General features: G+C 35.3%; 9 protein-coding genes and 2 long non-coding RNA genes across 11 annotated transcripts; 5 read left to right on the top strand and 6 right to left on the bottom strand.

The window, feature by feature from the left end:
* Nucleotides 1–7,258: 7,258 nt before the first annotated feature.
* Nucleotides 7,259–35,386, bottom strand: LOC102801194 (mdm2-binding protein-like). The gene is made up of 18 exons (XM_085500700.1): nucleotides 35,278–35,386; nucleotides 33,613–33,669; nucleotides 32,650–32,827; nucleotides 31,116–31,177; nucleotides 30,536–30,813; nucleotides 29,418–29,537; nucleotides 22,460–22,561; nucleotides 20,990–21,084; nucleotides 19,818–20,023; nucleotides 19,038–19,205; nucleotides 15,164–15,283; nucleotides 14,922–15,086; nucleotides 13,739–13,882; nucleotides 12,634–12,820; nucleotides 11,513–11,782; nucleotides 10,304–10,448; nucleotides 8,331–8,444; nucleotides 7,259–8,164 (listed from the first exon to the last, which is right to left on the bottom strand). Exons 1-18 carry the CDS (start codon nucleotides 35,321–35,323, stop codon nucleotides 8,060–8,062), a joined length of 2,562 nt encoding a protein of 853 aa, XP_085356826.1. The 5' UTR covers nucleotides 35,324–35,386; the 3' UTR covers nucleotides 7,259–8,059.
* On the bottom strand, nucleotides 26,594–28,895 carry LOC146742768 (uncharacterized). The gene is made up of 2 exons (XR_014929734.1): nucleotides 28,795–28,895; nucleotides 26,594–26,842 (listed from the first exon to the last, which is right to left on the bottom strand). It is a non-coding gene; the product is annotated as an uncharacterized LOC146742768 (long non-coding RNA).
* Nucleotides 35,387–47,072: 11,686 nt separating the features above from the next.
* Nucleotides 47,073–66,757, top strand: LOC100375428 (sodium-dependent noradrenaline transporter-like). Its single transcript, XM_085500879.1, has 14 exons — nucleotides 47,073–47,270; nucleotides 50,829–51,262; nucleotides 54,116–54,247; nucleotides 57,868–58,117; nucleotides 58,434–58,572; nucleotides 59,367–59,501; nucleotides 59,894–59,997; nucleotides 61,035–61,159; nucleotides 61,710–61,822; nucleotides 62,533–62,764; nucleotides 63,632–63,732; nucleotides 64,082–64,249; nucleotides 65,077–65,151; nucleotides 65,686–66,757. The coding sequence occupies exons 1-14, from the start codon at nucleotides 47,206–47,208 to the stop codon at nucleotides 65,707–65,709; spliced, it is 2,097 nt and encodes a 698-aa protein (XP_085357005.1). The 5' UTR covers nucleotides 47,073–47,205; the 3' UTR covers nucleotides 65,710–66,757.
* Nucleotides 66,758–67,870: 1,113 nt separating this feature from the next.
* LOC102802155 (uncharacterized) lies at nucleotides 67,871–72,687 on the bottom strand. Its single transcript, XM_006818371.3, has 5 exons — nucleotides 72,664–72,687; nucleotides 71,548–71,578; nucleotides 70,713–70,910; nucleotides 69,442–69,526; nucleotides 67,871–68,842 (listed from the first exon to the last, which is right to left on the bottom strand). The coding sequence occupies exons 1-5, from the start codon at nucleotides 72,685–72,687 to the stop codon at nucleotides 68,728–68,730; spliced, it is 453 nt and encodes a 150-aa protein (XP_006818434.2). The 3' UTR covers nucleotides 67,871–68,727.
* Nucleotides 72,688–74,927: 2,240 nt separating this feature from the next.
* LOC100375276 (vitellogenin-like) lies at nucleotides 74,928–88,005 on the bottom strand. The gene is made up of 24 exons (XM_006818377.3): nucleotides 87,919–88,005; nucleotides 87,628–87,711; nucleotides 86,053–86,213; nucleotides 85,318–85,578; nucleotides 84,853–85,011; nucleotides 84,473–84,648; nucleotides 83,745–83,797; nucleotides 83,308–83,396; nucleotides 83,033–83,202; nucleotides 82,660–82,825; nucleotides 82,467–82,574; nucleotides 82,003–82,230; nucleotides 81,377–81,600; nucleotides 80,801–80,913; nucleotides 80,508–80,614; nucleotides 80,308–80,412; nucleotides 79,856–80,175; nucleotides 79,581–79,763; nucleotides 79,371–79,455; nucleotides 78,211–78,332; nucleotides 77,813–77,895; nucleotides 76,409–76,567; nucleotides 75,791–75,952; nucleotides 74,928–75,168 (listed from the first exon to the last, which is right to left on the bottom strand). The coding sequence occupies exons 2-24, from the start codon at nucleotides 87,674–87,676 to the stop codon at nucleotides 75,077–75,079; spliced, it is 3,375 nt and encodes a 1,124-aa protein (XP_006818440.1). The 5' UTR covers nucleotides 87,677–87,711; nucleotides 87,919–88,005; the 3' UTR covers nucleotides 74,928–75,076.
* A 2,241-nt stretch (nucleotides 88,006–90,246) lies between these two features.
* LOC100374983 (bactericidal permeability-increasing protein-like) lies at nucleotides 90,247–101,200 on the top strand. Its single transcript, XM_002736257.4, has 15 exons — nucleotides 90,247–90,509; nucleotides 93,297–93,408; nucleotides 93,646–93,777; nucleotides 94,023–94,096; nucleotides 94,223–94,313; nucleotides 95,118–95,242; nucleotides 95,581–95,675; nucleotides 96,430–96,615; nucleotides 97,654–97,725; nucleotides 98,608–98,784; nucleotides 99,194–99,261; nucleotides 99,464–99,506; nucleotides 99,661–99,730; nucleotides 99,959–100,038; nucleotides 100,692–101,200. The coding sequence occupies exons 1-15, from the start codon at nucleotides 90,338–90,340 to the stop codon at nucleotides 100,770–100,772; spliced, it is 1,578 nt and encodes a 525-aa protein (XP_002736303.1). The 5' UTR covers nucleotides 90,247–90,337; the 3' UTR covers nucleotides 100,773–101,200.
* Nucleotides 101,201–104,027: 2,827 nt separating this feature from the next.
* LOC102801906 (tRNA-dihydrouridine(20) synthase [NAD(P)+]-like) lies at nucleotides 104,028–116,695 on the bottom strand. The gene is made up of 13 exons (XM_006818370.2): nucleotides 116,508–116,695; nucleotides 115,954–115,999; nucleotides 114,905–115,040; nucleotides 114,479–114,539; nucleotides 112,234–112,281; nucleotides 111,556–111,621; nucleotides 110,699–110,856; nucleotides 110,308–110,476; nucleotides 109,984–110,105; nucleotides 106,260–106,430; nucleotides 105,649–105,736; nucleotides 105,276–105,349; nucleotides 104,028–104,891 (listed from the first exon to the last, which is right to left on the bottom strand). The coding sequence occupies exons 1-13, from the start codon at nucleotides 116,637–116,639 to the stop codon at nucleotides 104,591–104,593; spliced, it is 1,572 nt and encodes a 523-aa protein (XP_006818433.1). The 5' UTR covers nucleotides 116,640–116,695; the 3' UTR covers nucleotides 104,028–104,590.
* A 52-nt stretch (nucleotides 116,696–116,747) lies between these two features.
* LOC100374833 (cleavage and polyadenylation specificity factor subunit 1-like) lies at nucleotides 116,748–159,405 on the top strand. Its single transcript, XM_085500510.1, has 41 exons — nucleotides 116,748–117,020; nucleotides 118,473–118,659; nucleotides 119,269–119,299; nucleotides 120,974–121,107; nucleotides 121,876–121,956; nucleotides 122,413–122,564; nucleotides 122,916–123,062; nucleotides 123,763–123,902; nucleotides 124,152–124,262; nucleotides 124,716–124,809; nucleotides 125,039–125,126; nucleotides 129,063–129,162; nucleotides 129,427–129,473; nucleotides 129,755–129,806; nucleotides 129,931–130,028; nucleotides 130,535–130,609; nucleotides 130,887–130,967; nucleotides 131,272–131,364; nucleotides 131,534–131,635; nucleotides 134,326–134,467; nucleotides 135,046–135,221; nucleotides 136,234–136,382; nucleotides 136,767–136,850; nucleotides 138,744–138,825; nucleotides 139,625–139,731; nucleotides 140,119–140,215; nucleotides 140,643–140,732; nucleotides 141,281–141,427; nucleotides 144,276–144,428; nucleotides 146,190–146,397; nucleotides 147,521–147,605; nucleotides 147,764–147,905; nucleotides 148,307–148,375; nucleotides 148,503–148,586; nucleotides 148,824–149,000; nucleotides 149,344–149,410; nucleotides 150,617–150,664; nucleotides 150,773–150,931; nucleotides 154,395–154,524; nucleotides 154,735–154,873; nucleotides 157,028–159,405. The coding sequence occupies exons 2-41, from the start codon at nucleotides 118,516–118,518 to the stop codon at nucleotides 157,073–157,075; spliced, it is 4,353 nt and encodes a 1,450-aa protein (XP_085356636.1). The 5' UTR covers nucleotides 116,748–117,020; nucleotides 118,473–118,515; the 3' UTR covers nucleotides 157,076–159,405.
* A 1,352-nt stretch (nucleotides 159,406–160,757) lies between these two features.
* On the top strand, nucleotides 160,758–169,883 carry LOC100374685 (ribonuclease P protein subunit p29-like). The gene is made up of 6 exons (XM_002736255.4): nucleotides 160,758–161,106; nucleotides 162,395–162,621; nucleotides 163,678–163,758; nucleotides 164,069–164,127; nucleotides 168,012–168,113; nucleotides 168,330–169,883. The coding sequence occupies exons 1-6, from the start codon at nucleotides 160,981–160,983 to the stop codon at nucleotides 168,464–168,466; spliced, it is 732 nt and encodes a 243-aa protein (XP_002736301.1). The 5' UTR covers nucleotides 160,758–160,980; the 3' UTR covers nucleotides 168,467–169,883.
* Nucleotides 169,884–189,112: 19,229 nt separating this feature from the next.
* On the top strand, nucleotides 189,113–255,713 carry LOC100370810 (dynein axonemal heavy chain 5-like). Its single transcript, XM_085500509.1, has 71 exons — nucleotides 189,113–189,435; nucleotides 192,142–192,364; nucleotides 192,737–192,894; nucleotides 193,915–194,271; nucleotides 194,512–194,688; nucleotides 194,995–195,108; nucleotides 195,867–195,974; nucleotides 196,456–196,765; nucleotides 197,233–197,369; nucleotides 197,941–198,026; nucleotides 198,313–198,841; nucleotides 199,047–199,218; nucleotides 200,038–200,183; nucleotides 200,512–200,662; nucleotides 201,017–201,280; nucleotides 205,243–205,421; nucleotides 207,163–207,259; nucleotides 207,621–207,751; nucleotides 210,182–210,383; nucleotides 210,935–211,170; nucleotides 211,403–211,621; nucleotides 212,475–212,776; nucleotides 212,995–213,235; nucleotides 214,306–214,505; nucleotides 214,756–215,073; nucleotides 217,313–217,520; nucleotides 218,458–218,619; nucleotides 218,951–219,175; nucleotides 219,874–220,046; nucleotides 220,488–220,666; nucleotides 221,253–221,440; nucleotides 221,917–222,111; nucleotides 222,723–222,857; nucleotides 223,554–223,715; nucleotides 224,241–224,487; nucleotides 225,204–225,445; nucleotides 225,564–225,704; nucleotides 226,171–226,405; nucleotides 227,881–228,023; nucleotides 229,025–229,159; nucleotides 229,802–229,924; nucleotides 230,060–230,273; nucleotides 230,587–230,696; nucleotides 231,322–231,608; nucleotides 232,008–232,077; nucleotides 232,578–232,831; nucleotides 233,173–233,326; nucleotides 233,614–233,778; nucleotides 234,267–234,493; nucleotides 235,387–235,609; nucleotides 236,109–236,210; nucleotides 236,324–236,566; nucleotides 236,773–236,901; nucleotides 238,176–238,400; nucleotides 238,745–238,872; nucleotides 239,140–239,308; nucleotides 239,799–239,954; nucleotides 241,186–241,341; nucleotides 241,970–242,152; nucleotides 242,348–242,452; nucleotides 242,771–243,024; nucleotides 243,382–243,572; nucleotides 243,999–244,286; nucleotides 249,075–249,304; nucleotides 249,502–249,654; nucleotides 250,334–250,606; nucleotides 252,097–252,359; nucleotides 252,629–252,785; nucleotides 252,974–253,126; nucleotides 253,543–253,755; nucleotides 254,271–255,713. The coding sequence occupies exons 1-71, from the start codon at nucleotides 189,373–189,375 to the stop codon at nucleotides 254,655–254,657; spliced, it is 13,875 nt and encodes a 4,624-aa protein (XP_085356635.1). The 5' UTR covers nucleotides 189,113–189,372; the 3' UTR covers nucleotides 254,658–255,713.
* Nucleotides 205,933–206,939, bottom strand: LOC146742767 (uncharacterized). Its single transcript, XR_014929733.1, has 2 exons — nucleotides 206,736–206,939; nucleotides 205,933–206,244 (listed from the first exon to the last, which is right to left on the bottom strand). It is a non-coding gene; the product is annotated as an uncharacterized LOC146742767 (long non-coding RNA).
* Nucleotides 255,714–259,396: the final 3,683 nt, after the last annotated feature.

The raw sequence follows: 259,396 nt of genomic DNA, 5'->3' as shown, positions 1-259,396 counted from the left end.
ACTCACAGGGTTGCTGCGCCCGCTGTAGGCCCCATCTTGCAACAACCACTCTCATACACGAGATATTACCCTATCGTTTCGGTATTTGCAGGCGTAAATAACTTAATTGTTAAGGAACAGATTGGATTCATCCCCAAGTTCAGAACAAGTGATCACATATTTGTTCTGAAACAAATTCTTGCAAAATACCTGGAAAAAGGGAAAAAAGTCTTTGCATGCTTCATTGACTTTAAAAAAGCCTTTGATTCAGTTTGACATCAAGGCTTGTTTTACAAACTTGCACAAAACGGTATCACAGGAAAATTCTATACTATCATCAGGTCAATGTATTCAGAATCTCTAAGTTGCGTCAAAACCAAAAATGGCCTCACCAGTGAATTGTCATGAATTTGTTTTCGCGTATCTGTTAACCGACTTAATTAGCTGATTATTAGCTGAATTGCTGTGTTATGTCTGTCATCGTTTAGGTCTATTTGAAGTTTTGGACGGAACTTGGCTCAGTGATTTGGAACTAATTACGAGATAATCGTCGCCATTTTGACAGTTTATATTCATAGTTATTAACGTAGTGAACGATTAATCAAAAGATATGACGTATTCAGTACTTAGTGTGATTGGCTTTATGATTGAAGGTTACGCCCTAGAGTCTTTTACTGTTTTGTAATTGGTTAGAGTTTTGAAAATGAATAAAGAGAGTTTGAGTTGGTCTTGGCGAATACTCCACGACAGACGCAGTCCGAGAGAGTCCAGGGGCGAGCCTTGAGGCAGTCCAGTCTTGGGCGAGTCTTGGTTCAGCCTTGTGAGAGTCTTGGGGACTTTTCCCCAGGGCGCTGTGTCTTATAGAGTGCTCCAAAAGATCGACTAAGACGAGAGCTGAAACGTATTTCGTTGTGTGCGTCTTATTTGACTGTAAAGTATAAGTGACTTTCCCGATCCCGTACCTCAAGGGGAAGAGATAGAGAGACGAGACGAGTTTCCCCCCTGGCAAGTGTGGAGACCCCGAGAGAGAAGATTTTCCCCCTGATAGAATTCCCAGTAAAAAGAGGCATCAGACAGGGCGATGGACTAAGCCCTCTTCTGTTCAACATTTATGTGAATGATATAAAAAAATGAAATTGAGCAGTCCAATAATGACCCCCCCCTCCCTAACAGTCAGTCAGCCATCCTGTATGTTATACGCAGATGACCTGCTTTTGCTGTCTGTTTCTGAATCCGGGCTGCAAAACGCTTTAAACTCATTAGGAACTTACTGCAAAAAATGGAAATTAGAAATTAATACTACAAAATCCAAAATCATGATATTTAATAAAATGGGTAAACACATCAAAAAACACAAATTTTGCATTGACAAACAAGAACTAGAAAATGTCCCTACATACTCATACCTAGGCATCAAACTGAGTGCTTCAAGTAAATTTTATAAAGCACAGGAAGATCTCGCAAACAGAGCTATGAAAGCATGTTTCAAGTTAAAGCAACAATTATTTTCCGAAACAAACATCTCAATTAAAATATATCTCAAAATGTTTGACTCTGTAATTAAACCAGTGCTGCTGTACTGCTGTGAAATATGGTCAAATGAAAATATTAATATCAAAAATCTGTCCAACTTTAATTTACCTATGGAAAAATTACACAGTAAATTTTGCAAATTTCTGTTAAAAGTTAACTGCAAAGCATCAAATATAGCTTGCCTTCTGGAATTAGGAAGATATCCTCTTGCCTTCTCAAGCATTGTACAGACAATAAAATATTGGCTCAGAATTTCTGACAAACCATGTAACACTTTAATCTATGAGGCCTTCAGACTAGGTAAAGATATGGACTCAAAGGGGATAAAAAAATTGGGTGTCCCACGCTAAAAAAATATTTAATATTACAAACATGGACCATATGTTGGATACTGTCGGGAACAGACATGATGTCTACGTTACGATTACGTAACAACCCATATACCAAGTTTAATAGCTAGATCAAATACAAAGCTAAACTGTCGCCTGACATCTGGATCATGTTTGACTTTAATTACTACATCCTGCATGTGTACTGTATATTTAATAGCTTAGTGTCTTTCTGAATAAACCAGTTGTGTGTTAACCATCATACTGTAAGCATCATCTTGTACCAACTATCCCTATACTCGCCCACATTTGGTATCGTGCTTCAATTTAAGAAATGACACTCATAAACAAAAAATACCAGCTGCTTTATAATTAATATAACTTATTAAGATACCTTTTCTGTTTTGTTTTTTCTAACCATTTCTTGTTCTCCGTTTTTATTTGATTTTTTTATGTTTTCACTATGTCTTCATTTGTATTTTTCGTCTTGCCATTCTATATGTATTTGAAACTTTATTGTATTTTAAAAATCCAGATCCTGAACAGGATAAGATTTCAATAAAGGCATTACTTACTTACTACACCGCCCTAGGCCCCGAATTGGCGGACCCATAGCCCCGACCAGACCGCAAACGCCCACCGGAACTTACCCGCCACTTCCAACACGAGCATACGGAGTAGGCTTATTGTAATCAAAGAAACGAAACGGGATAACACACATAATATTAAACTGTATTCAGTGAAAATGGGTTTTATACGCACAATATTTACAAAATATTTGCTGAAAATAATATTTAAGCAATAAACCACCGCCGGAGACGAAACTTGACCAGTATTTTTATTTATTTATTTGTTGCTCGCTAATTAGTAATTAGGAGCTGCAATAAAATTATTGGAAAAAGCACATACTATATAAATGAAAAAAAGAAACAGACAATTTAAAACTTAAAGAAAGTACAAAAAAAAGAAACTTTTAAACTTAAAGTAAATACAGGAAATAAATCTAATCTACATAATCTTTTCTATAATCCATGACATCAATAAGAAACTTTTTTCACAATTTTATCAATATATTTACCTTTCAGTCGTGTATTTAACACCCTAAAACATTTGCCGAAAACAACGGGATTTTAATTAGTAAACGGTCAGTTTCGCTAATTACAGATAATCGGAAATCTGCAATCACGCGGCGAAACAAGGGTCTTACAGGTACAATAATCACAACTAACGGACGAAACTTGAGCAGTATTTTTACCTTTCAGTCGTGTATAAAACTTCATAAAACAATTATCTATAATTAGCGAAACGAACCATTTACTAATTAAAATCCCGTTATTTTCGGCAAATGTTTATGTCGTTATATACACTACTGAAAGGTGAATATACTGGTCACGTTTCGTCCGACAGTTGTGAATATTGTACATGTCAGACCCTTGTTTCGCTGATTACAGATTTTCGATTATCTGTAATTAGCGAAACGAGCCATATGCGTATTAAATGTTATTTTCGGAAAATATTTTGTAAATATTGTGCGTATAAAACCTATTTTCACTGATTACAGTTTAATTTTCATTATGTGTGTTATCCCATTTCGTTTCGTTTCGTCGATTACAATAAACCGCATACAGAAAGTTATCCCCCGGAGTAAGCCACACTTCTTTCACGCCTCGTCCTCATTCGCATTCAGATCCTGCTTTTTATATTTGCAATTATTCCAAAAAAAACTACATGTAATGCAATGTTGTATCTGACTTATTTAGTACACGTAGAAGTACGAATGTATATTGTGCATGATCTAATTATATAACACCACCAAATACTAGTAGTTTGCAAGCCCAGATGTGGAATGTAGATAACCCACATTTCAAATTACTAATGTATTCCGTTTATTTCTGGTTATTTATATTACATACGCAGGATTTGTTTTTTTAAATGTAGTATTTTTAAAATTGTCAACACATTTGATTAATACAATAAATGACTAGGTATGACGTGGCGGGGCAAATTCGAATCCGACAAAGATATTAAGGGATTGGTCAGTTACTTCAGCCTAGGAGGGGTCGGCAGATTCCATTTTGCCAAAGAAACATTGGCTCTGGCATGATTACAAAATGTATTATATGTGCATTGAAAATATCATGGTTTGCCATAATTTTGACATAATTTTTAGTGTTTGCATTTAATAGACCTTAGGAGGGGAGGGGAAGCATAAAGCCAAAAAATTACTACAGAAAAGGCTGCAGGAAGGAGGGAAATCTATGCTGCTAAAGATAGTAAATAAAAGCAAAGCTGTGGAGTACTCACTCAATAAACGCCCTTATAAGATAGGAAAAGAGGATTTGAATCTAGGTGGTTTGAACTCTTTGAAAACTAAGTTGGATTTAAAATATCTTTCATATCTTATAGACCAGGAAAGCTTTAAACCCGAAGCACAATCTGTGCTTATGAAAACAAAGGAAACTTTGATTTTTGCCTAAATTTGTGTTGGATTTTGGTATTTTACAGAGCAAAATATGCATATTTAAAAGTTAAAAAAACAAATAAACTATTTATTTATTTCTTCATCATTTATTTTAATTTATATATCGGCATTTTCCCAAATTTAACTTTTTTGATTTGCTGAACAAAAACTGTCACTGCTCTTTGTACTAATTGCTGTGTTGTCTTTCCGTCTCCTGTTATAATTGGATAAATCCAGTAAATATCTTATACAATGGTGACTTCAGACTTTGAATAAAATAATCTGATATCAGCAGCACATGGACTTGAGATGTGTTTAAAACTGTATAATTGTGGTTCTAGTCGCATTGCATAATCTGTTATTTGGAAACTTTAACCTAAAAATATTTAGCCTATAACATTTTTTGCATCAACAAATTTATAGGCAATATATTATTAAGAACACATTTGTACGATTAACTTTTTTATCTTTTGTTAATTTTTAAAAATATATGCATGAGCACGTGTGTGAATTCTGGAAAACATGGTGACCCCCTATTCATGATATCAAAAACAGGGTGACCCCCCCTACTGATCCACCGACCCCCCCCCCCTAGGCTGAAGTAACTGACCAATCCCTAAAAACTTTCTTTGTGTGTTCATTTTCCTTTCATTATGTTATTCTATTATTAAATGTGTCATTACTATTTTCACAGGAGTTCAGTTGCCACGAACTGCATTCTCATATGTTTTGTTTCTACGTGAAACCAAACCAAGAGTTTGCAATTACCAATAGACGACCGAATCAGACTACCGATGCAACAGAAAACGCCAAAAACGGACACTAGCGAAATCCAGAGCTACAGAACTGCAGCTAGATTCGGTCCAGGGAGTTCTCAATGGACGTAAAAAGAATGAATGACCAATCCTCTTTTCGAACTTTATTTGAACAGGGACTAATAAAGTGGAAGCGGTTTATTGTTGTTGGTTATATTAGTATGAAATACAGCTACTGTAAAATGGTACCCAACACGGTCTTCAGATGATGTCCAACAGGCCAGCTTTACAAAGGCGTACACATGATTACAAGCCAAACAATGCACTCATCAACAAGTACACAAGAGAAAAGATATATGAACCCAGTGGTATATATGATGTGATATCAGGTGTTTCAAAAGGGATGAACACATTTGGCACACACCAGGTAATGCTCCCCATCGCAAACAAGCTATCCACGATCATTATATGATGTTCTCAGGCTTATACAAGCTGGCTTCCGTCAATAAAAAAGCTACAAGTAAATGACACTCTCCATCACAAACAACCTGCCCTTTACTAGTAAATGGTGCTCTCCATCTCATACAAACTGTCCTACACGAGTAAATAATGCTCTCCAACCAATAAAACTTCCCCCCACCAATGAATGATGCTCCCCTTTCCATGCAAATTGCCCTCTACCAGTAAATGATGCTCTCCATCCCATGCAAACTGCCCTTTTCCAATCAATGATGCTTTCCATCCCATACAAACTGCCCTCTACTAGTAAATAATGCTCTCCATCCCATACAAACTGCCCTCTACTAGTAAATGATGCTCTCCATCCCATGCAAACTGCCCTTTTCCAATCAATGATGCTTTCCATCCCATACAAACTGCCCTCTACTAGTAAATAATGCTCTCCATCCCGTACAAACTGCCCTCTACCAGTAAGTGATGCTCTCCATCCCATGCAAACTGCCCTTTTCCAATCAATGATGCTTTCCATCCCATACAAACTGCCCTCTACTAGTAAATAATGCTCTCCATCCCATACAAACTGCCCTCTACTAGTAAATGATGCTCTCCATCCCATACAAACTGCCCTCTACTAGTAAATGATGCTCTCCATCCCGTACAAACTGCTTTCTACCAGTAAATGATGTTCTCCATCCCATACAAATTGCATTCTAATAGTAAATGATTCTCTCCATCCCATACAAACTTCCTTCTACCAGTAAATGATGTTCTCCATCCCATACAAACTGCATTCTAGTAGTAAATGATGTTCTCCATCCCATACAAACTGCATTATAGTAGTAAATGATGCTCTCCATCCCGTACAAATTGCATTCTAGTAGTAAATGATTCTCTACATCCCATACAAACTTCCCTTTTCCAGTAAATGATGCTCTCAATCTCATACAAACTTACCTCTACAGTAAATGATGCTCTCCACCCCATACAAACTTACCTCTACAGTAAATGATTCTCTCCATCCCATACAAACTGCCGTCTACCAGTAAATGATGCTCTCCATCCCGTACAAACTCCATTCTAGTAGTAAATAATGCTCTCAATCCCATACAAACTTCCCTCTACCACGATGACCAGCCAAAAGTGAATGAAAGACAGACGCGCCTCAAAGTCTAGGTGTACCTGACTTTGTAGCAAAAATAGAAAACATTGTCGGCAATATCTGTCAATCATTCCTCTGATTTGCAGTCAATGTTTATATTTCTAGTTACAACTTGCGTAAATTTGAAAACAAAGTGTGTAACCTATTGTAGTAAGTTATCAACATCTAGCACTACTTCAGCGTCAAATCAGTGCCTGGAATTGCTCTACCGGTAATTGGTAGATGTATTCTAAACAGTACACTCACTACTTGATGTTGTGATGTTTATTTGACATTCTCACAGAAAGTGGGTATTAAAGTATGTTAATACTGTTTGTGGCAGCCTATCATTGACCATTGAGTTTTGATACTCCTTGATTTAGTTCCATTGATACTTCTAGAAGAAAACATTAATACAAATATATTGTGGATATTAGTGAATTATAACAAAGTGTTAAATTTCTCTTGTGTGGCAAAATGTTGTTGCCACATTGTAACAAACAAGACCTGCTTTATTTGAACCTGAGGCTTGGGATGTTCATTCGTCTTTCTGACCTTATTCCAACACCAAGTGCAGATAGAATAATTTGCATGAAACTAAGTATTACTTGTTTTTTATAGTTTATTGTTTTTATATACAAATCAAAGAAGCTCCTGTGTGCTGTGAAGGTACTGAAGTGGCAAAGATTACATGAAAGTCGTATACAGTTTGTTACTCATATTTAAAACAGTGAGTTCGTAATAATGTTTATGTACAACACATGTGAACCAACATTCTCCATATCCACCCTTGCAGCGTTATGAGTGCCTTGAAAATTTTAGCAAAATATTTCGACCCACCAAGAAATTAGAGCTTTGTCAACAGCAATGATATTCCATACCGCATAGTGAAAATCTATAAATTGCCTATTTGCAGTACAAACTAGGTAAATTGAAGTTATATGCACAGCTCAGAACTAAAACATAGTTTGCTGATTATCCCTGAGCAGTTCTTATTTACACAGAAATAATCCAAATTTGTAAAATGGGTAGAAATTAGAACCCAAAACTAATCAGGAATGTAAATTAACTCAGCGGAATTGTCTATACTGGATAATTATTATGCAAATTAGGTAATTAATTATGTCTTCAGAGCTTGTTTGTAACAAGATTCAATTAATGGTACATTCAAAGACTCGTTTTTATTCTTTCTCACATAACTTTAAGCATCATGTCTATATTCCTACAAGACACAGTAGTCAAATGTAGACTTTAGAAACCCCAACATTATCTTTCGGAAATACTGCCATGGCTGACAGTTCGGCAAAATGAATAATATGAAATAAGACGCAGTTAGCAAGATAGTATTCTTTGCAGTATGACCAATTGATTTAGAGTCCCTTTACACTGACAATTTGGCGTATTCTTATCGCTTTCGTGATCTTCTCAATTCAAAACTGATGACTTGTGCAACATTTGATTCCGCAACAGCTTTCATTTCTTGCTCAAGACCATGTGAACTTGTCAGATCCTGAAACAGTTATAGAATGAATAATAATAGACTGGGGTAGGAAAATTAAGCAAACACAACTGTGTTTATAGAGATACAACAAACATGTATTGAGTAATATAAAATGGATGGATGAATGAGTATATTCTATTATGTCTTGGTGTTGAGAAATGAATTAAATTCTTACCTTGAGAAAACTTTTACATAGTGAATATAATCGTGTGACGCACTGTGCATAACTTGCATGATCTTTGTCAATACCATGTTTTTTCAATGTCTTGTCAACTGTGTATCTTAGTGCCTGTTATAAACAAGTCATCATCAACAATAAGCTCCACAAGAATGTTTTACACTATGACATTTACCCTTAATATATACTGTAAAATGACTAATTTTCACTGGGTTTAAATTTCACTGATTTACCATTTCAGGCATATTCAGTGGGTTTTAAATTCACGATTGTATCATTTAGATGTGTTCTTTGCTAAATTTGACATATTCACTGGGTTTTACTTTAGCGCATTTTCCAGTCAGCGAAATAAACGAAACTAAAACCCAGTGAATATTTAAACCTTCTACAGTATTACACACAACATGCATGCATGAGTTATCAAGTTTGAGAAGTCGCTGCAAGTCTAATTTCTAAATAGAGAATTGAAGATTTTGTCACAAAATATACAAATCTAACCATAGACCCTCCAGTAGAGGGTGATCTAACAGAGGTTCACCCATGATACCTACATACCAAGTATCTAAGCAATTGAGCTAGCAGTTTTCAAATGAAGTCGAAAATAGAATGTTTTACCAAAAATGACAGACATGAACAGCTCCATTTTGGCTGAAATCCTAAAATGGTTACTGGTAAAAAATATCCAAGTTTAAAAAAATTGGTAAAGACAGTTGTTGCAACAACAAGAAAGGGTTTTGCACCAGAGACAACAACGACAACAGCAACAATGAGACAGACATTTTTTCTTTCATATATCTTTTCCTTCATCCATGATACGGGCAGGGTGAAAATAGAATCTAATCATTAAACAAAACAGTATGCGTCATTAACCCACCATGAGTGATGGTATGTTTGGCTGAAATCTGAAAAAGTTTGTACAAGGACATAAATACGATTTCGGGCAACAGTTTTTTTTCAAAGTGTTTTAGTACGTAGAAGTTATTTTCACAATGAATATATTTACAATGGTTACATGAAATGGACCTCCCTTTTCTCCGGCATATACAGTGCCATTTATACTGCAAATTTTTTGTTGCACGAGTGTCCTCATTTGCAAAAGTTTCAAATTCTGCATAAGCTCAGTACTGACACTCTGTACTAGATACCAGACCATACAGGTGGTTTAGAACAGTGGGAATATAGAAATGTGAAGTTTGGTTAGAAGTGGATCTCATTTTTTTAAATAAATCAAACGTTGTCATCCACGCACTTGTCCTTGCAGTGACCTGACTTCACTCATTTCAACTCGTTGTTAGTTCATTCGTGTACAGTTAGTCTTTTGTAGTTGTGATACAGTATATTACGTCATTTATTATTTCGCCATGTCACCGATACAGGGATATTTTTGAATGCAAATGAGATGCTAATGAGGACTATCAATGAACTTCATTTTGAAAGACACTAAAGGAACATTGGCGTAGTCTTGAAACCAGTTTCTTTCATTAAAAATATTAATTTTGTCTTGAAACACATAAACCATAATAATGATCGATCACCACAAATTGATTTTGGAGAAAATAGCAAGCATTCCATCGACACTATAAAGACACAGGTCAATCTAGAACCAACATTCCTTGTTATGCCAACACATCACTCAACAAGGTTTACATGTATTGTAACATCAGGTTCATCTTGTGTAATAACACAACAGTAAGAGATGAGCATCATGTTGCGTTGTTTGCCATGCACTGAGGAAATTACGTTTTCTCTCATAAACGCACAAACCAAAATTTGTTTATACACATATATTAATAAACAAGATATTTATTTTCAAGCTTATGCCCAGTTAAAAAAAAGCGCCCAAAGATGACCTCAACTCATTAAATGTCCAAAAATAATGGAAAGTACGGTATATGCCAATTTGGTCCAAAAATACACAGAATAGGCCAAATTTTGAACCGATTGGTGAAATGGGTAACCAGAATCCTTACTTGTTTATGTTTATTAGATCTTGATTGTGCAGATCCAACTGAGGCTGATCTTTGATGTGATAATGATGAACTACGTTTACTGTCTTGCTGTTTAATCGCTTTTATTCTTGGCATGGAAGCTCTACGAGGACTACTTCTTACAGACCTACATGTATAATGACATAGAAATAAGTTATTACGGTAACATCAGTAAAGTTTAGAGATAGGGTGATGATGCTAGTAGTTAGTTAAACAAATGCCTGATTGGAAAATACCATTTAGCAAGGAGGACATTACTCTTAGACGAATTCTTGGTTATGCTTAAATTGGTTATTCTTAAGTTTATGAACATATGAGAGTGATGTGATAACAACATGCTTCATTGTAAGAATGCAGAATTTAAACTTCTACTAAAGGTCAACTCAGTTGACACTCGGGATTATTCAGTGACAGCAGAGTACGTCTGTCTTCCTTACATAAATATACAGTGCAGACTTCGCATAGACTTTGGCTGTTTTTCGCTACAGCATCACGTAAACATAAAGCAGCTTTGCTACAATGTGGCATCGTCTTCACTCTCATGCCTAACCTTCAGCTTCAAATAAGCCTCGTCTCATTTCTCCAAGAACAAGTAAATTATTTATTGATTTGCTTCAAAACAACTGAGATTAATTGGGTATCATAAACAACAACAAATCTAGTACAGTGTTTATTTCATCACGGTTACCGTGATTTCACAGTTCATGTTGCGTCCTCAAATGATCCCGTGTGTAGCAATATATCGAACAGCATTCGGAATCAACGTTATCTAATTTTCTGGAAATAGTGACAAAACAAAAAACTTCAAACTTCACCATTAAAACAACATTTCAATCACAAAACTTTCACTGTTGCAAGTGAAGCTGTAGTGAAGCTGTAGTGACGCTGTAGTGATGCTGTAGTGACGCTGTAGTGACGCTGTAGTGACGCTGTAGTGATGCTGTAGTGATGCTGTAGTGACGCTGTAGTGACGCTGTAGTGATGCTGTAGTGATGCTGTAGTGACGCTGTAGTGATGCTGTAGTGATGCTGTAGTGATGCTGTAGTGATGCTGACGCTACACTGAAATGAAATGAAGCTGATGCCGAATTGTAGCGAAGCTGGATGTTGTTGTGTGTTTTGTTAAAAGTTGGTAGTGATGGTTATGGTACTCTAAATAAAATATCCTCACTATTATAGAACACAAATTCACCTTTTTTGTAAGAGCTCCTCTTTTGCTGTGGAATTTCTTGTTTTTATTGTATGACTTGATGAAGTCAGAGATTTCGTTCTTCTTGGTTCTTTCTCGATTGATGCTTCTTGTGGTGAGGCTTGAGCGGCAGGGCTAGGAACCAACATAGTAGCTGCAGATGCCACTTGCTCTAATGTGCAGGTAGATGATGTCTCATGGGTAATATAGCGAGCTTGAATACGTAATCTTCTATCATTGATTTTCTCTGCATTACGAGAGTCTAAACAGTAACTGAAATTCAAAGTGGACAGCTACTATCTTTTTCAGGTTTCAATCAATACTATTGATTTACAATGGTCAAGAGATCACTTACACATGTCATGTTAAACCTTGTATTCCTTTAATACTGACATCATTTTCACAATGGGACTCTGTCCTATTTCCTTTTATTCTGTAATCTGCACTTTTTGAATTTGTTTTGATATTGTTTTATAACGATATATTAACATGTATACATTCCTAGTTACTGTACTAGTAATCATAGTTAAAAAGACTGAAAATTTGTATATTCTTAACAAGGTTTGGTGTTCCTCAGCCCGTGCTAACCACTGGTGATTTATTTCTCTATCCCTGCATCAATTTCCACAATTTGAAAACAACCATCAGGATACAAATGTCCCTACAAATTTGAATCAGTTTATACATTACACATACAGTTTGTGATGAGTATGGACCAATCACATTCAAACTATGATTTGAACTCAAAGGTCTGGCACAAGATCATCAACACTTTCTTTGAATAAGATATACCTATTATAGTGAATGGGATATTAATCATTTCAGTACAGGGTCCATAGCACCAAGAGCCAAATGATTTCCAAGACTTTTCCAGACCTTGCATTTTTCCCAAGACATTTTGACCCTTAATTCAGGCCAACATCATCACCAAAGTTCTGAGGATATGGTAGTTCCTTGGAGAAAACGGGTCTTTCTAAAATGAATTAATAACTATGAAGCAATTTAAAGACTTTTCAAAGATTTTTTTTTATTTTTCCTGTAATTTAAAGACAACTCAATGACTTTCAAAGGATTTATCCAATGCTACGGACCCTGCAGTATAATACAATGTGTACTGTACTCACTCTATTCCATGATAGTGCATTTGAACTGCATCTTTAAAACTGGCACATGACAGTGTAGTTGGATCAGAAAATGTACAAGGCTTGCATGTTTCAGAATGTACACAATTAGTCGGTGATGACTGGTCTGATACAGGTTTACCACTATTCTTGAAGTATTTCAAAAATTCACTGACATCAAGTCGAACAGCTGTAATGAATGTATCCGGTATGACATTTTCAACATGCTCCATTGACTAAAAACATTCACAAGGATACAATTAATTCATAATCAGGCATACTTTTTGGGAGTGACGAATAAGTAAAAATAGTTCATATGAAGTAAAGTGTAAAAAAGTTACTACACAGGACATACAATTTGATCAAAACAGCATGGCCATTGCAGGGCAGATACGTTACTCGACCACGTTAGCGCCCATGCCTGGTCAAGCCCCCCCCCCACTTTAGTGCAATTTTTATAATTGAGGTCACATTCAGCAAAGTGCCCACCCCTTCAAAATTACACTAATTTAAAACTAGGTCTTTGATCATTGCTAAACAAATACTTATAATCGTTTTTATATGATACAGCATGTGAATATGTTGTGAATGCGTAGACCGCGGTAACAGTGCGTAAACTACGCTTCGACAATGACCCTGTAATAAAAGTTAAATGTGTTGAATATTTTATGCCATATTCAGTTTATCTATCAAAAATTGCTAGTTACCAGTTTTTTTATAAAAAAAACCATGTCCGTTTATTCGCCGAAATCAATTCCAACAGATCATACTTCAACATTGATAATTCACTTCTGCATTGTGTTACCATAAAGTCTTCGGGAATTTCTGATTGGTTAATAACAGACTTGACCATTAGGTCAAAGGACGTTGTTGCAGGTCAAATCATGCAAATACATCATGGTGCAAAGTGCTTTTAATTTCGTAATTTTATTTTTCCTCAAAGACGCAATCTGTAACATGATGAATTAAAATTGTCATTTGCACCTTTTTCCGAGGGGGGTGCTCAGGTAAGCACCTACCCCTAAAGAATCAAGCTTTGTGAGTTGCGGACCATGAGCGCTAACGTGGTCGAGTATGGTTATAATGCTCAGAAGATGTTTATACTCACAAGTACCAGCTTCAGGAACTCTGATCACTTCACCTCGGAATATCATTTCTTCTGTTTTGACACGCTTAAATTTTTTATGCAAAGCTTCTTTATTAATTAATGCTTTTTTTTCTATCCAATCTGATCCAGTGTTATAATCCAATTCTGCGTTTAAATAAGACAAGTGACTTTGCAAGCTGGTTGACATTTGTGGTGTCACTCATGTCAATCAGCTCAATCAGAAGATAACATTTTACAGTTTAATAATTGCCTGCTGAAAACCTCCACTGTTTTTATCTCAAATTATTCTCACAAAAATGTCTATACTAAAAATACTTTTGTCAAATATGACTGAAATTAAAACATGACTGACCTCTATATCATGTCATTGAATTGAGTTAATGTTTGATTGGCGTTTCAAATCTGATTCCATTTACAAAATCAAATCAAAGAAAGCTTAGAAAGAACTCCTGTGTGCTGAGAGTATTGGAGACGCATTAAAATTAATTAAAAATTTAAGATTAGCCTTTCAAACAAGAAACTTGTAAACCACTATTTGTCTGCTATTTGAGATGCACAACATGAAAAAAATGTGATTCACATCATCTCTTAAATTTGATTAAATATAAATTATGAAAATAGTGAGGATAGTCACAATGTAGGTCCTGTCGTCACAAGACGGTGTAAAGTTAAATTGAAGTCATCACAACATTGGTACCACACCCACACCTATACACACATACATACAGACATACAGACAGGATAACAGCAAATACCGGGGTACTCCCAATGGGACTCAAAAAACATTGAAATTTCCAATATGATTGGTTTATGATGCATACTTCTATTTTTTGTAGACTTCATGACACTACCTTCTAAAAAATATAGATATTTGACTTCTGTTACCACTGCACCTGAGCAAACTTTGAACATTAAACCTTTCAGATTTCCTAGGTTAATTGTGTTTAGCATGTACCCAAAGCAGGATTAAAAACAGCAATGCATGATGGGATTGTAGGTTGTTTAGACAAACAAATATTCAGTTGTTTGAAATGATTAAAGATCAAGTCACATATTTGAACTTTCAACAAAATATAGTGGCAGGTCAATACAACTTGTACACTCCTCAGACAGAAACATTACAGATACAATCCTAGCCATCTGATATGATACCTGATTGGCTAAAATGTAACACATGACTTACCGGAGCACAAATTCATCGCTTCAAGCTCCATAGTTTTAATGAGTTGTAATTTACATGTCCTATCTGTTGTAAACTGGTCAATATAATCACTTCGGACTTTGGTCAATAATTCAACAATTTCATTTTGACTGATTTGGCATTTCTTTTCTTGAATGTCTTTCTTTTCTACAATGATACAGGGAACTGTTAGAGATGAACAACATCAGGTCATAAGGTCAAAAACTGCAAAATGCAACACATACCAATCCAATTCTTGAGTGCTACTGATTGTAGATTCATTAAATCATTTTCCATTTTCCATAAATCACCAACATCAAATAAAGGTAGATCTTCAAGCAATTCATGAGGGTTGACCTTTGACCCTGAAAACAAATGACAAAATGACTAGAGCAGTGCATCACTTGCATAGCTATTCTAATGCATATATCACTAGAGCACTGCATCACTTGCATAGCAATTCTAATGCATATATCACTAGAGCAGTGCATCACTTGCATAGCAATTCTGATGCATATATCACTAGAGCAGTGCATCACTTGCATTGCAATTCTGATGCATATATCACTAGAGCAGTGCATCACTCGCATAGCAATTCTAATGCATATATCACTAGAGCAGTGCATCACTTGCATTGCAATTCTGATGCATATATCACTAGAGCACTGCATCACTTGCATAGCAATTCTGATGCATATATTACTAGAGCACTGCATCACTTGCATTGCAATTCTGATGCATATATCACTAGAGCAGTGCATCACTTGCATTGCAATTCTGATGCATATATCACTAGAGCAGTGCATCACTTGCATAGCAATTCTAATGCATATATCACTAGAGCAGTGCATCACTTACATAGCAATTCTAATGCACATATCACTAGAGCAGTGCATCACTTGCATAGCAATTCTAATGCATATATCACTAGAGCACTGCATCACTTGCATAGCAATTCTAATGCATATATCACTAGAGCAGTGCATCACTTGCATAGCAATTCTGATGCATATATCACTAGAGAAGTGCATCACTTGCATTGCAATTCTGATGCATATATCACTAGAGCAGTGCATCACTTGCATAGCAATTCTAATGCATATATCACTAGAGCAGTGCATCACTTGCATTGCAATTCTGATGCATATATCACTAGAGCAGTGCATCACTTGCATAACAATTCTGATGCATATATCACTAGAGCAGTGCATCACTTGCATAGCAATTCTGATGCATATATCACTAGAGCAGTGCATTACTTGCATAACAATTCTAATGCATATATCACTAGAGCAGTGCATCACTTGCATAGCAATTCTGATGCATATATCACTAGAGCAGTGCATCACTTGCATAGCAATTCTGATGCATATATCACTAGAGCAGTTGATCACTTACATAGCAATTCTGATGCATATATCACTAGAGCAGTGCATCACTTGCATAGCAATTCTAATGCATATATCACTAGAGCAGTGCATCACTTGCATAGCAATTCTGATGCATATATCACTAGAGCAGTGCATCACTTGCATTGCAATTCTGATGCATATATCACTAGAGCAGTGCATCACTTGCATAGCAATTCTAATGCATATATCACTAGAGCAGTGCATCACTTGCATAGCAATTCTGATGCATATATCACTAGAGCAGTGCATCACTTGCATAGAAATTCTGATGCATATATCACTAGAGCAGTGCATCACTTGCATAGCAATTCTGATACATATATCACTAGAGCAGTGCATCACTTGCATAGCAATTCTAATGCACATATCACTAGAGCAGTGCATCACTTGCATAGCAATTCTAATGCATATATCACTAGAGCACTGCATCACTTACATAGCAATTCTAATGCATATATCACTAGAGCAGTGCATCACTTGCATAGCAATTCTGATGCATATATCACTAGAGCAGTGCATCACTTGCATTGCAATTCTGATGCATATATCACTAGAGCACTGCATCACTTGCATAGCAATTCTAATGCATATATCACTAGAGCAGTGCATCACTTGCATAGCAATTCTAATGCATATATCACTAGAGCAGTGCATCACTTGCATAGCAATTCTGATACATATATCACTAGAGCACTGCATCACTTGCATAGCAATTCTGATACATATATCACTAGAGCAGTGCATCACTTGCATTGCAATTCTGATGCATATATCACTAGAGCACTGCATCACTTGCATAGCAATTCTAATGCATATATCACTAGAGCAGTGCATCACTTGCATTGCAATTCTGATGCATATATCACTAGAGCAGGGCATCACTTGCATAGCAATTCTAATGCATATATCACTAGAGCACTGCATCACTTGCATAGCAATTCTAATGCATATATCACTAGAGCAGTGCATCACTTGCATAGCAATTCTAATGCATATATCACTAGAGCACTGCATCACTTGCATAGCAATTCTGATACATATATCACTAGAGCAGTGCATCACTTGCATAGCAATTCTAATGCATATATCACTAGAGCACTGCATCACTTGCATAGCAATTCTGATACATATATCACTAGAGCAGTACATCACTTGCATTGCAATTCTAATGCATATATCACTAGAGCAGTGCATCACTTGCATAGCAATTCTAATGCATATATCACTAGAGCAGTGCATCACTTGCATAGCAATTCTAATGCATATATCACTAGAGCACTGCATCACTTGCATAGCAATTCTGATACATATATCACTAGAGCACTGCATCACCTGCATAGCAATTCTAATACATATATCACTAGAGCAGTGCATCACTTGCATTGCAATTCTGATGCATATATCACTAGAGCAGTGCATCACTTGCATAGCAATTCTGATGCACATATCACTAGAGCAGTGCATCACTTGCATAGCAATTCTGATGCATATATCACTAGAGCAGTGCATCACTTGCATAGCAATTCTAATGCATATATCACTAGAGCAGTGCATCACTTGCATAGCAATTCTGATGCATATATCACTAGAGCAGTGCATCACTTGCATAGCAATTCTAATGCATATATCACTAGAGCAGTGCATCACTTGCATAGCAATTCTGATGCACATATCACTAGAGCAGTGCATCACTTGCATAGCAATTCTGATGCATATAACACTAGAGCACTGCATCACTTGCATAGCAATTCTAATGCATATATCACTAGAGCAGTGCATCACTTGCATAGCAATTCTAATGCATATATCACTAGAGCACTGCATCACTTGCATAGCAATTCTGATACATATATCACTAGAGCAGTGCATCACTTGCATAGCAATTCTAATGCATATATCACTAGAGCACTGCATCACTTGCATAGCAATTCTGATACATATATCACTAGAGCAGTACATCACTTGCATTGCAATTCTAATGCATATATCACTAGAGCAGTGCATCACTTGCATAGCAATTCTAATGCATATATCACTAGAGCAGTGCATCACTTGCATAGCAATTCTAATGCATATATCACTAGAGCACTGCATCACTTGCATAGCAATTCTGATACATATATCACTAGAGCAGTGCATCACTTGCATAGCAATTCTAATACATATATCACTGGAGCAGTGCATCACTTGCATTGCAATTCTGATGCATATATCACTAGAGCAGTGCATCACTTGCATAGCAATTCTGATGCACATATCACTAGAGCAGTGCATCACTTGCATAGCAATTCTGATGCATATATCACTAGAGCAGTGCATCACTTGCATAGCAATTCTAATGCATATATCACTAGAGCAGTGCATCACTTGCATAGCAATTCTGATGCATATATCACTAGAGCAGTGCATCACTTGCATAGCAATTCTAATGCATATATCACTAGAGCAGTGCATCACTTGCATAGCAATTCTGATGCACATATCACTAGAGCAGTGCATCACTTGCATAGCAATTCTGATGCATATAACACTAGAGCACTGCATCACTTGCATAGCAATTCTAATGCATATATCACTAGAGCAGTGCATCACTTGCATAGCAATTCTGATGCACATATCACTAGAGCAGGGCATCATCTTTAGAGTTAAAAGATCTATTATTTAATTGGTATTAATAAAATTTAGTGTCCATTAATTGATACATTACCAGGGTCTGACTTCCTAAGAGTATTTTCATAAGATGCTAAGCGATGTATTATACCACCGTTCAACTGGTCTGCAGAATGTAGTAAATAGGCTGTACACTCTGTCTTGCTGCATCCATTCAACAAAAAGTAGTAACTCTGGAGTTGACCTTTGACATTGATATCTGGAACTGAGTATATATAAGGTCTTATTATAGGTCAGGGGTTAACAATTCTACTCCAAGCTAATAGATAATATTTTAATGATCAACTGAATGCCAGCAATACAGAAGCTATACCATGTCATGTCAACAGTGACCAACCTACTTTTCATCACATGGTAGCATAGCAACCAGGGAATTCCACTATTTGTTGACAATCTTAAGATTTTTATTTAGATCAATTTAGATCAGATACACAGATTTTTGTACATATTAATAGAAAATTGACTCCAATCTTGAAAAAAAGACCCACTTCCCCTCTAAACGAAGACCCCACTCTTCCCTAAAAAAGACAAACTCCCTCTAAATGGAGTCCCAGTTCCCATAAACGAATATCCACATTCCCATCAATGAAGACCTTATATTTACTGTGTGAAGGTTTTAATTATGCAACAAAGTTATTTGTTCATCATTACCAGTTTGTTCCATACATATTGCTCCGTTTATTTTTGTACAGAAAACAAATGATCATGGGGATTTCATTGAATGATGCACTGCAGTCATCACACTACGGTGTGTTCATTATGGGTCCCATGCAACATACACAACACAAACATGTATTGTTTGTTTTATATTACTCACGTCTAATATCATTAGGGTTCTTCACAATCATTCCTTTCCAGTGAATTGTAGAGTATTCTTGTCTTGGAGACAAATCAGGGTCAACATCGCATATTTTACATTCTAATCTGACGAGCATGCCAATATTATCCTGTGCTTCATTGAACCATTTCAAAAACAGTTTAGATTTATTGAAATTACCAAACAATGATTCAAATGGCAAATGTCTATTAGGTTGTTAAGAACACAACAGTCATTGCACGCTAAATTGTCGCATACCAACCTGTCGCACATCAGTCATCGTACACTAAACTATTCATGGCACATTGCCCATCACTATTGCATCCTCCAAATTTATTGTTTCAAATTTATTGTGTAATGCATATTATTTACTTTTCTCAAACATCTTAGGAAAAAGTAAAGGGAAATAAACAGTATTATTATACATCTGTCACTGTAACACCATAAGTTACAGCATGCCGCAATTTTGCGGGGTATTTTCATCCTACCATATTAGGAAATGCAAATTTCAAATATGGAATGATGACACGCATAAGTGTCTTCTAATAATAACAAAAATGGCTGCCACCAAGGTTTGACCAGACTCCACACAAAAAAGTTTGCTAATTCTGTTATAAACTTTTTGGATTTTGGCATTCCCATGATGTATCCTTGAAATGAAAAGATATATAATAATAAGGTTATTACGAAGATACCTCAAAGTATGCTCTCAGACAGTACGCTGTTGCATCGACCTCAATACTTTCGATGTATCCTCATAATAACCTCTAATAATAATTATTATTAGCCACCACACACCAGCCACAGATAAAAGCAATCAAACAACAGCCATCACACACACAACTACCACCACACACCAACCATCACACACCAGCCATCACACACAAGCCATCACACACCAGCCATCACACACAACTACCACCACACACCAGCCATCACACACCAGCCATCACACACAACTACCACCACACACCAGCCACAGATACAAGCAATCACACAACAGCCATCACACACCAGCCATCACACACCAGTCATCACATACACCAGCCATCACACACAACTACCACCACACACCAGCCATCACACACCAGCCATCACACACAACAACTACCACCACACACCAGCCACACTTAACAGCTACCACACACATCAGGGTAGACTTTTAAGGATACAGCTTATACTTGAGTGAAGACAATAGATAACTTGGGATTTCTTCACATCTCACAACTTGGACAACATCTAAATTTCTAGCAACTATGCAAGTTATCTGTTAAAATAACATTTCAATTTTATAAGAATATACAAGACAGTTTTCATTATTTCATGAGACTGGTAAAATGTCATTGGGGTAAATGTTACAGCAACATCAGCTATCAGTGTATTTTCAAATGTCATTTTTATGTGAGCATCAATGCCTCATGATATGCTAAGCACACCGCCAATTTCTTTTTTTTTGAGTGTACTGCTGCACATATTTTCAATTGTTAATATTCAAAATATATTTTAATGCTGGCTCAATTGTAAACAAAACTGAAATTAGGCAGCCATTTTGAATCAGAAATATGAAAACAAATGCATGTTAATATGTCTAACATGATGTATAATGTCATCTGATACATGAATCTAAAAGCAGTTGTTAATAACAAATTTCTGTCATTTGTCAATTTTGAGTATGATCTGAAAAAAACTTTATAGTCCCATTATTTTCAATGTATGCACACCAAGGAAATTGCAGAAATGTTTGTTTTTGATGTATTTTCAACATTAAAATGACCAAATCTGCTATCTTGAATCTGATCATCAAACAAATAAAAGTGCGAACATGATCCGTCAAAGCATGTCAGAGATGTGGCTTTGAAACAGCATTTATTAAAATAAAATGACCACTAGTCGGCCATCTTGAATCTGATCATCACACAAATAAAAGTGCAAACATGATCCGTCAAAGCACGTCAGAGATATGGCTATGAAACAGCATTTGCCTTGTTATCACATAACAAGACATGAAATGTCACAGTCCCCGTTATTTGATTATAAAGTTGTACAAGGAACATCTGCAAACAGGTGAATAAATATGTACTCTTTGTGGTTACAACTCATCATAAAGTGATTTCCGATGATCTAGTTTTGTATTGACAACTAAAAACTTCCACTGACCCATGTTCAGAATCTCAGAGTACACAAGTGCAACAAAACTATTTGTCATACATTTGTCATACTGCATTCATAAATCTGAGTGAACCTTGATGTACCGGTACATGACTTCTTTGTTAATCAGGTCTTAGTATATTACCAAGACCTGGGTTTGTTTCAACATCACCACTGGGCATCAGAATCATTCTCATGTTGTCAAATACAATTTGTTATTAACACAGTAAGGTTTATTATTTAAAATGTATTCATTGTACATAGAACAACATCTGTTAATTTAAACAATTGTAAAAGCTATGTTTTCAGAGCAAGTACATGTAATAATTAAGAAAGCCAGTTGCGATAAAGGTTGGTCTGCTCATTCCCTTCAATGGAGAAGAAACAAATAATTGTTTGAAGTCTTTTTAGTGCAGTATTGCATTTCAATCATTATTAATGGGTATAAAATACTGTAAACCATTTAATTTTCACTTCTAGATATATTCAGGATTTTGTGAAATTTGTGTACAACATTTCAATAAAGTCCCTGACACTCCATGTTGTAGGAACCCAGAAAAAATTGCCTTGCGAAATTGAAGCAGTTCACAGCACCACTGTAAAAAAAAAAAAAAAAAAAAATAGGTTAAAATAAGTATAGTCAAAGACATACACATGTGGGTTCATAAGACATATGTCCCAATCTAAGTGGTTCTAGGGATTAGTATCACCAGATTTTACTCTCCGTGATTCAATATCAGTCCTATGTATAACGCAGTGTTGATTAGGCGAACTAATTGACAATGGCCCTACAGGTATCGCTATGAAATCACAGTAGTTTTGTATTCTTCTAGCATTTCGACTATGGAAAAATATTTGTTTTTGAAAGTGGACGAATTATTAGAAGAAAAACAGAAACTATTTTTTTAGTATGAATTCTAGTAACTGAAATGCAGGATTGATAAAGAACAAGACAATACGCAGGATTGATAAACCTTCCGCGAGCACTCATGAAATTTCAAATCATTGGTACCATGTTTTTGGATACATTCAATGACCTAATACATAAAATCACATTTGTTATTGCTCAATCACTTGACCTTGTATGGCACAAGATTGCAAGCTTCTATCATAAAATTGGGTTATTTATTTGATGCGACGAAACATGCATTCACAGCAGATGGAAATTTGTTTGAGATATTACTGGATTTTTGTATTCAGTTTTCCATTTCAACCACAATCATCACTTAGTAAGCTGTGATCGCGCATTGGGATACTGACTGTGCATAAATGCACAGTGTAGTGTCATCAGGAGACTGATTGTTTGAGAATATTTTGCACCATTACGCCATTTCAAATATTATATTAATTCACAGACAACAAAATAAAGATTTTCAATAACACAAGTTTTCCGACAGTTGATGATTGTATGGCAATTACAAGGCTTTGCCAGTTTTACTTTGGAAGAAGTTGAAAACAGGTAACAGGAAAGGGCTACATGACTACATCTTTTTTTTTTTTAATTTTAATCAAGCATGATTTTTTTTAAATTTTTTTTTTTTTTTTTTTTTTACAAATGTCTATTTCAGGGCAACAGAAACAAAAACAATAAATGTGTAGGTAGGCATTTTAACAATTGCACAATTAATATTGGATGAAAACGTCATTACCGATATAAATCATAATCATAATTAAAAATAAGATCACATTTAATTTAGTCAGTTTTCATAATGAAATACATAATAACATGTATTTATAAATTTGAATAAGGTTCAACGGCCTTTTCATTTAGTGCCAATTTATACACCATAAAACCTCTGGTTTAGGTGTCACACTCAGAGAAGAGTGAAAGGCCTTTGGTTCTCATAGGCATCGCGAAATGTTGGAATTGAATCCCCCCAAAAAATTCACATACTGTAACATCCATTATTTTTTTTATAATCTTGTTGATAACGAAAAGTAAAGTATGTTCTAAAAGAAGTTTCGAATAAATACAAACACGAATACATTGCTTAGTGGTTAGTACCGGTAGCGAATGATCACGGTAGCACAATCTGGTTATTCTGTGTTTTACAAGTGAATAACTTGCTTGTTTTCGAAGTATTGCAATTGTTGATTATTATTCAGTAATGATTATAATAACGCACAAAAATTTAATTTGTTGAATTTTTATAAATTGGAAGTAATATTCAACTTAGTTTCATCGTAAACGAATGATTTCGGTCGAATGTAAATGCGCGAAGTGATAGATATCCGCCTTGTTCTCATTTACACGTGGCTCATTTAAATATGTTAATGACGGTTCAGTGACCTCGTGGTGAACGCAACGCGGTAGTAGATTTACCGATGTTCTGGCAAGATCTTTATGCTTTGATTTTGACAGGGAAAACGGCATGATTTTTTTTTAATCAAAAAATTTGTTGTTTTCAAAATATAAACTGAGCATTCAAAGAATAATTTAACATTGTTCGCAGAAATAACAGCTCATTGTCGAAACGAAGCTTACCCATTCAGGCTATTCACAATAGGTGTCAATGACTATGGTAAAATATAAAGTAGACTCTTTTAGGCGCCAGGAGTGAATGAAATATCTAAAATATTTAAAAAAAAACTAAAAAAAAATGCCGAAAAAACGCCGGGCGATTTCATGGTCCGTTGCAGACTACTCGACCGAACGTCCATACACGTGTTGTCACTGCACATCGGCCTTGTTGAATCGTACGAGATCGGCAAAATCTTCATTACAACTAACAGTTTAATGCTCACAACATAAAAATACGAATATAATCATATGCAACCTACTATTATATAATGAATAAATTGATCGACACAGGGACATTCCCCCCCCCCCCCCCCCCCGCCCCGAGTTGTGGATATTTCAGAAATCGCGTCACAAGCAAAAGACCGGATAACGATTTACTAACTTGAAACTATGTCCCCATGAATTAATCGTCCGTGTACAATAATTTGACAGGGTATACAATTTACAAACTAGTTTCGTAGATTGGAGACAATTGTTTGCTTTTTTGGCTTTTCACAAGAATATAAAGCTGGCAATCATCATAATATTCACGTCCGTACGTACGTCACGGAATGTACACCAATCGTACCCCAAAATACATTCAATTTTGTAGAAACTGGAGAACTTACCTTTGCAAACACGTCTCTTATGCCGCCTTCTTGAAGTTCTTGAAATCAAATAAGGTTACTAGTTCTTCTAGTAACTAGTGAATGAGACCACTGAGCCGAACAGAATACATGTATAAACAGTACTATAATAAATTGCACGCAATGGAGAAATCACGTGCTGTAGCGTTACTCACAGATCTAATCTACTGCAAAATATTTTATTTCAGCTGGAATTATCATTCGCTGAAAAGACTTTCTGGCTGTTTTTGTATTGAATTTATTTTCATTGATTTTTGACAAGTTTGACTGTAAAATATAGGAAAAAGGGAATATTCGCTGGATTTTATTTTAACTGAAACATTCCTTCAGCGAATATAGCAAAAAAATGTTGCAAGCAAAAATAAAGTATTTTACAGTAATTAATTTATTCTGAGCATGCACAGACGTTCTGTCAATGTTGCCGGGAGAGGTAATTTTTGATAAAAATCGTGAAAAAGACCCACTTGGGATTTTCAGATCTGGAAAAAAAATTACGTGCATACTCGGAAGACACTTGTTCATCAACCTGCCAAGTTTCACTGATACCTGCTGTAGAATTTCTGAGAAAATGTTGGAGACGGAACAAGACATGACATGCCATGTCATAGCCCCCGCTCAGAAAAAAATTTAAAAACTTATATTGAACTTAGTTTGTGTCAGAGTGAATTAATTCATTATGAGCTGTATTAAAATTCTGTTATTAAATGTTCAGAATTGATGTGTTACAATTTTAGGGGGTGGGGTAAAAATTTATTCATTTGGCTTTTCTGAGACAATTTATAACTTGTTAAACATATAATGCGATGTGCACTTGTAAACAATTATTACCTGTCCCTGTACCAACTTTGAACAAAACTGGATGACATATCTGAGAAAAAGCTGTTAACAGCTAGAAAAAGCTTGTTTTTTTTAGATTTTTGAGGGAAAAAATGGCCTCCAAGTCGTAAAACTTTATCCAATCAAACAGGGCATGAATGACACTGAAAGTTGCAACATATAATTTGTCCAGTTTTTGGTTTGGATGTAAATTGGCAAACATGATTTCTATGGCATTCTCAGCAAGAACACCAGAGAGCAACAAACAAGTACAACAGGTAAAATGACATGCAAGTATGCAAATCAGATCTGCAAATATGTTGAAGAGTCAGTGTTGTGTCTGTTTGGATAAACTTCTTTGTACAACTGTATTCCTAATACAAGAACACCGTCAATCACAGAACTGTTCCAGCGAAAAACTTCTGATATTTCAAACAGTAACAGAGCAAAGATACCGTTTGTCATACAAGTACTAGCACCAGATGAAGAACTGAGAAACTGCAATGATCCTTGGTGTACATTACCTGTGTCAACAACTTTACTTCCCATGTACTTCATGTACAGATCTACATGTAGTTTATGGCCCTGAATTAGTTTCAATATCTCTAAATAACTAAGGACAAGAGTACTTCTCATATGACAATGATACAAATAAAGTGCAAGAATCAAGAAAAAATATTATCAAGTTTTTATTATCATACATTAATATTAACAAATCATGTGAAATTGAACTTTTATGTACAGAGAAACACATATTTATGCTTTGGTTGACAGCACTTCTCAAAAAAAAAAAAAGACGACCTGCAAAACTTTATACAATTGTCAGACATGCAGCGAATAGTATGCTTTTGTAATACATTGTATATGCAGTTTCAGTGGCTTTGCTTTCCGAGAAAAAAATTCTGGCTCTGCACCTGAAAAAAACAAAAAAACATTTAGTCAAAAGTAAGCAGAGATTGTAGCATATATGCTCCCATTAGCTGTTAAATTTAATTAAAAAAGATATTTTCGTACTGTCTTTTCAGTACGAAAATATATTACTTAATATATTTATACCAGCCAGAAAGAAATTGCAAGTTTTCACTGAGCAATTGGGAATATACATGGACAACAATTGATGCATTTCTAGCAATATACTGTTTGAAAGGCTGCAAGATGTAATGAAGTAGCGAAGTAGCGAAGTAGTCTGACTGGCTGGGAAACTGCACAGTACATACAAAAATGTATGCTCATGATATATGAGCAGCTCCACCAAATATAAAAATATTCTTTCCATAGTTATGACTCTAATGTGAATGTGATTTTCCACTCCTTAGCAATAGTAGTTAGAGTATTGTATTGTACTGTATCGTACAAGTTTATTGTGATTCTATACGTGTTTGTAATATTATTTAGCTTTATTTAGCATTCTGTTTAGTTGGTTAACTTTACTGTATCTTAATGTAGTTTATTTTATTTGTATACGACCATAGAACAATTCACTGTAGTTTGTTTTAATGTTGAATAAAAATTAAAATCAGTCACTGTATAGTGGTGACGTATTGCGCAAAATTGTTGCAAGGACAATACTTTTCTCGATTTGCGTGTCGTCGTGCGTCGATAAAAAATGCATGGAATAGTCGGCAGTATCGATCAAGTTCGTCTAGTGTGACATTCGTGGCTGGCGACAAGATGCCGTCTAATCGTTTAAATAGGCGTCAAGGAGGAGTGAAAAGCCCTAATTTGGTGCTACAATAGACGTCATGGAATGTTGGAAAATTACAGTCAATCAAAAAAACTGTTCACATGACAACAACAAATATTCACTATATTCATTATGCATTATTTTTTTGTTGGTAGCACGGTACGGTAGCTTACTTGTTTTCGAAGTGTTGTAATTGTTGATTAGTACTCAGTAGTGATTATATTAACGTACAAAAAATAAATTCGTTGAATTGTTATGAAATGCAAGTAAAATTCAACTTAGTTTTATCGTAAGCAAATGTTTTCGGTTACATGTTAACGCTCGATGAGACAATATCTGCCATGTTATCCATGCCCACGACGCGTGTTTATAATGACCAGATAGGTCAAGTCGCTAATCAACCAATCAAAATGCTGGATGGTGCCCATGTGCTCAAATTACCATAAAGCATTTAAATATGACAGTTCAGCGACCTCATGGTGAAAGCAACACGAAAGACCAGATTTACCGATGTTTTAGTGCGATCTTTTGGCTTCGTTTCTCATGGGGAAAAAGGAAGGATTTTTTTAATCGGATTTAGAAAAATAAATAAACGTACCGTCCCAAATAAAAATGTGCCGGATGGAATTTTTCTGTAGAAAAAAAAAACGTACCGGTACGTTTATATTGGGACATTTAGCGTTGTGGGCAAGCTCTCCTGAGTAGCGACATATTTTTAACTTCGCCTATTGCGTGATCAGTGGATTACGTAAATAAACCAACACTTTCAATGAGTACATGCTGACCCAACTAAACTTGTTCATGGCTGTTTATGAACAGCGAGGACGCATCTCGTAGAACAATAGCTGTGGAAATCATAAACAAATGTAAATGTTGCGGAAATCAAGCATGGCGATAATGATTTTGAGCGAGGCAGAGTCTGGCAAGCGTCTCAGAGCAGCATTGCGCCGACACCACCACGACGTTTGAATCTCGGTGAGAGCACTGCAAACCTCTTAAGTCACGAGGTAAACTTTCAATTTACACAATACATAATCATGATCAGTTCCTACAACCATAATAAAAAGGCAGTTTTTCTGGCGAAACTCTCGCCAGTTAGCAATAGTTTCTCACGATCACCAAACCGGAGACACAAACGATAATACAAAGTGTATAAATACCATAACAAGCACAGTTTCTTACCTTTGAAATTGACGAGACACAATTTTGTCCATAGAAGCGTTGCGCAAATAAAGATTCCGGGATACAATATCCTCACAAAATTGACTGATTTCCACCGAGACGAGAACTGCGTAAGCGTCATCAAAACTCGGATTAAAATCAGGTAATTTCGGGAAAAGTCGGATTTTGAAGGAAAAATGTTAAAAATCAAGGAAAAACACAGTGAAACTTTGAAGAATCGAAAAAATAACTTGATGTGCACCATAGCACCATCAATTTCTGTCTCTGTACCAACTCTGAACTTAATTGGATCACACATGTGTGAGAAAAAGCTGGTAACATGAAAATGTGCACGCACATTGCACAGACACAACCCAAATTAATCCCCCCGCCCGGATCACAGATCCGGCGGGGGCTAAAAAGGACAAAACCTGAATTATAAGTCCTCTTTTCAGGCTGCGCCTGAACGGGGACTAATAATGGGCATAATGTCATATTTTATTCCCTAAATATTACAACAATCACTTGCACATGCTGAATTTCAATACTCACAAATGATATACCCCAGTCTTTTGTAATCTGTTTCTCAGATCAAGCACATCTCAAAAATCTCAGTGGTATATGTTCTCAATAAGCAAACTCACCTCATCCAACGATGATCCCTTTTCTTCCCTTAGTATGATCCTGAATTTTGAATCATGTTTATCCATTTCTTCACTGCATCTTGTAAGAACAAATCCAGGAATGGCCACAGAGTTTACTCCCTATAGTAGGAGATGAATCATTGCCAGTTTAAAATAATTATAATTATTGTTCAAAATGCTGAGAAAAAAAACTTCATAAAACCGTGACTGGTCTACCATTATTTGAAAAGCCTGAAGCTGTGTATTAACATTCATCATCAGTTTTACGTACATGTACTTGAAACTACACATGTATGGAAAATAATTTCTGGTTGCTAGGCAATCATGTGACTGTTTGTGACACTTGATCTTGCAAGTGATGACTAGTGTCTTTACTTCTGAGTGAGCAAGAATTAGCAGTTCTACAGAAAGATTTTGCTGTTGTAGCTCAAGATTTTAGACACGTTTAGGAACAAATATCTGTAAACACACACACTGAAGAAGTCGGATAGACTATTAATTTGTAGCAGCTTTTGTATCTCAAAAAAATCAACTAATTTGGTAATAAATTTGGTAGAAATAGACACTGAAGATTTCTTAATTAACTACAAATAAAAATTAAAGCTGCAGAGCTACTTTGTCAAAGCCAAGTTTGAAGGTTGAATATGCCCCAATATGTATCCACTGATATATTAAAGTTCATTGGTTAAGGCACAAAAATGACACAAATTCTCCAAATTGTGACCATTTCTGCCAAAAATCCAAGATGGCCCCCAAACAGTATGACTGATCAAAATTATTTTTCTAATAATACTAAGTGTACATATCAAGTAGATCGACTGAAGAATTCATTAGAAACAAATGTTCCAAATTGTTTGGTAATTTTTGCCAAAAATCCAAGATGACACCCAAACTGATAAAAACTATTTTTTGTTCTCATAAAAAGCTATGGTCATGTATAATACATGCAAAATATCAAGTTCATCACTTATAGCACTTTTGAGAAACAAATGCCGCGATTGAAGCATTCATGACAAACAAATGCCCAAACTTTTGGTATTTTTTGTTGAAAACCAAAGATGTCGGCGAAATCATGTGACTAACTTATTAAATTAATAAAGAAAGAACAATAACATTACCTTTGATTCATGTAAAGTTACAGTGCCTTTCCAAACAACATCTCTCCTTGTGCATAGACACATATCATTGATATGAGCATCTTGTAATAACCTACAAGTTGCATTTAAGTAAGAAACCCAGGATGTTATAGCAGTCTGACTGTCTGAAGTACATAGCACAGTAATATTGGCATTGTGCCATTCCTGGAGACGACGAAGAGATCCAAACAAATATAAATGTTCATGGATTGGAAAATATGATGCATCAAATATCCAGACAACATCTAACAGGAAAGAACCTACAAATAAATGAAAAAAAATCATTGAAAAGACATAGGAGCATACATTGAGACATCCATACATGGGGATTAACCTCATTCAGCCAGGCTAGACGACGGTGGCTGAAAACCCACAAACTTACTCTGAGCATGGAAGGTACTAACCATTAGTACTGTCCATGTTCTGAGTAAAATACATCCATCCATGAGGCTGTGAATAATTAAATCAGGCATATAGCAAATCTATCCTTTTTATCTAACATTAGATCTATGATCCAGATATAAATGAAAAGAGATGCCGTTCGTTGTCCATGGGCACTCACCTGTTACTGGTAATTTATCGGCCAGTCCATGTAATGTATCATCTAAATATTTTGAGTCAATCCTGAAAGAGTGAGTGTTGTTATTAATGATTTTCACAGACTGTAAGCGTGCTAAAATCTACAGCATTGATTAAAGAAAGGGGCATAAGGAGATTTGTTTACACTGTTTTATCCATGTAAAACAAAACAGCTGGAAAATAAACTGTTTATTGAGCAAAGATCTAGTTTTCAGATACTATGCATGTTATTATCCTAAATGTTACATTACTTATTCAGGGTCCATAGCACCAAGAGCCAAATGATTTCCAAGACTTTTCCAGACCTTTCCCATACTTTCTTACATTTTTCCCAAGAAGATTTTTTTATTTTACCTGTAATTTAAAAACTCAAAGACTTTCCAGACGTCAACAAATCCAAAGATTTTCAATTGATTTTCCCAATGCTATGGACCCTGTTGTCGTGGATGCTTATCCACTTGTGTTTTTCCTCATTGATTCATATTTGTTGTTGTTTATTCAGTTTTATTCTTTCGTATTCGTAATTTAGTTATATTATTAGATCATGTTTTGCTTTATCTATTCATCTTTATTTTGTTCAATTACATGCTATATTAGCTGAGATACAACAATTGAAAGTTGTTACATGCCTGAAACTATACCGTAATGCATGTATCTCTAATGTAAAGAAACACAGATTCGGTTTACATAAGCCATTCAATAATAATTAACAGACAGCACAAAAGCAATAGGAATCAGTTGCAAGGTCGATTTTAAGCCGATGTATCAATATTGAAAACCTATCACTGTGTCTCCCTCTTATTTTAATCCATAGGTGTGAATCCTACTGAACCCTATAAAAGGGGCATTCTATCATGTATTCATCAGTTGCCTTCTTGTTACAGTGTAGTTTCTATGTTGTAACATCGCCATAATAAAGTGTATTGTTTAAATGTACATTATTTTTTTTTTTTTTTTTATTAGACGCATAAAATCCTTAGGAAAGGATAAAAAGGGTCTTACAGAAAGAAATTAAAAAAAAAAAAAAAAAAAAAAAACTACAATCTAAAAAAGAAAACAAAAAATAAACTTTTCTAAAATAAAAAAAAAAAAAAAAAAACAAGTCAAAAACAAAAAAATACAATTTGCAGCCAATGGTGAATACAGAATATAGAAAGAACACAAAATGTGGCCTAATACACTGATAGTTGTTGCTGTTTTGTTCCATAGCTGTTTTTTAAGAAGACAGCTAAGGCTGGTGCTAGAGTATGGTTTGCCATAATCAAAATGAATTTATTCTGACTATTTTCTTTATCGAAATTTGGAATTTTATTTTGTGCAGTCAGGAATAAATTACGCTTCCTTTATTGTAACCCTACGATCCAATGCATGCAGTCTGAACCTGATCGAATGTGAGCGAATATCACCCACACCTGTTATCAGCATGTATTTACTCATCTCGTATCACAAAAGTTATTTTGGCTCAGAATTAAACGAAATAACAATGAAATTCTGTAAATGCAGGAGATGGTACATACTCTGATGTCACATCGTCAGTGTTAAATTCCTTCAATAGTTCAACACATTGTACATCTGAACTTTGTGTAATCACTCGCCATTCTGCAAGCTGACTGTGTTGCGCATCAGGAAATACAATACTTATATAGTGGGTTCTATGTCTGTCCAAAACACATGAAGAATTATTGCAGTCATCGTCTGTAAGAGAACAAATAACAGGTTACGTGTGATTAAGTCCCATCACATGTAACACTCCAACACCTGGTTGTAAATATCATAAATTTACAAGTTGTTTTGAGTAGTAGTTTTAGAAGTGCCAAAAATGTTATTGTCAAGTCACAAAATCACATTTTAACATTGCGGTAATTCACTTCCGCATTGTGTTAACAATAATTACATCATCAATAATCAACAAATTTCATCTGTATGACATAGCATTTTGATTGGTTAATGAAAGACGTGACCTGTTAGGTCAAAGGACGGTGTTTCAGATCAAATTGTTTTAATAAAACATGGCGGAAAGTACTTTGCATCAAGAGCATACGATCAAAAACATCCCAGTCAAGATTTTGCTTTCAACTGTTTTCCCACAGACTCTACCCATTTTTATACCGTGAATTCAGACGGTATGTAAATCATATTATAATAAAATGTGTGTAATTTTATGAACATGTTTGTTTCTTCATTATAAAAGTGTTGTGGAAATCAATGACGACTCGTTTCCCTTTTTTTTTTCTTCTAAAAGACGTAATATTTCCAGAGCCCGGTGTGGTGAACAAAAGATGTAATTTGGATAATTTTTCATGAGTGGTAAGATGGTTATAATGTTAAATGAAAATAAAAATCATCTTTTCTGAGGTGGTCTTCAAGTATAAGCCCACCCCTTACTACCGTACTCATCCAAATTAGCACCCAAAGTACTCAGCTCACAAAATCATGTTTTTTAGGAGGGTAGATTAGGGAGAACAGCTTCTTTTACTTACCTTTTTGAGTACAGAAGCCTCCCTCTAAAAACTGTTGTAAATCTGAATATGTAGTTTCTGTATAAAGAATATCAGAATACTTGTAGCAGGATTATAAACTTTGTGGTTCAAGTTGACCACATACATAGTAATATTTTTACCGTCAATTTTAGCATTATATAGAGCATTTGACAAGTCCTGTAGTGGTGTTAAAGTCCACACACCTTGGCATAAATATTACCACTTTTCCTAAGCATGTGATGTCATCTATCATTTACTGTAGAGTACTAAAAACAGCTGAATTTGGGTTATTTCATAAATAGTTCCTGAAAAATAGTCAAAATACCAAAAAAAGTCATCATAAACAATCTTGTAATTCTGATTTAATAATTTCAGTGATTTTGACATTTTGAAATCCTATGAATGACTGAGAAAAAATAAACCTCATGTATTAAATCATAAAGCCTGGAGTAGTCTCCGCTAGGGTATATGATTAAATGTTCACACAGTAACTGATCTAAATCATATACATCCATTACATAAGACCTTGAATATAATAAATAAATAAAAGTACAAAAGGCACACTCAACTCATGAATGGGCCATGGTTCAAAAATAGAAAATCACAAATTTCTATTTACCAATTACAGATTGAAACTGACTTTGAATGTGTTTAGTCACTGTGACAGTGTTATTCTGGTTATACACCAAAATAATTATCAGGCACTCAGATAGGTTATAGAAAATTCCAGAAAATTTCTAAATTTAAAATTGAAATATAGTAATACAGTGAAATTATGATTAAATGAGTTTTCTTTTATTAGTAATGTTCTATTACAATAAACTTGAACAGAGTGTTGACAGACAATATGAACAGCTCACTTCATGAGTAACAGTATAGTTTGGATAGGGTTTCTCACTCACTCATTCAGAGTTTCTCAGATACTATACAACAATGTATGATTGTAAACTATTTTTATGATGAAAATAAGAACACACACACATAATGAGGTAAACTATAATTATATATAAACAATAAAAATGAAATAAAAAAATTTTGCTACACTATATTTTCTTTTGAAAGATCAGCATTTTGTGATTAAGCTATAAAACAATATTCAGAATCAAATCATTTGATTTTTGCAGCGGTCTGCGTCTTTCACGCAATATGCGAGATCTCACACTTAACAGATAATCACCTACTCGTACTGGTTGTATTTGAAAACTGTAATCCGAATGCTCACACCACGTGAGGAAAAATGTTGATAATATGTCAACATTTGAAAAATAAGATTTGCCATGTTGATTTGAGGAATTTCTTTGGGGGGGTGCGAGTGGAATGATCACTACAACATATTGAGATACAAGTGACTGCGCTTTAACCATTCATTCATGTCAGTCGAAGAGTCTGCCACTGATGGTCAGAATAAAGTTGCCAATTGTGTTGAACAATGACTGTGATCGATACTTTGAGCTTCTAAACCTTTACGGCGCATACCACTAACAATTTCTAGAACGGTCATTGACCAAGACAGTACTGGTACAAAGTTTTGGATCAGTGGTGAGGTCATAAAAATTAAAATTAGCCTCAGTTGATAATCGTGATGTCACTCGACCTCCGCAAATATCGCGGATTTGTCACCAATCCATGTAGCAGAGAATAACTGGAAATAATTATTATACATACCGTTACTAATTCGATTGGCAACCAAGACCATCAGATATCGTTCCATGTTTGGAGTCAGTCACTTAATCCTTTACACCAAATACAAAACTCCCGCGAATGAACGCCATATTGGATGTTCTAACTGCGCATGTCTTTGACGATATGTAAATTACCAAAGGGATTCCGCTACAAGTAGAGTACGCACTAAAGTTGAACGCCGCTGCTGGAGTTGTTATTGGTAGCACTAACCCCCCCCCCCCCCCCAATATTGTATTTTTTTTTTATTTTTATATTTTCATGTTACATAGATGAAGGGAGTAAATTCAAAGCAGAAAGTATATATTTTCTTCTATGCAATCGATAAAGAGCCATTGCTCGAAACGTCTACCGATCACCAATTATTATGTACTCTATATCATAGAAAGTACTTAGTTCAGAGAAAAGATGTGTGTTTTAGGACATGTTACCATCATGCACTATGGATATATATCTCAAAACAATACTCGGTGACCTATGGTGAAAACATGGCATATAGTGTATTTGTATGAAAAGAAATGTTGATGTGAAGAATAAAAAACACTGACCTGTCATAAAATGGTTGGGATACTTCTATGGTATTGTCAAATTCATATACTAGAACATTGTATAAAATATTAAAACTTGATATTTGATTAATCCTTTTAAAATCCTAGACCGATGCCTATTACATGTTGTACGTGGGGAAAGTGTAGTCTCCACAAGTACGGCATAGCCGAGAATCGTCGTCGTAGAGAATGGAGGCTCATTTTGCAACAAAAAATGATGAAGCGTAGACTAGCCTGGATTTAGACGTGGATGGTCAATATTTCCAGCTTTCCATTGATGTTCGTCAAAGGTAAAACTCGAGTTACTATTTAATTAATTTTATCTTCAGACTTATAATTACATAATAACTAATTTTGTATTTTACTTTCAGATTAAATTATTAAGTTTCATCTTATTTTAAAGCGCGGTGGTCGTCGCGCAGCGCGTGTTCGAATTTCATGTAAATAAACAATGTATTTTACACGCGTTGTATACGTCGCTATGAGTCCCATGTCGATCAGGACGCGACGCGACGACCACCGCCCTTTAATGTCATGCTTAAAATATCACGACGCGAGTTACCGGGCCCTCACCGAGGGCTTACTCGGATGTAGTTTGAGTCCATCGGCGAGGGCACAGTAATGGTAGCGGGCCGTGGCAACACATAAAGTAATAAATTACTTGACTTACTGGACTGTGAAAACCGAGTGCTCTAAATTGGCATAGAATATACTGTACACCACTTCGTAAAAAACGGTGCAGCTATTTTACTGTTTCACGTGAAACTATTTCTGGTAACTGTGTTTTCATTTTCTAGTAAAGCTAAAATATACCAAAACAATAGTTTTGTTTATTTAACAGTCATGTGGCGTGATTGACGTTGATATCAATTTCATCACTGTTTATGGATAGAATGTTACAAGGCATACAATAATAATACTCTGTAATCACTTAACATCCATTGGAATGGATGAAAATCAATCTACAATAACATTTAAAGAGTGGTACTGTTTTTAACAAATTGTATTTTACTTTGCCTTATTAAAGTGTACTGCATCCTTTTATTGTCAAATAGACCACACTACGACTGAGTCACAATTTATCACACGTTCTGAGTAACCCAGTTATGGGTCAGATATACAAGTCAAACATTCGAAACATTAAACAAAACTGTTTAATTGGATTAAAACATTTATATAATACACATTTTTACACAAGTATGTCTGGGTGGGGTATAAAACAAATATTTTGTAGAACAAGTATACTTACAATTATCGGCAATGACTGGAACAGCACGTCTCTGTAATTCAAACAGAATTTTAGTATGAGCATTCAGCCATTCCTCACGTACTGGAGCATTATGGCATCGCGTGATAATACTATACTATAGTCGGAGTATTTGTACAATATGGTTATAAGTTGTGTTAAATTAAGTGTCAACTATTTCTGGAAAGAGGCCACAGGTCAAATTGTCTAAGGGAAACAAATTAACAATTAAACATCTCAGCTTTAAATCGTTATCGGTTCTGCCAGTGAAAGCGGTTGAATGATATTGGAGATATCGGCTTTCAAGTAACCCATCACTGTTCACAGAAACAACTAGTAGATAAAATATCTATTATTCATTCGTTCTTCGGCATCCATATTATTCCTATGTTCATCTTCAACAACCAAAAAATCACAGTAAATATCCATTAGTCTGAGAGTGGCGTAAAAACTGGGCATATCCGAGTCAGAATGGCTCAGCGATATATCTATATCTGATTTAACTGAGCATATCACAAGGCTACAGCGATATATCTATATCTGATTTAACTGAGTATATCACAGTTGTACATTGATATATCAATATCGGATATAATTGACTTATCACAGTCATAAATCAGTATCGGGTATAAAAGGCAAATCACATTGGTTAAGCGATATATCAATATCGGATATAACTGGATATGTCACATTGGTACGTCACATTGGTAGTACCATCAGACCTGACTTAACATATATCACAGTGTACAGTACAGGATATAACACCGTCAGGGATTAATAATATATTACGCTGAACAACAAACAACCTCGTAAAATCAATTAAGTTTGTTTGTTTTTTCCGCGTGAATAACCGTGACGACAACGTACACTATACATACGTTAGTCTACAAAGTCAAGACCATGGGGAACAGTTACAACAATACATTAGCTGTAGATGCGTTTTGCGTCGAAGAATAGACACTCCAGGAAACATCGTCCTATCATCAGTGCCCATATCATACCTATAAAATGTATACAGTAACAATATCAACGTCACATGGTTTAAGGTAAGTCAACATTTACGCATGTTTTGACTATTATGTGTACCGATTCTCGTGTCGCATTGTACGGCGTCCTAAACACATTGGGATTATCCTCGCGTGAGTTACTAGTAATTTCACGTATAGTCAAGCGTACGTGATAAACGGGTCAACTTTGTTGTTAAGACGAGTCGTGACGTGTCGTTGTGTATGTTAAAATTCTTGTAATCAGTGTTAGCGTTTAGATACAACGACTGTGGCCATTCTCTCCATTCCATAATAAATGACTGGAAAATTGGATACCTTCACTGAAAACGAATTAGTCGGCATTGACAAATCACGGCATGAAATGTGACAATACAGTAATATTAAAATATTTCACATAGCGGTGGGGTAAATTACACACGTTTATTTATCTCCCGAAGATGGTTGAAATGTTTTTAGGCACTTGTTACAATTTGTATTAAATTTCAAACAAAGTTATGCCAAAAACCGTTAATTAGAAATTACGACCGGAACGACTTTAATAACTATAGTCAAAATAATACTTTTCCACACAAAATGTTGTCAAACTTATACATAATATCGCAAAATACCATAATTTATGACTGATTACATCATATAGCAAAGGAATTGTCTGAGACACGTTTTATGAATCAATAGTCCTGCCAAATGGGCTAAACTGAACCTGGCCAAAACAATATAGCGCCCTCAAATTGTTCGGTGACCTACATCATGTTTTGTCTCCCGTGATGATGCGTCGACCCGCGGTGCCAATGCATCGGTTAGTTTAGTATTACGTATTTGTGGCTACATTGTGTTGCGTAGAAACCGATGTTCCCGTGGTCTATACGTGTTACTTGTACTCATTAGTTCGTCATTCTATAGATTGTACCACCCGTAACTAGGAATGGAACGTTCCGCTGAAATCAAAATCATACGAAGTAATTGTTGAGTCTCTTCCTGACCCCTCTTCATTTTTATACTCTTGTTGTTGTGAGAACCCTGCGTGTACGTGATATTACCGATCCAATTTAGATGAGAATAAGTATTTTTTGATGTTTTAATACATGTTGATTAATACGCTGTACTATGAATATGCAATTATCTAATGCGTATTAGCGGGGTTTTTTTAATCGACAGTTCACGATAAATCATAATCCAATTTGGTTCTAACAATAATAACAAATAAATGTTTTCATCCATATTCCTTTTTAAACACTAGTTAACTGTTATACGTCTCGTATATACGACAATGTTAATGTTTTGGTGTATTTCTTCGACAAACGTGTTTATGCTCTAATTGTTCTCAGTTTACTATACTATAATAATGACAAGATTGTACGATTAAAGCACTGTTACGTTGTTATAGGTCTAACGCTTCTAAATATTATTCTATAGACGGCAATGACGCGAGTTACTGTGCATTTTCAATGACGAACATATGTTTCAAACTTCTGAAGAAATTACATTTTCACCAGATAAATAATAAACATGGCCAACTCGTATAAAATCGTCGAAAATGGAAAATTCAGAACTATAACTTTAATTATCTCAGAAAAAAACGTTGTCATATGGTAAGTTTTATCTGTGTTACAATTCTATTCTTTGTCGACCGCTGTGATGCAGATACCAGGCCCCATGAAAACTGATCTGTTCTTGGCGTTTTCGATTACGCAATTTGTTAATTGTGTAAATCACCACCAAGCAGGAATAGCTATGTAACATTCCTGCTTTTTTAATATATATCAGAGGTTGAAGTTTACAGTGCCGTGTTGATTGAAGGGGCACTGGTAAGGGTCCACGTTCGTTTCTTTGTTGCCGCCGCCACTCTTAGACGAACCGTACACCCTTGGAGCCAATATCATGATGCACACATGGTATATTGCTTATAAATATATAAGGGAATGATTGAGTGAATTTTGGAATTGAGTGCAACATGTGGTTACCTCTTTTTTAAAAAAAAAAATGTTTATAAATTAGGCAATAATTACGTCTTGGCTCTAGTTAAGGTGACGTCACTAATTAGTGGGAGGGAGGGACGGTTTAATTTGTACAGATAACGTATCTATGCACCCACCTCTGTATTAAAGGGGCACCTCCAGTTAAGTCTAATATAACAACAAATTTACTTTCTAGATTAAAATTACAATAGATAACAAAAGATAGATTAACATTGCAAACAACATAAACAATAGTGTCCCATGAGTCTTTGGTGCAATCCCTGGGTTTGGAAGGTTCCCCTTTAAGGTAGAATTCTACTCATAGTTATTAAAAAAAAACTGGTAAACATTCAATTTTGTTACATTACATTGATTGTAGTATTAGTCAACAGCGAACAACACTTAGTTACAAAACTATGTTCTTTTTGAATCGGGCAAATATTACGCAAACAGTTTCCACAGAACATAACGATAAATAATTAGTTAATGTTTTACATCAGACTGTACAAAAGGTGGTTTAACCTATTTCTATAACAAAGATAATTAATAATGATTGAAGACAGCACCCACAAAAAATTACACGATGAAATGAATTCACTTTTGATGTCAATGGGAAAACAGCTACTTCTGTTGAATTTACTGATAAAGAACAGTTTATACTAATTGTTTATTTACCCAAACTATTTTCATTCCAAAATCCTGTCTCGAATTACAACTTAATAGAATTCTAGGCATTTTCATTGCATTTTAAAAATATAAGGGTGAACCAGACAATTGAAAATAGACCATACTGACATGGTTATTTTCTTGGTTGTTAGGATCTGTTGCTAAGAATAAATATTCAATGGTAACCATGGCGCTGATTCAGCTGGTGATGATGATGAATTTCGTCGAGTATTAAAGAACGAACAAAGGATCATGGGAGAATAATTATTATAAGATATACTTAATTTATTTTGATACGCCATAAATATATTATAAACAATTTTAAAATTTCCGGGAAATACCGCTCCTGGCACGTTATTCTGTAGTTGTATGTATATTTCACATTATTGTTTTGTATTATTTTATGGTTTCCTTGTTAGGTTTATGTGAAGCCAGAAAAAGTCATGTTTGATTTGTCAAACACGTCATGCACCATAATGTATATTTTACTTGTCATTGGTGTGTATACCCAATTGCGTTGATTATGGATGTCTTGTCAAACAAGGGAGTGGTCGGCATATTTACAACAAGCCATGAATTTTGGATGATTTTGGTTGACTTCAAGAAACATAGTTTTCTGAGTGTGTTAATTTCTTGTTGTGTTAAATTCACCTCTTATAATCTTCTAATTGTCAGATGCCTCGCATACCTGCCCAGGAGCGTGCCGGATATCTAATTAGAATGTCTCATTGATTGGCTTCTTGAAAATCTTTAGTCACCCTTTTATCGTATCATGTTATATACGGAATGGATAATAGTTGGTGGTGTTCTTTCAGTGTTTTTTTTTCACGGGAATGTGAAATTTGATTGAGTGGGCAGAGTTGCAAATACACGAACAACCAAAATAGTGTCTGCCAAACTCTGGAATCAATATATTACTACATCACGCTGTCGCCAATAACTTATAACGAGCGTTGTGGATCGTAGAACACTCAATATAATCAATCCCAGCTACCCCAATCGTACAGTTGTTTCGTAATCATGAATCAGCTACATTAGTCGCGACTGCCTTGCAAACAAACTGCTATTGAGGGATTGGAGTCGCACTGAGATCCGTGAAACATGGAGTTCATAATTCAAAATAAGTGACTGTCGTTTCCGCTGATCTAGTGGGGGTTATTTAGACTTCTGTCTCTTCTCAAGTGTTTATAATTATGTTTGGATTTTATTATTAGATGCCAACTGTGAGACACAGAAAGCGTGCATATGATACTTACACGACTTTGCGGGAGACGAAGTATGTTCGCCGATAATGCCTACAATGTCATATAACATTAACGTTATTATACATAATCGCTGCACGTCATGTCCTTGGCCTAAATTGTACTTGTTGGGTCATCACCGGGGGCCATCATCAGGTCATCACCGGGGGCAACCATCAGGTCATCACCGGGGGCCACCATCAGGTCATCACCGGGGGCCACCAGAAAACGGGCACTTTGTCCCGCCACAATCAACATTCCATATTATGTGTAATTATTGAACTTAAAAAAAACTTTTGGTTCAGTAGTGTAATAGTATCACACCGAATGAGGGATGCTGATTTTATCTGCAATTTCTTTAAAAAAAGAAAGTGGAGTGGAAAATTACCATATGTCTTAAGTCGGAATGCCGATAACGCATTCAACGTGAAATCGCGCTGAGTTGCACCACTTTTAACTTACGTGGATACTATTTGTGCATTGAGACACAACATAAAAAAAGGAATAACAAGTTTTGTCAAAATCTCCGTGCCGTTCGATAAGAGTCGTATTATCACATGATGTAACCGAAGTACATAATTAGGTCGAATATAAATACAAACTTGTCACCGTTGGGGAATACAGAATGGCATGATAGTTCTGATATCAACATTCTACTCTTAGGCAGTGTTTTCACGATATTACCCAACCCTGTTATCGTCACTATGTCGTGATGTTTGCACATGTCTACCATACTGGTAAGTAGAATCATTGCGATCATTGACTTTTGAAGACAATTACATTTATTCAAAGTTTTTTTTCTACTAAAAAATCCCGGCGAAGTGAAAAGACAAGTTAAGTTGTGTTAACATTTAATGTATTATGCCGGAATTCGATGCGCCATGTGATATTAGATTAGCTAAACCATTGTTTTAGATTAGTCGACATCAGATGTTTCTTGTTATAAGTGACTGGAGTTTAATTTATTCCAAATTGGGTTTAATATGATGCGTATGGCTGATCGCAGGGGCATCGTCTACCAAGTTGAAGGACCTCGGGTTCCCATGATTCTAATTGAGGGAAGAGGTGATGGTTTAGTAAACGTAGAAATGTTTGAAGTGAAATTGTGACGTAACATATAGCATGTATTGGGGTGACCAACTGCTGGGTCCTTTCAAAAATATTTTGTTATTCACAAACTGGATGCCTTTTTGAAAACCATTAAACGGGATATCTTAGTGAAGCAACTTCATTCCAGTCGCAGTTTTCATTTACGATGTCACATTAATGTTTGTCATCGTGTCACTATGATTCAGTGAGTGTCACCCTCAGGATGTGCAGCCATGAATACCGTGGGTGTTTAATAATCTAACTAACTCTGGAAGGGGACACTATATTCCTAAATGGCGGCAGTCGTCGTGCCGCGTCCTGTTCGATATGGGACTCATAGCGACGTGTACAACGCGTGTAAAATACATTGTTTATTTACATGAAATTCGAACATGTGCTGCGCGACGACCACCGGAGGTATTGGAGGTAAAAATAGAAATCACGAGATTTGTGGATATGGGTTGTTTCTTGGGTCTTGCATACAGCAGAAACTCCGCAACAAATTAGTGACACAAATTAATAAATGTCACAAAAGTTTGAGGTATATATCAAAATAAACTTGATTTAATCACAGACAATCTTCTCTATAGTCTTTGATTTAATTGCTAAAGAGTTGAGAGTCTAGATAGTTGACTGCTTAGTTGTTGGTGAATGCGTATGGAATGTTGCAGAAAGAGTAGGGTATACAGAAATGCTATTGTTACAGTAGTAGCATCTCGTTTTAAGGCTCGGTGACATCATCAACTTCTTTAAACATATTAAAATGGGTATCCATCTCACAATCGTCTGTGCCCATCTTAGATATGACTGACAGACATACAGTCAATGAGTTATACAGACATACATTAAGACATGATGTAAAACGCAAATACGTGTGTATACGAACTTACCTGTACGTGCTTCCCATTGGGAATTCGGAAAAGATACGTGATACAATAACATTTTTATTTTACGATAAATCATACAAAATGACTTAAACATGCTAAAGAATTCTCAAAGTGATCCACATTATATCTTTTAATAACGAGATGTGTTTGTTTCCAAAACGTGGTCACGGCACATGTATACCAGTAACAAACCCTCTAGAACACATGTTTTCAATAACAACTTCATTCTTGCCATTGTAATAACACACAGTGTAACTCTTGTTAATTTGGGATCACCAATGGGTCACTGTTGTTAAATCAGCTGTTACCCATTCGTGTTTTATGTTCATACTAAAGAATCAGTGTAGTTTGATTCCGTCTGTCCATTCGTCCGTCTGTCCATTCGTCCGTCTGTCCATTCGTACGTCTGTCCATTCGTCCGTCTGTCCATTCGTATGGACGTCCATCGGCCTTTCACATAATTTATAAAGTTCTTTCATCCTTAAAAAATCTTAACAATGTTAAGTTCGAACAGCGATGTAAACCACTCTACTAACGTAAATAATTGAATGTGGAAGTAACCGCGGACATTCGCATAGTTGAGCTTAGCTTGAGAATAGCGGGAAGCTTGACGTTCTCATGTAACTATTAATATATTTGAGACCGACATTGTCAAGTAACTACGTGACACTCATGAATGTATTAACATATGAAACGCGACACAGGGCAACCTGGACCATTCACCACAATAATTCACGTTTCCTGTTCCAATCGTGGTTATATTATTACCATAAACCAAACATTGTGACGTAATGTGGTAAGTGGTACCTATTCTATATATCCCTAGTGTTTCTTTTTTTGTTTATGATGAATTCGGTTTATCGAGTCTCACTGAATTCGGTTTATCGAGTCTCACTGAATTCGGTTTATCGAGTCTCACTGAATTCGGTTTATCGAGTCTCACTGAATTTCGCATAATAGAATATCTGTGATAATTTACCCCCCCCCCCAAAAAAAATCAGTGATTTTAATTTTTTGAATATAATTGAAAAATCTTTAGCTTAGTCTGACAATAATTAGCAAACTTCAAACTTTCCATTCATTCAGATAAAAACCACACTCCGCTGGTGTTATATTGTATTATAAATATATTTATCTCGGGAACGCAGGATATGGGTACTCAAGATAGAATACGGTAGTCAATTAATTGATTTATGTATTGCATCTGATCGTGTTATTTTTAATGGCAGATGTGTTGGAGACACAATAGTCAGATATATCAAAGTACAGGAAGCAGTTTGCTTGACTAGACTGTTGTCAGCTTTAGTAAAGGCACAATATTGTGATTTAAATCTGGAGCGGTCTGGTCACTGCCAGTTGTCGCTTAGTAACACACCAATTAGTGTGCAAATCACCATCCGAAACCAGTAACATTTCTCATGAGATAAAACCTCGTGTTTCTTACATGGGAGAATGACTCTAGCTTTCTTTTATAAGGCCCTACAGTGCCAATTCATTACTTCATTACTTGAACCTTTCTGTAGTGAGCAATTTAATTCAAATCCCACAATGTTCAGTGCTTTCAAATACTTATATTAAATATCCGTTAAAAGCTTAACAAAGCGTTTTATTTTATTTAAATATTAAAACAAAAAAGGAAAAAAAACATGGTTCACAAACAAAGACTTCAGCTCTCTGAAAAAGCAAATTCATAAATTGTACGATTAAATTGAGTGATGGGCCATACAATAATCAACATATATTTGAAGCGAATAAAGTGAAGAAAACATATAAACAACTTTTTAAAACAGAGAAGGAACTGCGAGAAAAACATTCTGAATAAACTGAATACATCTCATAAAGCGCATCCAAGATAAAAATAAAAGTCCGGAAAATTAATCCATGACTTCACAATTAAATCATCTTAACATCACAATTGGAAATTCAAAATTAGTAGATTGAAAAACGGGAAATCGATGAGAATTGACAACATAACAAATGAGATGTTTAAAGCGAGTAGAAATCATCTTAGATAGAATGATGGAATAAGTCCACTTCTGTTTAATATTTATTTGATTGACATCACTTAGAATAATCTAATAATAACCCCCTTTTACTGATGAAATCACAACTATCCTGTATGTTATATGCAGATGACTTACTTCTCTGTTCCTAACACAGGTTTACAAAATGCACTGAATTCTCTAGAAACATACAGCAAAAACTTGAAATTAACATTTCAAATTCAAAAGTAATTATTTTCAACAAAACAGAAAAAAAAAATATCAGTTTTACATAAACAAATCTTGAGCAAGAATAGTATCTACATAGTTTCTCTTATTCAGCCATTAAATCAAGTGCTTCAGGTACATTTTCAAAGCACAAAACGACCTCTCAAATAGAGTCATGGGGGTATATTTCAAATTAAAACAATTAATTTTCTGAGAAAAATATACCAATCAAAATTTACCTGAAAATGTTTGACTTGGTTATCAAACTAATTATACTGTATTTCTGTGAAATAAGGAATATATGATGAAATATAAATACTATATTGTCTAAATCTTACATATCTCACCATACCGACGCCAAGGTAACTGCAAGGGCTCAAACATGGCTTGCCGTCTTGTACATTGGCGGTATACTTTCAGAGTGTCAAGTACTCAGAAGGCAGACGAATCACTGTGTAGTTTATTGTGTCACTCAGAAGGCAGGCGTGTCACTTTCCTTGCAATGTGCACAATACTACGTCAACAGAACGAGCCCTAGCATATACCGTGCACATGTATTATATGCCATGTAGTTTCTCCCGAAAAATGTATACAATCCTGACCATCCAATGCATGTAATCATATAATGTTCTAACACGTTTCTCCTACCACAGTGAGCTCGCGTACATTTTCAGTGGCGTGAGAACTGTTAAACTCACGAATACGGTCAAGGGGTATATCAAGGGACTGAGACAACACAGTTATGATATTTAGACAATAGTGTTATTATTACAAAGATACAGTGTATAGTTCGTATGTGATATTGTAAAATGTGTAACTAGATTTTGCCATTCCTTGTCCGAAGCTTTTCACCGACAGTTTTAGAAACCCATTCTGATGCAAATCCAGGATTTTGTGAAGCACAGTCTCCTTTCAATTATTAAGTGACCTCGCTTCCAACAGTTCCAGTTCACTTGTTGTATTCGGCAGATCTAGGTCCCCTACGATTATTGATACTTTTATTTCCGCTGATTCGAGTGTTCTTGAGAACAGGTCGTACACCTGGACAGGTTGTTAATATTGCGATGGATCCTACTAATCAACGTGGTTCCTATGATATGGCTAGAAAGTTGTCTACGGGATCTGACAGGTATGGTATTCATGAAAATAAACAAACTCGTGTTAGTGTGACGTGTGTGTCATGGGTGTAGGCCCGCCTTTAGCCGTTCTGGTCTCCAGACGTATCTCCCGCAGCTTTCACGTGTAATGCAGGCTGCTCCCGGACTTTCCAAAGGAATCAAAGCAGTGACGGCAATTTATGTAATAATAATTTCATTTCAAGCACTTACTATGTCCACTCAGACGAAAACGTCTACTACATGAATGCAGACTTCTAAATACCCCCAACCCGACTACCGATGCTTTACGTGGTAGTGGCAGTATTTATTTATTTATTTATTTATTTATTTATTTATTTATTTATTTATTTATTTATTTATTTATTTATCTATGACCCGATATAAAACACAACAACTACTCAAGTGTTATTAGTGGTTATTTCCCACATTTCCAGTCACGTTGTCATCGATTGCCGTAAGGGCAGTTAGGAGTGTTACTCCTTCACTACGTAAACAATGCCTGGTGATGTTTTGTTTTTCCCAAGACCCCCAAATGATCTGACATTGAAACTCATACATAAATTTGTTCTTAATTGTTCTACTTCTTGTTGAGTGATTATTGTCACGTATCACAGGCTATGGGAGACAGTACCTTGATATTTATAATACGGCATGACCTACATATTAGCAATTAACCGAGTTAATATTGGTCTCCGAGTGATATGACCAGATACATGATACTCACCTTGGTGGTGAATATTATAAATACACAACGAGAGACTATCAGAAGCGTCTAGTAGATGTTTTACCACTATGCATCGTCTTTTGTCAGATGATATTTCACGGACACTCTATACACCTGACCTCTTTTTTATACATTCTGTTTTAAAGGGCGGCAGTCGTCGCGCTACGCATGTGCAACATTTGTGTTGATAAACATTGACTTTCCCACAATCCATCGCGCTCTTCTAATGGCAATCACAAGTATGAGGTTTGACCTTGGCGTGACTTGCACCAATTCCCGCCGGTGACTCATTCGATACCTTCCAATCACCTAAAAATATCTAATTAAAGATTGGTAACGTCTCAGTTTGTACTCGTTGATATGCCAACAGTCAGAGTCGCTATGTTTGTTTATATGGGACTCCATATATCTCACGCATGCGTGGCGTGACGACTACCACCCTTTAATAAATAAATGATCTTATATGTGTGCTATAGGAATTCGAATTTCATTGAAACTTTCGAACGGATTTTGACTCGCCGTACAATCCCATTGGAAGTGGGTAACATCGTGACGCACTTGTCAAACAGTCAGTATTATTCAAAATTCTTTTCATGGTCATGCATCATTGTAAGCTACCTTTGCGTAAAAAGCACAATATTGTCCCCAAACGCTTTTTTTGTGACAAAGAATATTGCATCCCTATGGGAACGCTTAGATTTAGTGCCAGATATCTTCTCGTGCCAGAATCCGTAGTATAGTAACCTTGGAGGTGATTAGTAGAACGGTTTGCAGACAGAGGAGTAGCGCCGTACCTAAATGACCTAAATGAACCAAAACAATTAACGTGACCTAGAATAAACTATATTATTGTATTTTGCCAACAATGTAGGGTATTCGCGTACAATGACAGACAAACATGACTTATTTGTGTGACGATAACAACCACTTCAGTGTCGCGCTTCACAAACGACTTTACTTTGCAGTCTACAAATGTATGACTTCGTGACGTAATAGGAGACTCAAATACAAAACGGTGCCAACAGTTTGGTGTATGTTTATTGCAATTGGACTGTAACAGGCACATTGTGTCTATACACGCCTTCCAAATAGTTTATACATGAAGTATTCGGCAGGAAACATCAAAGGCATTACACTGAATGCACTAAAACTGATTACAAAATGTAATATTACACGTAATATGATATATATATTATCATATTACGTGTAATATTACATTTTGTAATCAGTATATATATATATATATACATATATATATGATGAATGATGCGTGGAGAAAAACACACATTCGATATCATATTTCCAACGTGTCTATCAATATATGTCATATTGTACATGTATATCAGTCGTATTTGTGTCATATTGCCTACATGTATATCAGTCTTATGTGTGTCATATTGCCTACATGTATATCAGTCGTATAGATGTCATATTACGTACATGTATATCAGTCTTATGTGTGTCATATTGCCTACATGTATATCAGTCGTATGTCTGTCATATTGCCTACATGTATATCAGTCGTATATATGTCATATTGCCTACATGTATATCAGTCGTATAGATGTCATATTACCTACATGTATATCAGTCTTATGTGTGTCATATTGCCTACATGTATATCAGTCGTATGTCTGTCATATTGCCTACATGTATATCAGTCGTATATATGTCATATTGCCTACATGTATATCAGTCGTATATATGTCATATTGCCTACATGTATATCAGTCGTATATATGTCATATTGCCTACATGTATATCAGTCGTATATATGTCATATTGCCTACATGGATATCAGTCGTATATATGTCATATTGTCTACATGTATATCAGTCGTATATATGTCATATTGCCTACATGTATATCAGTCGTATATATGTCATATTGCCTACATGTATATCAGTCTTATGTGTGTCATATTGCCTACATGTATATCAGTCGTATGCCTGTCATATTGCCTACATGTATATCAGTCGTATATATGTCATATTGTCTACATGTATATCAGTCTTATGTGTGTCATATTGCCTACATGTATATCAGTCGTATGTGTGTCATATTGCCTACATGTATATCAGTCGTATGTGTGTCATAATGTCTACATGTATATCAGTCGTATGTGTGTCATAATGTCTACATGTATATCAGTCGTATTTGTGTCATATTGCCTACATGTATACAAGTCGTATGTGTGTCATATTGTCTACATGTATATCAGTCGTATTTGTGTCATATTGCCTACATGTATATCAGTCTTATGTGTGTCATATTGCCTACATGTATATCAGTCGTATATATGTCATAATGTCTACATGTATATCAGTCGTATGTGTGTCATAATGTCTACATGTATATCAGTCGTATGTGTGTCATATTGCAGTTTGACGTGATACAATTGATACGTTTTTGAGAAATAATGCTTTTCTTTTTTTTCGGCGAAATGTTCATTGGTCTCTATGTATAAGAATGAGAAGTCGTTTCAACTGTGCTGTTTTTTCGGCTGAGTTTACTAAATGAATGTGCAAGAACGATTACAAACCAGTTTAATTTATTTCAAAAAAATTTAGATAGAAGAAGAATTTATTGCAGCAAATCCTTAATAAAGTATAGCTAACGACTTCGGGTATTGGAAGTCATATATACCATGAATGGAAAAGGATGTTACATCATTGTAGCCTGTTAGGAAGTCCGTTGTAATTAACGCAGTTTGCGTATATCGGGACATTTCTACACGCAATATCCAAAGCACTACCAGCATACAGCGTTCATATTATATCGAACACAGTGTGGCGTGAAGCACAGTTTAAAATAACTTGTAATAAGAACACTTTTACTATTCTAGATACAGCAGCATTGATGACGTCACGATGACTGACAAGGCCGACAGAGTGGAGTTAACAGCCATGGATTATAGTCGTACAGGTCGCTCACGTACACCGGACAGTACAGGAGCGCACTACAACTATGCTGCCGAGGTTCCGCTACACGATATGAATTCTAATACTGACTCGATAGCCAAGCCGGCAGTTGAACCAGAGAAAAAACAATCTTGGCTGTCGTCGATGCTTTCAAAGTTTAAAAAGAAAAATTCACGCAATGTAAATTCACCAATCGTTTCAGATGTGAATGGCAAGGCACCACTGGAGGACGATAAACCGGACGATGGAAGAGAAACGTGGGGAACTAAACTTGACTTTTTGCTTTCTGTGATAGGCTTTGCCGTAGATCTGGCCAATGTCTGGCGTTTTCCATATTATTGCTATAAAAATGGTGGTGGTGAGTATACTTGGTTTTATATATAATTGTAGACGTAGTGTAAAGAAATGTTGTATATGTCAATTCGAAGACCACACACTACAACTATTGTACTAAGTTCGTTCAACATCATAATCATGTATTCAGTTTCAAAACAATTTAAATATTTTTTTTCTTTTGGTGTGTCTGAACTATTTTGATAGAGTAAAAAACCGTTGAAATTCGTAAAAACTCATTAAAATATCATTCAAACGAGCCTATATTAATGTTTTCCCCGTCAAATGTAATGCATATAATGTTACGTAATAATGGAAATTATATATGTTTGTGCTCATGACCCTATGTTTTCAATGGATTGTCCAAATTTGCTTTGACGACGTTTAAATTAAATTGTCACGAGAGGTCATATTATTTGGCACAATCTGACAAAATGAAACATTGTTGCATCCCATGAATAAACACGGGGTTAATATGTCAGGTCATATGGCTTAGAATTGGGCTAATGTTATGAAGATAGCCGGTAATCATTTTGTTCTCGAACAAAATGAATCTTTCAAATGTCTAAATGCTGTTTATCCGTGATGTTTTATCTTTCCACTATGTGTGCTTACATTCGATACTACATAGATCAAAGGTTACTTTGGCTCAATGGCATACGAATTTAAAAAAACGGCAAGAATAAAAATAATGGCGCGTAAATGGCCCTTTAACCGAACCATGTGCATAAACTAAACAAACACCTTATTCAAAAACGAGGTCGGTAACTGTAATTTTTATCATTTTTGACAAATATCGTAAAATACAAAAAAAATATCGCGTGAGTTAAGCATCGTTGACAATATTTATTAAACATGCATTCACACCAAACATAATAAAAAATTTGAACCCAACAATATACACAGGAAGCGTCTAGATTATTTCAAGCATAAAGATGACGAATTGAAAGAAAGTATAAAACCACCAATTATCAAAATTTACATAATTCCCTGAATCTCACATGTTTTAAATAAATCTTTTTTTTTAAATTCACTGTAAATCTCCCAAATATACATTCATAAGCATTATTAACTCTCGCCTAAAACACCAATGTTTGTTTTTGTTTGTTTTTTTGTATCGCATTTTACTTGCCTATAAAAGAGTTTGAAGAGAGTACACAGTGTGTCTAGTATTCCACCATTGGAAAGTATGCGTAGGTAGTTGATTCAGTGGCATTGTTTGACTTCGTATGACTTACACAATGTTTTCGTTAGATATCCAATATACACTGAGTATCAGTCCCATCATCAAACCATTGCAATGCGAAAACACTTAACAATATTGATACTTATCTTCAGCAAGAATAATGTTTCTTACAATACAGCATTAACAGTTTCGTTGATTTTCATGTCTGCCACGTTCTTTTGTAGGTCGTGAGAAGGTCATCAAATGCTATTGTGCACTTGGTTGTTGTTATTATAGAAAGAGTAAACATGATTTATGTGCGGAGCTTTGCTCATGGCACAATAACATGACGTCATATTTGAAGTCAAACATCGTATAACCACGTGATATAAAATCACGACTCGTGCAGTGTATACACGATAAACTTTGTTTTAACGGTGCTACTGGGTGACCTAGGTCCCATGCTCTCGGTTGGACTAGACTTGATGTGAATAAAAGTAGAAAAACAACTGAAGGAATGATAAAAACCCGATGAATGATAGACTTTGATGTTGATATCTGCGGAAAATGTTGAAGAATTTACAGGAAAAACTTTTCTAAAAAAAAAACATGTAAAACACAGTAAATCTCAAAACCAAGTGAAGGAACAAATGATTTACACAGTTTTTCTACCATGTCCACTACCAAAGTTGTTATGGTTAATTTCTAATTAATTAATTAACAACACATTGCATAATACAAACATTCTGTGGCAAAACACTTTGCACTGCGCTATCGTAAACTGTAACCTCTGACGCATTACTCAATTTCTCCCCTTCTGTCTGACTCCGCTTAATGAGTTCGACAATCCACAAACCAAATTATCCGTTGTGTAATTCAAATTCCTAGCTCCCATATGTGTCGAAGATAGCATCCGATGACGTCACACCAGGGTTAAACGTATAATTGAACGTGTCTAGCCGTGAGCGGTTGTTATGGCAACAGTGGGACAACACGGATCTTTTTGCTGTACAATCTACCACAGGTTATCACAATGTACTGAACAGTCCGCTCTCTGCGTTCTACGCGCTAAAATAAACTAAATTTATTTTCCTAAGTTCAGAAAAAAAATACAACGAGTTTTTGGCACATGTTATTTAAAATGTACATTTCATAATTTATGGACTCCATAGGTATACCCATGGTTACCATTGTTGTAATTTGCATATTTGCATGTATTTTAAATAATTAATAAATCGCTAACTTATAAATGAAATATCATCTTTTAATTGATGTCTAAACATTGGTCACAGAAAATTCCATAAAATGCAACCATATAAACAATAACTTTCACTATCTGAATATAAAAATGAACAACATATTCCGATGAAAATGCAAAAATATACATCTAAAAAAATAAGTTAGACAAAATCGCTGTTACTTATGTCTATATTTTTCAAGATATCATTTTGGTAAAATGTTTACACTCTTCACAGTATTCATCTGAATCTTCAATAAAATATTGATGTACTTAGCAGTCACGTGACCACATAAAGGTTTTATCTAACGTAAAATCATTTTTATGAATTATGAACTTTCATAAACTATACAGTTTGATATGGTTTAAAACATTTCGTCTGTGTAAATAATTTACTTCCTGAAAACGTCACGAAATTCTTTTATATAATAGCATTAATGAAATATGCATATTTAAACTACTGCTATTATTTACAGGAGCTTTTCTCATTCCGTATGTACTGTTCCTCATTGTGGGCGGTTTGCCGCTGTTTTACATGGAAATGGCAATGGGGCAGTACCACAGAGAGGGCGCTATAAGCGTATGGAAAATATGTCCGATGTTTAAAGGTGAGAAAAATGCATGAATATCAGTCCTTTATTTACAACTATAATGACATCAGGACAGGCAGGACAATGATATGTAAGTGACAGCATAGTGACATGTAAATGACAAGAGAGTGACATGTAAATGACAAGAGAGTGACATGTAAATGACAGTAGAGTGACATGTAAGTGACTTTAGAGTGACATGTAAATGACAAGAGAGTGACATGTAAGTGACAGTAGAGTGGCATGTAAGTGACAGGGAAGTGACATGTAAGTGACAGTATAATAAAAATGTAAGTGGGAAGATAGGATGGTGATGTGCAAGTGGCAGGAAAGTAACTTGTAAATGAGAAGAGAGTGGCATATAAGTAACAAGATAGTGACACATAAGTGACATGTAAGTGACATCATTGTGACATGTAAGTGAGAAGAGTGTAACATGTAAGTGAGAGGAGAGTGACATATAAGTGACATGTAAGTTACAGAATAGTGTCATGTAAGTGACAGGAGAGTAACAAGTAAGTGACAAGATAGTGGTATGTAAGTGACAAGATGGTGGTATGTAAGTGAACAGATAGTGACATGTAAATGAGAAGAGAGTGACATGTAAGTGACATGTAAGTGAAGAGTAACATGTAAGTGACAGGAAAGTGATATGTGAGTGACATGCAAGTGATATGTGAGTGACAAGATAGTGAGAAGAGCGTAACATGTAAGTGAGAGGAGAGTGACATATAAGTGACAAGATATTGACACATAAGTGACATGTAAGTGACATCATTGTGACATGTAAGTGAGAAGAGCGTAGCATGTAAGTGAGAGGAGAGTGACATATAAGTGACATATAAGTTACAGCATAGTGTCATGTAAGTGACAGGAGAGTAACAAGTAAGTGGGAGGATCGTGGTGTGTAAGTGACAAGATAGTGGTATGTAAGTGACACGATAGTGGTATGTAAGTGGGAGGATAGTGGTATGTAAGTGGGAGGATAGTGGTATGTAAGTGGGAGAATAGTGGTATGTAAGTGGGAGGATAGTGGTATGTAAGTGGGAGGATAGTGGTATGTAATTGACACGATAGTGGTATGTAAGTGGGAGGATAGTGACATGTAAGTGACATGTAAGTGAAGAGTAACATGTAAGTGACAGGAGAGTAACATGTAAGTGAGAGGAAAGTGATATGTGAGTGACAAGATATTGACACATAAGTGACATGTAAGTGACAGCATTGTGACATGTAAGTGAGAAGAGCGTAACATGTAAGTGAGAGGAGAGTGACATATAAGTGACATGTAAGTTACAGCATAGTGTCATGTAAGTGACAAGATAGTGATATGTAAGTGACAAGATAGTGGTATGTAAGTGAACAGATAGTGACATGTGAGTGAAAAGTAACATGTAAGTGAAAGGAGAATGATATGTGAGTGACATGTAAGTGAAAGGAATGTAACATGTGAAATGGAAAGTGACATGTAAGTGACAAGATATCGACACATAAGTGACATGTAAGTGATAGCATAGTGACATGTAAGTGACAGCAATGTGACGTGTAAGGGACGGGATAGTGATATGTAAGTAACAATATAGTGACATGTAAGTGAACAGATAGTGACATGTGAGTGAAAAGTAACATGTAAGTGAAAGGAGAATGATATGTGAGTGACATGTAAGTGAAAGGAACGTAACATGTGAAAGGAAAGTGACATGTAAGTGACAAGATATCGACACATAAGTGACATGTAAGTGATAGCATGGTGACATGTAAGTGACAGCAATGTGACGTGTAAGGGACGGGATAGTGATATGTAAGTAACAAGATAGTGACATGTAAGTGACAGCATAGTAACAAGAGAGTAACGTGTAAGTGACCAGATAGTGGCATGTAAGTGACAGGAGAGTGATATGTAAGTGAGGGGAGAGTGACATGTAAGTGACAGGAGAGTGATATGTAAGTGAGGGGAGAGTCACATGTAAGTGACAAGACAATAACACATAGGTGACATGTAAGTGACAGCATAGTGACATGTAAGTGACAAGACAGTGATATAAAATTGACACGTAAGCGACAGAAGAGTGATATGTAAGTGACAGCAAAGTGATCTGTAAGTGGGAGGATAGAGGCATGTAAGTGACAGCAGAGTGATATGTAATTGACAGCAGAGTGATATGTAAGTGAGAGGATAGAGGCATGTAAGTGACAGCAGAGTGATATGTAAGTGAGAGGATAGAGGCATGTAAGTGACAGCAAAGTGATATGTAAGTGACAGCAAAGTGATCTGTAAGTGAGAGGATAGAGGCATGTAAGTGACAGCAGAGTGATATGTAAGTGACAGCAGAGTGATATGTAAGTGAGAGGATAGAGGCATGCAAGTGACAGCAAAGTGATATGTAAGTGACAGCAAAGTGATCTGTAAGTGAGAGGATAGGGGCATGTAAGTGACAGCAGAGTGATATGTAAGTGAGAGGATAGAGGCATGTAAGTGACAGCAGAGTGATATGTAAGTGACAGCAGAGTGATATGTAAGTGAGAGGATAGGGGCATGTAAGTGACAGCAGAGTGATATGTAAGTGAGAGGATATGGGCATGTAAGTGACAGCAGAGTGATATGTAAGTGAGAGGATAGAGGCATGTAAGTGACAGCAGAGTGATATGTAAGTGAGAGGATAGAGGCATGTAAGTGACAGCAAAGTGATATGTAAGTGACAGCAAAGTGATCTGTAAGTGAGAGGATAGAGGCATGTAAGTGACAGCAGAGTGATATGTAATTGACAGCAGAGTGATATGTAAGTGAGAGGATAGAGGCATGTAAGTGACAGCAGAGTGATATGTAAGTGACAGCTGAGTGATATGTAAGTGAGAGGATAGAGGCATGTAAGTGACAGCAGAGTGATATGTAATTGACAGCAGAGTGTTATGTAAGTGAGAGGATAGAGGCATGTAAGTGACAGCAGAGTGATCTGTAAGTGAGAGGATAGAGGCATGTAAGTGACAGCAGAGTGATATGTAAGTGACAGCAGAGTGATATGTAAGTGAGAGGATAGAGGCATGTAAGTGACAGCAGAGTGATCTGTAAGTGAGAGGATAGAGGCATGTAAGTGACAGCAGAGTGATATGTAAGTGAGAGGATAGAGGCATGTAAGTGACAGCAGAGTGATATGTAAGTGACAGCAGAGTGATATGTAAGTGAGAGGATAGAGGCATGTAAGTGACAGCAGAGTGATATGTAAGTGAGAGGATAGAGGCATGTAAGTGACAGCAAAGTGATATGTAAGTGACAGCAAAGTGATATGTAAGTGAGAGGATAGAGGCATGTAAGTGACAGCAGAGTGATATGTAAGTGAGAGGATAGAGGCATGTAAGTGACAGCAAAGTGATATGTAAGTGACAGCAAAGTGATCTGTAAGTGACAGCAGAGTGATATGTAAGTGACAGCAGAGTGATATGTAAGTGAGAGGATAGAGGCATGTAAGTGACAGCAGAGTGATATGTAAGTGACAGCAGAGTGATATGTAAGTGACAGCAGAGTGATATGTAAGTGAGAGGATAGAGGCATGTAAGTGACAGCAGAGTGATATGTAAGTGACAGAATTGTGATATGTAACATAATGATATCATCCCTTGTTTCATTCTTTTTGTTCTAGGTACTGGTTTGGCCGTAGTTCTCATATCGTATTACGTAGCTTTGTATTATAACGTTATCATCGCCTGGTCATTTTATTTTCTATTTTCATCGTTCACCCTCACGTTGCCATGGACATCGTGTAACAACACCTGGAACACTGAATACTGTTATGATGGTTCATTCAACGAGTCCTGGGTAGCTACCCGCGAAGGCGCATATACTTTTGTGTCGAAGGAAAACGGTATCTCCCCTGCAGCCGAGTTCTATGAGTACGCACTGCACTGTTTTACACATACCAATATATATATATATAATAGTTTGTGGAAAGCATTGAAGGACTATATGTACATCGTGGTATTTCTTGACGTGTAGTTCTTTCCAGTAGTTTTCATGGCACATACACTGAACTAGTCATACATGAACGAAAACATCTCCTAGGAATATTTTTGAACAATTTTTAAAGATTGTCATGAAATTATTACACAAATCCAGATAGTGGCCAAAGTATGCAAGTGTATAAATATACGTGACTTATAGAAGAAGGGGCGTGTTGATTTTTTATTAACCATGTTTTATTTTACGTAGGCGTGGTGTTTTGGAGAAGCATTTGAGTAATGGTATAGATGATATAGGGAGTGTAAAATGGCAGCTAGCACTTTGTCTTCTTGCTGTCTTTACAATTCTTTATTTTGCGCTATGGAAAGGAGTTAAATCCTCTGGAAAGGTATATGACTTTATAAGAGTATGGAAGATCAATTGATTTCATTCATAATTATATTTCACGTGATTTATGACTGCGTTTTATGCAGTACAGTGAGTGCTTACTCCAAATGTGTACGTATACTATGTAAGTATACTGTGCGTTCCTAAACAATGTCGTGGTTTCCGAGACACTGATTACTGAGATACATCTATAGTTGAATCATTTTAAAATTCCATTCTCGTCGTGGCATGCTGGGAACCACTTAAGCACTTTAAGTAATGGCGTTAAACTGCTCCCATGGCTTGACTAGAACTTGGTCTCAGTTTAATTTAAATCGCCACAGTTGTCGCACAGAGTGTTTTACAATTCCATGTAAACAAACGGCATTTTTCATGTGTTGTATGCGTCACATGGAACCAACGACGAACACGACGCGGCGCGATCACCGCTGAGTTTTAATTTATATTTATTCATATTATTGAAAAAAAAAAACGCAGTTGTTTTCTTCACAATTTGAAAGGGGCATGTCTGCCGCCGAGTAGACGATGATCGTTTTGAACTTATAGGAAATATACCCAAAGAAAAGAAAACGCTAGAACTATATTGAATGAATTGAACTTGAAGTTTTATTTTGGTACTAGTAACAGACGTGGATTTTGGTTACAAAGAATGTATATATAAGCGACAATGTAAGAGCATTAAAGTTCATAATGTCTGAACGGTGTTCTATGATAATAAACATTAATGGTACGTACCCATAATTGAGACAACATTCATGCCTATTTGTCTTGACTTGCTAAATGGTTATATTACAGGTTGTTTGGTTCACAGCAACCATGCCGTACATCATACTAGTAATATTACTCATCCGTGGTTCAACCTTACCTGGTTCATTAGATGGTATTAAATATTATCTCACACCAGATTTTTCTAGATTACTTGATTCTGGGGTAAGAATACTTATTTATTGTTTCATTGTTTGGTAATTTGCGATTTGTTTATGATCCAAGTTAATCATGGAGTAAACACGTTGCTCTTGCTGCACAAAAAGTGTTTGTTCAACGAAACGCATGTGCACTGATTGTTTTGATACGTGCAATACTAATCACTGCGCATGCGTATTAGTATTTCTCGTTGCACGTGCTTTCTCCTACACAATATGAAATCATTTTGACGTCTCTCTCATGCATACGGGAATCACGGTGCGTCAAATGTTGTCGTTGATGTTATTTATTCAACCAATCAATATCACACATACTCACGCGCACGCGCAAAACATAAGAAGTGCGTACCGACTCCTATTGTATCGTATCAGCTAACGTCCTACACATTGTTATTACAGGTGTGGATAGACGCTGCTATTCAGATATTTTATTCTATAGGGGCTGGATTTGGTGTACATATCGCATTTGCCAGCTATAATAAATTCCACAATAACTGCTACAGGTAAGTCGAAGCGATGATTTACGCGGTGTACAAATGTCATTGCCAGTTCGTCGACTATTAATATAACTTGTATGTAGTGTTTTAAGACATCGTGTCAATTATTAAGTTATGGTTGGATCGAATGACGATGTACATTTCGTCTTCGATGAGTGACTCTTATCAAAATTCATGGTCGAAATCGTTCATGTACAAATAAACCGTTCAAGCAGCTTTAGTATACAATTCGTTGATAGCTAGAGGAGTAAATATTTCACGTAATCTTCATTTTGAACCACTGATCATTAGCCATATTCTCTCACACTATTTTAAAATTAAATGAAAAAATGTAAGACTTGGTGTATCTGTATCTGGACCAGACTGTTATCTTGCTTGGTGAACATGAGACATTTGTTGATTAAGAGTGTGTTTGATATGGAATCACAGTGTGCCGACACGTGTTGGTGTTGTGAGTTGTGAAAATGTGATTAAGTGGAAATGATTTTATGTTTTTGAAGAATATCAAGTAACCAATTGTTTCCAATCTATGACCCCTCTCACCTTGAGTTCATATTGTTCATGATATATATTTGTTATTTTAAATTAACACTATGTCATCGTTATGATACACCCTTCGGAAGCACGTCAAATTCAGCTGTGTTTGTCCCAGGGAATTGTTGCGCTGGGAGTACATTCAATTATAAATAAAATACAATAAATACAATAATGGTAAAACTTATATTCACTCAATAACCATCCGGGCATGACTCAGAGCCTCGTCTCGAATTTTCTGTAGTTTAGAGACTGATAAAAAACGCATATTTTATGGGTTAATCGGGAGTGATGGTCATAGTACAAGTGTAGCGTAATACAAGTCAATGTTGATCGTTTTACAGTGACGGTGTCATAAGCACACATAGCTATCGTAATGCGAGCGAAGCGAAGTCGACGAAGAATGATACAAACATTGAAGCTAATTTATGAACAGACAGATAAAATATTCATAGATTCATAAGAATGCCAGTGAATTATATGTTGTTGTTTATATTTGTAAATTACAGAGACGCATTAATCACCAGTTCTATCAACTGTGTGACGAGCTTCTTTGCTGGTTTTGTCATTTTTGCTGTACTTGGTTACATGGCTCAGAGAGAAGGCGTGCATATCAGTGAAGTGGCAACTGAAGGTATGTTGTTGTGACATTTGCTTTCACTGCTTAGCTTGTCATCAATTACAGCTGCACGGAGAACACCGCTAAACGCCGTGATATCTCAACTTCGGCAAATGAACTAACTAACTTTCCGGTGATCAAATTCCCCGGTTCTATCCGGCTTCACCACTATGCCTTGACACACCCTGTACAACGAGTGTATTTTTTGTGATTTTGATTTATGCCCGTTTTTATATGCGGCGTCTGCGTGCTTTGCTGTCGTATCCAATCAGACAAATACCTCTGGTGATTACATCGAGTTAGCGAAACCGTACGTAACGCAAAACTAGAATAGCTACTCCATAATAACCGACTACACAAATATAAACTGACATTGGAAAACTAATTTTTCTAATTATCAATTTTTCATATTATCAATTTCCTATTAAACTGAATTTAACTTGACCGCGAACGACCAAGGGTCGTTTTCTTCGTTGATTTAAGCAAACAAGCATGCGCTAAAATACTGCGCTAAGATATTCATTCATGGTTATTAATATATTTGTTTGTTTGTTTGTTTGTTTAGGTCCTGGTCTTGTTTTTGTTGTCTACCCAGAAGCAATATCAACATTACCAATACCAACACTGTGGGCCATATTATTTTTTATTATGCTAATAACACTCGGGATGGACAGTTCTGTAAGTAACTTTATGATTTGATTATGTAAAATAGACGTAATTACGACCAAGCATATACCTTAATATGAACGAAAACATGCTATTTCTATTGACGAATACATTTGATTATGATTTTTCAAAAACTAAATTCGTTCTGAGCACGCAACTAAATATTCGTACGATGAAACAATAATACAATTTCTTTTCACGCATGTGCATTGACTGCTAAGGAACGTACATTAATAAATGCTGCACATGCGTATTAGCATTTTTTATGTAACAAATATTGTTGTATGTGCAACAATATTTTCAGTTTAATCAAAACCATATTTGGTCATATTAAAGTGAAAATATTAATTCCATATACATCTTTAACTTGTTACAAATATGGTATTTATGGTTTTGTTAGCCTGACATGTTGGCGTGAGTGGAGCCCTCTGTCGACGGCTATGATGAGTGTTTGGAGTCGATGGTAGAGGGCGCCACTCACACCTCCGTGCCATCTTCTACTGTTCCCCATTTTATTTATTCCTTTTACCTCCCAGTTGTTCTTTCGCTATTTGTATTCAGATTAGTTGTATTCACATGAGTCCCATGCTACGCATACAACGAGTGTAAAATACATTAGATGTTACTAACTAACAATATCTCTGCCGTAGAGTCATGTTTTGTTCATTATAACGCGCGCTATGTGACTTCTATATACAGTGACACTAGTCTTTGCATTTCAGATGGGCGGGTTTGAAGGAGTGTTAACTGGTCTCACAGATGAATTTCCAAATTTATTCAGAAATAAAAGAGAACTACTGACAGCGGTCGTTATCTCCAGTGTTTATTTATTATCATTGGCATGTGTAACGCACGGTGGTATCTACGTGGTCCAGTTGATGGATACATTTGCTGCTGGAACGGCCATTTTATTTGCTGTACTTTTTGAATGCATAGCAGTATCCTGGTTTTACGGTTAGTGCCCAACTTCTCTTTATTATCAGGCTGAAATATCTATATATAAACACTTTGGGGATAGGTGAGATAGTGTTTGTAAAACAGCAATCATAAACAGAAATAGCACCTTCTAGATCAAGCTGGCGTAAGATCGTTCACTTTTATAAGAAAGACTACGTTCACAATCACTGTATTTCAGAACGCATTCAAATTATTGTATTGACAAAATCTACGTTCACATTCACTGCATTTCAGAACGCATTCCAATTATTGTATTGACAAAGACTACGTTCACATTCACTGCATTTCAGAACGCATTCAAATTATTGTATTGACAAAGACTACGTTCACATTCACTGCATTTCAGAACGCATTCAAATTATTGTATTGACAAAGACTACGTTCACATTCGCTGCATTTCAGAACGCATTCAAATTATTGTATTGACAAAGACTACGTTCACATTCACTGCATTTCAGAACGCATTCAAATTATTGTATTGACAAAGACTACGTTCACATTCACTGTATTCCAGAACGCATTCAAATTATTGTATTGACAAAGACTACGTTCACATTCACTGTATTTCAGAACGCATTCAAATTATTGTATTGACAAAGACTACGTTCACATTCACTGTATTTCAGAACGCATTCAAATTATTGTATTGACAAAGACTACGTTCACATTCATTGCATTTCAGAACGCATTCAAATTATTGTATTGACAAAGACTACGTTCACATTCACTGCATTTCAGAACGCATTCAAATTATTGTATTGACAAAGACTACGTTCACATTCACTGTATATCAGAACGCATTCAAATTATTGTATTGACAAGGATAGTAATGCATAATATGCGATTTCGTTTTATCTTTGAAAGGAGTTGACCGATTTTCTGAGGATATTGAAGAAATGTTGGGATATAAACCGGGTATATGGTGGCGGATATGCTGGAAGTTCATATCACCTGTGTTTCTTACGGTAAGAGGAAAACAAACCTAGCACCGCGGTAAAAAAACATGATTTCCAATATTTTGACAAAGTGCCAAATAAGCTAGTTTGATAAAAGACAAAGTCATCTTGTCTGGCCTTGTTCATGGTCTAAAATCACACCTTTCCAATCCAATGACAATCAATGAATGTTGAATTAAAAATGTGTTTAGATGTAGAATGGGTTTGACAAAATCGTGCATATAAACATGATACTCAAATTTGTTGACAGTGTTATTTTTCTTAATTTTTAAGCGTCTCGTCAGTATTTTGTCATCGTTTTCATGCTTGTCGTAAAATAGCTCAGAATACTTTACATTTATATTATTTGTTATTACAGTTCATTGTCGTTGTGAGTATTGCGTTGTACGCACCTTTGAAATTTGATGATTACACGTATCCGGTATGGGCTAATGTATTTGGATGGTGTATTGCATTATCATCTATGGCATTAATACCTGCCACAGCTATCTACAGTGTACTATCACAGAAAGGCACGTGGAAACAGGTAGGAGGCTCTAGTATTCGCAGCACTATTAAATTCTAGGTTAGGGCATACTTGTATTGACCGAAAGATATCCGGAACGCGTTCACATTGTAGAACGGATCGATCATTTCATTAAAGTCACACAACGTGCTTCAAACATTGTGAAAACAATCTATATTTCACGCGTTATGTACTTTGCATGGGACTCGTGGCGAAGACGATGCAGTGGGTTGACTGGTTCTTAGAAGTGAATGACGCAGTGGGACGACTGGTTCTTAGAAGTGAATGGCGCAGTGGGACGACTGGTTCTTAGAATTGAAGGAAACACAATATTTATTTTTCACAGTAGATGTTAATTGAATAAGTCAATATCAATGTTAGAGACATCCACGTTTGCAGTTTTAGACATCCCAAATACTCCGATCAATATCATTATCCTGACCCATAGACATGGCATTATATGTACCTTGGCTTGTGATCTGATCACAAACGCCAACTGGAAATATGAACCCTTGGCATGGGTGTTACTATTTGAATAAAGTCGGTGTAATGTTGATTTTACGGCCCCGCACTGTTAAAGCGGGAGGGTTGTCACCTGCGCATGCGCGGGAATTGAGTTCCAAGCGACGATAACAACACACGCTAAAAACGCAAAGGCTCATGAGAACACGCTTGTTTGAAAACAATGACACGGCATGGTCATCTGACGCATGCGTAGGCGATGACTCTCCCGCTTTAATGATAAGGACTTCTTTAAGTGTTCAAAAGATCGGTTCTGTCCATTACAAGTGCGAACAAATTGCACCCCGTTTAAAACTTCTATGACCTTTCATTTATTTGTTCTACAGAAAATCGCATTAGCGATGACACCTGTACAAGATAGAGATATGGTAATAAATACTGGCAACGTCAGACAGTTTAAAGTAAGTTTTGTCACTTCAATACATGTATTGACGGTGTATTGACAATTATAGTGTTCCATGTATTGTACAATATATCTAACTTGAACCTAGCACAATGTGAACATTTCGCGAACTCAAGTGAACAAGTTAAAATAATCTGACGTCCAAATCTGTATCGTGTATAATTATGGAATCTCTGTCTACGCATTAAATGCTGGGCACAGTTCCTAGTTCAGTCTCCAATAACTAAGCGTTATGGACTCGGAAGTGTACACATTACTATAAATGAAAGTTTGAGAATGTACACTTTCAGATAAGGCGCCTATAATAAAAAAATGTATAATAAAATTGTAAAATGTTTGATTCAGTTTGCATCATAAAGTTACATTTAATTTAACGATTTTCAATAAAATGTATGTATAGTCTTGTTTCATGGTATGATATTGCGGCTAATCATCAAGTTTAACTGTAACTAACATTCTGTTACAAATTTCACTCCATCTTTATTTTTGTGAGAAATATCCAATAATTTGTCATTTGTTCCTTAATTTTCAGAAACGACATTGGCTGAGTGTCTGATTTATTTAAAGAACGCGTGGCCATTTTCGTTGGGCATAAGTCATGTAAAAATACTAAATCATGGACCAAGAACACGTGACCAAAATTGATTTTAAATATTGATGGAAAATTATTTGATTCGAATAAAGACTGGATAGACACGCCAATATCTGACATGACCTGTTATTGACGCTCTGTATGTCTTACGTCCCTCCGCCTGTGACAAGAGGAAAGGAATCCATGCCAGATCCAATCATATTTATTCCTAATTGCGTGACCATGACAACACAGATGTACATTTTTGGATTTCAGTGCCTTATATGACACAGTATGTTTATTATATGACTATACTTTTAACATTTTAAATCTTACGACAATTAATACCCTTGTATTCACCGACTCGGAGCTGGTGTGTACATATTCGTTAATAAAAGGATTGTGGGTAATTCTATAGCTGAAATATTGTTACTTATTGACATCCAAGTGGTATTTATGCAAGAACAAATGAATCATACACTACAATCTCTTACATCTCTTATACAATCTAATATAAACAATTTATCGCTGAGCTATGTTAGCTTGACAGTACATGTGAGTATGTCGAGCACCAATACAAACACGCCGCATCACGCCATGTCGTGTTGGGATATGGTTCGGGTAAACACGACAACGTGTATATTTTACAGGGTTGTAATTTATTCTCATGTTGTGCGATCTCTTAGTTTCACTCTGTGGCCAGAAAACATCTTTTTATCACTCAACGCATAAACCGACTAAATACAGTTGCACATATGTTGTAATCTTTTCATATCCGTCCTAGCCAAATGTTATGAATCAAATAATAATTACCGACCGCATCACACTTGAAATGTTAATTTATAACTTTCTTACCAAATTCGTCCAACCATTTCATCCTGTAAAAATTTAGAATCAGAATAGTTTTCTTGAGATGCACTTTTCCAACTTTTTTTTACACAATATCAAGTCACAGATATTTATAGATTTGTACATAGATGTATTCAAACATTTGATGGCAATCTCCGAAACGACTAATCCTATTGGCTTCAAACTTGTTTCTTTTCTGTAATGTTGATATTTATTTACAAAACATAGTGGGATATTAGTGTAAAAAAAACTATATATATATATATATATATAGGAAGGTAGTCGATTATTCCAGGTGAGAGTGCTCGATACTAAACGATGAGTTTGTAGAGCAGATTTACATACGTGGACAGAAAAAATAAGACACGACTACATGAGTAAAGTTCACTCTACAGTACTGTTTCGTAAGGGACATGGAGTACCTCACTCATCAGGAGTTAAGACCACTGAAACAGACGACGTTATAAGCGCTAAGATTTGCATAACAATGGAGTGTGTTTACGATATTAAAACTAGTTGTTGCAGAGCAACGATTTTGCTCTGTGTCTACAGGAAGAAAACAGCTCATGTAGTCGTGTCTTAATTTCTCTGTCCACGTATATATATATATATATATATATATATATATATATATATATATATATATATATATATATATATATATATATATATATATATATATATATATATATATATATATATATATATATATATATATATATATATATATATATATATATATATATATATATATACAGGTATTAAACGATCAGTGAATATAGTTAGAAACAGTGTTGCAAATTGAAATGGATTAGATATTGCACGATACCCAACATATCACCAATAATTTCATATATGTTTTCTCAGGGTTGATTACATTGCTTATGGAAATGAACATCTCTGTTTACATGATGAACACGTGATCACACTAATTTGCAGTTCGATGTGAATGTAATTAAATAGTAATGTGACGAAGTATGCACTAGAATAAATGTACAATTTTGTAATCTGCCATGAAATAAATAATTGATACAATCTTTATTTAAAGCGCGGTGGTCGTCGCGCAGCGCGTGTTCGAATTTCATGTAAATAAACAATGTATTTTACACGCGTTGTATACGTCGCTATGAGTCCCATATCGAAGAGAACGCGGCGTGACGACTGCCGCCCTTTAAGAAAAGTACAGTGATGTACGGACTTCATAACTTCTAGGGCGTACGTGTTTGTGCAGCACACACTTACTTCATATGTGTATCATCATAAACATCAAGAACACTTCTAAATACGACACGAAATATTAGGATTGTTGTCTCTAAATATTATTATATCCGAACATATAACAAACATGAGCAGTTTAGAACGGCGAGTACAATCTTAAAACGAGTCATCTGTAAATCATTCAGTCCAATAACATTGTATATGTATGTTGCTGATTCAAACTTTCGTATCATATATATGACCACTTTAAAACAAAACATTAAATATTACTGTTTATGCACGAATACGTGCGTATGTATATATATGTAGAATGTAACAATAAACTCGGATTTTTGTGAATTAAGTTGGTTTGGTCTTTCAAAATCATGCACTTGTCACATATTTGTAATATATATTATCTTTAGTATAGTTTATATGTTATCCCTTTCACAGTATAAAATGTTATCAAAGATTTCAGTGGTCAATCGTATTGTGGTACAATTAATTAGTCTTCTTCGCAGTAGTTTAACATGATAAGCATTGCTTTTGTAACATTTCAAGTGGTCAATTTATGAAATGTATAAAAGCTTATAACTTGAGTGGTATTCATTCCAAGATTCGGGTTTTTGTAGCGTGTATATCCAGTTGTTTTCAGAGTTTCTTTTATTTATACTTGATAGCTGTAGATACGTATTATCTTCACTCTCATCCCCACACATACAACAATTCATTCCAGTTATTTTATGCCAGCGTACACTGTATATAATCCTATATATGTATTGTATTAGTCACATGCAATTATGTCACTCTCATTTGTTAAACAGTTCACATTGTGAGTTCCTCTTCGATATATTATCATCAATAATCATTGTCTCCATGATAGTCTAGTTTCGCTATTTCCTGGTCATAATAGTCTTGGTTTCGTTCTTTGCAACATTATATGGTGCACCTATCATACTACATGTATCTGCACCAATGGTTTCCTTTGCTCTTATTCACTCGGCAAAGCTTAGACTTCCCCGACCCTGACATATCTTTTGTAGCTTTCCATTGATGGTCACCGATACAGCATCTACATTTGTTTTATCAAGAACGGATGTGTTTAAGTGAATCACGTCATGATTATCCTGACATTATGTAACCATTGGTTACATGAGTATGTATTTATTTTTATAGGATTGCATTATTAATAAGGAAATGGAAAAACACATAAGGAACTCCGTTTTGGTGTTTATGTAAATTAGCTTTGTGCGCCATGCCAGTAGTGTCCCAGTGAGATCAGTTCAGCCAAAATATCGCGTTTTTGTTTGTTTACAAATTTAAAGCCTCTCCAGAGCGGGTAATTACCTGCACGTATAACTTTATCCCGGAACTGACTACCTCGTAAAATTATTCTATATTTATTTTTGCGCTGGTCTGAGATCCTATTTTAGGTTAAAAGCGATAATGCATCGAATTCCACATGTGATCAATGTTTCGTGAATAGTATGGGTAATACATGGTGATGAAAATATGACGAGAAATCATTTTCAAAATACAACAAAATGAGGTGTTATTCAGCAACCTACTTTGCTAGAATCGATCTCAACACCGGGGTAGTGTGATCGATTCAGTTAGTCATGATAGCAAATACATATAAAATGCTACATATGCGATAAACTGAATATTTACCCTGTGTTCAGAATAAAATCTGCTGGTGATTTATTGCCATCGGTATCAGCCGTTCTTCCACAGCAACTCCAGTGTAATGTGCGTCCTGAAACAAACAATCACAGGTCAGATAAATATCTCATTTCCAAAATACCACGCTAATCGGATAGAGATAGTCAAGAGTTATGCAAATAAAGTCAATTACTGTATATATTCACACTAACGCTTCGTAATTGGCTTCGGTAGTATCGCAACAATGACTTGGGCAAGCATGACCGGCGATAGTTGTTGCGCCCTCACCGACGGCCGCAAACGAGTAGATCCTCGGCGAGGGTGCAATCTGATTAAAATCTGATTTAGTGTACGGGCTTTAATTATTTTGACTATAAACTTATTTTAATTTTATTTTTTATTATATTTGTTATTAATGCCCTTTTATTTTATTATTTTACTTTGACTTTGAGATTTTTTTTTTTAATTCCGCCCACAAAATCAAAATCAAAGTAAAATAATGAGATAAAAGGGCATTAATAACAAAAGTAATAAAAAATAAAATTAAAATAAGTTTATAGCCAAAATAATTAAAGCCCGTACACTACATCAGATTTTAATCAGATTGGGCGAGGGTGCAATAACTATCGAAGACATTGTAAGGCTAGGCGAAGCGGCTTTGACGAAGCGCACTAATTTACATACCTATTTCGATGTGCCTTACTTTGAAAGACTACGACATTCACACAAATTTGGAGAACAATGACCCAGACAATATGAACCAATCAAATACCAGAATTATCAATGATTCATGAGCCAGAAAAATATGAACGGTTAGTAAATACAAAAACATACCAACAATTTGCAGGTCACGTGACATTATTAGTTACTATTACTTACATCATCTACGTATTCTGAGTCATGTATAGCATCGTTATTTTCAGGAACTATAAGTTTTGTGTGTCAAACAACTTGCAAATGTCAGTATCACGTGATAATTTTGTCAGAGTACGTCTTACAACTTGCTGCCTCGTTCGCAGTCAGTTATGCAAAAAATACTAAAGATGTCCTCTAAATATCTTTCTATTACACCACTGGATGAGAGATAAAGGTTTGATTTGAAACACCGCAAAATCCTGATAAAGTTGCATTCATTTGTTTGTATTTTCTGACCGTATACATCGGGAACTAACTTCGGAAGAGCCTAAAACTGCTAAAAGTCTGACAGAATACCACTCACACCATACACACACAAATGGTCTATTCATTCAATTTAGTGAGATGACTACATTATTCGATACCTATAAATCCCGGGTGGTATCTACAGCATCCAGTGTTATCTTGTTCGGTACCATAAAACAACATACAACGTCTGCAACGACTATTTGCCAGTGAGACCATCCGTCTTGTCAACATACCGTCAATCACTGGGTCGCGCCACACCTTCCACGTGTTGTGTTGATGGTACCGGTCTCTACAAGCTTCTTTGGGTGCCAAATCTACAATGGAATATCATTAGCAATAAGCGTTCTGTGTCATGTGAAATTTGAGCCCGAGTACGTCACCCATCTTGGACACATGATGTTCGTCCTCGTTCACATCTAGGCGTATAACATCATACATCACATCACCAATGTTAAAGTCATTTTATTTAATTTTTATTGCATAGTCATATTCACAGGTTTGTGAAGTTACGAGTTGTTAAACATTCGTATCGTAAGTTTTCCCCCATGAGTACATTCTACAATAATTTATCGGATTTACTGAAAGACCGAATTATCACTTGATTGTGAAATTCTTTTGTTGGAAAAAAACAAGTGAATTCAGTGAAGATATTAAGAATATTTCATAACGAAATGTATTCCGTTTGCATACCAATAATAATATCATAATTATCGATTAAATGTGAAATATAAAGACAAAACATAATTTGTTATTGTCTCGATATTTTTGCATTTCATTTGGTTGAATTATGACTGAAAGAAATTATAAAATATGTAGCGTGTTCAACAACTCATCTACGAACAATAGCTTTAATAAATATGATTTTACTTTTCTCCCTTAAAACGAAATAATTTCACAATCATGTCGAAAGTAAGGTGTAAAGTAGGTGCCAGACGTTGGTGTCACACTCACCTGGGGCATGAATACTTGTCTTCTTCAATCGCTGTGAAAACATAAATAATTCATATTATTCATCAAACTGCGATACGAGACAAAACATTTATATGTGATGTGGGCGGCGGGCGACTCGGGCATTGTTTTAGTGGTCCAGTATCCGAAGTATCTCCACGTACGATGAACGTGTTTCATGGTTTCTACTGAAATGTCAAATATTACACACATACATCGAGGTCGTTAAAGCGCAGTGGTCGTCGCGCTGTGCATGTGCGACATTCGTGTTGATAAACATTGATTTTCTCATAATCCAATGCACTTTTCAAATGGAAATCTCAAGTATGAGGTTTAACCTGGGCTCGTCTTGCACTGAATACCGCCAGTGACTCCTGCGATACCTTCCAATCACCTAAAAATTACCCAATTAAAGCTTGAAAACGTCTCAGTTTGTACTCGTTGATCTGAATCGTTAAAGTCGCCATCTTTGTTTATATGAGACCCATATAGCTCGCGCATGCGTAGCGCGATGACTACCGTCTTTTAAAGTTTCCAAGTGTTCTCGCCAGGGGATCAATACACTAATAACACACATATATATCCAATTGTATCTTATTCTCTGTTAGGCTAAATCGACCGTGCTCTCCTCTCTCCTCTTAAGTGACAGAGTGTTCGTTTATCTCAGATTAACATCGATATACAAACTTTCATAATGTTGACAGCGAGACATTCTCGGACACACTCGGTACTTTTTGATGGAAACTCGCTCAAACAGTAATCGGCAATAACGTTAGTAAATTTGGTAAGTAGAATCCATTGTCAAACTATAAAGGTCGTGATTGGTGGAAAGTATGTATTGAATCGAAGATACTGGGTGGGTGGTGGTTTCGTATTTGAAGACGTAATAAATGTAGAGGATTATTATACTATCTGATTGCAAGTTGATCTGAAATAAAGGAACACTCCTGGGTCAACTAATGCTATTTCATAAAACTATTGCATCTGGCTATTATATTCGCGTCTCCAACTCGTCAGTGTGTGTTCGATTTTCCTGTAAACAATTACACGCTTTGTATACGTTCAATGAGACACAATACACACAGGCTACAGTTATTATGTTTCCCATTCAATACTTACTCCGCCTTTCAGTTTAGCTGGCATATTTATATAGGCAGCAATTCGAATATTTGGAGTGTATATACCAAACTTTTTGTTAGCTCGTCTTCTTTTCTTGTTTTCTTTACGCTCGGAAACCGGTGACGTCACTAATTGGCATATGGGACAAGTCAGAATCGACGCTGTGACGTCTTAACAGGTCGGTACGATCACAACACGTGTCTTTATTCCCAATGATGGCGTAATCGTCCAACCTCGCGTTTTCATCGACGTCACTTTCGGAAATAACGTTAATATCCCTACATTCCGGAATGTTGTACAGTGATTCTATTGACGTGGCGTTGTGATTGGGACTTGCATCTTGGGGACATTCTTGTCTACTATTATCCGGTATTCCGTATAACTGTGCTATGGATGGAGAGCGTTGATGCTCAATATTATCCATACCATATAACTCATCAATTGACGTTGTTGAATCACAAATACGATTGTTCTGCTTACACCAGGGCCGTGATCGTGCTCTTTTTTGTTTGATTTTACTTTTTGGGTTCACAATCGCTGGGAAGTCAGCATCCATGTCAAATAAATATTTATCTTCATTACGTTCCCTGCTGTCACACTCCACGTTAGAATTCCGACCAGGACATTGGTATGGGAGGCGATTCGAGGCAATGTCAACAAAGTCATAACAAAATCCTTTTGACAGCGACCTAATGCAGTTCAGAAATACGTGGATCGCTTTGTTTTTATTTGTGTTTCCTTTTTCTGTTGATAGGAGTCCTAAAAAGTGGTTGATAGTAGGCGCTAAAAATGATATATTGCTGTCTACTTTTCTTGACTCCCTATCTGCCCAGAGAATGAGTTTTCGTCGAGGAATGTTCACGAACGTCTTTGCGGTACTCAAATCTAAGATAATTGAAAGTTGAGTGTTGGTAAGCAGTGGTCGTCAGCATAAACCCTGAAGATGAGTGTTGTTTTTAATAGCATAGATTGTTTATATGTTTCAATTGTTTTAGGGTGTTTGTTTGTTTGTTTGAAATCTTGTTTTGTTGGACTTTGCGCAACCAGGCTGTATTGTGTATGTTCCAAAGAAAATATCCGATACTGTAGTCTATAGAAAGACTGTGAATATCCTAAGTACTAACACCCTATTCAATATGTGAACCATTGAGATGGCGTGTGACGTCATTATACGGAGGTCACAAGGTCGCAAGAAATGTACTCTGTCTCAATATTAATTCTCCCTGCAGACTCTGGTAAAATAGAGAATACCCCACCCCACCTAGCCCAGTACCAAATGCATTGGCTGATCTGTAGAACACATGAGAATGATATGTAGAAATTTACGTGGGATTTCATTTCCTGTATGGTAGGTCCCCTGGTTTATCTGTTACATATACTAGAGGAGGTGGGGAGGGTGGTCTTTCATACTATGACCTACCTGAGCAACAGCATACTGCCTTAGCTAACTCATCACAATCACTCGCAGCGACAATACGATTCCTTATAAGGTTATCCAAGAAAAATCGGTACTCTGTTTGGAACATAGAACCATGGCTGAGACAAACTGTACTCAGTTCGTCGGTAACAGATCCTGCCATATTTCTACCTTTCCACGTTGTATGGACGACCGTGCAAGATAAACCAACAAAACCTAAGATAAGATGCTTCTCATATGCATACTGAATGTGGTATAACACAAGTTAACGAGTGGGGGTTACTGTGAGTGTGCATATAAACAGAAAAGTCCGTAGGACTGCACAGTAAATACTTTAAAAATGACTGACCCAGCAGGATTCACCCCATTCACGTTAGTACACGTACGCTAAGCTCACTCAATACATATATTATTATTGATATAGTGTGAATGCTTTGACGATTTCATAAGCAGAGTTTCTTTCCAGAACACTTTACGGTGAGTCATGCTTAGTTTATTTTTGTTCAGGTTTACATAGTATCTGGCGCATGCGCGTTGAAGACAGTATCCGCGTACGATCGCTTTCACAAGAGAATTGTGAGCCTCATTCCATGAGCGGATTTAGAGGGGGGCCGCGGCCCCTCCTATTTTTAACAACTAACAGTGCTTCGCGCCATCGGCGCTCGCGAACTTGGCCCCCTATTCCAGAATCCTAGATCCGCCCCTGCATTCCCAGACTGATTTTTACATATCATCGTCGTGGATGTTCTCACCACCTGTTGTTCTGAAAACTAAAGTTCCCTAAGCATGTAGTAAAGAGCATGTAAAGGGCGGTGATCGTCAAGTAATGTACCTCTGATAATATATATATAATAATGCATAATGTGGTTTATTCAATTCAATAACATTATAACGCATATTTCAAAGTTTACACGAGAACGATAGTTCGATTTAATTAATAATAGTCAGCCACGCTTTTTCTGTCGGCGGTGCGCTGTTCTGACATAATTCGTAGGTCTATAGTCGTAGGTCTTCACAGTCTCTTCCAGGACAAACACAGCTGATCGGAATTTGGGTGAGCTTGTAAGTACGCACTGCAGATTCATTGCCTGGGAATGAGACAGAGACAGTGTTATCTTCAGTAATTCATTCCTTATATCACATAGGTAAAATGGCAAATTACAGTAAATAACGGTATAGCGTGGCCGTTTCTTATACTGCTGAGATTTGCAGCGTACATACAATCATGATCAATAATCTTAAATACAATATAAGCAACTTGGGGACAGATGACGAAAAACTTACAAATATACTAAAAAGTAAAAATGACAAAACAATCATTGAACTAGGAAAATTCATCCACACTTGTTTCAAATTACGACAAGAAAAAATCTTAAAATGCCAGATGCCTCAATCAACCACCAAATAATTTAATTTTTTTTCTTCTTTTCAATTGTCTATGAATGCCTTGTTTTTTTTTGCTATCTTTTTGTATTACTTTATTGTATTTTCAACTAAGATCCAACTCCGGGATACGGTTTCAATAAAGATTATTATATAATTATAATTAATTACAATGTACACGCTATTTTGTTTTCTGTTGTTCATTTACAAGTATTTCGTCACGTAACTGGAAGAAGTATTTTGTTGTATTTATGACTGAACGATATAAATAACAAATAATTTATTCAAATTTCCACTCTGTTTTCATGACACATATAATTTACTCACCCATGCCGTTGGTTTTCCTGTCAGGGATACACTTATATGCTATCTCGCGCTGAGTGTAACCAGACGCTCTACAAGACGACGGACACGTAATATATTGATCAAGGCTCTGGCATTTTTTGTCATCAATGTGATTCGCAATATAGTCGAGTTTGCTAGCACAGCCTGGATAGAAAACAAAAGCAAAATGAAATTGGTTATATATATGTTTTTTTTTCTCTCTCAGAATAAAGAAATACACACGCTCTGTCGAGGTGGCTCTTATATGGCGTCAACATTATGTACATATGTAAAAACTATGTAGTTTGAAACGACAGTTATGATTGGCTGTGTCGTCGGTCGTCATGAAATACGTGGTAAATCTCTCAACTTATACTTTTTTTTTATTGACGGTCTACCACAGATCAAAGCAATAACAGCGTCTCTGACGCACATAACGTCACGATTGCGCTTCGTCGCGAGACGGTGCGACTTATAGCTACGAATTAAATTGGAAACATTGGAAGTGAAAACAATGTAGAACGACAACTGTGATTGGTTGTGTAATAATTCATCGTCAATATTTACTATAAACATATACCTCTCACACATTTAAGCGCACACAGTTAGAAATATACTTACTACAGCTAACACAGGGCCCTTCCTCTGTTGATGTGTCTTCTAGGCAGCCTTTCTTGGAGTTACCACACCACAGCTGATGTGTTCGGTACTGTATACCCTTGCCACATGGTAACTCGGAGTAGCATTCACTCCATTCTGTTGCCCCAATACTTACACAATCTGTGACGCACAAACAATAGATTAGATTAAGGAGGGCATATCTGAAGACAATCGTATATAAACATGTGTTATGTATCCCCGTAGCGTTAACTCCATATCCCACATTATAATAAGTACAGCCGAGGATAGGATGGCAGGTAATACACTAGTTATAAAGAGGGGAGGCAAGGGGGGGTAGCTGGTACGGTTTTACGGGAAATAAAAAGGGCTTTTTACAATTTACAAGAAAAAAAAAACGTTTTTACAGTTTACAGTGTTAAAAAATGGAACATTGAATGGTCCGAACAGCTCTCCGACTCCGCCATTACTGCGCCGTGTGTAGAGACGCATGCGCATATTACCCTCGTAATGCTCTTCATTCGGTTAGAGGGCCTTTTACGTCTTGACATTCAATTTTGTAATGAATTGTGTCATCTAGTCGTTTTACAGTTTTTAAAATGTAATTTCCCTGGATTATTTTTTACGATTTTTTTATTTGGATGTAAATTCTTGTACGTACCGAGGAAAATGACACATTTTTACGAAAAAATATTTGATTGATTACGTTGTACGTCTAGCCTGTGATTACAGAATTACGCTATGTATTTTTTCTATTTACGTTGTACGAACAAAAAAATATTGCAATTACGTTGAACGAAAATAACCCTTGCCCCGCCTCTATAAAAACTAACAATGTTTTTTTGTTATTTACCACCATGGCGTATCTTATTTCGGTGACAGTGTTTCACAAATAGTACTGTCCAAGTCTTCAACCACAATTGAAAAAAAAAACATGCGCGTGCGCCCGCATGACAGTCTCCACGTTAAAGAAATAGTCACGCTATTCTGCCCTTGGTTATAGTATTCAACTACCAATAAATTAAAAAAAAAAATAGTTAGACACACTCTTTTAGCAGACTAAAATTCTCTGTGCATTACATTTCAACTATATTTTACTTAGGGCCCCCTAGGCTAGACTAGCTGGGTTCAAGGGTTCCCTAGACTAGACTAGCTGGAAGTTATTTTCCGATTCCTAATTACATCATCTTATTTTAACACCTAGCCTGGAATCCAAAAATAGCTTGGTGAATCGTTATGCAACTACGCAGTCACCACATATTTTGTATCATAACTGATTAGTTGTCTACATGTCTTCAGTACAGCACCATGGGAAGACAGACTGGTCTATATATAGGTATTGCCCGCAAATGCATGTAAGGGTAATGAGTCAATGCACACTCTTTGACGTATTTATGTGAAAAATACCTGTATCTTCATCATCCCGAATTATGGCAGAAAATGGCTTTGTTTGCAATGAGTCAACTTTTCCATCATCTGCTCCAAGCAACCTGAAAATACATCAGTAAGAAAATAGTACTGAAGGCTCGACTATTCGGCAATTATAAATTTATACCATATAACTTATTTGCACTTATGTGGGTGTCTGATTCGTCGCTTGATACTATATAACCTATAACCTTACACACAACGACCCAACTCCTCAAACTCGATATGTATTCATAACCCAGCTATAACGTGCAACATGATATTACTAACAATATTTGTAATCATAACCCAGCCATATCGTGTAATATGATATTACTAACAATATTTGTACAAATTTCAATCAGGGATTATGGGGATATGTTATACGGTATACTCACTGAAATTGCAATTGGTTGTCTTTACTTGGTAGGAAATATTGTAAATTGAACTTGCCATTCATTGTTTCTATACTAAAACACATTCCATTGGGGAGAAAACGATTGTCTATAGGTTGGCATTCCTATGAAATATAAACATCGGTATTTGTTGTACACCAAACGATTATCTAACATGTATTAAAACAGAGCACAGGAGGAAATGATTTGATTTTAATTTTTCGTGTCATCACGACAGAATATCGACTATTAGACACATCGTGTCGCATTGTGTTTGATGTGGGTGGCAAGCTACGTATACAACCACAGGGAGCCCAGGAACTATAATCAACTGTAATACGCAGTCTCTATGAGCGGGGGGGGGGGGTATCGGCTGGTATCTAGTGTAAGAAATAGACAAGGGATGAAGGCTCCAGCCAGCTCACATTTTTTAAACTCGAAAAAACAGACGAAAAGAATGAAAAATATAAAAAATACCAGGTTGAAGAATATTAGTTGCTTCTTCAAATTTCGCCAAAGCCCTACCTACATTTTACCGATATCTGCAGAATAAATCAAGGAAACTACACAAATTTACTCCATTTAGGAATTTTTAACGGTTTGCCCGAACGCACGGCACAGTTGGAGGCGTAGCCTGTTCAGCATTTGTCAACAACCAATCACATGACTGGTTACGAACCACATCGAGGTCACGACTCGGTTAGCCTTGCTCAACTGGTTCGTAACCAGTCTTGTGATTGGTTGTTGACAAATGCTGAACAGGTCACGCCTCCAACGGTGTCATGCGTTCGGACTAACCGTTAGGAATTCCTCAATGGAGTCAATTTGTGTAGTTTTCTTGATTTATTCTGCAGATACCGGTAAAATGTAGGTAAGGCTTTGGCGAAATTCGAAGGAGCAACTAATATTCTTCAACCTGGTATTTGTTTTAGATTTTATTTTTTATTTTTTTCGTCTGTTTTTTCGAGTTTAAAAAATGTGAGCTGGCTGGAGCCTTCATCCCTTGTCTATTTCTTACACTAGATACCAGCCGATACCCCCCCCCCGCGCTCATAGAGACTGCGTATTACAGTTGATTATAGTTCCTGGGCTCCCTGTGATACAACATATTGCAAGACTGTGTTGTTGGCGGTTATTTGGCCATTAACAAAAGTAACACTCACTGTTGTTTTACCCCTGCCTAGATTGACCATTTTGGTAACCTCTTCTCCAGTGGAATTACGTCTCACATATGATGCAAATGCATAACTGAAATTAAACACAAGAGATTATATCAAGTGATGTCATGTGGTGCAATGGACTGAATCCCGTCAAACCACATGTACTAGTATAACCTTGGCAACAATGAAGACTAGAAAACTTAGCATTCATACCTTTTCTCAAACTTCATATTGGAGGTATTAGTCACATGAACACTGACATCGAATCGCTTTGAAGCCAAATTTGCTGTAATATTCACTGGAAACCGCCTGAATCCATTTGTTATGTTGTACTTCACGGCAGTGTAGATCACGTGACCATCAACACCCGCTTCGCCAACTGTATGCTCGCAATAACTGCAACAACAAAATTGTTAAAATATAATGTAATAAGTGTAGGTAATCTTTGAACAGTTAACCATCAGGAGCTAGCGACAGCTTACACGTACCTTGGTTCTATATGTAAATATGCACTTGACTGTTGAATATTTATCTTGGTGGTAGCATTTATGGTATATCGAACTGCTCTATCGACTGCAATTCTCAGTGGAAACCCCAGACTTGTGGGGACTACCAAAGACGAGTAATGTTGTTGAGCTGTCTCATTGTATATAACTTGCTGACCGACTTGAAGTTTTCTCAGCAAACTTGAAAGATCTTTAATCCCCTTGTGGTCAAAATATAACTCCTGACCAAGAGCGAGAACGTAGAGCGATAGCCGTGGAATGGTGATGTCTGGGGTTTTGCATTCACTTGATTGGTGAACATTCTACAGAAGATAAGTAGAACACCTCATAAACACATTTGATGTGAACTGTTAAAAGGGCCACGTAAATCTGGGTGTATGTAATGAACTTAAACGTGGATAAAAGAAATGCTCTTTTAGAATATTAGTAAATACCTCGTACAGCTTCTCATCCACCAAAATTCCGGACAATATCTCCCTCTTCCTTTTGCCTTTCAAACCTCCAATCATTTCTTCCAATCCTTCCATGCGAATTCCAATCTACAGACAATGTACATTGAAATTTGTTCATACTTTGTTCAATTACCTAATACACAGAGTACATACATTATGAATTAAATCATTTTCCAACTTACTTCAAAAAGGTTTGTGTTTAGTCCCATTATATCATTTACTAAGTTCAGCATTACTTCTCGTGGAAGGCTACTCCCTTTGTCATAAATAATATGTCCGTCAAGGAGAGCTGAAAGAGTGGCAACGGTAAAGTTTAACATCCAAAAAACAGAAATGGATATGGACGTCAATTTACGCGCAGTCAATACTCTGTATGCGACATCCTTCATAACAAATAGTCTTAATTAAACATTTCTGTCAGTTAAAAAACTTCAGATAGATGTGAGACAGAAAACATCAGTATCTAGCATCTCACCTTCGTTTCCAAACAGTACTGATGATGAGAATGATGTATTGAATGAATTATGTAGGGTGTCCCGTGGACATTTTTCTCCCATACGTTGAAGAGCGGCGTATGAAATGTCCATTCTGAAAGACAATATATATTTGTAACTTGTATTTCAAAAAGTGTACAAATTGCCGATATAAAAGAAAGTCATAATAGCAATAAACAGCAAATTACAAATCACCAATTACATTGTAGCATAATAATTGAATAATTTCACAGATTTTATAAAACAAATGATTATAACAGCAATGGGTTATGTAATATCAATGGTATTGAATTATGTGTTACATTTTGAATTATCGTAAAGCAGATGCGTGTTATTTTGAGAGTAAAGCATACATGCCACTACATTGTATTAAAATACAAACAAAGTGTATGGGTATTTTTACGATTAGTTATTAATAACAATGTTTCATTCCTGCCAATCAATCGTGTGAAAATATCTAGTAAAGAATGTTACACGAATCAAAATTAATTTTAAACACTTTGATTACTTCTTCTGTAGTACAATAAAGCTATGTACATGTAATACATTAAGTCTACCTGTTTTCGAATCCAGGAATCGATGAATAGGAATGCCACGTGGTTTCCAGATAACTGCACATAAAATTGTGGAGGTCACCTTGCTGTTCATTAGTCAATGTGTTGGTTATTCTATTGATTACTTCTATAGATGGCTTAGCCTCCATCAACATAATAAATGCAGCCACACGGACCTCGATTGGATTATTGGTATCTTCAAATAAGCCACTCAGATCGTTGATCACCTAAAACATATTACAATTACATTAAATGACACTATCATAATCTCATATTATGTTATTGTATATGACAATAGATTTGTTTTTAGAAAACGTTGAATGATGTAAAACACATGTGGATGTGTGTTTCCACGTTGTTTGCTTGATGGAATGTATTGAGAATAATAGTGGATGAAAAGTTTTAATTTAATGGGTACATTTACACGTTATATGGACTCATTTATAATCTCATATGCAGAGATTTGCTTTCATAATTCAATGCTCCATGTATCCCTAGAACAAGATACTTAGTCTGGGACAACAGCATGTAACGAGAACATACTACAGTACATTTTACTGACATTTTGAGTATTTTAACCCGGGGCAGTATTACAATGTATCTTCGGATAGAATTTAAATGTTATTCACCTTTGATGTTATACCCTGTGATGGAACATTCCATGCACCATAAATGGCCGTCGCCCTTGTCTCTAGTGTTGGGCATTCTTTGGCACAACGCATCATATAAGGTACCGTTGATGGGAATCCAGCATTCATTAATGCTTTAAGTGCAGTCAAAATATTATTTTCATCTTTCTTGTCCCACGATGTGTGCAAGAATGACACCAAGTAATTCTTGTAATACTGAATATGTTCCTGTAATAGATGTATTATATTGCATGGTATGTGATTCAATATACGTTGTCAGACATAAAATGCGAAATGTACAAATAAAGACAGTTGTATATTCGGAAGAGGCTGTGGGTGAACAGAACAACTAGTTTGGAAAATAGTTATTTAAGTCACATTGGCTTGCTATATTTATTGTAGCAGTAACAAACCAACACCCATGCAGCCATGCTCTATTAATCTCAGGGCACAGAAACACCTACCGGCATTGAGGCTTCGTTAATGTTGTGGTTGACCATAAAATGGTGTATCATTGACCCTAGCGTCAATAAAGATTGTTCTTTCAATTGGCGGTTTGACAGAGCAGTCATCTGAAAAATAAATGCACGTCAGTATGATAGTCAGATCAAGACTGTGTGTAGCAATCAAATACTGAAACCACGTGACATCACATACCATTATGTCATTGAGCATTTCTTTCGTTGGGTTTGTTGATAAAGCTACTCCACGGAGGAAACGCTTAGCTTGGTCTATATTCACCGTTCCCATCAGAATTTGTTCTGTAGATAGTTTAACTGCCTCGGGAGAGTTCAAATTAGACAACACAGCCATGAAAGCATCTCTGCAAAAACAAATTTTAATTTGTTAATAAATAAGTATATTAAAAATAATGTGCTGTGATTTAAAAACTAAAGAAATTGCTGAAAATTGTGAATTGGTCATATACCTAGTATATGATTTAGATAGCATACATGTGCGTTATATTGACTAATTCTGTAGTCCCACGTTGAGCACGTATCGCGACATCATTTTAACATACATTTCTTACCTGATTGTATCATCTGCAGTCGAATATTTTTCAAACATATGAAGTAACTCTGTCATTCCAGAATGACGAAGCATTTTAACAATCTCCATAAACAACCGAGGTGCATCCGTACTACTCTCATCACCGGTCTTTGAAATCTCCCGGATGTACTCTTTCATAAGTTTATCTAGCTACATGTGTGAACAAAGTAATTAAGCATTAATAAATAACCGCTGTGCCCAAACAGTAAAAACAAAAATCATATCATTATTAAATGTCACACTGTGCATGCTTACCAACTCAAATGAATCTTGACTGGAACTCGTCTGTATGGTCGGGCTAATGTTTTCAGCAGTAAGTCCATGAGTAATGTAGTTATCTGGTACTATATCGTAGAATACAACAATCAAACAATTTATGATACAATGTGGGTATTTAAACTGTCCAAATAATTTCATCTTGAAGAATACAGAAGAGTATAATTTGTCGTAAAATAAAAAAAAACGTAATTATATTATCGTTTGATGAAATAATAATTGAGTGAGTGTGTCAGTGAGCGAGTGAATGGTTGCACGAACTCGCCGGGATCATTCTGATACAAATTTGTAAATTACGTAATGTCACACTAAATCAACTACCAATAAATGCGCTTAGAGATATAATTTTCTTTCCATGGTGATATTCTATCTTTAAATCCTGTGGCATGGAAAGAAATGTTCAATTGAGTACTTACAAGTAACAAAACGCGTTTTCATCGCTGCTTCCGGTAATAACTTCAAACTTTGTCTGTTTAAACAAATAAATAAATTATCTCTCATGAGTGGTCGTATTCCCACAATTTGCAACACAATAACTTGTTTTATACTTCCCCTATCTCAGTTTATTCAAGCTCGACGTCTCTTGAAGTTAATCGTAGACATTCGCTGTTTTTGGTAACGATTACACAATATGTGTGTGGCACTTTCTACTTAATTTCCAAAAATTGAAATCATGCCTTTGCGGTTAGCAGTTCAAAAAGGCGCTTTGAATGAAACAATCAGCTTCACAAATATCTTAAAATATTGAATGACCAATATGTATTTTGCATCTTCAAAAACAAGTCTGTTGTCTGGTGACGTGAAGCGATCAAAAACTAGGCCCAGGAATTATTCATCTCTTGAAAGTTGTGTATTTCATCGGATACATTACTTAAAGCGGGAGGGTCATCACCTGTGCATGCGCGAGAATTTAGTCCCATGCAACGATAACAACACACGCTAAAAACGCAAAGGCTCATAGGTAGACGCTTGTTTCTAAACAATGACACGCTATGGCCGTCTGACGCATGCGCAGGCGACGACACCCCCGCTTTAATTATCATTTTTTATTTCTTGTTGTTGCCACAAGTGGTCTACCGATGTAATACTATGTTCAGTTTTATTGTGTTTACATTTTCCCGGCAATCGTCTGAGAATAGCGTACCTGATTTCAGATTCTACCACCATGAATAGATCAATTGAATGATCTATAGCGTGATTAAACACATATGCCTCATCTAAATATACTTCTTTAATCTCATCCAGATTTGTCTTAGTGTTGATAGATGATGGCTTAATCAAGTGTAATGTTGTTTGGCTTGTTGACTCGTATTCACTTGGCTAGAAAAACAAACAAATAAACACAATCATCTGATTAGCTTGTGGCGTCTCGGTTCGTACTTGTTGGTCAAACTCGCCATCTTTGTTTATATAAGACCCATATCTCGGGCATGCGTGGCGCGATGACCACTGCCATTTAAATGGAAACAGTCAATCGCCGTGTATAATGACACATATGTGCGGGCTAACTGTTGAATTACTCACAGTTTCTCTGCAGTTTTTGCCAGGTATCGTACAGTTGATAATAGCTGTGTTTTTTGTGCACTCTTTCGGATCTCTATCCTTAAATATTGTGAGGACGATTGACTGGTTCTTGTTTGGTAAAACCGTGTAATTCACCAGGCAGTCACCTGTGACGTCAACCTATAATACAATAATGAATATTTGGTTGGTTGTTTCTGGTTACTTCTCACCCAGTTACCTTCAAACAGTATGTAGTTATTGGTGTTACCAACATTGTAAGGTGTAAATACAATTAATTTTTATAACGATGATGCTAAAATGAAACAGCTAAACATGGGTAACATAAATGCAATATTTACAGTGTCACTCCAGATGACACTGTTTGCGAATTTGTAATATTCATCGCCCACAATACGCTGATGAAACACACGAAATCACTACAATATATCAAACAGATCATTGACATTAGACTAATTTTAATATTACCTCGGGTACGGTGTAATGATATATGTCATCAAATTCGTCAGATAAATGGTTGTCTTGATAGTGAACTTGTAAAAGACTAACAATTCCTCGCTTCATATTCAGTACCCAATCAAGTTCAGATGGGTTGGCTTTAACGGATGTCACATGACCACTGATATATTTGAATTGAATAGAATTCTTTTCGATCTCATCTACATTGTGTGTTGGTACATGCGCAGAATCTTCTTCGTCTGAAATTTCGTCCCATTCTACCTCGTACAACTGAAATAATTGGAACACCATAATTGTCTCAATTGTATCAGGAAATGTACACTTCCGTCTCGCTTCTACGCCAAAATAGATTATTACGTTTAAGTTTTATTAGACCCACCTTTCTAAAATGCAGATGTGCTTTAATATCTTTAAAGCAATTACACTAATAATTAATCAGATTATTTAAGTAACACACTTGTTGGAATGATTATTAATTTGTTTTATTGTTGCATACAGTAACTTAAAACAATGGCGAATACACGCACATAGAAAGAGCATTTAAAAAGGCATTGGCAAAGAAATTTAAATGCAAATCGAAACGATGAACTGTCCGCTAAAGGTATTAATTGTGTTATTCTCTCTCTATTTTGGCTGCAAAAGTTTTCTTTATCTCTCTCCATTTCACACCAAAACTAACGACCCACCAAACCAAATATAGCGGGCCAGTCCCCGTTGTATACAGTTCTGAGATCTGTTACACACCTGCATGTTGACCCAATCATCGTCCAAATAGTCCAAATGAACGAGAGAGCGAATCCGAAATCCTACTATTTCGCCATCGTCTTCAAATTTATTCAGTCTTGTCGTGGTAGTGGTCATCCCATCATACACATAGATGACGTCACTGCCCTGCAGCGAAGTGACTGTAAGGTTAAATAAAGTATAGTTTGAAGGCAATTTGTTGCGTAAAATGAAATAATGATATATGTCTATGAAAGAATTTAAATCATTCATCCATTAAACGACCGATAACAATTAGATTTTGGTCTACGTCTTAAAATCATTCCTAATTGCTTTAATATCGGATAGGTTAGTTCTATATTTGTAATGAATGTTTTCTTAATATTTGGTGACCAGCCCGAATGCTTTGATATTTGACGTGAAATTGCATTAGTGAAGAAAAATACACAGGATGATGTTGACAGTAAATGATTATGTTATTATGCTTTTATACCGACCTTGCGACCATCGAGCGTTAACTATTAGTGTTGTCAGAAGAGTAGGTGTTATACCTCAAAGCTCATGATGACACTGCAACATATATCAGCAGAAATGAAGCTGAATACATCAGAAATGCAAAGCTCCAAGCGCTTTCTGACAGTCATTGTAACAAAGCTTTCTATTGGTCGGTGAACTTTCTATCGCGCAACCACGTGACATACACGGTTATGAATATAATTACCGCACGGTGTTGTAGAGGGAGGAATGTCCGAACGGAACAACACCGTCACGTTGCAGGCGGACGATGGTATTGTCTATACTAATTTCCTCAATGCCAAGGATGTGTACATAATTTACCAAACTGGGTGTCTTCGATGTTTAAACTGTTTGCTGTGTATTTAAGTACAATTCGACCAACAATGCATCGGCTCTGTCAAAGTATAACCACATAACTCTAGTACGTGGAGACATGCTCTGGACGCACAATTAAGATAAACAATCTTGATGTTTAATTGCATGCACTCACAAAATACATGTTATTTGTCACTCATTTCAACAACAAAACAATTAGATTACATACGTCATGTAAAATCAACGGACCTCTTGAACTCAATATCTAAGTGCTGTTTTTAGCCTTTGTATGCAAATGAGGAATCGCGTCGTATGTTATTCTGTTATTCGGGTTTTACCTACGTGATTTCATATACATTGGTTCTCATCTTTCTGCGATTTTTAAAAGCCCGGCATTTATAAAAAAAAATAATACACCAATCTTTATGAAAGTCGACTTTTCAAATACAGCCTGAAAGACGCGAGTATGCACGCTAAACTAGCATTTTGTATATTATCATAACCGTTTATAAATATTCCCTGGTTATGATATCGCATATACTTGGAATCACTGAATGAAGACGTTAATAAACTCCTCGAGAATAGAGGTTTTTTTTGTAGAATTTAAAATCTACTAAATCTGTGTCATTCATCGGTATTCACATGGATAGACATCGTTAATGATTATACTTCCACGGCCGATATTACACACACATTTATAATTATGGCATATAATCTTTGGACAATCGTTCAAATTAAACATTTCGGGAATTAAAAATGACATACCTGCCACAGTCAGGAAAACTATTAAGGACAAAAGCATCGTTCTTTCCATCTTCAGGTTGTTTGTTACGGATCAATGACCTTTAACTCAGTGACAATAAACAAAAATATTTATAGGTTATCCTCTTCCTAGCGTATTATGTAGTGATATTATTGGTGTTCGTTTCTTTCTTCACCGCTACTTCCAACAATGCTGGTACACTGGCACAGTTTAATATTGTAGTCATTTCACATTAGGTTTTAATGAACGATTTAGTGCAGTAATACGTGTATGCGTGGAGTCGCAATACTCACCATGTAAAGTCAGGTAGGATACTAGTATTTGCGTTAAGAACATTTATAACTAAACCGTCCTTTGCCTCCAATGACACCGAGTTAAATAAAAAATGACGTGGGACGAGGCTGTATGAATTTGAATTTCGTGTGGTTACTATGGTCAACATGCCCGGATGTTGACCTTGTACCACAGCATATCGCATCTACGTCATCACAACTAGTTATTATACATGTGTCTACTAGTGACTGCTGGTGATTTATTATGTTTGTGATAGATACTTTTCGAAATACAATGTGACGAAGAAGTGATGGGGTTTTCTGTATCCTAATTTGCATAATAGAACTAATACATCAATACCCCTGAACACACCATTTAACACACTGAGCTCTATGCTACATACAAGTTCTAACACGAGAACGGTCGTAATAGAGAAATAACAAATAAAGCAGAGAATCATGGAAATTTTCTAGTAAACAGCTTACACTCTCTAAAACTTGTTGAGTGGCTTAGCACTTCAAAATCCCTTTGGCTTCCATCCACGCTTCAATGTGAACTTATACAATTTAAAACATACAATTTTGGGTTCTTTGTTTGAAAGTCAGCTGATGATAATGTGTGTGTGTGTGTGCGGGGGGGGGGGGTGCAACTAGTACATCACGGTTACTAAAAAAGTTTTAGTAACCGTGAGTACATGTATTATAATGCAGAACATTGTGTGCCTGTTTACGTTTTACACGCGTGCCATATATAATAACAACAGTGAACAACAAGTCATCGCCTACCAGTCACTGCGCAAGCGTCACGCGTGTAAAACGTAAACAGGCACACAATGTTCAGCATTATAATACATGTACTCACGGTTACTAAAACTTTTTTAGTAACCGTGATGTACTAGTTGCACCCCCCACACACACATTATCAGCTGACTTTCAAACAAAGAACCCAAAATTGTATGTTTTAAATTGTATAAGTTCACATTAATGGGTATTTGTTAATAAAATCACTACTGATAACGTTGTCAGGAGCAGATCGCGAGCTAGTACTGGTCCGTGAACGACATTTGACGCCACAGTGCACCGTCATTTAGAGTGGTGAATATGCAGACAAAACGTGGGAAATAGAACATACTTTATCGAAACGGATGTAAAATAAATGACTTGAAACTAATAAACAATAGATAACAAACGATGACTGACAAAGCAGAATAAAACAAAATACATGGTCAAATCAGTCAGAGAAAAATATATGAACTTCAAAGCAGCTTGCAGCGAGCGGTTCGGGGTGCCATGTCAGTCTGAGCACTCGCCACTTAGTCGAGAAAAAGATGTGTTATGGTTGAACCACTAAAACCTTGGGCGATGGTAGAATTGGAAATAAAATGCACAGGAAAAAATTATTGAGGGGAATCCCGCATAAATCATTATAAGAAAAAAAATCTTTGAGATAAAACTACTTCACTGTGTTCACAATAATAATATTTATAGACTGGATACGGCTTTTCCGACCCGAGGTCGCGCGACTGGGGCAACAAAAGCCGTATTCATTCGAGAAAGGTTTTATCATGTACCTTATAGGTGTAATTACGTTTTGCTACAACGTGACCTCAAACACTATTGTTTTGATTGATCAAAACCGAGCGCGGGGCCGGGCGTGGTACAGGAAATCATTGCCCTGCTGTGAGGGTACACTTTCCATAGCGTTACGAGGCCAGAGAAGACGTATATGATAACACCAAATTCATCATAAAAATAGCACAAAACTAAGTGAAGAAGTGAAAAATATTTCGCACATTTTTTCTACCCCCCCAGAATTTCGAATGATCCACTCTACATGTCGTACAGATTTCTGTGACAATTTGAGTAACACGACTGCCATATACACAAATGATACAAACTATACATGTGCTAATATGCGAAAACACATTTTCAAGAAGTCGTCAAAATAAATAAATAAATAAACAATTTAATAAATTACGTGAAATTTAAACGCGCGTTTAAAGTTCATGTAATTAATCAAACTATGGATTACACGCGCTGCCCCCATGTCTGTTGACACTTTATGTGCAACCGACAATAGAGATGAAATACAGATAAACTTTATTCTTCGACTGTCTTTTTGACATTGTTTATTCGGATGCACCTCGGACTTGTACATTCTTTTTAAATCAATTTTTATATTTCATGTACTTTTATTATTTACTTTATTAATCTGAAAACCTAAAAGGAAATGTTAACTCTTTCTTTACGGTATTAATAAAGCATTATTCTATTCTATTCTGTAGTACGTAATTATTGGGCCGGACATTGGTCACGTGACTATAATTACCCACAATGCTCCACATAACAACAGCGTAGTCCAACAAAGGGAAGAAGGGCAAGGGGTGAATTTCGTCAGGTATCCTGTGTTACATTTCCTGTCTTACATCAATCCGTGACCATGCCGGTAATCGCTACAATTTCACGACTATCGCTATTCGTACTTTTCGCAATTTCAATCTCCATTGCCGAAGAGGATGTTGAAATTAAATTAGATATTTCAAAGACGATCGTTGGCAGGGCAAAGAATCCTGGAATAGTTGGAAGATTGACACAGTCTGGCTTTGATCACTGTAAGTATATATTTCATCATGCAGAAACTGTCATATAATCATGGCATGCATTTAAAACTGTAAAAAATGTAGAAGTGGACTTGATTGTTACATGGAGCCATGATAGCAATCTCATCTTAATCATCTGAAGGGTGATCCGTGATTGAATCACGTGATCAAATGAAAACATGACGCTTTTGCTGAATTCATAGGTTGGCCATTAATATCAGACTATTTTCACGAGTTTCGAATTAAGTTGGCAGCCGTCTTAAAACCCGCTATTATCTGTTTAGAATACATTTATTATTGACAGAACGTTTGACCCTGACTTGCGATTAGTTCTCCGTATGTGTACAAAGTACGGTATTCACAGTGTTGATGTGTTGAACGTAATCAGTATTGGTACACATTAGAGGTAAGGCCATCGCGATAGTTCAACCACGAGGGTTTATTGGAGCCGAACTTGGCTCGAGCCGAACGCTTATACACGACCATTTTGGCTGGCTCGAGCCGTAGGGCTACGATAAAATGCTGTCGTGTGAACGTAGCAAATAACTGAAATAGCAATAACCACGGCAACGTTAATTATGGTATGTTCTTAATAATGTGCCACGACCACCACTTTTGAGAAAAGTGTGAATCTTTGACACGATGATGCGGTCATTTTTATGTATTCGATCGTATTCTTTTTCGAAGATTGAATCGGCGACGTTCTAGTATTCAAAAATGAGGACCCGTCGAAATTCGGACACGTGATAACTCGTCATAGCAATGTTCTGATCGAAACGTCCTTAGCCGAAACATTTATTCGAACACGAGTATTTATATTACACGAGTGATATTTTCTGTAATGTTATTTTAAATGAAATTTAATATGCTATGTAATGTTTGGTTGGTTATTTCTTACGTACAAAGTCGTCGCCGGTCGGTTGACTAGTTCTGTTTGTACGATGTCATTCGGCATATCGCGTATAAGACATACACATTAGAATGAAACAAACGCGTTATTTTTTGCCATAAGAATGATTGGTATTACTGCTATCCTGGTCAATTCGATCACTGAAACGGTCATAGCATTTGACCTATACGGATTGTGATTGACAACGTGACAGACCGGAGTTACGGGCACTATCTTTATTTTTTCTCATTACTCATATAAAACAAATGCCATTCTTCACGAAAAAAAACAATATCGTATGTTTACATAAACACATTATTAACCATAAAAGCCACATTATCAGTGTATTAGTCGATAACCTATATGGGAAAATTAGCCTACAACAACGGGTTCAATGTCCAAAGGGTCGATCATGAAAAAGAGATGTTCCTTGATGATTGCGACATACTAGTACATGGTGTTCACAAATGTAGCAAAACGTGGGGTTCGACCTGAAGTTAATTTGAATCCATTGTACAAACACACCTTTTATCAGATACACTTGGGCGGAGCACGAGGACTGGTTTCGACCCTGACTTCCGAGGTGAGACACGTGTGAACAAGATCTCGAGGCTAAAACAACGCCCTCCAACGGCGATCCAATGGCACGTGAAAAAAGCGTGAATGGATATGAACGCCAATATATACATACCACTGCTAAGAAGGAACAGACCGCGAGATTTATCAAACTAATAAAACATATTAACAAAGCGATCTAGCGTAAGCAAGACTATAGATATGTAGTGATGTATGGACTACCATCCAGTCATGATATGACTTATCCTACAATAGATACCACCTCCATACAACATGACATGACATAGTCTGTGCTGCGAGATAAATCCGTCTCATCGAGACTATTGTTCACTTCAGTTTGTATCAAGTTGTTGAAATTTCACATTAACAGTAGTGTAGGTTTACATCCAATAATCGGTTGTTTTCTTTAATTATAGTACCTTATCATTCATTCTAAATTTATTTTAATTTTCTATTGCCTAATTGACTAACATTATTTATATTGGACAGTTCAGACCTTAGGCTAGTGAATTCAGTGAATAACAGAATGTTTAAAAATCTACATTAAAAATAACATAATGTGTTTTCTTATCACAAGATAATGATTAGTGACATTGTCAACCATGCGTGAATATCGGCCAAGTTCGCTATTTAAATTATCGTTAGGTTGCTTCTGTTTTACCATTGCATTTGAAAAACATACTTAGCATAACATTTTATACAATAATGCATTTTGATCTGTTTAAAATATGTATTTAATATTTATATTTCATATACTTATTTGGCTTTATTATTTGGCGGTAGTTAAAATAACACCAAGTAAAAAGTTACAAAAATGCAAAATGTTTCTTAAAGAGTTCAAAATGTTTTTAACCGCGCAGTATCTTGCAGTGCATTGACTTATATCTCATTGTGTCAATGTATTATATAGGCCACGAGAGGTCCCCGTACACCTCCAATGCCATGATACGTATTGACACGGGGCTATGGGTCAAGGAATGTGCAAGATATGGCGATAAACACGCATGATAAATTTTATGTTATGGGGGTTCACATTTGTAGCAAAATACAGGGTTCTATTCGGAGTTAATTAAACCGCTGTTGAAACTTACGTCCGTGAATGAATGGATGGGAATTGATTTTGAAAATATTTAAATACATGGAGCTATTTAGGGAATTCATAAATATCTTGACAAAAAACTTGTGAACTAATGGTTAGGGCACTGGCAATTAGATGTGGATGGTATATGGTAGTAAGATGCAAATAATAATTCAACGCTTGCATAACAGCTGCCATGTTGGTGTTGGTTGGGATAAATTTACGTAATGCGTTGTCATGTCGTTGTTATTTACAGTACTGAATAGTATTCTAGCTGAACTTGGCGGTGAAGTTGAAGGTGAACCATTGCCAGCATATAATGGCACGTCAAAACTTGTGGTCGGAACCGTGAAATACCAAGTAGATGGGTAAGAAATTCACAATAAACCTTGGACGTAAATGACCGGCGAGATCTCGTCGAGAGCGAGAATACAGCGAGATTTATTTTTGCTTTAAATTGCGTTCCATTCTTACTCGTCATCGGGTTCTGTTCCGTAAGCCATAATATAGATTTTCTCACAATTTCGTTCAATGAGATTAAGCATGTACAATCTTTAATTTATTTCTTAATTTTTGTCAAACTTTTTTTGTTCTACTGATGACAGAGTGAAGTTTCTAGAATTCGATACCTCATCAGCTGAAATCTACTCAATTCCAGGCAAAGGTCTTATGTTGAATATAACAGATGCACATGCTACAGTGGTTGGTAACTGGTCGTATTCTTATAGAGCGTTCTTGTAAGTTTATGTACATTTCATGGTAGCTAGTAGTGGGATGTGGGATTCTTTATATTACTAGTAATAAAATGGAGTTGTCAGTCTATTGCAGTGAAATGGGGTTGTCTATGGTAGTAAAATGGTGTTTTAGTTTGAGCTAAAGACTATAAAGAAAGACGAATCAAATACCGCGCTTATTATTGTTAAATTCCCGTTCTTTTAATGGAAATAATTCACCGTTTTATAAACTTTCATCTTTATTGTAGTTTTACTGTATCAGATATCGGGACATTTTATATTGTCATCCGGGGATTGACATTTGAACTTGAAGTGTTGATCGGTGAGTACTTTAAATACTAGTATATCAATTTGGTAGTGACAAATGAAATAGGTATTCACAAGGATACTAACACTGTCGTGATATGAGCCAAACGATAACCAACAGCTTATTTGCGTTACTATGCAGGTAGTGATGAACTTGGGCAGCCAACATTGGATACAGGGGCATGTCTAGCCACACTGGACAGTCTTGACATTGAACTTACAGGAGGAAAAAGGTAAGTCTAACATAGAAACCGTGTCAACTTATAGATAATGCATGGGACCCACATAAATTTAATGGAGGTCTTTTGAGAAAAATGGTAAACTAATATACATAAAATGTTATTTCACCAGCGGATTCAATGTATCACAATGAAACACATTTCCTCGATACAAACCACTAAAAATGTTATTAAATTTTTAATACTTCTAGCCTTCAAAAAGTACCTTGTAAGACAGTGTATATCTTTTTCACCATATGTCACAAAGTTAAATTGTGATATATTGAGAAATATCCATTTTATAGGAAACAATAAAACAGACAAACATGCTCAAACAAACAACTCTATTTTTTCATCGATTTTCTCCGAACCGAGTACGCAACCTTGTAACATGATATATCAAGTATGTAACAATGGAGAAAGTGACAAATGTTGAACTTTTGTGTGGCGTTTGTTGGACTTTTGTATTTTATTCGTAGATGCAAATGTATTCTTTGTGTCGCCCAGGAAGTGAAACGCAAAACACAGTAAACACGTGCGTATTCGAGATGATTATAAATCATCACGAAATTGCACGAAATTTATTGTAATTATAGATATAGCTTATACTGTTGTTGTGGGCCTAGTATCACTGGACGTTTAGTATTTTTATACAGATAACAAAACGAACTAATTATCGTTGGCGTTGTAGGAAACAGCGCACTCTAGGCCACGTCCCATATGTTGTTTGTTTGATATGCAAATGTGCATAACTGGAAGCAAATAATGAAGAATTCATAGAATACAATGCATTATTTTCATCTTTTATTCATTAATTAGTTGGTTGTACAGCCTATTTTCTGGAAGCATTAGATCATCACTTGAAAACGACATTAAAGAAAAGGCATGTGCTGAAGTCGAGGGTTTTGTTCAGAATTTTGGGGTTCAATTAAGGGAACAAATGCGTAAGTGGTAATATATTGCTTTTGACCAACTTATCTTTGACACGTCTCTATTGCACGTCTCACCATGGAGGTAATAACTCACTCAACATACACGTTGTGTTTTACACAACATCCCTATCGCTTATCAGTAAATACAGACTGTTTTCAACAAAGAAACTGTCCAAACAAGTAAATGCAGACAAAGGAACTATGCAAAAAGAAAACTTATTCTATTTCTTGATACGCCAACTTACGTACATTGTAAATTAACATCATTCGATATTACAAAACAGCAATGTGTCACAAAACATATTATTTTATAAACACTCGTTCGTTTAATGCCTTATCTATGTTTCTAGTGAATGCACCTGTTATCCCAGGAATAGCAGATATGGCATTTGGCTTTGTAAACCCACCTTACTTTACAGACAATTACGTAGATGTGAGTGTAGAGGTAAGTTCATTAGACATGTCCCAGGGTCATGTACTGCAATCTAGATGAAAAACGGTTGTTACATAAATCTGAGTATATCATTTTCATTGTAAACCCGCATATGTATAGTATATGGTATGGTATACAGTTGAGAGGTACAAGCTAGGGCTACCTAGCACAGATAGAGGACATTTACTACTACATTCATGATTGTATGGCGAGATTTGAAACCATCTATATTCTGATAGTGTAGAACCACAGTCCCTCTATCTATAGAGGGACTGTGGTAGAACCATAGACCCTCTAACAGAGGGTCTATGGTAGAACCAAGCATTTATATGCATAGCGCCACCAAACTTACCTGATCATAATGATATCTTCGAGAAACTCTATTTTATTACCCGAAAAATATTTTCATCTGATGTCGAAATTCGTCCTTGCACGCCAGGAACTCGGTCTCAAAATGGCGGAAATGCTTGATTTTAATTTTGTATACAAAAACGCCGACAATCACCCATCTTGACAAAGATCACATAACAAAAGCACGTACATACGTATCCCAAGATTATTGTGTATTTGTTTGAATGTAATATATAACAAAACAAATGGCAACCACTCACCTATTTTAATCAGATCTGTAAACAAAATGACTTGCATTAATTACACATAATGGTCCATGATTTTATGACGCACTCGAGCACGTCACATGTTACCAAAACCCATAAATGAGCAATTGTCCAAGTTAAAGTAATTGTATTTCTTTTTATAACAACAGGGACAAATCTATGTTGATGAACCCAGTGGCAATTTACCCTTCGCCGCCACACCGATGAATAGAACTGACATATCGACACGAATGACGTACATATGGATCAGTGATTACGTATTCAACTCACTGGGATATTCATTGTACAAATCGGGAACACTAAAGTATACATTGCAGCCATTCAATGTTGATCTAGTATGTAATTATGAATTGTTATCATATGTGTCATCTTCATGGTTTTTAGTGCAAATTAAATGGTTTTCGCATACCGGTAATACGTCCAGGTAAACTCATGGAAAGTCTTGCAATGTGACAATGAGCAGGTTACATCATAATACCATAGCAACGACCACTGCAGATATTCTAGACTTGAAGCACCTGTGAGTATTACGTTGGTCATGGTATAAATGTGTTACTCATAGATGAAAATGGCGATCTTGGTATAAATGAGTTATACCACAGATGGACATGACGATTGTGCTATAAGTGTAGGAAACACCACGAGGCAGAGGGGTATTAGTGTAGCCAGAAACGACTCTCCGATGTCCCACGGTATTAGCTACTTTTGCACTGGCTGATTTAATATAGTTTGAACCCGGGAGTTTGAAGTACCAGACAAAGTCAACAGAATTCCCCCCATCAACAAATCTTTTTTTTATTTCAACCATATGTTGACACTGACCATTTAGAAGTCAGGACCACCTCTGCTATTCGATTGCACAGCTTAAAATAACTTTCAACAACGCAGGCAAGCTGCTTTTAAGTTTGGGCATTATGGCTTGTCTCAGCGCTATCAGTCAAATGGACGATGTATGAAAGTGTTAAACCGCGTATAAACATGGTGATTATAACTGATTAATGAGAAACGGGCCATCCGGTGGCATAATCATACCACACTAACAACGTACCAATGTTTATAATAAATATTGTTCACAGTTACACCACATGGTTCGAATAACACTGCTCAACGATTGCTGTAATAAACCTGTTGGCTCTCGACCAAAATAATCTGCATGAAGATTTAATTTTATTTATATATTTCATCAAGCTTATGTGATTATATAAACGTTTCAGTGTAAGATATTTCCGTGGGGTGCCATCCAAACATGAGCGCCGTTTAAGGTCACTGGGAGGTTTGGGTTTATGTATTACGTATTCATCTGCAAACAATAAATGACACATATTATAACAATAGTTCTAAACGCAGTCAATGTTTATTTATGTTTTCATTAGGTTCCAGCCGACTCAGTCTTGCATGAAATACTTCCGCTTGAGGCGTACGCTCTACGAAGAACTTTCCCAAAGGTATTGCTTTGCACCAGGTGTAGTTCCTTAATAATATATATGTATAATTTGTAGGATTTATATTTTGGCCTGTTTACTATTGCAGACTGCTTAAAAACCCACACAAAGAAACTCAACAAATATAGAGAAAACCCCTTACCGCTATTTATAACATTGATCATGCAGTATACTACTTTGCTGTTACAATTGAATTGACGAATTAACAGTACTTCGAATTTAAGGTTTTATAAAAATATATCAGTAGTAGAATGATGATAAAATCGCTAGATAGACCTAAATTTGTGGATGGTCTGACGTACCCAAGCACGCGAATGGCTCATTTGTCTGTATGGTCACACTGGCCTTTTTAGCCCCGCTGCTGACTGCAGTCAACGGGGCGGAGCGGTTCATATTACTGATTGTCTGTCGCCGTGCTTCGTCCATTGGCGTCATCTTTACATTTTCGACTTTTGTTTTGCAAATGGCAAATCCACTTGTTTCGATACTTGGGTGAACCTATCTCAGATTTGTAAAATTCGTGGTGATAACTTTAACTGATGAATATTTTTGGTGAAAAGTGCTAAGTCAGATTTATAAATTTCTGTGGCGATAGTCTAATTCTCTAATTGTAGCGAACAGTTTGTCACTTTGAGTAAAAGTGGATATTTTCAACTTCTTCAAAATTGTTTTGACATTTTATATTTAGACACCTTGCATAGTTTTTAAGTTTAATTTTATAATTTTAGTAAATATTTAGTAATTTTTGGGAAAAAGGCTATTTTCAACTGTCAATGTATCATCATATTTGCGTATATTCGCAAATGTCCATAATAAATATGGCCTCAAGTTTACATCGAATTTAACATTCATAATCATTCACTACGTTTATATAATTGATTCTAGGTATTCGAAGATTTCCCAGAAAGCTCGATCCAACTTTCTTTTGAAATGCCAGCACCACCTAAGTTCCAATCCTCGAAGAGAGGTATTTTTTTGACAGTCCCAGGGATGGTGTCATTATTAGCCGTCAATGGTCACGATAATGAAACAATAACAAATCATATTTTATCAGTTCTAGGGGTAAGTTTTAGTCATGTAAATAACGAAGATTTGCCTTATCTAAACTACTTTGCATAGTCCTAGTTTCTACATATCGGCAATATGCCAGGAACAACATTATTCTTTTCAGTTCAAAATTAGATACAGATTGCAAACAATGCTGATAAAACATTGAGATATCATAATTTGAAGTTTGGCAGTAGACTCGTTGTGGCCCAGGAACCTCAACCTTCATAGCAGCATACAACACACAATTTACAAACTGTGTTATTGCATCTTACCTCCCAATATGTTGAAACTTGGCAAATACACATAACTTTACAGTTGATTGTTTAACAATTATTTCTAATTGATCTGTTCATTTTAATTAGCTAATTGATACATGATAATTAACTGTTTTGTGAAACTTACAATCCATAATGTATTACAGACGCTGGAATTTTTGTTGGTGCCAAACATGGAAGGAGATCACTTATATTCACATGCAACACTGACTGGGTATGTATTATTACGTCATAGTTACAATCAACGTGTCACTCAATCAGTTGCGATACATATATATGGGAATTGTATTAAATAATATGTACAACTATGCCAACAATTACAGAATTTATGCAGTGAACATAAAAATACAAACCCATATTTCCTAAATTGTTGTTATTTTTTAAATTCATATATACATTTGCCCAATCTTCACCAGATTCAAGATGGACCTAGACAGCTCCATTATTGATGTTCAGGAGGTATGTATTCTAATAAAAATGTAACTACAAGAAAATAAAATAGTATATTACGTACACTACTTCTGTCACTATTACATACATTATCTTCAGTAATAAGCAATTACATAAAATATACTTACACACTCTGTTTAATGCTTTCTTCTTTACCTTGCAGTGGCAACTTGAGGCATTGGAACGTGCAATTCGCGTCATACTTGAGGATGCCGGCATGCCCTGGCTTAACAGTAAGTATTTCTCAATGACGCAACACCGATGATTAGCGATTTATTTTAGGTGTACAACTGACCATGGAGGTCTGTCTTTTACCTCCATGAACTGACAGAATACACTTTTTAAAACGTTAGGTGAGAGAAATGACACATTTTTGTCCTTAGTTGTCGAATTGTGTCATTATCGGACCGTGCCTTAATGAACTATAAACGATTCAAAATAAAGTAAATTTCATGTTACAGGAGCTTTGAAACATGGATCGCATTTTCCAGTAATTGGGCCTCAATGGAACTACAAGAATTCTAACGTCACAACTCACGAGGTAAGTATTCCCCAATACTAGGGGTAACATAATTCACAAGTGAACATTCCTACGTATTAGGGGGAGCACAACTCTCAGTGTAACCATTCATAAATATTAGGGGTAACAATTATGTGAATTAGCAGTTTGTAAGGTGTCTACATATAATATGGCATAATTAGACTGTCACGTCATTGAATGTGCATTTTGATATATACCGAAGTTCGATCTGTTGGAATTGATTTCAGCGAATAAACGACATGGTTTTCCAAAAAACTAGTAACTAGCCATTTTTGAGAAGTAAACTGAATATGGCATGAAATATTTATCGCATTTTACTTGTATTAACAGGTCATTGCTACCGTGTTCTACGCATTCACAACATGTTCACAGCGATCGATATCCACGCTGTATCATATAAAAACAATTACCAAGATTCGTTACGCAAGACCAAGTTTTAAATTTTGAAGGGGTGGGCGCTTTGCCGAATGTGACACAAAATATAAAATTTGGGCAAAAGTGGGGGGTGGGCGCTTGCCCGGGCATGGGCGCTAACGCGGTCGAGTACGGTACATTAAAGCTCAGACAAAAGGTATATTACCAATGTTGTTGATAATATTAATATAATTCATATAATGTTGTATGGCCAGTACATGACGTGTTTTTTCACACAGGGATACATACTGGTTGAAGCCGATTATGGAATTTTGGAAGAAACCAAAAATGTGACTTCTGTCGATACTAAAGCGATTTAAATCCAGAATGAGGACTTCACCATCGATCATTGAGAAGTGAATGACAACAATGTGCAGCACGATAAGGATCCCTAACTATCCAGAACAAAGCGCACACAATACTTTCCAAGTTGAAGCGATTATTTTAAACTTTTCATGCTTGCTCTTGAGAATTGGGATTTAAATTAAATTACTAATAATGAAAACATTTGCTTTTTTACATTACAATACAACAAAATGCAAATCAGTTTCATGCGTTAGATTACAAAATATAATTTTGCTGTGCTTTATTTCTAGAAGACTACTATTTCTATTAAAGTTGTATTATCGGCAAAACTTACTAGAAAGAACTTTCAATTTTGAGTAATTGACCAAATATCAAATGAAATAGCAATGTATAACAGGATTTATTATAGTGAAAACAATAAATAAATCAATAAACACTGCAACATGTCGGCTTTCGTTTAAGTATAACTTGTGAACGATTTAACTTTCAGATTACTCGACTTGTCACAGACTTCAACCAAAATTTTGCCGATAATACAACTTAAAATATTATAAGTTCATATATCATTATTAAGAATAAATTAAACTTCAATGTAATATTCATCTTGCATTTAACTTCGAGGATTATTGCGATGTACATGATAATCTTTATTTTTCGTGTTCACTGCTGGTTTCAGATTGAACACTATTTTGTAATCAAAGTTCAGATGAAATGCATGCACAGAAATCAGCTTGTTTTTGGCACAAACTTTAGGGAGAAATAGTATTCCAATTTCTGGTTATAGTATGTATAATTTTAAATAGTGTGCTTCGTTTCCACCCCAGATATTGTCAGAATTTTTATGACAAATCTAAAAGAACTTTTTTTAACAGTTAAAAAAAATAAAAAAACATACAAAAAAATTGACTGTCTTAGTATATACATTATCCAATACAGAGTGAACATATATTGATTGGTAATGTGGGTCTTAGCATATTTTGATATCATTAACCAACACAAAGTGAACATATATTGATTGGTAATGTGGGTCTTAGCATATTTTGATATCATTAACCAATACAAAGTAAACATATATTGATTGGTAATGTGGGTCTTAGCATATTTTGATATCAACCAATACAAAGTGAACATATATTGATTGGTAATGTGGGTCTAAGCATATTTTGATATCAACCAATACAAAGTGAACATATATTGATTGGTAATGTGGGTCTTAGCATATTTTGATATCAACCAATACAAAGTGAACATATATTGATTGGTAATGTGGGTCTTAGCATATTTTGATATCAGCCAATACAAAGTGAACATATATTGATTGGTAATGTGGGTCTTAGCATATTTTGATATCATCAACCAATACAAAGTGAACATATATTGATTGGTAATGTGGGTCTTGGCATATTTTGATATCAACCAATACAAAGTGAACATATATTGATTGGTAATGTGGGTCTTAGCATATTTTGATATCAACCAATACAAAGTGAACATATATTGATTGGTAATGTGGATCTTAGCATATTTTGATATCATCAACCAATACAAAGTGAACATATATTGATTGGTAATGTGGGTCTTAGCATATTTTGATATCAACCAATACAAAGTGAACATATATTGATTGGTAATGTGGGTCTTAGCATATTTTGATATCATCAACCAATACAAAGTGAACATATATTGATTGGTAATGTGAGTCTTAGCATATTTTGATATCATTAACCAATACAAAGTGAACATATATTGATTGGTAATGTGGGTCTTGGCATATTTTGATATCAACCAATACAAAGTGAACATATATTGATTGGTAATGTGAGTCTTGGCATATTTTGATATCAGCCAATACAAAGTGAACATATATTGATTGGTAATGTGGGTCTTAGCATATTTTGATATCAACCAATACAAAGTGAACATATATTGATTGGTAATGTGAGTCTTGGCATATTTTGATATCAACCAATACAAAGTGAACATATATTGATTGGTAATGTGGGTCTTGGCATATTTTGATATCAACCAATACAAAGTGAACATATATTGATTGGTAATGTGAGTCTTGGCATATTTTGATATCAACCAATACAAAGTGAACATATATTGATTGGTAATGTGGGTCTTAGCATATTTTGATATCATCAACCAATACAAAGTGAACATATATTGATTGGTAATGTGGGTCTTGGCATATTTTGATATCAATAACCAATACAAAGTGAACATATATTGATTGGTAATGTGAGTCTTGGCATATTTTGATATCAACCAATACAAAGTGAACATATATTGATTGATTGCGTGGGTCTAAGCATATTTTGATATCATTAACCAATACAAAGTAAACATACATTGATTAGTAATGTGGGTCTAAAGGTTTAGGTGTAATGTAATGTTGCTACTCTGTGTATGACAAATTATACCACTTTATGGTCACATGACCCACTGTTCAATCATGACTTCTGTAAACTCATTACACATTTATGCTAATTGTAAGCCACCACACTAATATTGATATGCACAGTGCAAACCTGCAATCTATTACCTAACCTAAATCTTCATAAAAGCAGCTGTCAGGAAATAATCTTCAGGGAGCTGTGGTTCACTTTCATAACTGCTCGTTATAATTACCTACACATTTCTGTCCAAGATTGAGAATAATTTATTTATTTATCTATCTATCTATCTATCTATCTATCCATCCATCCATCCATCCATCCATCCATCTACTCTTTTGTTACAAAGCGTCAATGATCACAAGTGAACTTTGCAATGTATGGCAATTTGAGACTTTTTCAGAATTTTTTAATTCAGATTGACCAAAAGAGTAACTGTTTATTGATAGTCCACATTACTAATTTATAGTTAGTTGCTAATAGCAATAAACAAATGCGTTAATTTCCAAATGCGGAGAATAAGTGTTGTTTGCAGTGGCACCTGCATTCCTACTGGATTCTGCTGTAAATTCCCCCATCCGAAAAATAACCCTGAGCGACTGGTGGCTCACGGCTGGTGGGCCCTTAATTGGGGTTCAAAATTTCAAAAAATAATCATCACAATATTTTAGAGACTTATATTATCATTGAAAATCCACCTATGTCAACTTTCAATGCCGGCAGTTAGACCACCCAAAATGGAAAACTATTGCAGAAGCTAATTAAAAATTTTATACATTTTTTTCTTGCTGGATTAAAAAAGTAGACCTAAAATTTCATTACATTGTCACCCAACACATCTTTCTCCCAAAAAAATCACATTAACGAACCTTGTGCACCAAATATAATTATTTTTTTTATTTTATTAATAAAGGAAGTTTAAAATAAAAACAAACAGAACTGTAATGCTTAGTAGCAAATGATTGTGGTAGCGAAATCCGGTCATGCTGCACTTCACAATTGTTGATTATTACCTAATAATGATTATAATAACATGCAAAAAATAAATTTGTTGAATTTTTATGAAATGCAAATAAATTTCAACTTATTTTCAAAAGATAAACTGAGCATTTGAAGAATAATTTAACATTGTTTACAGTGGTAACAGCTCACTGTCAAAACGAAGCTCACCCATTTACGTTAGTCGCAATAAACATCAATACTCTTGAATAGGCGTTAATGACTACGATAAAGCTTTTAGGCATCAGGAACGATTAAAATATCACCTTAAAAAAACTGCCGTTTAACGGCCCAGGGCAATTTACGGCAGCATTTGGTACTAGTGCATGTATCCCTGATAGCGAAACTGATAGATGAGTCTGCCAAATTTGAAAATGTACAGAAATAGTCACATGACTCTTCACTATGTCCTATTTGATTGACTTTTTTGAATGTTAGACCTGATGTTCATTTGTGTTTAATTCCTGTGCTTTATGATACTGTTGTTCATCAGGCATTAGTTCTGAGGATTCTGTTTTGTGCCTTTTGTTATTTCCATGACAACCACCACTTTTTATAACATTCACGACAGTCTCTATCTCCTTGCTATTGTCATGACAGTCATTTTTCCCATGGTGCATTATTTCAGCTGATAGAATCCCTGTTTTATCAAAGTTTTTATTTCCATCATATTCATTCAGGCAACTCAAACACACAATAGCTGCAGACTGCTCAGCAAATCTTTTACTTTTCTCCCTGCAAAAGAAAAAGAAGAGCTTTCAAAATATAGACATGTTACATAATGCAAGAGAGAAGACGTATATCTATTCTGCAATATTGTACCAATTTTACCACCTGTATATGCTTTGTACTTTAAGCAACAATTAATGATGTGTTGCCATGTTCATTCTATGGGCATATAAACTCATACATGTTTGTAAAGGTTGCTAGGGAACGAATTTCCAGATATTTAACTGTAATTATCATCAGTTTAAGCCATGTAAATATATTTATACAGGGTTACTCATTTGGTACCACATCATATTAACTCACACAAAATAAGAAAAAAATTGCAAAAAACACTGCTGATGTGTTGTAAAAAAATATTGCTTTTAATCTGTTAATTACAAATATCATTACCAGTATGTTGATGAATATTTATTCTCATTAACTGTGACAATGGACTTGTAATGGCGGTCATTTGGTCTCTCTTCCTAAAAACAAACATTTGAAAACAAATAAAATATGTCTGTATGACAACAGCACGAATATAGTAATATATGTAAAGATATCAGCCAGGGTAATGTCATATTTGATCTTTATTAACTCAAAATGTCCTAGTTACATCTGACAAAATTTCTATAAAAACCAATAAAAATTCATGTTACATGTCATTGGTATTAGGTATATTCTAATTGGTTGGAAAATCCCAATAGAGGGGGCTGTCTGAAAGTGGTTTGATGATCACATTGACTGGAAAGAAAAGTAAATAGATGATTACATATTCACTCACTGTTTTATAACTTGGTTCTGCAAGTTTCTGTTTTCTACAATATTCAATCAGGTAACTCTTTGGAGTTTTTTCTTGACTGTAGTCCTTCCTGAAATGCAAACCAGGAACAAATCAAAGTCGTAACATACACACAAAATTAATAACAAAAGCACATAATGGCCACCAGTCAGCTATATTGAATCTGGAAATAAGTAAAACTGCAAGTCTATATCATACAAAGTTTGATTGAAATCGTCATTAATTTAAATTAATTTTGAAGCAAATAAAAAAATGGCCACTATTCAGATATATTTGAAAGTAGGTACATTTGTATATATGAAAATCATGCATTTTTGCTGAAGTCAAGATCCACATCTGCACCTGCACTAGAGAAAACTCTGTGAATTCCTGTACTACAAAAATTTTTCCCTTCTCAATTCACACCAGAAACCATACATATCACTGTAAGTACCATATATGCTTAACTAATAGACAGAAGTGTGTCTGTAGTAAAAATTAGCTACATTTTAATGATCCAGCATTTAATAAATGCAACTGTTTGTTTAGGCTCCCTATGTGCTTCTATTAATACTGTATGGCTGCTTCTAATAGAGTAAATACAGTATACTTACTTGACAAAACGGATGTGCATCTCAACAAGGTTACTTCCATCTTCAAGTTTCCTTTTCCTCATACCTGTATAGAAGTTATCATGAGGTGCACGTTGTCTTTCAAAATATTCTTTACTTCGTTGTTGTTTTGATTGCACTTCTTGCCAATACTCCTCCATACCCCATATTGCACTGTACTTATATAAAGGTTCTACATAAATTTGGTTGTTACCATGGCAACTAAACTACAATTCATCCAAAAGTAGATTTTATTTTCATTCTTATCTAATTTTGTGAAATAATAATGTTAATAATTTGAAAGAATAAACATTTTACGACTGTCTTAAAGTTGTATTATGGGGTATCATGTTTTGTTTGCAGCCTGTTCAATTGTTCAACAATTATGGTATTACACAAGAAGTCTGGATCAGAAAGTGTAGGCAAACTGCCAAACATTACCAAGCATTTATGTAGTTTCTGCTGTGATCAAGTTTTCAGCAGATTAGGGTGTCACCAAGTCCATTAAATTGCAGCCTACTTTAACAATAATCAAAGAAAGCTTAGAAAGAACTCCCATGTGCTGAGAGTATTGGAGACATATTAAATATAATTCGAAATTACTTAGCTGAAAACTAATTATGCAAATCAGAAAATTAATATGACCAGATTTGAGTGTAAAACTAATGAGGTCTGCGCAATGTAACAGAAAATCTATGTCTCCAAGTTTAATTGAAATGTGATTAGAACCAAAAAATTATGAATTATTATGCTTATTAGGGAATTAATATGAACAGATTTTTACCCCAAACTAATTAGGTTTGTACATTGTCCTAGAGCATCTTTGTACTAAGTTTCATTGAAATGGAATAATTAGTACCGTGAAAACTCCAAAATTTCGACCCCTCTAAAAATTCGATTGGCTATTTATTTGCCGGGTTTCGGTGTTTTATTTACCTCCAAATTTTCGACTCCACTAAAAATTGCCGACTCATTCTTATTCGAAAATTGCGAAAAAAAAAACCGATGTGAGCGTTCAAACGGGACCTTCCTCGAAGGCATGAATCCGGGTTTCTGATTGACTGAGAGATTTTTATTTTATTGGTAACGAAAATATATTCTAAATAAACGAAGTTTCAAATAAAAACGAACACAAAAATCTCGGCATGCTGCGTTTCTAAATTGTTGATTATTACTGTACTCAGTAGTGATTATAATAATGTACACAAAATAAATTTGTTGAATGGTTATGAAATACAAATAAAAGTCAACTAAGTTTCATCGTAAGCGAATGATTCCGGTCTCGTATAAACGTTTGATGCTGTAGGATATCCGCCATGTTCTCTTAGGTCAAATAGGTCAAATCGCTAATTAACCAATCAAAAAGCTGGATGATGCCAACGTGTTCAAATTACCATAGCTTATTTAAATATGTTAATGTTATTGAACGCAATGCGAAGAGATTGATGTTGTAGTACGATATTTTGGCTTGGATTTTGATGCGAAAACGGCATGATTTTTTTTTAAATAAAAAAATTAGTTGTTTTTAAAAAATAAACTGGTCATCTGAAGAATAATTTAACATTGTTCACAGTGATAACAGCTCATTCTCGAAAGGAAGCTTACCCGCTCACGCTAGTCACGATAAAAATCATACACGTGTACTCTTGAATAGACAGACGTCAATGACTACGGTAAAACTTAGACTCTATTTTAGCCGACAGGATTGATTGAAATGTCCGAAAAATGACGCCAAAATACACCTTAAAAGTCCCATTTTATTTTCTTAAATCCCATTTTATTTTTTAATCCAAGGGCGAATTTACGGCAGAATTTGGTCCCTCAAATAAGGGACACGTGAGCTTTGATTCTAACCGGATACATTGCACTGGGTCGGGGAGATAGTTTGCTAAACTTCCATGTATCTTTTGTCCAATGGGTACCTGTACTTCGAACATTCGCAAGTTTTCCTAGGTAGTGCAAGACAGCTTTGTCTTTTGACCTATTAGTTTTGTGCTGACCTCTTCTGCGCGTCTTGATGTTTTGTTTTGCTTGTCATAATACTCACTGATTGATGACTTTGTTTAGATTTTGAGTTACAACTCGGCCACGACTCTAAAAACATTTCTAACGCCAATTATTTAAAACCGGTCGAAATTTTGGAGTTTTTACGGTACTTTAGATATCAGTGTGAAAGCTTAAAATTGGTTAATTATGCAAATTAGGTAATTAATATGTACAGACTGTAACCCACAATTATTCAGGTCTGTCTATTGTCCTACAGCATCCATGTACATTAATTGATATGTGATGTATAGTACCTGAGATATCAGTGTGAAAGTTGGTTAATTATGCAAATTAGGTGATTAATATGCACAAATATTTACCGGAAACTAATTGGGTCTGCATAACTCTAGATTCATTGAAATGTAAATGATTAGTACTTTAGATATCAGTAGAAAAGCTGAAAATTAATTATGCAAATTAGGTAATTAATATGCACAATTATTTACCCTAAAACTAATCAGGTCTCTGCATAGTCCTAAAGGATCTATGTACCAAGTTTCATTGAAATGCGATGATTAGTACTTGAGATACCCATGGAAAAGCTGAAAATTAACTAATTATGCAAATTAGGTGATTAATATGCACAAATATTTATCGAAAACAATCAATCTCTGCATAGTCCTTGAGTATGTAAGTACCAAGTTTCATTGAAATGTAATGCTAACTACTTATATCAAATGCTGAAAATTAATTAATTATGCAAATTAGGTAATTAATATGTACTGATATTACCATAAAAACTATCAGGTCTGTGCAGTGTCGTATGACATCTATGTACCAAGTTTCATTTGAAATGTGATGATTAGTACTTGAGATATCAGTGGAAAAAACGAAAATTGACTAATCATTATGCAATTTAGGTAATTAGTATCCACGGATTATTACCAAAAACTAATCAAAACCTAGCATTAGTTCAGAGCATCTATGTACCAAGTTTCATCAAAATCCAATGAGTGGTTGTTTAGATATCAGTGGAACAGTCATGGAACCACTAAAAAATAGCTAATTATCATGTAAATTAGGTAATTAATATGCACGGATTTTTACCAAAAATTAATCAAATCTGCGCATATGTTCAGAGCATCTATGTACCAAGTTTCATCAAAATCCAATGAGTGGTTCTTTAGATATCAGTGGAACAGTCATAGAACAGCTAAAAATTAGCTAATTATCATGCAAATTAGGTAATTAACGATCATGGATTTTTACCAAAACCTAATCAAATCTGCGCATTGGCCCAGAGCATCTATGCACCAAGTTTCATCAAAAACCGATGTATGGTTCTTGAGATAGCAGTGGAACAGTCGGACACACATACACACACACATACACACATACACACATACACACATACACACATACACACATACAGACACACTAACTGCAAAGACTCCCATTTTGTGCTTCGCACATGGGAGTCAAAAATTGGATGTGAAGTTCGTTAGCCCTGTGGTAATACATTGCATTAGAGAAGTTCACACATAAAAACTTGTTTGTGTCAACTTCAAAACCATCCACACTTGTGAAACTGTACTGATCACAGAATGTTGCGATTTCCCCGACTCTTGAAATTTGCATCGATTTGTCTTTTGCATGTTCAGTGCAGTTCAAAGCTTTGGCCAAGTTTAACTTAATTGAAAGATCATTGAAACCCCTGTTTTGTAGTAAAATATTGACTCACCAAACATCTTTAGCAGACTCGGCACGTCTCAATGCATGTCCTTGACTAGATTCCATGTTTTTATGTAAGACTTGTTGTAAACAATATTTACTATTTGTATATGGGTTGTCATAGTCAACTGCCTGAAAAATAAAGCCTTTATTATTATGCAAGAAATCCAACTGAATACAAATCAGGTCTGTGATTTATATCAAAGAACCTATATGTAGCAAGTTACATTGAATTCAATTGAGTCACTCTTGAGATATCAGACAAATTTTATAGAAATCAACCCAATTTTTCATGAGAAACACTTAATACTGTCAGACATATTCAAGAACTTACATATTTTAGATAAGCTTTACATATATCATCTTCAGGTAATAAACCATCTTTTCTAAATATTGACATGTTCCATTGAGCTTCTCTTGCAATCATCACAGATGATGAGCCAGTTAACAACTTAAATTTTTCAATGTCTTCGTAGCAGTTGAGATATTCATCTGAGCCTCCACTGATGATTTAAAAACCATGAACTGATCAAACGGCAATTATCACAAGAAAATACCAATGCAATAGAAATGCTAAATGCCAGAAAGTACAACCCAGGAAAAAAATTGCAAAAACATCAAGAAAAGTGTGGGAATCCAAAACAATTGGCAAATATGCATGCTGGGACACTGGTTGCGGTTATGGTGTTTTGGAGAAAAAAACACAGCAGTTGATGATAACTTACTTAGCAATGACAGGAATGGAAAGTGACTCTGCTACCGCTTTAATAATATCACAATTGACATGATGTCGGGGGCGCTCTTCTCTGAGTCGTCCATGCACAGCAACTGCTGCAACTCCAGTGCTCTGTATAAGCTTGGCCAATGCTATGGTTTCCTCCACCTGGTGGTAGTTAATAACCCAACATGTACTCCTTCACAAGGACTCAATATCAACAAACATGCACATTACCCATATGGTTAATGAACAGATGTGAAAAGGAATCCTATTTTACATTAAAAAGAAATGGCTGCAAGCAATAGGTGATGTTCAGTTTAACTGAAGATCTTGCAAGTTGCATGAAAGAAGCGGGTTGAATGTCTGTCGCAAAAATCAAACGATTTGATTTTGAACTCAAATTTCTTTATTTTGGGAGCTCACATCGACCGGCTAATCTTGGATAGAGGAATATTGCTTTCGAATACCCTTACTTCATCGAAATTGCCTATCATCAAATGTGGACAGCACATTAAGCATGGAAATATTCCCAAAATACTTTCACGTTTGTCGAATCCCACACGATGTTTGACGCCACTATGTTACTATGACCTCTGTTTGTCCTGTTTTTACTTTCAATTTCACGCATAACGCGTGAACGGAAAATGGTCAATTCACTCCTTGAATAATGTATATTAGCACACATAAACCAACGGGTTACATCAATTTTTAACATACTGGAATTATTTTTCATTTATTAATATTTTGACCACTGACACATCTCTGTCATTTACATATACACACATGCACCACTAATATATGTTATTAATTAGACAGTTCTCTAATTGGGAAGAGAACTTGAAATGATGAGAGTCGCAGACCCACCTTTGGTAAAATCCTAATTTTACAAGTGACAGGTTTGGATACTCCATTCACTAGTGTAGTCAATATCTAGGAACAAAAAAAAGCTCTGTTATACACCCAACTTGTCACTTGTATATGGTATGGTATGTACAGAATTAGTATTGCGAGATGAGACATGAATCCTGAGATGCACATACATTTCTAGAAATACTAAATGTGTCTGTTTATACCTCAGATTGATTTTACTATTATCAATGTGTTTTTGTATTTTTGAATAGCATATAAATCTTATTTCTCTTCCTACAGTCAAACTTTACCATGCATCAATTGTGTTCTGAGATGCCATCAGTCAGAAATAAATTTGGAATCTTCATCGTGTATTACCATACAAATATATAAAATTTGCATTCCTATATTTTTCAAATCCTTGAAAAAAAATTCAATATTTGTATAAATATTAAAATCAATATCAAGCAACAATCTCTCAAAACAAAAGACAAAAACCATGGTACGAACTAACATTTATCTGTATGCCAAATAGCAGATATCATATGCAATAATACAATATAATCTGATACAAGTCACTTCGAGAATCTTTTGTTGTGATGACAGAAGATTTACCGTTTTTTTCTAGCCAAGCCATATTAACTGAAAACATAAATTGACTAAATATGGATATGTTACTTTTACTATACTCACATCTTTAATTTTGTCTGGTTTTGTCAACAAAGCTGCTCCCATACCACCCTTGAAAAGAAATAAGGCAGAGATAAGGCAACATTAGTCATGTGACATGCAACCTTAGTCATGTGACATCAAACGAGTCAAAGACATTGACAGTCCTTGTCTCTTAAAATAATTTCAAATCACTGAGTTTGAAATAGGGATGTACCATTCTATTCTCTATTAGGTGCACATTTCCAATAAAAGCATATATATACCAAAAATTGTATTGGATATACACTAAATCATTAAAATATTATATATATTAAAATTTTGACCATAAAAAAAATTATGTAAATAGATGCTCTACTAATTAAGCAAATATGGTAATCCAGGTATTAAGATTTTTACCTCCCTTTGTTGTATGCTACAATATTAACTACCATAATATTTCACCTATTCTAAAAATTCAACCACCTAATTATTTGGAGAATTTTTATAATTAATTGACCTCCAAAATTTTGACCTCACCAGAAATTCCTCACTTATTTTTACTCAAAAAATTTATTTAGAGACATGACTTACTATATCTATTCAATTTCTGCAACTGTATATAACCCAACTTTCATATTTGTTGAATTTTTATTCTAAATTTTATCGTTATTTTTCATTCTAAAAACCCAACTGTTTTTCCTAAAAAATTATTTAAAAGTGGTCGAAATTTTTGAGTTTTTATGGTGATTTGTGATATCTGATCAAAATGACTGTTCAATGTTTAGAGTGTCCTCACAAATGTGTATTGAGATAACTTTGTTTTTATAGTACTGACAATTCATGAAATAATTGTATGGCATGAATCTGCCAGAATCAATGTATGGTATAGAAAGTGAATTCAATGGCATCAAACAGATGTCAGAAATTTGGTTAACAAGAGTACCGTAGCCGTAACTGTATATTAGTGACTAAGTCTGAAGTAGATGTGGTTTGTATCAATTTATGTTACACAACAAGTCATTGTCATTGACACTTCCCTGTTCCGTTCATATTTGAGTGACATATACATTCAAAGCAGATCATGACCGAAATGCACCTGCATATGTAGCAATACATTGTACTAAATCTGAACAAAATCCATCCATGCATGACTGAGATCCGGTTCCGGAATGGTGAAAATACGTGATTTTGATGCATTTTCGGCCTTAAAATGGCCATCATTCAGCTATTGTTAAGCGGATCATGAAACAAATGCACATATCTATTTGTGACATGATGTACCATGTGTGTGTGAAGTTCGAACTTGATCAATCCAGACATGTCTCGGATACGGATCCAGAACTGAATTCTTTAAAACAAAATGGCCATTTTGAACTTGATCCGAAAAAAAAATGACGTGCATCAAGGTCCTATTATGTTTAATGTATGTACCAAATTTGAATGAAATCCGTCCATGCATAACTGAGATCCGGGTCCGGAATGGTGAAAATGTGAGATTTCAATGCATTTTCGGCCTTAAAGTGGCCGCCATTTGGCTATCGTTAATGAGATCATGAAACAAATGCACATACACATTTGTGACATGATCTACCTTGTGTGTGTGAAGTTTGATCTCGATCAATCCAAGCATGTCTCAGATACGGATCCAGAACTGAATTCTTTAAAACAAAATGGCCGCCAGTCCGCCATTTCGAACTTGATCCGAAAAAAAAAATGACGTGCATCAAGGTCCTATTAAGTTTAATGTATGTACCAAATTTGAACAAAATCCGTGCATGCATAACTGAGATCCGGGTCCGGAATGGTGAAAATGTGCGATTTTGATGCATTTTCGGCCTTAAAATGGCCGCTATTCGGCTATCGATAATCGGATCATGAAAAAAATGCATGTGCTCATGTCGCATATAATGTGTGATGTATGAGTGAAGTCTGAACTTAATCGGTCCATGCATGTTCGAGATACAGGTGATCATGGACGCACGGACGCACAGACGCACACAGGGCAAAACATAAGTCCCCGTTTTCGGACTACGTCCGAACGGGGACTAATAAATGTAATGCAAATATATTTAGTCACTGAAAACTCAAAATTAAATGACAATTTTAAATACTACTACAATTCATTTCCATTGCAATGTCACAGAGCAAAATGTTGAAATTCAAAACCAATGCAAGAAGACACAATGAAAATGCTTCTCAAAGGCATGGACATATATTAATATCTAAATTGAGTTCATCAGATCTATCAGTAACTACCTATTGTCCTTCTCCTTGGAGTGAAACTTACTTTAATGGAAAACTCTTTAGGGCATCCCATGTTCACATCAATCCCAGCAACATCCTTTTCTCTGCAAACAAATTAACATAAATGAATATCATTAAAGCACCACTGTCGTCACTTAGAGAGCAAGGAAGTTGTTTGTGATTATGCATATTGTATACATGGGACACTATGTGAAGATGAAGATGTTTTCAAATTCTTTTAGTATCTTGAGATACAACCTCAATCTCAAACAAATTAAAAATGGCTAACTACATGTACAGGTAGTTAATGAAAACCAATGATGGGTTTTTGAGATATGCAGACAAAAAAAGACACAAAAGTTTTCATTAAAAACAAAAGCATCTTCAATAGAAATGCTTCGCAATGCTGAAAAATTGGTACTGGTATATAAGATAAATTGAAGAGCCAGTGGTAAAAATGGAGACTTACACTAATTTGGCAACTTGTAAAGCTCTCTGTGGATCTGATGTACCCATTTGGAAGACCAATTTATCTTTTTCCTTGGCACAAGTTCGAAAAACAGGTTGACCATTTTCAAGCACAAAATCTACTGTATTTAGAATATCTGTGAAAAAAAAAACAAGTAATATCTACAAATGCTTGTACCACTCTCTCAAATCACAATAGTAATATGAGGTAGTCATCAGCTGACATACTTGTGCACATTATATTATTCTATAGTAAAAACAATATAATTCATTCTGCAAATGTTTATTCTGACTGAAAGCGTTAAAGAGTGTATATAGTCAGAACAATCAAATAGGCAACAGATAGTTACAGTAGATGGGACAAGTCAGGGTTTGCTGAAAGGATGGCAGATGAGCTTTAGAGTGATATGAGCTGTTGTTTATTGTTGTTGTTCAGTTTTGCTTTGTCCTAAACAAGAACATTAGCTTAATAAGATTTGTCCTTGTTCTATAATTACTTATATTGAATGTGCTATTTGTGATATTACCGTAGTATTATTTCTGTTTTTTGTTTTACAACCATAAAATTACTCTCTGTAGAAGATTTTCGTGTTGAATAAAATTATTATTATTATTATAATTATTATTAGACCAAGAGAAACAAATTGTGTGTTTCCTATAACCCAACCTACCTGACCCTAAACTTTGTTGGTCATATTTGAGAAAACATCACGAAATTGTGCCAGGCATTAAATAAGATTTTAAGAAATTTATAAACAATTTTAAACATGATTTATGATACTCTTATCAGCTAAACAGTTCTTACATGCAAGAAAATAAATATGAAATATATTAGTAGTTATAATCAAGAAAAAATATATAGAATATATATATATAGAAAAATAAGAATCCCTACCTACATGTACGTACCTATTTTTGGAAAGCAGGTTATAAGAACCACAATATTTATTTGGCCTAATGTAAAATACCCAAATTATCAAAACAGCAACTTTTCATGTTTTTTGACAAATTTATTCACAGCAAATATACCAGTATCATGCACATACTCACCATTTTCAACTCTTTTACACTGTAACATCTTGTAATCGATAAGTTCCTATCAAAGATAGCAAACAAAAATAAGTTACACACTGACAATTGTCAAACAGAAACGTCCACTACAATAACATTGTACATATGAGAAAGAATGCCAATTTGACAAGAATGGGGTGAATATTAAAGTTTAATTTGAATGATTAGTGGAGCAACAACTTCAATTAGTCATGAGTGGAACGATCTTGAAACACACGTTTGCTCAGATGTACTCCGCTTATCAGGTATCATCAGACACACAACAAAAACAGACAAAAACAAAAAGTGAGATGACAAAGCTTACACACAGAGAATTCAAAACAACAAAAATGAATAAAAAAAAGTTTTGACAGAAAATCCAAGAGCTGAAAAGGTCATCGGGTGAGCTTAATATCTAGGAGGTGTTGCTGTCTAGATTCAAAACAGATTCGCAAATTCCATGATATAAATGTTTATACCTCCATGCATGATCTAACATAAAATATTGCAGGCCCCCCCCCCCCCCCAGTTAATACCATGATTTGGTGACTTACCTCACCATAAACAATATCTGCACCATAATGCAAAGCAAGAAGCCTATTGGGTAGAGTTCCTATTCGTACCATAGGCGCCAATATGACCTTGTTCGCATAATTCAATGTATTACCCATAGATTCACTATTCATTCTTTACTATCTCAGAAACTTTCACACGGGGTGACAATGATGGAGCATGAACTGTCAGGTGATATAAGATACTGAAGTTAGAATCAGATTCGAGTTCATTTTTGTGGCTTCGGATTCGGGTTAATTCGCTGACGCTAGATTTCCGGGGTAGCTCTACATTTCCCGAAAGTATAGTTTCGACACACGGAGTGGATTAGGATAGCTGAGGTTTAATCTACTTAGTGAAGTATATCCACAACACGAAAAGGTCCGGGGTACTCTAACACAAAGTCAAAATGAATATCTAATCGAAAGTAAAATTGAAATAGATGCTAACTCCAAGCCCGTAAACAAAATGGCGACGTCCATGTGAACCGTTGCCGCTATGTGCATTTTCTAGAGGTATGTTATCAATTTTCTAATTTCTTATATGTTATGCTGTTCGTTAATCAGACCAATTGTATGATATATTTGTCTTTTCGTTAAAGCAAAAAGGGTGGTCGTCGCATATTGAGGTCTCACTAAGTCAATCCCAGATCTGCTTTGTTTAGTTTATACTTGATCAGTCCCAGGTTCCATGAGAGTGTACACATGACGGAGAATATGAAATACAGTGAATTGACTAGCAAATGCGCATAACTGTTGTACGTTTCAATTTATCTCAAATTGCATTGCAATAAAACCAGTGAGCGTATAGCAATCACGACTCCTTGTTGACTCTGGATACCTACTGCCATTCGACCATTCCACTCCAGTGGATGATGGGAGATATTGCTCAATAAAATGTAATCTCTGAAATTACTCGTATCCAAGTAAATTTGAGATATTTTGGTCGGCGTTTCGTCTATTTTCTTTCTTTCTTTTTTTTTTAGTTCTTTTTTTTTTTTTGAGAGAGAGAGTTTTTAGAAGTTGTTTATGATGGTTAAACGTTGTGTTGTTCATGGTTGCAGTAATACGTATAGTCATAGTGTAAGTATTCACATGTTTCCAATTGACCCGAAGGTGCGACATCAGTTGTCGAAAGCCGCGAAAATAACAAAAAAAGGTTGGGGTGGACCTTCTCCTTACAGCGTCATATATATTGTCCACTTCACCTCAGATTCTTTTTCGAAAAACTAGGTTTTAAAGAGAGGGCAACTCATTCACTAATGGATGGGACATCTTGGTTAAGATCTGCAGGTAATGCCAGGATAGGGCATTATACGGTACTGCCATTATGCTATCATAATAGGGATATGGTCACACTGCCCTGTCACATAGTCCCAAAGAAGAATATGGGCAGGAATGCACTATATGTCGAAACTTGCAAATTGCACATAAAAAAAATCAGGAGAGATAACAGTGACATTCATTGTCTGGAACTGTTGCCTGGCACAAAAATATTTTATAAAAGTTAATTAGCCAAATTTGCATGAATGAAATTCTTGCTCATATAGATGTTTGCAAGATCTGATTAGAGTTTAGTAAAAAACATCAAATTTGCATATGAATGGAACTCTTGTTTATGTCATTGGGTAATCAACTATTAACACTGTATTTCTTTCTTTACAATAAGATAAAAATCCATTTATTAATAACATCATTAGATCAAACTAAATACATTGTTTGTAATATGCATTCAGAAAAATAATTCTTTACTTATCAATGCATATTTTCCAAGTTAATCAATTCCTTTATTCACTACTTCTTTTAGCGACAACAAGAGCGTTTCTAGAATCTCTAGTTACAAATTTGGCCTCAAATTAGGTGTCTCCAGGATACCAAAGATTAAGCACTGAAATGATTGTAAAAACTATTATTTTACACAGAATTTGAATGTGTGCTGTTAATAAATACTTTTTCTTCTGTTTTCAGATAACACTAGTGTAATTTGTTTGGAATCAGGAGTGCTGTCACGATGTATGCACTATATAGGCAGATACACCCTCCAACAGGAATTGAACATTGTGTCTATGGTCATTTCTTCAGCAAAGAGGAAAAGAACTTGATAATTGCTGGTGCCACTGACTTGCATGTATACAGACTCCTCAGTGATGTGGACGTAAGTCTTTATTACATCATCAATAATTCATATTTCAATAATTTCATATGTATAATATTCACATCATTTGTAATTGTATGCTCTATGGTGCAACAATATGATTATAATTTACTAAATTTAGTGGCCCAACTGTAATACTAATAATTTACAAAATAAATTTGACTCTGTGTTTTTAAATTACCAGTGTGTCACACATAAATTGAGCAATGTGACATTCATTTATTTGTGCTTACATCTGTTGCATGTCGCTACCTATTAAACCTGATGGACTATCCAATATTGTCATGGGACTACCTGCTTAGGTAGCCAAGCAGACTTCTGAAAAATTGTGTTAATTTTAATCCCTGGAATTACACAAGTTATAAAGTGAATGAATGTTTCAGGTTCACATCGATTATCTCGCGATGACTATGATTGATCAAGCTAATTCAATGTTTGCCTTCTCCCAAACCAACAAGTGTATGGACATCAGTGATACATCTTGAACAATATCTTTCTAAAATGGTCTTCAGATGTGTTCATTTTACAGTTATACTGACAATCTAGTGTTCATTTATTGAGTTGTTAGTGTTACTTTGTTTAATGTTTAAGTACATTTGCATATTGTAGGCACAAGGCAAAGGTACAGATAAAGGGCAAGGTACGTAGTTTTAATTAAACAAGTTCAATGTAATCTATGCATTACCACATGGTATTAGTAGTACCGGTACTATTCAGTTGTAGAAAAAAAAATTGTATTAGCTATATCATTAGCGTGTGTGGCTACGTAAGTGACTTGTGTCTTGATTCAATGATCTAATATACAATAAATACAATTTTTGGTTTACATGCATGCTATTGGTGATTCTGAATATGATTTATCATGAATGAGTTGTCTTGCTTCGTTTAATTTATGAAATAAATTGGCACTGCCCATTGACCAGAAGTGCACCATTTCATACTTATAGAGCATATAGATTTACACCTATTCCATACACATCTATATATACACATGTTATCTAGCTTTGCCTACACACTTATCCAAAGCTTCTAATAGACCAAATATGTCAAATATTTGACTTGTCCAAGTTTTTAGTCCCCGTTTGAACGTAGTCCGAAAACGGGGACTTATAATTCGGTCTGTGTCCGTCCGTGCGTCTGTGCCTCCGTGCGTCCATCCAAAGTCATATCTCAGAATCCCTTGGACCGATTCCGTTCATTCTTTGCATGTGCCTAGTACTTTATGTGGGACATATGCACATGCAGTGGTTTAGCGATTCGATTCAAAATGGCCGACTGGCAGCCATCTTGTTTTTTGAAAATGTTGTATTTTGGACATGCTTAGTCAGTTGTCATTCAAACTTGGTACATAGATTATACATGTTAGGATACATGTCCATGATGATTTATTTCGCAATTGGATCAAAGATGGTCGACTGGCAGGCATCTTGTTTTTGTTTTTTCTATGCGGTATCTTGAACGTGCTCTGTCAGTTTTCATTCACATTTGGCACATACATGTTCTTTATACATGTTAGGATGCATGTCCATGACAATTTGTTTCAAAATCTGGTCAAGGATGGCCGATTGACAGCCATCTGACTTTTTGGCCTTACTACTATATTTCCACAATTTATGTACTATTTTCATTTGTATTTGGCACATACATGTACATCATACATATCAGTGTGTTTCATAATCAGATCAAAGATGGCCGAATAACGGCTGTTTTTATTTTTGGCCATATTACTACTACACGGAACACGTGTTTTGATGTAAATAAACAATCTGTTGTATACGCAACTTGGAACTCAAGTTTCAAGGACATGCTCGCGACAACCCCTCCGCTTTAATATGACGAGCACAAAGAGAACTTTCAAAATTTTTTTAACGGGGACTGTTTCATTTTCAATGACTTGTTTCATATATTACATGAGATTTCTGATTCTTGTGAGAGGATCAAACAAACAGAGGCCTAACAAAGTGGTTCAAAAACCAGAACTAATAATTTGAAATCTGAAAATCAGTTTATGCATGTATTTCTTGAACATCATTACATGATTTATTGATTCAGATTAATGTATCAGTTTATTTATTAGACCAATGCACATACATTTTTGAAGGTACAAGGCATTTACCAGTCTGGCAGCCATTCTGCATTCCAAAAACCATAACTGAATTTCCTCTTTCAATTGTTAGGCATACCTGGTTCATTTTAGTGAAATACGCATGGGGGGTTTGTTTTGTTATTTATTGTATGATAACAAGGACACACATTTAAATTTAATATACTTCTGTGAACTAACGAAGAGACTATTGACTTATTTTTTTTAAAGAGTCTAAGCAAAAGAAGAGTAAGTTGGAACATTTGAGATCGTTCAGTTTATTTGGTAATATAATGTCTCTACAGACTACAAGATTGGCAGGTGCATCTAGAGATGCATTACTGCTTAGCTTTAAAGATGCCAAGGTTAGTATATTGATTTAAATTCTATAAATGTCTGTAGTATTATTGTAGTATTAACAGTACACTTGTCCCTCATCCCTCTTTTTTCTTGTGGAATAGTTACAATGATTTTAAAATATTATTTTCAATGTAGAGTTATATTATCATCACCTTTATATGAGTTCTGTGGCTGCTAGATATGTTCATTATTTTAGAATTTTGTGTTTGTTAGCTATCATAGAAGTCTCTTTCAGTGAAAATTTGATAATGGAGATAGTTGATTATTTACACTTCTAAACCATAGACCTTAAGGTCTTTGTCTAAACTTACCAAACATGTGTATTCTACAAGTCATAAACAATTCGGCCTCACACTTATTATTAAAACTTGCAACTTGTTAAAATCAGCCGCTTGTAAAACTATATATGACTGACTGAAAATGGACATTTGCACCCAAATTATTTATTTGATTTATTTGCTTGATTCTTAGAAGGCAAATGTTCTTTTTGCATAAAGTCACAAATACCTATTTCAATGTTGTAATATGCTCTTGTCTAGTATACAATCAAAGTTACACTTTCAAACAACCTTCTGTGTAAGTGGTTTCATAATCCAGTCAAACTTTGGTGATGTCCGCCATCTTGAATAACCATTTGCTGCTGAGCAGAGGTACATACAAAGGACAGTGTTCAATACATGTTTCACTTGAAAACTGTTCTATTATAAACTGTGCATTGAAATTTGTGTGAAAGTGAAGACAACTAATAAAATCTTATTTGTCTTCCTTTGTAGCTATCTGTTGTTGAATATGATCCTGGTACACATGATTTGAAAACACTCTCATTACATTACTTTGAAGAAGAAGCACTAAAGGTAAAGTTATCCATTTATGGAACAAACAAACTCTCAGTTAACACAAACTCTCAGTTAACACAAACTCTCAGTTAACACAAACTCTCAGTTAACACAAACTCTCAGTTAACACAAACTCTCAGTTTATACTACTCCAGTTGTTCAAAAAAAACTAATATCTCACAAATATGAACAAATTTCAAGTGTAATTTTTAGTGACAAATTTATTTCACATGTTTAAGGTTTATATTTATTGTGACACTTACCGTATCCACGGCAACACCATTCTGTGATCAAGAAATTCTTTCTTGTATTTTAGGGTAAACGTCATGGAAACACACACATTCCAGGTGTAAAAGGTCATGCTGATTGAAGAAAATGTTGACACAGTTGTCATGACACCATGTTCAATAAAATTGATTTTTTTTATGCTGATTAGTAAATTAAATTTAAATTTCTTTTGTTTTCCATCTACAGGAGGGCTATGTTAGTAATTATTACATTCCGCAAGTGGTGGTAGATCCAGACAATAGATGTGCTGTAATGTTGATGTATGGCAGCAAATTAGTTGTTTTACCATTCAGACGGGAAGGTGCTGCAGAAGATCAAGATGGTGTTCTACCAGGAAGGTAAGTCTTCAGTTTATGACTGTTAAATGCATTAATTATAGAAAAATGCTACAGAGGATAAGGAAGGTGTTTACCAGGAAGCTAAGTCCTCAGTGCATTACTGTGAAATGCATTAATTATCGGTGTCTGCTAAATTAAATCCATGTGTACATATAAAATTTCTCATTGTTTCACTGAACAAAAATTAATAAAACGGTGAAGTTATATATCTTGGAAAATTAATGCGAAGACAGTGTGCTCTTTGCTATTGTTCTCAATGTTCCATATTGACTGTAAGCCAGGTCCATTCTCTGTGTACCAAGAATCACATTTATACATCCCGTCAGACTTTGTTCCCGTTTTATTTTTCAGTTCCAAATCATCATTTTTACCAAGTTATATTATAAATCTACAAGACATTGACCAGAAGTTAATTAACATCATTGACATCAAGTTTTTACATGGATATTATGAACCAACACTCTTTATCTTATTTGAACCACTTCGAACCTGGCCAGGGTAAGTTTTTTCTTATGTCTTTAAGAAATATGTAAAACATTATACACGTATTTACCTCACATTTTGACTTGTAATTTCATATCTGTTGTATCCATCCCATTTGACCTGTATTTTTTAAAACAAGCATGAATGAGTTTACTGTCCAATAGCACCAATTTAAAAACTTTATTTCAGCCAAACTTCACTTACAGTTCAGTTATTTACAAATAAGCCATAACATGTTTGTGAGGTCTCGCCAGCTCAAATAATATTTTTTTGCAAAATCAAAGATGGCCACACTAGATTACTGTCACATATTATATACACATCATATCACAAACACCAGTGACACCAGTGAAACATTATATTGACCAACATGCATCTCCAAAAATCTAAATAATTTAATCTTACTTGGACTTCATTTATTTAAAAAAAAAACTTTTTTAATTCACGGAAGTAGTTTTTTCAGAGTAATATAAAAGAGAGTTGATCTTCCTTTTATGTTCAAACTTGACAACATACCCAATGCATCATAAGATAAATATTCATATAAGATGACCAATTTAAGTTGAAAAAAAAGCATCAAAGTCAAGCATGGTGGACTATTCCAGAAGCTTAATAACTTCTTATCTCTGACATGATGGGATGAGTAATTTTACTCACATTTTATCAAAACATCTAATCTTTTTCAAACCATGTGTAATAATTCTCTTTGTTGTAGTCGAGTAGCTGTACGCAAAGATACTTGTTGTATTGTAGCAATATCATTAAACATTGAACAGCGAGTACACCCTGTAATCTGGTCCTTAAATAACTTACCATTTGACTGTATCAAGGCTATACCAGTTCCAAAACCAATAGGTAAGTTTGCTTATATAAATAATTTACCATTTGACTGTTACCATTGCTCTGTTTTTGAGATTAGACTTAATGTACTAACAGTCTAATCCACTGTCAGATGATTTGTACATGGTCATTCACATTTCATTCCTATATACCCTAGTCACTACAACCATGTCACTTTCAATAGTCAAATCACTTGAACTTTACAATGATTTTGTTTTTAAATACCTAATAATAATGAATTTATTTGTTCTTTCTGCTTGGAAGGTGGTGTATTGGTTTTTGCTGTAGATTCTCTGTTATATTTGAATCAGAGTGTGCCTCCATATGGTGTATCATTGAATGGATTGACAGAGGGCAGTACACAGTTTCCACTCAGTAAGTAATATGATTACATCCATAATACAACCAAATATAGACCATTACTGTACATGCTGACTGCATGCATTCAAAACAATAAGACAGACAGACAGACAGTTTTGGTAACTGCTATGGTAACAACCACGCTATACTGGATTGTACATGTATATAGCAGCAAACAGGTGAAACTGTATTTCAGTTGTGACTGATATCATTCATTCATTCATTCAGTTATGTATAATGGTTCACAAAAGAACACAAACAAAATATTCTCGGTAATGCAAATGCCCTGGCAGATAAGTGTTGTCATGGCAACTGTAATGTATTGCTTCTGTCAAGATAATTATTAACATCTGACAAAACACATTGTGTGAAATCTCATCCCAGCCCCTTGATGCGAAGGATTTATTTATTCTCAGTCACAATTGCTTGTATCTATCTGAATTATTGTACATTGTAATTTGATTTCAGGATATCAAGACGTCGTAAAAATATCGCTGGATTGTTCACAAGCTGCTTTTGTTAGTGATGATAGGTTGGTTATCTCACTGAAAGGAGGTGAAATGTAAGTACCCCCTCCCCCATATTGGGGTATATATAACCTTTGTCTGGTATCACAGTAGAATAACAAATAAAAATATATTTAATTTCATGGTAACAATGACTTGAAACATATTAATTTAATTTCTTGTGTATAATAATGTATTTCAAATACATCTAAGATGGTTTGTTCATAAGTAGTGGAATACCATACCATGTTTAATTTGATGAATGCTTTATCTTTTTTTTTTTAGATATGTACTAACAGTAATGACAGACGGCATGAGAAGTGTACGTGGATTTCATTTTGATAAAGCTGCTGCTAGTGTTCTCACATCGTGTGTAAGTACTCTAATGCATAGCTGACTAGCTGAATGTTCCTTTCATTGAACTGAGTGAGTCACAGTAAATGATGACTAGCTGAATGTTTATTTCATAGAACTGAGTGAGTCACAGTCAATGATGACTAGCTGAATGTTCATTTCATAGAACTGAATGAGTCACAGTCAATGATGACTAGCTGAATGTTCATTTCATTGAACTGAGTGAGTCACAGTGAATGATGACTAGCTGAATGTTCATTTCATAGAACTGAGTGAGTCACAGTGAATGATGACTAGCTGAATGTTCCTTTCATTGAACTGAGTGATTTACAGTAAATGATGACTGGCTGAATGTTCCTTTCATTGAACTGAGTGAGTCACAGTGAATGATGACTAGCTGAATGTTCATTTCATAGAACTGAGTGAGTCACAGTAAATGATGACTAGCTGAATGTTCATTTCATAGAACTGAATGAGTCACAGTCAATGATGACTAGCTGAATGTTCATTTCATTGAACTGAGTGAGTCACAGTGAATGATGACTAGCTGAATGTTCATTTCATAAAACTGAGTGAGTCACAGTGAATGATGACTAGCTGAATGTTCCTTTCATTGAACTGAGTGATTTACAGTAAATGATGACTAGCTGAATGTTCCTTTCATTGAACTGAGTGAGTCACAGTAAATGATGACTAGCTGAATGTTCATTTCATAGAACTGAGTGAGTCACAGTAAATGATGACTAGCTGAATGTTTATTTCATAGAACTGAGTGAGTCACAGTAAATGATGACTAGCTGAATGTTCATTTCATAGAACTGAGTGATTCAGTGAATGATGACTAGCTGAACGTTCATTTCATAGAACTGAGTGAGTCACAGTAAATGACGACTAGCTGAATGTTCATTTCATAGAACTGAGTGAGTCACAGTCAATGATGACTAGCTGAATGTTCCTTTCATTGAACTGAGTGATTTACAGTAAATGATGACTAGCTGAATGCTCCTTTCATTGAACTGAGTGAGTCACAGTAAATGATGACTAGCTGAATGTTCATTTCATAGAACTGAATGAGTCACAGTCAATGATGACTAGCTGAATGTTCCTTTCATTGAACTGAGTCACAGTAAATGATGACTAGCTGAATGTTTATTTCATAGAACTGAGTGAGTCACAGTAAATGATGACTAGCTGAATGTTTATTTCATAGAACTGAGTGAGTCACAGTAAATGATGACTAGCTGAATGTTCATTTCATTGAACTGAGTGATTCAGTGAATGATGACTAGCTGAACGTTCATTTTATAGAACTGAGTGAGTCACAGTAAATGACGACTAGCTGAATGTTCATTTCATAGAACTGAGTGAGTCACAGTCAATGATGACTAGCTGAATGTTCCTTTCATTGAACTGAGTGATTTACAGTAAATGATGACTAGCTGAATGTTCCTTTCATTGAACTGAGTCACAGTAAATGATGACTAGCTGAATGTTTATTTCATAGAACTGAGTGTGTCACAGTCAATGATGACTAGCTGAATGTTCCTTTCTTTGAACTGAGTGAGTCACAGTAAATGATGACTAGCTGAATGTTCATTTCATAGAACTGAGTGAGTCACAGTAAATGATGACTAGCTGAATGTTTATTTCATAGAACTGAGTGAGTCACAGTAAATGATGACTAGCTGAATGTTCATTTCATTGAACTGAGTGATTCAGTGAATGATGACTAGCTGAACGTTCATTTTATAGAACTGAGTGAGTCACAGTAAATGACGACTAGCTGAATGTTCATTTCATAGAACTGAGTGAGTCACAGTCAATGATGACTAGCTGAATGTTCCCTTCATTGAACTGAGTGATTTACAGTAAATGATGACTAGCTGAATGCTCCTTTCATTGTACTGAGTGAGTCACAGTAAATGATGACTAGCTGAATGTTCCTTTCTTTGAACTGAGTGAGTCACAGTAAATGATGACTAGCTGAATGTTCATTTCATAGAACTGAGTGAGTCACAGTAAATGATGACTAGCTGAATGTTTATTTCATAGAACTGAGTGAGTCACAGTAAATGATGACTAGCTGAATGTTCATTTCATTGAACTGAGTGATTCAGTGAATGATGACTAGCTGAACGTTCATTTTATAGAACTGAGTGAGTCACAGTAAATGACGACTAGCTGAATGTTCATTTCATAGAACTGAGTGAGTCACAGTCAATGATGACTAGCTGAATGTTCCTTTCATTGAACTGAGTGATTTACAGTAAATGATGACTAGCTGAATGTTCCTTTCATTGAACTGAGTCACAGTAAATGATGACTAGCTGAATGTTTATTTCATAGAACTGAGTGAGTCACAGTCAATGATGACTAGCTGAATGTTCCTTTCTTTGAACTGAGTGAGTCACAGTAAATGATGACTAGCTGAATGTTCATTTCATAGAACTGAGTGAGTCACAGTGAATGATGACTAGCTGAATGTTCATTTCATAGAACTGAGTGAGTCACAGTGAATGATGACTAGCTGAATGTTCCTTTCATTGAACTGAGTGATTTACAGTAAATGATGACTGGCTGAATGTTCCTTTCATTGAACTGAGTGAGTCACAGTGAATGATGACTAGCTGAATGTTCATTTCATAGAACTGAGTGAGTCACAGTAAATGATGACTAGCTGAATGTTCATTTCATAGAACTGAATGAGTCACAGTCAATGATGACTAGCTGAATGTTCATTTCATTGAACTGAGTGAGTCACAGTAAATGATGACTAGCTGAATGTTCATTTCATAGAACTGAATGAGTCACAGTCAATGATGACTAGCTGAATGTTCATTTCATTGAACTGAGTGAGTCACAGTAAATGATGACTAGCTGAATGTTTATTTCATAGAACTGAGTGAGTCACAGTCAATGATGACTAGCTGAATGTTCATTTCATTGAACTGAATGAGTCACAGTCAATGATGACTAGCTGAATGTTCATTTCATAGAACTGAGTGAGTCACAGTCAATGATGACTAGCTGAATGTTCCTTTCATTGAACTGAGTGAGTCACAGTCAATGATGACTAGCTGAATGTTCATTTCATTGAACTGAGTGATTCAGTGAATGATGACTAGCTGAATTTTCATTTCATTGAACTGAGTGATTCAGTGAATGATTACTAGCTGAATGTTCATTTCATTGAACTGAGTGATTCAGTGAATGATTACTAGCTGAATGTTCATTTCATTGAACTGAGTCACAGTGAATGATTACTAGCTGAATGTTCATTTCATTGAACTGAGTCACAGTGAATGATGACTAGCTGAATGTTCATTTCATTGAACTGAGTGAGTCACAGTGAATGATGAATATTGTATTGTGCCATGTGCAATATTTCATTTTATGTCATTACTATGGTGCATATCATTCACAGTCATGTCATGTAGTGTGAAATTTTACTGTATGATATGGTGCAGTAAATGTCAAAATATTTATATTCAAACAGTAAACAAAGAAAAACATATCATGCAGTGGTACCTATTTTATTTTACGTCCACCAATGTGCTCAGACATTATTCATTATCAAATTAGCATACATGTAGTTTCATAAAATTATGATTTTCAATCATTTTGGCACTTTATTATCACTTCAGTTGCACTTAATCATAGAGCTGGTCGATATTCATGGAATCATGGACTTTATTATCCACTCACCTTTGAATCTAACTCATTACTTGATTTGTGTCAATCAGTGCTATAAGCTAGTGATATCAGGTGATAAACTGGACTTGGCAATATGGAATAATGACACTTAGATCCACTATATGCAAACCATGCATTTTTCCCAGGTAATAATTGGAGTCTGAATGGCAAATTTTATAGGAAAAATATATTGATCTGTGTATCCATGAACAAGCATGGACTTATATTCCTTTTTGTTTTCTTCTTTTCAACCTGCCTATAGGTATGCATAATGGAGAGTGGTTATTTATTTCTTGGCTCCAGACTTGGAAATTCATTACTGTTGAAATATGTTGAGAAAGCACAGGAGTCAACTGATTCAGGTAAGCAAAAATAACAAGAACACAACCATAATTTTCAGACTCAAAATAAAAGTAAAAGCTCAGCTCCATTAAAAGGCATTAAAATGTATCATATAATAAACAATGCATTTGTGTACACATGTGTATGCATTGCTGTTTGTAGTATGGGACCCATATCAATTAGTTGTTTTGTGTCTTAAAAAAATAATTATTATTTTTGAATTTAAATACCATAGGAAAGATCATGAGCATTGTACTAAAACTGTTTTTTTTTTTTTGGTGCAGTTACCAATGGAGCAAAGAAAACTGAAGAAGATGAAGAAACAAATAAGGTATATTCTGATAATTTGCTATATCGACTCTTCTAACCTTGTCTAATTTTACATTGAGCTGTGAAGCTTATATTTAGACAGAGGGTTTAATCATAATCCTACATGTACATTTATATGCACAGTGTTTCACCAGTTGTTAGTGATATATTTCATTGTGTTTAGAAAGAGCATTTATCTTGAAAAAAAAATGGATGGTCTGGTATGATATATTGTGTATCAAGTGTAGGTACAAAAAACTGTTTTTGCAATCACACAGCTTTCACTGTATTTATATCTTGCAGGAAGAACCACCCAATAAGAAAAAGCGAACTGATGATGCCAGTGACTGGATCGGTATGTTTACTGAGTCTATAACTTACACTGTAACATGAATACATTGTTTCAGGGCAGGTATTTTTACTTTACAGCTGTTTGTATCATGATTTGTAATTATTATTACATAATACTTTGTTACCAGCATCGGATGTTGCATTATTAGCTGAAGATGTAGATGAATTAGAAGTATATGGAAGTCAAACACAAGCTGGGACCCAGCTAACATCATATACATTTGAGGTATGTTACACAATGCTCACCATAAATGCCAAATGCCAATGAATCTTGATATTTGCATATTATCCAGTTACTTTTAAAATCAACTTCTAATTAGTATTTATATTTTTATGCATGAGGAAAGGTTGTTCAATACTGCATATGTGGACTGAACATTTTGCCACATAAACAATATTCCAAGTTTAGGACAATGTGATGGCTGTGTAACCATCCTCCTATCATAATAACATTATGGCGCATTTAAATAATTTGGCTATTCCAACGTAAACCTGGCCAGTACCTGTAGACCTTAACTAAGGTTCCCATACAAAATCACATCTGTCAGTGAATAAATCTTAAACAGTTGATTCGAACATAGGCCTTCTCCTAGCTTTATGATTTTGCCTTTGTATTGAGACTGTGGCACACTAATCACTGTCATCGGTTGACCTGCCAGGTATTAATAATAGTGTCAAAACCCCAGCTTGAATTTGAACTTAGTATTACCAGTGATTATGTTGACCTTGTAGGTGTGTGACAGTATTATGAATATTGGACCATGTACAAAAGCAGTAATGGGAGAACCAGTATTTCTATCTGAGGAGGTATGTAGAAAAATCCAGTGTAGACCAGGTTCTACAAGACTCAACTTTTAATTTCAACCTGCTATTTTTCCTTTTGCTGTCTACCTGTAAAGTTGGGCACTTACTCTGATACTCACTAAACAACTCCATGAAAGATGTTTTTTTGTTGTATAAATGATAATCTGAATTTCCTGTCAGCAGCTTTCAGTCAAATATGGAAATATACACAGAAAAAGAGTTTTATGTATAACGCAGATACATGAATTTATTGTCTTTCTATTTTGTTTGTTTTTTATAGTTTCAGACAAATCCTGACCCAGACATGGAATTGGTGGCACTTTCTGGATATTCCAAAAATGGTGCTCTCTCAGTTTTACAGGTCTTGTTAAATATTAATATAATTTATTTTATATTTTCTTTTTAAATAAGAATATGTAGTGTTAAAGTCAGTTTGCAATCTTGTCTTTGAAGTCCACGTGATTAAGATAATTTGGTGTTTTCTCTATTCATTCGTTCAGAGTTTGTGAGTCTGTATTTGATTGTTTTGATAGCCTGTTTACATACTATCTTTTTAGAAATGATGCCTCGTCCAGTATGGCACTATGAACTGTCATTATTGTTATATTATAATCACTCAAAAATGGAGTAATTGTCAAATATTTATGGTAAAAATTATTTTACAGAGGAGTATTCGGCCGCAGGTGGTGACCACATTTGAGTTGCCCGGCTGTATTGATATGTGGACTGTCGTAGGACCACCTGAGAAAGAAAACAAGGTAGGTTATTATTATTATCACTACTGACATTACTTTATATGCCTCTGTGATTCAGCTCCATTGTCAAACAATTTAGTATCGACAACCAAAGACGATGGAAGTGTTTCAATGCTGGCACTACCATTGCAAAAAATCACTTGTATGTTTGACAATTATCTGTTTTTGCCAGGACCAACCAAAGGAGAAAACAGAGGAAGAAGGAGATAAAAAGCCTGATGCATTGACGAATGGGCATGCATTTTTGATACTGAGCAGAGATGATTCTAGTATGGTAAGTTTTAAACTACACGTGATCTCCTATAGTTAACATGAATAACCTCTATCTATTCATCTGCATGTTAGTTTGTGTTCATTTATGTGGAACACAAGATGTACCTTTATCAATCTCAAATTACACTGTGGGCATAGAATGTGACATTTACAATATTTAGAAAGAACCTCTCAAAAAAGTTTTGAACTGATACACACAATGACCAAAAGACAAATAATTTTTAGCTCCGCTGTCGACTTTGTCGAGCGGAGCTTATCATATGAGTGATTGTCCGTCGTCGTCCGTGTCAATGTTTTACTTTTTCGACTTCTTCTTGAAAACTACAAGCCTGAATGCTTTGATACTTGGTGTATATGTACCTTGGGTAGACCTCTCTCAGATTTGTTCATTTCATGATGATATCTTCAATTCTCTATTTTTGGTGAATATTTTTGTCATTTTTGGTAAAAAGTGATATTTTCGACTTCTTGTTGAAAACCCCAAGTCCAATTGCTTTGATATTACATATATAGGTATTACATGTGGACCTCTCTCAGATTTGTTCATTTTGTAATGATATCTTTAATTCTCTAATTTTGGTGAATATTTTTGTCATTTTTGGTAAAAAGTGATATTTTCGACTTCTTGTTGAAAACCGCATGTCCAATTGCTTTGATATTACATATATAGGTACTACATGTGGACCTCTCTCAGATTTGTTCATTTCATGATGAGATCTTCAATTCTCTAATTTTGATGAATATTTTTGTAATTTTTGGTAAAAAGTGATATTTTCACCTTCTTGTTAAAAACCGCAAGTCCAATTGCTTTGATATTACATATATAGGTACTACATGTGGACCTCTCTCAGATTTGTTCATTTTGTAATGATATATTTAATTCTCTAATTTTGGTGAATATTTTTGTCATTTTTGGTAAAAAGTGATATTTTCGACTTCTTGTTAAAGTCCAATTGCTTTGATGTTACATATATAGGTACTACATGTGGTTCTAACTCAGATTTGTTCATTTCATGATATCTTTAATTCTCTAATTTTGATGAATATTTTTGTAAGTTTTGGTAAAAAGTGATATTTTCCACATCTTGTTGAAAACCGCAAGTCTGATTGTTTTGATACTATACATATTGTTCATTTTTACCTTGCCCGTACCATCAAAGATGGAAGGGAAAGGTATATTAAGGGAAAAATTTTGTCCGGCGTTGTCGTTGTTGTTGTTGTTGTTGTCGTTGTCGTCGTCGTTGTCGTCGTTAATAATTGTTATTGTGTGCATAATAACTTTACTAATTCTATTCCAAACTTCATCAAACTTGGTCACCTTATTCATCAATATAAAGTCTTCCCTGAGTTTGAACAACAGATGTCCTGTATGAAAATATCATGCACAAATTGAGAAAATCTGATAAAATATTTTGACTGTTTCTACTTGACTGATCACTGGTGATACACATCAAAGGTCACTGATCTCAGTGGAAATATGCATTGTTGTATGTGTTCAATGAAGCAAATGATTTATCTTGTAATAATATCCTTGGTAATGTATCTCAGAATCCCATACTGGGTTTCAAAACCAACTCATGGAGAGATTGCACAGTCTGATACACATTTGCAAACCTACCAATAAAATCTTTACAGAAAACAAGATGTCAGAAAATCAATATAAGCACTCCTATGAACTGGGTGCCAAACTTTGATCAAGATCTGAAGCTAATAGAAAATCTGTTTAGTTCAAAGTTATCAAATCAAAAACAATACATAAAAAATACATAAAAAGCAAAACATTTCATCCACAATTTAAAAAGAAAATTGTTCTAAAATATATGTATTCTGTATTTGACAAACAGTTCATTCAACAAATGAAAACTCACAGGAATATGTTTCAGCTATTAGAACAGAATGATAGAGTTTTTATAATACTGGTTTAAAAACGCACTTCAAAGATTGCAGTGTTTGAAGATGTAGATTTTCAGGAGGCAACAGTACTGTTGACTTCTTCCTCCACTGAACACCAACTAACTATTTAAGTTGATTTGCATACAAAGCAGAGCTTGCAACATGATAGCTATTCATAAAGGGTGTTTTTTTTTTACTTTTCATATAATACAGTAGTCACACAATGAGGCAGTTCATATTTGTCTCAGTGAATCATTAATTTTTGACAGATATCTGTACAAAATACTTGGATAAAAGCCAGCTAAGATTTTCTGTTATCTTGCATGTTTTATGAATCTATTCACGTCTAAATGCAGCACTTTTTTTTGCGATGAGGCATTTGTTTTTATACTAAAATATCTGAATTACTTTGAATAAAGCTGGAAATTATGTCCCTTAAAATAATTAAACAAATAAGGCACCAATGTTTTTGTAAAATATTTACATCTTTAAAGGACATTCGCTAGACTGATTCCCCACTGTTGGTTCAACCCAAAAACTTGTTTGTATTCAAAATTAATTATGACAATGCATATTTATATTGAAACAAAATATGTTAACGGGAATTATATTATATAACAAAGGGCAAATTCACCAGAGTTCAACTATGTTTTAATGATACTTTCTGTCCTTTAATTGAAATGTGCATTGCTAACAGCGGAGCTATCTCAGCCGAGAGGCTGCTTGTTTGTTTACCTAATATAATGATTGGAATGTCATCGACAATTTTAACTGCACTGGACTCACTCTATCTTGTAGATTCTTTCAACGGGTCAGGAAATTATGGAATTGGATCATAGTGGATTTAGTACCCAAGGGCCGACTGTGTATGCTGGTAACCTTGGTAACAATGCTTACATATTGCAAGTGTCACCGATGGGAGTACGTTTGTTAGAAGGAGGTAACTGCAACTGTTGATAAATACTTTATTAGTTAGTAACATCTGTCAGCACAAAGACAAGTTTAATAGTATATGATTTGCATAATACGTATGCACAGTGATTAATTGTCTGTCAGAAAAAACACTAAAAATCAACATGTTCTCTTCATTCCATTTTACATGAGATGTGATTGATTACTGATGCATGTTATTTTATTTTGTGGCTCAAAATGGCCATGTTTATATTTTTGTTGCACCTCAGACCATTTCTTGCATGTTGATTTGTTTATTAGCTCCTGCTTGTGTGAAACACGCAAGGGATGTAATAAGTTTGCTTGTCTGTCATTCTGTGTAAGCATAATCAGAAACCTTTGAACAAATCTTCATCAAATTTGGTACATAGGTACCTTATAGTAATGTGCAGACATGATTAGTTTTAGGACCATGTCTGTGCATATTAAGTAGCTACATGTATTATGTAAATTAATTATATCATTTCAGTGTAAGCAAATCTTAAAACTTTAGAACAGATCTAATTTGCGATATATTGGTGCTGAACACCTGTCGGCTGATGATCTCTTATGCCATTGTTCTTTCAGTGAATCAGTTGCAGCACATTCCACTGGATTTAGGTTCTCCTATAGTACTGTGTTCAGTTTCTGACCCATATGCACTTTTAATGAGTGAAAAAGGAGAACTAGTGCTACTCACATTGAAACCTGATGGTTTTGCTGGGGGACATAGGCTGGCAATAAGCAGACCACAAATACCACAGGTATGTAACATATCACAATTCAGTTTATGTGTCATAATGCATGAAAGCAGGACAAATCATCATATACTGAATCGACCAATCACACAGCATGAGAACATCATTATATACTAAACTGGCCAATCACGCATCATGATACATCATCATATACTGAACTGGCCAATCACGCATCATGATACATCATCATATACTGAACTGGCCTATCACGCATCATGATACATCATCATATACTGAACTGACCAATCACGCATCATGATACATCATCATATACTGAACTGGCCAATCACGCATCATGATACATCATCATACACTGAACTGGCCAATCACGCATCATGATACATCATCATATACTGAACTGGCCAATCACGCATCATGATACATCATCATATACTGAACTGGCCAATCACGCATCATGATATATCATTATATACTGAACTGGCCAGTGTGATTGGCCAATTTGGTATATATTAATGTGTCATGCTGCATAATTGGTCAGTTCACTACATGATAATTTGTTATGCTGCATGATTGACTGAGTGGTTATAATTCAAAATTAGAATGGGGATTAAACATGTAGTTTAATTACTGAAATGAAAGTTTCGTATTCCTTATGTCACACTCGGTAATTGATTAAGTTTGGTCATTCTAAATTTAATTTACTGCATTGCATGTAATGTAGCAAGTGTGAGATACATATGGGACATACAAGGCAAGAAAATCATTTTTATCTGGTATCATTATATTTTATTTCTAGATAGCATTATGGATATGTCCAATTCTGATGTTGTTAATACAGTTGCATTGAGGTTGAGACTATATTCTGTTTACAAACTATAGAATAGTAATACTGTAAACTCATTCACTTTGCTTCCCATGTGATTATGCATGGTCTTTATGCATGTACTATAATTCATGGTTCCCCTACCTTTTTATATGCTACTGATGAATGGCCGTTATCTAAAATGTCTATTTTGAAATATTACCTACTATATCAGATATTGTATTTTGCGTGTAGATATCACGAATACTGACTCTGTGCGCTTATAAAGACACCAGTGGCATGTTTACAACAAGCAGCAAAATGGAAAGTACTAGCGATGAAACAGAAGAAAAGAAAATAACCAAACCTTCTGTGGCTGATATTTCTATGACATCTGAAATAAGGTTGGTATCTCTCATGTGGGGTTATGTTGTACCAATGTATGTCTGTATGTACATGTATGTACACGTGTATACTGGTATGCATTCAAACTTTTGATATGCTTGTATCAAATCTGGTTTCAGTAATAACTAATAACTAATGGTGATTATTGGTTTATATGCACTAATAGAGTGAATGTAGTAACTCTTTATTTGTTTTTTGCTTAGACCATTGTTGATTTGAATCACACACATGAGGACTTTATAGAAACCAGTGTTTTTTTGTTCATTTGCCAACAATTCAACACAGTGACACAAATTGGACATATCTAATGTTTTAAAATTAAATGGTGATATCATATGCAATGAATTAGTCATGTGACAAGAAGGAATATTTGTTTGCTTTAGTAATGTTGACGATGAAGATGAAATGTTATATGGTGAATCAGATGCTTCATTATTTAGCCCTACAAAGAAAGAAGAAAAATCAAGGTAAGTAATATCAGTGATCATTTATTGTCCAGTCAATGATATAATGATTACTAAAAGGGAATTGTTCAGTCAGTGATATAGTGACTACTGGGAGGGAATTGTTCAGACAGTGATATAGTGACTACTGAGAGGGAATTGTTCAGTCAGTGATATAGTGACTACTGGGAGGGAATTGTTCAGACAGTGATATAGTGACTACTGAGAGGGAATTGTTAAGTCAGTGATATAATGACTACTGAGAGGGAATTGTTAAGACAGTGATATAGTGACTACTGAGAGGGAATTGTTAAGTCAGTGATATAGTGACTACTGAGAGGGAATTGTCAAGTCAGTGATATAGTGTCTACTGAGAGGGAATTGTTCAGTCAGTGATATAGTGACTACTGAGAGGGAATTGTCAAGTCAGTGATATAGTGACTACTGAGAGGGAATTGTTCAGTCAGTGATATAGTGACTACTGAGAGGAAATTGTTCAGTCAGTGATATAATGACTACTGAGAGGGAATTGTGCAGTCAGTGATATAATGACTACTGAGAGGGAATTGTTAAGTCAGTGATATAGTGACTACTGAGAGGGAATTGTTCAGTCAGTGATATAGTGACTACTGAGAGGGTATTGTTAAGTCAGTGATATAGTGACTACTGAGAGAGAATTGTTCAGTCAGTGATATAGTGACTACTGAGAGGGAATTGTTCAGTCAGTGATATAATGACTACTGAGAGGGAATTGTGCAGTCAGTGATATAATGACTACTGAGAGGGAATTGTTAAGTCAGTGATATAGTGACTACTGCGAGGGAATTGTTCAGTCAGTGATATAGTGACTACTGAGAGGGTATTGTTAAGTCAGTGATATAATGACTACTGAGAGGGAATTGTTAAGTCAATGTTATAGTGACTACTGAGAAGGAATTGTTCAGTCAGTGATATAGTGACTACTGAGAGGGAATTGTTAAGTCAGTGATATAATGACTACTGAGAGGGAATTGTTAAGACAGTGATATAGTGACTACTGAGAGGGAATTGTTAAGTCAGTGATATAGTGACTACTGAGAGGGAATTGTCAAGTCAGTGATATAGTGACTACTGAGAGGGAATTGTTCAGTCAGTGATATAGTGACTACTGAGAGGGAATTGTTCAGTCAGTGATATAGTGACTACTGAGAGAGAATTGTTCAGTCAATGTTATAGTAACTACTGAGAGGGAATTGTTCAGTCAATGTTATAGTGACTACTGAGAGGGAATTATTCAGTCAGTGATATAGTGACTACTGAGAGGGAATTGTTCAGTCAGTGATATAGTGACTACTGAGAGGGAGTTGTTCAGTCAATGTTATAGTGACTACTGAGAGGAAATTGTTCAGTCAGTGATATAGTGACTACTGAGAGGGAATTGTTCAGTCAGTGATATAATGACTACTGAGAGGGAATTGTTCAGTCAGTGATATAATGACTACTGAGAGGGAATTGTTAAGACAGTGATATAGTGACTACTGAGAGGGAATTGTTAAGTCAGTGATATAAAGACTACTGAGAGGGAATTGTTCAGTCAGTGATATAGTGACTACTGAGAGGGAATTGTTCAGTCAGTGATATAGTGACTACTGAGAGGGAATTGTTCAGTCAGTGATATAGTGACTACTGAGAGGGAATTGTTCAGTCAGTGATATAGTGACTACTGAGAGGGAATTGTTAAGACAGTGATATAGTGACTACTGAGAGGGAATTGTTAAGTCAGTGATATAGTGACTACTGAGAGGGAATTGTTCAGTCAATGATATAGTGAGTATTGAGGGGAATTTTTCAGTCAATGAATTTTTCGATCAGTGAATAAGTGGGCATTGTGGGATTATCGTGTCAATGACAATAATTTAGTAATGGATTTATTTCTAGCTTCCTCCAAACAAGAGAAGTATTAAGTGAGACAAAGCCTACTTATTGGTGTGCAATGTCTAGAGAAAATGGAGTTCTTGAGGTATGAGACATTTGCTTACTTTTACCTTGTGTTATTGGTCACAGAAGTATGCAATCACTGGTTCGCCAGGAAGTAATGTTCATGTACTAATAGTCAATAGCACATGCTATGTTTGAATGTATGGCTAATAATTAATCACCACTAAGTAGATAATAATGTTTTAGCACAAATTGGGTAATGACTGGTGAGCTCTTTAGTTATTAAGTGTTTAGCATGCAATAGCTAACAAATGGTTGATGCAATGGCTAAATTGATTGATATAAAGTAGCTAAAAATGGTTAGCACAGACTGACTAATAATTGGTTATCACAGACTTACTAATAATTGGTTACCACATAATGGCTTATAATTAGTTTGCAAACAGCTAATAATTGTTAGCATGGAGTTAATAATTTGTTAGTATGCAGTAGCTAATAATTGGTTAGCACTGACTAATTGGTTAGATAACTGACTGATGAGTGGTACAAAATAGCTGATTAGTTGGCACACTGTTGCTAATTATTAGTTGGTGACAATAGCAAATAATTGGCACATAGCCAATAGTTAGTCAGTACAGAGTATCTAATGGTTAGCACATAATAGTTAATAATTTGGTGGTACAATGTAAGTAGCCAAATATGTAGTTGATTGGTTAGTGCATGGCAGTTAGTAACTGATTAGCATAAAGCAGCTTAATATAGATTAGCAAACAAGAATTTGATAAAATATAGTGAAAATTCATTAATTAAAATGCAAACATAAAGAGTGATAATAGGAATATAGTTTTTAAATATTAAAACTTGTATATATCATTTCACAGATCTATAGCTTGCCTGATTTCAAGCTGGCGTTTTTGGTAAAGAATTTCCCTATGGGGTTTAAGGTAATGGTTGATAGTTATCAAATGACTGCATCAGCACCAGGAGGGTGAGTACATCACTCAATTATGACTTTATCACTTCTAAATTTGAATGTAATTAGAGAGGGGAGATTTATTCTTAGCTTTGAAATTGTTTATTCTCAATCAATATTATTACATCAAAATTGCATTGACCATTGCTGCCAAGAATTACAGAGGTTCATTTGAGGAGATGACATGTATTGGGTTTACAAATATTACCTATACAGATATTGCTATATTGAATATTAAGTCAGTAGTAGCCCAGTAATATTTGCTACATTGTATGTGTTTATAAGGCTTCACATGTAATATGGAACTGTTTTTGAATTCAGGCAAAATATGCATTAACAAAATATTTATTGTGCATTGGTATTTTTATACATTGTTAATATTCATGTTTTATTGTCTTATAGATCCAGTAAATCTGATCAGCAGCACGATATGATGCCTATTGTCAAAGAACTCCTATTAATTGGCTTAGGACATAAAAACAAAAAAACACACCTCTTGGTATGATTGGAAACTAATATTTTATTCTGTATACATGTTTTGTTGTTATTCAATCAGTGTGTATATTGTTTTTTTTATAAAATGTGCTGCAACTGGTTACAAAATCAAGAACATTCAATATCATACATTATGTTTGGTCAACTAACAACCAGAAAACTTGGCCTTTTCACCACCACATTTTCTCACCCAAATTATTCTGCACTTTTTTCTTACGTTCTTCATTATTTCTGGAAATGAACTCTAATTTTGAAGCCAACTGACAAAATTGTAGTCAATTTGCAGTTTTTACTCAAAAAAATTTGTCTATTTTTGACCAAATCTTCTGAAAGAAAGTGCAGACTATAAACAGGACTATTTGTGAATTTGTGATGAAAACAGGGAATCGGTGGTGAACAGGTGTGTATTATCTAACTATGTTTCATTTCAGGCTCGTGTTGATGAAGATCTATACATATATGAGGCATTCACACATGACCAGTCTTCTTTGGATAACCATTTAAGACTACGATTTAGAAAGGTGAGCTTATGTATGTGTTTTGATTTACCATACATCACATCACTGATAGTACATGTTTTGATTTACCATACATCACATCACTGATTGTACATGTTTTGATTTGCCATACATCACATCACTGATAGTACATGTTTTGATTTACCATACATCACATCACTGATAGTACATGTTTTGATTTACCATACATCACATCACTGATTGTACATGTTTTGATTTACCATACATCACATCACTGATAGTACATGTTTTGATTTGCCATACATCACATCACTGATAGTACATGTTTTGATTTACCATACATCACATCACTGATTGTACATGTTTTGATTTACCATACATCACATCACATCACTGATAGTACATGTTTTGATTTACCATACATCACATCACTGATAGTACATGTTTTGATTTACCATACATCACATCACTGATAGTACATGTTTTGATTTACCATACATCACATCACTGATAGTACATGTATCTCATAGTGTTCTTTAGCATTAGTATTTGCTGAACCTTTGGGTATCTATGTTTTGTTCCAATTCTAGATACAACATAATATCTTGATGAGAGAGAAAAAGAGTGGTAAAGCAGGAAAGAAGCCAACAAAGCCAGCTGGTGCTGACACACCAGAGGTTGCAGGAAATAAAACCATGTGTTTCAGATACTTTGAAGATGTTTCTGGATATTCAGGGGTAGGATACTCTAGCTTCATCATTGTGTTTCATGTTCATATAAATTTCTTTAGAATGTAGTGATCATTTTTGTCCATACCTAATAAACTTTTAATCAAACCTGAACCTTTCAGTGACTGTATTTCCATGCTCATATTTCACTCACATAGACACAGAACTAAACATTCACTTTCACAGTCGAATATTACCAAAGACTACCGTAATCTGTTTAGAAACAATCAATTAGTCTGGAAACATACATGGTACAAACAGTTCTTTCCTATGTTCAAATGTGCACATTAGTTTTGCTCTCAAAAAGTGTGATTTCATATGTGCATAGAAGCATTTTTGACTCCCGTGTGCGAAGCACAAAAGGGAGTCTTTGCAGTTACCTTGTCTGTATGTCTGTATGTATGTCTGTATGTATGTATGTATGTATGTATGTATGTATGTACATGTATGTATGTATGTATGTATGTCTGTCTGTCTGTCTGTATGTATGTATGTATGTCACTTTTTTTGTTCCACTGTTATCTCAAGAACCACTAATCAAATTTTGGTGAAACTTGGTACATAGATGCTCTGGGATAATGCGCAGAGTTGATTAGGTTTTGGTAAAAATCTATGAATAATAATTACCTAATTTGCATGATAATTAGCTGATTTTTAGCTGTTCCAAGACTGTTCCACTGATATCTGAAGAACCACTCATTGGATTTTGATGAAACTTGGCACATGGATGCTCTGAACTAATGCGCAGATTTGATTAGTTTTGGGTAAAAATCTGTTAATACTATTAATTACCTAATTTACATAATGATTAATCAATTTTCGGCTTTTCCACTGATATCTCAAGTACTAATCATAACATTTCAATAAAACTTGGTACATAGATGTCATATGACACTACACAGACCTGATAGTTTTTAGGGTAATATCAGTACATATTAATTACCTAATTTGCATAATTAATTAATTTTCAGCTTTTGATATTTCGAGTAGTAATGATCATGTTTCAATGAAACTTGGTACATAGTTACTTGAGGACTGTGCAGAGACCTAATTAGTTTTTGGGTAAATATTTGTGCATATTAATCACCTTATTAGCATAATTAGTTAATTTTCAGCTTTTCACCTGATATCTCAAGTACTAATCATCACATTTCAATGAGACTTGCGACATAGATATTCTAGGACTATGCAGAGACCTGATTAATTTTGGGATAAATAATTGTGCATATTAATTACCTAATTTGCATAATTAGTTAATTTTTTGCTGTTCTATGGCTGTTGCACTGATATCTAAAAACCACTCATTGGATTTCAATGAAACTTTTAAAGAGTACCCATCACATTTCAATGAACCTAGGACTGTACACCATATTAGTTTTTGGTAAATATTTATGCTTCTTAATCACCTAATTAACATAATTAATTAATACTGATATCTCAAGTATTGATCATCACATTTGAATAAAATTTGGTACATAAATGCTCTAGGACAATAGACAGCCTGATTAATTTTGGGTTAAAATCTGTTCATATTAATTCTCTAATTAGCATAATAATTAATATTTTTTTGGTTCTAATCACATTTCAATGAAACTTGGTACATTGTGCAGACCTTATTAGTTTTACACTTAAATCTGTTCATATTAGTTACCTTATTTGCATAATTAGTTTTCTGCGTTCCATCAACATCTCAAGTTCAAGTAATTTTGAATTAATTTTTAATGTGTCTCCAATACTCTCAGCACACGGGAGTTCTTTCTAAGCTTTCTTTGATCATATATGCCTGGACCAAGTCTTGTTACATGTAATATACACAACAGCCACACAAATTTCACTCCATACAGTACATGTACTTTACATTCCATACAATGTACAGCAATGCGTTTTTACAATACAACAAAGTTGCTTTGTATGGCAAACAAAACATTGCAATATTAATGAAAACTATATTGTATTCAATAATTCTGACTTGTGAGATAAATTACTGTGTCAACTAAGATCCCACACTTATGAAAGTAATACTTGGTGTCCTGAATTGAACATTAAGGCCTCAGTATAGACACTGACAAACTCATTACTGTTCACTTGCTGCAATTTTAGCAGCTCTTGTTGGCCTATGTTGCACAATGTTATTGCCAAGGGGCTGCAGATCTATGCAAGGGGTAAATGCATAATTTGACACCTTCAAATCCTGGGGCACTAAGTAATAACACCGACTAATCAATGTTGATGAACCAAGTACCCCTGTAAAGGTTAGCACAAATTATTGCATGTAAAATGTGACTTCACTAATAAAATGAAAACCTTCTCACAAAATTAAAATTTCAAACATGAAATAAAAATGTTGTAAATAAAATGAGAAATGATGCATATGAAATAATTTATTTAACACAAATCAGGAATATTCATTTACAAATGTGTACTTACTAATACTGCAACATTGGTTTGCCATAGTTTTCTGTCACCAAAGTTTGTGATTTTCAGGATTCAAATCATGCACTCTTTTTTTACTCCTATTGGACGTTGTATGTTGATGAGTACATTGAATTATGATTTGTCACAAACACAGCACACAGTTATTTGTTTAATTGGACATTGAAATGCTCTAATACACATGTGCACTGCTTTTTTTGGTTCATACATGACAATCATTCCACTTGCATAGCAGTGTTTTTCATTTTTCAATGAATTAATTCTATACTGTGTACTGTAATGCAACATCTTTAAGTTTACAATAAATCATCAAATTTTGTCCTCAACATATATACAACATTATATATTGCATCTTTAATATATCATTCAATTTGGTTGTCACTGTATTACTGTTAACTGATATACTCTATTCTTTTCAATGTAGGTATTTGTATGTGGGCCCTATCCTCATTGGTTGTTTATGACATCACGTGGTGCTCTCAGATCTCATCCAATGCACATAGATGGATCTGTCACATGTTTTGCACCATTTCATAATATCAACTGTCCAAAGGGTTTCTTGTATTTCAACAAGCATGTAAGTATCCTGACTACATTTACCTTTTGTCACTTACTCTATATCATCTGTAATGGAAAAATGTATATTCCAATAATCCAGCATAACAACTGACACTAATAGACTTCACATCACTGACAATGACAATGATAATGTTTGGTCGAAGATTCTATTTCTTCATCTTCACTTTTTCATTATTGCAAGCTAAGGCCATTAGAATACTAAAACAGAAAAAAAAGAAATTGGAGTCACCTGACAATTTATCAAGAAACAATAATTGTGCACTGGTTTCTATGGTTACTGAATGAACCATTTATCTATTATTATTGGTATGAATTCTAATATTGTTAAAACATTTGAAAAAAGGACATTTAATTTTAATATGTTTCCAGTGCGATAATAGTTTTGCATTATATACAGTGGGAATTTCTCTCCCATAATACATTGCAAATATGCACAGGGATATATTCAGAAGTCCATAATTTTACGTGAACTTTCTTAAATCAAAAAATCCATGGAGCCAAAAAGTTGTCAGTAACTTACATTCATTCTGTGGCAACACATGGCAATATCATTCTTAATTATAACTTATAATTCGTTCTCCGTCCGTCCGTGTGTCTGTGCGTCCATGCGTCCGTCCAGAGTCATATCTCCCTTGGACCGATTCCGTTCATTCTTTGCATGTGCCTAGTACTTTATGTGGGACATATGCACATGCAGTGGTTTAGCGATTCGATTCAAAGTGGCCGACTGGCAGCCATCTTGTTTTTTGAAAATGTTGTATTTTGGACATGCTTTGTCAGTTTTCATTCAAACTTGGTACATAGATTATACATCTTAGGATACATGTCCATGATGATTTATTTCACAATTGGATCAAAGATGGCCGACTGGCAGCCATCTTGTTTTTTGAAAATGTCGTATTTTGGACATGCTTTGTCAGTTTTCATTCAAATTTAGTACATAGATCATACATGTTAGGATATATGTCCCCGACCGTCTGTGAGTTCCTGAGTCTGTCTGTCCGACCGTCCGTGTGTCCGTACGTCAGTCTATCCAACGTCATATTTCAGAATCCTGTGGGCCGATTCTGTTCATTCTTTGCATGTGCTTAGTACCTTATGTGGGACATATACACATGCAGTGGTTTAGCGATTCGATTCAAAATGGCCGACTGGCAGCCATCTTGTTTTTTGAAAATGTTGTATTTTGGACATGCTTTGTCAGTTGTCATTCAAATTTGGTACATAGATTATACATGTTAGGATACATGTCCATGACTATGTATTTCACAATTGGATCAAAGATGGCCGACTGGCAGGCATCTTGTTTTTGTTTTTTTATGCGATATCTTGGACGTGCTCTGTCAGTTTTCATTCAAATTTGGCACATACATGTACTTTATACATGTTAGGATGCATGTCCATGACAATTTGTTTCAAAATCTGGTCAAGGATGGCCGATTGACACCATCTGACTTTTTGGCCTTACTACTATATTTCCACAATTTATGTACCATTTTCATTCGTATTTGGCACATACATCATACATATCAGTGTGTTTCATAATCAAAGATGGCTGAATAACGGCTGTTTTTATTTTGGCCATATTACTATGACACGAAACACGTGTTTTGATGTAAATAAACAATCTGTTGTATACGCCACTTGGAACTCAAGTTTCAAGGACACACTCACGACAACCCCTCCGCTTTAATATGACGAGCACAAAGATAACTTAACGGGGACTGTGTCATTTTCAATGACTTGTTCTTTATAACAGGGAGAGTTACGAATCTGTGTTCTACCAACCCATCTGTCCTATGATGCCCTTTGGCCTGTGAGGAAAGTCCCTCTTCGTTGCACTCCACATTTTATATCGTATCACATTGAAAGTAAAACGTATGCCGTTGTGACCTCAGTGTCGGAGCCATGCCTCAGAATCTGTAAAATGACTGGTGATGATAAAGAATTTGAGGATGTTGAGAGAGGTGAGTAGACTGTTACTTTCTCTGCAACTTGTGAAGTGGAAGTCTCCATATTGTCAAAATACTAAAAACAGCTTTAATTTTGAGAGATACAAATTTTGTGAGTAAGTGAAAGTTGTAAAATTTTGTTTTCAGTTAAAATCACAATTCTGACTATCTAATGGACCTCTAGGGTACATCTTGAATCACTGTACATGCAACACCCCCTACGAGAGATGTAGTAAACCTTTGTATTTCACTGTTACGAGATCAAAAACCTGTCCATTTTTCAGCAATTTACAACTATGAGTATCATAGTACTGATTGAATTTAATATTCAACCATTGAACTTTAACCAAAGTTCCCCAAAGCTGCATCTGACAATGAAGGACTATTGGAAATGGTTTTGACCTCTTCAATTAAACTTAGGTTACATTTCCCCTTTTTGAAACACACCTAGTGCTTCTTAACCAATCAGAATGCTTCCTTGAACATTGCAAGACTTTCTATAAACTGATTCTATGGGTACACAGTGATACCGATTGGTACATATATACTCTAAGACAATGTGATGATCAAATTAGTTTTGGGTTTATTTATTTACATGCATGATATTACCTAATTTGCATAATAATGTACTTTTCAGCTTTCCACTGATTTAGTTAGGATTAATCATCACATTAAAATGAATGCACTCTGAAACAATACACAGGCCTAAATCTATGCATAATAATTATCTATCTATAATAATCTATGCTTTATTTGTATAATAATTCATTTTATAATTCATAATAATTCATTTTGTTATTTTATTGTTGAAAAATATGCATATTGATCTATATTATTAGCCCATTTAAATTGAATTCATCACATAGGTGCTCTGGAATTAATTAGACTAAAAACCATGGATGAAAAATCAAATATATTTTCTGTATGTATTATAAACTTCAACATTGTTTTCATGTTGTGCATCTCAAATAGCAGACAAATATTAGTTGCCAAGCTTCTTGTTTGAAAGGCTAATCTTAAATTTTGAATTAATTTTAATGTGTCTCTAATACTCTCAGCACACTGGAGTTCTTTCTAAGCTTTCTTTGATTGAAATTTATTGTTAAGTGTAATGCATTATCGATTGTTCTTTTTTCAGATGACAGATTCATTTTCCCCACTATAGAGAAATTCAGTTTGCAGTTATTTTCACCTCTAAGTTGGGAAGCCATTCCTAATACCAAGTAAGTGAGAATCTGTTTTTAGTTTCTATTTTGCTCACAGATGAATACTGCAAATAATGAATTGTCCACATGTATGCCCTAATTGTTAAATCATGGTAATTCTTATCAATAGTAATAAATCAGTTTTCAATATTCAATGTTCTCATTTTGTTTTGTAGGATTGATACAGAAGATTGGGAACACATAACTGGTTTAAAGACTGTCTTCTTGAAATCTGAAGGTACTGTGAGTGGTCTGAAGGGATTCATCGCAGTCAGTACGACTATTGTGTATGGGGAAGAGGTGACATGTCGAGGAAGGGTACGTATATATTTAGGGTAGGGGAAAAGTTGATAGGGTGGTCTCTAAGTAGGTGTGCGTCTGAGAATTTAAACCTGAGAGTTGTCCACATCACACCACACACACATCACATTACATCACGCATGACCCCACCCAACCACACCCGACCCCTCCCCACCCCACTGCACCCCACCACACTGCACCCCACCACACATTACCCCACCCAAACCCCACCACACCACACCCCTTACCACACAACACCTCACCCCAGCCACCCAACCACACAACCCCCCCCCCCCCCACTCAACCCTACCTACAAAGAAGGGTCTAAAATTATGAGGGTGGGAACCAGACTGTTTCAGCACACTGTATCAGTACATTATGTTATACAATTATATTTATTTTTGTCTGTAAACTTTCAGATTCTTATATTTGATGTGATTGAAGTTGTACCAGAGCCAGGTCAGCCACTGACAAAAAACAAACTAAAGGTAAATTTACAAATACAATAAAGGAATTTTCTGATATTTTGTGACAATACTGTACTGTGTACACAGGATCAGTAAACATGATTGCTTCTCAAATCACATATTGATGTAAAAAATGTTGTTTGTTTAGTTGTTATATGATAAAGAGCAGAAAGGACCAGTCACAACACTGTGTGATATAGAAGGTTTATTGGCTGCTGCCATTGGACAAAAGGTAAGATACCAATTCATATTCACATGGTCATTTTATTGTATGATCAGATAGATACTCTTTTATGAATCTTCTGTGTTGCATGTCATGATACTACACTGAGTAACATACAACTAATGGCAATTTGTCAATAAGTCTCATGACAATTTTGTTTTTTAATTGTGTGCATATACAAAGTAATACGTGCTTCAATAATGCAAATATTTCTTAAATAATTGGATGCTTGTATTTTCACTCCAGATTTTCCTGTGGGCTTTTCGTAACAATGACTTGATTGGTGTAGCATTTATCGACACACAGATTCATATCCATACGTTGTGTACCATAAAGAATTTCATCCTTGCGGCTGATATCAGAAAGAGTGTTTCTCTTCTGAGATTTTCTGATGAGGATAGGTCACTTTCACTCGTCAGTAAAGTAAGTTCGTATCACTTTATCACTGAATGGTGAAGTGAATGGTGTGTACTAGTATTGCAAACTACTTTCTGATTGGCTGTGATGGAGTTCATTAAATTCAGGAAATAAGACCAATGCTCAAGCCAGTATTAGTGTCATAGGTCATTAATTCCAGAAAAAACAAACACTTTCATTGATTGGCTTACTGGCATTATAGAATCAGTACATGTAGGTCATCAATTCCAGGAAATAAACCACTTGTTCTCTGATTGGCTAGACTAGTTTAGAGTTTATAAGCATTAAATCTTGATTGGTCAGATAACCATTGATTGAATACCAGTCTTTGTATTATTGTTTTTACCAGGATGTGAAGCCATTGGAAGTGTATGGTTGTGAATTTATCATTGATGATAATCAGCTTGGTTTCTTAGGTATGTTTAAAACATATTTATTGTTTATTTATTCCTTATAATGTTTGAGAAAAACGAGCTAACACTACATGTGATAAAAGTCTACTTGGTGCTAGATGCAATATGTTACATTCACATTGCATCACACATAATAGTAACAAAATATGTGAGTTCACATTGCATCACACATAATAGTAACAAAATATGTGAGTTCACATTGCATCACACATAATAGTAACAAAATATGTGAGTTCACATTGCATCACACATAATAGTAACAAAATATGTGAGTTCACATTGCATCACACATAATAGTAACAAAATATGTGAGTTCACATTGCATCACACATAATAGTAACAAAATACGTGAGTTCACATTGCATCACACATAATAGTAACAAAATATGTGAGTTTACATTGCATCACACATAATAGTAACAAAATACGTGAGTTCACATTGCATCACCCATAATAGTAACAAAATACGTGAGTTCACATTGCATCACACATAATAGTAACAAAATATGTGAGTTCACATTGCATCGCACATAATAGTAACAAAATATGTGAGTTCACATTGCATCACACATAATAGTAACAAAATATGTGAGTTCACATTGCATCACACATAATAGTAACAAAATATGTGAGTTCACATTGCATCACACATAATAGTAACAAAATATGTGAGTTCACATTGCATCACACATAATAGTTACAAAATATGTGAGTTCACATTGCATCACACATAATAGTTACAAAATATGTGAGTTCACATTGCATCACACATAATAGTAACAAAATATGTGAGTTCACATTGCATCACACATAATAGTAACAAAATATGTGAGTTCACATTGCATCACACATAATAGTAACAAAATATGTGAGTTCACATTGCATCACACATAATAGTAACAAAATATGTGAGTTCACATTGCATCACACATAATAGTAACAAAATATGTGAGTTCACATTGCATCACACATAATAGTAACAAAATATGTGAGTTCACATTGCATCACACATAATAGTAACAAAATATGTGAGTTCACATTGCATCACACATAATAGTAACAAAATATGTGAGTTCACATTGCATCACACATAATAGTAACAAAATATGTGAGTTCACATTGCATCACACATAATAGTAACAAAATATGTGAGTTCACTTGTTAGCTGACATTCATTTTTTTCACTAAATGCGATGTCTTTATTTCCAGTTTCAGATGTAGACAAGAATCTGATCATACTTCATTATCAACCAGAAGGTGAGAAAATAAGTAATAATTCAACATATCTATAAACACAGATATAATGACATTTGGATTCGCCTATTGCTCTGTTTGCCTTAATTTTTTTTTTAATATTTGACATAGCCCGCGAAAGTTTTGGTGGACAGAGACTATTACGGAGAGCTGACTTCAACGCTGGAAGCCATGTTTGTTCATTCTTTAGGATGCGATCTAAACTGTCAGACCCAGCCACAGAAAAGTTACTGACAGGACCGATGGAAAGAAGGCACGTTACAATGTTTGGTAAGATTCTTTGATTTGATCACAATACACATTCCTCAAAATAATTTAATAAACCATTTTCACTGCTCAATGTGAGATCTCATGTAAAGCGTGAAATCAATTTCAGAAAAAATGGATTCAAATACATTCCTGCTAAAATAGCAAATTCAGGCAGAAATGCTGAATAAAATCAGTCGCAAACTTGCAAACACCTAGGCCAATTGCTTCAATACTAGATTGATTGATTGCTATCAGATTTGTTCATTTAGTGACAATATCTTCAATTCTTTGTTTTTAGTGAAAATTTAATATGACATGATTTTTAGCTCCGCTGTCGACTTCGTCAGGCAGAGCTTATTATATGAGTGATTGTCCGTCATTGTCCGTGTCAACTTTTTACTTTTTCAACTTCTTCTTGAAAACTACAAGACTGAATGCGTTGATACTTGGTGTATATGTACCTTTGGTAGACCATTTTAGATTTGTTCTTTTGTGATGATATCTTTAATTCTCTAATTTTGGTGAATATTTTGTCATTTAGGGTGAAAAAGTGATATTTTCTACTTCCTATTGAAAAAATTCTATACATATAGGTATCTCGGGTAGACCTCTCTCAGATTTGTTTATTTATGATGATATCTTCTATTCTAATTTTTGGTAAAAAGTGATATTTTCGACTTCTTGTAGAAAGTCTGATTGCTTTGATATTACCGATGTGTGTGTGTGTGTGTATATATATATATATATATATATATATATATATATATATAGGTAATACAGTTGGACCTATCTCTAATTTTGATGAATATTTTTTGTCATTTTTGGTAAAAAGTAATATTTCTGTCAAGTCTAATTGCTTTGATATCGTATCATGATGATTTCTTTCTTTAATTGAAATGTGCATTGCTAACAGCGAAGCTATCTCAGCCGAGAGGCTGCTTGTTTTTTTCATTTTTATACCTCAAGTTTTCTGTAATAATCTACAGGATCTACATTTATCTTTAAAGCGAACCTAAATGCGGCCTTAATATATAGTTGTGTATATTCTAAACTGTATTCGAAATAATATTGCAGTGGTTTAATTTTGTTTTAATTATAACTGTAGCTTGAATAGGCATTTGAAGTGCTTGCAATTAAACACTATGGAGGCCATTCATGGAGGGGAATAAACAACGAACGAACATATTTAACATCCGGGTACTTTTCAAAGCTATGACGTTTTAGTATCTGATCGCATTCGTATACGCCATTGTACATAGCCGTTCATGCTGCCAAGCATTGTGTACTACTAGTATAAACTCAACTTTTATATGCACAATGTGCTTTTTAAAACTTGGGTTAGAGCCTTATGCGTTTGAACCACAGTATTCTGAGAGTGGAAGCCCAATTGCGTTAAAGTACCGTACTTCTCCGATCGTAAGCCCCTCCCGAGTATGAAGCCCATTCCTATATTTTTACTAGGTATTTATGAGTTGAGAGCATTCACGATTATAAGCCCATAAGTGTTTTTACTGGGCGTCGACAATATTCTTTAAACTATGCATGTAAAAGGTGTGTTTCATTTCATAATAATCGTGATTGCCATGTTAGTTTGGTTCGTGTTTTTTTATGAGAAAACTCGCATCAATTTCAGAGTACATGGCGAACGTACACAACGTGGTTCGCATCCTTTCTATTCTGTAATTTACTCAGGATGAACCCCGATGTTGCAATACTGGAGTAATCCATATTTCTTTGAGTAGTACCGGTAGCTTTCGAAAAGCCAAAAATGTGATCGTTAAGTCGTGTACCTGGTTATTGGGCATGGTTTACTTTGAGACTATCATGAAAGGCCTAGGGTTTGAACGATGCGACATGATGTTGGAGACCGTGAAATTCATCCTCCACACTAAGTTTACCCACGGTTACTATTAACCGTCGTTTATATTTCGGAAATTGTGAATCGCCAGTTTTTAGGGAAAAAATCATCATTTTTTTGTTGCAATCAGTGCTACAGATTGCATTTTAACATTGCGGTAAATCACTTCCGCATTGCGTTAAAAAATCATCATCAATAATCGGAAAATTTCATCATTACCACACATCATTTTGATTGGTTAATGAAAGACATGACCTGTTATGTCAAAGGAAGTTGTTCCAGGTCAAATCGTGCTGAAAAACCTCATAGTGGAAAATTGCTTTGCGTCGAGTTTGCGTACGATCGAAAACATACCAAAACGACTCAAGATAATGATAAATGCCTTCGTCCACTGTTTCCTCACAGATCCTACCCATTATTTCACCGTAAATTCTGTATTGTAATAAAATGTGTGTGTTTTTTTATGAGCATGTTTGTTTCTTCATTGTAAGTGTCGTGGAAATCAATGACGCATTTTTTTTTTCAAAAATAATATTATTTTCCCGAGCCCGGCGTGGTGAACGAATAATTGTTTTGGATAATTTTTCGTTGTTAGCAAGATGGTTACAGTGTTTAACCCCAAGACAAAATGATCTTTTCTGAGCTGGTCCTCGAGTATAAGCTCATCCTTACTTTTCCCTTACGTGTTCATGCCTCCGGGCTTATGATCATACTGTGAAGATTCAGTGTGAGTGATGAGAGTATATCGTCGACGATGCCCCTTGTTCGGATAATAGTTTTATTTCAAATTACACGGGAGGTATGTGAACAATCTGCTTGGTGTTTCTGTGACATTTGTCCCATGATTTGCCAGTGCAGCCCCGTGAATACATAGACGAAAATGTTTCCATCACCACCCTACGAACTCAAGATTGCATACTCCAGCATCCATACTTTGAATAATTTGCACGCCGCACAGTGCAATACTGGAAACAACATTTATTAGACAGTTAGACAAAAAACAAAACAAAATGCCTGTCTCGATCAATTGCACATCCATAATGTTTGTATGTTGATACGCTTGTAAATAACATTAACGTAAAAGTCGAAACAACATAGACTAGAAATCAATTCACCAGTCCAGCCAACTATGGCTCCCTAAGTTGCTTATATTTAATCAGATACTATTTCGTCATCATGCTTTGTTACCTTACCTGTTTATACCTCATGAGGGCGTTTTTTTATGGCAAGATGGCGCAAACGGAAGTCCTTCACAGGTTTATGGTTTCTCATATTTAAATCATCATAACTCTGAAGATAATCATTTTTTTTTTCATTTTTTTTTTCAAATTTATAATCACTATACATAACTTGATGAATACAAAAACACCAAAATAGGCTCTATTTAGTTCCCCTTTAAATAGAGATGTACTCATGCTACATATACATAAATACAGTTGTATTTCTACTAGTTGAAAGTTTTCTTTATGTATAAAAACCTTTTCAAAAGACAAGCTTCCAGTCAGTCTGATTATTGCCCTTTGTCAGTACTAAATATGATAGAGGGTGCTCGTTTGATGCTCTAAAGCAAATAAAACAGTGGCAGACACATTATTAATGTTTGTTGTTAACCATGTTTTCTTGTAGCAACATTGGATGGCAGTATTGGGTATTTGATTCCAATGACTGAAAAGACATATCGACGTTTATTGATGTTACAGAATGCTTTGACAACACAAACCCTGCATACTGCTGGACTCAATCCTAAAGGCTTTAGGTAAATAATAAAACCTTGTAATCTTGGAAATATTACCATGACCAGAATTTTTATGCAGAAAAATGTCTAACTTGTTGCGGTATTGAAGAAAATTGAAACGGCATTATGTCAAGTATAGCAATAGAGCTAGGGTCAAGTTCTGAGAACTTTATGAAGGCCCAGTAATTCTTTGTATGATCAGAAATTTGAGATAACATATGTTTCTTACAGAATGGTAAAGCATCAAACTAAGTCCTTAGAGAATACACATAAGAACATCTTAGATGGAGACTTACTGTGGAAATATACATTCCTTAGTGTAAATGAAAGAACAGAATTAGCAAAAAAGATCGGCACAAGTGTAGAACAGGTGAGTTATTGCTGTGTCAAAAACAGTGAATGTTTCTCAAGCACCACAGTTATCACACAGCATACATTTTAATTTCATTTCAATAAATAATGTATATGTGTTGTATATGTTGCATGGGACCCACATTGAGTATGACATGGCACAACTACTGTGGTACTTTATTATACTGTTTATCTAATAATGCAGGTTCAAGGCCAATGCAATAATCGTCTACTTGATATTGTAAAACAGTGTTATCATGTTATCCAAATGTAGGACAACAGTGTATCTGTTATACATTCACCGTTCCTTATTAGTCCCCGTTCGGACGAAGTCCGAAAACGGGGACTTATAATTCGGTCTCCGTCCGTCCGTGCGTCCGTCCGGAGTCATATCTCAGAATCCCTTGGACCGATTCCGTTCATTCTTTGCATGTGTCTAGTACTTTATGTGGGACATATGCACATGCAGTGGTTTAGCGATTCGATTCAAAATGGCCGACTGGCAGCCATCTTGTTTTTTGAAAATGTCGTATTTTGGACATGCTTTGTCAGTTTTCATTCAAATTTAGTACATAGATCATGTTAGGATACGTGTCCCAGACCGTTTGTGAGTTCCTGAGTCTGTCCGTCCGACTGTCTGTGCGTAGGTCTATCCAACGTCATATTTCAGAATCCTGTGGACCGATTCCGTTCATTCTTCGCATGTGCCTAGTACCTTATGTGGGACATATGCACATGCAGTGGTTTAGCGATTCAATTCAAAATGGCCGACTTGCAGCCATCTTGTTATTTGAAAATGTTGTATTTTGGACATGCTTAGTCAGTTGTCATTCAAACTTGGTACATAGATTATACATGTTAGGATACACGTCTATGACGATTTATATCGCAATTGGATCAAAGATGGTCGACTGGCAGGCATCTTGTTTTTGTTTTTTTTATGCGGTATCTTGGACGTGCTCGATCAGTTTTCATTCAAATTTGGCACATACATGTACTTTATACATGCTAGGATGCATGTCCATGACAATTTGTTTCAAAATCTGGTCAAGAATGGCCGATTGACAGCCATCTCACTTTTTGGCCTTACTACTACATGTATATATCCACAATTTATGTACCATTTTCATTCGTATTTGGCACATACATCATACATATCAGTGTGTTTCATAATCAGATCAAAGATGGCTGAATAACGGCTGTTTTTATTTTGGCCATATTACTATGACACGAAACACGTGTTTTGATGTAAATAAACAATCTGTTGTATATGCCACTTGGAACTCAAGTTTCAAGGACACGCTCGTGACAACCCCTCCGCTTTAATATGACGAGCACAAAGAGAACTTATTGGGGACTGTGTCATTTTCAATGACTTGTTAATAATGCCATTGTTATACTACTATAAGGGAGATGCGACCATGTACTGTCTGAGTGCATATTTTGCAGTATCCTCGTAATAACCTTATTATTTTACATACATCTATTCCTCCCAGAAATATATCATAGGAATTTTGAAATCCAAAACGTTTAGAACACATTTAATGAACTTCTTTGTGTTTGGGGTTTGGTCAAACCCTGGGGTCAGCCATGTTTGTTTTTTATTATTAGAGGGCACTTATGCACGTAATCGATCCATAATTGGAATTTACGTTTCCTAATATGGTAGAATGAAAATACCCAGTGCAATACAGCAAAATTACGGTACTCTGTAATACACCGGTATTGCGGTACAGTGACAGATGTATAATATTTGGTTTGAATTATTGTTTTCACATTTATGATGTTAGATGGAAGTGTCAGGCATGCAAAATACACCAACTGTAGCTTTATAATGTCTGTTCTGTTCTGTCCTATCAGTGACTTGTAGGCATGTTCAAAGTAGATTTATGATGTACATGGTCACAACCTTGTGCACATTCACACCATGTGACTCAGTATACATTTTTCAGGATTCTGCAGTATTTTAAATGAAACCTTTACCTGCAAAGTATAAATCAGTGTGAAATAATTAGAGAATAATGTAGAGCAATTATAACATTGTCTAATTGAAATATTGGATCCTTGTAGTAAACTAATGAATCATAGTAATTATTTTACAGTTCCATCACTCATAAATTCTAGCATGTGTCAGAAACACTAACAATTTTTGTTTGTTTGTTTGTGTTTTCAGATCCTGGATGATTTGATGGATGTTGAACGATTAACAGCACATTTTTAAAATACTGCCAAATATATTACTTCGTTAGTTTATATGTGAGAGACAAGGGAGGGGAAGGGTTACATGATATAGCTAAAAAGAAATGTATAAAGAAGGTGGTGATGATGATGCATATAGTGTTAATCAGTGAACACATATTTGTTCTATTAGGAGTGAATTATTAATCATAATGTATTAAATGTATGCCCAAATTATTAAAATGTGACTTGTATTGACCTTAGAAATACTGTCATTTAAGTAAGTGTGGATACTACTAATAGAGCAAATATGCTATTGGTTTTCAGTTTCTATGCTCCACACAGGTAATGTCATGATATACTCTGTCTGTCTGCCTGTGGCATGGACTTCTCAGAAATGAATTCAGAAATTTCATATCAAATTTGATACATAGATATAAATACATGATCTATATAGTTTTCATTGCACATACATACCTGTACAAGGCCTTGGAACTGACGAGCAACAAAACTAGGAACAGATTTGTTTATGGTCTCAAATAATTTGCACACTAAATATTAATTATGGTCAATACTTTTACATCCTATCTTAGCAAACTTTATACATGCATACTGCTTTTGTAGTTGGGTTGAAATCAATCCACACATATCAAAGATTTTTTTTTCATATTTCCAAATATTTTTGCTGAATCACATTGCATCATGCAGTTTACATAAAGGAATTCATATAAATGTCCATTCAGTCCTCACGATAGAAGTGTTTTCATATACTAGTATCTAGCTTACATTGTATTGTTTAGAAATACTTATTCTATGTTGTTGCGAGGATTCTTTTCCAGTTCAGAGGATTTGCTGCCAATTTTATCCTGAAATGTGTCAGTATTTGTTTGAATGTGACAAAACCAATTTCATTAAATATTGGAGACACTAAACATGAAAGGGATGATGTTCACCTGGAGGGGGGGGGGCATTGAAAATCATTAAATACACAATGTTGATGATGCTGATTCTGCACACCCCGCTGTAGGAGGTTTATATCTGGGACTGCACACCCATTGTGATCATACAACATTGTTTTGAACTCTGCTTTGATTCATCATGTTCAACCTAGGAAGTACAAAATTCATCAGTTTAAAAGTGTTAAAAGTTTACTTGAACTTGGTGGGAACATGATATGACTTCACATATTGAGTTAGAAGAGAAGGGGTATAAAACAAACTAATTAGATGAGGAATGCATCACAGGACTTTAAATTTGTCACATTAAAACATTCTCACTACCAGAGCCTTTATTTTCACTTCAAGCATGTAAGTGTGTGTACTTTAAATAACACTGTGTATGATTTAGTGAACTCAATGAGGTCTTAAAATGCAGTAAGCTTTGTACAAACATAAAAAAATTCTCAGAAATTCTCGACTATGGACACAAATTTTGACCTTGATATCTTGCAATATGGCACAAACTACTTTATACGTGAAAGGAGACAAATAAAATATATCTGATAATATGAGGTTATTACGAGGATACCTCAATGTATGCATGTAGACAGTACAGCGGCAGTATCGACTGACGCGCAGCGGAGGTCGATGTGAGGGCGTACTGTCTTCGTGCATACTTTGAGGTATTCTCGTAATAGCCTTATTATTATACATCTTTTCCTTCCAAGGAAACATCATTGGAATGCCAAAATCCAAAAATGTTTAGAACAGAATCAGCACACTTCTTTGTGTGGAGTCCGGTCAACCCTCAATGGCAGCCATGTTTGTTTTTATTATTAGAGAACGCGTAATAATTCCATATTAGGAATTCACATTTCCTTATATAGTAGGATGAAAATACCCGTAAAATAAATATCACAAAATTACGACACACTGTAACTTATGGCGTTACGGTGACAGATGTATAATAATACAGTATAGTCATAGAGAATTTTGTGAAAACTCATCTCTAGTATTAATATTTTCATGAATTGCTGGAAAATACAATTGTGCACATTTTTTGTTCTTCATACTGACACTGTTATTTGCTTTGTGAGATTATGAGATACCTTACAAAAGAACTGCAGACATTTTTATTTGTGATGTAAACAAATATTTCTTAAATCACTTGAATAAACAGTGACTCTGCATGTGCAGTCCTTTTCTACTATACATTGTGTGTTTTTAGAAAATTTATAAATTAGTGTTACTTTGTCTATAATCTCCCAATACACATATTGAATATTATGGTAGGTATTTTTCTTTGCTTACTTGAGGATGCTTTTATCTGGATGATGTAATACAAGAGTTGTGCATATTTTCTGCATAGTGTTGTATGCTTTTTTAGAATTGGTAAAGTGTATACTTAATAAAGGCTGCCAAGTAAATTGTCTTATATGCAGGCTTCTATTCTATTGTTTCGGGACAATTATACCACGCTTGGTCAGATGACTCTTTGTTTTGGTCATACGTTTATTTCTGTAAATCCACATGTCTCAATGCAGATTGAAACCACTACAGTTGTATCCATATGAAGAGTGTATAGTTACTTCAGCTAATAACTTGTAAACTGTTATTGTAATCAGACCTTGCACCTTGACTATAACTGTGTGTAGCTTAATAGTCAAGGTGCAACATCAGAAGTTGATGATGAGATGGAGTTCTTTCTCAAATTTTGAAAAAAGTTGGCAAAGGTAGGGTTCTGAATTTAAAACATCAAATAGAGCATGTAGAGCTTGTAATGACTGAGCTATTGGAGATTTGATGGAAGTCTTTGCCAAATTATTGACTTTTGTGTTATGCGTTGAATTATTAATGAGCAAATAGCAGAGCATACATACATGTACCTCTTTTGTATTTATATAAATTAACCTCACTTCTTTCTGTGTCCAGGGCAAATCTACTGATTGCTGAATTATTCAGTTTTATCGCTTTCGTATGTTAGTATTACCAAATCCCCTAAGGCCTCATGCCTTCATGAGTAAAATGACCACAACTATGGCTTTAACAATCATAAAAACACTAACTTGTGCCATTAGCATTACAAATAGGCAAGAATTCAACCCAACCAGTGAGCCATTTGAATCAAATCAACTCAGAAAGCAAAAATTATCCCATGCAGATATGAAAGGGAGTACAATGTATATTTAACACACTTGGTGCTGTGGTCTAAAAGAGTAAAAAATACTGCAAATGCTACCATGTGGAGAAAATCTGGTGCTCTGAAACTGGTGATTTTTTAATTTCACCACTTTTAATAATAGCCGCGTTTTCAGTAATGACATTACTGTTGATTGTTTTACCCCCCTCCCCCACGTTTATTTTTTTTTAATTTATCCTAGAAAACCCCCACACTTCATTCAAGTATGAATAATATGTTTTCACTGTCTATTAAAAACCATTTGGTAATGTCCTTTACCCACAAGTCTTTGCACGTTCTCCTCAATCATTAGCTGATTTACTACCATGCTTTGGTTGTGATTGGTTATTGTTTTCAACTGTTATATGGAATTTGTATAAGAAAACATTCATGCCTTCAGGATATTCACTAGCAAATAATTCCTAAGAAAATTAGGACACTGTGTACTTAAACTGTACAAATAAAAACACTAACTCCCAGGAAGTAATAAAAGTACTACTGAACAAAATATTACAAGTAAACCCCCCCCCCACCCCCCACCTACCTGTGTGGATCATTTTGTCACCTTGAGTGGCGCTGTTTATTGCTAATGTGTTTGTGGTGGCGCTATTCATATCAACAAGAATTCAAAATGGCCACTCGTATAAATTGGACATGTGTTGACGTATATACATTTAGCTAGTGTACGTAATCCAATTAGTTATTTGACTCTAATGCGTATATTATCTTAGATAGCGGGGAAGATTAATTCTAAAAAAGTTTTCGTTCTTTGGATGTTAAAATTCCAATTCAGTGAGATTTTAACTCCGCCAACCCGTGTTGACCACAGACATGACGTCTGTCAACAAGGAAGCTTCAATGCTTCCATCAACTAGCAAAGAAGCTGCTGTTTATTACGGAGCTTATAATGACCTTCCAGAAGAAGTTAATAAATACAAGGAAGAGCTCGGAATAGAGGTAAATATAGTTAAACTTCATTACACAACTGAATCACAGTGAATACAATAAACTTCAATATGTTCTGTGAGCTACAGAACTGCAGATTATAACGTATGTACATAAAGAATAGCACAATTATCATACAAGATTTCTATTGTTATATGAGTGTAAATATCCCTGCGGTGTTCTAAATGAAAAAAAAAATAGTCACGTGATTGGTCATCGCAAACTCTGCCATGTATCACCACAGACATCAAGGACTGTAAAACCATTTATTTTCACTATTTTGATGTTTTTAGCATATTCACTGTTTTAATTTCAAGAATTTGTAAAAAAAACAAAGAGTTTGATTGTTGTTTTACATGTTCACATAGATTTAATTTAGCGAATTTTAAAACCCAGTGAAAAATTAATACATCTACAGTATTGACTGTGTGTCACCAAGCAGTACTATTAGTTTCATCATCCATGGGTCCAGTGAAAGTCTATACATTTTCCTTCTCCGAATTTCATCGCTATTTCAAACACAGTACCATATGATACCAATTAAATCACTGTTCTTTGCATTTGATGTCAATATGTTTTATCGATTTCAACTTGATCAATGTTATTTATGACAGCGATTTCGATTGAACACAGATTTATTGACTTTGTGATTGGTATGTGGTCTAATTTTGAAATAGAAATCTTAACAATTGATTATATTCACAGAATACTATATTAACATTAAATTATTTGAATTTATACATACATGTACCACTGTAAAAATGTGAAAAGTTGGTTTTGAATCTTTATATCACGTATAAGTGTAATTCCTTTTGCACAGAACAACACGAAACGCAATGTGATTTTATAATGTACATTTTGTATAACTTACTTTAGATCATGTCTCCTGCGTCCTTAGATACAATAGTGCCGCAATTATGAATACTTTGATAATTTAACTACTCATTCAATAATGTCTGCATGAACAACATTTAATATCTAGAATGCGCATGTTTCAAAAAACCTGGTTCACTGCTGATTGCCACATCAAAATTTGAAATGCTATTAAATTCCAAGTGTTTACAATGTCAAAAACATGTCAAGCCATGGAACAAGTGTGTTTGTTTACAAGACATTATCTGCAGTTTTGTAACTTAAGGGAAAGTCTTTTTTATTTTTAGTCAAAACCTGCATTTATATTTGTCTTTTATATTTTATATGTACCTTGTGTGCGCCTTTGAAGATTTGAACATTTATGTTTTGAATAATTGAAATAAATGACAAATTATTTCTCATTTGTTTATTTCTGTCTCAAATTCAGAAACCTGCGCAAAATGTATTTGTGGAGTCCTTCCTAAGAAGAACTGTGACAAGTAAGAGAAGGGTTGACCAAGAAATCAGAAACATCCTGTCAGCTAAAGCTATTGTGATGGATGTGGTAAAGCCAAAAAAAGTACCCACGGAAACCTCTATGAAGCAAAGAAAATCCCTTACTGCCAAAGAACGAAGACAATTGAAGATTTATGATATCAAACCAGATCACCAAAAGTAAAGTATAGTAAATAGAGATTGTGACAAGAATATATGCAGAAGTCTATTCTTACATACAACTTAATTCTTTTGTTTTTTATTAGTTATCATATTTTTCTTCATATATATGATCAGTTATATTTACCATAGCTCCAAAGCAGTTGATGTATGTGGACGTTTTGAGTACTACTTTATTTTGAAGTTGTCCAAACATAAACAGTTATCAACAACAATATGTCACAGAAAACTTTATGCTATAAAAAAAGCCAACACGCTTTATAGAACAACCAAGTTTGGTATGACTTAGATTACACACTCACTCAATCCTGATGAAACCCATCAGATACTATTGAATTATTGCAATGTCTGAATATTTTAATAACAGAATCTAGGCATAATGACTCGAGCACATTTCATATCTGGTCTCGTACTGTCCGAAAAATTGTTTTTGAAATCTTTGATGTGTCAAGTAATATCTGTACTGTAATAACTGCAGTTTATTCTCAAAATATCCACATAAGAAATTTTCTGCCAATAGCCAAATGTCATTGAACAGTTCTGTGGATGCAGCTGTGATTGCGTTTTCAGCAAGGTTCTTTGTTCAGTGATCAATGATGGACACTACATGTATTACAAAATTGATATTGGATGTGAAGCATTTTCCATTAAGATTAGTCTAAGATGCACCCTGGATACTTTGAGTTTTCTATAATATAGCCATTAGGTTTTATTTCATTCATGTTTACCACTACATCCCAGCAAACCTTGAACATTGCATTCTTCCTAGGTCAGTTGTACTGGAAGCAGAATTATTGACAGAATTATTGTATTGACAACAATACATTAGTTGTGATGAACGTTGCAAGACAGCTTTTGATCAGTACAATTCCAGAATTCTGTAACTATCAGATTTGACTTTTGAACAATTAACTCAAAATTAAAAAGGCTTTCAAATAAGTTTTACTGACACTACTACTATAATACAAAGGGGTAATATGTATGCAGGACCGTAAGAAGCATTTTCATTTTTAAAAAATTATTATTATTATGATATACATGTATTAATTCCTACAGATATACAATTTATGAACCATTACATTATTTATGGAAAGATTACATTCGAGATTATCTGCAGATACTGCCAGAAAAAGGATTGTAAGTACCCTGTCTGTGTCATGACTTTGTTCCCACAACATTTCTCAGAATATTAAATACATAATATCTATATAATGTATATGATAAATCTACCAGTACTAGTGTAAAATCTGGAGTTTCAGAATGCAATAATTCCTGGTTATCTGCATCCAATAACAATGCAAATTAGGATGCAGAGTGCAATAATTATGCAAATATTAGCTGATAAATGCAATCTTCTTATTTGTTGAACAAATCAATGACATCACACAATGTTGAATATAGATAATGACATATTAGCTGATAAATACAATATTCCCACATTTTTCAGCAATAAGCAGACACTAGAGAAGTTACTGAAAGCTGATTATCATGGTTGCATCATCAAAGGTTAGTTCACAGATCTTTAACTACTGGGCACATTATAGTGCTTACAGGGCAATTAAAAATTCTGTCGTATGATTGGTTAATCTGGCACATCATTTCATTCTTATGCAAATTAAGGCAGATGTGTGCTAGTTGCAGTGTTAACAGTTGTGTAAGTTACAAAAATGACGACTGGCAACATGCAGCAAGCATAACAGAACAAAATTCAAGTGTTTTACAAAATAAAAACAATGAAACATCTATTTTGTGACACAGCCTTGTTATACACATTTTTGACATCGACATTGAAGTATATGTGATTTTATTGACATTGAAACACTGACTAAAACTGTCAATGAAAATGTCAATGCCACTGCAATTTAAAAAAAAATTACATTCTCCTGGGTTTTCGTTACTACTCAAAGCTGCGCAGTATGTTTTGTAATGTGTTGACACTCTGATTTGATTTGTTGTTCAAATTCGGAAGAAAACAAACATAGATTAATCTTTGGTCCTACTGACTTTGTTTTTACTTTGAGTTCTACAGTTCTGAACTGTATAAGTCACCATTTTGAATTTGCTCTGAAAATACCAATAATTATTTCATGGACATGTGACTGATGAAAAAAACTTTGAAAGTCTTATTATTCAAATTACACAATCATTACATTCAACAATAATTATAGGGTCCAAAATATACTTTGACAATTCAAGTACCAAAAAAATCCAACTTTAAAAAGGACTATTTTATCTCATTTGTATATCAGTTGTAAATAATACCAATGTTTATGCTGCAGTACATATGTAATAATGCATCTAACAACATAAAAGAAAATTATTAGATAGTCAACAGTAGCAAAAGTAACCCCTTTTCTATGACAGAGTCAATATCTGTAGCTGTGTACCGTAAATCTGCATTTAAAGCCACATCTCTAATAGAAGTCAAACCTATAATTGAAAATCACAAATTCACTATTTCTCGTATGTTTTAGGGGCTCTAATAGAAGTCAAACCCATAATTGAAAATCACAAATTCACTATTTCTCGTATGTTTTAGGGGCTCTAATAGAAGTCAAACCCATAATTGAAAATCACAAATTCACTATTTCTCGTATGTTTTAGGGGCTCTAATAGAAGTCAAACCCATAATTGAAAATCACAAATTCACTATTTCTTGTATGTTTTAGGGGCTCTAATAGAAGTCAAACCCATAATTGAAAATCACAAATTCACTATTTCTTGTATGTTTTAGGAGCTCTAATAGAAGTCAAACCCATAATTGAAAATCACAAATTCACTATTTCTCGTATGTTTTAGGGGCTCTAATAGAAGTCAAACCCATAATTGAAAATCACAAATTCACTATTTCTTGTATGTTTTAGGGGCTCTAATAGAAGTCAAACCCATAATTGAAAATCACAAATTCACTATTTAGTCCCCGTTCGGACGCAGTCCGAAAACGGGGACTTATGTTTTGCCCTGTGTGCGTCCGTCCGTCCGTGCGTCCGTGCGTCCGTGCGTCCGTGATCACCTGTATCTTGAACATGCATGGACCGATTAAGTTCAAACTTCACTCATACATCACACCTTATATGGGACATATGCACATGCATTTTTTTCATGATCCGATTAACGATAGCCGAATAGCGGCCATTTTAAGGCCGAAAATGCATCAAAATCGCACATTTTCACCATTCCGGACCCGGATCTCAGTTATGCATGGACGGATTTTGTTCAAATTTGGTACATACATTAAACATAATAGGACCTTGATGCACGTCATTTTTTTTTTTGGATCGGGTTCGAAATGGCCGACTGGCGGCCATTTTGTTTTAAAGAATTCAGTTCTGGATCCGTATCCGAGACATGTCTGGATTGATCAAGTTCAAACTTCACACACACAAGGTACATCATGTCACAAATATGTATGTGCATTTGTTTCATGATCTCATTAACGATAGCCGAATAGCGGCCATTTTAAGGCCGAAAATGCATCAAAATCGCACATTTTCACCATTCCGGACCCGGATCTCAGTTATGCATGGACGGATTTTGTTCAAATTTGGTACATACATTAAACATAATAGGACCTTGATGCACGTCATTTTTTTTTTTGGATCGGGTTCGAAATGGCCGACTGGCGGCCATTTTGTTTTAAAGAATTCAGTTCTGGATCCGTATCTGAGACATGCTTGGATTGATCGAGTTCAAACTTCACACACACAAGGTACATCATGTCACAAATATGTATGTGCATTTGTTTCATGATCTCATTAACGATAGCCAAATGGCGGTCGCTTTAAGGCCGAAAATGCATTGAAATCGCACATTTTCACCATTCCGGACCCGGATCTCAGTTATGCATGGACGGATTTCATTCAAATTTGGTACATACATTAAACATAATAGGACCTTGATGCACGTCATTTTTTTTTCGGATCAAGTTCGAAATAGCCGACTGGCGGCCATTTTGTTTTAAAGAATTCAGTTCTGGATCCGTATCCGAGACATGTCTGGATTGATCAAGTTCAAACTTCACACACACAAGGTACATCATGTCACAAATATGTATGTGCATTTGTTTCATGATCTCATTAACGATAGCCAAATGGGGGCCGCTTTAAGGCCGAAAATGCATTGAAATCGCACATTTTCACCATTCCGGACCCGTATCTCAGTTATGCATGGATGGATTTTGTTCAAATTTGGTACATACATTAAACATAATAGGACCTTGATGCACGTCTTTTTTTTTTCCGGATCAAATTCGAAATGGCCGACTGGCGGCCATTTTGTTAAAGAATTCAGTTCTGGATCCGTATCCAAGACATGTCTGGATTGATCAAGTTCAAACTTCACACACACATGGTACATCATGTCACAAATAGATATGTGCATTTGTTTCATGATCTGCTTAACAATAGCGGAATGATGGCCATTTTAAGGCCGAAAATGCATCAAAATCACATATTTTCACAATTCCAGAACCGGATCTCAGTCATGCATGGATGGATTTTGTTCAGATGTAGCACAATGTGTTGTACATATGCAGGTGCATTTCGGTCATGATCTGCTTTGAATGTATATGTCACTCAAATATGAACGGAACGGGGACGTGTCATTGACAATGACTTGTTCTTGTATGTTTTAGGGGCTCTAATAGAAGTCAAACCCATAATTGAAAATCACAAATTCACTATTTCTTGTGTGTTTTAGGGGCTCTAATAGAAGTCAAACCCATAATTGAAAATCACAAATTCACTATTTCTTGTATGTTTTAGGGGCTCTAATAGAAGTCAAACCCATAATTGAAAATCACAAATTCACTATTTCTTGTATGTTTTAGGGGCTCTAATAGAAGTCAAACCCATAATTGAAAATCACAAATTCACTATTTCTCGTATGTTTTAGGGGCTCTAATAGAAGTCAAACCCATAATTGAAAATCACAAATTCACTATTTCTCGTATGTTTTAGGGGCTCTAATAGAAGTCAAACCCATAATTGAAAATCACAAATTCACTATTTCTCGTATGTTTTAGGGGCTCTAATAGAAGTCAAACCCATAATTGAAAATCACAAATTCACTATTTCTTGTATGTTTTAGGGGCTCTAATAGAAGTCAAACCCATAATTGAAAATCACAAATTCACTATTTCTCGTATGTTTTAGGGGCTCTAATAGAAGTCAAACCCATAATTGAAAATCACAAATTCACTATTTCTCGTATGTTTTAGGGGCTCTAATAGAAGTCAAACCCATAATTGAAAATCACAAATTCACTATTTCTTGTATGTTTTAGGGGCTCTAATAGAAGTCTTATCCCTTCTGTTTCATTGTACCATTTAATAGAAGTCGAAGACTGGGCAGATATGATTTACAATCACATGTTTTCATTTGTATTCACAGTGACCAAGTCAAAGTGTCCATCATATGTAGGTACAACAGGAATTGTTGTTCAGGAGACAAAGAATGTTTTCAAAATTATTACAAAAGATGATATCTTAAAAAGTAAGGATCATTCTCACTTCAAAGTTGTTTGATGTTTTAATGCAATACATTTATATGTCCACGCAATGCTAACTGAGTCTATTTTACTGTTATTATTCCCATTTTGGACATTGGTCAAGGAAAAAATAAAATTGTTCGATTCCTGCATTTCATCACATATATGTATATATATCGTACAAGTTTTGTAATCCTTTCCAATCTAATTCTTTTTTGTAGCTATTCCAAAAGTGAATACTGTTTTCTGTGTAGAGGTACAATCATTATTAGTAACACTGTATGGGAATCATTTAAGAAGAAGAGCAAGTGAAAGATCAGTGAAGAAATTCAAAAGTAAACCTACAATTGACCTCTGATGTGGTTGAAATGATTTCTTATGCTTCGCTGAAGGAAGTTTGAAGTAATGCTGTATAAGGCATCTGAAGGACTTGACCTGTCTCAAATTATACAAAAGTGCTAAACAAAACTGTCGAAATTGGGTTATTTTTGTTTGAATGACTGTAGTTCTGCTGCTGCTGGTGTTCAACATTTGTTATGAGGACTCTATGAAGACTCTAATATACAGATTTGCAGATTTGCTCATTAAGTTAAATATTATGTATTTCAATATCACTCTGTATTTTATACAAAATATGTATTCTGTACTGATGTATGTTTTAAAATTTAGTTTGGCATGTATGTTGGAACGTAGATGATATGATACACATATTTTTGACTCTGTAGTCATTGTCTTTAATATTAGTAACACTTGTACTGAAAATAAAGTGATTCATCACAATATGGGGATTTTTTTTTTCTAACAACAATTGTATTGGAAAGTATCTGTGCAATTAAAAGTTATTTGACCAGTCAATATTAAATTATATTGTGACATAAATTGTAAGTTAAAAGTACAGAGCCCTGGCTGTGTGAATGAAAAGTGCACATGTTTGGATACTTTGCAACAACCCATTGCACATGTTTATTTTTAAGACTGCTGATACAGTCACTGGATTGTGTTGTCAGCAGAATTTGAGATACATACATCCTGTCTCTCCCTGTGGCATAATGGTATGGCTCAGACAGTGACATGGTGATTGTGAAATACCTTGGAATGTGCTGAGCCCAGTGTTGTTGGTAATGAAAATAGATATGACATCATTGACCCGAGTCTCCTACTTTAAATTGGTAGAGCTTGGATTAAGAGTGGTTTATTCCACAACCAAAATTGGCATCCTCTGTACACTGATTTGTCGGCTATTTCGAGATAACCAATCATTTCATTATATACATTTTATTATTTGCATGGCCATAAATTAGCTAGAGTATTTAAGTTGAGACATAAGGGAAAATCTTTAGTCAGGAAGGTGACCTGACTTGATCCTGTAACATCTTGTGATGCTGATTCCTGACTCCAGTGAGCTGTACCCTATACAGGGGTACATATGCAGACGTGCTGTGCAGTAATCCCTGCTGATCAACAGGAACCACTGAAGCTCACTGCCTGAACTACTCCCGTTGTACCAGTGCTACCAGTAGCAGCAGATAGCAGTGCAGTTGCCGATACTCCCTGGACACAGAGCACGAGTTTAAATTGTAGTGCAGCTGCTTCGCCAGTGTGCCAGATACGAAGGAACGCAACATTGCACATTGCTGTCCAATGGAGAGTGGAGTGTTCCCTGCAGCATCGATCAAGTCTCTAATTTATTTTATTTTACAGTGTATCCCCCTCCTTGCTGGTTCCAGTGACCAGCATCCCTGTTATTTGTTTATTAAAGTACAGGAAACCGTATATATTGTGTTGTGTTGATTTGTTATAATCGTTACTGGTATATTTCTTTCTCTGCACAGTCTCAGTTGTGGTGATATACATTCACCAAACGATCCCCACCCCGTGACAGCGGACGAGCTGAGAGGGAGGAGACTTATTAGATAAGCACGCTACCAAAGACAAAGACTATTAGACCGGTATTAAAGACAAACTCCCCGATCCTGAATACGGTGTAGCCCCATAAAGGCCCCCCCCCCCCGCATTTAACGTCACATTGGTGGCAGCGGTGGGATACAACTGGTGCAGAGGAGGTGAACCAGAGAAAGCAGATCAAGGCGACTCCTGTTACAGATCAAGAAATGGCAGAGAAAGATTCCAGTAGAAAGTATCCAGACTGAACCAGTAGCAGATCCAGAAATGGCAAAGCCGATTCCAGTAGAGAGTATCCAGATTGAACCAGTAGCTGATGCAGAGCAAAGAAATGATCAGCAAATTTTTGTTGATACATTAAGAGAAATACAGTTTGCACAGGCAGCAGCTGGTGATACTGCAGAGCTTAAAGATCCAGTGGAGACTGAAAAAGAGGGGGTTGTGCTGCCAGAGGGTAAAGCAGAGGAGCTGCCCCCACAGGTGACACCAACCTCTGGCTATGGGACCCAAGAAATGAGTAAAGCTGACCTGTTGACTGGCAGTAGAGTTACAGCGGAAAAGCAGAGTGAATCAGCAGTAGCAGAGAAAACAGATATACCATGGAGGCTGGATACAGCCACACCATGGTACCGATCATCATTGAGAGGGAGACCAGCTGACAGAGCATATGACTTATGGCTTGGGTACCCCCGGGCACAATCAACTGGCAGATGACTGACAAACCCCACCTCAGATTTATTTGAGGAGGTAAAAGAGGATCCAGATCTGGTAGTTAGACCAAAGTTGTACAGAGAAAAAGCACTGAAAGGAGAGGAGGCTTTCCATCAGAGGGGCATGTATCCTGTGACAAAGCCTAGCATAATTCCAGAAAAATTTAAAGGTGAAACGCCATGGAGATATTACAAAGACTATTTTGCACAATGTGCAATTGTAAATAATTGGGATATGGTACACAAGTCCAAGTATTTAGCAGTGAGTTTGTCCAGTTTGGCGCAGAAAGTGCTGACCCAAGAAACAGATGGTGGAGAAATACCACACCAAGAGTTAGTCGCAAGATTGGACAAGAGATTTAGTCCCAGTGGGCAAGCAGATACCAATGCGGCAGAACTACGGTCTAGGCAGCGGAAGAAAGATGAAAGTTTGTAAGAATTGGGTGAAGCTATACGTGAATTAACAGAGATGGCCTACCCAGGTATGGATCCTGCTTCCCAAGAAAGGCTGGGCAGGCAGTATTTCAAAAATACAATCCCTGAGAAAGAAATAAGAGACGGTATATTTAGAGCAAATCCAAACACTTTTGACCAGGAGATACAGGTTGCATTGGAGACTGAGTCACACGTGATGTCAGAGAAACAAAGCCTAGCTGAGCAGTACCCCAAATTTAGCAGAGTGCTGAATGCTGATTGTGACTCAGAGGTGATGGAGCTGAATGAAGGAATGAAAGAAATGGGGGTAGGACAATTTCAACCAAGCCTGATAGCAGAACAGCCATGCAGTGGGGGACAAGAAAGACCAGAAAGGTGGCGCCTGATAGGAATTGAGTGTTATAGATGTGGTGGACGGAGGCATATAAAGAGAAACTGTACCACCCCACCAAGCAGATACGCTGGAAATGCATCAAAACTAACCCCAGGGACCAGGGCTGGGTCGGAAATGCAGACAGGCCCAGGCAACCCCAACAAGCAGTAAAAATGGTGCAGAGACGGAGGGGCAGGGTACACAGCAAGGGGAAAAGAAACTAGAGGAACCAGATACAGGGACCCCCCAGGAAAGGAAAGTAGACCCCTCCCTACCATAAATGACTATACTAGGGCGACAGGCGGGATATTTGCGGCAGACAAGGGAGGTGGATTGCAAAGATATTGTTAATAGATACTGGGGCATCAGAAACACTGCTGTCAAGAAAACAATATCAACGTATACATGTGGTGCAGAGACCTGCATTGGAAGTAGAAAAGATGCTAAAAGCCAGTTTTATTGAACCAGATTGTAGTTCCTAGACCTTAGATGATATTATTATGTACGGCTGAGATGTATATGAGAAGTTAGAGCATTTGGAAAAAGTATTGAACAGATTGCTGGTAGCTGGGTTAAGACTCAAGCCAAAGAAATGTGACCTGTGCAGAACCAGTGTAATGTATTCGGGTCATATACATGTAGTGTCAAAAGATGGTGTAGCGACGGATCCAGACAAAGCGAGAGAACCATAAAGGAGTGGCCAACGCCAAAAAGTGTGAAGAATGTAAGAAGTATCTTGGGGATGGCGTCCTACTACTGCCGGTATGTACAAGGATTTGCCAAAATAGCAGTACCTTTGCACAGATTAATGGAGAAAAATGAAGTGTTTAACTGGGATATAGAATGCGAGATTGCTTTCCAGGTATTAAAGGAGTGTCTGATGTCTGCCCCTGTACTAGCGTATCCACGGGAAACAGGAGATATGTGCTGGATACAGACGCAAGTGAAACAGGTATTGGTGCTGTCTTATCACAGGTCCAGGATGAAAAGGAAAGGGTGATAATTTATGGCAGCAGGTCGCTGAGTAAAGCGGAAAGGAATTATTGCGTCACAAGGAAAGAATTACTGGTATTGGTGAATTTCGTGAGATACTACAGGCAGTACTTGTACGGTGTGAAATTCACCATCAGGACTGATCATGCAGCTCTAAGGTGGTTGTTGAGTTTTAAGTGTCCAGGAGGAAAACTCGCCAGGTGGATCGAAGTCCTTGGGGAATCCGAGTATAAGGTTATAGGCCAGGGAAAATCCATGGGAAAACTGACGGGTTATAAGGAGACCATGCGGGAAATGTGGTTGGCAGGGGGAACATAGCGCTGTGATTTCCAGGGCCGGAGAGTATAGCAGTTCATTGCAGGATACTCCCACTTGCATGAGGGACACAGAAAAGGTGAATATGGGAAAAGGAATAGTGGACACCAGGATGGTGGAAGCGGAAATGGAGACCCAGGTACGGGCTGTCAGAATTCAACCTAAGGTGAGCAGTGATCAGATAAAGGAAGCCCAGACGGCTGATGCGGAAATAGGTCCAGTAAAGAGGGCGAAGGAATGCGGAATCAGACCAAAATGGGAAGAGATGTCACGGTTGGCGCCCGCCGTGAGAGTTAATTGAGGAAGCTGGAAGCAACTCAGAATAAAGAAAGGTCGAGAGTATGCGACGGTTGTGATGAAGACATTAGAAGAGATCGGATGAAAGTGAAAATTATGAACCAGTCAAAGTGCATTTTGTTGAATCAGATAAGGAGGACATGAAATAGAACTGAACTATAAACTGTGAGTGAATAACCCTGTATGGGAAATTTGCACTGCCCTGAAAAATGTATTTACCTTTATTTAGGTGGCATATATATATTTCCATTTGGATTTAGTGTAACTAGAAATTTAAAAGTAGAAAACCCGCACTTGTGTGTGAAGGATTAACTATTCCATATTTAATTATTTTTGTTGTATTCATGAAAACTAGTTTTTATTTTATTTGTGGCCAGAAAGATCTCAAACCACATTCCTACTGCTGGGCTGCAGACCAGCATTGGGAGTTTGGGGAGAGAGGTTAAATTGACAAACAAAATAGCAGTCAAAAGTCAACTTGAGCTGTGACTTGTGTCCTTGATTTTGTGTACTATTTCAATTGAGAGGATAGACTTCAGATACTAATTATCACCCCAAAGTATAACCAATTTCAATTTTCCAAGATAATTTATGTCTGTGAAAAAATGCTATGAAATCAACCCCGGTGTGTTGAACTCAGGGGGGAATAATGTGACATAAATTGTAAGTTAAAAGTACAGAGCCCTGGCTGTGTGAATGAAAAGTGCACATGTTTGGATACTTTGCAACAACCCATTGCACATGTTTATTTTTAAGACTGCTGATACAGTCACTGGATTGTGTTGTCAGCAGAATTTGAGATACATACATCCTGTCTCTCCCTGTGGCATAATGGTATGGCTCAGACAGTGACATGGTGATTGTGAAATACCTTGGAATGTGCTGAGCCCAGTGTTGTTGGTAATGAAAATAGATATGACATCATTGACCCGAGTCTCCTACTTTAAATTGGTAGAGCTTGGATTAAGAGTGGTTTATTCCACAACCAAAATTGGCATCCTCTGTACACTGATTTGTCGGCTATTTCGAGATAACCAATCATTTCATTATATACATTTTATTATTTGCATGGCCATAAATTAGCTAGAGTATTTAAGTTGAGACATAAGGGAAAATCTTTAGTCAGGAAGGTGACCTGACTTGATCCTGTAACATCTTGTGATGCTGATTCCTGACTCCAGTGAGCTGTACCCTATACAGGGGTACATATGCAGACGTGCTGTGCAGTAATCCCTGCTGATCAACAGGAACCACTGAAGCTCACTGCCTGAACTACTCCCGTTGTACCAGTGCTACCAGTAGCAGCAGATAGCAGTGCAGTTGCCGATACTCCCTGGACACAGAGCACGAGTTTAAATTGTAGTGCAGCTGCTTCGCCAGTGTGCCAGATACGAAGGAACGCAACATTGCACATTGCTGTCCAATGGAGAGTGGAGTGTTCCCTGCAGCATCGATCAAGTCTCTAATTTATTTTATTTTACAGTGTATCCCCCTCCTTGCTGGTTCCAGTGACCAGCATCCCTGTTATTTGTTTATTAAAGTACAGGAAACCGTATATATTGTGTTGTGTTGATTTGTTATAATCGTTACTGGTATATTTCTTTCTCTGCACAGTCTCAGTTGTGGTGATATACATTCACCAAACGATCCCCACCCCGTGACAGCGGACGAGCTGAGAGGGAGGAGACTTATTAGATAAGCACGCTACCAAAGACAAAGACTATTAGACCGGTATTAAAGACAAACTCCCCGATCCTGAATACGGTGTAGCCCCATAAAGGCCCCCCCCCGCATTTAACGTCACATTGGTGGCAGCGGTGGGATACAACTGGTGCAGAGGAGGTGAACCAGAGAAAGCAGATCAAGGCGACTCCTGTTACAGATCAAGAAATGGCAGAGAAAGATTCCAGTAGAAAGTATCCAGACTGAACCAGTAGCAGATCCAGAAATGGCAAAGCCGATTCCAGTAGAGAGTATCCAGATTGAACCAGTAGCTGATGCAGAGCAAAGAAATGATCAGCAAATTTTTGTTGATACATTAAGAGAAATACAGTTTGCACAGGCAGCAGCTGGTGATACTGCAGAGCTTAAAGATCCAGTGGAGACTGAAAAAGAGGGGGTTGTGCTGCCAGAGGGTAAAGCAGAGGAGCTGCCCCCACAGGTGACACCAACCTCTGGCTATGGGACCCAAGAAATGAGTAAAGCTGACCTGTTGACTGGCAGTAGAGTTACAGCGGAAAAGCAGAGTGAATCAGCAGTAGCAGAGAAAACAGATATACCATGGAGGCTGGATACAGCCACACCATGGTACCGATCATCATTGAGAGGGAGACCAGCTGACAGAGCATATGACTTATGGCTTGGGTACCCCCGGGCACAATCAACTGGCAGATGACTGACAAACCCCACCTCAGATTTATTTGAGGAGGTAAAAGAGGATCCAGATCTGGTAGTTAGACCAAAGTTGTACAGAGAAAAAGCACTGAAAGGAGAGGAGGCTTTCCATCAGAGGGGCATGTATCCTGTGACAAAGCCTAGCATAATTCCAGAAAAATTTAAAGGTGAAACGCCATGGAGATATTACAAAGACTATTTTGCACAATGTGCAATTGTAAATAATTGGGATATGGTACACAAGTCCAAGTATTTAGCAGTGAGTTTGTCCAGTTTGGCGCAGAAAGTGCTGACCCAAGAAACAGATGGTGGAGAAATACCACACCAAGAGTTAGTCGCAAGATTGGACAAGAGATTTAGTCCCAGTGGGCAAGCAGATACCAATGCGGCAGAACTACGGTCTAGGCAGCGGAAGAAAGATGAAAGTTTGTAAGAATTGGGTGAAGCTATACGTGAATTAACAGAGATGGCCTACCCAGGTATGGATCCTGCTTCCCAAGAAAGGCTGGGCAGGCAGTATTTCAAAAATACAATCCCTGAGAAAGAAATAAGAGACGGTATATTTAGAGCAAATCCAAACACTTTTGACCAGGAGATACAGGTTGCATTGGAGACTGAGTCACACGTGATGTCAGAGAAACAAAGCCTAGCTGAGCAGTACCCCAAATTTAGCAGAGTGCTGAATGCTGATTGTGACTCAGAGGTGATGGAGCTGAATGAAGGAATGAAAGAAATGGGGGTAGGACAATTTCAACCAAGCCTGATAGCAGAACAGCCATGCAGTGGGGGACAAGAAAGACCAGAAAGGTGGCGCCTGATAGGAATTGAGTGTTATAGATGTGGTGGACGGAGGCATATAAAGAGAAACTGTACCACCCCACCAAGCAGATACGCTGGAAATGCATCAAAACTAACCCCAGGGACCAGGGCTGGGTCGGAAATGCAGACAGGCCCAGGCAACCCCAACAAGCAGTAAAAATGGTGCAGAGACGGAGGGGCAGGGTACACAGCAAGGGGAAAAGAAACTAGAGGAACCAGATACAGGGACCCCCCAGGAAAGGAAAGTAGACCCCTCCCTACCATAAATGACTATACTAGGGCGACAGGCGGGATATTTGCGGCAGACAAGGGAGGTGGATTGCAAAGATATTGTTAATAGATACTGGGGCATCAGAAACACTGCTGTCAAGAAAACAATATCAACGTATACATGTGGTGCAGAGACCTGCATTGGAAGTAGAAAAGATGCTAAAAGCCAGTTTTATTGAACCAGATTGTAGTTCCTAGACCTTAGATGATATTATTATGTACGGCTGAGATGTATATGAGAAGTTAGAGCATTTGGAAAAAGTATTGAACAGATTGCTGGTAGCTGGGTTAAGACTCAAGCCAAAGAAATGTGACCTGTGCAGAACCAGTGTAATGTATTCGGGTCATATACATGTAGTGTCAAAAGATGGTGTAGCGACGGATCCAGACAAAGCGAGAGAACCATAAAGGAGTGGCCAACGCCAAAAAGTGTGAAGAATGTAAGAAGTATCTTGGGGATGGCGTCCTACTACTGCCGGTATGTACAAGGATTTGCCAAAATAGCAGTACCTTTGCACAGATTAATGGAGAAAAATGAAGTGTTTAACTGGGATATAGAATGCGAGATTGCTTTCCAGGTATTAAAGGAGTGTCTGATGTCTGCCCCTGTACTAGCGTATCCACGGGAAACAGGAGATATGTGCTGGATACAGACGCAAGTGAAACAGGTATTGGTGCTGTCTTATCACAGGTCCAGGATGAAAAGGAAAGGGTGATAATTTATGGCAGCAGGTCGCTGAGTAAAGCGGAAAGGAATTATTGCGTCACAAGGAAAGAATTACTGGTATTGGTGAATTTCGTGAGATACTACAGGCAGTACTTGTACGGTGTGAAATTCACCATCAGGACTGATCATGCAGCTCTAAGGTGGTTGTTGAGTTTTAAGTGTCCAGGAGGAAAACTCGCCAGGTGGATCGAAGTCCTTGGGGAATCCGAGTATAAGGTTATAGGCCAGGGAAAATCCATGGGAAAACTGACGGGTTATAAGGAGACCATGCGGGAAATGTGGTTGGCAGGGGGAACATAGCGCTGTGATTTCCAGGGCCGGAGAGTATAGCAGTTCATTGCAGGATACTCCCACTTGCATGAGGGACACAGAAAAGGTGAATATGGGAAAAGGAATAGTGGACACCAGGATGGTGGAAGCGGAAATGGAGACCCAGGTACGGGCTGTCAGAATTCAACCTAAGGTGAGCAGTGATCAGATAAAGGAAGCCCAGACGGCTGATGCGGAAATAGGTCCAGTAAAGAGGGCGAAGGAATGCGGAATCAGACCAAAATGGGAAGAGATGTCACGGTTGGCGCCCGCCGTGAGAGTTAATTGAGGAAGCTGGAAGCAACTCAGAATAAAGAAAGGTCGAGAGTATGCGACGGTTGTGATGAAGACATTAGAAGAGATCGGATGAAAGTGAAAATTATGAACCAGTCAAAGTGCATTTTGTTGAATCAGATAAGGAGGACATGAAATAGAACTGAACTATAAACTGTGAGTGAATAACCCTGTATGGGAAATTTGCACTGCCCTGAAAAATGTATTTACCTTTATTTAGGTGGCATATATATATTTCCATTTGGATTTAGTGTAACTAGAAATTTAAAAGTAGAAAACCCGCACTTGTGTGTGAAGGATTAACTATTCCATATTTAATTATTTTTGTTGTATTCATGAAAACTAGTTTTTATTTTATTTGTGGCCAGAAAGATCTCAAACCACATTCCTACTGCTGGGCTGCAGACCAGCATTGGGAGTTTGGGGAGAGAGGTTAAATTGACAAACAAAATAGCAGTCAAAAGTCAACTTGAGCTGTGACTTGTGTCCTTGATTTTGTGTACTATTTCAATTGAGAGGATAGACTTCAGATACTAATTATCACCCCAAAGTATAACCAATTTCAATTTTCCAAGATAATTTATGTCTGTGAAAAAATGCTATGAAATCAACCCCGGTGTGTTGAACTCAGGGGGGAATAATGTGACATAAATTGTAAGTTAAAAGTACAGAGCCCTGGCTGTGTGAATGAAAAGTGCACATGTTTGGATACTTTGCAACAACCCATTGCACATGTTTATTTTTAAGACTGCTGATACAGTCACTGGATTGTGTTGTCAGCAGAATTTGAGATACATACATCCTGTCTCTCCCTGTGGCATAATGGTATGGCTCAGACAGTGACATGGTGATTGTGAAATACCTTGGAATGTGCTGAGCCCAGTGTTGTTGGTAATGAAAATAGATATGACATCATTGACCCGAGTCTCCTACTTTAAATTGGTAGAGCTTGGATTAAGAGTGGTTTATTCCACAACCAAAATTGGCATCCTCTGTACACTGATTTGTCGGCTATTTCGAGATAACCAATCATTTCATTATATACATTTTATTATTTGCATGGCCATAAATTAGCTAGAGTATTTAAGTTGAGACATAAGGGAAAATCTTTAGTCAGGAAGGTGACCTGACTTGATCCTGTAACATCTTGTGATGCTGATTCCTGACTCCAGTGAGCTGTACCCTATACAGGGGTACATATGCAGACGTGCTGTGCAGTAATCCCTGCTGATCAACAGGAACCACTGAAGCTCACTGCCTGAACTACTCCCGTTGTACCAGTGCTACCAGTAGCAGCAGATAGCAGTGCAGTTGCCGATACTCCCTGGACACAGAGCACGAGTTTAAATTGTAGTGCAGCTGCTTCGCCAGTGTGCCAGATACGAAGGAACGCAACATTGCACATTGCTGTCCAATGGAGAGTGGAGTGTTCCCTGCAGCATCGATCAAGTCTCTAATTTATTTTATTTTACAGTGTATCCCCCTCCTTGCTGGTTCCAGTGACCAGCATCCCTGTTATTTGTTTATTAAAGTACAGGAAACCGTATATATTGTGTTGTGTTGATTTGTTATAATCGTTACTGGTATATTTCTTTCTCTGCACAGTCTCAGTTGTGGTGATATACATTCACCAAACGATCCCCACCCCGTGACAGCGGACGAGCTGAGAGGGAGGAGACTTATTAGATAAGCACGCTACCAAAGACAAAGACTATTAGACCGGTATTAAAGACAAACTCCCCGATCCTGAATACGGTGTAGCACCATAAAGGCCCCCCCCCCCGCATTTAACGTCACAATATGTATGATATTTGTATGTAAAACGCACAAGGTAAACCCACTTGCTGATAGTCTTATTGCTGAGCTTAGATATCAGTGAAGTTCCCTGAGTAGACCTATTCTGATAAGTGATTGTCTTGTAATGCAGCTATTACATTTTCAACTCGTAAACATTCTGTTCAATGGTAAAAACACAGGATCATGTAAACCATTGAACTTTGCTGATAAATATTTTATTTATTTGAAGAAGTTTCTGAGAACTAAATTCTATGGAACAGAAGCCTCTGCAATTATTATTATTGCTACATTTCTCCTAAATCTTTATATTAAATTATCTAAATTTCAATCATATGGTAGTGCCGGTAGTATCAATTGTACATTTTCTATGTAATCCTATGTACTTGCGTGCTAAATATCGTATGTGGTAAATAAGTGCCAAGGCTTCAGTACAACATCTAAAAATATCTTCATGGTAATTGGATTTGTGTCTTAATAAGGACATGATTTGCTGCATCAACAGGTATAAGCATTCAATGAGACTGACACTCGGCTGCACCAGAACAGGTCATGGGAACACTATGTCATTCTGTACAGTGCCACCAGCATTATTTTTTACTTGTGGAGACCATTGAAGATACTCAAAGATTCGTTCATACAATGATTTTGGTATTGGAAATCGGGTATATTAATTAGCATACTACTTATAGCGAGATACTAATTTGTAATGAGTTACAAGCGGGTAATAATGACATATTAATTCGTTAAAGCGAGATTTGAATTCGTAATGAGGTATCTAACTCGTACAATGAGTTACTAACAGGTAATAATGAAATACTAAATTGTATCACGATAGGCATAACAATACCGATACCAACTTGTAATAATGAGATACTTTCGATTCACAGTAAAATAAGCCCTGTATAGTTGGACTTGCTTGTAATAACGATATATCTAACTCGTAATACTTGTAATTGGGAGATACTAGTATTTAACGAGTAGTGAGTTATCGTCAGTTTATTTATTTTTTCTGTTGATTTGGAATCTTGGTGGTTGTTATTGGCCAATTGTAGTATAACAGTCACGGTGTCTAACAACTGTGACCGTCCTAAGACTGACATGAGTGGTTGCCAACGAAAAAATACACTGTCAATGGAGTGTAACGACCTTGGTATCTGACACGAACTTTTTTTACCCATAACTAAAAAAGTATCTTGACGCCACCATTACCTATCGGAAGCGTATATTCAATGGTCTGGTTTTAGGAGATTTGGAAAAAGGGTTCCACGTTTTATTATACATGAAAAATCTATTATCGCAGCCTCCAATCTACCCGAGTTTCGCATATTACACTAGACAACACCCCCCCCCCCTTTCGAATCACGATGCGAGTTCGAAACACGTAATGGAAATTCTGAGGTAAATCAACAGCAAAACTTTAATAAAATATAACAGTGTAAATATATAACTTTAAATACAACGCAGGAATTTTCTCAAATTTTGCTAAATTATTCCCTGCGATTCAAAGTTTCAAAGTTTGTTGTTTATTTGCTCTTCGTAATTTATTTATCAATGATTGAACATTTTTACAATTTAAACACATCCAAAATGACATGACAATGGAATTGTCGCAACTTAAGGAGTTACGTGTTTACAGTACAATACATTGGTGCATCACATGTTATATTCATGCAACATGGGAAATGCATAATCTACCTTCAAAATAATATAACACGTTGTTATAATATTGTAAGTTGGGCAAAGCAATTCATGGTCAGACACGGATGATGTCAAATTCTTGTTTGCACTATTACGATTTAAATGGCTATCATAGATGTTTAGTGTTGTTGACATTTACATTATGGTTTGTGTATGCTGCTCAGTGTTCACAAAATCCAGAGAAAATATATGGTCACTCTACTTGTCGCGCAAATAAAAGGCCAACATCCATAAAAATTGTGATTTTTTACTATTAGTTTCCAATGGACTAAATCCCATCATATTTCAAAATTTCGTCTAGTTACATCATAGAATGAACAAATTATGTGTAATGAGATGGATATTTATGGTTGTCGCAAATTACTGGTGAATGCTATGTATTTTTTTTTTTTAGAAATACCCCTTTAATACGGAAGTTGATGGAATGTTTCAGAAAGTATTTTTGCAAACAAATATTTTGCATGATATAAGTTCTAAGCATGGAAGGTACTAGCGGACCTTCTAAGTCAATAATTACGTGACAATTTGAAACAAAAATTGTGATACATTGTCTGCCCCTATTTATTAGTTTGAATGCCTGCGAACAACTTAAGCAAATAACACCGAATAAACGGCAAGGTAAAGACTATGTCTAATTATAGTAAATACGTACTGCGTGCGTGACTCGAACCGGAGCTCGCGTACGGCACCAAATCGCCTAGCTTCACGCCACTACACGTCTTCCCCTCGGCCACCAAGGGACATAAGATAAAATATGGCAGTATATTCATAGCGTTAGCAGACACATGCTATAAATTCAATACGATGTCGTAGCCTCGGCCCATTATTGTTTCAATAATGACGTACGTGTATATGATTTTATGTAATTTAGCCTAAGTTACTAATCTCATTCGGCTCAACTGCTAGTGATTAGTCACCAAAATATATATGTATATTGGGCATTGACAAAAAGTCAGCAACATTGCCACAAGAACAGAACTTTACCCTGTTATGAAATATCAACACAGATTCTACACCAGAAAACTGAAAATACAATTAACTGGATACACAAATGAATTTGAACTATATTTAGAACACGCCAAACTGCCTCGAAATAAAATGTTACTGTTTGTGTATTCAGTGTGAAACATTTACACTTTTTTAAACGTCATATACTTATTTTTAATATTTACTTATTTATTTCTGTTTTTGTTATTCCAGGGTTGATTTATTCATGGAAGGTACTCACTATTACGAGGGGGACATCACGACATGTGCACGTCTTTGCTCATATACAGTCTGGTTATATATTGTCCATTTTAATATTTTTTGATAACAGTGACATCCCGTTGTTTCTGTGGTATTATTTTACTGCACGTAGTTTATTTGCTTCTAGGTTAAATGGTTTGGAATCTAAAGTTGGGCAGTGATGACAGTGACGGGTTGCCGTGAAACCATGCAAGTACATAAACAGTAGGTGATTGATTGGAAGTGAATGATGTCACCCCCTTTTCACAATGAATTCATCCACGCTCATTAGCATGTCGCCAGGACATTTACCAATAAACAGAGCAAGATGGCGACTCGCTGACGGAACTTGTGAATGTACCCGAGTGAATCCCGATCTGTTGCTGATATTACATTTCAGTTTGATCAACACCTCGTAGCTCAAAGATTGAATATCCACCCCACCTTTCAATAACTTGTTTTTGATCGACTAGCAACCATGGCGGATAAGGGGTGGACGAATGTCGCCTCCTCGGCAGACAAGCCAAAATCCAAACCCCAAAAGAGACAAGCCAGCGCTGAGCATACAAAAACCAAATCTCGCCTCGCAGCTCTTGCAATTGGTGAAAATATTAAGGAAAAACAGGTGAGTGTTATTTGTAAGAATTAAATTACTCGGCGAGGGACGTTAACAGCCTTGCCTTGGCATCTGCCCAGCGGAATTATAACAGGAAAGTTAGTAGTGCTACCAGTAATGACCAAAGGAATTTCGACTTCAATGCCGATAGTGGCATCATTGTCTGTCAACATAATGTGCGCGTTATTTAATGACTCGTGAATGCATATGCAACTTCGTTCATTAGTGTTCGTCGTATCATGGAGGTAATATTACCTCCATGATCATTGTATATCATTTACACAACAAACTATCTGAGAAATTATTCGTCTGCACTGTATTTCACTCGACACATGAGTACGCAGTTTATACACAGTAGAGGACGTAGTGGGACTCCGGGAGTAGGGGAAATTGAATAAACCACTGTAAACAAAAAAAATTGGCTGTCACTCAGAAACTGCCCTCCAGAGCCACAGTATATATACCCCTTTATTAAATGAGTTTTTGAGGTTTTTTTACAGTGGTTTCACAACTTCTCGTATTTCTAGTACGTCAAGCCGATGTGTTTACAGTCAACTAATATGGGTATACATGTATGTTACATAGCTTGAAACTCATGAAGGCCATGGAGGCAATTGCCTTGATGAGTACTTTCTTCGCAATTTCAATCATTCTAAAAACATTTTTACAAATTTTTCACATTGAAATTGACTCAGAATACGGAAGTTCAAGCCCTGTTAACTTTCATGGTTGAATTACAGGACATATTATTTACTCATGAGGGATTTAAGGCAGTAGCGAGGAAAAAGAAGAATTAGTTAAAATTGCTCAGTGATTCAGACATTCTTAAAAGTTACTTAGCATGCTACTATAACAACCTATACATCATCTGAAAGCTTAGATATACCGGGGAGGGGGGGGGGGGGGGTTAGTCGAGAACATTACTGGTACACATGCTGCACTAATTTTGTCCCCAGGGATCAACTGAAGGCTAATTTTATAATTAATAAATTTATAGAAGTGTAAAGGTGGTTTTATACTTCACATGGTTTCCTACTTCACATTCACTCTGGAGTTTTTGTTTTTTTTGAGCATTTCTCCTACATCTCTATTTTGTTTATGTATGCTTTAAATAGTTTTCTAATTAAATCAGCTGGTCACAACTGCTCAAGGATTGTCAGTAGCGTGTCTGTAGTTATCTAGTCATAGCCAGGAAACTAATGCAAAAAATCACATCCCTGTTTCTTCTGCAATTACAATTCTCATGGAATTTATTTGTACCATGGGGATAAAAATAATAATAATGAAAACATAAGAAATTATTGGAATGGTGTTTGGGAATTGTGGGTGGAGTGAGAAAATCTTTTAGGATGTTGTGTTCCCTCTGCCTAGCAACACAGAATTATGCCTAGCAACACAGAATTATGCTAAGCAAAGCAGAATTATGATATACAGTAGTTAAAGTTTTGTCTATTCACAATCATGATAGACACCAGATGTTTTGGCTGTTGACTTTAATCAGTAATATTTACCAGTACTACTTATGGTTGGAAGTTGAAGCAGATAAACATTATACAAGTTCTGACTTCTTTAAGTTACAAGTACCGGTATATGTATATGTAGTTGTTGTTAAAATTGTATTGTTGGCTAAACATCAAATTTAAATGTTACAATATTTGCTACCGGTAGTTATACTAATTAAAATCTGACATATTATTCAGCGTTATTTATTTTCTTTGCTATTGATGTGAATATCTTGGGAATACTATAACTATACATCTATTACCATAAATTACACATATTACCAGTACTTGACATGTCAAATGTGTGTGCCAAATTTAAAATGCAGTCGGTGTGTAGAAATATTAGATTGCATAAGCAGAAATGACCAAGACCATCACTGCATTAGAAAATGTATTTCATGATTTTAAAATAAGCGATTGCATTACCAAATTGCAAATGGTCTGAGATAAATATGAATCAGTTCTTTCATATAATCACTATTTTTTTTAATAAGGAATAAGGATTTCTTTAAATTTAGTCTTCTCATGCAATTTTATGACTATATTGCATTTTGTATGAATTTTTGTGTTTTTCATTGGACGCTTGCATACCTTAATCATATAAATACTTGTTAGTATTCATTGGATGACATGATTCATCTGCACCCCGGTACCTGTATGCAGGGTGTTAGCCAGCCACCAGTCCACCCACCAAACGGACTGGCAACTTTAATTTTGGACTGGCAACTTTTTCCCATTTTTCTGTTTTCTCTTATTGTTCTTTGATAATTTTACCAAAATATATTCAAAACCATCTACATTTTTCAATACGTTGAATTGTTTTGGACTGGCAGTTGCAAATACCAGGCTAATAGCCTGCCTTCATTTAAAAGTTCATGTACAATATCATTTTCATCTTACATCAAATGAGTAATAGTGTTTATATTATATCATACCTTAATCTTTTGTCAAACAAAAAATTGTAAAAATGTGCTCTAAAATACACAATTATTTTCGTTGTCTCTTCAACTCAACATTCATGAATGATATCAGAGTTGGCATTGAGTGTCACCTACATCATTTGCCTGATTAGTTAAGTTATTAAGGATTGTGAGATTTTTTAAACTGTTCTAGACAACAACAGCTACCGGTAAATAGGGCCAAAACACTACAGTGAATGATGTAATAACAATATTAGGATACATCAAAATGCAACTCTAAGCAATCAACAACTGACTTATTAAGCATAGAGATACTAACTTAATATTTATCTAGCAATATGCTGGCTTAATGGTTTCAAAAACTACCACATATTTGAAATGTGCAGATTAATCTACCTAAATATGTTGTATGTTACCGTAGTAACATACTAATATTAAAAAAAATAAAGTGAAATTAATGTCCAAGTTGAAATGAAAGTCAAAGCCTGTTGATAACCAGTTTGGAAGTAAAGTTACTCTCTGACTGTAGTGTTTTAAAACTTGCTATATAACATGTTTACTTCTTCACAAGGCTGAAATTGATTATTTAGCAGTCGTTCATCAGTTAACTGGCTTTATTTTGTGAACTGAACTCATTGTAATGAAAGGTGCTGTTTATAGTGTTTGTATAGACGCAAAACAGTTGTGTTGAGAACAATGCCACCAACGACAGCATTTACTTATTGTATACACACAGCTTGACTTTGGCAATCAGCTTCACTGCTCTTATCGGAAATGTTGTGAGTTCTGCAATTTCAAGTGAAATGTTTGAGGAACAACGAATAATTTTTTTTTTCTGCTCCACTTTAATGATATTATGACTGATTGTTGTCATAAACTTTTCACTTCTACTTGATTTGATTGCTTTTGTATTTGGTGTTGAGGTGCTTTGGGTTGAATTGTACCTTTTATATGAAAAATGTCAATCTTTTCATTAGGAGGGAGGGGTTGATTCGAAAATTTGAAAACAAAATATTTATGGGAAAAAAATAAGATGTTTATAGAGGGAAAACAAAAAACAAAACAAAAAAATTGCATAAACATCATCTTTTAAAAAAACACTAGCTGAAAAGTAAGTGAAGGGAAAACATAATTTCTACAGTTATTTTTAGCATCTATCTTCCTTCAAGACTTTCCAATGATAAACTTTACATAGAATTATAAAAATATAAGTCGTTAATGACCACTCCTTGATAGATGATTGTGCTCCTTTGTTGCATACTCTATAGTCCATTGTGTTATCAAGTACCAAGGTAAGGGCTGGCATTAATCCACTGCCCTCACAGTAAGAAAAATTACTTGTGCGTTGCTTAGCAACATGTAAACAATATTATAAACAATCTGGTCTTAGTAACAGTAGTGATGTGTAAGCAATTTTGTCTATTTTTAATTCATGTTACTCGTGTAACAACTGATACTAGGGTCAGCATGCACTGGATATGGAATGAGGGAATTAGTTTTTGCCTTACTAGATAGTCACATGGTTGAGAGCATGTCATTCACCTTGTTAGTAACTTATGCTTTCAGTCTTTTTACATTTTTCCACATTATACTCTTTTTGGCTTTTTTTACTTTTTTTTAGTGTTGAAACAGAAAAAGCTTTTATTATTTTTCTCAAATTTTCTGATTATTGTCAAAACAATTATTTACTACATGTACTTACTAATAGATAATAAAGAGAATAATTACAAAACAAAATGTTTAGTACAAACACAAACTGAGAAAAAAATGCAACTCAGTTCTCAACTTCAATTACCGTAAAATCTGCATCCCTAATAGAAGCCACACCCATCTTTTTGAACAATTGAGACTCAAAAATTCACCATTTCTCATATGTGTAGATTCTCTAATAAAAGCCGCATCCCCTCTGTAGCATTGTATCATTTTAATAGAAGCCGCGGCTTTTAATACAGATTTGACAGTACTTGTTTTTAAAGCTTTATTATGTTTTTGTTTTTTTAATTTTATTACAAAATAAAAAGCACAATGTACATAAAAACACAAATTATCTCTCAAAAGATGGTACTTTTAGGTTTAATGGTGTTTGTGGACAATGTTTGCTGCATTACTTTAAAAAAAAGCATATCTTTATGAATTCTTGTGATTTGGAACACGTTTAAATACGTCAACGAGTACTCAGTAAGTTTGAATCACATTTTCTTATGATATTATAAAATACCAATTAAAACATTTACATCTACAAATTTAAATACATTGGTAGGGATTTTTATTCATATAATAAACTTGTAACAACTAAAAATTAATGATGTTTAGTTTCAGTGGATAGTTCACTTGAAATACAATTATGGACATTCCTTTGTATCTTTAATTTCTAATTAAATTTATGTTCATGTATTGTATTGTATTATTAACATACTGAGTTACACAGCTTCAGGAGGGTCACACAAGACAGATACTAATATTCATATTTGTGACTGGTCAAAAATTCTGTAAAAAATATCGCTGCTCAGCTTTGTCACAATCCGTGAACTATTTTCTAAATCTAATCTGATTTTAATACTCACACAGATCTTCTACTTCTTATTACTAATGTAAACCATTTAATTTTTCACTGCTACATTTGTAGAAAATTTCCTCATTTCAGGATTTTATGATTTACAATATTTCACTGGCACTCCATAAGACATGAGAGACATTTTCACTGCTACAATAATTCATGATGTTCATTGACTAACTGTTGTATCTGATGTTGAATCAGTTTATTATGCAGATATAGTAAGTTAAATACTCTGGAAGCAGAAATTTACTGAACTTAGGTAGTCTTAATTTGCTTGGTTGCCATGGTGTCACTATGCTATATGTGTACAATCGCTATCATGGCTACACTGGGCAATACAGGTCATATCACATAGCTGAATTACAAAAAGAAAATGTCAGTTTTTTCCACAGACATTCATACACAAACAGGAAAGGCAAAATGAGATCATTGTATAATGGCCTATATTGTTTATAGTATATACTGCCAAAGTGGTTGTATTATTTACAGACCTATTGTTAAACATGTCACGCAGTAGTACTGAAAATAAAACTATGAAATTGATTCCTTTAGTACTTCGCAAAAAAATTGCCCTTGGTTGGATACAAGCTCAATAATTTTATGTCTTTAGAATTAATTATCACAGCTAATTCATGATTATTTATGAATATTCTTGGCACATTCCATTTACTCTAGGAGGTAGATCTCCAATTTTTTCTACTGCGTCCTTGACTGTTGCCCTTGCTATTACACAAATACAGAGTGTGATTGAAATGTACTCACAACAAGTACATTATTCTTGGCTATTTATGACATAAAGCAATATTTTCACGTGGTCCCTTATCTCACCATCTTTTGCAATTGACCTAGTATATGATGAGTATCGGCTGTTCCATTAAATGTCAACAAAGTCAATTGTCACTGGGTAGTGTGTGTGTATTTCAATGTAGTTTCCATGCCAACCAAGGGCTGTCTTAAATAGATCAAAGAAACTGTTATTGTTAGCCAGAAGAAAAAGCAAAAAATCCTTGTAGCAGTTTGTGTTGTTAAATTAAGGTTATTTGATAGCAGAGTGTACAATACAAAGACTTGGTTACCGCTATACACCTCGTGGAGCTATTGAGGACAAAATGGCGACCCAGGCAGCGAAAGCTGCTGCATCTGTCAAGCTTAAGACAACCATGGTTGAAAAAGTAAGGTTTCACATCATTTGCCATTTAACGGAATATCTTGTGTTTGGTCATTTTTATCATAATATAGTTATATTTTCTTATGCAATGATTGTGTATACACAAGTAGTTGATATGTCTATTTGAGTATTCATTTGATTTTGACTGCTGTTTCATCATTATTTGGTGACTTAATTGATAACTGAGGTGAATTTATTAGTGGAAAGATAGTACTGGGGTGAATGTAATCTAGCCAGTTAGTTAGCCATCGTACAATCATAGCCTAATCCATTACTGCATGGTCACCTTCATGGTTGCGAAGCCATTCAAAAGTTATTCCAGTCTTGCAATAACTGTTACGTAGACCTTCAACAAAATGCTTATATTATTCTTACTGACAACAAAAAATTAAGGTCACTGCTGCTGACAAAACATCTATTGTCAGTGCGATTGTATGAAGGCAGTGCTTTCAAAATGGCTGCCGTTGTCAAGATCAAGTTTGCACAAAACATTTACTACATGTCTATATAATCAGATAATAAATTAGAATACAGCATCAGAAGTTGTTAAAAATAATATTTTATTCAAAACAGAAAATGCCACTGGGGGTTCTTGCATTGTACATATAATAAGGATTAAGTTGAAGACGCCTATCCCTTGAAAAGATCACTTGAAAATATTTATTAAATGTTTAATTTGTTTGGATACCATATTTACTTTATTAGTAACATATACACTTACATACATCATGGAACTAAATGTTTACATGTGAATGGTACAGGTATGTTCATGGTGATAATAAATCATATTTTAACAAACTAATATATAATAAAAGCAATTTTTGGTTCATGTGAAAATAACAATTTACATGTATGTACATTCCTGTGGAGTTTAGGATGATCAAATGTAAAATGTATCCTCCATTACTAGTACATACTTGATTACCAAAATGTATGCCATGGTTACCCTAACTTGTAAGTGACATTTCAATGAATAATAGATTGTTGAAAGACATACATGTACTCGCATATTACAATGTATCACATAAAGTGTCACGGTCTAGCAGCACACTTGAATTTCATGTAAACAATTAATGTTTTGTTTGTGTCAACCATTAAACTTGTATATACAATATGGGACATGGCGTGGTCCAATGAATTTGACACTTTATCATTTGAAAGTAAATTCCCGAAAATGTTATTTCAAAGTTTTTTGTTACAAACAAAAATATTTTTGGACTTTGACCAACAGTATGCATGTTGGCAGGGTTTTGTTCATGACTTTGATGGAGTTGAAAAGTGATATTAAATTTTTAGCTCCGCTGTCGACTTTGTCGAGCGGAGCTTATCATATGAGTGATTGTCTGTCGTCCGTCGTCCTGTGTCCGTCGTCTGTGTCAATGTTTTACTTTTTCGACTTCTAATTTTGGTGAATATTTTTGTCATTTTTGGTAAAAAGTGATATTTTCAACTTCTTGTTAAAAACCGCAAGTCCAATTGCTTTGATATTACATATATAGGTACTACATGTGGACCTCTCTCAGATTTGTTCATTTTGTAATAATATCTTTAATTCTCTAATTTTGTTGAATATTTTTGTCATTTTTGGTAAAAAGTGATATTTTCGACTTCTTGTTAAAAACCACAAGTCCAATTGCTTTGATATTACATATATAGGTACTACATGTGGACCACTCTCAAATTTGTTCATTTGTATGATGATATCTTAAATTCTGCACTTTTGATGAATATTTTTGTCATTTTTGGTGAAAAGTGATATTTTTGAATTCTAGTCGAAAACAGCAAGTCCCATTGCATTGATACTATGCATATTGCTCATTTTCTAATGACATCTTCTGTTCTTTAATTGAAATGTGCATTGCTAACAGCGGAGCTATCTCAGCTGAGAGGCTGCTTGTCTGTTTTTATTGCCATTGTTTGTCAATTATCGTTGTTTGTCAACATTCCATAAAAATGATTCTTCAATTAAACCTCAGTTTAGGTTCTAGAAACCTTGTATACCAATTTTTTTCATAATCGACAGTTGTGCATTTTAAACAAATAATAATAATAATGAGCTGTATTAGTAGCACATGTACTTGGAGGTGTGTCTATGGTCAAAATGAGTCATATTTGAATGATCTAATATACAATAAATACACATCATATTTGGTACATTTTTTGTTTGCCCACCAGTCCACCACATTAGCTGTTGTTGTAAAGTATAATGTAAGCTCTGTGGGTTGTGTGTGTCACTGAACAATGTTCAAAATTCTTTTCATCTGTAATATATATTACAGTGTTCTCCCTGGACAGAGAAATAGAGATCCATTGCCCCCTTGCAATTGTTTTCACATGAATTGCAAGACAAACTTTTCTAGAAATACTAATTAATTAGTCTTAATTACATGCTGTTTTTTCAAATACCAGTAGTGTTTTTCTGTGTTACCTTCTTCTTTAATATGGTAATAAACTCATTTCCAGTTTCGCAATTGAGTCTTTCTTTGCTTACCAAATCTTTTCTTTAATATTGTAAATATTCTCTATCAGTGAGCTAAATCTGCTGTTCTTACATTGGCCATAGAGGTTTCCACACCTATTCATGTTCTTTACGTTTACTTTTATCGCTAATAGTATATAGAAAAATTCCCTGGTCAATACAAATCTTATACACTTTTATAGCTCAAATGTCATAACAATTTTAAAACAATTAATTTTTCTTGGTTTTTAGCAAAAATTAAAAGAAGAGCGAGAAGCTAAAAAGGCCCAATTAGATGGCAGACATGAGTATGTTTTACAAACCTTGGCAGACTATCTTGGTATGGACTATACAGAGGTGGTGGACGCCATTTTGGATGGCAAGCAAATTGAATCCATGGATGGTTTTTTTGATGCAGATGGACCCACCACGTTGATGTTCTTTTATCAGGACACAGATCCGGGTCCTGAACCAGGTATGTCAATAGTTGAAATCATAGTTAGCATGTTAGCATAATTTTTTGAATGCTGTAATCTTTGTATCACACACTGAAACCTGCATGATTGTTATAATTATTTTTTCTAAAATTTTGATCAAGGTGTGTACCCAATGGGGAATGATGTCCAATTGATCTAAAATTTACAAAAAATTATAGAAAAACATGTAAAAATTTGCATAAGAATTGTGATGGGAAAATATTATAGTATTCCGATGTTCAAACAATATTTTGATAATCAGTATGGAAAGACACAAAATTATTTCACTGCAGTATAAGTGTACTTCATCTTTCATGTATGTGATGTAATAATGTATTATTCAAATCTACTTTCTATTTTGTTCATTTCAGCTGATCAGATAAGATTAGGTCCCCCACAAGTGGTTAGAAAATCTGCCAAATCAAAGTTGTGTGTCACTGATGGAAGTGAAAGCTCATTGACAGGAGTGTGTTTATTTTTCTCTAAAACCAGTTCAGACAAAGTAATTTCAACTGAAAACATCACAAAAGTAAGTAAAGTATATTCCCACTTTGCAAAACAACATTCACACACCATCTTGCATAAAATATTAATAACTTTATTGCATCTTTAGAAATACAAAGTTTCCATCAGTTAATAGCAATAAAGATTAGTTGTCATAACTACTACTATAAAAGGAAAAGAAATCGGTAATATGATAAAATGTTACATATCAGACAATTTTTTCATTTCTTTTTTGAGTTATGATTATAATTGCCTAACATCATCTTTCAAAGACATCAAGAAATTAAATATTTTTAGATCTTTCTGTATTTCTTGTGGGAATGTAATGTTTTCTATGATTTGCATTAATTTATATTGAGGGCATATCATAACCTAGTGCAGTTGATCTTCTATTTAATTCTGTGCACATTGACATTCAGTATGACACTGTGGGTCATTCATTGTTATTGAGATGATATGCCACCAGTATGTGCTTGTTGTGATATCATCTATTTTGACAATATTGTACAGAAACCTGAATGATATGTAACACAGAATGCTGTAAATGTTTGAAATTGATACATGCTTTATGTAATGTGCTTTCATTTTGTTTGTGTATATTATTATGTTTTTATATATCTATGTCACAAACCGCAATATTGCATGATCTTTCGTTACCAAATTTGATGTCAATGTGCAGTACAGCAATGACGTATCAAAATGCCAAAATATACACATGTTATTATAATTAAGGACTTGAACTTGGGAGGGCACCCAAGGCCAATATTTTTTACATTTAAAATGCCTTAGACTGCTTGACATATTGAAAGACATCAATATGCTTTCAGATTGGGGATCTAGACAATTCCCTCCATGGCCTCAGAATTTTGAGCCCTGAATAATGCTGATTTTAATATGAAAATTGGAAATTTAAGGTTTTACTTCAATACTTATTTACTTTGACTGGTACCGGTTCATTTTTCAAATCAACCTGGTCATTGTCAGTTTCTCTGTATTCAATTTTGTAGATTTACTATTATTTATTGATATATTTCTTGTTTGATAGGATATCACCTTCACTGTGCTTGATACCTGTGAAAAGGGACTCCTAGCATCAGTGGACCAGATGATGTCAACAGTTTTTATTCCTGCTCTCCGAAAGAACACCAATGGCTGGGGAAAGATTAGTAACTTTGAAGGGACTCTCATCAGAGCTGATTTCCTGAATAAGTTAGATTCCTATGTTTCCGTTTTGGTGGGAGCACAAGAGTGTATTTTTGACAAAGTGGAGTTAAAACCATGTCAGACTTACAATCTAGCAAAACTGAAAAAACCTAATGATTACATAGCAGCAGCTAATAGCACCGAATCATTGGAAGCTATAGAGGAATGCATAGCAGTATGGATTAAGCAAATTGAACAAGTATGTTACTTGAAACAATATTATGTTCTCATTTTTGACACCAAACATACATTGAGTTGTTGAGTTATGGCGAAAAAATATTTCTTTTAAATATAAGCAACTGAAATATTTATAAAAGTGCTGATTTTGCATTAATATGTCAAAAATTCTAATAAAACTTTCTGATAGTTGTCAAATCAATATTACAATTCTATGTTGTGTGTTGATGGAGTGTTCATTCATATACCGGTATATCTATAGGTGTTGGCAGAGAGTGAACAGATGAGGAAAGAAGCAGACAACATTGGACCCAGAGCTGAACTAGAACATTGGAAAAAGAGGATGGCTAAATTTAACTATCTGTTAGACCAAATAAAAGGATCTGATGTCAAAGCTGTCCTGACTGTTCTACAGGCAGCAAAGTCTAAAACAGTCAAGGTGGGTTTCCACTTATACCATACAAATACATTAAAATACTAAACTCAATTCTATGAGTTATTAGACATTAGACACCAGACATACCATACTTAGCATGGACACAAAGTTGGACAAGTACAGTATAGCAAACTACAGAATGTATTTTCAATAGAAAAATAGAAAAAGTAAATTTGTATCTTATTTTATTCATAGACTAAGTTTGATTACACCCTGTGACAACATTAAATTGTAATGGTTTTCTGCAACAATCACTAAGCTTCTAGTGATCAGTTTGTAATATTCAATGTATACGTGAATTCTTTTCAGATTTGGGTGGATTTGGATAGAAGAATCACAGATGCAGCTAATGAAGCCAAAGACAATGTCAAATATCTGTACACATTAGAAAAATTCTGTGATCCACTTTACAACAGTGATCCTGTAAGTTACTTAATGTGTATCATTAGTATGTAAAAGTACTTTAATTTTAAGATTGACATTTGTGAATTTTGTGATTTAGTGAAAATTAGTTACTTAATTTTTTTGTAGTGGTGGTAATTTAATAGGCTGTGATTTAAACTGTCAATTCAGATATGGGACCAGGTTCAGATCATGTCCTTTTATTTTTCTGTACACTTATAACTCGTTATATGGGACTTGTATTAGATTTAAATACTATCATAATGGTGAGCTGATTTTGTGTCATGTTTTTTTAGCGGCTTGATAAAGTGAAAGTTTATCTAATGAGATTAACATTTGCCCTTATTGAAATATTTCAATATATTTTGGACAACCTCTAAGAGTTGATATCTGATAAAACACACTCAATAGAACATTAATTGCTTCTTTGTTTGTGTTATGCAAATGTCTACTGTGTTGACCTTTTCCCAAGATGCAATTTGCAAAAGGCAGTGAATAACAAGTAAAATGTCTGTCTGAGCACAGTGAAATACACGTCTATATTGTATCTTATGCAGCAGTATTTGTGATCAAACCTGTTTTGCATATGAGAGGAGATGATAAATTGCTTTTTCTCAATATTAAATCCAATGTAAATGGCATGTTATTATTAAATTCTATTATATCACATAATGTCCATTTTTTGTTTCCCAATACAACATTACATTTCTATGCATGGTATGGGGCCTTGATGTTCAATATTGACATCATTAACTTGACAATGTTACTTATTTATACAGGTTGGTATGGTTGAAACGATTCCTGGATTGGTTAATGCTATCCGTATGATTCACAGTATATCTCGCTACTACAACACATCAGAAAGAATGACATCGCTCTTTGTTAAGGTAATACAAATTAACTATCATATTTGTATTTGATCATCTCCAAACATGGATATTTTATTGATCAATATAAAATCTTGACTATTTTCAGTTTGGTGTATCTCAAATGTATTTTAAAAAATGAAGTGATTTCATTACTATAATTATATACATGAATAATATGCACAACGAAAATGTGAACTAATTCGGATCAGTATTTCTCATGTTATAGAAATCATTTTTTCAATTTCTGACAACAGATTCTATGATGTCATACTTTACCCATAATTCTTTGCTTGAGAGTCAAGATGGCTGACTACATAATACTGATGAAAAGTTGAATATCTAGATAATGAAAAGTGACATAAAAAAACTGTAAATTGCATTCTCCTACATTTGTGGAGTTTTTCTTGAGGGGTCATTATGTTCTTTGGCTCGATAGTTCCTTTAATTACCACATTAGTACAAACATGTTTATTCACATGTTCTTTTTGTACGCTTTCAGGTTACGAACCAAATGATCACGGCCTGCAAGTCATACATCACATGTGATGGAATGTACACTATTTGGGAACAACCACGAAATGAACTAATCGAAAAACTGCGTGCATGCATACGCTTGAATCAAGAATACCAACGCTGCTTCCAGAAAACCAAACAGAAGCTGGAAAATATGCCGAATGAGCGACAATTTGATTTCTCTGAAATGTACATCTTTGGAAAGTTTGATACCTTTCAGAGACGTCTTCTGAAGATTATTGATATCTTTGATTCCATCGTAGTCTACTCTAAATTATCTGATTGTAGAATAGAAGGTAAGAATCGGGTCAAGTGTCAATTTCTGCCCTCCTGCTAATCCTTGGTTTATAGGCAAATCAGCTAACTTTCCGAGAGGCGACTATTATCTAATTTGCTCATATTATGTCACTTTTGCCACTGAAGAAGACAAATTCAAATTAAAACAATGAATAATTCTGAGAAAACAGTTTCCATAAAAAAATTTCATCACATGCACAAAAATAATTCTGGGAAATGTCTGATTTTTTATTGGCTAATTCTGGGTTCATATGGCTGGAATATTTGTTTCTTTCCTCCACTAATTTGTCATCAGCTTATTTTCAAAAAATCTCTAAGCGTAATATTTTCACACTGAATGTGAACTGGTGGGTGGCCATATTGATGTTAAGAAATGCTTTTTCAAACTTCTTTCCAAGCATTCTAGAATTTTTTTTAGCGGAATGTATTGAATCATGACATATTTTTGCTCTCTAATTGTATTTAGGTATGGAGTTGATGGCAAGCCGATTCAACGCTATCATCACCACAATCAGAAAGAAACCGTACAATCCTTTAGATCAGAGAAAAGCAGATTTTGACATTGATTACGATGAATTCAAGCGACAGATATCAGAATTGCAGGTAAATAAAATTTTACAAGTATTTATGCAAAAAGTATTGAATTATTTAAATAAATTAAAATCTGCTGTATAGTGCATTTATATTGCAAACAGATTCATGTGTTTAAAATTGTTGTCACCATTTGTTGACAGTTTTGAACTAGCAAATATATTTTGTTCAGTAAAATACCCAAACATGGTTGTTAATTACTTAATAATGCTTTTTCATATTTGAGTTGTTGCAATATTACAATATTATTATATTTAACATGTAAATAAAATATTGATTTCCTGGTAGTTCATGTAGACTGTTTAGAGACCAAAATCAATGGAAAAAAGTGGTGTCATAAGGTGATGTGTTAGGGGTTGTGGTCATCGTATAAATTTCAAGTAAACAAACTATGTATATTACATATTTTTTACACCTCACATGGGACTATATTGAAAATTATGTGTCAGGATAACCACTAACCCGTAATGCAAGTGAAATGTAGAGCTGTGTATAATGAAAGCAATCCTCATATGTTGAAATGAAAGTCATATCAAGTTAATATCACATATCATCAGTTTATTATTTATTTGTATCTCAACAGTCACAAATCAAGTCATTTATGAATCATGCATTTGACAGAATTCATAATGTGGGGAGAGCCCTGACTCTTATCAACAAATTTGAAAGGTAAGTCACTGCTTATCACTACACATCCATTTTGAACAATACAGATTGTGGTATTGTAAAAACATTAATGTTCACTGGTGTTTTATTTCACTAGTTCAATTTTTGATCTTTATACATTGTACACAGTTTTGAAATTCACAGTTGTGACATTTAGTGTGAAATACGCTATATAAGTTAGTGAAATTTATGAAAATTTGTCACTTGCAAACTACATTTTAAATGAATTGTCCTAATTGTTCTTTGAATTATGTTAATATGTGAATAAGTTAATTATGTATTTTTCTAGATTAAACATTCCTAATCTTGGCATTGAGGAGAAGTATTCCATAATTCTGCAGAAATATGGTCGGGAAATTGAAAATACTTCACGTAGTTACCAGAAGAACAAAAATGATCCACCGGTTGCGAGAGATCTCCCACCGATAGCTGGTAAGATAATGTGGGCACGACAGATGTATCGACGCATACAAGAACCAATGGAGACGTTCCAGCAATTTCCGGCAATACTCTCATCACCCGAGGGAAAAAAGGTCATCAAGAATTTCAACAAGTTGGCTAAAGTATTGATGGAGTTTGAAGTTTTGTATCATCGTGCATGGTTACGTCAAGTAGAAGCATCAAAATCTGGCCTTCATGCTTCGTTGCTTGTTCGTCATCCCGAAAGTGGCGATTTGTATGTGAACTTTGACCCACAAATCTTGACACTGATCAGAGAGGCGGAGTGTATGGCTAGGATGGGATTAGAGATACCTTTGGCAGCCAAAGCATTACGTCAAAAACAAGGTTATTTTAAAGAGAACTACAACAAGTTACAGGTACATGTTGGCCAAATTACTGGCTTTTAAGAATTAATTTAGTGATTTAGAAAACATGCTTTTAACTGTCACAAAAAAAATAAGACATAGGTACTTATTAATGTAGTAATCAGAGAACATTTTTGTTACTCGTGATTTTGAATGAGAATTATTTAGAATACTTAGAATTTACTTACATTTCATTCTTGTTGTGATTTATTTGTAGCTACTGTTGTCTGAAAATAAGAGAGTATGTGGAAAGATACATGCAGCATTTGAACCATTAATGGCCCCACATATATCCAAACTAGATGATGCAATAGAACCGGGTCTCACTAAGTTGACATGGACCAGTATGACCATTGATACCTATGTGAAAGATGTGTACGATGCTTTAGGTAAGACTTGTTCATTTCCTGATGATGAATCTAATTTTATATAAGCTACCTGCTCTTGTCCTCATTGTCACTATTTTTAAAAATTTTGGGTAAATTTAAGCAGTTTGCCAAAAAATAATAGAAAAAGGTTCTTGTCAACCAAATATTTAAGAAAAGGGGGCATATTTTATGCTTCTCATGCTTTTGTTTTAAAACATTGAAGATGGCTGTACAGAGGTAGTCTAGTTAGTGATTGTACTTTGCAGTCATCTCTGTGCTGTCTGTTTACTTTTAATCTTCAAACCTTTGAATGCTATAAATTTTTTTGCCAAAATTTGGGTAAAACATTTTGCAAATTTGTACATATTTTCTATAATTTGTTTGTTAATTTTGAACCAAATATACATAATTGTTTGTTGCTCACAGTTTCTGATCAAAATATTTGAATTGATAAAAAAATAACTGAAGGTTTATTTTATGAATGGTCATCTCTGAGGGAACCCATTAACCCTTCTCACCACTAAACATTCTCACCCAAATTTTTTCTGCACATTTTTCTTATATTCTTTCTGAAAAACGGACCCTAAATTTGGAGGCAACAGACACAATATAGACAATTTTCAGTTTTTACTACAAAAATTTGTCTATTTTTGTCCCAATTTTCTGAAGGAAAGAGCGGACTATAAACAGGACAATTTTGTGATGAAAAGAGGGAACTGTTGAAAAAGGTTAAGGTGTTAGGACTGTCTGGATCAAGTACACATTTACACGTCTTAGACCAAGGCATGGATTTGGAATTTATTAAATATTTATGTAAAATGTTTTTGTTTTGTTTTTCAGGAGAGTTAGAATTATTGATGGATCGTGCAAATGACCTTGTACAGTATCGTATTAATTCTGTTCTACAAGAGATGAGTACTACTATGTTATGTGAACTTCCAGAAGATGAACCATGGACAGCTGAACAATTTCTGGATAAAACTCAGGTGAAAACACTTGGCATACAACATGTACATTTCATTTTTAAATTCTAGCATTAAGAATAGACACAGTTTTGATACAGGAATTTCCAAAAATGTTACCAAATCATTGCCACTGTCAGTACATGTAAAAACTTTGGTAGCTGAATTTGTTGTATGTAGTTTTCAATTCAAAATGGCTGTCAGTGGCCTTAAGGAATAAACTGAGTCATTGTTTCCATGGAAACAGATACCAGCTCATTTAATTATACAATATTTACACCAATACAAGTGTTTTTAACAAATTTGTTGGGGAAGGAATTAATTAATTTGTTATTGTCATTCGACTTTCTAGGAATTGTGTAATAGAGGAGCGATTACTTTGCAAATCAAGAGCACTCAGGTTGAAGAAGCTGCTAATGAGCTCATCAATATGCTTATTGTGGATGAACTGGAAGAACCAGCCAAAGAGGGAGAAAAAGAAGAGGAGGATGAAGGGAGTGATGGTAAGCTGACAAAAGAATAAATCAGAATCATTGTACATTTGATGATGATGAGGAGGAGAGAGCACTAAATAGCTCATAGCGATGTATACATCGCGTGTGAAATACATTGTTTATTTACATGAAATTTGAACATGTGCTGCGCGATGACCACCACGCTTTAGTGTAATTCTACCATTTCTTAGAAGCATAAACAAAAAGACAACCATATAATGATATGCCAGTGCTATGTTATAACTGTTTTAAACACTGTTACCTGGTATATACAATATAATCGTTATAAAATACAGTCTCTATCTTCGTCACCTTGATAGAATAATTACATTATGTCTCCCAATGCTTGTTTTCAATGTTCAGATGAGGAAGATGACAGGAAACGTCGTGCCAGTGGTTCTGTATCACATGCCAGTGGACATGCCAGTCCTAGCAGAGGTCAGTCAGCAGTGGCCCAGACTATTGCCAGAAGGAAACGTGAACAAAGAGAAAACATTGAGGAGTCTGCTCAGGAATTGTTGTCTCATTTCAATCATCGTAATTTAGATGCTTTGTTGAAAGTGACAAGATACACACTTGATTCTATCAGAAGACGTATCACCTCTAGCTCTCACTTGGCTTATATGGGTAAGCTTTTCTGTTTAATACAAATAACAATATATTACATCTGTCACTTTATCTTTGAAAGGTATAGCATCCACCTTATAAATAAATGCAAAATCTAAATATGGGTTGATTACACATTGTAATGATTTGAGGCTATAACGTTTAGTTTAGTTATTTGCATAATGATATTGATACATTGTATGGAACATTTTGTATCATTTAGGCTCAGTTCTAGGACTAGCAGTTGATCAATAAACATCTAAGTTACAAGTGCTTCTCTCCAGTGCGTTATTCTCCTCTCAGATTTGGTGACCAATACTCACTTGGTTCACTCTACCTTGAGAAGTCTGTTCTCAGTTTACGCAAATTATTTCCAAGATGGTGGATATGTTTCAAAATGAATTTCTAAATAAAACTTGTACTACCGGTAATATACTACCACTATTTATGTTTCATTGCCCAGTTCTGGGTTTCATACACCAATTGATTGGAAAGGAAAGATGTATATTGATAAAATTATTACTGTAGACTATTTATGCATACCAGGTTGCATCAACCTTCGCAGCACGTTGGACGATAATCTGTTTTTGTGCAGACTGTGCGATATCTTGTTGTAATCACATATTATCTCTTTTATCCCTGGCACTGAAAATAAATACTCATAATTATAATTAGAATTTCACAAATTTTTCTGTAATTTTGCCCTGGACTGTTAAATGGCAGATTTAGTTTTTTAGCTCCGCTGTCGACTTTGTCGAGCGGAGCTTATCATATGAGTGATTGTCCGTCGTCGTCGTCCTTCGTCCGTGTCAATGTTTTACTTTTTCGACTTCTTCTTGAAAACTACAAGCCTGAATGCTTTGATACTTGGTGTATATGTACCTTGGGTAGACCTCTCTTAGGTTTGTTCATTTCATGTTGATATCTTCAATTCTCTAATTTTGGTGAATATTTTTGTCATTTTTAGCTCCGCTGTCGACTTTGTCGAGCGGAGCTTATCATATGAGTGATTGTCCGTCGTCGTCCGTGTCAATGTTTTACTTTTTTTGACTTCTTCTTGAAAACTACAAGCCTGAATGCTTTGATACTTGGTGTATATGTACCTTGGGTAGACCTCTCTTAGGTTTGTTCATTTCATGTTGATATCTTCAATTCTCTAATTTTGGTGAATATTTTTGTCATTTTTGGTAAAAAGTGATATTTTCGACTTGTTAAAAACCGCAAGTGCAATTGCTTTGATATTACATATATAGGTACTACATGTGGACCTCTCTCAGATTTGTTCATTTTGTAATGATATTTTTAATTCTCTAATTTTGGTGAATATTTTTATCATTTTTGGTAAAAAGTGATATTTTCAACTTCTTGTTAAAAACCGCAAGTCCAATTGCTTTGATACTACATATATAGGTACTACATGTGAACCTCTCTCAGATTTGTTCATTTCGTGATGATATCTTCAATTCTCTAATTTTGGTGAATATTTTTGTAATTTTTGGTAAAAAGTGATATTTTCGACTTCTTGTTAAAAACCACAAGTCTGATTGCTTTGATATTACATATATAGGTACTACATGTGAACCTCTCTCAGATTTGTTCATTTTGTGATGATATCTTCAATTCTCTAATTTTGGTGAATATTTTTGTAATTTTTGGTAAAAAGTGATATTTTCCACTTCTGTTAAAAACCAATAGTTCAATTGCTTTGATATTACATATTTAGATACTACATGTAGACCTTTCTCAGATTTGTTCGTTTCGTGATGATATCTTCGATTCTATAATTTTGGTGAATATTTTTGTCATTTTTGGTAAAAAGTGATATTTTCGACTTCTTGTAAAAAACCAATAGTCTGATTGCTTTGATATTACATATATAGGTACTACATGTGGACCTCTCTCAGATTTGTTCATTTTGTGATGATATCTTCGATTCTATAATTTTGGTGAATATTTTTGTCATTTTTGGTAAAAAGTGATATTTTCGACTTCTTGTAAAAAACCAATAGTCTGATTGCTTTGATATTACATATTTAGATACTACATGTAGACCTTTCTCAGATTTGTTCATTTCGTGATGATATCTTCGATTCTATAATTTTGGTGAATATTTTTGTCATTTTTGGTAAAAAGTGATATTTTCGACTTCTTGTAAAAAACCAATAGTCTGATTGCTTTGATATTTTTGGTAAAAAGTGATATTTTCGACTTCTTGTTAAAAACTGCAAGTCCGATTGCTTTGATACTATACATATTGTTCATTTTCTAATGATATCTTCAGTTCTTTAATTGAAATGTGCATTGCTAACAGTGGAGCTATCTCAGCCGATAGGCTGCTTGTTGGTAAAAAGTGATATTTTCGACTTCTTGTTAAAAACCGCAAGTGCAATTGCTTTGATATTAAATATATAGGTACTACATGTGGACCTCTCTCAGATTTGTTCATTTTGTAATGATATCTTTAATTCTCTAATTTTGGTGAATATTTTTGTCATTTTTGGTAAAAAGTGATATTTTCGACTTCTTGTTAAAAACCGCAAGTGCAATTGCTTTGATATTACATATATAGGTACTACATGTGGACCTCTCTCAGATTTGTTCATTTTGTAATGATATCTTTAATTCTCTAATTTTGGTGAATATTTTTGTCATTTTTGGTAAAAAGTGATATTTTCGACTTCTTGTTAAAAACCGCAAGTGCAATTGCTTTGATATTACATATATAGATACTACATGTGGACCTCTCTCAGAATTGTTTATTTTGTAATGATATCTTTAATTCTCTAATTTTGGTGAATATTTTTATCATTTTGGTAAAAAGTAATATTTTCGACTTCTTGTTAAAAACCACAAGTCCAATTGCTTTGATACTACATATATAGGTACTACATGTGGACCTCTCTCAGATTTGTTCATTTTGTGATGATATCTTCAATTCTCTAATTTTGGTGAATATTTTTGTAATTTTTTGGTAAAAAGTGATATTTTCGACTTCTTGTTAAAAACCACAAGTCCGATTGCTTTGATATTACATATATAGGTACTACATGTGGACCTCTCTCAGATTTGTTCATTTTGTGATGATGTCTTCAATTCTCTAATTTTCGTGAATATTTTTGTAATTTTTGGTAAAAAGTGATATTTTCGACTTCTTGTTAAAAACTGTAAGTCCGATTGCTTTGATACTATACATATTGTTCATTTTCTGATGATGTCTTCAGTTCTTTAATTGAAATGTGCATTTCTTACAGCGGAGCTATCTCAGCCGATAGGCTGCTTGTTTTTAAATACGATGATAATAACCAAGTTTTTGTAATGTTACCTTAAATAATGTTAAGACAATTTAGATGAGCAATAATTGATATTGGAAATGACGTGAATAGATTAGCCAAAATTAATTCAAAAATATAGGGACATAACACACATGAATTAAACTGTGTATCTATTATGAATACTATAAAATCGTGGAATTAGAAATATCTTGTTTTGAATATAATAACAATATATAACTAGAAGGTACTCCAAGAGTGCAATTGTTTATCCTAATACCTAATGTTTTAAAATGCTTTTTACATAATCTTCTGTTTTATAAGAGAGTCTTGAATAGTTTATTCACTCAACAACAATGACCATATCTGACAATGAAGAATACTTAAAAAATTTGTCTAAGGACAAAATCAAGAATGTTCATTCTCAACTTTTTTGAGATATCTAGCAACCACTAGTGCAGTTCTCAACCAACCTCTAATCTCTTATTTTTAATAGCAATCTTTCTGAAAAAGTCATGACATTTTGGCCATAATTTTTGGAATTACAAATGGAATATATTGGCTAAAATGCTGTTTCCATGGCAACCAGATCCAGACCTTCACCAAAATGTAGTGGGTTTGTAACTGTTTCAGTTAAAAAACCTGTGCATTTATTTACATAAACATCAAACTTAAGACAAACTTAAATATCTATAATTATGTTTTGCTTTTCAGATGAAGAAAAAGGGAAGAAAGAGTCTCCATTTTTCCATTGCAATGTGACATTGGCTATTCCAAATATTGTAATGCAACCAGCTTTAGATGAAGTACAGCAGTGTGTCAACAAAGCTGCTCTGCTCGTGTTAAATGTGTCAAAAGGTGTCGCACAGTGGTCTAAGGAAAGAAAGAAAAAGGTGATTCTGCTCTGTCTGTCAAATAATTTTATCGCTTGACGATTTTACTTCCTTGATAATAAAAGTCTAGTATGAATATTTGCTCTGTTTTTCTGAATTGCCATGTTATTATTGCTTTCCTTGATTGTTTTTAGACCAAGGGTCCAACATTTACTATGACCGTCACTTCTAATATGCCTTAGACCGAGATGTCTCAGAAAATCTGATATATTATATGTATATAGTTTTCATGAAGGTCACCTTGTATTAATATTTTCCGTCATTGAATATTTTTGGATATAATATTTGCCAAAACTTAAAATTAATTTGTATGACTCAATACAATCTGATTAAAATCTGATGTAGTGTACGGGCTTTAATTATTTTGGCTATAAACTTATTTTAATTTTATTTTTTATTACTTTTGTTATTAATGCCTTTTTATTTTATTATTTTACTTTGATTTTGATTTTTTTTATTTCCGCCCTACATACATCTGAGCCAACGCCTACGTAAGTCCCGTTCAAATCTCGCGTAAGTAACAGCCAATCACAGGCCCCCTTTTATAGAGGCTGTCGGTTGCTTACTTTTCAGTGTAGCGATACTCTACGGGCAATCTTTCTGTACATTATATTTTGCCCACTTGAATAAACCATTAATAGAAAATTGCTAGTATATTTTTATTTACAAAAGAAATTCCACAGCATTTTCCAATTTTTGTCATTACATTGAATATTGTGTTCACTTCCAACAAATGTGTACACTTCCTGATACATCTTCGCCAGCCAAGGTTCGTTTATTCAGTCATCGCTTCAATTTTACATCAAACACTGAGCATAATTATCTAGAATGGAAGCAAAAAAATAAGTAAATCGTAATGATTAGAACACTGTAAACAGCTATAGTAAACAATGCAAATTTTAAATTGTATAACGGTCACCGGCCCACGGCATCGACGCAGAAAATTGGAGCAATAAAATATTTCCTGATCAATTGCGATGTATTCCAAATAAAAAATATGTTATTCCAGTCCAAATCAGCTCAATTACTTTAATAAAGAGTTATTGTATAATGTACAAAATGTTGATACATTTTGATGAATATTTACAGCTACGGCTTCAATACCGTAGACGGTTTTGACCCGATCGTCAACAAAAAAAAACCCGTCTCCAGGGCAAGCGACTGGAAAAAGACACCGGTGTTCGGTCGAACCGGTGGAAACAAACGTCACTCCCAGAATAACTACGCAAAGTAACGATCTAAACTCGAACCATTCGAGCCACAATATAAACATAAAAAAATGACTTTCGTTGCATTTGACAATGATAAACTTACCGAAAAGCCGTGTTCTTCTCGGTCCTAACGTCGGTATAATCCGCCATTTTATGTTTGAGTGTGTTTGCCACCTGACTCTGCCCAGTGACGTCATCATGTGCGCTATAGAAGAAGGTCTGTGATTCGTTGACTAAAATCGTCGACAGTGGGTCTCGTTGAAATCTCGTTACATAGGCATCGGCTCAGATGTATGTAGGGCGGAATTTTAAAAAAAATCACAAAATCAAAATCAAAGTAAAATAATAAAATAAAAAGGCATTAATAACAAAAGTAATAAAACATAAAATTAAAATAAGTTTATAGCCAAAATAATTAAAGCCCGTACACTACATCAGATTTTAATCAGATTGGACTCAATATTGAACTTAATATATCATCCATCAGTAAGGGCAATATGTATAGAGCTGATCAAGTTTCTTATTTATAGGTCAAGCCTGAAGTGGAAACTCCACGCGAAGATCGTGAGCGACGTGGAAGTGTTGTCAGCTCTCACTCTGAGAGCTCTCAGTCCTCCAGGTTTCGAGGTATTTATTTTTGGTTGGCAAATATTTTATATGCACTGAATAATAGTATACAGAAGTCCACAACTTAACGAAGGTGCAAAATATAAGATGAGTTACAGTGACTGTTATGAAATTTAGTCCAAACAGATGCTCTCAAAACTAACAAATCATGAAAAACAGTTTACAATATATATTGGATAATAAAAATATGACATTTTGACCATAGACAAACATGTGTCATTTATTAAGTGTAGTCAATAGTAATAGTCAAAAACATGACTTTGTCAACGTTTTATGTATCCGATTCATGGGCAAGGTTTTATTAATTGTGTTATGTTTTGATTAAACGTTTAATATCTTTGTATCTATATCACTTTCACAGGAAAGGTTCAAGATCCATATGCACTGGGTCCTCAGGAACCCAAGAATAATTACTACAAGAATGTGAGTGAAAACAAGGAAATAGCCAAACTGGTATCGCTGTTATCTACAGCCATTAACTCACAAAAGAAGGTAATGTGTACTTGGAATAATACTGTATTTAGTATACTGTAAACAGCATTTAAACTAAGTTTGGAAAATCTGTTGATATTCAGAAAAACTTGGGCATCGATGGTACATGCTAATACAAACAAATCTCCAACTCATTGCTGAATGATGTTACCAACAATTCGTGGGATATCAAAAAAACTTGGTTGATAACAAATTTGGGAAAATTAAACAATTTTTGTTTAAGTTGATTTGCAGAATTTGTTTTTTCATGTACCAATGAGAATTAAATTATGTTGTTGCTATCAACAATATAATTATTATAATGAACAATTTTTTTCTGAACATCAATGTATTTTCCAAAATTTGTTTAAACATTCCACAACTTTGTGATGACTGGTATGATTTCATACATGTATGAAATTCATATGAAGACAAAACATTTTAGGTTGTAAATGAATATTTTTTCTTTTTGCAAAAATCAATTAAATGACTAAAACAGTTTTTTGTTGACTTACCGTGAAGAACCAACTGTTTTCACTATCTAGTTCTAAGTCAGCTGGCCTTGACAATACATCATCTAAACTTTTGCGTATTTCTGCTCCATTCATTTGTGAAAGTATTGTTTATTTATTCAACCTTAGCATTTCATCAGATATTTTTCCAGACATGTTTAAGCATGCCAAAGTTATTCCATTACACAAGGGCGGATCCCAGGACTTGTGTAATTTTCGTCCAATTTCGCTTCTCCCAATAATCTCAAAAATCTTTGAAAAACACGTGCATGATCACTTATACCATTATTTGAACAGTAATAATTTAATTTCTAAATCGCAGTCAGGTTTTCGGAAATCACATTCTTGCCATACAGGTATGATTAAGCTATGCGATGCATTACTTAGCAGTATGGATGATGGCTTATTGTGTGGTTTGCTTTTCCTTGATTTAAGCAAGGCGTTTGATATGGTAGATAAACATGTATTATTAAATAAGCTCTCAATTTATGGCATTTCTCCAATCTCCCTTGTTTGGTTTAATTCTTATTTAACTGACAGAAAGCAAGTTGTGTATTTGATGGGTAGACAGTCGGATGCTGTTAATATTCGACATGGCGTACCACAGGGTTCGATTTTAGAACCATTATTATTTCTTCTATTTATTAATGACCTACCATTATTTCTTGAAAACAGTTCCATTGATATGTATGCGGACGATCAAACTCTGTTATCGTCTGGACCAAGTATCAATGTAGTCACAAAGTGCATTAATGATGATGTTTGGCCAATTTTGCATTGGGTTAATTGCAATTACATGTCAATCAACACATCTAAATCAAAATCTATGCTTGTTGGATCCCGTCAAAGGCTAAATAATAATGGCGAAGATTTTCTGGTTAACTTCAATGGTGAAATAATTAAAACAGTCAGTTTCGAAAAGTCGCTCGGGGTGGTTTTAGATAAAACTCTATCATGGGATTATCATGTTGATATGCTTTGTAAAAAGCTTAGCCAAAGAATTGGTGTTCTTATGAGAGTTCGCAGCTTCTTACCCATTTCCGTCAGAAGAACATTGTATTTTTCATTTATTCAGTCGTTATTGGACTATTGCTGTATAGTATGGGGAAATACAAGTCAATCAAATTTATGTCGGGTGTATAAGCTTCAGAATAGGGCAGTTCGTGTGATTTCCTCTGACAACTTTAGCCAATCGTCGTTTGAACTGTTCAAAAAACATAGTATCTTGCCTATCGATTACAGAATTTCATATTTTCTAGGTATTGTAATGTATATGGCAACCAATGGCTTGGCGCCTTTATATATAAGTGAAATGTTCAGTCCTATCTCCCAAACCCACAAGTATAGTACACGTTTCTCTCTTAAAAATAATTTACGCATTACTAAATGGAAAACATCCATGGGTCAGAGGACGTTTCAGTATAGAGGGGTAACCCTATGGAATAACTTGCCATTCCATATCAGAAATTCAGCCTCTTTAGACATTTTTAAGAAACCTACAAAATTTATCTGAGTGAAAAATTTGTTGTAAATGGCTCAAGCCTATAGTGTGTATATTGTGTTTTTTGTCCCTACAGAGGGCCCAATGAAAATTACTTTATTGTATATTGGCCTACCCTCTTTAAATAAAGTGTTAAATAAAAATAAATAAATAGTATTTGTCTTGTATTTGTACCTGGAAAATTCCCAGACCAGAGCCATTTATTCTAATTATGAAACCATGAAATGTTTGAAAATTTAGTACATATACTCAGTAGTAAATGGTACACGCAAGTCTAAGAATCAAGGTTTGATTTGTCTGTGAAAAATATTTTTGAATATCATACAACCTCAGGCTCTACATATATATCTGATACCAGGGAATCACATGGTGTCAATCGACCAATAATAATGTGCCATTTTGATATATGTCAACTCACAATGATTATATCCATCACAGGAAGTGACCACAGCGCTTGATAAATTCAAACACTATCATGAGATATGGCAGAAAGAACGAGATGAAACTCTTGAAGAATTCATGAGGGAAGATCCAAAATTGGGTGACTTTAATGCGATGATTCTCTACTATCGATCATTGGAAAATCAGATACTGGAGGAACCTGAATTCTATAATGTTGGTGCCATTGCTCTTTTTACTGGTACGTACTTGACACAATAGTGCAACAAGTTTGTATTGCTATGCACACTATGTTATAACATTTAGGTCAGTTTGTATTCACTAGTAGCTGTGTTTTTAAATGATGTCAATAACCATTATGTTATTAATTATATTCATGTAGATGTTGAATTTTGACAAAAAATAAACACATACATTAATGTTACAAGCATACTGCTGACCTTTGAAATGTTTTTCTGAAGTGTTTTTCCATGATCCATGGTGAAATAATAGATCCTTCATGTGCTGTTTATATTAATTTCCATTGGGCGAAGTCTAAAACAGGGTCTTGCATGTATTTTTTGGGTTCTGCCAGTCTGTCCATCCATTCATCAGTATGTTCATCATCTTTTATAAGATGCTGAATACTCCTACCAACATTTAATTATAATCTATCTACATCTTTCATTGTTTATATAGTCACACTAAAAACTGGAAAGGGACATGTCATTGTTAATGACTTGTTATTATTCAGAAAAAGCATTCAATACTATAAGCTTATTTTTTGTTAAAATTATAACTTTTGAATTTCAGAGAAATTGAAGCTGGCTTTGAAAACTGAAACTCGTGCCTGGCAGACACACTTTGGTAGATATTGTAATAATAAATACCGTACAATGATGGAAGAAATCTTTAATTTCATTGATGAAGAAGGTAAAAGACTGAGTCGTAAAATTGTTGACTTGGATGACATTAGAATAGCTATGAAAGCACTGAAAAATATCCGTGAGAATGAGATTCGTATTGATATGGATATTGGACCAATTGAGGTGAGTGTTTATAAATGTATTTGATAGCATAACAAAATGCTCTATTTGTTTTTGAGAAAGATGCATTGTCACTGATATTACAAATATGTGCATCATGTCTGTATTGATTGTTTTTGTATTTTGTACATTTATAGTACATCATGCATACACTTAATTTTAATGAGACAATTAAATGAATGAAAAATGATACATTTTTTATGTATAACATCTCATTCCTCTATTTCATAAATAGGAATCCTATGCGATGCTGAATAGATATGAACTGTTGGTTGCTAAAGAGGAATCAGAACGTGTGGATACATTACGGTATTCATGGGAAAAACTGGTTGCACAAGCTTCAGAAATGTCAGGATACTTGGTGAAAATTCAACCGAATTTCCGTGGAGACCTTGTTGAGAATGTTAAGCATTTTATTGTTGATTGTAGTAATTTCTATGATAGCTATGAAACGGTAAGTTTTTTATTAACTTTATTTAAAAAAAATACTGTACATGGATTGATTTTCCTTACTGTAGTGTAAGAGTAATCATGAACAAGTTTCATTGTTTTTAATGTGTCTCCAATGGAAACGTGATTTATGCAAACCAACAATCGCATTTATTATATATCAAATTATTCAAATATTACTTGTTATGATCATAGTCATACCTTTGCCATTTAATTATAATAAGCGATACGCTACTAATAGAGCAAATATTGTGTCCATATTGAAAGATAATTTTCACTTTTTTTTTAAAACTAAGTCATATTCCATGTATATTTCTTTCACATTTGTTGATCTTCATATCCCATGATATTAATTTTGATTTTCTGTTTATGTTGAATGATTTTTTTGATTTTTTTGTTGACATTTTGTATCTTATTGCTTTTTTCATTGTTATCTGAATTTCATGAAATAACTTTTTTTTAGACTTGTTTATTTTTCATTTTGAGAGAGATTGGTCCAGTAGTTACAGTATCATTTTCTGAGCATATACATATTACGATTTAAAATTTACTCAAAATTAAGATTTTTAATTTTTTTTATATTCCAAAATATAAATCTCATATTAATAGGATAAGAGAAACTCATGGTAATATAAATATAATGTAAACTTGATTTGTGTTTTTGCTGTGAATTTCTGTTTGATATGAGCATTGCTATTGCTGTGTTTCCCTGGATGTTTGATTGCATGGACTTTTTCTTGAAAACAACGATGTAACTCCCACATCCGTCCCCTCATTAAAATGATTGTTGTAATTGATGCCAGATTTCTATGGGTATTTATTTTTATACTCACTGACTACATTTTATGTTATTAAAGTCTGGTCCAATGGTAGCTGGAGTACCACCCAAAGAAGCAAGTGATAGACTCATCATCTACCAGAATCAGTTTGATACATTGTATCGTAAGTATGTGACATATACTGGTGGTGAAGAGTTGTTTGGTTTACCTGTCAGCTCATATCCAGAGCTACTGCAGATCAAGAAAGAGTTAGCTTTGCTACAGAAACTCTACAGTCTGTACAATGATGTCATAGATAGAGTTAATGGCTACTATGATATACTTTGGGCTGATGTGGATATTGAGAAAATAAACACCGAACTAACTGAATTCCAAAATAGGTAAGAAATTCTTTCTGCAAGGCAATAACACATTCGATTCAGTTGGTCCACATTTGCATAAATGAAAATGTAGTTCAAGGGAAATTTGACCGCCAACACTGGTCTTGTAGCGATGATTTATATTTAAACTTTGAAAATAATTCAGTTGTAGTAATTGTGGTTGTCGTTTTGTAGCTGAATACATATATAGTAACTGTTCATCTTTATTCATTGAATAGATGTCGTAAGTTACCAAGAGCTCTCAAAGAATGGCCTGCTTTTAATGATCTGAAACAAACCATTGATGACTTTAACGAGACATGCCCCTTACTGGAGCTGATGACTAACAAGGCCATGAAACCACGGCACTGGAATCGAATGCAGGAGGTAACAGGCCATGTATTTGATGTAGAAAGAGAAGATTTCACGCTCAAAGAAATCATGAAGGCTCCTCTGTTGCAATTCAAGGAAGACATTGAGGTATGTAAGATATAGGAGTTGGCATTGATGTAGGATTCTCCAGCTATATGTTGTTCAGCATGTGCATGTCTGATAACAAATGTTGCTTACTGCTATGACAATGTTGCAATGTTGCTTACTGCTATGACAATGTTGCCATGTTGCTTACTGCTATGATAATGTTGCAATGTTGCTTACTGCTATAACAATGTTGCCATGTTGCTTACTGCTATGACAATGTTGCCATGTTGCTTACTGCTATGACAATGTTGCCATGTTGCTTACTGCTATGACAATGTTGCCATGTTGCTTACTGCTATGATAATGTTGCAATGTTGCTTACTGCTATGACAATGTTGCCATGTTGCTTACTGCTATGACAATGTTGCCATGTTGCTTACTGCTATGACAATGTTGCCATGTTGCTTACTGCTATGACAATGTTGCCATGTTGCTTACTGCTATGACAATGTTGCCATGTTGCTTACTGCTATGACAATGTTGCCATGCTGCTTACTGCTATGACAATGTTGCCATGTTGCTTACTGCTATGACAATGTTGCCATGTTGCTTACTGCTATGACAATGTTGCCATGTTGCTTACTGCTATGACAATGTTGCCTATGAAGTTATTAAGCCAATCAGTCACCAATATGTATGGCCCATAGGAATGTCATTATTAATTGAATAACAGATGAATTCTTATAGGGTTAGGCACAGTCCGTGGTAAGCGTAGCAAATGATTTGGGCTCCCTCTAGTGTAAGGTTTTGGGGGTCTTGCATAGATTAGGGGTTGGACCATCTCACAGCAAGGTCATCAACAAAAATATTACTGAAAACTCAGTGAATGAAAATAATAATCTCTTTATGGTGAATACTGAATATAAAATATGTTATTTGTATTGGAAATACAACAGCAGATTTTGGGGACAGCAAAGAGGGGAATTTATTCATGCTAAGGACATTTTGGGAACTATTATTAAATATAAGGGCGCCCTCTGTGGCATACTCACTTAACATTCTTAGTGGCCATAGAGGGCCATGATGAGATATACTATGATAAATAAATGTTAATATTATTTGTCTGACAGGACATATGTATCTCAGCTGTGAAAGAGAAGGATATTGAAGCAAAATTAAAACAAGTTATTGGTGACTGGAATATGCAATTGCTTACTTTTGCTAACTTTAAGAATCGTGGTGAATTGCTTCTTAGAGGAGACAATACTACTGAGATTATCAGCCTTATGGAAGACAGTTTGATGATACTTGGTTCATTGCTTAGCAACCGGTGAGTGAAGATATCACTTCATCTATATTACATCATATCTGTTAATCACATGTGCTATAAATGCTTGTAAATTGGTTTTGTAATGGTTTACAAGTTTATATTAACAACAGTACTGTTTATATGCACCCATTTTCTTGCACGTGTATGTTATAGTAAACAAATATACAAAACTTTGGCATATAAAGGAGAATATTAAACTTTATTGCAAAAAATTATAATAATGCATCATTGTTTCTTTATTTGATTCTAGGTACAATGTTCCATTTAAGAAAACAATTCAACTGTGGGTTGCTAACCTATCTAACACCACAGACATCATTGAAAACTGGATGCAAGTACAAAATCTATGGGTTTACCTGGAAGCTGTATTTGTAGGTGGTGATATCGCAAAACAACTACCTAAAGAAGCTAAGAGATTCTCACAAATTGACAAGTCATGGGTGAAGATTATGACTCGTGCCCACGAGAATGCCAATGTCGTCCAGTGTTGTGTTGGTGATGAGACAATGGGTCAGCTACTACCACATCTCTTAGAACAGTTAGAACTATGTCAGAAGTCATTGACTGGGTGAGTATGAATTTAACATCTGATTTAGCGTTGGTTATCCAGATACATAGTAGATGTTGAACTCTTGATTAGTTGACCCAAGTTTACAATCCACCTTGGGTTGAACACCTTAAATGAGTCAATCTCTACATCTTACATCGAGTGAGTGTGCCATAGACTCTATAGAGAGAGCCCAAGCCACTGTACCCTGGGTGAGTGTGCCACAGACTCAATAGGGAGGCCAAAGCCACTGTACACTGAGTGACTATGCCACAGACTCAATAGGAAGGGCCCAAGCCACTGTACCCTGTGTGAGTGTGCCATAGACTCAATAGGAAGGGTCCAAGCCACTGTACCCTGGGTGAGTGTGCCTCAGACTCAATAGGAAGGGCTCAAGCCACTGTACCCTGGGTGAGTGTGCCACAGACTCAATAGAAAGGGCCCAAGCCACTGTACCCTGGGTGAGTGTGCCACAGACTCTATAGAGAGAGCCCAAGCCACTGTACCCTGGGTGAGTGTGCCATAGACTCAATAGGAAGGGCCCAAGCCACTGTACCCTGGGTGAGTGTGCCTCAGACTCAATAGGAAGGGTCCAAGCCACTGTACCCTGGGTGAGTGTGCCTCAGACTCAATAGGAAGGGCCCAAGCCACTGTACCCTGGGTGAGTGTGCCTCAGACTCAATAGGAAGGGCCCAAACAACTGTACCCTGGGTGAGTGTGCCTCAGACTCAATAGGAAGGGTCCAAGCCACTGTACCCTGAGTGAGTGTGCCTCAGACTCAATAGGAAGGGCCCAAGCCACTGTACCCTGGGTGAGTGTGCCACAGACTCTATAGGAAGGGCCCAAGCCACTGTACCCTGGGTGAGTGTGCCTCAGACTCAATAGGAAGGGTCCAAGCCACTGTACCGTGGGTGAGTATGCCACAGACTCAATAAGAAGGGCCCAAGCCACTGTACCCTGGGTGAGTGTGCCACAGACTCTATAGAGAGCGCCCAAGCCACTGTACCCTGGGTGAGTGTGCCTCAGACTCAATAGGAAGGGCCCAAGCCACTGTACCCTGGGTGAGTGTGCCTCAGGCTCAATAGGAAGGGCCCAAGCCACTGTACCCTGGGTGAGTATGCCACAGACTCAATAGGAAGGGCCCAAGCCACTGTACCCTGGGTGAGTGTGCCTCAGACTCAATAGGAAGGGTCCAAGCCACTGTACCCTGGGTGAGTGTGCCACAGACTCTATAGAGAGAGAGCCCAAGCCACTGTACCCTGGGTGAGTGTGCCTCAGACTCAATAGGAAGGGTCCAAGCCACTGTACCCTGGGTGAGTGTGCCACAGACTCTATAGAGAGAGCCCAAGCCACTGTACCCTGGGTGAGTGTGCCATAGACTCAATAGGAAGGGTCCAAGCCACTGTACCCTGGGTGAGTGTGCCATAGACTCTATAGAGAGAGCCCAAGCCACTGTACCCTGGGTGAGTGTGCCACAGACTCTATAGAGAGAGCCCAAGCCACTGTACCCTGGGTGAGTGTGCCATAGACTCAATAGGAAGGGTCCAAGCCACTGTACCCTGGGTGAGTGTGCCACAGACGCTATAGAGAGAGCCCAAGCCACTGTACCCTGGGTGAGTGTGCCTCAGACTCAATAGGAAGGGCCCAAACAACTGTACCCTGGGTGAGTGTGCCACAGACTCTATAGAGAGAGCCCAAGCCACTGTACCCTGGGTGAGTGTGCCACAGACTCAATAGGAAGGGTCCAAGCCACTGTACCCTGGGTGAGTGTGCCACAGACTCTATAGAGAGAGCCCAAGCCACTGTACCCTGGGTGAGTGTGCCATAGACTCAATAGGAAGGGCCCAAGCCACTGTACCCTGAGTGAGTGTGCCACAGACTCTATAGCGAGAGCCCAAGCCACTGTACCCTGGGTGAGTGTGCCATAGACTCAATAGGAAGGGCCCAAGCCAATGTACCCTGGGTGAGTGTGCCACAGACTCTATAGAGAGAGCCCAAGCCACTGTACCCTGGGTGAGTGTGCCACAGACTCTATAGAGAGAGCCCAAGCCACTGTACCTTGGGTGAGTGTGCCATAGACTCTATAGAGAGAGCCCAAGCCACTGTACCCTGGGTGAGTGTGCCATAGACTCTATAGAGAGAGCCCAAGCCACTGTACCAGCAAACAGGCTGCTTGTTTCAAATAAAGTAGCAAATAAAATGAAAGTAACCAACCATCAATATTTATATCTTTTTTCAATCTTGTTCTTTCAACTATCAGGTACCTTGAGAAGAAACGTTTACTATTCCCAAGATTCTTCTTCGTTTCTGATCCAGCATTGTTGGAGATTTTAGGTCAAGCCAGTGATTCCCACACCATTCAGGCTCATTTACTAAGTGTTTTTGATAATATCAAGACAGTAAAGTTTCATGATAAAGATTATGACAAAATGCTTGCCATCTGCTCATCTGAAGGAGAAACCATTGAGGTGAGTGAAATGAAAACAAATTTCTGTTGAATTTTGAAAGTATGTTCAATATCATGCAGTGATTATATTTCACACACAGTCAGCTGGCGCACAGGTCATGATAAAATAAATGTGATATTTACTATATGGGGGTGGCCATCTTGAATACGACATGACACTAAATAAAGAGACAAGTTGTGAAACACGTTTTTCAGATTCATACAAATCAGAATACCAATCTTTCACAGTCAGACGATCCGTTGGGGTAATAGTAAGCCAACTGCTAACAAAATTTGGCCGAATTCGTTGTTTTTGTGTGGAAAAATCCCTTGCATACGAACACCTAATTACATGAAGAACATAGAACACTTTCCTCGGTGTTGTTAAAACCAAAATCCTCTTTCAACTCAGGAGCCAATCAGCAACGTTCTTACAGTTAGATGACAATTTTAGTTTCAAGAGTTAGGAATAATGTATTTTATACACTGCCAAAGATCACATTATTATAATGTCTATGATTACTACCCCAACCCCCAACCCCCATCTTCCCTGGGCAGTTCTTGCCTCAATCCCCAAAAGGAATAAACTGATTTACATATGAGAAACCTTAAGAGTGCCTGGTCAATTTGTCAGTAACACTTTTACCTTTGGTGGGAATTTTATGTCATATCTGAAATTCTAGACAGGTGACATAAACCGTGACTTATGCTGAATTATTTCAGAAATCTGATTTTTTTTAAAATGCTATTTTGCTTCAACATTGTGTTCTTATAGAATTTTTCTAAAAAATATTTTTAAATAATATATACCCAATTTTCCCTAAATACTGTTCTTTGACACACTGAAAAATGTCACATCCTGATTATACAAAATAAACCAATGAACATCTGATTTTTTCAAACATTGTGAGTAGGTTTCCGTCTTAACATGGTCAAATTTATTGTTATTTTTGTTTTAGTTGGAGAAACCAGTCCGTGCTGAGGGCAATGTCGAGATATGGTTGATGAGTTTATTGAAAATGGCACAACATTCATTGCACACTGTTATCCGTACTGCAGCCATGGCTGTACAGGATCCTAGCTTTAATCTTATTGAGTTTTTGAACACTTACCCATCACAAGTAAGTATACTACTGTCAAATATCATTTCACTGTGACCTTTATTGCAGCAGAGATATTCTACTGTGTGTGAGTCTACCACGTATGACATCTGCTTAGTTCTCTGAAAGAAAGGTGGTAGAGAGATAAAGTTGTGCTTATTTTACTATTACATGTATTGGTGATTGTTAAATCATGATCAACATGGTAGACTACTTTAAATCAAAGGAAATCACAACATTATATAGACAGGAAGTATTTTTACCTCAAAGTGTCCTCTGATATTTCATTGATAAGCTTCATAAAATATGACTATAATGTTTGAATTATTAAAGGATAATCTTTAATTTTTAGGTTGGGTTGCTAGGAATTCAAATGGTCTGGACCAGGGATGCACAGGAAGCATTGACTAATGCTAAATATGATCGTAAAGTTATGTCTCAAACCAACCAAGCATTTTTGGAGTTGTTAAACACGCTTATTGACATGACAACCAAAGAATTGACTAAAGTTGAAAGAACCAAATATGAGACGTTGATCACCATTCATGTACATCAAAAGGACATATTTGATGACCTGGTAGGTGCTCTTATTACTGGATTATATAATTATGTCACCTTGCTAGATGAAGGAAAATGTTAGTCTTTGTTATTGTGATTCTCATTAACTCTGGCATAAAACTTTGTTCATCTTCGCTAGTCAAGTTTCATTTATTCAGCCATCGCCTAACCACTAGACCTTGGCAGATGGTACATAGCAAACATCTATTTAAGTGCGCCCTCTCTGGCAATACATGAGATATTTTCTTCAATTTATTGTCCATTGTGGCTATAGCTGTATCACAGGCAAAATTGTACGTAGATGGTTTTTTCCCAGCCAGAGATTGATTTGATATTTTACTATCCTGGCAAGTGGAAACTGTGGAATGGTCCCCAAAAATTACATTGGCGAATATTCTCGATTGGCAACACAACGCTACATTATATTTATGACCAGTTGTCACATGTTATGCCACATGTTATGCCATTGATTGGGTGCATGCATGCAATCCCACATGGGTTCATGAGAGAGTATGTTTACATCGGGCTCGTGAAACCGTGCGATTCAGTTGATGCACTTTGTTGTGTTGTTACATAAACTCTGACAGTCATTTTAAAACATGAATATTTTATTAACCAGTTTTAGATCTTGCCCAAGTTTGTTCTAAATATATTGCTATTTAACAGGTGTACATTGAATACAATTGATGCTTTACATATAACTTTTTCTAATTACAGTGTCGCATGCATATCAGAACACCAACTGACTTTGAGTGGTTGAAACAAAGTCGGTTTTATTTCAATGAAGACAATGACAAAATGATTGTATCCATTACGGATGTTGATTTCATTTACCAGAATGAGTTCTTGGGATGTACTGAACGTCTTGTAATCACACCACTTACTGACAGGTAACGTTTACATATAATTGATTTTTCCTTGGTTTTCCAAATAACACATACATTACTAAATATTGATGGGGGTGGTGGATTGACGAACATTTCACCGACTGAGGGCAGTATTGCATTAGCTAACTAAATACGTAACAGATGCAACATTCTGTGTTAAAATAATTTTCAGGTGTGATCCTGATAGAAATAAACACGGAAACAATAATGGAATACGAAACTGAGTACGAAGAAAGCCTATGTCGATACAGCACTCAAATTTATCTGTAATAGGTTTATTCACTAGTGTGATGGTTCTGTTTCGGGTTCTATGTTGAACCCTTCATCAGTCGGAACAGTACTTGACCGAATCGTTCAAGGAGAGCCATTGTTGTGCTTACAATCCACCTAGTGCTGTTGATTATTCCATTAATGTTATACCATACACATTATTTTATACTTTAGATGCTATATCACCTTAGCACAAGCCCTTGGGATGAGTTTGGGAGGTGCTCCAGCTGGCCCTGCTGGTACTGGGAAAACTGAAACTACTAAAGATATGGGAAGAGCATTGGGCAAATATGTAGTGGTTTTCAATTGTTCTGATCAGATGGATTACCGTGGTCTTGGTCGTATATTTAAAGGTAGTTGACCACCTATAATGTTTAAGAGATTTATTAATATTACAGTACATTTTATTGCCATTATATATATGTACAATTTACATAAATTGAATTATTGAAAGTTACATTACAGAAATATATTACAATGCTGATATGGCTGGGAGATAAAAGTTAACTTTGTTAAGTTAGTTGAGTCTACCTTCCAGATATAATGAAGTAACGGAAAATGTATACTGAGGGCAAAAACAATGCATAATCAATTTATTGTAACAACATCAAAAATAATAAAACTACTCATACCATTTTGTGGTTCACAAAGTCTCAATTACATTTTTGCTGTCAGAAATTAAAAATCAATGCGACTTGAAGGAACCCCAGTGAAATGTTTACTGTGACTGCCCTGGAAACTAAAGGGACCCTACCATATTTGTTCTATAGTAGCACATGTGCTATAGTTAAAGTCACATGTTGAAGAACCAGTATAATGTTTGTTTTATGCATCTCTATTAGAGATGAGTTTTGAATAGAGTAAATAACATACTCAGCCAGCAACATCGTCACTAGTTTTTTGAGAGGTTGCATTGTCACATAATTTGTTTCTTGTCAGGTTTGGCTCAATCTGGTAGTTGGGGTTGTTTTGATGAGTTTAATCGTATCGATTTACCAGTATTATCAGTAGCAGCACAGCAGATTGCAATTGTGCTGGGTGCTAAAAAAGAAAGAAAGAAGAACTTTATCTTCACTGATGGTGACAATGTAGATTTGAATCCTGAATTTGGTATCTTCCTAACAATGGTATGTATTATACTGTATAAAGCCTACTCATGTACCCCATCACCTCAAAATCAGTCATAGTGTGAATTTGATCAAAATCGGTATATCTCTTTGATACAAATATATGCTACAATTTTATACCATTTTATACATGTCATATGTGACTTTTTTCTGAATGGTTAAAACCACATTCTTGTCAGAACTAGAGAGGGCTTATATTAGTTATACAACAGTGATAGACCAATAGAGACGTGTTGAAAAACCTGTTGCACATTTACTGAGAATCTAGTAAATTCAAATAATTGTCAAAATTACTTGTTGTGCTTGGGTTTAAAGTTTAAAATATTGAGCATCCCAATTCCAAGAATAAAATACCAACACAACTGCTATGACCATCATTCAATTGATTTCAGAAATATATCCATACCCCCAAAATCCTGCCATGGTAACATCATATATAAACCCAGAAACATTTCATATTGTTTTGATCATTTCAGAATCCTGGATATGCTGGGCGCCAAGAACTCCCAGAAAATCTGAAAATCAATTTCAGAACTGTGGCAATGATGGTGCCAGACAGACAGATTATTATTCGTGTCAAACTGGCTAGCTGTGGTTTCATGGAAAATATCATCTTGGCTAGGAAGTTCTACACTCTGTACAAGCTATGTGAAGAACAGCTGACAAAACAGGTATCACTTTAAATTATTAAGAATGAGTATTTGATTTTTCTGTCATTGAATGTCGTTTTCCTGCCTGATAATGTAACATACTTCCTTACAAAGCATTTTTCCAGAAAATTAAAACTATGTGACATGTTATCAGTATCCTCATTAAATAAGGATGGAATGTGGCTAACATACTTGATTTGACACAGAAATTGATTATAAATTAGCTACAAAATATTTTTCTTTAATTGGCCATTTGAAAGTTCAAAGAAGAAACTGGCGATACTTAAACTAGTTTTTGAATTGTGAACCTCAGTTGTATTTTGACCAGTTTTCAATTTGAAAGTTTAATTAGTAATGCTATGGGTGAATTGACAGCTGTTTTTATGGAAGTGCCTTTACTTTTATTTACTTTTTATGATTTACTCACCAAATTATATCAAGGATTTAAGTTTTTTTCAGAAATTCTTATTTTAACTTGTTAACCAAACCCATACTTTGATGTGATATTGTACTTGTTTCTCATTCTCAGTGATTCGGTTGAAATTTATTATGATATCTTTTAGCTTTGTTATAACTCACACTACATACACGTGATTAGATAATTTTATCTGGATGTTGTTTTATCTTCTAAGGTGCACTATGATTTTGGTCTACGTAACATCTTGTCTGTACTAAGAACCCTGGGTGCAGCCAAGAGGATTTCACCCACAGACAGTGAAAGTACTATTGTAATGAGAGTATTGAGGGACATGAATTTATCAAAACTGGTAAGATTATAGTGCTTATTTTCACATTACATTCATTCTGTTTTTTCCATTATTATAATAAATTTTAGAATGGAACCCCTAAATCACAACTCGACTCAACCATAATGAAGATAAACGATTTTGTTTATGAAAAGAAATATTCTAGCCATTCTTCTATATTTTGTATTTTTTTGAATAATTTTCTATAACACAGATGACCATGTGTTAGAAAAGCAAATACATCATTACTTTTTCCATTTTTTGTACGTACATGTATTAAATAAATGTTTGACACTTCTTAACATTTTCACCACCAGACTTTCTCGCTCAAATTTTTCTGCACTTTTTTTTATATTCTTTAATATTTCTGGTAATGAACCCTAATTTTGGAGCCAACAGACAAAATTTGAGTCAATTTTCAGTTTTTACTCTGACAAAAAATTTTGCTATTTTTGCCCCAATCTTCTGAAGGAATGTGCAGACTATAAACAAGACTATTTTGTGAATTTGTGATGAATAGAGGGAACTGTCTGTTATTTGTACCTAATATGAACTATGTTACCTAAGCATGCACTACAAATATTGTAAATAATAAATACATTTAAAAAAAAAAAAATCTCATATTACAAATCTTTGCAAGATAAAATTTGATGTTGACCTGATCCTGGAATTAACTTGTCACTATGAATTATGCTAACATTGTATCTGTGATGACAGGTGGATGAAGATGAACCATTGTTTTTGTCTTTGATTGGTGACCTGTTCCCTGGTATCACGTTAGATAAAGCTGGTTATCCGGAACTAGAGAGTGCTATTCGTGCAAGAGTTGAAGAAGCAGGACTTGTCAATCATCCAACATGGATACTTAAAATCATACAGGTGAGAAAAATTATGTATTTTAGTTCTTTGCTTGGATAAAGTCCAAAAAATATGGATTGATAGAATGCAGATTAAAAATGGCCGACTGGTGTCTGCACTGATCACATTCAAACTTTATTCATTTTGTATTCATGATGACTGTCTGGCGTCCATTTTGAATTCAGGATGTCTGTCTGGCATCCATTTTAGTTAGAAATACAGTGTATGTGCTGAAATCAAATATTTTTAAAATTCCTGAACCAGAGTGAAAATGGATGGAATTTGGATTCAAACTTGAAACACAAATAAAATGTCATGATCTTAATTCAATGCATATCTGATTCGAAATGGCTGATGAGTGGAAATTTGATTATTGCAATTCCATAGTCTGATTTGTGACATGACAGGACAGGATAGCCATTGTACATGTTAACCTTCACTAAAATCAAGCTCGGTCTCAGGCATACATATATGCATCGACATCCATTTTCCTTCTGTTATTTTTACGCTACGTCACAGGATATTCTTTAAACTTGTTTATTGCAGTTGTTTGAGACACAGCGTGTACGTCATGGTATGATGACATTGGGACCTAGTGGTGCAGGCAAGACATGCTGTATCCATACATTGATGAAAGCATTGGGTGATTGTGGTGAACCACACAAGGAAATGAAAATGAACCCCAAGGCAATCACTGCACCTCAGATGTTTGGTAGATTAGATGTTGCTACTAATGATTGGACAGATGGTATTTTCTCAACACTCTGGAGAAAAACATTACGGGCTAAGAAAGGTATTGATTGCTCCTATGTTTACTTACCATATTCAACCAATTTAGTGCCCAGTGACCTCACCTCAGAAAATCCTGATTTTTAAGAGTTGGGCAGATAATTTGGACATTTCAGAAGGGATGGGAGGAGAGTCGAACTTGACCTCAAAACGGAAATTGCACAAAAGTAAGGGATAGGTTCTTGATTGGACATCGATGCTATTTTGGTCAAATATCATATATTCTTTTATTTATCTTGTCGGATTCATAAAGATTCGGAATGGAAAATTTATGTTTGCTGTTTCTCATTAATCTATTAATATAATGTGTATACATATATATTTCATTTGAATTTGATGAAATTTGTCCAACTGTTGGACAATGGCTGACTGGTGATCATTTATTAAAAAAATACAATATTTTTGCTATTAGGGAACCATATTATAGGTGTAAATGTGCATTTTCAGTTTGGAATATGACAGATTATTGACTATTTAATAATGTAATTGTAGATTAAATAAGACATAATGACCAAGGTTTTTTTATTGGATTCAAAATTGTTCCAATAATGCTCAGTAAATTCAAATTTGAATCCCTTTCCCATAATGCATTGTCCTATCTCCAGTAACATACCGGTACTCAGTAAATGCAACTCCCTGGAGTTAAGTTGCGAAATGGTTTATTGGACAAAAAAAAAGTATACATGGTTATGTTACATTTTTCATTGTTATCTTTTGCAGGAGACCATACGTGGTTGGTATTAGATGGGCCAGTAGATGCTATCTGGATTGAAAATTTAAACAGTGTATTGGATGATAATAAAACCCTTACATTGGCTAATGGTGATCGTATTCCAATGGCACCACTTTGTAAGATTATATTTGAAGTACATAACATTGATAATGCTTCGCCGGCTACTGTATCTCGTAATGGAATGGTCTATATGAGTTCATCTGCATTGAATTGGAAGCCCATTCTAGAGGCAAGTCAAAAATAACACATCGTTGATTCAAATTATTTTGCAAATTTCTTAGTTGCATTTTGTTCGCAATGTGTCACTCTCTGTTGTTTCTAATTACCAACTCCTGTTTGTTTCCCAGGGTTGGTTAAACAAGCGCAGTCCACAAGAAAATGCTGTGCTACAGGGTTTGTTTGAATCAAGCTATTCTGAAATATTGAGATATGTTACTCAGAACCTTGAATTCAAGATGGATGTACTAGAAGCATTTATTATACAACAGGTAACCTAACTTCTAATAAGAAATCTGTAACATTAAATAAGACAAATAACACTATCGCCATCTAATTTATTAAGTTGCTTAGTAACCATACTCACCAAGAGGAATAGAATCAACATTGATTTGCTTGTAGAAAGCAGCAATGTGCAGTTTTAGATATTTCCGTCTATCAGTGTGAGTTTTGTGCAGATTATATTGACTTTGTATTGTTTGTAAAATAATGAAAACATGATGTTCATACGTCACAGTAAAGTTGAACAACATATCCTTATGTATTTTTGTAAGATCTCATTCATTTATACAAGTATGTCAGCTGAACTTGTGAAAAACTGTGACAAAAATGCTCACAAATATTTGGTTTTATAAAAATCTCATGACAATCAAAGCAGCGACATGGTGTTGCAGAACAATGTTTGCAGTGAACGATAAAACTGTTTTAAGTCACAATGTTATGTTTTCTATGTATTAGGCCATTACACTGATGACAGGATTGCTTGATAAAGATTCTGGACACATCACGACTGAGTTCCTCAATAAATTATACTCATTCGTAGTCATGTGGAGTGTGGGTGCATACCTTGAATTAGAAGACAGAATCAAGTTGGAAGGATTTTTGAGGAATCACGATGAAATCAGTTTGGATTTACCCAATATTGATAGTCAGTCTGATGAATGCATGTTTGATTATTATGTTTCTACAGAAGGTAGGTTACTTTGCCAACCATATTGTCACAATAATTCAATAGACTTTGTCATGTGATTTTCGTAACCATTAATATTATCAACTTTCATAGAATATAGCCACATGATTATCAAATTATATGTACCAGACATCACACATATGGTAGTCTGACGAGGGAACTTATGTTTTGAGTTCTATTTCTTTGTGTGACAATCCATGAGTTTTCTGTCCTTATTCTTGGACATGACTCAACCCATTATGTTTAAAGTTAGTACAAAGACAAGTCAATATGTTTTTGTATCATTGATTTTTGGTGGACAAGTGGCCATTTTTGTTCAAAAAAACATCTGAACCATTTCTAAGGCATGTCTTGACTGACCATGGCTGATCATAGCATGGGTTACTGCAGGTCACTTATTTTTTATTTTATTTAAATGGCTATTTGGCAGCCATGCTGTTTTTTGTGTGTGTGTTAGACGTAAGTTGACTTATTTTGCTCAAAGTTTGTACGAGTCAAGTCATATAAACATTAATTCCAACATGTCATAAACTGTTTCTTTGGTGTGTCTAGTCTGGATTCATTCAAACATTGTGTTGTATTTACTCCTGATGAGCTTGTGATTTAGTTCAAAATTTATGCCCCCTCCCCCCATATCTCATGGAGATAATCTTTCAGTGATTTTGTATAAATGACATAATGGTGTGAATATGTAAATTTCTAGTTCAACATTTGAATGTATTGCATTTACATCCAGTCTTAAATATGGATTGGCATGTCTGTAAGTGTGTGTACTTTAAATAAGACTGTGTATGATTTAGTGAACTCAATGAGGTCTTAAAATGCAGTAAGCTTTGTACAAACATAAAAAAATTCTCAGAAATTCCCGACTATGGACACAAATTTTGACCTTGATATCTTGCAATATGGCACAAACTACTTTATACATGAAAGGAGACAAATAAAATATATCTGATAATATGAGGTTATTACGAGGATACCTCAATGTATGCATGTAGACAGTACAGAGGGAGTATCGACTGACGCGCAGCGGAGGTCGATGTGAGGGCGTACTGTCTTCATGCATACTTTGAGGTATCCTTGTAATAACCTTATTATTATACATCTTTTCCTTCCAAGGACACATCATGGGAATGCCAAAATCCAAAAAGTTTAGACAGAACTTCTTTGTGTGGAGTCCAGTCGAACCCTGGTGGCAGTCATGTTTGTTTTTATTATTAGAGGACACTTATGTGCATAATTATTCCATATTTGGAATTCGCATTTCCTTATATGGATGAAAAGAATGAAAATACCCTGTAAAATACCGCAAAATAAATATATCTTATGGCGTTACGGTGACAGATGTATAATAATAAAGTTTATTTCACAATACAATCAAATATACAGATATCCACTTATGATATCTAAGGCCATATATTTCTTTTTAAAGACAATGATTTATAATTGATGTCTTATCTATTGTTTTGTTATATCAGGAAAGTGGCAACATTGGAATACAAAAGTTGATGAGTATATCTATCCAAAAGACTCTACCCCAGAGTATGGCTCTATATTGGTGCCAAATGTTGATAATGTTAGAACTGACTTCTTGATCCACACTGTAGCCAAGCAAACAAAAGTAAGTGTATAAAGTTTACATTTTATGAGAGACATATTTATGCATGACCTACTGCAGTGTGTTAGATAAGGAGTTAATTTCATATAAGTCATTGGGTAAGCTGTGAGTGAGCATATTATGAAGCATTGAATTGACTCAAAATCCAATATGGTACTGTGGAAAGTACATTATAGTAACCGGTCACTAGTAGCCTAGTGGTTGTCACATCAGATTCAGGACTGGTAGACCCAAGTTCATATCCTACCTTAGGCTGAACATCAAAAGGGTTAACCCCCTACCCTGGGTGAGTGTGCTACAGACTCAATGGGAAGGCCTATTCCACTGGATTCATTCACAAACAAATGCGACTTAAGGGGAACCTTGGTTAAGGTTCGCAGGTGCTTGTGTCCGAGCCTGGTTGACGCCAAGATAGCGTATTAAAATTGCCATTTGATAGAGAGATGGCCACACAGCCCTGTCATGTAGTCCCAAACTTCTGTGGCAAAAATGCACTATACATTATAGTAATATACCAAACCTGACTGGTGCATTGTGGCCCTGGAACATGTATAATAGATGAATGAAGTACACATGCTTTATGTGAATGCTTTGTTTTAGAGTTTTTGTATTAATATGCTTTTATCTTTATAAATCTCTGAACAGCAGAACAGTTGCATGATTTTTTTTTTAATAAAATGTACATTGTAAGTTATTCAGATTCAGGATTTATAGAATACAGAAATTCTCTATCATCTTCTTATACTTTATAGCTATGATGCATGTCAAAATATAGGAAACAGGTTGCTATAATAAAAAATATAGGTACCATGCAGACACAGGAAGTGAAATAAAATTGTTGGGTCTTGGGACAAATCTTAAATATTCTTGTGGAAATCAACATCATTTGTTTGTTTTTGCTATGCTATGTTCAAACATTTTACTCAGTGACATAGGCCAACATAGATTCCAACTTTGATGTAATGAATTTGGATTGTGAAATAACATGTTTGTATATATACCAGGCTGTGTTATTGATTGGTGAACAAGGTACTGCAAAGACAGTCATGATTAAAGGATATGTCAATAAATACAACCAAGAGGAACATGTTTCCAAGAGTTTAAACTTTTCATCAGCTACCACACCAATGATGTTCCAGGTTAGTCTTCACTACTTGATATACACTACATATTCTTTAATCTAACATTATATGCAATGATAGAATGCTATTTGAGAGAAAAACTCTTGTGGTTCTCTCACTCCCAATGAGATCTCAGCAGTCAGAGGCATTTAGTCTGTTTACTACAGGGTCAATAGCATTGGGATAATCCTTTAAAAGTCTTTGGTTTTTTTGAGGTTTGGATATTCTTTGAGTTGTCTTTAAAGTACAGGAAAAATAAAAAAAATCTTTGAAAAGTCTTTAAATTTCTTCATGGTTATTAATTCATTTTAGAAAGGCCCGTTTTCTCCAGGGAACTACTATATCCTCAGAACTTTGATGAGCTTTGGTGATGATGTTGGCCTGAAGTAAAGGTCAAAATGTCTTGGAAAAATGACAGAAAGTTTGGGAAATGGAATGAAAAGTCTTGGAAATTATTTGGCTCTCTGTGCTATGGACCCTGTATTACCCTTTATGTATGTGTGTTTCTGTAGTGATTAAGAGGCTAGCAACATAGAAATATGTTTGTGAAAGCTACAGCAGATTTGTCTTGGTGGTGGTGATGATGGGGATCTTTAAATAAATTTCTGAATTTCCTAATATGTGCAGTATTTGATTTAAATTTAATAATTTTGTCCACAGCGTACCATTGAGAGTTATGTTGACAAACGTATGGGTAACACATATGGTCCACCAGCAGGTAAAAAGATGACTGTCTTTGTTGATGATATAAACATGCCTATCATTAATGAATGGGGAGATCAGGTAAATATATCACTGTCTATTCATCAACTTTTGTGGCTGTTATAGATAGATGTGTTATAAATGAGTGAAATGTAATTTGTCAGGTTTTCGCATACTTTACTGAATTAAGATATTCATGTTTGTCTTTTTGTCCAGGTGACTAATGAAATTACTCGCCAGATGATGGAACTTGGTGGATTCTATAATTTGGATAAACCTGGTGATTTCACTATAATAGCTGACATTCAAATGATGGCAGCTATGATTCAACCTGGTGGTGGTCGTAATGATATCCCTCAACGTCTCAAGAGACAGTTTTGCATCTTTAATTGTTCGTTACCATCAAATCCATCAATTGACAAAATTTTTGGTATGTATTGATTTATATGTTTAGTTAATAGTTGGTGTTCAGACATAGCAAGGAACCAGTCTTATAGTATGATCTTTGTCAGTGCATGTGTATATAGCAGTTTATTCTTTATACAGAGATTTTAAGATAAAAACTACGTTCTGGCTACTGTGTGTGCTGAATGCATTTATACAAATATATTAAACAAGGATATGGCATGATTCTAGCTATTATTATATGTTCAGCTTTCAGAACGACATATGTCAAAAATCTGCTGAGTTAATTAATTATTTAAATTATGGTACTTATTATGATAATAATTGTCATATTTCAGGTGTGATTGGTAATGGTCATTATTGTGCTGAACGAGGTTTCCCTGAAGAAGTGAGAGAAATTGTTGAAAAATTAGTACATATCACCAGAAGACTGTGGCAGTTAACAAAAGTAAGACTTTAAGTTTTTTTGGAAGATTCTCAACTGTATGGATTAACAAGCTACCAAATGTGAAGTACCGGTATTTTACAAAATTTATTGGTCTTGAAAAGTTTGAGGAGGTGCATGAGGCAAATGACCTTGTCACCATATCTCCCATATTTTAAAATTAATTTCATCTTTTGGCACAGTCAACATACATACATGGTAAAAATAAGGGATATTTATGCATACTGAATGGCCTTAGGTGTTCAGGTCAGTAGATGGGATTAATAGAGAATACCTTCCAAGCATCTCCTCTTTAGTTTTATGGCAGTAAAATGATATCTTGGAATAATGAAAACCAGTGTTTTGGTATTTTGTAAATTACCTTATTCTATTTCTTAATTATTAAATCTAACTTTCAAATTTCATAAATTTATGCTATGAACCGATTAATTTTGCAATAAAAACATTTTTGACTGAATACACTGAATTTTGTCCTTACAAATTTCTTCATGTTATCAAACACTCCCATTGGTGAAAGTTCACCAGTATACAGTATGCATATAGGTAGACTGCGATTGTCTTGACAAATCTTAAATTCTTGTATGTTCAAATTCAATGCTTTAAAATAACTGCTCTGTTTACTTTCTAGATAAAAATGTTACCAACTCCTGCCAAATTTCACTACGTCTTCAATCTACGAGATTTGTCTCGAATCTGGCAAGGAATGATCAATACGATATCAGAAGTGGTTAACGACCAGAAAACATTGATGGGATTGTGGAAACATGAATGTACACGTGTGATTGCTGATAGATTTGTAAATAAGCCTGATTGTGATTGGTTTGCCAAGACCATGTTGAGAGTAGCTGGAGAAGAGTTAGGAGAACAGATTCAATCTTACGTAGAAGAAGAGATGTTTTTTGTTGATTTTCTCAGGTTAGTATTTTGTACATTCTACATCAAAGATTTTTTAACAAAAGGGATAAGATGTGTTTTTAAGTATGGATTATAATTAAATCTTAACAAACCAGTTGTGTTAAAACAGAAAAAAGATAAACTCAATTGAATTTGAACAAGACAAAAAAGTATACCACTCTGAATAACCTCACATTCTTTGGTGGCAAACTGATTGAATAAAACTAAATTGGCATTAGGGATGCTGTTCCCAGTAGTGATATTATTTCGATCTAGTCTTTTGTCAATAAAAAAAATTGTGAGATTTATTTAACTATATAATACAACGTGTTGACATCTTAGAAGTACTAGAAAGGTAGAATTGGGGAAATTTCATCGGTTCTTAATTTAGCAGTAAAAATGAGGTTTTGTTTTTTGTAGAGATGCACCAGAAGCAACTGGGGATGAGCCTGAAGACATGGAGTTTGATACACCACACATATATGAACCAGTAAGTACAAGGACAACAAATAACATTGTAAAGTCAGGCAGCTCAATTGCAAATGTTTGCTTATGTGTGGTTCTTATACAGGATCCATAGCATAGAGAAAATCCTTTGAAAGTCTTTGAATTTTTCGAGGTCTGGAAAGTCTTTGAGTTGTCTTTAAATTACAGGAAAAATAAAAAAATCTTTGAAAAGTCTTTACATTAATACATTTTAAGAAAGGCCCATTTTCTCCAGGGAACTACCATATCCTCAGAACTTTGATGAGCTTTGGTGATGATGTTGGCCTGAATTAAGGGTCAAAATGTCTTGGGTAAAAATGCCGGAAAGTTTGGAAAAAGGTCTGGAAAAGTCTTGGAAATTATTTGGCTCTTGGTGCTATGGACCCTGTTATAATTATCAGAAACCCTACTGTGTTTGTTGGACCACCTGGTTGTGTGTTTGTTCACTTTGTTTTTTTTACCAAAGATACTGTCCTAAACTAATTGAATGAATTGTTATTGTAGATCCCCTCATTGCATGCTTTGGAAGAGAGACTGATATCATTTATGCAGCTGTATAATGAGACTATTCGTGGAGCTAATATGGATCTAGTGTTTTTCAAAGATGCCATGACTCATTTAGTTAAGGTTTCCAGAATAGTGAGAACACCGCGTGGTAACGCACTGTTGGTTGGTGTCGGTGGATCTGGAAAACAGAGCTTAACCAGATTGGCGTCATTCATTGCGGGGTACAAGACATTTCAAATCACACTTACCAGGTAAAGTACATGATTGTATGTGTGGATGTTATTACCATAGTGCATTATGGGGGATTTATTTATCAGTAAAAAACATTTTAGAAAGAAGGCATGAGTGGGGGTGCGCCCCTTTAAATTTGTTTAGCAAAGTGAATCTTTCTTGAAGTGTTTGCAGGGCACACAGTATTTCAAATTTGCCATTTTAAAATAATTTCCTTCTTTTAAAGAAAATCTGCTTAAAAGCTTTCTTTTTTTCTAGAATTGGTACCAAAGTATTTCAATCAATAATCTACCTAAGTTATGGAAATTGTTCTGATTTTTTCTGCCATATTCTTCAGTAAAGTATGTTAATTTTTTTCCAGGTCATATAATGCATCAAATTTGATGGATGACTTGAAAGTTTTATATAAGATAGCTGGTCAACAGGGACAAGGTGTCACTTTCATTTTCACTGACAATGACATCAAGGAAGAGTCATTCTTGGAATATCTTAACAATGTATTGTCATCTGGTGAGGTATGTAATGCACATGTACTTCACATTATTCTCTCCTAATAATTGTGGTCATTGTGTTCACCATAACTGACATTCCATTTGAAAAAAACAAGCTCAGTGTCTTTCTGCATGATATGGTTTTATCCTCAAAATTGAAAATCCGTTTTGTTTCAGAGCAACAATGTAGTGCTACTACATTCAGAGGAATATCCCACAGAGTTGTCACATGTGTATAGGATGGCATTTCAAGGATACTAACAGCAATGTATGGTTCTTTCTGCTTTACTATATTCTTTTCTCTATTACAGTTATCTAACTTGTTTGCCCGTGATGAAATGGACGAGATAATGCAAGAATTGATTCCAGTCATGAAGAAAGAGTATCCCAGAAGACCACCAACCAATGAAAATTTGTATGACTATTTTCTGACACGAGCCAAACAGAATCTTCATGTTGTGCTAGGATTCTCACCTGTAAGTTCAAATAGTTTTATTACCGATAAACTATACACAGCAACTACTTCAGTCCAAGTAACGAGCAAAAAATCAGAGCACATATTGTGGCACTGTCAGTGTGTCTGTCTTTTCACAAATCTTCAATCCCAAAAAACTGTAAACCAACTAATCAGGTACTGATTTTTGAGATTCTGATTTGTTTTGTGAATAATAATAATGAGCATAATTTGCATATAAATTGAGAATTGGTGTTCTTCTATTAAATATAGCTGATATCTTAGGAACATGGTTCAAAAGAAGGCTCATTTGCAATAGAATCTATTTTACTAGTTTAGACATCCCCAGGAAAATAATAATTTTCATATTGCTCATTTGTATTGTTAATTTATTCTTTTTTTTCTAACAAATTCTAGCATTGTGGCTACAATGCTTGAAATGCACTGGAGGAGAATACTCATCATACTGTGTAGAATTATTTACTATTACAATATATGTTTCATATTCAGGTTGGTGAGAAATTCCGTAACCGTGCATTGAAATTCCCAGGTCTAATCTCTGGATGTACCATGGACTGGTTTAGTCGATGGCCAAAAGATGCATTGATTGCTGTAGCAGATCACTTTCTATCTGCATATGACATTGTGTGTAGTGGTGATGTGAAAAAACAATTAGTGCAAGCTATGGGTAGCATTCATGATGGTGTAGCTGAGACTTGTACTGAATACTTTGAGAGGTATGTTGTCTTTTATTGGTAACATTCTTTTTGTTATGGGGCAATTAGCAAGATGGTTTCATGAACTCCACATAGAGAATGTTCATCTAGGGAAATAATGTTATGCTTTTCAATCAGGTCGTACAATTAAAGCACCATAGTCCTAACACAACTATGTCAGTTTTGTCACAAAAAATATCTAGTGCAGATCAAAGATTAAAAAAGATGTCATAAGTTTTCTAATTTAAATTTGTGTCTAATTTATGTTTTTTTGTAGTCATTGATGCCTATTCAAAAATGTGACATGCATGAATTGGTGAAATTTATCACCAGAAAAATGAATTATTCATTTTCTGAAAATTAAATGTACTAATTTTTTGTCATGTCATTTTTTCACCAAAATCAATGACAAAAGATTATACACTAGCAAGATTGATTAATCACTTTTTCCATTAAGGTTTTAAATAATCCCTGAATACATTTGGCTGGTACCATTCAGCATTCTGATTGGCTCATAACTGGCTTGACCTATAAGGTCTTATGACGGAGAGTCACATCAACTCGTACATAAAAACAATATCTCGTGTTTCAGTTTGACCAAAAACGAGTTTTTGTTATCATAAGGAAACACTGACAATTTTCAACTGTTTGTGATGCTATTATAGAATAAATGAGTTCCTTTCACACTGTGTGCCTAGGTAAGAATACTGATGACAATATTCTTGAAAACTTGTAATCAGTATCATGGCTATAATTGATGTTAAAAATTGGGCCAAAATATCATACAGGGTGCGGTTTTGGACAAATATTCTTTATTATATGTGTCATGGTACCCATATAAAACACGATTTGTGCGATTACTTCAAAGCTTTAATAAAGCTTTTTTACCCATTGTTTTTTCATTTTTTTCACAGATTCCGTCGTGCTACCCATGTCACACCAAAGTCCTATTTGTCCTTCATCAGTGGGTATAAACAAATCTACACAGATAAACACAATGAGATTGGTGAATTAGCTGATAGAATGAATACTGGTTTGGATAAGTTAGTAGAAGCATCAGAATCTGTTGCTGAGTTGAGCAAAGAACTCGCTGTCAAAGAAAAGGATCTTGAAGTAGCATCACAAAAGGCAGAGAAAGTAAGAAAATTTGTGATCTTAATCATAAAAGCTCAGTTCAAATTGGCCCCACCCTCTGAACATGATGACTCAAGTCATCTTGGCCCCACCCTCTGAACATGATGACTCAAGTCATCTTGGCCCCACCCTCTGAACATGATGACTCAAGTCAACTTTGCCCCACCCTCTGAACGAGATAGCTCAGGTAAACTTGCCCCGCCCCCTCTGAAGATGATGACTCCGGTCAAATTGGCCCCACCATCTGAATGAGATAGCTCAGGTCAACTTGCCCCCTCCCCCAGAACGCGAAGGCTAAGGTCAACTTGGTCTACCCTCTAAATGTACTAGATAGTTGCTCCATTGTTTACTGGTGGCTTAGCATGTACAATTAAATACCAATGTAAATTAATAATTTTAAAGAATGTGATAATAATTAAGATTCAGAATGAGTGAATACCGGTATATTGTCTGTTTATGTTTTTGTAAAACTGTAGTCACTGCCATTTTGTACATTCAACAGGTGTTAGCTGAAGTGACTGTAAAAGCCCAGGCTGCAGAGAAAGTCAAGGCACAAGTACAGAAGGTCAAGGACAAAGCACAGGCAATAGTTGATGATATTGCAGTAAGTATTTGTAATAGTACAGTAACTGGGGCATAAACACATTGTATTTTCTTGCTGGTCATTTCACCTAAGAATAAACAAACTGAGATTTGTTGTGACATCTTTTTTTATAGGTGGACAAAAAGATTGCTATGGAGAAGTTGCTTGTTGCCAAACCTGCATTGGAAGAAGCAGAAGCCGCTCTGAATACTATAAAACCAACACATATTGCTACTGTGAGAAAACTTGGTAAACCACCTCACTTAATTATGCGAATCATGGACTGTGTATTGATTTTATTTCAAAAAAGACTTGAGACTGTGGTACAGGACCCAGAAAGGCCTTGTATGAAACCATCATGGGGCGATGCACTCAAGGTATTAATGTTTATATTCCAATAATTATTAATATGTGTTGTTTTATAAAATTTTTACTATTCGCTATGACCGCAATATACATTGGTTGTTAAACAGGATAGTAATCCATTCAAAAATTGAATTACAATATTGCAGCAACGCGACAACTTATCTTGTATGCCTGTGTGGGTATTATTATAATAAATAACTAATTCTTTCTTCCTTAGTTCATGGGTGGTTCTGGGTTTTTAACTGGCCTGCTCAACTTCCCAAAAGACAGCATTAATGCAGAAACTGTAGAACTGATGGCACCATACTTAGAAATGGAAGACTATACACTTGAAACAGCTAAAAAGGTAAGAAATGTTTCTTCTACTTTACCTCCAGCATCGCCAAATGTGCCACCACAGTTTTCATCTTCATTTCAAAATAAAATGTAAGACTAATCGGTGATGCTATTACATATCAAGATTATACATGTATATGTCACTTTTTGAACTTGTAACATGTACTAATGTCATTTCATATTTTATAATAGAATAACTCACAATATTATTACTCAGTTTATGCAAATCACTCCAACATTTTACTCTAATGGTGTAGACATGTTTGATAAAACATGCAAACACACCATGTTGGCTGGCAAGTTCACAGTAGTGAATTTTGGACATCAAAATGCAATATTTTGAAATTCCAATTACAAACAGTTTCACTGAAATATTCATGTAATGTTTAGTGAACTGCATATTAGTGACCCAATCACGACTAGTAGTCCAGTACTCTCAAAGAACACAGTGTGTTTCTAAGGACACTTCATCAACTCATTTTGTAGAGAAATAAATCCAATTGTATTTCATCATAGACCTTAAAGGTCTATGTTTTCATGCATTTTTAGTATTCCAATTTGATTTATCTACTTATAGGACTCATGCCTAGGATCCACTCTATTTTATCTTGGACTCCTCTGTATTAGATTTGTTAATCGCTGTGTGTGCAATTGTGTGTGCATTTTCCCAGTAAAATGTTTTTAAGAATCTGTCTTCTATGTTCAAGTAGCAAATGCACCGTATGTTGTCAATTATGTCTCTACATAACATTTTCCAAGTCAAAAATCAGTAATTTTTTTCTGCTAAAGCATAGCTGTCATCTGAAGTAAGACCATTAAGTAATTATTAGCTGATTGTACTTCAGAATATTGGGATTTCAATCAATGTAAAATACTTTTTTTATTTTTGCTTGGAATTAATTTTAACTAGGAATGATTCAGTGAAATTAAAAACCAGCGAATATACCTTTTTTTCTATATTTTACTTTCAACTTGTCAAAAATCAGTGAAAATAAATTTCATACAAAACACCCAAAACGTCTTTTCAGGGAAAATTAATTCCAGCTGAAATAAAGTATTTTACAGTATTTGAATGAGAATATCATATAAAACCAGCACATATAATGATTGTTTTGATAATGACATTGTTGACTTCTTGACTCTCTTGTTCTATTCGTGCAGCCATACTATTCTCATTGCTGTTTGTCATGTGACTTCATTTGATGGTTGCTATTGGCAGTTTTTTATGTTTTGTCCTACCCAGGAGGTATAAGTTGCAAACTTTGGTTATCTTTAATTTGTTAGGTTTGTGGTGATGTAGCTGGATTGTGTTCATGGACGAGATCTATGGCTGTATTTTACGGTATTAACAGAGAAGTGTTACCACTTAAAGCCAACCTGGCTGTCCAAGAAGCTCGTTTACAGATTGCTAATGCTGACTTGAATGAAGCTCAGGCAAAGTTGGATGAGAAGCAGAAAGAGTTGGATATTGTACAAGCACAGTATGATGCTGCAATGAAAGAGAAACAAGTAAGAATAACATGAATGATAGTCTTGTATGCAATGTTACATTCAATCTGTAAATTTAGAGGCTTGAGATGCTTTGACTAAAACAATAATAGTAGCATGTAATAATATATCTTTTTGTGTGTCATCAATATTAATAGAACTACTGATTCACTCTACATCACACCGCTGCCACCATTGTTACTGAGTGTTCTCACGAGGGCTCATATGATTTAATCTAAAGATCATGTGCTTATTAAATGTCAACATACTTATTGCTAATTCTTAGATATTTCTAATCAGTTAGTTAATTATTATATTAACTGATTTTTGTCATGTTCATGTTTGGGTGTTTTCTTACCTTCCAGACCCTGCTTGATGATGCAGCTACGTGCAGGCGTAAGATGGAAGCTGCTTCGGCTCTTATCAACGGTTTGGGAGGAGAAAAAGAAAGATGGACTGAACAAAGTAAAGAATTCAAAGCTCAGATCGGGAGGTAGGGAAGAAAGCTGATATGTTTAGTATACCGTGAAATACTTTATTTTAGCTGGAATTAATTTTCGCTGAAAAACTTTTTTTCCTTCAGCGAAAATAAATTCCATATCAAGTCAGTAAAAATTACAAAATATTCTAGAAGGGAGAATTTCATAATTTTATCTTTGTAAATCTCAAATTATGAAACATCTTTAACAATGTGAGGATTCTACTGCATATCCTAACTCTGCATGTGGAAGATTATATATTTATGCGGTTTGTATAACAGGTTAGTTGGTGATGTTTTAATGGGAACTGGATTCTTGTCTTATTCTGGTCCATTCAATCAAGAATTTCGAACAAAACTGGTGAAAAACTGGCAGAAGGAACTGAAAACAAGACGTATACCATATACTGGTGATCTCAATCTGATTGAAATGCTGGTTGACAACACAACAGTAAGTCATCTACTACTCTACAGCAAGCTAAGTTCTACATACATAAAAGCTCATTTGATGTACGAGGAGTGAAAATAAATAAAACTTTTGAGTTCAACCCAAAAGGCAACTTTAGCCGTTTCTACAAAAAAAAAAAACATTTTGGCAGCTACTGTAAAATCTGTATTAGAAGCCGCTGCTTCTATTAAAATGATACAATGAAATGGAATGGATGCGGCTTCTATTAGAGCATCCACACATTTGAGAAATGGTAAATTTTTGGTTCTCAGTTGTTCAAAAAGAATGGGTGCGACTTCTATTAGAAATGCAACTTTTAATACAGATTTTACGGTACAACTTCAGTTATGTATGCATCTGACTTTTAAATTTTTTTTTAAATGTTCAGTAAATATGTATAGATACTATAATAATACTATACTCTTTGTAAAAATCAAATGTTTAGTTCTTAGTGACGTAATTCGTAATGCTATTTCATGTTTATATTACCTAGGTAAGTGAATGGAATCTACAAGGGTTACCAAATGATGAGTTATCAATACAGAATGGTATTATTGTGACTAAGTCGTCTAGATTTCCACTGCTTATAGATCCACAGATACAGGGTAAAACATGGATTAAGAACAAAGAAGCAAAGAATGAATTACAGGTAAATGTTTTTGAACTCTTGAGATCTTATCGTTATAAGAGATAGGGGATGGGTGATTTTTTCATACTGGTGGTTTCCTCTGCTTTCCATCAGTTTCCATGGCTTGCCAGTGTTAACCATGGCTTGCTGTTGACAATTACCATGACTTTTGACTGATGCTGACCATTTGCATATCCAATGTGACCAGTGTTTTACCGTGGTCATTGACTGATGCTGACCATTTGCATATCCAATGTGACCAGTGTTTTACCGTGGTCATTGACTGATGTCCACCATCTGCATATTCAATGTGACCAGTGTTTTACCGTGGTCATTGACTGATGCCGACCATCTGCATATCCAATGTGACCAGTGTTTTACCGTGGTCATTGACTGATGCCGACCATCTGCATATCCAATGTGACCAGTGTTTTACCGTGGTCATTGACTGATGCTGACCATTTGCATATCCAATGTGACCAGTGTTTTACCGTGGTCATTGACTGATGTCCACCATCTGCATATCCAATGTGACCAGTGTTTTACCGTGGTCATTGACTGATGCCGACCATCTGCATATCCAATGTGACCAGTGTTTTACCGTGGTCATTGACTGATGCCGACCATCTGCATATCCAATGTGACCAGTGTTTTACTGTGGTCATTGACTGATGCCGACCATCTGCATATCCAATGTGACCAGTGTTTTACCGTGGTCATTGACTGATGCCGACCATCTGCATATCTAATGTGACCAGTGTTTTACCGTGGTCATTGACTGATCCTGACCATCTGCATATCCAATGTGACCAATATCTAGACTATGCTATATACTGTAATAAAGAGGAAGGGTTATGTACACTTGCTATAGCCAATTAAATTCATTTTTAGAAAATAATAATAAAATTATTGGCCTGTTTTAATATAGAGCCCAAATCATAGACAAGTCAATCTCATGAAAACTGCACATTATTATCCTTGTTTTAAAAATGTAATATGAAATACAACATGTAACTTCAATATTGTTGTTGTTTTCATCTAAAATATAATGTTGCTTGTCTTATGAATGCAACAATTTAAGTGTATGATAAATCATAATTCAGTATTGAGTATCAATATTGAAAAAATATATGTTTTTGTTCGTACTGAATCTTTAAAAATATTTTTTGACCAAAAATGTATCTGATAAACTCTTTTCATATTTTGTGCATTTACGAATATTTCATTTCATAAATACTTTCTGCATTTACAGATTACCAACTTAAACCACAAGTACTTCAGAAATCACTTAGAAGACAGTTTATCACTTGGTCGACCATTAATTCTTGAAGACATTGAAGAAGAACTAGATCCAGCACTCGATAACGTCTTGGAAAAGAACTACATTAAAACAGGCAGAACACTAAAGGTTGGTATTAACTACATGAAATAATTGTGCTTTGAGAGTCTCCTTCAGACAAAGTTTGAAACATGAATTTTCTATTTAGAGTTTCATACATAATTGTTTGCATGGTTTGTACAGGGTTCAAACTAGCCTGACAAGTTGGCGTAGGTGGCGCCCTGGACTGCTGCGATGTTGGTGGGGATCGCAGCAGTCCAGGGCGCCACCTACGCCAACTTGTTGGTGGGGATCGCAGCAGTCCAGGGCGCCACCTACGCCAACTTGTTGGTGGGGATCGCAGCAGTCCAGGGCGCCACCTACGCCAACTTGTTGGTGGGGATCGCAGCAGTCCAGGGCGCCACCTACGCCAACTTGTTGGTGGGGATCGCAGCAGTCCAGGGCGCCACCTACGCCAACTTGTTGGTGGGGATCGCAGCAGTCCAGGGCGCCACCTACGCCAACTTGTCAGGCTAGGTTCAAACTTGCTTGTTTTCTTGTTCCCAATTTGCATCCATCTTAAATATTTAAATTCACAGTTTCTGTAACCCCAAATCAGAAAAGATTGTCATGCTCTGAATGTGACATTCAATGGCAGTATTTGCGCTTCCATAATTATTTTCATTTCATTGGATTACAAATAAATATTGTATTATAGGTGTTGGTAGGTGACAAGGAATGTGATGTCATGGATGGTTTCTGTTTATATATTACAACTAAACTTGCTAATCCAAGATATACTCCAGAAATCAGCGCCAGATCTTCAATTATTGACTTCACTGTGACTATGAAAGGCTTGGAAGATCAGTTACTTGGTAGAGTCATTCTAACAGAAAAGAGTGTAAGTATTTAGTTGATAAACATTATTACCTTGGTCAACTTTAATATGAATTATTTTAACTTAGTTAACATTAGTATGAATATGTTTATTCTATGTCGATGAGAATAATTTTCATAGTTGTGAACAAACAATTGTGAATATTCACAATCGTATTTGCAACAAAGTGATGACATTTTCATTGTTTTGTTCATATAGGAATTGGAGTCAGAACGAACTAAGTTGATAGAAGATGTGACAGCCAATAAAAGAAAGATGAAAGAATTAGAAGATAACCTTCTGTATAGACTCACCAATACACAGGTATGTTACAATTCGTATGATATCTGTTGAAAAAACAAACATTTTGACACACAGCTTCGTCAGATGTTCGATAAATGATTAATTTGTATTCTAATTTTCACATCAAGTAGAGTTGCATAAAATAATCAGCGTATTTGGCACAGAGATACTTCAATATGCTTTAGATTCAATTGGAAATTGAGCACAATGAGTTTTACTAGGTTTTGAAGGGTTAGTAGTACAACTATGACACATAAATGAAAGTACAGCCTGTATGAATGATCAGTGTCCATGACAACCAGTTGTCATTCCTAATTTTAATCAACTTGTCTGTTGCAGGGTTCTCTTGTGGATGATGAATCTCTGATCATTGTACTTGGTACAACTAAATCCACAGCAGAAGATGTGAGTCAGAAACTACAGACAGCTGCAGAAACTGAAATCAAGATTAACGCAGCAAGAGAAGAATTTCGTCCAGTCGCCACACGAGGCAGTATTCTTTACTTTCTGATCGTAGAGATGAGTCTGGTGAATTGTATGTATCAAACGTCACTCAAACAATTCCTTGGTGTCTTTGATCTTTCTATGTCAAAGTGAGTATATGCATCATAACTGCTTTCTTGGAAAATATTCAACTACTAACTTAAAGATGTTTCCAGAAACCATTATTATATCATTTTTCAGTAAAATCGGTGTAGAATGAAGATGCAATTTAATCAAGAGAAGTCGACTGCCAAAAATTAGGCAAATAACAAAACTTTCAAATATTGTTTTTTTTCCCCTTGAAAACATCAGTTTTTAACCTCTTAATAATATTTTATCTAAGAGTACTACTTGGTGTCCAGATTCATTTTTTAGACATAGTGTCTATCATCATAAGTATGAAAATTAGCCAAACACATGGTATTGCTTTCTAATCATAATTCTAATTAATTATTTATTTGTTTCAGTTCTACCAAGAGTCCTATCACAAGTAAACGCATTTTTAACATCATAGAATTCATGACATGGGCTGTATTCAAATATGCCAGCAGAGGGCTGTATGAAAAAGACAAGTTAACTTACACATTGTTATTGGCACTAAAGATTGATCTCCATTGTGGGCGTATTAAGCATGAAGAGTTCCTGACACTTATTAAAGGTGAGTCACCATATGTCGTTTTTACACCAGATTCTTTATATGCCATATATTCTACATAATTTTCCAAATGTACATAACTTCTTAGGGAATCATACACTGCCAGTTATTGTGTCATAATGAGGTAATTATTGGAAAGTTCTCAAATAAGAGTCCTTCATTTAAGCAAACAAGCATCCCCCAAATTTGTTTAAACCTGATGGTAGTGATATATAACAATATCGTAGCAATATCTTCAAAGAAGGGCCTGGACATGATGTGTTCAGCTTTGCTTCATACATTGTCTTGCAATAGACCATTTTCTTCAACCAATATGGTCCAGTGGGTGATTCATTACAGTTCAAATAATGAGTACGGGGTATGTGCTATTTCAAAAATTGAAATCAGGAAATTTTTATATATTTGAGTTTTCATTCTTGCTTTTCTTAGGTGGTGCCTCTCTGGATCTCAAAGCCTGTCCCCAGAAACCAGCTAAATGGATTCTGGACCTGACATGGTTGAATTTGGTTGAACTTAGTAAACTTAAACAGTTCAGTGATGTCTTGAATCAGATTGGACGTAATGAGAAAGCCTGGAAACACTGGTTTGACAAAGAATCACCAGAGGAGGAAGTTGTTCCTGATGGTTATCATAACTCTCTTGATGTGTTTAGAAGATTATTGCTTATCAGATCATGGTGTCCTGATAGGACATTGGCACAGGCCAAGAAATATATATGTAAGTTTATGTCATGTGTAATACTGTGAAAGTACGGCATTGTAACATATGTGTGAAGGAAACTTGGTGATCATATTGACTGACATGTACTGAGGTGAGACCAGGTTTACATTGCTGTATTCTTGTGAAAACTACACTAGTTTGATGATGTTTAGTAATCAGCTGAATAGTGTCACTGTTTTTTTGTGCTTACTCTGAGGACATTTTTCGTGCATGCATTCCAAGAGATGTTACATCTTGGTTATTGCAGATGCTGACTGTAGGAACACTTGTCATGCATATGTGCCAAGGGTTTGTACTGTATTTTGTGTCTGCATGTTTTTGGTGATGAGCTGTGCAGCACAGTTACCTGAAAAATGTATGAACTTATAGAAAGCATTGCCACTGATATGGGACATGATGGTAGTGCTCACATGCAAAGACTCACGACGTACATGCTGCAACATTCACACTATTGTGTCCTTAGTTGCATATCAGTGTACAAATAGCAAATATAGAAGTAATCAGACTGAATACTTGTATTTCATATATTGTGTCCTTAGTTGCATATCAGTGTACAAAGATACCTGAAGTAATCAGGTGATCAGACTGAATGCTTGTATTTCATATATTGTGTCCTTAGTTGCATATCAGTGTACAAAGATACCTGAAGTAATCAGGTGATCAGACTGAATGCTTGTATTTCATATATTGTGTCCTTAGTTGCATATCAGTGTACAAAGATACCTGAAGTAATCAGGTGATCAGACTGAATGCTTGTATTTCATATATTGTGTCCTTAGTTGCATATCAGTGTACAAAGATACCTGAAGTAATCAGGTGATCAGACTGAATACTTGTATTTCATATATTGTGTCCTTAGTTGCATATCAGTGTACAAAGATACCTGAAGTAATCAGGTGATCAGACTGAATACTTGTATTTCATATATTGTGTCCTTAGTTGCATATCAGTGTACAAAGATACCTGAAGTAATCAGGTGATCAGACTGAATACTTGTATTTCATATATTGTGTGCTTAGTTGCATATCAGTGTACAAAGATACCTGAAGTAATCAGGTGATCAGACTGAATACTTGTATTTCATATATTGTGTCCTTAGTTGCATATCAGTGTACAAAGATACCTGAAGTAATCAGGTGATCAGACTGAATGCTTGTATTTCATATATTGTGTCCTTAGTTGCATATCAGTGTACAAAGATACCTGAAGTAATCAGGTGATCAGACTGAATGCTTGTATTTCATATATTGTGTCCTTAGTTGCATATCAGTGTACAAAGATACCTGAAGTAATCAGGTGATCAGACTGAATGCTTGTATTTCATATATTGTGTCCTTAGTTGCATATCAGTGTACAAAGATACCTGAAGTAATCAGGTGATCAGACTGAATGCTTGTATTTCATATATTGTGTCCTTAGTTGCATATCAGTGTACAAAGATACCTGAAGTAATCAGGTGATCAGACTGAATGCTTGTATTTCATATATTGTGTCCTTAGTTGCATATCAGTGTACAAAGATACCTGAAGTAATCAGGTGATCAGACTGAATGCTTGTATTTCATATATTGTGTGCTTAGTTGCATATCAGTGTACAAAGATACCTGAAGTAATCAGGTGATCAGACTGAATGCTTGTATTTCATATATTGTGTCCTTAGTTGCATATCAGTGTACAAAGATACCTGAAGTAATCAGGTGATCAGACTGAATGCTTGTATTTCATATATTGTGTGCTTAGTTGCATATCAGTGTACAAAGATACCTGAAGTAATCAGGTGATCAGACTGAATGCTTGTATTTCATATATTGTGTCCTTAGTTGCATATCAGTGTACAAAGATACCTGAAGTAATCAGGTGATCAGACTGAATACTTGTATTTCATATATTGTGTGCTTAGTTGCATATCAGTGTACAAAGATACCTGAAGTAATCAGGTGATCAGACTGAATACTTGTATTTCATATATTGTGTCCTTAGTTGCATATCAGTGTACAAAGATACCTGAAGTAATCAGGTGATCAGACTGAATGCTTGTATTTCATATATTGTGTCCTTAGTTGCATATCAGTGTACAAAGATACCTGAAGTAATCAGGTGATCAGACTGAATACTTGTATTTCATATATTGTGTCCTTAGTTGCATATCAGTGTACAAAGATACCTGAAGTAATCAGGTGATCAGACTGAATACTTGTATTTCATATATTGTGTCCTTAGTTGCATATCAGTGTACAAAGATACCTGAAGTAATCAGGTGATCAGACTGAATACTTGTATTTCATATATTGTGTCCTTAGTTGCATATCAGTGTACAAAGATACCTGAAGTAATCAGGTGATCAGACTGAATACTTGTATTTCATATATTGTGTGCTTAGTTGCATATCAGTGTACAAAGATACCTGAAGTAATCAGGTGATCAGACTGAATACTTGTATTTCATATATTGTGTGCTTAGTTGCATATCAGTGTACAAAGATACCTGAAGTAATCAGGTGATCAGACTGAATGCTTGTATTTCATATATTGTGTGCTTAGTTGCATATCAGTGTACAAAGATACCTGAAGTAATCAGGTGATCAGACTGAATACTTGTATTTCATATATTGTGTGCTTAGTTGCATATCAGTGTACAAAGATACCTGAAGTAATCAGGTGATCAGACTGAATGCTTGTATTTCATATATTGTGTGCTTAGTTGCATATCAGTGTACAAAGATACCTGAAGTAATCAGGTGATCAGACTGAATACTTGTATTTCATATATTGTGTGCTTAGTTGCATATCAGTGTACAAAGATACCTGAAGTAATCAGGTGATCAGACTGAATGCTTGTATTTCATATATTGTGTGCTTAGTTGCATATCAGTGTACAAAGATACCTGAAGTAATCAGGTGATCAGACTGAATACTTGTATTTCATATATTGTGTGCTTAGTTGCATATCAGTGTACAAAGATACCTGAAGTAATCAGGTGATCAGACTGAATGCTTGTATTTCATATATTGTGTGCTTAGTTGCATATCAGTGTACAAAGATACCTGAAGTAATCAGGTGATCAGACTGAATACTTGTATTTCATATATTGTGTGCTTAGTTGCATATCAGTGTACAAAGATACCTGAAGTAATCAGGTGATCAGACTGAATACTTGTATTTCATATATTGTGTGCTTAGTTGCATATCAGTGTACAAAGATACCTGAAGTAATCAGGTGATCAGACTGAATACTTGTATTTCATATATTGTGTGCTTAGTTGCATATCAGTGTACAAAGATACCTGAAGTAATCAGGTGATCAGACTGAATGCTTGTATTTCATATATTGTGTGCTTAGTTGCATATCAGTGTACAAAGATACCTGAAGTAATCAGGTGATCAGACTGAATGCTTGTATTTCATATATTGTGTGCTTAGTTGCATATCAGTGTACAAAGATACCTGAAGTAATCAGGTGATCAGACTGAATACTTGTATTTCATATATTGTGTCCTTAGTTGCATATCAGTGTACAAAGATACCTGAAGTAATCAGGTGATCAGACTGAATACTTGTATTTCATATATTGTGTCCTTAGTTGCATATCAGTGTACAAAGATACCTGAAGTAATCAGGTGATCAGACTGAATGCTTGTATTTCATATATTGTGTCCTTAGTTGCATATCAGTGTACAAAGATACCTGAAGTAATCAGGTAATCAGACTGAATGCTTGTATTTCATATATTGTGTCCTTAGTTGCATATCAGTGTACAAAGATACCTGAAGTAATCAGGTAATCAGACTGAATGCTTGTATTTCATATATTGTGTCCTTAGTTGCATAGCAGTGTACAAAGATACCTGAAGTAATCAGGTAATCATACTGAATACTTGTATTTCATATATTGTGTCCTTAGTTGCATATCAGTGTACAAAGATACCTGAAGTAATCAGGTAATCATACTGAATACTTGTATTTCATATATTGTGTCCTTAGTTGCATATCAGTGTACAAAGATACCTGAAGTAATCAGGTAATCAGACTGAATACTTGTATTTCATATATTGTGTGCTTAGTTGCATATCAGTGTACAAAGATACCTGAAGTAATCAGGTGATCAGACTGAATACTTGTATTTCATATATTGTGTGCTTAGTTGCATATCAGTGTACAAAGATACCTGAAGTAATCAGGTGATCAGACTGAATACTTGTATTTCATATATTGTGTCCTTAGTTGCATATCAGTGTACAAAGATACCTGAAGTAATCAGGTAATCAGACTGAACACTTGTATTTCATATATTGTGTCCTTAGTTGCATATCAGTGTACAAAGATACCTGAAGTAATCAGGTAATCAGACTGAATACTTGTATTTCATATATTGTGTCCTTAGTTGCATATCAGTGTACAAAGATACCTGAAGTAATCAGGTGATCAGACTGAATGCTTGTATTTCATATATTGTGTCCTTAGTTGCATATCAGTGTACAAAGATACCTGAAGTAATCAGGTGATCAGACTGAATACTTGTATTTCATATATTGTGTCCTTAGTTGCATATCAGTGTACAAAGATACCTGAAGTAATCAGGTGATCAGACTGAATGCTTGTATTTCATATATTGTGTGCTTAGTTGCATATCAGTGTACAAAGATACCTGAAGTAATCAGGTGATCAGACTGAATGCTTGTATTTCATATATTGTGTGCTTAGTTGCATATCAGTGTACAAAGATACCTGAAGTAATCAGGTGATCAGACTGAATACTTGTATTTCATATATTGTGTGCTTTCTTTCAGCTGAGGCTATTGGAAATCAGTTTTCTGATAGCGTTATACTAGATATCCAACAAATGTTTGAGGAATCGGATCCCAAAACACCTTTGATATGTCTTCTATCCATGGGTAGTGATCCCACGGTCCAGATTGAATCACTGGCTAAACGACACAAACTTGAATGTGGAGCCATATCTATGGGTCAAGGTCAAGAAGTTCATGCCAGGAGGTTATTGGGTAGTTGCATGAGTGGGGTAAGTATAGCATTTATCTTCTCCAATTCATATTTACAATGACGTCGCAATCGTACAGTATGTGTTGCTAGTTACAAAGCAGAAAACATAAATTGGAATCATTTTATTAAAAATTATGATTTTAGTTCTGATGTCTCAACACTTATCTCATACATCAAACAGAATAGTAACATGAATTATATTATTGTTTAATACAGGGAGGATGGGTATTACTGCAGAACTGTCACTTGTCTTTAAGTTACTTGGATGAGTTAATGGATACACTTTTGGAAGCAGAAAGTCTCCATGATGATTTCCGCATATGGATTACCACTGAAGAACATCCCAAATTCCCAATCACATTATTACAGGTAATATTTAATGTCTCAGAAGACAATTCACTGTTACATCTGCCTTTAAATAGATTAATTGGAATAGATTGTCGTTATCTACATCTATATTCCAGTAGTTCATGTGTTGTCAATAGCAGTGAGCTCAATGCAAATGTTGACCAAAGCTTTACGTGAGAGTCTAATCATGCAACCTGATTTTATGTATGTCTGATCTCAGAGACCATTGACCTTCAAGCAACAAATATTGTTCTGTGTTGTTTGAGCCCTATGCCACATATACAACACATGTAAAATACATTGTCAGTTGCCATGGATTCAAACATGTGCTGTTGATGACTGTTGAACTTTAATCTGAATTGAATTCTACTCAAACCAAGAGAAATACTGTAAAATATGTCTTAGTAACTGCATCCTTAATAGAAGCTGCAACCATACTTTTTGAACAATTGACAACCATCATTTCTCATATGTGCAAATGTTCTAATAAAAACATCATTCCCTCTGTAAAATTGTACCAGTAACAGAAGCTGTGGCTTCTAATGTAGGTTTTACAGTACATGTAGAATTCTTTAATAAAACAGTCTTGTCCAATTTACTGGATTTCATCATGAGAATATGGAGTATCCAAGACGTTTATTTATTAGTAGTCTTCTGTGAGTAAAGAAAGCATAATGTTTAATTGTATTCACATTGCTAGATGTCAATCAAGTTTACCAATGAACCACCACAAGGTATCAAAGCTGGTTTGAAGAGAACTTACAATGCCATAACACAAGACCAACTTGAAGTGTCTAATATGCCACAGTGGAAACCAATGCTTTATGGTGTAGCCTTCCTTCATACCACTGTACAAGAACGACGCAAGTTTGGACCACTTGGTTGGAACATTCCCTATGAGTTCAATGCTGCAGATTTCAATGCTACAATACAATTCATTCAGAATCATTTAGATGATATGGATATTAAAAAGGTAATTTAAACTTGCTATTTACTTTTTTCACTACTTTCTTGGAATTTTTGGGAAATGAAGTACTATGAAGTTATTGAGCTGTGCAAATGTTTGCACGAGATTGTGTGATGAGATTACATTTCCATCACATGTTGATAGCGCTTCTGCATCAAAAGTAAACAAAGGAAAGTGTTTGAATGTGACACACATCTCTGAATAACACTTCCGAACATGTCTGTATAGCAATTTATGGATAAGTAAATTCTGTTGTTATCGGTGTCAGATGTATTATTAGTGTAGTTATCACATAGCTGCCAATTCCTGTTTGGAGCAAAGTATCTGAAGTTAATGAATTATTAGTCCCTGTTCGGACGAAGTCCGAAAACGGGGACTTATAATTCGGTCTCCGTCCGCGCGTCCGTGTGTCTGTGCGTCCGTCCGGAGTCATATCTCAGAATCCCTTGGGTCGATCCCGTTCATTCTTTGTATGTGCCTAGTACTTTATGTGGGACATATGCACATGCAGTGGTTTAGCGATTCGATTCAAAATGACCGATGGCAGCCATCTTTTTTTTGAAAATGTTGTATTTTGGACATGCTTTGTCAGTTTTCATTCAAATTTAGTACATAGAAAATACATGTTAGGATACATGTCCATGACGATTTATTTCACAATTGGATCAAAGATGGCCGACTGGCAGCCATCTTGTTTTTTGAAAATGTTGTATTTTGGACATGCTTTGTCAGTTTTCATTCAAATTTTGTACATCGATCATACATGTTAGGATACATGTCCCCGACCATCCGTGAGTTCCTGAGTCTGTCCGTCCGTCCGTCCGTTCGTTCGTGCGTCAGTCTGTCAATAGTAATATTTCAGAATCCTGTGGACTGATTCCGTTCATTCTTTGCATATGCCTAGTACCTTATGTGGGACATATGCACATGCAGTGGTTTAGCGATTCGATTCAAAATGACTGACTGGCAGCCATCTTGTTTTTTGAAAATGTTGTATTTTGGACATCTTGTTTTTGTTTTTTTTGCGGTATCTTGGAAGTGCTCTGTCAGTTTTCATTCAAATTTGGCACATACATGTACTTTATACATGTTAGGATGCATGTCCATAACAATTTGTTTCAAAATCTGGTCAAGGATGGCCGATTGACAGCAATCTGACTTTTTGGCCTTACTACTATATTTCCACAATTTATGTATCATTTTCATTCGTATTTGGCACATACATCATACATATCAGATCCTTCAAAAGGGCTTTCAATTGCAAAATAAAATTACAAAAAATACAGCAACTGTATGAAAATCAAACTCAGCATGTATTTATTGTCATATTGCCAGACGTTTTTGTAATGCTAACATTGGAAATTGAGAGTACCATGCTTTGATGTTTTAATATCTATCTTGCAGAGTATTATTATGTTGATTTTTGTCTTAATTTTTGTCAGCCCAAATTACAGGAACATGGTATTCATGAAATCACAACTATTTTCTGTTTGTAGGGTGTCTCCTGGAATACAGTACGCTATATGATTGGTGAAGTACAGTATGGAGGTCGTGTAACTGACGACTTTGATAAACGTCTACTTCTCACATTTGCAAGGGTATGGTTTGGTGAAGTGATGTTTTCACCTGGTTTCAATTTCTACAAAGGATACATCATTCCAAAATGCAACAATGTCGCTCAGTATTTAGAGTATATCAATAATCTACCAGCGTACGACTCTCCAGAAGCGTTTGGCTTACACCCTAATGCTGATATAACGTAAGAACTTGATAACTTATTTCAGAGATTTAATCTGCTTTATTGCAAAATAAAACCATCATTCTGTGAATAATAGGTGATTTTTCTTCACTGACAAAATATTGTGTAATGTGTGAAAGACCCAAATCGAACATCAAAAATTTAATTATTTAATTTTGAGCTTGATCTTTTTTATAGTTTAATGTAGAAATGCCCATCTTTCAGAAAGGAAATCGTTGAGATTAACTTACTTTAGCAAAATTGATTAATGACATTGTGTTGCCTTATAGATATCAAAGTAACACTGCTAAGCATGTATTGGACACTATTCTGAATATCCAGCCAAAAGATAGCTCTGGTGGTGCAGGTGAAACAAGAGAATCTGTTGTGCAGAGATTGGCAGATGATATGTTAGACAAGCTACCAGTTGACTATGTACAATATGAGGTAGGGTGTCACTGACCAATTCTTAATTGTAAGGTTTGATGAAACTGTTCAAAATGTTGTTATCACAATTTATGTCGGCATGGATGCAACTACTAAAATTATGGAACATTTTAAAGCACAGCAAGTCTTTCTAGTAGTGAAATGGTTTATCAAATAAATGATTGTACTTGTAATTTTTGTTTTGACAGGTGAAAGAACGGCTACAGAAAATGGGTATTCTTCAACCAATGAATATCTTTTTACGTCAAGAAATTGATCGTATGCAGCGTGTTATTACATTAGTACGCAACACACTTATTGACCTGAAACTTGCAATTGATGGTACTATTATTATGAACGAGGTATATACATTATCCACAATTCTTAACCACAAGCTGCAGAACATAGCTGCAACATTTTATGTTTTTTGACAATAGTGTGTTGATCATAACCTTGTAGTGAACATTTTCACTTAAAATGTACACTCTCCTGAACTTTTCATTCTTATAACCATGGAACAATGGACATTGCATGGCTAAATAACTGCTTATGTGGCTTGTTCAGTCAGCTACTTACCAGTAGTATTTTTGAGAATCTCAAAAAAAGTGTCTTCTACTCCTACTCCAAAACTGTATTGTGTGAAAGCGTATTTATTAAATTTCAGTACTTCACTTTTTCAATACACAATTTATGACCAGTTTGTGCAAGTTTTTGTTTGCACTTCTCTTGCTCAATATATACAAGATGTATATTCATTTCTATTTCAATTCTTCCCTAGGCATTGCGAGATGCTCTTGACTGTATGTATGATGCTCGTATTCCTGAGAAATGGAAGAAGATATCGTGGGTTTCATCTACACTTGGTTTTTGGTTTACTGAGCTGATAGAGAGAAACAGTCAGTTTGACACCTGGTGTTTTGGTGGTAGACCTAATACATTCTGGATGACTGGATTCTTTAACCCTCAAGGCTTCCTCACAGCTATGAGACAGGTTAGTTAAAGTCATGTACACTACTTACTTTGTATATTTTATATAGTGCTAAAAACATCATGAAGTTGAATTTGATTTGTGTTGTTTGCAACTGACAGTCTAAATTCAAAAAGGTAGCTAAGATAGTAAGGTCAAATATATAATATATACACATACGTTTTGGTGATGTTCTAAATATGTGACTACTACCAGTCTTTGGGGATAGAGACAGGCAGGTAATGTAGACCTACAAAAATAAGACCTGGTCCTACACTTGAATATGGCTTATCTTAACTATGATACAAACATCAGAAGGAACACATCTCACACCAAAACATTTATCATTGGCAAATACCAATCAGAGTTGCTGCAATATTGATTAAACAAAGCTTGTGAAACAGCATCTACGATTTAACAATGAATTAGACTTTTCTATGAACATTGATTTCCAAAATATTGTTCATTCAGAACATGTAATACAGTATTTACTGTATAAAAAAACTAAATATCATTTACAATATTCATTCTGTCAACAGGAGGTAACAAGAGCACACAAAGGATGGGCTTTAGATAGCGTGGTCTTGGCCAATGATGTGACTCGATTCATGAAAGATGACATCTCTCAACCACCTCAAGAGGGAGTCTACGTATATGGGTTGTTCCTGGAAGGCGCAGGATGGGACAAACGTGGTTGCCGACTGATTGAACCCAAGGCTAAAGTTCTTTTTGAGAGTTTACCTGTTATTCACATCTTTGCCATCAATAGCACTGCTGGTCGTGATCAGAGAATGTACAGCTGTCCCATTTACAAGAAACCAACAAGAACTGATTTGACATACATTGCATCAGTCGATTTGAAGACCACACAGAACCCTGACCATTGGATCTTACGAGGTGTTGCATTACTTTGTGACGTGAAATAAGGTGTTGCACTACATTGTTGCATTACAATAAAATTCATAAACTTATTTAGATATATTTATATGTCTAGTTTTTATATATAAATCAGTTTAATAGTTAGTCGTTAAATTGCCTACATTTTTTAAGACACAATAACAATCCTGTTATGGTATGTATTATGATGCTTATATTTAGTAACTTTTACAACAGTCACTCCCATAGCAATTGTTTTATTAAATTCACAGCATGTAATCCCTCCTATTGTATCATAATGTACTTAATCTTTTTAGTTACAATTGTAAATAATAGTACATGTAAATAGTAGTACCAGTAAGTTAATTTGTGTTAATATACATGTATATATGTACTCATTAATACAATGAAACACTATCTGTTATCATAATCTTCAATGATTGAGCTTGTCAGTTAAGTTCATAGCCTTTGCAAAATATTTACAAGGTGGATAAATATATGATACAGAACATTATTTGTTAGCTGGGCAATAATGTCAGCGTTTCTACAATAAAAACTATAATCATGTGCACACAAACTATATTTATTCAGAACACTTGATAGATGTGATTTATGTCACAGAAAAAAGTATATTAAGATTAAATTATTGACATACTTTTAAAATGCTATATGTTCTAAAACGTCAATGAAAGTAACTATTTCTATGTGTATATTTTGGTTGCCAGAATCAGACCACTAATTAACGTTTGGTCCATTTTTTCATAGTCAAGTGATTGAACACACATAATTTAGCACTTGCATAAACAGAAATCATTGAACAAACATCTTGTAGAAAAAAATCAATTTCACAGAGCACTAAGATATCAATTTTAAATATAATTCGCATTCTGACAACTGAACACCATTTTTACTTTCAAAAACCATAGCCATATATAAAATGTAGTATACTTTCTTGCAAGACGGAATAGATTGTTCATAATGTACAAGTAACTGGAGTACATGTACATGCATGTTTAGGATTTCTTGAGGAGACATATTTCTTTATCATTATTACAAGCTATTTAATCTAAACAATTATCAGAAGAGAATAAAATATATTATTATTATTTTTTTGTCTTAGTAATATTCCAAAACATTAGATGTATGTACTGCAACCATGCAAAGTAGAAATGCTTATAGCCAATCACTAGAACTATTTTAAATAGTTTGTCATCACTATCCAATACTAATTAGATACCGTTGGATGTTGTCTAACATTGACACATATGATTGTTCTTACCACATTCAAGAATTTCCTGAAGATTGTTCAATAGTACCCATGGTCGGAACCATTATGCAATTTCAGTTTTCTCTGCACTAACCAGTATAGAGAAGTTGATTGCGCATTGCGCACTTTTAATAGCGCACTCCGAAGCCGATTGGTTCTACAGCAAATATCCGCGGTTCTGTGTTCCATTCAGGAACAAATATTGTGAAAGAAAAGATCACAAATCCAAGATGACTGCCGATCCTGATTTTGAAGCCGATGTACTCTGGCAGGTCTCTGACTTCAGCCCAAACATACATAACAAATCTATGTGTTTCTATGTGCTGGAAATGACTCGTGAACAAAAGATTATTAGTGTTAAAACAGGATTTTATTAGAACGTGACAGTAACCGAGGAGAGTATCAGATGTCTAACATTTAAATAAATTGAAAACTGTCTGCACTAAACATTCAAACGACGATTCAAAATTACTACAATTTTACAACTATAGTGTTGTAATATAGTTGCAACAGTAAACGCAAATCTTACTTATTAGAGTTAACAATTGTTTGTTTTCCTTTCTTGAACGCAATCGAATGTTTTAGTGTGTTTTTATGTTTCAAGTTTTTAAATGTTGGTTGTCATCCTGAATGAGTGGAAACTCGGGTGATCAGAAAGAGGGTGGAGAAACCATGTTAATTTGTAAAAGCCAAGAAACGTGAATATGCCTAAAACGTAAATGAAATATTTCCAAAGCTAACAGGACCACCGAGATGCGGCGTATTCTGCTGTACGGCCGCAGGATACGCCGCATCACTTGTGAAAATAACTTCCATACGCAACGAAAACCACGGGGAGGGTGTTGGGTTCTGTCATGTTACCTCCTAATTACGTCTCATTGCATCAGTAACGAATATTGCGAATGATGTATATTACATCCACGTGCTTTTCACGTGAACAATTTTTAAATAGTTCAGAGAAGCAGAATGTCACACCGCAAAAATATTCTTAATGAGACGGAGCATCAACAATTGTGTTAATACTGTGAAACGGTACAACTGATACCGTCATTTTGCCACTGGAAAATAAATACGACTGCCAAATGAAACAATTTAATTGCCATTGAATATTCGAAAACAGACCAAAACAGCATATCGACTATATTAAATTGTAGTTGTTTCGAAACTTGTTTGTCTGTCATTTTCTATTGATTTAATTGAGAGAACATATGTATCGACACAAATTTTAGACTTATTTTGGTGTAAACAACTCAATTGACACAATTGCAACTTGGGTAATTGAGGGAATAAATATATTTTTAAAGTTTTTAAATTGATGTAAGAAGTATATCCCAGTAAAATATTAAACTGTTGACTGCTGAATTCGAACCCTCAATTTATTTGTACTTTATTCCAGGGACAGTGCCATTATAATAGTGTTCACGTTACACCAAGTACGGGCTAAGATTTAAGTTAATCTCATATATTAGCATATGAGATAGGCCCAAATGCGTTCACGCATGGGAGGAAACAGCGGTTAGCACCCCCCCCCCACTCAGGATCCATAGGAAGCCGCATGCGCGTTCCCATTTTCTCGGGAAAGAAGGTACTTTTTGACGATCTGTCTCGGGAACATTTTCCGAGAAAATCGTAGAAAAGGGGGTATTTTTTGCTTGTTTTCCCGAGATTCTCAAAGTATTTCAAAACACTTCCCGATATATACAAAAAAGGGGGGTTTAAAAGGAGTTCTAGACTGAAAAGTTCCCTAGATAGGGGGTGAAATTCATCGGAAAAGCCAGTGAAAGGGGGGTTAAATTTTCTTCTTTTCCCTAGATAGGGGGGGGGGTCAAAAAAAATGAGGGAACAAGCATAGGCCCCCTAAATATAGGGAGTGGGAGGGCCGGGGGTTTGACGTTGATACCATTGGTTTTGCATAGACTGCAGAAATATCGTTATATACTTCAAATTGTTAACTACTGTCTTGTCCAGCTTTGTTTCCACCTGGAACAGTCATTAATTTCTATATATGGTCTTTATTCTTTATTTTATTCTTCGACCCATAAAGTGATTACAAAACAAAGGAACATTTGTGCGTTTGTACTGTAAATATTACAATAAATCTGAAATTTCGTACCTAGCATTTAATGTATGAAACGCATATTCAAAATGACATCGTCATATAATTTCATTAAAAAATAAATTTGTTGAAAGGCGGTGGATCGTAGAAGTAACGGCGTAGATATATCACGATCATCTTTTATTTGGTTTGTTTCACAAAGTTGACATATCCTTTAGTTACTTTCAATTGCTCCTCTACTTACTTCAATGCGAAGACAGTGTGCCGAGCAGCGAAAGCGTGATAGAGCAGTTTTGCGTGAAATAACAGTTATGGAAGTGATATATTTCTCTAATATTAGATTTGTTTTAAATTCACGATATGTATCTAATTTAGTCATGGTACAAATATTGTTGTGGACGGATAAAGTCCAGCACAGGTCCTTTCCCTTATTAACACACAGCAAGACAATCTCAGTATGCGAAGTCAGTCAAAATGAAGGACTACTCCGTTTATTAAGAAACTGGATGAACGTTGTGTACAAGACAAAACTAACAAGGCTAACAAGTGAAACGTGCTTTCGGTCGGACGCGTGTTTTTGCGTGAATCGCGCGTGATCGTTGAGATTACTTCTCCTACGTTCGCAATGGGTCCGACTTTTAAAATGGTCAATCTGGTAAGATTGTGTTTGTTTCTAAACTTGTAATGCTTATAACTCAGCGACTAAAGGCCGGATCGTAATCAGAGAAACATGTATAAGTAACTATAAACACGAACTAGAACATGAAAACATTTGTATAAACATCGATCAATAATTGCACAATAAATGGGAATTTTCGATCTCCGCGCGACAAATATCACTAAACCACTCACTGTACAAATTATTTTTAAATCTTTCTCAAAAAATTTCCAAGAATAAATTGATATTACCAACTTCTTGGGAATATCAAAAATGGTCAAGATTGCATCAAAAAACTTCTGTAACCCACGTACTTTTTGATCGTACTCCAGATTCTTCTATGGTATACAACATTTCATAACATTTACGTGGGTATATATTTTTGGCCATATTAATAATTTTAGCCCAGTACTTCAAACAATGTTTGGCTGTATAAAACCGGATTGGGTATCTGACACATTCCCCCAAGACACTCTCTATTTGATACACCAAAGAAATGCCTACAAAATAAATACTGAACTCTTTCAAGACAGTCATATTTGTTGAACTAACAGATTTCTGATCCATATATCAGTATTGGCAATACCACGGAATCAAATATTCTAAAATATAATATTCTAGTAAGTATTTATTTAGTAAGTATATCTAGTAGTAAGAATCTACTTCTACGTGTTTACCGTCGTAAAGCAATGCTCTTAGGGCGTTTAATAGTCGCTGGAGCCCCATAACAGTGTCTGAAAAGATGGCAACAAAATCGAACATCGTCTGCAAATAGCCAAAAAAATAGTTCCACCAAATCTGGGTACAG

This window comes from Saccoglossus kowalevskii, chromosome 6 (assembly GCF_978046115.1).
Source record: "Saccoglossus kowalevskii chromosome 6, keSacKowa6.1, whole genome shotgun sequence".
NCBI lineage: Eukaryota > Metazoa > Hemichordata > Enteropneusta > Harrimaniidae > Saccoglossus > Saccoglossus kowalevskii.
This window is presented reverse-complemented; position numbering and strand designations above follow the sequence as displayed.

Bases quoted from the DNA above. Each gene is read 5' to 3' on its own strand.
- LOC102802155 (XM_006818371.3), bottom strand. From the start codon at position 72,687: ATGCCAGCTAAACTGAAAGGCGGA. The intron at 70,911-71,547 runs GTGAGTGTGACA...ATTCCATTGTAG, and splicing joins GACAAGTATTCATGCCCCAG to ATTTGGCACCCAAAGAAGCT. The intron at 68,843-69,441 runs GTAAATATTCAG...AAACAAATGTAG, and splicing joins GATTTTATTCTGAACACAGG to ATGCTGTATCGGTGACCATC.
- LOC100374833 (XM_085500510.1), top strand. From the start codon at position 118,516: ATGTATGCACTATATAGGCAGATACACCCTCCAACAGGAATTGAACAT. The intron at 122,565-122,915 runs GTAAGTCTTCAG...TTTATTTTTCAG, and splicing joins GATGGTGTTCTACCAGGAAG to TTCCAAATCATCATTTTTAC. The intron at 129,474-129,754 runs GTATATTCTGAT...TATATCTTGCAG, and splicing joins AAGATGAAGAAACAAATAAG to GAAGAACCACCCAATAAGAA.
- LOC102801906 (XM_006818370.2), bottom strand. From the start codon at position 116,639: ATGAATAGTGAATCTATGGGTAATACATTGAATTATGCGAACAAGGTC. The intron at 110,106-110,307 runs GTAAGTTCTTGA...TTTATTTTTCAG, and splicing joins GTAAAGCTTATCTAAAATAT to GCAGTTGACTATGACAACCC. The intron at 106,431-109,983 runs GTGAGTCAATAT...ATATAAGTACAG, and splicing joins GAGTCTGCTAAAGATGTTTG to TGCAATATGGGGTATGGAGG.
- LOC102801194 (XM_085500700.1), bottom strand. From the start codon at position 35,323: ATGGAACGATATCTGATGGTCTTGGTTGCCAATCGAATTAGTAACG. The intron at 33,670-35,277 runs GTATGTATAATA...TTCTTTATACAG, and splicing joins TGCCAATCGAATTAGTAACG to AAACTACATATTCAGATTTA. The intron at 10,449-11,512 runs GTGAATTTGTGT...TTATACATGTAG, and splicing joins GAGGAGCTCTTACAAAAAAG to GTCTGTAAGAAGTAGTCCTC.
- LOC100375428 (XM_085500879.1), top strand. From the start codon at position 47,206: ATGGATCCTACTAATCAACGTGGTTCCTATGATATGGCTAGAAAGTTG. The intron at 47,271-50,828 runs GTATGGTATTCA...TTACTATTCTAG, and splicing joins TTGTCTACGGGATCTGACAG to ATACAGCAGCATTGATGACG. The intron at 54,248-57,867 runs GTGAGAAAAATG...TTTTTGTTCTAG, and splicing joins AATATGTCCGATGTTTAAAG to GTACTGGTTTGGCCGTAGTT.
- LOC100375276 (XM_006818377.3), bottom strand. From the start codon at position 87,676: ATGGAAAGAACGATGCTTTTGTCCTTAATAGTTTTCCTGACTGTGGCA. The intron at 86,214-87,627 runs GTATGTCATTTT...TTAACCTTACAG, and splicing joins AGTTTTCCTGACTGTGGCAG to TCACTTCGCTGCAGGGCAGT. The intron at 77,896-78,210 runs GTGAGTATACCG...ATGTATTTTCAG, and splicing joins GACAACCAATTGCAATTTCA to GTTGCTTGGAGCAGATGATG.
- LOC100374983 (XM_002736257.4), top strand. From the start codon at position 90,338: ATGCCGGTAATCGCTACAATTTCACGACTATCGCTATTCGTACTTTTC. The intron at 95,676-96,429 runs GTAAGTTCATTA...TTATAACAACAG, and splicing joins ACGTAGATGTGAGTGTAGAG to GGACAAATCTATGTTGATGA. The intron at 97,726-98,607 runs GTATTGCTTTGC...AATTGATTCTAG, and splicing joins TACGAAGAACTTTCCCAAAG to GTATTCGAAGATTTCCCAGA.
- LOC100370810 (XM_085500509.1), top strand. From the start codon at position 189,373: ATGGCGACCCAGGCAGCGAAAGCTGCTGCATCTGTCAAGCTTAAGACA. The intron at 222,858-223,553 runs GTAAGATTATAG...CTGTGATGACAG, and splicing joins ACATGAATTTATCAAAACTG to GTGGATGAAGATGAACCATT. The intron at 235,610-236,108 runs GTAAGAAAATTT...TACATTCAACAG, and splicing joins CATCACAAAAGGCAGAGAAA to GTGTTAGCTGAAGTGACTGT.
- LOC100374685 (XM_002736255.4), top strand. From the start codon at position 160,981: ATGACGTCTGTCAACAAGGAAGCTTCAATGCTTCCATCAACTAGCAAA. The intron at 161,107-162,394 runs GTAAATATAGTT...TCTCAAATTCAG, and splicing joins AGGAAGAGCTCGGAATAGAG to AAACCTGCGCAAAATGTATT. The intron at 162,622-163,677 runs GTAAAGTATAGT...TAATTCCTACAG, and splicing joins ATCAAACCAGATCACCAAAA to ATATACAATTTATGAACCAT.